The following is a 288,358-nucleotide window of genomic DNA, read 5'->3' on the forward strand; positions in this document are numbered from 1 at the left end:
ATCAAACAACATTATTAGCGCAACAAAAAAAAAAAAGCCCACAAAAGAGAAACGCAATCGTCAAATTCAAAGGCTAATTTGCGGGCCACCCATGTTGCAAAGTAAAGCGTATTGCTCCACATGCTCCATGCAACATGGACAACCTTCTACATGGTGTGTTTGTACTGGCGGGTACAACAGCATGTGTCACTTCCTACCTGTTTGTCTGTTTTCAGCTCTATTATAAAAGGCCCAGCCGGCGCGGCTGTCCTTCTCCTCGAGGCTTTCCCGGAGAATGAAATGCTTTGCCGCGACTGGTAGGCCCCCCTCATCCATTATGGATGCTCTGTTTTAAAGGGGCGATCCGTGCAGGGTGATATAAATATCTCCTTTTGGTTCCCAGCAGGACGGGTGGAGCGGCAAGAGAGAGAGAGAGAGGCCGCCTTGAAGTGTTTGAGCGGGCCCGTCTTTATTATTTGATGTCATAAGTTAAAGAAAGCAAAGACGCGCACGTGACGGCGGCGACGTCGTCATTCATTTATGAGCCGTGGCAAATCTCTTGACTCCTCCGATGGAACGAGATCGTTCTTACTGGTAGAATGGATATCTGCACACCTAAATCTATGCAGAGAACACTTTATTTCTAGCTTTCGGTCTGAAGGCCGATCATCAGAGCATACAAGGATCAGCTGGCACGGCCACACCCAATCACCTGCGCGTACCCTGCTGGTAGAGGCTCCGCCTCCTGTCAACGAGATATAAAGTGCTGAATATACTGAGAGGTTTACAAGTGGATGCCACATTTACAACACACGCAAAAGGAGGTGGAGCACAGTGTATACAGACAAAAAAACCTTAAATCACGGAGCACCCTATAGTAGTATCATATAATTTTATTTCAGAGTACTTCAGCCATCATTTATCAAAGATCCATGGTGAGTATAGAACAAGAGGCTATGAAGGGCTATCAGGCAGGGAGGTCATGAAACATAGCTCCCCAAATCTCCATTCCAACGAGACAGTTATCCAAATGTGTACTTTAGACTTTTAACATTAGAGGGAAAGGCACTACGCACTACACCTCCATCTCTGTTTGAATCATTCCACATTTATCACAGTGTATGTGTATGACAGCTGCTGCAAGGTAGCACACCTTTTGTGGTCTTGAATGAGCTTTTGCCCTCCGTGTCCTCTGTTAAGGGGCCACAGCGCCGCGGGACGCTGTGTGTTAGCACACAAAAGCAGCATGAAGCAAAGCCTGACAGATATGTGTGTGACATGGTCAAGAGAGAGAGAGAGAGAGAGAGAGAGAGAGAGAGAGAGAGAGAGAGAGAGAGAGAGAGATGGCGGGAGGAAGGGCTGCAAGACTCTCCAACTGTGTCCAGATCCTCTGCTCTATTAGTCTGGCACTGTGGGGGAGGCATACCTACTGTTGAGAGCACACACACACACACACACACACACACACACACACACACACACACACACACACACACACACACACACACACACACACACACGTAGAGAGAGAGAGAGAGTACCTATTACCACTGTTGATACGAGGGGTAGGAGAGACTGCGAGTGATCAGATGTGCAAAGAGCAGATGTTTTCATAACCCGAGGAAGAGTGTCTCGTTCGTTACCAGACTCCCGTGCTCTTAATTTAGCGCTATATTTCATAACCTTTTTGGTTAAAACACTCTGGAGAGGGACGTACATGAGCAGAGCAGTGTGCGGTTATGAAGTCTATGAAACGGTGCCAAGCAGCAGCGAATCAGTTATGCTCAAGGCACATAGAAATAATTCATCGCGGCGCTCTGAAAGCAGTCGAGGCATCGGGTGCAACACAGAACAGATTTCCTGTAAGAAGCGCTGGGTCCAGGTGCTATATATATATATATATATATATATATATATTAGGATGTGGAAACTAGTTTGCAACTCTGGCTGTCCAATGCACATGTGCGGTTCCGAGTCGGACATGAATGAAAGTGTGGAGGTCGTGACAGCCGCTCGTCTCTCGTCCACTGTGCCAAAGGCTCGTGCGGGACAAACCCGCTGTATCAATGCGATTGCATTTCGTCTATCCAGTCCCACTGTGATCCCTCTTGTTTGCCTCCTTGGTGTCTAACGCCTCTCCTCTCTGTTTTCAGGAGCCCGCCGTGGAGCCCGCCGGCTCGTCTCGAGACGTTCCGCCTGCTGCTCGAAAAGGACCAAGAGGAGCGCTAAATGCACCGGAGTGAACCCGCAGAAGCAGAGGAGAGAGCCCCCCCGCCCACCTTTTGTGCTTGCCTCATAAGCATTATCTCCGTGGGCTCTGTTTGGCTCACCCCTGTGTTGTTTAGTCGCTGCCTGTAGTCACTGCTCGCAGGTGCCGGGACAGAGTGAAACACAGAGGGGGGGGAGAAGAAAGAGGTAAAGAGAGCCAGGGTGCATAATTAGTATCCCAGAGTTTGTGTCAGAGCTATAAACCATGAGCAGAGACTTCTGAAGACGACTGTGCGCTGAGAAGCATTGTGTCTAACCTTCAGGACATTTGTATGTGTGTGTGTGTGTGTGTATGCATGCACACTGCTCTCTTTTTCAAAGGGCTTGAATTTGTATTTGGATGCAGATCTAGCCTTTCATTATGACTCTGCGAGGAGGCTTTGAGAGAGCGTGGATTGGCTGCAACCGAGGCGCCCGCTGCTGGGTGTTACTGCTCACTTGTTGTTTCTCCGTCGCCTCGGCCGCCAAACCCAAAATGCCCGGCCAAACGCACCTCAATTCGGTACGCATCGACGGGGACATATCGCTGGGCGGGCTGTTCCCCGTGCACGCCCGGGGAAACGACGGCAAAGCCTGCGGGGAGCTGAAGAAGGAGAAAGGGATCCACAGGCTGGAGGCCATGTTATTCGCCCTGGATCGTATCAATAATGACGACGTGCTGCTGCCCAATATCACTCTGGGGGCGCGCATCCTGGACACCTGCTCCCGGGACACCCATGCTCTGGAGCAGTCGCTGACATTCGTTCAGGCATTGATTGAGAAAGACTCAACCGATGTCAAGTGTCTCAGCGGAGGGCCGCCCATCATCACTAAGCCGGAGAGAGTGGTGGGAGTGATCGGCGCATCCGCCAGCTCCGTGTCAATCATGGTAGCCAACATCTTGCGTCTCTTCAAGGTCAGTTCCTCCTCCTTCCTTACTTTACTTTTTCCACAGTATCTTTCTGATCGCGGTTGCAGTGCAGCTGTATTAAAGTATTCCCCACGGGATATTCCCTCCAACATGTTTTTTTGGAGATCAAATTGTCAGTTGAAAACAATATAAACCAAAGACAAACTTTGAATTTTACTCCGACGCTGTGAGCTAAAGTTCACCTAGTGGAATAAACATGCGCACATAAGCACACTTTTTTCATCCCACCTTTCCCAGTCTGTGTCCTTATTGCGTGTCCTTTGACCTTTTCATTTTCGTCAGAAGCTTGAATCACAGTAGTTTCAGAAATGCTTTCCCCGCTGTCCAGAAAAACCAGGACCTGACGATTACATCATCATTTTTCTCACTAATGACATTAATTTGCCAGGAGTCCTTAGTGTTGCCTTCTTGTAATTAATTCAGGGAAGCCATGCATGGCACCATGAGCACATTGAATATAGTGCATAAAATGAGCCTCTGCATTGTGTTGGCAAATACAATGTGCAAATAAGAGCAACACATTACGAATATATGACAGAACTTTTGTAATACCTGCTCAGCGCTGCCACAACTCGACTAATGAGCATAAGGACTGTGTCAAAACAGGTTGTCTCATTTTAATAATATCCCAATATTCATGGGTGACTAGCTGCAGTAAGAAGACAGCGGTTACTTATTGTAACCTTTGCTCAACAAACACAAGTGAAGGCTTCTTCTGGGCTTCCAGGGCTTGATGGTCATGTTTTTGTGAATCTACTGACTAAAACTGTGAATGAATATAAAACATCCTACAGAGCCTGAGCATTAAGTCTATAATTGTCTTACTTTTGCTTTTCCTGTTCCATGTGGCCTTAAGCGACGAGTGAAGAGGCAGAGAGCACGGCTGTAACAAGAGGAAGAATATGGAGCCATTGTTCTATGAACAAAGGCGTCATCTTTTAGAAACAACCCTATAGAAGATGATGGCTGAATGCTCATCTGTTGAATTGATTGAACAACGTCTACAAATGCCACTCTGGGGCCAAGTAACTGCTTGGCAGAGGGCAAGAGGGTGAATAGCACAATACCCTCTGTCACAAGCCTGATTAACTAGTCACTAATAAGGCCGATCAAATACCACATTCCTACATCTTTGCTGCTTTTCTTTTTAGAAAGTGCTGGATGAACTAGCGGGGCTGGCATCGGTTTCCCTGCCGCCACAAGTTCTGGTCCTGTGAATCCCTGAGTCTTTTTTTTTTTGGTGCCATGTACAAAGTTGGCGCAGCACTCTCACCATGAGGGGGATTCACAGCTCGTAGCCGAGCAAAATAGGAGGTTGGTGACATGTCTCACACAGTCATCGCCTCATAGCTCAGCACAACACACACGCGTCGGTCAGCACACTGCTCCGGCACTCTGTCACATGTCAACATATATTTTTGTCCGGCTGCACATGACATGTCATCGATGATTTAAGCTGCATGAACCTTCTCAGTCCAAGTCCTGGTACCAGAGCTTTGGGCATCGGGCGATAAGGAGTACTGATCCGGTTCCAGTTGTTAATAACCTGTCTGCCTCCCTGTGTGCAAGCGAATTGGATGAAATAAAACTAATTGAAATAAAAACCCAGGCTCGCGGCCAGACTTCTTGTGGAGGGCACATTACATCTCCAGAGGAGGGTCTGTCCACTCCAAAGCTTGTGCGACGTCTTCATGCCACAAATTGGCAAGCCTCTGTTTGGACAGGGTTTTGCCAATGAGTTGTTGTGTGTTCCAAATAGTATGCCAAATCCTGCAGTGGGAACACATTATTATTTATCCCCCTCCCCTCTCTAAAGGGCATTAAGCTTTTCCATCCAAGACTTTGTTTTCTCTCTGCAAAGCATGAGTTCTGTGTGAGTCTGGTCGGTGCTGCTCGGATCCTGAAAGGTTGCACAAGTTATCATCCCTCTGTACTGAGGTCAGACGAAGCAGGGATTTAGTTTTTACTAGACAATGGCCTTAAGGTATCTGCCCAGTGGGCTTGAACCGCCTGCTCGAGTGGGCCTTGAGCACGACGGACAAATCCCACTGAGGGACGGAGGAGAAGGCTACAGGATGAGGCCACTTCACTCCAAGCAGGACACTCTATATTTCAAAAAGACTAAAAAACGCTCTCTATCCAAACCGCTCATGAACTCGCAGAACCAACACTTTTGATATATGGAAGAGACAATCAAGACTCTCGCAAGAATAATTCATCTCGTACAGCAGGAGGTTTTCTCCGTTTCTGGGTACAATCCTGGAATCTTCAGTCTGTCCTTGACATCGTATGAGCCCTGGGCGGTATTGGGGAGCAGCCGTTAGCTGAGCATGTTCTGCATATCACAGAGCTGCAGCCGGATAACCATGAGCTGTCTTTGTCTTTGCATCAAGAAGAGTGGGCTCAGACAGAAGGATGGAAACGCATGAGAACAGACTTTTAGGTAATATGGTGCAAATGCAAACACCGCCAATAGTGGATTTGTCACTGGCGGGGGAAAAATATCTCTCCACAAACAGATGACATCACTCCAGCTTTAAAAAGTATTATAGTATATAGTAAAGTATGGACGTCTTGAGTCAGTGTAAACCATTTCAGACACATTTCCGGTGTGTTTTGGAACATTAACATGGCATGGCACTACACTCATGGATGGTAATAGTGTTGCTATTTTGTATAGTGAACCCTAAAAATCCCACAACGTACAACATCATACAAGGGTTTCTTCGGTCTGAATGTGTAATACTGTGGTAATGGCAGCAGTGAGTTGTTCCTTTTTATTGGAACACCAACTCCCATCAGCTAAATAAACAGTGAGTCTGTTTATACTGCTGAAATCTGACAGACAAATGCTTCATGTCTGAAATTCAGATGCCTATAGATGTCGTTGAACTGAACATATTGTATCGAACAGACGGCGTGGCTTCAACTTGTTTTTATCGTTTTCTTTACGTCTTTGAAATTTATACTTTGTTCAGTGTTGGTTTTCATAAAGTTGCACCAAATGCCAAGTAGATAGCATTAATTACAAAATGAAAAGCCGAGACAGTCGCAACGCTGGCGGCGACCTTTCTTAAAACATCGCTCCTTTAGATATTCATTCCTCTAGTATTTAAAATAAACATTGCGGAGAACAGGGAAGCTCTAAAAGCCTTTAATCGACTTATCTTGTGTTTTGCCGTCGACAGGCGGAACATTTTTTCATGAATCACACTGATATGGAAACAAGAAGCCGTGTAAATGTGATTTGTATGGTGCCCGGAAGTGGCCTCAGGTGAAAAGAATAAAGCGGGGTTTAATATTTTGAATAATGTTAATACTACACGAGTCACGAGACGATAGTGAATATGCATGAAGTCGACCTGGTGGTTGTTTCTCAATGTATTGTAGTGAACCAGATGCATATCACCTCTTTGTTTTACTTAATGTGTGCCCTTGTTTCTATAATTTTCTCTTCAGGATTTAATCTTCATGCCAACGATTTAATGATGTAAACAAGTTGATAAAATGTTCCCACTGTGCTTAATGCTAATTGTAAATTAATAATGAACTTGTTTTTTCATTTATAACTTGTATTTAGTTTAGGTGATGGGGAAGAATGAGCATTTTTAGCTGATATCAAGGCTATGACAAAAAAAAAAACAAGGCTGGGCAATGCAGAAAAAATTTAATCGCGATTAATCGCTTTATGCGCCAAATTCAACAATGAAGTAAAAAAAAAAAAAGCCCCTAAAAATATATATAAAATGCAGTTAACGCATGATCAAATAATTAACGCCGTCAATTGATTGAAAAATTAAGGCGATATTAACGCGTTAACTTGCCCAGCCCTAAAAAAAACACAACATATTTAGAACTTTTACCACAAATGCAAACAAGAGTGATGTGAGAGCGCTTTGGCTGTTTCGTTGGCCAAGTTTTTTTTATTTCCTCTCGGCTCTGGTGGAATCGCATGAACTTCTGGTTTGGGAGCAAAATTATGCTGATTCTCTGGCAATTGTCCAGATGCATTGTGGGAAAGGCAGGTAATCACAAACCAGTACAGAGGAAGATGAATTGAGGAAGAGAGGAGAGGGTACATTCAAAAAATAAACCTTGGGTGGATTTTTTTCCTTCAAAGTATTTCCCTCTATAAGCCTTCAATTAGGCCTTTTTGAAGAAATACTATTTGAATTTCAAAATGTAAAAGTCAGCAAGAGCCATCAGAAACCACTCTGCTGCAATTACAGTTCATGAAATCCTCTGTGCTCGCCGTTACCCCTCAGGATATTGACTAATAAGTGAAGCTGAGGTTATACTCCGGCACGGCTCGGCCGGTTCCGGTCCTTTTCTCCATCATTAAAGTCACATAAAACCATAAGCAGGACTCCCCTGAGTGGCAAGGAGAGTCTCACAGCTCGCCACTTCCTCTAATGACTTCAAAAGTTGGGTTCTTCTCCTGACAAACGTTTTCCTCACCGGAACCGCTGGGATGAAACTAAACCCAAGATGATGATGATGATAGTGATTATTTCTTTTTGAGTGTGTGTGTGTGTGTGTGCATTTAACACAGCCACTAGATTGTTTTGTAGACAATCCAGGATACTGATTAACACCCTAATAAATTGTGATGAGGTAGTTTCTTATCGTGCTGTTTTTTTTTTTTTTGCTTCATCAAATTCTCATGTTTATTTGATGACTTAATGAACAGAAACGCACGAAAACAGACAATAAACATAACTTACCACCGATATAATTATAGAGCGACTGCTGCTGACGCTGCTTGCCGTCCTCGTGAAGGAAAGAAGTTGTTTCCTGACTGTAACTGGCCTCATGCTTTGCAGTTGTTTTCCAGCGCCTTACTTTTGGGCTCTTCCTCATCCCTCCTCACAGTCTTTGAGTGCCTGAGGGCGAAGTGTTTGCTCAGCACTTCAGAAGCAGGCAGGATTTCGTCCCCATGGTGTGTCATGAATATTTTACTACATTGTTACGTAATTTACGCCAAGGGATTGAGGGTTGAAAGCTCCCTCTCTGCATGCCCTCATCATTGGGTCCAGCCTTTGGTCTGTTCTTCATCAGCTGGGGTTTCATACTGCTCTATAAGTAGGAGCAAAGTGCACCAGCACTTGTGGTAATTAGTGGTTGCTTCCTTCTGATACTCAAGACAGACTGAGAATAATTAAAGCCCTTCAGGATTTGGATTGTGTCTCTTACACATGACTGAAAACAGCTACACGGAGCATACAGCAGTCAGAAACTGCAGGAGCGTGCACTGTGTTGCAGGGGGCAAAGTTGCCTTGCCGAGACAATCATAAGCTCTCAGACGAAAGACGGTGGTGGCTTGGGCAACTTCCACACAGCAGCTCTCTAAATTAGGTGCAATCCGGCACAGTCACTCTGCAGGACTCAGTCTTTCCTCTGTGGAGGAGTGAACTTGGAACTGCGGAGACAGATGGATTTAGGAGAGGAGCAGTGCGAGCAAGGTAGGCTGAGCAGGAAGAAGAGATTTAACTCTTTGCCTTTGCCGTCTGTGGAGAAAAGACCTTGCATCTTACTTTCTCTTCCCTCATTAGAGACGGAGGCAGAGGCCCTAAGGCACACTGCCTTCCTCCCCCTCAGCATTTCACTTTGGGATTATCTCGCCAGCCTAGAGTGAAGCAGCCTGATCTCACTCCCAGAGCATCAAATACCCAAAGGCTGAGCAGTGGCAGTCTCGATACTGAAGCACAATGCTCTCTTCAGCTTCTGTATAAGATGCACCGGGCCTTAATTTATTGGACCATGAAGGTAAATATCATTCCCAGTTAATGTCAGACATGAAAATTCAGCAGCATTAAAATAAAATGTTGCTGTGAAGCTAAACAGATGTGTCTGCTAGTTGATAAAGCATACGATGTAGTTAGCCATAAAACAAAAAGTTGTGATGGTTAATGTGCTAGCAAAGGGTTGCCTTTTTACGACTGCAGACACAGGTAAACGTGTCTCCTCTCCTTTTAGCTCAGTTATGATCCAACTCCAGAGTAAAATATCGGGCTGCATGATTTAGCATGTTCAGTGTGTTTGTTTTTATAGATTTTTTTTGTTACTAAAAAGAGCTGCATACTGGATATTATGGAAGCCAATTTCCGCCACAAAAAAAGAAATCAAAAAAATGAAACAAAAAAAGGCTTTTTTTGGTGTCATAATTATGACTTTTTTGTTGTCATAATTATGACTTAATTTTTTTGTGGCGGAAATGGGCTTCCATAAGCTATGAGGTTGATGCAAACTTAAAGACTTATTTAAAACAGTAAAGTCACAGGTTGCAAAACCAAGACGCTGAGCGGAAAGATGATAAATGCGTCATAAAGCTGTCCGTCACTGCGTATTTTGGTGATAATTCTTTGAGTTTGGCTCGATACCAACCCCCTTGACCTCTGCAAAGTCATTGGACCCATTGCTCATTAAAAAAAATATATCAATTTAAATGATGTACGATGTCTTCTGACTTACTGGACATTTTTTTACTGGACGTAACGCCATCAGAAATATGATGGCGTTATGACGGTAAAGGTTCAACCTTGACCTTTCAAGAAGTTACAGTGTGGTCGGGTGTCCGCTGTAAGTGGGGCTTGCGTCAAACTAATTGGGTTCAATGGAACTTCTGTGGGTGTCGTGCAGTTATACGACACTCTGACTTAGTAATTGAGGCGAGGAAGAAAGAGAAAGATCCGGATAGGAGAATTGATTCTGACTAAGCTCACTCCCGTTCTGTGCTAAGTGTAATTTGGTGAACACTACGCTACATTAGCTCATTCGCGGAGCCCCATTCCCTGAAACTCACCCATGCCCAACAGAATCCCATGTACTCACTGAAATTCCTACACCCGGAGAGTCTAAACGGAACAAACAAACAAACCGGGAAGCGAAAGCAATTGTTTTTAGTGCGTTCACAGACTGATAAGCTCCCACGGTTTTATCCGTGCTCCGCAACTTGACTTTTACAACCGAGCGGGCAAAAATCCACGAAGCTGTGTCTCTCGACCTCCTGATTGCGAACATCCTCCATCCACCACACAAAAGAGAAGCTACTTTAGTTCAGGATTAGTTCCGACTCAACTCACTTTGCCCACCCCGAGTTCGGGCAATCAATTCTCAGGACAGTCGTGAGTAAAGGCCGCCCAGAGCCTTGCCTGTTCTTGGCGCTAGTTGATCCCCTTTTTCCCGCCGTCTGCAATTCCCTCGGCAGGCAATCCGCACGACTGCTGGTAATCACCAAAGCACAGCGACAAAAGGCTACCGTGTCGCTGTGTACTGTGTGTGCATTCTCTTTCTCGATGTGTTAGGTTTCACTCAAATTAATTCCTGGCATTTAACTATTGTGCACTCGCAGGCCCACGGAGGGGATGCTAGCAGGAGGGAAAAATTGTATTTTCTTTTTTGTAAATGTATGATTTAATTCTGCTGAGCATTGCTGTGAAATTTCAAAGCCAAGAGGGACATCCAAGAGCGAGACACAAACACCAACAGGGCTCGCTTGTGTTCTCTGCGTTGAGGTTGTCACTATACCACAGTTGCAATCTTCCAGTCTCGTACATTTAGATGTGCATCTGGTACCCTGCTCTGACTTTTTTTTTTTTTTAAAGTTTAAAAGACAGAGAAAGAAAAAGAAAACAGTCTTAAGAACAGAACAAACAGAGCACAGACATCACAGTTTTCCTGAAAAGAGCGTGGGATTAAAGGCTTGGAGCTGTCTCACCTGCATAATCTCACCATCAACCCAACAATCCATCACTGTCCTGCTGTGTTGAGGCTGCGCTGCTTAAAATGTACTCAGACTCAAAGGATTGATTCCACAGGGAAGAAGAGAAAACTGAAAACCTTGAGTAGCTCACACAAATTCAAATAAGAAGAAATCAATGGTGCCGTGACAGCTTCCGTATTGATTGCGGGAGAAGGATTTTTTACTTTTTATTTAATTTAAGCAGGCGGAATGAGCGCTAACTCAGGGCTCAGTTATGTCTTAATTTCAGCATGGCAGTTCAATGTGTTCTCCTCCTCTACTAATAAATATAAACCATATGAGCATGAAAAGGTCAATGTAATAAAGATTTCATAGGGCCACTGTAAAGTTCCTTAAAGGGATGATCTTAAAGGGATTGCTCTGTCAGCCTAATGCCAGCCGCTATCTTGAGTTTACCGTGCAGCGGGGACAGAAAGAGAAAGTTTGGCCGCCTTCAGGCTAAGCAGCTTGGACATCATCCAGCCTTCCAGCACATGAGACAACATGGAGGCTCCCATGAGTCACTGCTGTGTCACACAAAAGGGACTTGCTTTGTGGACAGAGGCAGTTGGGATTCACCATGAAAACACAACATTCAGGCCACAATTTTTTTCAAACAACCGCAGCAAATGGATACTTACTATTTTTATATTTTGTTTTGTAGCGAGTGCTGTGGTATTGTAAAAGGGACAGACACGAGGTAATGCGGTGTTTTAAAAAAAAATTAATTTGTCCTGTGGGAACTATTAATGTTTGTACAACGTTTTGTGGTAATCCATCTAATAGATGTTGAGATCATTTCACAGGATAAGTGAAAACTTTCAACCTGCTGGTGGTGCTAGAGGAAACGTCAATTCGCGTTGCCAAGAGCAAGAGACTTCAAAAACATAATTTCCCACAGAACTATTAATGTGCAGATGTTGGATGTTGCACCAAGAATCTAATGAGGCTAGCACTGGCGTCATGAATTTATCCGAATTAATGTCGACATGAACTCCATTGATTTTCTCCACAGAACATTTTATTTGCAAAGCTGCCACGAGTACGGCTTTGATTAGCTTGAGAATAATTGCTTAAAATCCTTCACTTAAAATAGTTGTTTTTTTAGTTGTGCCAAGAAAAACAATTTGCTTCATTTCAAAACACAGATGGATATAAAATACGAGCTGACAAATAAATTAAATGCTTTCAGTGACTGTGATAGTTACTAACAGACAAAGATCAGATGAGGTAAAACAAAGGGCAGATATTATGTATTTGTGTATGTAGCCTACTGTAGGCTACATACACAAGCCTTTTATTTGCTAGGCTTCTAGCAAATAAAAAAGTTAAAACATAAAATCAACTCCTGGTATAAGTCTTCAGTTTGACGCAATCATCCTCAACAATCTACTTCCTACACTTATTTTGTAGCTCTATATACTACTACTACTTTGGGATTATCTCGTCAGCCAGTAGTATACTACATACAACTATCACAATACTACTACTGCATCTTTCTATCCTGGCCCGCCAGATGGTTTGTTACAAAGAGATGTCAGAGAAGCTGTCATTGGAAAATTGTTTGGAAAAGGGCAGGCATCGAGGAAAGAGTCACTTTTAAAAAGAAAATATGTGGCAGGGGATTGATCGAACCATCTGTCAGTCAAACTCTTGCCAGAGCGAGCCAAGAGAATATATTTTTACATTGAGACAAAGCTTTCATCATCGGTCTTTGCTCTCCCGATCTGATTTCACCGATGCTGTTGCAGCATCTACACACGAACAGACGTCTCACACACCTATAAGCCACGGCCATAGCTTCCCTCCCAGGGCTGTGATTGGTCCGTGCTGCCTACCGGACACAAACGCATTACCCAAAGCCTGACAAGATGTGCGATCTGGTAGCACTGCGAGAATCCAGCTGCTTTGTGAAGTAACAATCTTTCAGCCAGCTAACCGTTGCTAAAATACGTAACATATTCAACTTGGTCCACTGTGAATAGCTGCCGTTAGACTACTCGTACCAATAGACACTTGCTGTTTATCTATTCCGATTTTTTAATGCTGTTTAAAAACATTCAGACCCTTTGCTTCTTGATTGCTTCAGCGCCAGTATAAATCCTTAATGTTCTTACACCAGATGGTCCCACTAGTCTCATGCATTTGTTTACATTTTCTTCAATCATGATTCCCCTGAGCGCTTCCAGTTTTCTGTTTCTATAGCAGTGCAAAGGTGGAGCGCTGCCATCGGGGAGAGAGTCCATTTGCATAGCTTTACAGCGGCTGCCATTTCATGAAGTCAGTTGATATTTAAAACTAGAGTCCAATGAGAGCAACTGCAAATACAGAGACATTATATACAGACGCCAATCATGCATACTCTTCAAATATTTGTACACATTCATACAACCAGCTGGCAGAGGGGGATCAATTCTCCTTTTCGGGTTAATTCTTGTCTCAAAAAGCTTCCTCATGCGATAGCTCTAGGCAGACTAAAGCTGTCCATTCGTCACCATCCCCGTCACTTTGTTTCTTTCACCAGCAATCATTAAGCCATCACCATCTGGAGACCTTCCATTACAAACACTCACCTGGAGATTGACCCCGCCGTCTTGAAGATGGCGAGACAACGTGCCTCATTTCCTGACATGTTTACCTTCTCTGAAAGTCGGTGTTTGGACATGTACAGATCAGAATTGTAACATATTGCTATTGATTTCTCCAGAAAGGTGACATGCTGGTATTACCTTTTAGATGACTGTTATATAAGAATAGCAAACTGTAAAAAAATAAATAAAAATCTCCTGTTTCCTCTGAGTGGCGAGGACAAGGCAGAGATTTTTGCACTACGGATTATTCCCTTAGTTCCTGTCAATAATGATTGATTAATGATAGTTGAATTCAGTAAACTAGTTATACACATGGCATCAAGAGAAGCATGTAGCAGCCCGCACAATAACAGCTATATGAATAGTAATAAAGCAGAACAATAGTCATCCCTCATGAGGCCAGCGAGCCACAGATTCTTTGTGAAATCTTGTCCTCAGGAACCAGCGTTTTCTATCCCATGTTGAAGTTCTGTTTCGTATCCTGAGGTCCTATTTGTTAGTCACCGCTGATCTGTCTCATATAATACTGTTTGTTACGCAGTTGAACATATCTTGTAGGTCATCTTATCTAATCTTAGTTGCGATACTTTACGGATGATGGTTTTGCACTTTCAGGCTAGAATTTAAGTGTCAAGAATTCAATATGGGCATCAATAATAATATTGATAACAATGTTGAAGGAGTTGGTTTGAGGCTGTAATATTTTACATGTAGTTTCTCATCCTGAGAAAAAAAAAGTGGTTGCGTGGACACTCAGGGACACTCTGTTAACTCTGTTAGCGGTTTTGCCAAAGTTTTCACTGTTAGCGCTAATAGTACTGTTAGCCGCCGCCATGTTGAGAGCCATTCAGAGGCAACATAACTTATTTTGCAGAACTTGAGTTGCTAGATGAAAGGTTGTTGGTGAATAAATTGACCTGCAGAGATTTAACTCTAGTGAAACTAGCATGAACAAACTATTACAGCACACCTTCATTAAGTGTGTTATCGACCACAAGGAAAGATGTATGTGCAAGAAAAAGTTGCGGTTAGATATTTTCGGGTACTTACCAAATTTGAGTGACCACAAGACTTTAAAAAAAAAAAACAACAAGGTTAAGTTGCACTCCATCTCACCTCTCCAACCCTTTCCTTCTCTTCCGTTGTTTTCGTCTACTCTCCTCTAACTCCTTCTGACAAAGGACTCTGCCTCCCACCACTTCGCATCGTGTACCTCTTCCTCTCTTGTGTTCAGGCACATAAATGGTTCGGGAAGAATTATGGTCGTGGTTAAATAAAAAATCAACATTGATTGTTGGTTGGAAGCAGGAAGCGAATACCCCTCACCTGTCAAAATCTAACCTCCGCCGACTCGCCGGCTCTGTAACGACGTCGCGACGTCTCCTCCTTTACTTCCGACAGACGAGCTGGAGGCCTTTGTGACCTGTGTGTAATCATATGCCATATTTAGGCAAATGCTGAAACTGACAACGGCGTCGTTTCCTTGAGAGGAAAGACTCTAAATATAAGTTAGACTCGTGAGAATGGTGCAGCATACGTAATGATGTTTTTAGGACACATATAGAGAGGTAATACATTATTCTACAGTTGAACACAGTTTCAGAGAGTTTTTAACTCTCCCTGTTTGCGTGCACACAACTTTTGCAGGTTATACAAATTATATTCCAGGAGCTCCTGGGCCATTGCCAAGGATGCTGCAGTTTGCCATGTCAAGCTACACTTGTAGTGCTTTCACATAACCTGACACCATCTCAGGGTTGGGGATCTCCACCCTGCGGGGCGCCTCCATAAACTCAGGATCCGCAGCCGCAAGAGTGTTTGGCGAGTCCCCGCTGCTGTAATGCACTAAATGAAACGTCGACAGAGCGTCAGTTTAATCCCATTAACAACGTCACATTCTTTATTTAGTAATACACGACTTTCCGAGTCAGGGAGAGGATTTACTCGTCTTTTATATTGTAGCCTCCCGTATTTTGTTTGACCCCCAGATTTACTGTCTCAATGACACCGCAAAGTCGACAGTACAGACGGTTAAACCCACAAGATCCTATTGACCCCCCCGTCCCACCCGCTCGAGTACGACCATTACTTAAAACCCCGAGCAGTATCGACACAGGGATGAGTACAGTGAGTGGATGGACTTGTTCCAAAGTCATTCAAAGGTCTTGTGCCGTTGGATTGAAATGATCGTGCAGGCTGTGTGTGCGGGAGATCAATATCTGGGAATGAGCCTAACAAATTCAACTTTCTATACATTCTGTCATTGATATGTTCAGCAAACAAATGCCGTTGATACAAATGGTTGAGCTTCCATCGCGTCAAACAATCTATTATGCGCCTCAGGGGAAACATCGCTTGCACTTTTCATCCTTTGTGTGTGAATGGAAACAATTCTTGCGGCACAGACGTGTCCATATTATGCGGGTAACCAGCAAAATTTGCAAATTACTATTGTTTTTTATACAGTATACATACAGCACATCGCATATGACTTTCATAACATGGAAAAGGAGCAACTGTAGGAGCATTGTAACGTCTCTATTTTGGAAAACATTCCTCTTTTTAGGTAATTAAGCAGCCGAGGGGGGAAAAAAAAGCTTTAGATAAGTATATTCAATTAAGAAAAGCAGGTAATTATGCCCAATGTGAGTGTGAAACTTAGTTTTACACAAACATAAATGTGTGTCAATGGCTTAGAGAGTTCCATAGAAATCCTGAGGAAAACTCTGGGTTTAATCATCCCCCCTCTCTTCTCGCGGTTGGATCAGCATCACAGGATAAAGGTTATGGCTGGATAAGGAGGATAACACGGTCTACACCAATCAGCGAAGTCATGTACAAAGTTAGCCGCAATTTGAACCAAAGAAGAAGAAGAAAAAAGGGTTTTAAATAACAAGAGCAGTCCTTCCAGCAGCGGATGCATCCAGCCAGTTACTTGCCTCCGAGCAGCATGTCTCCTCTAGAAACCGATTACCTGTGCAGACAGAGACACTCCCGTGTAAAAGCCATTGCCATCGACTCGGCGAATACATTACCTGCCTGTGTAGTGTTCTCACAGTTAATCAGCTAGTCAGTGTTAATGGAGGCGTCACGTTCTGACATAGACACCGACGGCGAGTCTGCAGCAGAGTGCTTTTTCACCCTCTTTTTGCCACATTGTTGTTTCAGGTTTTGAAAGCACTGCACTGCACTCACCACCGCCGAAAGAACGTAAAGAGGCTCGGCGAAGCGACATGTGTTGTTTTGTCAACACGGTGTGGCGGACTAATTGTTCTGGAGAATGCTTTGCACATTAATCACATGTGCTTCATGCAGGAACACAACGCCCGGCAATTCAACATTACATAATACACAATATAGGGATTTCATGTGACATAGAGGTGCATTCGAGATTAGATTAGATATTTCTTTATTAGTCCCACAGTAGGGACATTTCAGGATTACAGCAGCAAACAGTGTTACGTACACACATGATATATATATACACACATATAGTCACAGTACAATATAACTTATTATGAACAGTGTATCAATATTGCACAGGTTTTTTCTGAGATATATGGACTTTTTTTTGTTCTATGTGCAGAAATTACTTATGAAGTATATGCTAAATAATGATCCAGAAGAACTTTTCTGCAGCAAAAACTAATTCCAATTGTATCCATTGATATTCAGAAACATTGCCAAAGGGATTTGCTCAATACGGGCCGACTGAAGACAAATCCTACACAGCGTTGTGTTTTTGCGTCTAAAGGGAGAAACAGAGAGTGAGTGCATGTGTCTGTCACCTGCAGCTTTAATGGATATCAAGAGTAACATGAGGCCTTGACACAGCAATACATTTTTAAATTATGCATCACGTCATCAGAAACAATTTCGGAGTATTTGGCAGATTTCAAAAGTCAGCTAAAAGCATCACAACCAAGTTTATGAAAAAAAAAAAAGGAAAAGACTAATCAGTTTCAACTTTGAAGCGGTGCGACAAACACTCGGTAGAGTTTTATGATTCTCAGCAAATTTACTTATTGTTCTAAATATTTCATGCTGCCGTCAGTCTTTGTAAAAGCCACATCGTAGAGCGTTGCACCTATGTTTCATCTTATTTCCATTTGCAGGTCCTAAACATCAAAGATCTCCCTCAGGTGAAAAGCCCAGTTTGCTTGCACACGGAGAAGTTGGCTGTCTTTTGGCATCAATGTCAAAGCGCACACAGGAATGACTAGATTGAAACACTCAGGCAATCAGCCTGCACTGCTCACAGACTTTAAGCTAGGCACAGCTTGATTTTGAGCAGGAGAGACTGCAGGCACACTCACTCAACCCCACTCTGTTGTCTCATAACTGCTGCACACTGCATGTGCTATCAATGCTTTTTCGCCGCCCCGCTTCTCTTTTCTGCAAGTTAAGCTGGAAAAAAAAAAAAAAAAAAAAAGGAGTAATGAAATATTTAAAATCAGAGTATTGAGGTTTGCAGAGGGAGCGCCTTTCTTTCTCCCGGCGTCCTGGAGACGCTGCACACGTAGCTGTTGTTTGACCTTGATTTAATTCAAGTTAATGAAATGCAACGCAACAGGAGACGAGGCAATGACCAGGATTACATTATATGAAGGGGAGCCAATGAGAGAGAGTCTTCCACTCGTTTACATTTGACGTTTTCAATTGTTGTCCCATAGAATGTGCCTCTGTGGGATGGGTTCTAATTTGGTTAAATAATCTATGCAAATTTGATCTAATCTGCATTCAATTGGGTGCAGTTCAGCAGTTAGTTGTCAATTAAAATGCTCTTCAACGGGGGAGAGAAGACCACCCCTGACACATGGCACGTGTAACACTGTGTCAACCGAACAAGGATGCACTGATCTCATATTTTCCGGGAAGGTGACAGTGAGTAATCTATTGTACGCTTAATCTTGCTGTGTTCTCCTAAAATGTTTTTCTTTGACCTCAAAGAGCTCATCAAGAAACTAGTTTAAATTGAAAAAAGATATCCTCTAATTTAATGTAACAGTCCTTTTTTTTTAATGGTCTTTCATAGAAAAGAATGAAATAACCCGATTAATCTATTTTTTTTATTTAGGAATGGGGTCTTAATAGCTTTGTAATAGATAATGAAGTGGTACTAATCAGTTGCCTTCAAGTACTTAAGGGATATTCAGAGGGGACTCAAATCCCATAATATTAAAAGGACAGATAAAACCTACCCTAGATTCATTGAGAGTTACAGCATGACAACACATGATCTACATACGTTTAACTTGGGAAACTTGCCATGAGGATTAAAAGCCGATGTTTTATCGGCCGTATCGGTTTAAAAGCTAAAAACTATTCTATTTTTTTTCTTCCCAACAATCGTGTTCGTTTGATTTTAGTCATTCAATACACATCCGATGGTGTCCAGCCAAAGCACACAGATCGATAGTGAAGTCACAGGCTTTAAAAGCTGGCAGGATGAATGGATGCAAAGTGCTTTGAATTATTCAATGGCGCTGTCGCTTTTGCGCTGACCGGACTGTTTACGCCGCCACGTTGAGAAGAGCGGCGACCAAGACGTTAACTGTTACAACAGACCCCATTAAACTCATTACTTTAACTCACCAAGTTCTATTCAGGAAATATGTTTTCTTGTTCAAGATGAGCTATTCATTTGTGTTTTGTTACGAGAGAAATGTATGGAAATTATTAAAAAAAACAGCCGTGAAATGAAGACTGATGATATCGCTCGCTGTCCAGATGGAGACAATGAGGCTTCCTGCTTCTTATGCAAAACCTTCCTGCGGCTAAATTGCATTCAGTCGACACAATTTGGCCCCTGATGACAGCAATAACACCCAAAAAACACACAGAACAACAATCAGTTGATGCTAATGCTTTCTTCTTGAACAATGCATGGCAGCAGAAGCCACATTCCACTTAACGGATGCACTGGTTGGATCAATTTTCCAGAGATACAGTCTGATGTGCTTGACCTCATAAAAATACACACGAACACACCGGGGCGTTGCTAAGTAGAAAGTGAACCTACTCCAGTGACTCCACCATTCATCTTGAGAGTGGGCAGTTTGACACGTTCATCAGTGAGCCATTCATCACTAAACAGGCTTTGACCGCCATTTATTATCAAGCAAAACATTGCTGCAGCTGCAGAGAATCACAGCTCGAGGCGTGGTATGCCTTCTGGGAAATGTAAGTTATAATAAACTGAAGCTGAGGTTAACAGGAAGGTTCAGAGAAAATTAAGTTGCCTATATCAACAAAAAAGCTGCGTACCGTTAGCTCCCAACAGTTCACTTCCTGTTTCGGGAGTCTGACTCTGCAGAGCTCAACACGTCTGCGTTCAAATCAACGTGATTTCTTCCCAACGTGACAGAACTTCTGAAAACAACAGCAGGAGCACGGAGGTGCAGATTAATGTTTCTGCTATCCGACTGACCATCAGGAGCACCGGCAGAAACCAGCTGATTGGCTCAGAGGGTCAGGGCGGTGTTAGAGATGCTAAATTTAATGGGTAAAGCCAATGGAAAACAACGAAGGGTTGCTACTGTCTACGAATAGATTGTCAGCACTTGAACTGGGTTTCAACCCAATGATGTGATCTCCGCCTGTTGTAAGTTCACGGCTTCATGGTCAACCGAGCAGCCGGGGCTCTGAGGAAGTGGCAGCTGCAAAAACAAACAGTCCAAAAGAGAACAAAATACTCATTCCTCTTGCCTTACTTATGGAAAACCCAATGGATGAACTCTTGATGACACTTGGCTGCAGGGTATGGCAACATGTATGTCTCTTCAATGCAATCACACTTTAATTAAAATAGTCTATACTTTGCATTTACAGCAAGTTTTGCTTCCATAAAGAATGCATTTTCAGACATTTCTCCTTTTTAAACATTCACAATGTGAGCAACAAGAAGACAGTCACACGTCCATTCTTGTCCTCGTTGTTCTGAACAACCAGAGCGATACTTGAAAACTTCCACCAGCTAAACAATTTGCACTGATTAGCTGCAAACAGCCAATCACATTTCTGAGTACATTTTGTTCCCGCAGAATAATATAGTCATTGTCGGCGACAGCCATAAGTCTCCTTCCACTTCTAAGAAATGGCAGACGTGAAAGTGCTCTGGAGTAGAGGACGGAATCAAAATTGGTTTTAAGTGTTTGAGCAGAAGATGGAGATCCAAAAGAAACCGGAGAGAATCAAAATAAATCAAGGTTTTTTTGAATATTCGCTGAAAGGGAATGCTGAAAGAAACTTCTAAAAAGATGTTTACTAAATTTTTAACGATAGCGAATGAAGGCAGTCGTCAACTGCTGTCATGCTCTGCAGCAAAATGTGCAACGCTAATTGATACTCTCAATAGAACGTGAATAGATCGCTCTATTCCTTCCTGAGCATACCGTTGTCTCCTTTTAAGTTACGGCAAACCAAAAAGTAAAAAATCTTCATCTTCTTTTTTCTCCCCATGTGTTTTGCCCCAGTTCTCCATGTTGGATGTTTTTGTGCGTGGCGCAAAAGAGGAAATACAAAAGTGGCCATCATATTTTAACACAAAGCGCGAGACGACAGTGTGAAGAGGATCATGATGGAAACACTGTAGCACTGAGTGCAAAAGCTCGGTAGTGGACACACTGACCACACACTCATGTGGCTCAGTGGTTAGCATGCGGCTCAGTGGTTAGCATGCCCGTCTTTCAATCAGAGGAACGGTGGATCGAGCCCCGGCTCCGCTAGTCCCTGTCGTTGTGTCCTTGAGCGAGACGCTTAATTGCTCCCCGTTGCTGTCTCTACGACGTAGAGACAGCAACAATGTAAGTCGCTTTGGATAAAAAGCGTCCGCTAAATGTAATGTAAAATACGTCTGATGAAAACTCTTTGAGAGATGACGGCGACAAAGATGCACTCAGCTCCACTCAAGTCAACACCTGTTCCCATTTGTTTCCAAAGACTGACACACTGTGACTTGTCAGCCGCAGCTCTGGGAAACAAGATCTAATTAGCTCGCGCTCCTTAGCTCCAGCATCCTTCTCCCAACTCCAAACCGCAGTTGTACCTCATTTCCCTGACACTCCACAGCGGGACAGTTGTTATCAACTTCCACTTTTATTAGCTATCTGTTGTGGCTTCCTGACCAAATAAAAAGTGGTCGGATAATTAGTTTCCCTGGAGAACGCTTGAGGCTATCTTTTCGGATTTATTCGTCAGGAGGAGAGACAAGCGAAAGAAAAACAACACAAAAGAGAGAGGGGAACTAAACGTGAATGGGTTTGAAGAGACGGGGGAGAAAGGGCACCAGGCGTCAAGTCCTAAAACTCCTTAAGTGCTGTAGCAGCCCGTGAAAGGGCTTCCTAGGGGTCGCGTAACGCCACATAGTTTCAAGGGGTTGCGAATAATGGCACGTATTTCAACACCACCTCCGACTGAACCGCCGAGCGATAATGGCAGGGAAAGCATACAGTGGATGTGGGCAGAGTCTTCGGGGCTTTGTTTCTGTTTGTGTTTATCAGGCATCCGCAGATCCCTTCCAGTGTAGGCGTCTAGGGTAATGGATTAGAGTCCTGGTGCCCGTGATAGCATGGTTGAGAAAGAACTGCATATTTTAGAGTTTCTTTGTCTCCATGTGAGGGCCCCGTGTATTCAACTGGTGAGTTTGACTGTTACTGATATGCCCCCTGGCATGGCGGTCCAGCGTGAGTGTAATTTAGTGCAACACACTCGCAAACCCGAGGGTGTGGAAGAATGGCGGAGTAACAGGCTGGCCAGGGAGGATTAAACATGAGCCTCATTTAATGCCTTCAAAAATATATTTTTTTTGTTGCATGCAAAGTGCAGCCAGGTGCACAAACACTTACTTACCCCGAAAAACTACTACCTGCAGGTACTGTGTAAACTACCTGCCAGCGTTTTGAGTGAAGACTTGAGTAAAAGTGTATGAAACAAATAAACAGCAGATGTTTTGCTGCTTGAAATAGTGTTTCTGTTTGTTGTGATTGTCAGCAGGAGGCATTTCCTCACGTTACTTGCACATTTTTCTCAGCTTTTCACAAACAGAAACAACGTCGATGGGATTCAACAAGAAAAAAAACACGGGAACTTTCGACTACAGTGCCGAACATAAACCCCGCCGCCTCCCCGCGTGCACGTTCTGTCACAAGCGTTCCTTGATGACTGACATCATATGTCAGCCATCAATTTGAAAACGGGAGCTTATGGAGGGAACAGATGCAGAGATGAAACGATGATGAAACAATAATGAGATGCTGACTGACATCGTACGCTTATTGACGCTTCCTGAAATCCTGAGATGCATAAATTGTTCCCGCGTTTCCAGCGGAAAGTTACGCAGCGTCATCTAATATGTGCCGTTGTCAGCTGGCATCCTGCGGCATTGTTCAAGAAAAAGCCTCACATCTCGTCAACATCACTATCGCCACGTCAGGATTAAAAAGGCTCGGAGCTGGTAGACTGCGTTGTAAATTCCCATTTGTGCATATTATGAGTGAGTTGAAGGAGAATCCAAACCATTGAACCCACCCAGGGACCCACCTGAGAGCCCACGCTCATTTAGCTTGCAGCCCACCGTGGCCTAATTAAAGCCCACAGAACGGGGGACAAGGACCCCACGGTGAGCTTGTGGACTCGCGTGACTCCAGGTCTGTTTTATTAGAGCCTCGACATACACTCAAAGCTCACAGACACGTTTATTTGAAAGCCCAACAGAGTGGTGCAGGAGCCCTAAAGAGAACTGAAATGAGTTTCAAGTCAATGGGATTTCTCAACGGGTCTTCCGCTAGATGCCTGAAATTAGGTCCGTGGTTAACACGAGCTCAGGAGATTTGAATGTTTTTGTTTTACAATATGAAATGTCATAAATTATTCCTCCGTGGCCAAATTAGACGACTAAGCGCCCTCTCGCAGACGCGTTAGACTTCACAGCCTCGTCGCTGATGCGACCGCGTGGAGTTTGTTTATAGCCCGACGTTGTCCAGATCGCGTTCACGCTTCAGATATATTCATTTGTGAGGATTATCTTGCTGAACAAAAAACGCGTTAGTATCATGAACTGTTTTTCCACCGAGAATATTTTCCGCAAAAATCCAACATCAGGAGTTTCTTTTTATCTTCGAGGAAGCTAATGGTGGTGCGCTAACTTCCCGGGTTCGGCAAAGACAAACACATCTGCCCCACAGCTCTGTATTTGGGAAGCTTCAACAGAGGTCTTCCTCACACGTCCATGTGAAGCCTTCAAGCGTGTTCAATAAGAGAGGCGGTTTGTCCTCAAAGCTTCTCATCTTCAACTCGCTAAATGCACCACCACGTCCACCAGCATGTCGCCAACTGTGCTGTTTGTTGCTGGTCAGGAGGCGTGCAGGGGTGCATTTCAGGCTTTTCTTTTGTTGGGGAAAAAAAAAAAACCAGCTGCCCGCTGCCTTTTGAAACGATGCTCATGAGAGCTGCGAGAGAATAAAAACAATACGGGCGCCGAAAAGCTCTGCAGAGCTGAAGGAAACTGAAGAGCCGGTGGATGATTCTCCACGGGTAATACAACAATATTGATTATTGCAGCTTTTGAATTCGCGATGACAGGGTTTTACAAACAGCTTTAGTCATACCGTATCAAGCTCCCCTTTTGTGAATCGGAGAATTCAAAGTGGGCAGGTGCTGCTCACGTCTAATGCAGTGGATAATCGTCTTTGACGCGTGTGTTTTTGCTTCTCTGCTAATTTCATCGTGTGCACATCCGCTCTCGAGTTAAAAAGGAAAGTCTAAACAATATGCCATAGGCTCATCAAGATATTGTTTGAAAAATATTGACTCGGGCGATACAAAATATAGGCATGCAACACAAGAAAAATAGAATGGATGTGTTTTTTTCTTCTTCCTATGAGGAATACATTACACACACACACACACACACCTGTTCGGTCTCTACCACACGAAGAGAGAAAAGCAGAACCTCGATATGTCGGCGCTTAGAGGCAGACTTGTTGAATGGATGTTCAAAATAAGAAAGTCCGTAGCGGGTAAAAGGAATCAGACCTTGAAGTGATGAATAAACCAGAGGGCTGGCTAAGCCTCATAGAATGAAAATGCTGCTCTCCCTGGACCCCCCCTTAGACCGTGCATATGAGCTGGAGTCAAGCAAATGGAAAGCTACCCTTAATGCTGAACTAATTAACGCGGCACGGCAGCGGCTCGCCACTCAGTCGTTGACCGGGATCATTATTGAATGAAGTGAGTTGGGAAATCACTGCCAGGCTTTAAACGCTGACGTAAAACGACTCGCTTTGCTGCCGGATGCTCAAAAGGGCCGAACACTGAAGTTATATACATCAGCTGATCGCCACGTATCGCTAATTCAAATATATCAATGAGGCGGTCGTCTAAACTCACCAGCACACACTCGGCTGCGAATAACTCGGCTATAATACCTCAGCTGATGCTTCACGCCGCTCCGGGTTTTGCTCCCACGTCGCCGCCGTAGCTAATTAAGCCGCTGCCAGTGTCTGCCGCGACACCCGCTAAGAAGCAGAGGGTCCGTACTCGGATCGCTTCAAGCCAATGGCCTTTCATTATAGCCAGGCCTGAGCTCATCCATAAAGTCCTGCTTCAGAGCCTGGAAACCGCTCATTAGCCTGCTCCTTTTTCACCGCCAGCCACGCACGCATCGGAGCTCCGAGAAGAGAGAACATTTTCCCTTGAACTCATTAAATGCCAGGGTCTTCACTTCCCAAGGAATTTTGGACACAAAGATGGCTCTTTACCAGAACAGACTGCTGGGACACGCAGTATTCTTATCCTCATTTAACCCACATCACAAGGTTTAACGCCTACTCACTCACAAACATCGTCATTTTTAATTTTCCTGCTTATCTTCCTGTTCTTTTTTTTTAAGCACGTTCTTAGGAAGATTGACACAACTGTCAGAAATGAGGGGTGTCGATCCTTTTCTTCTAACTCTCAGCCAGGAAGCAAATATGTGAATGTCCCAAAAATGACTAACCGTTCAATTTTGAAAAACTACTATGTGCTATGCAAAGATAAAGTGGAGTAACGTACTTGAGCAGAGCAGTCGCTCCCTGAGTGTCGTAACCTGAGCCTCTCCTTGTGAGTGCATGTGACGTTGTTGGATAAAAACCTCACTGAGTGAAGACCGAAAACATCTGGTAAAAAAAAAAAAAAAGTTGCACCACCATGACGTTACTTACTTTCAAAACTATAAAATGACTTCACATCAGTGTACGCTGAGCACCAGGAAGACATCGCACTGGCGCTCAGATCGGCCATTTAGCATTCAATGCAACACCTCGGCTGCAAAACTTGCAACTTTATATTCAAGCTTAGAAGTTGTGCACAAAACTTTCCCCCTGGTATAAATATATACTGCTGCAATCTTAATCATTTGAGGGCATCCAGGATGCTTGCTGAACTCATACCTCAAGTGGAAAGATTTGTAAGCATCCACCAAGAATTACAACTTGCTCGCTGCCTCCCACACACGAGCTACCAGGATGAAGATTGTGGTATTGACTTTATTGTCCAAGGCTGTTTCAAAAGGGGGCCGCAGCTTCGTTTGAGGTGGTTTTTTGTTTGTTTGTGTGTTATTGTGCTCACCGCAGACTTTCACACGACTGCTCGAATTAATTGATGGAAGTCACTCGGGGAGCGTCGGCCTATCTGCCAAATTCCACCGTTTCAGGGGGAAATGGAGCATTGCATTTATTCAGGCAGAACACTGCAATCATGCACTCCATCAGGCGATCACTATTAGCTCTTACAGTCACCAATCACATTCAAAAAAGTCAATGAGGTGGTCTTCATAATCTGACAGCGCAGGCTTGGCGCTCCCTTTGCTGATCATTCAAGCCAATAGCGACGCCGCTAACTGGTTTTAAAGAGGTGCGCCGAGTGGCGGGCGCCGTCCATCTGCAACTATTTGCGCAGATATTTTGTACAGGAATGAGGCCCCAAGTCCGGGTAAAGGTCTGGATCCGGGTCCCGGTCCTCAGGGGGGGTGTAGATCCTTCTAACTTACCCAAGAATGAGCCCTGAAATCCGCGTAAAGGTCTGGATGCGGGTCCTGGTCCTCATGGGGGTGTAGATCCCTCTAACTTACCCAGGAATAAGCACTGAAATCTGCGTAAAGGTTTGGATGCGGGTCCTGGTCCTCATGGAGGTCTAGATCACCGAGCGTGACAAAAGAATGAGGCCCCAGGTCCGAGTGCAGGTCTGGGTGCGGGTCCTAGTCCTCAGGGGCGTCTAAATCACACTAAGTTACTCAGGAATGAGCCCCAAAGTCCGGGTGCTGGTCTGGATGGGTAGGCCCAGGTGTTACCCCGCCGTTCTCATTGTGGACACATGGTGTGGGCACGTGTCATTCGTTCTTTATGTAAAGCCATGGGATAATCCAATCGTCTTTCATATGTTAATCATTGCCACTTCACAGCCAGAGAAATGTAGGGACTTGACTTTGTTGTGCATTTTCCTGCGTTGGATGCTAAAAAAAACAATGATATGCCTGCATAAAAGGTAAGCGTCGAGCTGGAATTAGCCATTTTCACTTAATTAGCGTCGACACACTTTAAAAGCAACATGGCAGCATCTCGTGGTTCCAGCGGTAAACATTGTGAATGGGAGGCCCCGGTTTTACACTCACACACCATCGTTCAGGCATTGTTTGATTATTAATAGGATGTAATGTCTTGGCATAGTCTTTAGCCTTGTTCTAATTATGGATTTAATAAACTTGCAGTCTGTTTTGGCGCAGAAACAAAAATTACTGTCGTCTCATGAATAATAGATCCTTTTTTTAAATACTGTATGCTTCTCCATTCATCAGTGGGCATCCGGTACACTTAAGGACATTCTGTCTTCGATTTTTGGACAAAGTGTGAGTTATATTTTCAGAGAGATTTTTTTGTTTTGTTTGTGAATTCCTGAGAACATTGCATGGAGATTCAGTGGGATGTCTGCAGTAGGTGAATGGGGATTATTCTACACTGTAGTCGAGTGTTGAATAAATGGTGTTGATGGAGTTTATACAAGCAAAAGCAAAGGGATACCCTTTAGATGAATCCGATGGGCTTATACACAGACGGAGTATAATAACTTCAAAATCGCTCTCATGCTTACTAAACTGAATATATGTTTTTAAATCCAGGAAGGGTACATTTTGTTTTCTATTCAAATGCTAATTTTGATTCAAAGTCATTGAGTAGATCCACTTCTTCATGAATTATTGAAAAAACGCCTAGAATAGATGGTGGTCCCAGACTTCATGAGGGGGTTTTGGCTGGCTTCACGGTTTTGGCTGGCTTCCTGTTTTATTTTGTAGTTTATTGTCTGTGTCTCCTCACTTCCTGCCCCCTGTACGCCTCGTTATTGTGCGTGTGTCTCCTGATTGTCTGATTGTCTTCACCTGTGCTTCCTCGTTTCCACCCGTGTCTCGTTACCTTCCCCTTGTGTTGAAACCCGGTTTGTCTCCAGTCTCCTTGTATTGTGTAACACTTTGTGTGTGTGTAAGCATCTGTGTGGTCCTGTGCCAGTTCCTGCTTTTTGTTCCGTCGGAATCTGGTTTATTTTTGAGAATTTCTTAGTTGTTGGAATTAAATATTCTTCATACGATCGTTGGCGTTTTGGTTCAGAAGATGCTATCATGGCTAACTAGTTTCAGAGTGTCTGCCCTGTTAAAAAACATTAATATTTGGCACCAATGTGTTAGGGAATAGGCAGGACTCAAAAACAGACACACAAGGCGAGGTAGTTTGTTGCAAAAAAAACAAACAGATTTACTCCGGCAAAACTGCCAACACCAAGACGCCGTCAAAAGACTTGCTGGCCCAGAACAGAGGGTTGACACAGACTAAACGCACAGAGTAACGAGACACAGGTGCAAACAATGAGGGCGGGGCTTGCAATCACACATGAGGCTGGCACAGGAGGGGGGAGGAGTCTGAAACAAGGGGCAAGGTGAGTGACAGCCAACACAACAGAAAACAGACAACGCAGAACTCTCCAGGAGGTCTGGGTGAAACACAATGTGTAGATAACAAAATCTTAAAATGAAGTAATACAATATATTCCTGTATGAATATTTTGCTCCACCTCGAGTTGTCAAGAGGAGACTCGACCAATTACTGCTGACTATAAATATTCTCTCAGATAGTTGGTGTGACATTTCCGTCTGGACTGTAAAGGTTTGGACTCACTGACCAACAAACCAGCGTGCAAATGGCGAAAAATAAAACTGGTCAAGATGGATGCAGCAGAGAGATCCTGATTTTATACCTCTAGAATGTGCCAAGCGCCCGAAACTCTCATTTTCATAGTAACGTTTGCTGAACACTCAATGCCTGATTAACACCTGCAGCCTCGTTTATCACACCTGTGCTTCTCCTACTGAGACGTGTCAAAATGTCTGTACATAACGAGGAACTGCAGAACAGAAACCAGTAGTACTTTTCTTCAGTCTGTGTAAAATGGGATTTTGAACTGTACTGTGTCTCTACTGAACATGTATCCGAGTATCCATTATTTAAGTATTGTCTTATATGCATTAAAAGCATATTTCATGCATTGTTTTCTTAATCCAACGGGGGAAATGACATTTTCTAAAGTAGCATAGCGTGTTTTACGTAGCTCTGTATGACAGGAGGACATGTCTGGATACTGTGATGGTGAAGGACGGCTTGAGGGAGACTCAAATGCAAGTCACCACTGCTTCAAATGCCATTCAACGGTTGTTTCAAAGTGAAGTTTTGTTTCATAGCCGTCTCTTTTGTCAAATACAAACTCCCCGTGAAGCTCGGTGTGAGCAGTGTGTGACTGAAAGAACCAACACTCAAGCTGTTCATCCAGCTTGAGAAACTTAAGTGATGCTCCTCATTGACTGGGAACTGCCACGCTGTCATCTTCCATGTTGTGACCGCCCGCTCGTTCTCCTCCTCGTCTTTATTACCGTCACTCTGAAACATGCCTGCCCTCGGTTCGGGGCATCTGCTGGAATGGGCGGTGCACACAGAGACACACACACACACCATCTCTATTACACTGGCACTGGCAGTGGAGCTCGTTTTAGCCTCACTCGGGCTCATTAAGCCGAGACGCACAGTGAATATTGTTAGCAGCAAACAGAGGCAGCAGTTGATTCTTTGATGGGAGGGGGAAAAAAAGTAGTGAGAAATGCTTTGGTTTTTTTTTTTCCTTCTCTCTTTTTCTGTTTGTCTGTGCCAGTTGGGTAGCTTTCCTTTATTTGTTTGTTTGTTCTTCTTTGTGCACTAGCAAGGCACATTGGAGTCATGTGGCAGTATTACGCTAACAGTCAAGGAATAGGGCAGTAAAACTAAATTATGTGGGTTATTATTTGTCCACCTCCCACCGTGACTGGTGGACTCCAACGTCGATCAACCAGTGAAGGGATTACCGTTGTTTATTCGGCTGGTGAGTGACGCACAGCTAGCAGCAACTTGCATGTTTTACCAGCAATTGGTTGCTAATGTCCAACCCCGGTGTGCACTCAGAAGTGGGTAATGCGTAATATGTACCTGAGGCTAATTATTAGTTTTGTACGCATTCAAGTATTGGCCAAATTATAACCTTAACCAGGTGTTGGAAGAAAAACGTATCCACGCCTAATCAGTGACTGTTTCACTGTTATATTCAGACTCCTCATCTGACTGTCTCTGTTTAATATCACACACAAACTTGGCATGTCTCCTGATAGCCGTGAGACTGGGGAGTCTGTATGTCTCTGTCTGAAAGAAGGTGCTATTCCTTTTATCATATCATGCCGAGGCCAATCTAAAGACGTCATGTGGGGATGAAGCCACGAAGGCGTCATGGTGGCCTCGGTGTATTGATAACCGTAAGCTATTCAAGAAGGCAGTGCGTCGCTCTTCGACGAGCATTCTTGGAGATGCAATTTGTCTATCACGTTGTACTTCTGACTCCGCTCCTTTTCTTGCAACGATTAATGATTTCACCGTCAGGTGTCGAGTAAATTCTTCTAACAACTGTGTAATGACACCCGCCGCCTCCGTCCGAAAAAACAAAATAGTACATTGAGAAGGTAAAACTGCAGTTGTACTTTCAAGTTGGTATTTCAATCTTCACATTCATGGGTTGTATGAAACGGCATACCGTATGTTTGTAATTGAGGGGTATAGTTTAATATATATGTCACTGTTTACTCGGCCAATCCCCAAATCCCAGAAATGAATAGCTTGTGGTTCTGCCATTTGTATCGCCTTGCCTGTCCACTTCATATTTTATTGCAGACAGTAGACAACGTCAGAGTGCACCCGGTGAAAAGTATCCTGCCTTAATGGATCAGAATCTGTTCCATAAGACGGGATGCTTTCAGGTGTTCACTGTGTTCAGCTCTCTGCGGGGTTGTTATGTTCTTTCCTGTTTGTCACATGGAGGTGTGACCGAAGAGATCCATGCCTAAGATGTTGTTGCAGACACCAGTTATGACCTCAAATCCCCCAATTTCAACTAAAGATGTTTTTGGCATGTGGGAGAAGTAAAGCAGGATGATCAACTGTAAAGTCCACCATTTTATTTTGAACAAAGGCTCATAAACTTCCTGTTGTTGTGTCCCATTATTCAAACCGCAGTCAACAAGTCTGTCACAGTGTGCAGTGCTGAGTTTTCACCAACAAACTGCTCATCAAAAACATTCAATTTCTTGTCTAGCGTTGAGCTCTTTAGGAATATATGGGATAAGGTATATATAGGTATATATGTTGACCCATCGGTGTCACTCGTCGTTGTGATTGTTCTGGGAATTGAGCCAGATTCATGGAACTATACGTCTCCTATGATCATGTTTTATGCAAAGTCTTCCACAGACGAATCGGCTGAAGTTTCAGAAAACTTAAAAACATAAACGCTGTGCTAATTCAGAGGGTGTAACACCGCCGGGCACGCGGTACAAATCGCATTTCACCAAATTAGACAGGATTTCATCAGTGTTTACGCACCTGAGGCCGAGACGAGCTTTAAAATTCAGAATGAGAAATCAACAGATGTACAATAACGAGTCGCCCGATGAAAAAATGAGGAATATCAGAGGAGAAGAAGCTTTGTCAGCCTCTGAGGTATGCAGAAAAGCAGTACTGAAGGTCCGATATTAGTCTGCAATACTAATATTGATTTCCAAAAAATTTTGGTTTTGGACAAGACCGCACATTTTGTAAATTCAGTGTCTCCAACTTTACTGTACTGATCACACACACAGAGAGAGAGATATGTCTCAGTATGTATTGTTATATTTAGACAAAAGGCCTAATAAAGAGACACATTTTATATGATGAGAAATGTATTTCCCCAGATTTTTAGCTAAACTCAGTACATGATGACAACATTGTCTGCTGCTGTTCAAATAACACAACATGAAGTGTGGGAGCTATTCTGCAAAAGAAAATGATCTTTTTCTTTCTTTTTGTTGTTGTAAAACTGCGACTTACCAAAGGCTCCAAATCTTAAATGCAATAATTGTCAGAAAATACACCCCCTGGAAAAAATCAATCTGCAAAGTTTGAAGACGGTTCAGTCATCAAAACACAATAATGACTCTCTACTACGCAGTTAATCAGCTCATTTCCATAAACTAATGCGTCTCCCTTTAGCATTATTGATGAGCGTATAGCAAGGTTCAATGAATGTAAGCAGTGTTGACTTATGATTTGATATAAATGTGCACTCGTGCATTCCGAGGAGGGGATTTATGTTCCCTACCCTTCAGCAGAAATATCAGCAGATCTATCGTTTGTTTTTCCTCCCCTCCCCAGTGCACTATTTACCAGCTGGGAGGAAGTAAATCTTATCATCTAAATCAATTAATCAAACAGCAAAACACAGTTTACTGGGGAAAGCCCTCGTAATTATGCGAGTGTACTTAAACAGGAATGTGATGGAGGAACTAATTAGCCTAGGTTAAATATCGTAAACTTAAACATAGCAGATGATGACAATTTAATTCACTAGATAAGGATTGTTTTTTTTTTTCCTTTTTTATCGGATGATAAAATATTTTTTAATTAAAAGATTATACAGATATTTGAGAGGTCCTCAGGTTCCTCTATCTGTGCAACCTGTACGACCACCAGCTCATCCCGAGCCAGCAGCCTATAGGAAACAAGACTCGCTGTTGCCTCGGAAACTGATGCAGATGCAACAAGGTGCTCGATGCTCTGGAGGGATCTTTGACTCCGGCAGCGAATTCACACACATTCTGTTGCACCTTTTTATAGTGAAAGTGCTGTGCTGAACTCTCAGATCTACAGCTTGACATGATGCAGCGTCTAAAAAAAAAAAAAAAAAAAAGCATATTATCGGGACATTTTCCTGAAATTACTCAGAGCATTCAACGCTCCACGTCATGACAAACACGGCGGCTTCCTGGGGGCTCTTGGGGGCGTCTGAGTCAGCCGCGATGACAGGCAGGAGCACCTGCTAGCCTAGCAGTAACCAAGCAACTCGTCTCCCTGGAAGAGCAACGAAACATGACGAGCACAGAATAAAAAAAAAAGGACAGCTTGGATGCCTTGGATACGTTTGCACGAGGGTGATTGGGAACAGATTGGGTGAGGAGCGTTAGCTCAGAGTTTATGTTGCGGCTCTGCTCTTCATTAGATGGTTAACAACGTCCACGGCTGGAGCGCTTCCTCCCACAACACCTGCATCCTCTTTCCAAATCTACAAGAGACAGAATGATGCTTCAGCAGCATCACAATGGACAAAGAGGCTGACAGTACACCACTTTTCTTTAACCTTTTGGAAACAGTGCGCGAAAATCCTCCCATGCCAATTTGAAGTCCCAGCATGCCCCATTCAAACAATCTTTTGGCATAAAATATGTCATTTTTCCATTTTTGAACCGATCGACAGTTTTTTGACTGAAACTCCTTTATAACAGGCCAAGGCTTTGTGTTATTGTGATTTTTGATGCAGATTCTTATTCTTTAGGTCCTAATCTTTCCAAAAAGGTGTCTTATTGACCGCTCCAGGAGGCATTTTGGGGGGAATCTGGCTCATATCATGCTGGATGTTCATAGTTATGATCAAAATATCTTTTTAAAAGTGTTTTTTTTTGCAGATATACATGTTTTTCTCAAGACTTTTCTGAACAAATACATATAATAAACACAAATATTGGAATTCATTTGGGGTTTCGACAACAACTCAAACACAGGGAAAAAGGAGGTCTGGGGACAAAATTGGTATTCTGAATGCTTTGTCACTATTCTACCGCTCTGGTCTTTATCTGCTGTCATATGCCACTTCCCCACTGGCGTATAACTATTCTTATTGATGTACGCTGATTATAATACGCCGCTGCTATATACAACCTGTTTTATTGGAAGATATCATTTTCCCTGTCCGCCGTCGCTGCCATCCAACCATGGTGCGCGACTCTTGTTTTACTGTCATATCTTGCTTTTTTAGAGGTATTAAATAGTGGCGTGCTGCTGGTGGACAGTATATCACTGCTTTTCCACCGCCAGATATCACTGCCGCCCCGGCACGTCAGGATTCCTTATACTTGACAGATGCGCCTGTGGAAAAACAGTACACCAAATACACATATAGCGTTCCGCTAACTTATATGGATAAAAGTGTCATTCTGACATAAATCCAGTTGGCACATAGCTAATGGCTCTGCTAGCAGTGACAGCTGCCTGAAATGACAAGGGTTTTTTTTTTGTTCTTTCCCCGGTATGATGTTATGTATGGAACCCTATTTTTGCCACACAAAAAAAAATTAATATATATAAATTATAAAATTATTAAAAATAATTAATATATATATATATATTTTGAAATTTTTATTTTATTTATATATATATATATATATATATATATATATATATATATATATATATATAAAGTCATTGAAGTGGAAAAAGTCAAAATTGAGATAAAAAGTCATGAGGTAAAAAGTCATTATTATGAGAAAAAGTTAACTTTTTATCTCATATTTTCAACTTTTCTACCTCCATAAATACTTTTTTTTTTTTTTTATCTCATATGAGTTCATCTCATAATACTGACTTTTTACGTCACGAGTTTTTTGTCACAATTATTACTATATATTTATTTTTTGTGGCGGGAATGGGCTTCCATAATTATGGGATCAGCTACAAGTTGTGGCACCTGCTGGTGAAAAGCGTATTGTATGGATGTAACGTGTACCACTCAAACAGTAATGGCATGACATCAACCCACTTGTCGAGAGTTCTTGTTCATGCGTGTTTGGCCTTTCCTGCTCTTCTTTTATTACGTTGCGCTGAGATTCTCCAGCACTGGAATACTTTGGTCTTGCCATTTTCTCCAGACAATGTAACGCCAACTGGATATGTTTTGCTTTTGTTCCTGCTATATTAAAACCCGAGCTGGGCCCAAACTACAAAATGAAAAACTTAAACTCCCCACGGGGTGATTTGTTTCTGAGTTCCAGATTATCACCGTTCTATTTTTCATATTTAAAAGGCATCTCGGGCCGTTGTTGACACTCAGACAAATGCCTCCTGTCGCTGTTTAGTTAATGCTTCATACTCAGGAGAGCTGGTTGTGTACACATGGAGCTCTGCCCATTAAATAGCTGAGCCCCCACGGGGAGAGAGGGGTGAGAGCGCGAGGGAGCGTCACATTCAAGTCTTTGCTGCAGCGGATAATATCGCTATATGTTGTGAGCATCATCTTGCTCTATCCGCAGTACTTACCCTCTTACAGCAGGATCTGTCACTCTGATAGTCGCACCGATAACGCATCAAAATGAAATGAATGCGTGCAACTTCCTTTTTGTCCGCCCCAAGGAAATTCATATAAAAAAAAACAACAAAACCTTGCCTTATGATACACAGGATGATGTAAAAAAAAAAAATAGAAGATACATTATGAGTCACTGTCACAGGGGTAAAGCCAGATAACAAAATCAACTGCTACCCAGACTGAATCTTTGACTCTTGAATTTAAATCTCCGTTGGAGTTGGAGCGGAGATCCGAAACCTTTCAGACGGCTACTCACGGCGTCATTTAGAGGTTTTTCAAACTGTAATTCTTCTGACTGGGAAGTCCTATTAGCTCAGTTACGCCGGCGATACGAAGGGGCTGATGGGACGATGTCCCGGAGCCCAGTTTGACACAGCGATGCTCCGATCCAACAGCTGGTGTCTCTCGCCCCTGGGTGCTGCTGTGCGCAGTATCAGGAACCCACAAAGAGGCGTTGCGAGGCCCCTGGCTGCAGGAGCGCCTCCCTATCTCTGTGCCCCGTGGCTCAATACTGCTCCACGCAAAGGCAGCGGGCATCTTTAGAGGACATCCAGGATCACTCTGCAGTACAGTCATCCCCATCCCTCCCCTGACTTTATTACCGCATTGTGTCTCACTCTCCAGTGAGATCTGACTTTAAGTGTCCATCAAAATCAAACCTACTGTACGGATCCCTGAATTAAACCAACGTTTCAGGCTTTTTTCCCGCCTTCCTTTTACATGGCCGTATGTTCACAACAAACACAAAGAGAATATTGCCTTGTACACGTAGTGGAAGTCCCAAATAACCGGGGAAACTCAACGTGGTCTTGTCCGAGTTCATAACATCATCCAGAGGCGCTTTGTGCATTTCATCAGCGTGTATGTAGCGAGCCACACGTCAGCTCGTATGCGTCAAACACAAACTACATGTTGATGCATATTTGGAAGAGAAAATCTGAATGCATGTTTTGTTTTGTTTTCTCCGCGAGACTACAAGCAAACAACTCCAAAAACGCTCGTTTTCTCAATGGAGCTCTGATCCATTGGCGCTCGGCTTTGCTAATATTGAACACTATGAACACTTGAGATCATTTTAATTCATCTCCTGGTGCAATATCCATTACGTTTAAGTATGTTTAAGAACTTTCAGACACATTTTTAAGTATGTTAGTACTTTATACACATTTTTATTCCATCTGTTCATTTAATATTCTTCTGACTGTTCATTTTTTTCTTCTTCATTTTTTAACCGGAAGACAAAGTTTTTGACTGAAACAGGCCAAGACTTTGTTTTATTGTGATTGTTGTTGCAGATGACGATTCTTTAGATCCTAATCTTTCCAAAAAGGTGTCTTATTGACCGCTCCAGGAGGCATTTTTGGAATTATAAGTATTGGAATTAAGTTGGAGTTCCTACAACGACTCAAACATAGAAGAAAAGGAGGCCAAATAATTAAAAATAACATAAAACCATTCCTTCACTTGATTGTATTGAAACATGAACATTCTCAAATACTTTATTTAAATTCTCTCTCTCTCTCTCTCTCTCTCTCTCTCTCTCTCTCTCTCTCGAGTAACTCATGTTCACTCACAAGGGGCTATCTGCTTCTGTTATTCATGCCAACAGTTTGCTCATTAAATAAATAATCATACATCAAATTGGAGTCTCTTGTATTGTAATTACAGCTCGTGTCACTCCGGTTTGTTCTTTTCAATTGAAAGTGTGAGCGACTGCTGATTGAGAGGGATGGAAAAAAAAAAAAAAACGCATCGCTAGAAACCCACGGAGAAAGAGACGACACGACGCTGTAAGTGTGCACCATTTTTTTTTGCTTAAATGTTAGCTCCACTTTTTCTCCTCCTCCACTAATGGCTCCAAAACAACCAGCTGAAAGTGCGGCAGTTAAAGACGCCGAGCCAGAGAGGACCTGCTTAATCATTTAGGATAAAAAAAGAAGAGTACTTTCTTGTTGGTAGGAATCATAATGAAGTGCAAAACCCTCTCGCAATGTTTTTATTTTTTTTTCCCTGGGAGTGTCTAATGAGAAGAGGTGCCCTACTTTAACAAAGACTCTATCTTCTGCAGCGCACACAAAAAATCCGGAGAAGACAAATATAGATAACATAATTAAATCAAACAATGTGGAAAGAAAATAGGAGCTCAGTTAGACGAGGAGCTCAAAAATGGTGAACTGGATACTGAACAGCAAAGCCCTGGAGACATTCGACACGTACAGTCAGGATGATGGGAGATGCTTATTTGTGTGATGCTCCGAGGGATTAAAATGTGGGTTTGACGTACAGAGGTTTTAATTAACGCTCGCTTCAATCTCCTGTTTTTATCTTCTAAAATGTGTGATCACGCTTGTAATTAGTTGAGTTCAAATGGAGTCAAATATTGTCTTCCATATGTGAAGCCCCATCCAGATGACACAAGTCATGGCAGTAATCAGCACGCGCTCACAGGTTGTTTTAGCAAAAATAAAACATAAAAAGGAGCAAAAATACCTGTGTTAAACTGCTTATATAGCTTTTTTTACACGATACAAACACTTGAAGATAGAGTGCGGGAGTTTACAATGTATAAATGAACACGTCTTACATTCAAGCCCTTTGCCAAACGAGTTCACACAAAGCTGATTAGGCGCATCGCCGCCGGGGAAAGCTCTCTGGATTCTGCTCAGTCTGTCGCAACTTCCTGCTGTAAGAAGCATCCGAGGACAGTTTCTGGGTTGGATCCATCCGATAAAGAAAGAAAGAAACTCAAAGTTCAGAGGAGGGATTAGTGAAATAAAAAGAACAACAACTTGCAGGCAGACCTCAAAACGTGCGTCGACGGTGTAAATACCCTCGCTGCCAGAAGGGGGCGACAGAAAGTTCAGCAGTGCAGCTTTAATGAATTGTTTGTAACATCATAATGTTGTTGTTTGAACAGATATAAAGAGATTTGTCAAGACTTAATACTCCTAGTTCGGAGCTACTGTCACTGGAGTACACACAGTTAATGACTGACGACACAAAACAACAATTCATGAAGTATTTACTCAACTTATCTATAAAGTAAATATTTATTTATGAATAGAACATCAGTGGGCTAAGAGTTAAGTTTTAATATTGCGAACAATGTGTTGGTGGAAAGTGTAAACATGGAGACTGACTAAGAGCATTTATGTGTAATTAAACCTCGAGTAAGACTGCAGCTTCTGTCCTATACTTCAACAATATGGTACACCCACAATGCTGGAGCTCCAAGTCCACATGCACATGGACCATTCTCTGAGTTCTGTCACTTTTCCAGAGATGAAATGAGAAGCGGCGCGCAGAACTGGCAGACAGACTTAATAACAGATTACAATGAACACCTGTAAGCTCCGTAACCCCGATCGCGGCCTCTTTGAGGCAGGTGCCATCGCAGGCGTTATTAATAGAAGCGCTGCCGACTGCGATCGAGCGGGTCGTCTTATGTCGGAGGGATTCGAATCGCTGCGAACTAATGGCTTTCATTTGGATCTGACAGCTTGGTATTTGCAGGTCCTCCTCAAATTGATAGATTGCATAATTTGGAGTCATTTGTTTACCCGGCGTGTCTCGTGTGAGTGATTTCACCACCTTTAAAAAAACTGCTAAATAACACAACAGGAAAATGGATGTGACGAATAGGACGAGTTATAATGTTAAAGCCAATGAAACACAGGTTTCCGAAATGAACACATGCGGTGTTTCTGTTTTAAAAGCAGTTTAATTAAAAGTTGTGACATGACATCAGGTGGCAACGTTACACCGTGTATCTGATGAGTCCTCAGTGATGTCAGGTGATGCCGACGTCTGGTCTCCACCCGGGGTTGTTGCTGCTGCTGCGACGTGGCACAATCGCACCAACTTGCACGGTCGTCTCCGCTCGGATGATAAACTAATCAAATCCCCCGCACCGAGCCGTCCGGAGGGACTTTGAGTGTGATGGTAATCTGAGAGCATCGCTCGCGGAGAGCCAAAGGAGCCTCGGCTGAGACGCCATCAAAGAGATCCCGAACTGTGCTGCTGTAGGGAGGGCAGAGAAAGAAAGTCAACAGCTGTGAAAAGTTGTAGTTTTATCACAATCCCGGCCCTTGTTTTGGACCTAAAGGTCTGATATCTCGGGTGTTTTCCTGATACCGGCATGCTCGCGTATCGATGAGTGGAGTCGTGCTATTTTTGTTGATTTCTTTCGTCCACGTGGAGACGATCTCTGGAGTCGAAAAATGCGAAAATTCCTTCCGCACCGCCGGCCGTGGCACGCGGAACAGGAAGCCATAACCCGGACTAATGTGTTTTTTATGTACGTCCTTCATGTGAAGGTAACCAACAGCAATCTGGCTTTATGGGTGAAAAGAGACGCATCGGACCAGAGAGAATCCAGTAAAGGCTGGCAACATGACTGAGAGTACACGCCAGGCCCACAGATACAAGACCAACACGAGCCGCTCCCTTGAGAGACACTTTTTTCTTTTTTTTCTTCCTTTCTTCCCCCGCCTTCTCCTTTGGTCATGCAGACTTCAAAAACATCCTTTGGTCGTAACGCTCAAACGCTACATGTGCAGGAAAACATACGAGCGTATGTTTGCTTTTGCACCGCGCACACACATTGCTGGGAGTCAAATTAAGGGAGTGACGATGTCAAAGGATAACAATGGGTTTCAAGATTTTCCTCAAAGCTTTAACTGTTTCTTTCCGTGTTCAATGAGTAGCCAATTTGGACACACAAAAAATAATTCAAAAAAGGATAGAAAGCATTAAAAGGGAATGTGATTGTCATTATTTGTCTGTGAGAGTAAATAACTCTACATATGATATACAGGATGGTTGCATAACAATGATGCACATATGAGACAATACACTATACCTCGAATCATCATTTAAATGAGCACTATGGCTCCACGCGTGACACTGTGTCATGGCGGAGAGCAGCGGTATAATAGATCCTCTGAGGGAACATGATGCCGAAGTGAGATGAAGTCAGAAACGACAGGGTGTGTTGATGCCTACTTGTCCACGTGGGAGTGAACATGAGACATGTACACGGTGCAACGCAGGGAGGTCCATGAAACTGGAGGAAACAAAAAGAAAATCAATGGGCACGTTTAACCGGGGTGTAACGAATGACAAAAAGATGCGGCGTTCTCTCAACACCGCACAGTTCTGCACAAAGTGTCCTCCAATGTGAAGCCGTACGATGAGAGACGGATGGATGTCTACAAAAAGCTTGACAGATTGAGAGCACAACACAAACTGCCTGATGCAATCAAAGGCAATATATGCTTGTGTTTTTGCTCTGCTCGCTCTTCGGTTAAAGTACAAACAAAGCAAAAAAATAAACACCACATGCACTAAAAGATCTCGGTTTCCTTCTTTCATACTAGCTTATTTTTTCTGGCAGCTTCTACCGCACGGTCACGATAGATAACGGCGAGCGCGAGTGGCATGTGCCATTCGGTGCCGTTTGCCGGGCGCCGGCGTGCCACAGTCAAGCTGTGACACGCTGTGGCTGCACAGTGGAGGATGCGATCCAGCGCCGCAACACAGCGGCGCGCGTTTCTGCTGAGCTGTCAGTTTCGCGTACAGCCGCTCGTTACGACGGGAATTTATGTTTGGCCCGTGAATAATTAAAGAGCCGTGTTTGTTCTGCGGCGTTAAAGAACACACGGAGCGCCGGTAGAGCAGCGGGAGAGCTCTGCCTCCGAGGAGTTTGGATCGACTTTTTTTTTGTTTCTTCGAGGAATGGGATCATTTTTCTGTCTCGGTGGCTCCATTTGGCCATTTTAGAGGGGCGGGGTGGGAGAGAAGGTGAGGCCGAGAGAGAGAGAGTGAGAGAGAGAGTGAGAGAGAGAGAGAGAGAGTGAGTGAGAGAGAGTGTGCCTGATGGGATCTGTGGAATTGGCAAAGTAGTAAACTGTATAGGGCCTTGATGGATGGTCTGGAAGAGAGATGCAGGGTAATATTTTGGGAGGGGAAATCAAATTTCCCCAAAGCTACCTTAAGGGAGCACTGAACTCAATCAAAGATTAATGTAATCAAACATGCCATCACTCTTTGTAGCTGCAGAGGGATCTCTCTGACCACAGACTAACAGTTCTCTCTCTCTCTCTCTCTCTCTCTCTCTCTCTCTCTCTCTCTCTCTCTCTCTCTCTCTCTCCCATCACTCCATAAACAAAGGCACCAGTCAGAGCGGTTAAGGTCACTCAGGGTTTATATTGAACAAGTGCACGAGGGAAACCACTTTATTGCTTCTGTTTGATCAAATAATTATGCTTTTTATCTTACTGGCTGAAGGCTCACATTAAACAGTAGGCAATGCAGACGCAGTTGTCAAACAAAATAAGGACGCCTGTCACCCAAAGCGATAAAGCCAAAGATGTGGTGCGCCCGTCCTGCGCATGGTTTAATGCACAGAACCATGTGGTTCAGCAGCACCTGAGATGACAAGATGGGGTCAGGACGGCATCGGCTGCCGGCTGACGAGAGCCAGACGGGCTGCTGCCGCTGTCGATATCTGCTCCATGTGCAAAAGCTTTGAGCACCTCAGCACCCGGCATACATTACAGCGCTGGGGTAAAGTGAACCACGGCACTGTATTGATTAACGGGGGGGGCGGGCTCCATTTGTGAGACGCTGCGAGCACTGAAGCTGTCTTCTCCGGAGGCGCGTTCGCAACATGCCGTCAGCGGCGATCGCTCTAACAGAACAATGGTGTCGTGTCGGAGTCCACGTGGTCGGACGGACGTACACGGAGGGCTCGTGTATTCGAGCCGCCGCGTCCTCCGTCTTTTACAGTCAAAGGCCGCCGAGACAGGACCGGCTTTGACTGTGCATGTCTGAGAGCATGTGTGAAAACACACAGGGGACGGAGGGAGGCGTGTATCGAAGGCCCATTGGCTGGGCAAAGGGTAACTGTAGGTCGTCTGGTCTCCATCTATCAGGAAGTGTCACGCGGGACGTCATGAGGGCTGGTCTGAAGGGGGCGGGGGGGATCTTTAGCCTACACAAACAACACTTCATTAAATGGTGTGTCTTCATTTAATTATCTTTTTTTTTTACCAAAAATATTTTTAAAGGATGATCAAGGTCTTTGTTGGAGATTCGAAAAAAAGATTCAAAAGTTTGAACCCTGTGCTCCAGTGGCAGGCGTCCAGGAAGCATCCGAAATAGATGCCCGAACCACCTCGGCTGAGTCCTTTCGGCTCCAAGCTCCCTCCTCATGTCCGAGCTCCTTACCCTCTCTCTGAGGCTCCCTACTCTACCTCTAAAGCTTCTTACTCTACCTCTAAGGCTTCTTACCCTCTCTCTGAGGCTCCTTACTCTACCTCTAAGGCTTCTTACCCTCTCTCTGAGGCTCCTTACTCTACCTCTAAGGCTTCTTACCCTCTCTCTGATGCTTCTTACCCTCTCTCTGAGGCTCCTTACCTCTCTCTAAGGCTTCTTACCCTCTCTCTGAGGCTCCTTACCCTCTCTCTGAGGCTCCTTACCTCTCTCTAAGGCTTTTTACCCTCTCTCTGAGGCTCCTTACCCTCTCTCTGAGGCTCCTTACTCTACCTCTAAGGCTCCTTACTCTACCTCTAAGGCTCCTTACCCTCGCTCTAAGGCTCCTTACCCTCTCTCTATGGCTGAGCCCGGACACCTTACAGAGGAAACTAATTTCAGCCGCTTGTATCTGCGACCTCGTTCTTTCGGTCGCGACATGTTGCGGGGTGAATATCCTGTTAGCATGTGAAAACACATGATAAATACATAATGATAGAAGAGAAACTCAATACATTGGCTGCTGCGTGAACAGAATCAGTGACCACTCACTTTGTTCAAAGTGGCCGGTAATCAACAGGCATGAATCAGACATCATTCTGTGGCACAGTGGCTCGAAAATGTAGTTATGTAATCATAAAGGCAGACTTCTGATAAAACAAACTACATTTTCATGTAAATTTGACTTTGTAATGACATGCTAGCCCAGTGTAACTCGGAAGTATTTGCCATTCGAGACCTTCTCAATTCTGCTCGTTTTCATCATCTCTGATTATACAAGAGAGTTATATACAGTCATGTAGCTCATGTTTATTTGTTTCCACCTCAGGGATAATCTCTAAGCCATGACAGACAGACAGCCAATGTGAGGGGGATCTGTGCTTTAAAAAGGTTATTTCCAACAGCAATGAAGACAGAAATCAGTCTTCATTGTTCGAGTCCTTATAGCTGCTTAGCGGCTGGTTTCTCCCACAATAAGGCCGCACAATGAGAACCGATTTTTAAGAGAAGGACTTGCTCAAATTGCAATTTTCCCGAACGCAGCTGCATGATAAATAATGTTTACCAATGGCCAATTACCATATCACAGGATATTACAAGCTGAAGTGTAGTTGTGTGGAATGAATAGGGGAGGGAAATGTTCAGAGGTTCACACAAAGGTCTCTTCCATTAAGGCCCAACTAGTTACACAAGACTGGCAGGATTATGGGTACTGATTTATCTGTGAAAGATTTCTGTTTGCGGATGGAAATGTGTCAGAAGGAAAAATTAATCCAACTACAATGATTGCCTGGGCTTATATGACAACATTCATACATAATAACCCTGCTTTTTAAAAATAACAGATGACAGACTCGGTCTACCGCCTCATATTTAATGGCAGATTAACAAGTGTGGGTCCCACACCACATATTCATCTCAACCTTTGACCAAAATCATGTGCTTTGTGGGTTTTGTAATCTCAGGCTGCCCACATGTACCATCGAAAATGCCTTGAATAACAGATTAACAGCCACAGAGATCCCAACGATCTGTGCATTATTTCTTTTACTCTCACGGATCCCCAGTGGCCCTTTAATCTTGTTTGTAAAAGCACAGCAGAACAAGGAAAGACATTACTTAAACACACGATACTACGGTTGCATGCACAACACGTTGCCGTAATGTGTCGCTATCAACTGGTAATGCTAATCACAGCTAACGCAGTCAACTCGGGTGCGACGTCATTGCCAGCCACTGATTCAGATTTCTATTGGTAAGTAAAACAGCATGAGTATTGATAAGGCAAGGCTATGACTTTGAGGTAATTGATTTTGGTTTTGGAGAAAAGGTCACGTTTAATGACTTGCAAGCACTTCACGACAGCTTCGATCCACTCCGATATCAGGCAGGTACATCACGGTGAACAGGGATTTCATTGGAAGTAAAGACACTGCACTGTAGCTGGAGATCAATTGCAAGAAACCTTGCACGGATCTCTTTGGTACAGTTGGATGATAGTGATTTCCAAACTGTGTCAACGTGTGTTTTACAGAAGGTTGAAGTACGCAGGGGAACAAGCTCCAGCCACTGCTGACAAAGCCTGAGACGCGCTCTCCAGCTCGATGCTCCCTGGCTTGTTTCTGCATGTCGGAGTCAAAAAAAGTAACACTTGTTAAGAGGAGCTTGTTACGCTAAAAATAGTCCCCGAACAATCAAGAGAATACAGCAGAAAGACAATCTCATCTCGCTATCTGACAATCCCAGACTCTTGCTCTTGACTTATTTGTATTGTGCCATTTAGTTAAATGCATTAAATGCAGTTGTGTAAAGCAGAAGCCAGTTAAAATATTCAAACTCTGGATACCAATTCTGTCTGTCCTGGCAGGATTTGACCATTCTGCTCTCGCTCAATACAATCATATCTGATGAATGCAGCATAAGCCTTGGTTTTGATGTGTTTTAAGTTGCGCCAGAGTTCATGTTCGTGAAACAAATTGCATCGCAAATGCAATGATAAAAAAAGGAAACGTGTACACTTTTATGAAGCAAAAAAAACAAAAACAAAGCCTCCACTCAGCTTGAAGGTTCCCAGCCTCCGCATGCAGAACCCTGCGTTACTGACGACCGGAGGATATCAGTAGAAGCTCTCGAGCTGTTACCCACCAGAGGAGGCAAAGAAAAGTTGATGTGATAACTTTTCTTCAGGGACCACTTTAGTCCTCCGGTGCACACGGGGTGCAGAGGTACTTAAGGAGACACTCATTTCACTTTCTTATTAACTGCCAGTACCCTTGTCTCCGTCCTTCCAATCTCAAGTATATTGATTCAGGAATGAGGCCTCGCACTTGAGCAAGGCTGCCTCGGTTTGGGTTCTCTGAGAGTGGAGACTGTTGTTATTTGTGACGTGAGGGATGTCACCAACATATGCTTGATGTTCTCCAACACAGCTGAATTAGACCGTTTAGGCGAGGCAGGGCAAGTTGATGTGTATAGCACATTTCAACACCAAGGCGATTCAAAGTGCTTCACATAAAACCATTAAAAGCAAAACATGATGCAGATTTAAAAAACAGTTAAGAAAACATTAAAACAGTCAAGAAAAAAGAAAATGAATAAAAGTTGCAGTGCAGTTTAAGAAATACAATGCAGTAGTGTGACGCAGCATTGAATCTGGTTCAATAAAAGGCAACAGCAAACAGAAAAGTCTTCTTCCTGGATTTAAAGGAGCTGAGGGTCTCAGCAGACCTGCAGCTTTCAGGGACCTTGTTCCAGATATGTGGAGCAAAAAAGCTGAACGCTGCCTCTTTGTGTTTAGCTCTGAGTCTTGCAACAGAAAGTAGACCAGAACCAGACGACCTGAGGAGTCGGGATGATTCATGAGGTAGCAGCAGATCACAAATGTATTTAGGCCCTAAACCAGGGGTGTCGAACCCGTTTGAGTCAAGGGGCCACATGTTGCCCATTTTGATCTGAAGTGGGCCGGACCAGAAAAATCACAAATCATTGGTGAAGGTTTTTAGATGATAAACTCAATTTTAAGATCTTTCAACAATTAACTCGAAACATAAAGACCAAAAATTCAGCAATCAGCCCTCTGTTTATCTGCCTGGGCTCTCCTCTGCAGATTCCCTCGCTTTGTGACAGAGGACCAGAGGTTTGAATCCCAGCTCTGCTAATTTTAGTCTTAAAAAAAAAAAAAAAAAATTCCTTCTGTTGGACTGGACTCCCTGCCGTATGTTTGACACCCCTGCCCTAAACCATTCAGTGCTTTATAAACCAGCAGCAGGATTTTAAAGTCAATTCTTTGTTGGACAGGAAGTCAGTGCAAAGACCTCAGAACAGCCCGTGTATGGGATTAAAGCCCCCTGGTGATATAGTTATGTAGATTATGTAGCGATGTTTTAGAGTCAAATAAACCATGAAGCGCAATGTGATTCAGCGTGGGCTCACTGTGATTGACAGTCCTGCGTCTATACTGCGTCTCTACGTCGCTCCTCCGCATCTCTGGATATGGAAACGTCCAATCAGCGGTTGCAAAAAGTCAAGATGGCGACCGTCATGATCCAAGAAAATGCGAGACGGTGCACGAAACACCGGGTGACGTCATGATCAATACGTTCTCATGCAGTCTTTGGTTGTGACTGACTCCAAGAAACAATAGCACACATACCTGCTTCATCCCAGGAGGAGTCTTCCTCAGTCTTAATTAGTGGGTCGTCTACAATCGGCGGGAGTCGCACACAGATATCACAGACTTTCCATCATACCATCGCTCTATTTATATGGTTCCCCATACACCAGCCCTACTCTCCAGGGAGGTCATTAATTTGCCTCTCTGTCAGTGCATATGCCCCACAAAAAGTCCATCAAAACTTGCCAGGCTGCTTATCTATACGGCTACATTTGCTCCACGCTGAAATTACAGCCGTGTGTTTCCTCATTTAGAAAGAAGTCATTTAATTCCTGCGTCATGACAAATGCTGGGAGAAACCCACAAGACAGATGACCCTCCTTTTATGTTTTTTTTGTTTTTTTGTTTCTAGCGTGTGAGTTTCAGACAGAATTTAATTATTTCTAACAGGATTCACATTTATGGAACATTTCATAACTGTGTGGTGCTCTGGAAAATAGGACAAAACCGACTTATCTTAAAGGCACAGAACAGTGGCAAGTGTCACGCATTAGCTCTGATGGACAATCAACACGAGACGCTATTTAATATTCTTCATTACTTACCAAAAGTTCAAGTACACAGCAACACGATATGTGGGACAGAGCAAAGTGGACGATCAGATGTTTTCCCGTGTGGAGAAAATGGTCTCCAGATAAACGTAATGCATTGGGTGACTCTGATAACCTCGTGCTGCTTCTTGTGTGGCTCCTCACTCCCAGCTCCTGTCTCAGCATTTATCAGCAGCCTTCTATAGTGGGCCGACCCCTTGACCTGCATGAGCTTATGTCGTGCTTTTCATTCCAGGCGTAGTGCCACGGTGGCTGTGAAAGGTGTTTAATGAACTGTCTTGCAAGGAGAAGGTTGTGCTTTGCCCATCAGCGCTCATCCCTCCTCCCTGTTTCTGCATCACTTTCTTTATTTACAGCCATATCTCTGCTGCTTTTTTTTTTTGCTGAGCTAGGGCATTTCCCCCCAATTGGAAAGCCCTAGAGGGGTGAATAGTCCACCTGTGTGAAGATGCATCATTTGTTACCGCATTTGCATGTTACCGAAGAGAAGAAAATGCATGACGCGTGACACCATGCGACACCTGAGTGAAGTCACCGGATTTTTCCAATGCACAGAATGAGAAAAAGGAACGGTTTTGTTGATGTTAAAAGCTACATTTGATAAATATACTGGTCAATGGCTCTTTGTTTGACTCCCTGTGAGTGTGTCAGATACATCCCTTGTTGATTCATTCAATATTGGACATCCTGCATGTGAATAGGAGGCTTAAAATAGAGACAGAAATGCTCATATGTGTACTTCCCCATGAGTGTGACTATTTGCAGACTCATTTCTTGATTTTACACCGATCACCTTTTTGAGAGTTTGCTTCATGCAGAGCACTATACTCTAATGGCTGCTCAACAACAAATGCACCGTGTTATTTTTTATTGCAGACTAAAAAAGCGCATCGGGTCTGGGTCGCTTTTATCCTGAAATCAGTTCTACTGTAATTTACTAGAAAGTACGGCAATTTACCAGTCACCCTTCGGCAATCATACTATCATACAAGTTACTATAATTTACACGGTGATGGACACTGAGTACATTGCAAGTCAAGAGAACACTGGGGACATACAAATAAAGGCAAGTTACCACTATTTATAATGCTTTTTATGGGCTTTTATTTTAAAATAGCCTTGTTTGTGTAGATACTTTCGCTATAATAAATAGCTTTTGGCTGGACAGTCTAATAATGAGTCTCATGCAAAATGTCTCAAATGAAAATATATACAACAACAGGTGCATATTTATTTATCTATCTATCTATCTATGTATCTGCATATCAAATACTCAGTTGCGCAAATAGCATCTGAAAAATGTTCTTTTTTTTAACCACAAATCTGCACAAAGCGATATTACTAAAGACGTTCATGTTTTGTTTGTGTGTGTGTGTGTGTGTGTGTGTGTGTGTGTGTGTGTGTGTGTGTGTGTGTGTGTGTGTGTGTGTGTGAGGCCTGCTCAGTGATGACTCATAAGATATCTAGCGCCTAAAAGGTTAAAATAATTAAATATAAGATTATGGGATCGGTTAGTGTAATGATCATATTATCAATACTTGGCAGAATTGCAAAACACAAAAGGCTGTCTTGAGTCTGAACTGAAAATAATAAATACAATAAAGGAGCCATTTCTTTTTGAAGTGTTACGACCAAGAAATTGAGCATTTAAAAGGTTATTGTTGAACAGGAAAAAAGGCTGTGCTCTTTGCGGGAGCTCCCAAAGAGACACCTGTTTGTATAATGCAATACAATCAGCACCACAATCTTTTGGCATAACATATGAAATTTTTCAAATTTTTAAACCGAACAACACAGTGTTTTGTCCAAAACTCCTTCGAAACAGGACAAGGTTGTTTTTTTTTGTGATTTTTGTTGCATATTCTGATTCTTTAGGGCCTAATCTTTCCAAAAAGGTGTCTTATTGACTGCTCCAGGAGGCATTTTTGGGGAATCTGGCTCATATCATGCTGGATGCTCATAGTTACCATCAACACATCTTTTAAAAATATTTTTTTGCAGATGTACATTTTTTTCTGAAGATCCTGCTGAACAAATACATACAAGAAACACAAGTATTGGAATTAATTTGAGCTTCCTACGACGACTTAAACACAGGTCAAAAACACTTAAATACAGGAGAAAAGGAGGCCTGGAGCCAACATTGGTTCCAGAGTTTTCAACAGGTTGAATCACATTGATTTGTGAGTTCAAGATGAGCCATCAAAACATTAATTTGACTGAAAAAGGGAGGGTTCATACTGGAAAACACAAATGACATGTTTCTTGACATACATGTGCAGACATCTTTTGCTCTTACTGTGATCATCTGTTTGACGTCTCTGAAGGAACTCTACTTTAGACCCTATATGAGAGATGTTTTTATGAATAGACAGGGGAAAGGGGGAAAAAGTGCAATAACATCATTAATATATAATAGCCACTCTATTGTTGAATGGCTTTGCACTCTGAGTCTGTGCTCCTTCCTGAACATATAAGGATCATGAGAAGGACATACAGTGAACAACACTACTCTTCTTTTGGCAAGAATTACAGCAACAAAGGACTTGTTTTCAGATGCATTTGAGGTGGTGCGTACTCGGATGCACCGATTTAGAGCGAAACAGACCATCTTGAACAAAGTCTCAAATTGCAAAAAGGTTTGTGCAGTACAAAGCAAACACAATTAATGTAATGGCTGAAAGGGCAGGAAGTTGCCTGAAGTCAAGTGTTCCCACATTTACCAAGATTAGATCAAATGATCATGTTTGTTCCCTTCGCAGGTATAAAACATTGCAGCATAAAGCAGCATAAAGCATGCGCTTTACATCAATCTTTGATGTGATCAACACCAAGGATATGGTGCATTCACCCGTTGCATCTGACCTCATCCTGCAGGTAGAATTCGTCCACGAGTGACTTAACCGTGAGGTTTAAAGCAGGCAGGAAACGTCAGGAATAGCGTGTGTGCTGTTTTACTGCTGGCTCCACTGATGGCAGTAATGAAGTGAAAGCCCGCTCCTGGTTTCTTGTCCTATAGCTTTCTGCCAGGGTTTACATTTCCCTGCTGATAGTTTTTTTTGTTGTCAAGAAGCACTCAAGCCTGGTTTGTTGGTTTATGGGACTGAGCTCCAATCTCTTCTCTTCACATCAATGATAACACTTGTTTACCTCGTTCACTCGGGACAAATCTTCAAGTTACATCCTGGATTCAATTTTGCTCGGCTTTTTTGGGCTTGTCTTTCTGAACCAAACAGCTGGGCGCCAGCGGTTTCTCTGACCTCTATTTGTTTTCGCTGCTCCCTCTGAAATGAGCCTTCTATCCTCCCTCCGTGATCCATTTCCCTCTCTGGGATCACTGACACATTTTTTACAAGTTTACCCAGCTGTGAAGGCGAAACACTGGCGGATCAAAGCCTCGGTTGGAAGTTTAATGAATAGAATATGATGTTTTTGACACACAAAGACATGTGAACCAATATGCATACCTCGACAGGTACGGAGGAGTTCATTATTACAATTTGTGCATGCCGCTGAAATTGGGAAAACATGGTGGGATGAAACATTTCTGAAATCAGATCGACTGTATCTGCATTGTAATTAAATTAAAAGGCAGCGGAAACACAGAAGGAATGGAAATGTATTTACTGTTCATCTATAAAATATAAATGTTATAGCGGTAATTGATTTTGAGAGCGTCTAACCTACATAGCCTCACCTATCCTGAGACAGTATCCTGCTGTGTGCATGAGAGATGAGGAAAAGGAAGAAAAAAAACAAGATAATTTGGCTCACATTTAAAACGTTAACACAAATAAACTGTTTAATGAGATCGTGTGAAACTCATAAAATTCTGAGCTCCTCCGTGAAACTATGACGTCCCGATTGATTCCTCTGAGACCAACAGTCATGTGACATGTGGGATGGTGGCAATCAGTGCATTTCTAGTATTGACTCAAAAACACAATGAACTTTGACCTGATGAAAGACAGTTAAATCTCTGCTGCCGGTGGCGCCAGAGGTAACGTCAGTGGATCCCTAAGGTGATTAGCACAAATCCTTTGGGTACCATGCACATCTTTATCCAATCTTCCAACAGTCCATCCAATAGCTGCAGAGATGTTTCGGTGTGGAGACCAAAGTGGTGGTCCAATCGACCAACGGGCAGATGGATGAACCAACAGACCGGCGGCGTCGTCCCAATAGAACCAGCACGGCCGAAGCATCTCTGTCTCGTTATAAAGCGATTACCGGTGATTCTGGTCACGCCGCTGATGATAAGTTGCTCCACTGTTTTCCAGTCATTGTAGGGGAACTCTCCCATGCTGATAATACAATACACACTGGCTCCTATAAAACTCACAGCATCCTGTGCAGCTCCAGAATATTTTGTTGTTTTAAATTCAATACTTGTTTTTTGCTGCTAGTTTAGTGCAGGCCTCTCAACCCCCAAAAACTGAATCACGAACTAGTTTCTTCTTCTTTTTTTTTTGCCACTCTGTAAAAACTTTTTTTTCACCGGATGAATCCAAATATTGGGAAACTGGCTATTAAGGCAGCTGTTAAGAAAAATATCCTTTTTCATGCAGTCCCGTTGTATTATAAAACATATCGCCTGCTACCTTTCCACCACAGAAATGTTATAATTTAGAATGAATTTCACGGTTATTATGCAGGAGGAAATGGAAGCGGCGTTCGAGGTTAAAAAAAAAGAAAAGCTGTAAATGAGCCCATTTCAATGTGTAGGAGACACATTTCTTTATTCCAAGCATGATATTTCCCATCAAGTTAGGGTAGGGTGTATGTTCAGAAAAATGTGATTTGATATGAACTCATTATTTTTAATTAGTCCCATCTTCTCGGCCTGTTATCACCAGTTCTACTGATAACGCTGCTGTCCGTCAACACGTGTTTTGCGCTTGCTGCTGAGGATTATGGCTACTGCCAGCAAGCCGGAGCGCTACATACAACAATTTTTTAATGAACTGGCTTGGGCTGGATTTCTTTTAGGTCATAAATCAGTGACACAGAAGAATGGATCAGGCATGTAATTATACAAAGAAGTTGTGAAAAGGCCCAGAGGGAGGAAAAAGAAACAACCCCTGGCTGTTTCTGTCGTGGCTCTATCAAACAGAACTGGCAGTGCTCAGCGGTGTGAAGCGTTGCAATACTTTTAATGTAAAATTCTTCAAGAATTCATGATTTGTATGCAGAAAGAACGGGCAGCCCAATATAATGTAGATGGGTTGGGGACCACTGACCTCATGATGTTTAAGACACTTTTAAGATTGGCCTAGATCGATGAATAAATGAATCTGACACAGCGTGCAAGACTCGTTCCGAATATTCCCCCGGAAATATTAAATCCCTTTAGATCCCAAGGCACTGTCTAGAATTCCCCTCCCCTCCCCCTCCTCCACTTGCTTCATTGATGTCTTTTGAACCAATGCAGTCGGAAATGTTTGTTGCCTGGGGAGAGGAGATGAGGAGGGCACCAGTTCGGGGACGTTGAATACTCAAGAGATATATCCATTGTGTTAACTGCAGATGCATTTAGACATTTTATTTTCTTTCACCTTTATTGATTGTCTTTTGTGAATCTCCCAGAGCTCTCATACAAGAGTCACGGCTGTGTCATAGCTACTTGATGAAACTAACATTGAAAGAAAGAAGGCTTGTTATATCAACATTTACGCAAATGCGCAACTTTCTTTGGTTTGATTTCTTTGGTTTTTCCAATCGGATCATAAAACTCAGGATTCGGATTGTATCACGGAACACAGATTGGATCGGCACAAAGGAAAAAAGGGAACAAATATAACTGTTTTTTTTTTTGCCACCGATACTAATTGTTGAATGATCATTGATCCATATTGGCAGATGCAGATCCCTTTGTTTGATTATTTGTTTCTCACCAACACTAAGAGATTACATGCGTGAACACATCATGATAACGTTATAATTCACCTTCACCCAATACTAATTTTTACTGAATAGAGCCTGAATGTATCCTAATGTAACCGAACTTCCATTCATTGGTTGTTAGCTAGCGCTGTTGTCGTTAGCTTGCGCTGTTGTTGTTAGCTAGCGCTGTTGTCGTTAGCTAGCGCTGTTGTCGTTAGCTAGCTCTGTTATTAGCTAGCGCTGTTGGCGTTAGCAAGCGCTCCTGTCTATTTTGACATGCTGTTCACAATGTCAAACTATCAGATTGGTGACTATGAATATTATCGCATATTCTATTAAATATTGACGGATAACAGTTAGCGTTGAACAACGGTCCGTTACATCACTAGATCTAGTGCTAATTGAATATAACGAGAGGGAGGATCAGTCAACTGTGAACATTAATCACACTTTTACTTTTCCAAATGTGTGGTAAACAATTACAATACTGTTTATGCAGAGATTAATTCATCGCAAATGTCATTTAGTTCAAATCTCACAACATGCTCAACCTTTAGTTGACATTATTTGCATGTTTAACGCAAGTGATAATTCAATTTGTAATGAGATAATTAATCACAGTTGCCACTGTCCAAACTAATGATTGCCAGAGCTTTTACAAATGGAATAACAGCCGTGTGTAGGAGCAGCATGGAGTGGCTTTGGGAATAGGGCATAAACAAGGGCACATCAAATATTTAATTCAGCTGCAACATTTTGTTTTGTTTTGTTTTTGCTGAGGCAAAGTATGAAAAATGAGCTACCTATTTGTGACAAAAGGTTTAAAATGAAATGGAACAACCCACCCCGGCAAGAATGTGGGGGGAGAGGAAAACATTTAATCTAGTATTGCCTGTCTGTTCTCTTTTCCCAGAGATACAAAGATTTATGCGAACCCGAACGATGCAAAAATGGCTCCTGGCTACTGTGTGGCTCTGTTGTTGTGTGTGTGTGTGTGTGTGTGTGTGTGTGTGTGTGTGTGTGTGTGTGTGTGTGTGTGTGTGTGTGTGTGTGTGAGTGTGTGCACAATTGAATAAACAAACTATGACAAAAACAGTTGTGCAGACTGGTTGTGTACGTCATATCACATCCAGGGCTTTCACGGCTGCACTGCTTGTAAATCAGGTCTTGGAACAGTGAGGCCGAAGCAGCTGGAGGAGGTTTGGTGCCCGAATGCAAACTAATAAGTGAATAAGTGCCGATGGTTTCATTGTGGGGAAAAAAAGGTGGGAGTTACACCCAACCCGATTAATCAATAACGCTGAAACCCTCAAACATGTTGTTGTCCACGAAAATAAAAGGCACACCAAAAGGTCACTTGTTCAGAAGGAGAAGCATATTCAGATCTGTTTTCTCTATAAACAAGTTCCATGATTAATTTAGAGGTTTTTTTTACACAGTTTGAATGGTGTAAGCTGTAATTGCTGGGTTGCCAGACCCCCGGCTCCTCTTGTCCTCTTATCCACACGTCCAAGAGCCCTCGAGCGACTCACTAAAACCAAAGTTGCTCCCGATGAGCAATGGCAACGTGTGCGCGTGTAAAGGAATGAATGAGAATTAAATTGTAAAGCGCATTGTCCATTAAGGTAGAAAAGTGCTCTATTACTGCACTCCATTTACCATTTAAATTCTTGTGTCATAATTAAAGGCACTTTTAAATGTGCCACTGGGGCTCATTTGCTGCAATGTGTACCTGCAGGAGCAACAGTGACACGGGGCCGACATCACCGTTAACAACAAGCCACACACTGAGGCACGCCATGAGAGCGAGCTGCCATTTTACCTTTCTTCTCAATAATTGAAATTGTGAGCCTAGTATTTGTGGCGGTAGTTATTGCGGCCCACGAATAAATCACAGGGCGAGTTTGCTTTGGAGTCCTTTTTCAATGTAAAATAAAGCTTTAACTATCTGCCACAATGATTAAGTAGTGGACCTACTTTACACAACAGTGAGGACTAGGAAAACATGTAGTAGGAAAGTGATAAAAACAGTAAAAGCATTGAGAAAAAAAAAGTATATTTTTAAGCAGAAATGTAAAACAGAAAATGAAAAATCTACTTTTTTCCGTGCCTTAATGTGACGGTTTCTAAAAAAAATATCTAAAGAATCTCTCAAAGCTCGGCTTGGCAGAAGAATCACAGAGAGTCCCCCATTTAACATACAGCGCATAGGAACATCTGCTGTTTTCCAGTACGCTGTAAACATGGCTGTCACACTTATGAATCTAAGCAACATGCGTGCCAACATACGCGTGAGGGAAACAGAGTCGTTGATATGGAGCACATTGTATTCAGCGTTTCTTGGTGCATTCATGAATACAAAATACTGCTGCCAGTAAGACCGGCTGCATATAAGGTATTCATGTATATGTTTTTACTTTTATACATTTTTTAACATGATTAAAAAGGTGGCTGGGAAATACAGTGAGTGACTTCGGACATGGCGTGACTCTCATAGACATACTTTCATACTTCCATGCACACTAAACATCCACTGTAGCGCCTGTTTTAAACGTGTTTTAAACACAGCTCTTAATTTGTCTCCTTTGCTTCCATCCCGTTGAGAACAATAAATGCATTTGTTGACAGTAATGTGTCCCACTTTCTGTCAGTCTGGGGCTTTCGAGTCTCTTGAATCCATAAAGAATTGGATTTTATTAAGAACACTAAAGTTGAGGCATCGACGGCGCTAATGTCGTGCTTGCTAGCCAACGAAACCTTCCAACAGAAGGGAACAATAGTGGAGTCTTGCTCCAGACGTGCAATTTGTGCTCTCGAATTGCTAATTTGTGCCCTCAAATTAGTGATTTGTGCTCTCGATTTAATATTGTTATTGCCGTGAGACACCTGCTTTCAAGTTCTGTCTCTCGCTCTCCTGCCGCTGACACGTAGACCACGAAAGCTAAACAGAAATACAAAGTACCCGCTAGCCGTAACTAGCCTGAGCGTCGGGCTCTCTTCCACAATTCAAAGCTCTTTGTGTGGCTTTAATTGGTGGAAGTGCACACGCCGACCTTGCCAAAATCACCCGCTAACTTTCTTGAATGTTGAGTTTCGCCCTTTTTAAAGACTGTGAAGCATTAGCAGGAACGATACGACTGTCTCCAAATTAGGAACGACCTTTTCCAAAATGGCACAGCAGTGATTATTTTATGAATTATTTATATTATTTTCTAAGCGCAGCCGGTCAAATCTTTTGGAATGAAGCAGCCGTACTCATCCCTGATCTCCATCAAATATATATTATATCTTGACAGTCAACTGGACAAAGAGACACTTAACAAATGTCAATCATGTTACCTTTTATGGATTCAGGAGACTCTAAAGCCCCAGTCAACAATAATTCATATTTATTGTTCTCAATGGGATGGAAGCAAAGTAGAAACATTAAGGGCTGTGTTAAAGCACTTTGGCATTGTTCCCTGTTAGAAACTCAGTATCTGTGCCCTACTTTAGAAAGATATTATATTTTAGTATAGATATTCTTATATCTTAATATAATTCTTCTTATATATATATATATATATATATATATATATATATATATATATATATATATATATATATACTTTACATGGATTCTACTTTACAACTGATTCTCCAGGCATCATGTTTGTGATAGACATTTAGATATCTAATGTTATACTACAGTATTTCAGGTTACAATACCACCTGATCTAAAATACTGTATATATATATATATATATATATATATATATATATATATATATATATATAATAGATGGTGTTGTGGAAAGACAACACTCGAGGGACGTTGCTCGCTCTCGTCCACTCGGTCGGAGCAGTAACAACTGTTGGAGTCGCCGTGTGTAAAAGCAAACTCAGCTGTGCGTGACGGAGCTCAGAGCGGTCAATGGAGTAAGAGCTCGTGCTGCACACAGCCATCGCTCCCTCGCTTCTGCACATCAGCGAGCACTGAACTTCAATTTACCGACAGCAGTCGTGTGCGTTCGGATATATAACTGTACGCTCTCTTGGGAAAGCTGTCTGGACGAGACGTCTCCAACTGGACACGGCCGTGCGACTGGGCATCATGTAATTTCATGCATATCAGGCCACAACATCCACTGCTGTGCTGCTCTCAGACTATTATCTGTAACTCCTTCGGCGGCCAAAGAGATGGAGCTCGGTGCGCTCATCCGGGAGAAGTTCTTTATTAGAAAGAAGAGAGCGTCTGGATTTTGTCTAGGTCAAAGGGAGGGTCAAAAAGAAAGTATTGATCAGGCTTTGGGGAGGCAAACAGTTTTCATTTTCTGTTTTTATTCTAAAAAACAATATGATACAATATAATATTAGAAAATTTTAAATCGAGAGCATGCATTATTAAGAGGTGAAAGAAAGATGAGTCATTGCAGAACACAAACTTATGTTTAATTAGGGGCACTGAACCTTGTTAAAGTGCATTTTAAGCACTAAAGTGCATTTCAAGCACTTCAACAGGCGTAAAGAGCAAAGCAGAAAAGGATGAACTGTTAGAAAGAGGATAAACACATTAGTGAGAGTAAGTAAACATGAATATTGAAAAGACTATCTCAGAGCTATTTAGATCTCTAACTGAGCATTTACTCTGCCCCTCTATATGTTCATGATAGAGCCGGCCCGAGGCAGTGAAAGACCATCCGTCACCGAGTGACGTAATCCAGCCAGAATCAGGGATTACAGCGTGTACAAAAGCTGCTCATTGATTCATGATTATGTTACAGATTGCTGTCAGAGAGACATTCCTACTTCATCAATGCACATTGGCCGTTAGTGGCTTCAACTGTATTGTTGGAATAGCAGGGCTGAGTGAAAAATGGGGCCTGTCCTTTGCTTAAGAGTCCCCTCGGACTGAGGGTATAGTATAGTATTGAGTGGCCTTTACACATCAGGGCTTCTTTTTATGCAAAACGTACACGAGTACACAAGAACACAGAATCGCTGTTGTCGAAACCAAGATGAGAAATGTTTTTAACCCCTAAAAAAAAGGCACCACATGATAGATCCACTTCTTTTTCTTAGTTACCTTTCACAATAAAAGCACTATACATATACGCTGCATAACGGAACCAGAAGGAACTCAAATTCACTAAATTCAAAACATTTTTGTCACAGTAGTTTAGGCTATACGACAATTTACCTGGTTTAATAGGATGCTGGTCCTCCAGCCTGCGCCAATCTACTCAAACATTTTTACAGATAAAGTGCTGATGCTGTTGTAAATTTGCATCACTGCCAGTGTGAAAAGTTTTGATGCAAAGTATTTGCAGTATGTCACATTTTAGAGTTGAGCTTCATACGAGAAGGAAAGGTGTCAGGTCGAAGGCCAAACAGCCATCAGAAATATAAAGTTAGCTATGATTATACCTTGCAGAGGGTGGTGGTGGTGTATGGGGTTGGTGGGGGTGTCAGATCCTTGGCTGGAGCATCTCTGTGGAGCTTGCATTGTCCACCATATTGATCTCAGTAACAATGGGTTGAGAAACCTCAATGCTCTTTATGACTCAGCAGATTGGTTCTGCAGTTCGTCTCACAAGCCTATTTTTTCTTTCTTTTTAACTTGGCAGAAACAAAGTGTCTAAATGACACAAACACTGAAACTGTTGAGTGGCTGAAAATAAGAAAGCACAAATACAAATGCTGTCTCCAACACAATAGTTTGAACAATCAGCATGCCGGGAGGAGCATTGTGTAATTTACAACAGTAATCTACACCTCGGAGATTAACTTGACTAGAGGCTTCACCTCGGATAGCATACAGTGTGACGTTCGGCTGCTTCTTAATTGAATGGTGAAGACTACACCGTGGTGCCTGAAGGGGCCCGCGAGTGTTAGCCGTTTGGCTCTGCGGAGCTCCTGTGAGAGCTAACACAGGAACCGCCATCAGCCTCTAACCGAACACGAAAACCCCGGAGTAAAGACATCCTGTAAATTAGAAGCTGCAGCACCGTGATTGGGCGCTGCAGTTGTAGTTTCCCCTCAAGGATACAGACAAGCGGAGGAGTCAGGTGGAACTGACCACTGGCTACACCCCGTTCCTCTTGGTTTTCTGCTGCTTCGCACGCCAAGCGCTCCGTTATAGTCCCCGCACAGATGCCGCCCACAGTGGCACATTGAAGAGCATTTCTTTAAACAACCGTTCTCTGATTTAGTAAAAGTAAAGTAAACAAGAGTCGGCTACACATTTGTGGCAGAGTCCTGTTGATTTTGTCGGCTGAAAGGACAATCGTGATCTGAGTTCATCAAACTTAGCTAGCAAGCTAATTAACGCTAACTGTGAGATTCTTCAGCTGTCGTTTTTTTTGTTTTTACGTTCATTCTTACTTTCTAAAAAGAGAAATGTGTGTGAAGGGTCTTTATCTCTGGTTATTTTAACCTTTTGGAAACTGTGCACAAAAATCATCCCGGGCCCATTTTAAGTCCCAGCATGCCCCATTCAGACAATCTTTTGGCATAAAATACGTAAAAAAAAATTAACCGAACGACACAGTTTGACTGAAACTCCTTCATAACAGGCCAATGCTTTGTTTTATTGTGATTTATGTTGCAGATTATGATTCTTTAGGTCCTAATCTTTCCAAAAAGGTGTCTTATAGACCGCTCCGGGAGGAATTTTTGGGGAATCTGGCTCATATCGTGCTGGATGTTCATAGTTACGATGAAAATATCTTTTAAAAGTGATTTTTTTTGCAGATGTACATTTATATACAACATATACATAAACTAAACACAAGTATTTGGAATTAATTTGAGGTAAATTTGGAATTAATGTGTTTGGGGAAAACACTTAAACACAGAGAAAAGGAGGTCTGGAGGCAAAATTGGTTCCACAGTTTGTAACGGGTTAAGCACTCATTTCAGCTCTTTTCTCCTCTCTGTCGACATCAGTGTTAGGATTAAAAAGCAAAATAATATAATTCTCCATTATCGATGGGTTTTTGGTCCACTGACTCTGGGCAATCCCTCCTAAACCATGCCGATTTGGCCTCGTTCTCACAAACACATTTATATCATTAATGTAAAATTTAGAATACAAAATAGTTTCCTTTTCTGCTGTCACTTTAGTACAAATGGATGCGACACTTTTTCCTCCTCAAAGTCCCACTGCTCATCTCATCATCCAGGTTTTCAGCCAACTTTCTGAACATTTATCGCCACTCGTCTCTAAATTGTGGGAATAATTCGGTAGAAACCATGACATCACCACCCCCGTAAATAAGACTTTGTCACGTTGGAGTCTAATCCCCAAAGACTGTTCACCATGTAATAAATGTACAGCTTCACTTTAAATTAAGTCCCTCCTGATGGAATTGCAGTCAGTTCATGCAAAACTTTTTCTTTCCGTTTTCATTTTTAATAGATGAAATATATACTGCTGCTAACATTATTTGCAGAAAGTATTTACAGGAACATTTCCAGAGCCTGACGAAAGCTTCAGATTTTTTCTTCCCCCCACCCCAGCAAACAGTACAATATTTCTGTACAGTTCTAATGAGCATCATTACTCCTGCATTGATGCAATGCCAAATGAGCTCATTGAATTTTTAAAAAGGCCCAGTTATTTAAAGCAAGCGATTTGAACGTCAAATCTGCATCATAAATCTGCTTGAGACTCACATTACAGCAATTAAGCATATTTCCCAAGCCCACTAGCAATTAAATGGATGGTGTTGGGGGGGCTGGGGTGTAGATTTAAGAAGGTCTCGAAACTTGACATGACATGGTGAATCGGTATACTCTGCATGAAGCGACGGGGTCACAAACAGCTCACATCGGAGGACAGATGCTGCGTGCATGCAGCAACACTACAACAGACAAGAAGAACATTTCTGAACAAACTAAGATCTTCAGCGCTGACTCTGGCTGCGAGTATAATGAGTCATCTTGCATTCCTCTGCAGAGTCCAGTCCTCACACGTCAAACCTCTGCCAAGATATCCTCTCCTCGCCCGGCATGTGGCATTTATATTCTCTTTTCACAACACGTCGCGTCTTTATATTTCCTCCCAATCCCCCCGTCTCTTTTGATCCTCTATAGTGGGGATCAGAAAGGGGCCTTTGCCGAGGAATTTAATTCTCGAGTCGGTGCGAAGAAGCGCCCGTGTCCTTTCGTAGGAAGCACGCTGTTCAAGACTATCGCCAGTATAGTCCAGCGAGGGAAGAAATCTCGCGAACACAAACACATGATAAGCCCTGCCCGTCCCCGCTTCTTGACAGAATGCTGAAATTGTGTGATTGTTGCGGCGGTGAGAAATCTCTCAGGTGAAAAATACAACACGGGGCAGCGCCGCTGCAGCTCCCCACTTATTTGGCAGATATGGGACTCGACATGTCACAGCATCGCCACAAAACATGACAGCAGCAAAATTAAAAACACCAAGAAAGAGAAAGATAGAGAGAGAGAGGGAGAGATATTTCAAATCAGGGGGGGAAAACATCTTAGATGTTTTCAATGTATTGCATGATTTGCTGACAAAAGACTTTCTTAAAGCCTTTTTTCAACCACTAAGCTACTAAACTACATTATACTTTAGTATTCTTCAAACTGAGCTACTTGACTGAGTGTTACAGGACACATTGTAACCTCAAACAAAGCGTTCTTTCGTCCGCCCTTCAGAAAGCACTTTGAGCTGCTTCAGTGGCAACGGATGCAGAACAAGTAGGTGCCGTCGTGTCTATCAGCAGGAATTCCTGATGATATGTTATCTGTGTTGAGAAGAGAAACGTCTGTGGGAGGAGGGTTGCAATCATGCTGCTGGATGCCGTGGGAAGCTATCGCTGCATATCTTGTCTAGCATAAAAAACTTATTTTTGCTAAATATAACCACATCTAACACGAATGAATTAAAGGTGCAAAATGCTAATTTCCAGTGTGCTGCTGTGTGCTTTAGAACATTGACTTAGTCTAAAATGAGACATTATTAACACCTTCGCGCAGCACATTTTCAGATCGCTCGCTCCACGCCTTATGACGCTAAAGCAGTGCGAGGAAAAAAATCAAACGGGTTCACACTTTTACTGATGAGGAGGGAGAGAAACACAGATGTAGAAGGGAGAAAGGTGCTGGCTGACGCCGAGGCTTAATTAAAATGAGAAAACTTGCAAACTTGGAGGCGGGAGAGTGGAGGGGGGATCATGTGTGACTCTCAGCCGGCTGCCTTTCCCAGGTGGTAAATCAACAAGTTGTGTTGACATGTGCACGTCAGAACCCGTCGCCCCCCCCCCCCCCCCCCCCTCCCCCGTCTCCCTCGACACTGATGTAATTTAGTGCTCACAGTTCACGAGGCAGAGCAATTTGCACAAGCGTTTCTGGCTCTTTGCGAGCCGACCGATGCGGAAAATGCTGCAAACGCGCGGCGCGGTGCGGCGGCCCGAGACGACCGAGAAGCCGTCAGCATGCACATGGTCCATTAGTACACACAAGATATCCTTTTCATGCCCTTTTCCCCCCTCGAAGGGGGGAATCAAGTTAACCTTTAGGGAACCGTGCGCGCAAAATCCTCCCGCTCCAATTTTAAGGCCCTGCATGCCCCATTCAGACAATCTTTTGTTGGAAAATACGTCATTTTTCATTTTTGAATCGAACGACACAGTTTTTTGACTGAAACTCCTTCGTAACAGGCCACGGCTTTGTTTTATTGTGATTTATGTTGCAGATTATGATTCTTTAGGTCCTAATCTTTCCAAAAAGGTGTCTCGTTGACCGCGACAGGAGGCATTTTTGGGGAATCTGGCTCATATCATGCTGGATGTTCATAGTTACGATCAAAATATATTTTAAACGTAATTTTTTTTGTAGATATGCATTTTTTTCCCAAGACTTTGCTTAACAAATACATACAATAAACACAAGTATTTGAATTATTTGGGGTTCTATGACTGAAACACAAGGGAAAACCCTCAAACAGGAAAAAAGAGGCCCAGAGACCACATTGGGATATGTTTTACACTAGTTGACTGAATGTTGTGCACCAGGCTTTAACAGGAGGATCCTTGTTGTCTGTGTGGAGTTACACGGGTTGGTAGGAGCTGTGGGTCTCGGGTACAGATCGAACAGCTGTGCCCTGAACACGGGCGTGACCCCTTTGAAGGCCCTCGCTGTGTGATCTGAGGCACAGGGCACGGGGCCGCAGTGGCTGGAGTAAATATTTGTAAAGTGTTGGTGGGTAAAGTTTACTTTGATGTAGGATCGCGGGATGTGACGGAACTTTTTATTTTTCCCCCACATGACTTTTTATTGAAAATTCAGTTTTCTTAGCTGGAATAAATCCACGGTTTGAATTGATTTCAAAGTGATGAACGGCGTCGCGTTCAGATTGGCACCGACCTCCATCTCCAAGAGGTGACGGTATTTGTCAAAAATCCCCAAAGCGTCTCCGAGGTACCATGACAAATGGTATTTTGGAAAGGATGAACAGCGTTTCATTCAAGTGTCAGTCATGAGATGAGAAGGCAAAGTCCTTATTTATCTTTGAACATTTCATTGAAAGAATTCAGAAAAAAAAAAAATATGGCATGGGAGTGAGTTGGCTGTGCTAACTGTAAATATTTGGAAATGTCCAGATGATTCCAAAAACTACATCATTCCACAGTGTGCCATAAAGTTTTTCTGACGATGGTTATTTGCCAATATTCAGTAAAATATGCGATCAGGACATCATAAATCAGTATAACAATTTAAAAGGATGAAAATGTATAGTTTTTGATGGTTTACATATTTTGATTCGCTGTAAAATTCAACAACGAAGCAATCTGTATCTGCCAATATGGATCATCAATAATCGGCAATTGGTATCCAGGTAATCGTGGTCCGTCTTTTCTTTTGTGCGGATCATTAAAAGATGTTCACCCGCTGACTCACCCGCAGTCAAGCTCTGTTCTGCTTTAAAGCAGCTGTGACTCAGCCTTCTACAGCGACTGCATGAATTCATCAACCCCCCCAAAAAAAGCATCAGCATGAAAAGTCCATATATATCAAAATGTCCATATTTGAAGTTAAACCATGAAACACATTAGTGAAGGTCATAAAATCTGGTCAGTTGACTTCCAAACTGTGCAGCACAGAAGCCATAAGAAGATCCCAGAAGCTATGATTGCTATAAATCAGAAATAACTTGAGCAAGCAAAAATTGAGATTCCATACCAACTCAAACTACTTTCCCTTTCGTCAAACCCCCACTGACACCCACGAACATCCGCCTTCAGTGGAAAAGGTTACAGTGACTCTGCAGTAGTCACAGCTTTTTATCGGCTCCAGTGATGGTCACATGACAGAGTGGACATTTTCTGCCTCTTTTTTTCTGATGCTATGTGATGTTGAAATTGGATTTGGACGGTTAAAACATGTACAAAAAAATACAATTTAAACGCTTTTCCAAACCTAAATTTACCTCGCTGATCATCAAACTTCATTCAAGCTCGACACAAACTAAATAAAAGCAGAAGAAACACCAGGAATAGAAAAGCAGCGAGGCAGCAGCACGGCACACTCGCGAGGGAAAAGGATGTAAAAAACAGAGCAAAACTGTGTTGGTGCTAACGTTGTTGGAAAAAGGAAAAAGTTCCTCCGTCTTTCAGAAGCAGGAGACTAACTATCAAAGCATAACTCTGGAGAAAAAAAAGCTGGTTTTAATGTATTTATTTAATCCAAATAGAAAAATAGGAGTATCAATTCATAACGATATCAAGATCATTTTAAACAGTTCCAATCACTTTAATTGACTTCCAATATGTTCCATCACATCAGCTTCTCTCTCAACAGTTGACCTCACTTATTTCTAACTGTTGCAGGTAGCACGATAATGTAAAATCATACGTATGGTTTTCTACCCTTTCACTCAAGGCTTTGTGATTTCTGACAAGAACACAAGGTATTAATGACGCTCCGCCGGCAGATCATTCTGTGCTTTTATGTTCCTTCAAACTTCACATTATGTCAGAGACAAGTGTGAATTCCACAGCAGCTTAGTGTTGCTCGACTGGTGGGGAAGGCGTATTTTAGCTGCAGCTAAGCCCGTGATGATCAGGACTATTTAAAGCTACAGCGCGCCAACTGTGGAGGGAGAATAACAACCGAGCAGCACTTCAGCAGATGTTAGGTATCATATTATCGTCATGCGTTTGTGCATGAAGCGGCAAAGACGCTCCAGCTGCACATGTGATGGATTCCCACAAAAGGACATTATTCACACATTTCACAATGTGTGACCCCCCATCTCTCTCTTTCTCTCTTCCTCTCCCTCAGATCCCTCAAGTGAGCTACGCCTCCACAGCTCCGGAACTGAGCGATAACACCCGCTACGACTTCTTCTCCCGGGTGGTGCCGCCAGACACCTACCAGGCCCAGGCCATGGTGGACATCGTCAAGGCCATGAGCTGGAACTACGTCTCCACGGTGGCCTCCGAGGGGAACTACGGAGAAAGTGGCGTTGATGCGTTTATTCAAAAGTCCAGAGAGGACGGTGAGTCTGTCTGCAAACGTCCCCTTCAAGCATCTCGCGGTTCAATTCAGTTTCTTTTGTATGGCCCAAAATCACAAATACGAGATTTGCCTCGAAGGGGCTTTACAATTCGTACACATAACAGATTAACAGGAAAAACTCCCCAAATGAAGATAGTAAAAACCCTTTCACAGGGAAAAAAGGAAAGAAACCTTCAGGAGTGCAACAGAGGAGGATCTCTCTACCTGGATGGACAGAATCAATAGATGTCATGTGACCAGAATGAGCAACGTAACAGAGTTACAGCACATCACATGATATAATGAGGAGTATATGCATGGTACACGATCCAAATAGCCACAGCCCATGTCAGCGGAAGAGGGAGAGAGGAGGGGCATCAGCAGGGCCATGGCCACCGAGGCGGGACCTGCTCCAGACACAGCCATGATCCATGGCGGGAGAGGAGGGGGGTGGGGAGGGCAAGGCCAGCTCCAGACAGTCACGGTTCATCGTAGCATGCAGTGTGTCTTGACTGTTGAAATCATTTTGAGAGCCAACGAGAGGGGTTTCCCCTATTATCTTTAAACAGGAGGCGACTTGCAACATTATTAATTTCAGAAATCCACTTTTTGAGGTTGGTGCTACACCAGACTTTTATGCGACAGCTGTTATTTCGAGAGAAGCATAGCGTGTTTGGTGCTAAAGGATCCTGTGCTTCTATATGTCGGATTTCAAACTATTTCCCTTATGTAACGGTTCCTCTTGTGCTGAGAGAACACCTATACTCTGAAATAGGAGCTAACAAAGTCACTCAAAACGACATTCTCATAACGACCATCATTCCTTTTTCTTACGGTGCTGACACAATACAAATGGGGTTTGTTCGAACTTCTTTAACTATGAAAAAGTCTCAAAAACACCTTATGATGCAGTAGTTCTATCAAATAACTCTAAAGTCAACAATGGCAATAATGCAAAGTAACTAAATATATGACTACAACAAGAACTTGTACATGCTCAGTGCGTGATGACTCAATAAAATAAAATGGAGGGAGCTCCTGTTTTAAATTATTCATGTGGTAGAAGAAAAGTCGTGTACCAGAAGCTGAAGTCCTGAGGCCGATCGCTTCTGTTGCACTACCAAGACAGCATGCAAAGACAAGTATTATTCACCTTATGAAGTTCCAGATATGTCAATGTTTACTAAATCAGAGACCTTTGGGCTCTGCTGAAGTCTAAATGACTTTGCGCTAAGCTCCTGACTCCGGTCTTCAGGGGCATGTTCGTAGCCGCTACATCCCGGAGCATCGAGGCGTCGTTACAAGTATCGAGACGCATTGACAGTGTGAACGCGACGAGGCTGCCGAGCTCGCCCCGGACGGGACGGCAGCGTACAGTGTCGGGAATACAGTCAGTTTGGCTGCTGGGAGCCGCCGGACGCTCGATCAGTCCGACCCCTGACCCTCTCTGGAGCCGAGCGTAATCACTACCGACACGTCCAGTACTCTCTGTGCCACTGCGTCCATTTCTTTCCTGCCAGGACGTCGTGGAGAAGCACCAGCAGCAGATTACTGGAGGGGAGAGAGAGAGAGAGAGAGAGAGAGAGAGAGAGAGAGAGCCCTCCAGTCTGTGCAGCTCAGCTGCCTATTTGCCCAACAGCTCATGCAAAAGGGACACAAAACCCAACATGACAGTTTCAATATGATTTGAGCTTTTACTACTTTAAAAAAAGAGACAGAAAAATGAAACAATCCCCCCCCCCCCCCCCCCCGCCCAACTACTCTTAAAGATACTGGTGTTTAATGCAAATTTAAGGCCTAACTTAAGCATATGGATTTCAGTGAAACAAAAAATCGGTTTAAATCGTTGCTTTGTGGGAATAAAGAAGCAGATTGTTACGGACGTCTGTGAAAGGTAGAAATAGAATATAAAATAATCGAGTCGAAAACCATAAACTAATGTAAACAATTCAGATTTTTTCTTTTAAACATCAAAAATAGGACTCAAAATGAGATAAGTGAGGTATTTAAAACCATTGTTCTGCCATAGAGGTTGTATTTATACAATGTGTTTCAGGGATAAACACTTTTTTTTTGGACTATGAAAAGGATAACCTGCTGCGCGTCGATGTTTCTAGATCTGTTGTTTTCTAATGACTCCCTCTGAGCACAGCTGTAGAATCCCTAAAGGTGCTTTCAAGTCACTCAGCACTGCCTTTCATTAAATCAAGCCCGAACTCATGAATGCTTAAAGCGCTGCAAACTTCTCCTAATTCCACCGCGTCTGTGTCTCGCCACAGAGATCTGATACTTTCTAAGAGTTCAGATCTTAGTTGCAAACGTTTTGTAAGCATCCAGCGGGGAACATCCGCTCGTTGCGTGGTGTCGGTTATGTATTTTTAACACGGAGATGTGTTTGGTATGTTGTGTTGGGATGAAACCAATCTTCTGGGGGCCTCAGTACTCTGCAAATTGATTCTTGGATTCATTTAGAAAATAACCTCAAAAGGCAGAGCCTCAAAATACAGCCGCTGTTCACGTCGGTGGTGCAGACTGAATTGGACGTAGTTTTACTGTTTCATGTCCTGGCGTAGTGTTTACCTGACTGAGTTATAATCTAACTGCTATTTGAGGCTATCAAGGTGAAAGATCGTGCAGAAAACACAGATCTACAACATCACATTTTGATTTAAGTCAATAGAGGTAACTAGCAGTGGGGCAGTGTTTTATACTACACAATACAATTTAGTTTGTGTTACATTAGGTGCCCACATGAGGAGTAAAGAAGCAAACAAATGCAGGGAACGTACGAGTGATGGCGAGCTGATGGTTTGGGTCGTTTAAAGTCATATTTTACAGCTTTCCCTATTGTGCAAATCCCGTCAGAGTTAACGAGTTGAATGTGTAAAGTACATTAAAAAAGCAAATGTCTTTCTGATGCAGACTAAAGAGGCAAACAGGCAGTGATGTGTAACGGACAGTAATCTATTGTTCACATGTTGTCAAAGTACAGCAGAGCGGCTGCAGGGCGTGTTCGACTGCAACCTCAGCTTGAGTTTGCAAATGACAGAAGTCTCTCCCCCCCCCCCCCCCCCCCCCGTCCCTCCTCCGTCTGGTTTGATCAACAGTTCCTAAATGTCACGACGACTAAAGCCGTGCCAAGTCAAACATCACCGCGAGAAGAGGAGGCTTCTAGTTTTAAAAAGCCTCGGCGGCACAGAGGGTCAAACCGCCGTCTTTATAGACAACTGACGGGGCGGCAGACAGTCTCAGGCTTTATTCAAACAGAGCGAGGATCAGCAGAGGACCTCGAGGGATTTAGAAATTAACCCCAACCTCTGGGGATAAGCAGAGCCGGTATTTTACTAAAATGTCCTCGCAGTACCTCCAGCGTATTATGTCAGGACTCTGCGCAACGTTGGCTAATGTTAAATGTGCTTTTACAGATGATGTTATATTTGAGTTCATTTAATACTCACAAAAAACATGCAAATTGGTCTGTATGTTGTAAACTGCACTCTTTTAACCCATGGAACTAATGTTGGCTCCAGGCCTCCTTTTCTCCTGTGTTTGAGTCATCCTAGGAACCCCAAATTAATTCCAATACTTGTGTTTATTGTATGTATTTGTTCAGCAAATTCTTCAGAAAAAAATGTGTATCTGCAAAAAAAAAAAAAAATCACTTTTAAAAAAGGCCTCCTGCAGCGGTCAATAAGACACCTTTTTGGCAAGATCAGGACCGAAAGAATTGCAATCTGCAACAACAATCACAATAAAACAAAGCACTGGTCTGTTACGAAGGAGTTTCAGTCAAAAAAACTGTGTCGTTCGGGTCAAAAATGGAAAAATTACGTATTTTATGCTTAAAGATTGTCTAAATGGGGCATGCTGGGACTTAAAATTGGAGCGAGGTGGATTTTCACACACAGCTTCCAAAAGGTTAACCGCTATAAAACAGAAACGCCCCCCCCCCCCCCCCCCCGATCAGATCATCAGCTGTTTGGCCTGACTCGCTTTGCGTTTTTTGGGGCGTTTTTTTTTTTTTGGTGGGGGGGGGGCGTCCGCTCCTTTTTTGCGACGCTAAAAAGCATCTTCACCCTCCTCTCCTCTTCGCGCCGAAGTACACCGTTTGATTCCCAGGGCCCTCCCTCCCCATTCAGACTTTGATTGATTGTACGACGGGGGACACTGAGGACGGGCAGGCTGCTCTGTCAAAACCAAAAACCACAGGTATTTGGCTGCTAAATGGGTTCTGCGGTTGTCGACTCACATAATAAAACAGCCGGATGAGAACCGGCCAAATGTTCTATCTCATTAACCAGCCAAAGGGCCGTGCTGAGCGGCCGCCTCGCCCTCCTAATGTCACAGTGGTCCTGTTTTTTTACTGTGCGGGAAATTGATTCATGCTTCGAATGGGAGACGGCGTGCGTGCTGAAGTAGCAAGAGAACTACGTACATAGATTTAGTTCATCAAAATGAAGGATCGGACAGATGTGTGGCATCATCGTTAAAGTTATTTCCTTGGAGGGAAAGTGAGAAGAATCCCAGCATTACACTTTAAGGATTTTGTGCTTTATTTGTTTTTGGAGGCCGAGACGCTTTGTCCTCATGGAGAAACAGATGTGTTGACCCACGCAGCGCATGCTCGAGAGATCCCAACGTCAACACGCTGCAGCTGCTGTTTTTCTTTTCTTTTGCCAGCACAATCCTAAAATGTGGTCTCGAGCTCATGAATGAAGGGTATGGCTTTTTTTTAAATGTATTTATTTGGCCTTCTCTTGACAGCGTCCAGCAGTTTAATGTTTCTCTTTAAGGCGAGCTGGAGGGCAAATGTAAAAATGTCTCCATCAATGTGAAAAAAAAAGCAGCAAAAAAAATACATTAAAAAAGAGCCAGACATTTAAATATCCATTTAGTTTTAGCTTCTGTCCATTTGCTTCCATGAAAGAGAATATAATGAAACAGTCTTTGACGTTCCACAGCCCGACTTAGAGATGAATGTTTTTAATATGATATTTTTGGTGAAATAAACATTTATTTCAACACTATTAGTGTGTGTTGGATGTCAGATGATGGTCCTGCCGGCCAGAGACTCTCTGAGGTCATTCGCAGCTCTCTGGGCTTTCAAGTGTAGACCGAATTAAACTGGAAGTGGTCTTCGGCCTGACCGGCTGGACTCGAGTATCGGTACCGCAGAGCGGAAACAGTTTGACTCGGGGGGCCGTCGACATCTGAGAGGAGGTGGAGAATAACCTCTCGAGTTCTGTGAGAAGAAGCGTGAACTCCAGATGGAAAGAGTAAGAAAGACAATTGAGGGGGACTTGCATGTTTCTGCTGAGGGGATCTCGTATTTTGTGCTTTTGGTCTCAGAGGATGAGGGAAAAGATTTTTTTTTTTAATGCTTTAAAAATTATGAAACGGCAGTTTTGTTTCCTCTAAATACGACTTTCTTGTTGCAGCCACTGTGGGAAACAGGTGTAACCATGAATGTTTCAGCTCAAAATGAAGACGATGCGGTCGACGATACAGATGTTAGATGCTATTACAAAATGTGAGCGATCTTGAATTCGACTGTAACCGATTGTTTTGTTTCCTTCGCTGGTGACGAATCCGACATCACAATGCAGGGATGCGTTAGCGTCGACATACGCCATTAACATTATGATCACGTTTTGGGGGTTTCCATCTAAAAGCTGCCTGCGACTTTCTTGGCTTTGGTTGACTTCTGCGTTTGTCCTGGATAAGAAATAATCTTATTTTCTGTGACTCCTGTGGATATTTTGCCTGCAGTAAGTGTAGAGTGTGGTACTGTGGAAGATGTGCCATCTGCTATGAGGAGAAGAAAGAAAGCTTTCTGAAAGTCTGGATTTCATTTGTTTGTGAAGTAACACATCCGTGGATCTCATATTAAGAATTCATCCATAACATGATACAATGCATGCAGCACACAGCCAGGTGTGTCTTCAACAACTGTGTGATTCAACGAATACAACACACACGCGGCTAACACCCCGTCGAAACTACGAAAGCATCAGGTGTATGTCTCCTGCATGTTGCACACAACGGATACACAACCCAAAGCAAAAGGTAAACTCACCCAGCAGGCCAGGCACAAGCCGTGTGTGTGCCGCTAGCTGTTAGCGGCTAGCCAAACACACCACCCCAACACCAGAACGGTGTGCAAACGGTTTCAGCCCCCCGTTGTTTCTTTGGGCACGGAGCGGCGGCTGGGGGGGGGGGGGGGGGGCGGTCGCCGATGCTCTCCGCTGTGTTATCAGCAGTGGCCCCTACAGCTGGGGGCCAGTACAGAACAAGCTTAAAGACAAAGCGTGAGTCATACCACACGTGCTGCGTCCTTGACCGTGCGGCCCGTTATCGACTCTCCAAAAAACATCGTGCACTTTTCTGCAGCAGAGAGGCGAGATTAGCCGCGGACAAAACACAGAGGTGTACGCTCTCTCTTTCCCGCCCTCTCTCTCTCTCTCTCTCTCTCTCTTACTCAGTCAGTCACGGTTGCACAACTCACGCCGTCACAGTCGCTCTCAGTCACAGACGCACACGCGGGCACGCACAAGGGAACAATCGCATGATCCTCCCGGAGATAATTACGCCTGACATATTGCCATTTGATGATGACACCATTCAGCAAGCAACAACAAAAAAAAATCCAGGGGCTGACACACATGCAGGACGAACGCACACAGGTTCTGTGTACGTGAGGCTCGCGTGGTCTGACGTTAAACATTCATGCCTCTCTTCCCTCGTCTGCGTCTTCGCCGATGAGACCGTGTGTGTTTTGACTGGATGTGCCGTTTCCTCTTCCAGTGAGATCAAACTAGCCAAGAAGAAGAAGAAAACGCGTTCTTCCTCTGAATGTATGTCATTTGTAATTGGGGGGAATGGATTCGTTCCACGGCTAATCTTGCATCCAGCAAAGTGCACAATGTTTTGGGTGGCCAGTTAATGGCTGCGTACTGAGGGACCCACTGTGAGTGCATTCTTTCTCACAACACCGTTTTATTGCCTGTTTTATACGTCCACTGACTCTGTACACGACGCACTCGGTACTCTTCTAACCGACCCGCGGACGATCGGGGCCACTGGGTGCGTCACCGACACTCTGGTACCAGACTGGAGACTCACCTGTATTGTTTTGCACCTTTATTGTTTTGCACCTTTATTGTTTTGCTGTGTTTTTGATCCAGATTGCGTGATGTGTTTAATGCGATGACTTTGACCGATTGCCTGCATTCATTGCTGCTTGACTTTGGTTTGAGTGAAGTGTGTTTAGATGGATGGATGGATGGATGGATACTTTATTAATCCCCACGGGGAAATTTGTTGTCAGAGTTACACTTTACAGACACCAAATGAAATAAACTAAACCCACAAAATAAAATATAAGAACAGGGATGAAAGCTATATACAACAATTTAAAATGAAAAATATATATATATATTTATATATATGTATATAAATTATATATACACAATAGAATACAATAGCTGTGCAGTGTATTTAAGGACAATAATTGAAGTTTAAAGAAGAACATAATGCAAGTTTGAACAGCCTCAGAGCACGTTGTTGTCTGTGTTCCTCCCATCACTTCATACCACACAGCTTGTGGAAGACACACCTGGCAGACGTCTGCACTCCTTCCTCCAGTTTCCTCTGCAGTTGCAGGACCGCCGCTGAAACCGCTCCATCTTTTGAGACGGAGGAGCCGTTCTCAAAAAAAGCTGCAGTTTCATTTGGGTCATTCTCATTGCGCGGCATCCATCACGCCGCCCCTCGGGAACGAGGCTGGAGTGTCATTATGGAAGATGATTACAAGAAAAGAGCGATAAAACGCGTTTTCAGTATGATGACTCGCTGTTGTCAAACCTTGAAACGCAAGACTGTCCTTGATGCACAAGTCTTTTGCTCCCTCAGTGGATTTCTTTCTGTTTGTGCCTCCAGTGTCCCTATTAGAGAGTAAGCGCCTCTGTGGAGATGAGGGGCCATTTTTTTTTTCTCACCTTGTAAAAAGTTGCGTAATATTCTTGTCTATTTTCTCCAGTGGATATTGCACACTGATTATATCCCCGTATGTCATCAAATCCAGTGGATTTAGTGGTATTTACAGACTCAGGTGGTGACACACTTTTGTATCTCATCACGTCCAATGAAATCCGAGCGCAACTCTTTCTTTTCTTGGCGTCTTCTTGCCTGAAATCTCACACTTGCTGGATGGATAATTTCAAATCACAATTAATCAGACCTTTTCCTTTTCTTAAATGACAGTGGAAGTAGAGGAGGAGAGGGATGGCAAAAGCTTGCACGGGGATGACAGGGAGATTATGCAAATGTGAGAAATGAGGGTTGCGTTCTGTACCCTTTGTCACGAGGGAAATGTCAAGAGGAATGACTGGAATATTCATTAACCTGAAACGCCTGGCGGAAAAAAAAAAGAAGAGCTTCTCGGCAAAAGACGTTTCCGTAAAATATATTTTAAATGTGTTGTGTGCTTGACGCCTTATTCTGCAAAGATGAAAGAAATTAGCAGGACAATTCAATAAATGAGGTGCTGGCATTATGCAAATGTTTGGCTGTCGAACGTCCCAGCTCGTTCTAATTACACTTTGTGTGTGCGAAAGAAAGAAAGGAAGGGAAGAGGAGAACAGAGGGAGGAGGAGAGGAGTTCATGTCCCCTTGGCTCAACATGTCAAACACAGGAAATCCCTGTCAGGGCTCACACAGCTGCTCCTCCTGCTTCAGGCCTCATTGAGTCCTGATAAATGCCGCGTTTGGCTTCCGAGCGTCAAGAGGAACATTGGGACGAGAGGCGAATCTGCTGTGACTGCGCAACCACCTGTAACTTTGTGTATTTTCACCCATCAGCCCCTCGCGGTTGTTCGCCCGCTGGCATCGCTCACGCCGCTGCACATCCGTCCGGCGGCGGGGAGACGGCTGTAAGCATGCGGGGGCGCCGCTGAGCTCGCGGAGCAGCGCGGGAGCCGTACGCGTTGCTATGTTGTGATTCGAGAAGAAAGCTGAAAGAATTCAGACGCGCCAGAAGACGAGGCTAACATCCGAACGAGCATTTTGTCCGAAAGGCTTGTGGGAATCTAACAAAGCAATCCATGTCCTTGTAAACCTATTTCTACCCGTAGTCGGTGGACTTTTTTTGAAGGCAGAGGCTTCCCTGAAGAGAAGATGGTTCTGCTTCTGGGTCGTAGAGCACCAGCAGAAGCTCCTGAAGATTTAAAGCCGTAGCACGCAAACATCCAACAATGTTTTCCCATAGAACAAGTAACTCTTCTATTTTTGAACCGAACAATACGGTTTTTTTTTTACTAAACACCTTCCCAAAATGTCAAAGCTTTGTGTTTTGCAGTGCTTTTTTTTGCACATTTGGATTCTTTAGGTCCTAACCTTTCCAAAAAGGTGTGTTATTAGTATGTGGGATGTTGTTAAGGCCCTGAACTATGGAGTTGGAAAAACTCAGGGACCACTCGAGGACGAATTTCTGGCAAATCTTGCTCTCAGAATCATGCTGGATGTATTATATATATATATATATATATATATATATATATATATATATATATATATATATATATATATATACATATACACACACACATTATTAGTATTAGTACTCGTTTGGCGTTCATATGATCACTTGAACACGGGGAACAAGAGGTACTTGTCATATATGGCACTTTGGTTTTCCCATAGAAAAGAGGTCATTTACTAAACCAGAACATTCGGACTGGATTTCCTCTTTTTCTCTCTCCACTTCAGGTACATTGTTATGCCGCCTTGCCCATTTAGCTCTTTTCCATTTTCCACTGTTCATTACCTTGTTTGATTAGTAGTTTGCAGCATTTCGCAAACGGTTTCATGTCTTTCAAACTGTCACAGCTACACTTCCCGGAGACTGCTTTATGTTCCTCGCAACCACCTGGATTCGTGGTACCTCAGACAGTTTGGAACTCAATGAAGGGTTGCAGCTGCAGGTGTGCAGAGAGAGAGAACGATTGTCAAGACTCTGCACAGATCTCCCATTTGCATAATGTGCTTTATCTCAATCATGTCACAGATACTTGGCAAAACTCCCCGTTTAGAACACAACACTCAAATCTGTGGGTTTGGTTGATGGAGCAGAACTTTTCTCAGTTATTCTCTCTCATCCTCTTGTTTGCATTGAGGATTTGCTTGACAGTCTTGTGCAGCAGTCGACACAATCGTGTCTCCAGCTGTTCTAAAAATATTTTGCCTTGAAGCCACTATTCTGCCAGCATGAACATTTCACAAAGCGTAGCATGCGCGTACGTATTGTTCAGTAGAGTTTCTTGGAGAAGAGGTCGCTGCAGGAGGCTGTCCTGGGGCCGGCCAGTGGCAGTGTTAAAGGTGAAGACACTTTATCACAGGGAGATGATCCTTCAAATGGTGGCATCCTGTGAACCTTGGTCCAGTCTGATGATGCAGCACATTTTATAGAATCTGCAGCATTTCCTAATAAATGCATTTGAAACATACTTGAAATACATTTCTGAGAGTATTTTGTTAATGTCCAGTGACTTTTCACTGGTGTTCTCAGTTAGAGCTCTCAGGTTTCCAGAGAGTTGCACATCCAGTTCGTTTGAAGATGTCTCCCTGCCAACAGTACGTCAGTGTGTTTGATTGACATTGAAAACCATATATATATGGTTTTGGATCGGATATATTTGGATGTGTATATATACACACATATACATATTGAGCATAATATTGTCTATATGACAAAGAAAAACATCTCATACTCAAATTTGAGAAACCAAAACCAGCTAATCTCTGAATTAATCGTATAAGTACTGCAGCTCCACTCTGCGTCTGCAGGTTATTATGACGAGTGCAGCAAAGCCAAGAAGCTATTGTGGAGGAATATGCTTTATATAATCCTGCTGGTGTCACAATCATACATATATGGAGGGAGATGTTGTCGTACTTTGTCGTACTGAAGTTCACTGTGCCGGGAGTAAGGTTAAAGTGTCGGGCTAATGAATAGCAGCTGCAAAACCAGAACACTTCTTCCTTGAGGAATGAGAACAACACATATTTTGGCTAAAGGCCACGGGATGATACGGAGGTCAGAGGACGGGAGCCCCGTTCCATGTGACTTGGCATCAACACAGCGTTTTGATCCAAAAACCCTGAAAACGCCTGAGTTTACTCACTCGAGTTTATGTGGTTAACACCTTTTGAAATTCCTATCCTAAATTATGATCAATTAAAGCAGATAATTTATTTGAAATAAATAAATAAAATACAATATATATTTTTTTTAAATATATCTATACACATCTTCCATAAAGATACATTTCATTCACACCTGTAATTCTCAAATATTCTTTTATAAATAATCCTTTGGAAAACCAAAAAGTTCTTGGTTTTTAGCGTTGTTCCGTCCTGTAACTCCTACAATAGAAATAAATCTCACCAAGTGAGACGTGCGCCTGACGGCCGGCTGCAGCGAGCGCTTCACCTGACGAGACGCCGTCATTAACGTTGGCTTTGAGGAAGCAGTTTGCAGTGTTACACTCTTCAGCTGTGAGGGTTCACAACATGTTCGTCTTAAGAGCTTTTGCTGATTCTCCTTGGTAAGAGGAAAGGCCCATGGTTGTCAGGTGAATCATTTCACCACGGTGCAGAAAAGCTCATTTCACAGCGCTTAGAGGCCTGTCTTTGACTTATAAATCATTTGCAGCGAGAAGGAAAATGTCATTCAGTCATTTTGTAATCTAATTTATAGTTCCCTCAGAACCTGTTGTCATGGGCCTCTAACTATAAAGCGAGGCGTCCCTCTCTGTCTGTGTGGTTTTTTTTTTGTGCATATCTTGAGAACAGCTGATCCAATTTACTTCACATTTTGCAGGTGTACTGTCGGGCACCCCGTCGAGTGCGTTGCCGAATTTGGTGCAATTTGGACCCGCTACATGCGTTCAGTACATCAATAAACTTCGACAGGAACACTGCGCTCAGTGACGCTACAGGGAGGGGGCGGAGCTTGTTGTCCGAAAGCGGGAAAAACCAGCGGCTCATTGACTGCTGTTCACTGTTGCTGCCGGACCCGGAATATAACAAGCGGACGCTGCATGAATGCTGCAAAACATTACAAACTTTTCTTCACTTTTTTGGGGGGGGGGGGATTTAACAAGCCTCCACACGAACAGCAGCACTGCGCCATTGCAACTCAAATTGTGTACGGGATTGCCATACCGATTTATAACTTCACCACCAGCAAAATAACTCCACGGATTAAATCCAAGCTCTGCTTCATGGTCGCGGTGCCGTAGATGTGTTTCAGCGTTGTGTCTGACTGCAAGTAACCCCGAACGGGGCGTGTTTTTTAGGCCAGATTCAGTGGTTTTGGGGGAAACCGCTGTATTGTTTTACTTTTACTCAAACTGGGAATGTTGGTGTTTACAGTAGTAGGATAATCTTCTAAGCCAGTGAGGAGAAGTACACAGTAAGTATGAAGGTATACAGCTGAGATTCATACTCACTTTGGGTGCATCTTGGAACTAATTTTGGGGTACAATGAGCTTGAATAGTAACGTTTTCATATCTAAACATAATATTAAATAGATAGCTTTTAGGGGCCCTTTGAGTTGGGCTGTCTAAAGTCTGCCCCTGGTGGTTTTCCCCATGAACCAGACTGTGGGCCTTTTTCAATGGCGTTTCTCAGCGGGAGTAGCCACGACTTGACTGTTGTATATCGTTCAGGGACAAAAGGAGGCCGGCGCCGAGTGTGAAGTAGTTTTGTCTGCGCTGTTCTCACGAAAGCTGCAGGTAGCCAGCTCTAAACGGGCACCGCACAAAACCTCTCAATGGGCAGAAAATACAGTTTCATTTCTCTCCTGAAGAATATAAAAAGTATTACCTAAATGTCTGTCTCCGAAGCGTGTATCCTCAGGTCAAGCTGACACATTTGTACAAACACATCGGCTCAGAACTTTGGAGCTGCTGGGAAACAGGAGCTCCTGCCGACGCAGACAAAGCTTTTGTGCTGACACTGCTGAGTTGAAATAATAGTTTAGATGTGATGTCATAGCTGTCAATAAACAGCGCTGATCCTTTTTAGCAGCCGTAATGTTTCAGAGTTGTTGGTTTTTCGAGGATTGGTTCACACACAGTACTTGGTGCTGGTGTTCAGTGTTTTAACTGCATTCAAATCTTTAGCGCAAACAAAATATCTCCTAAAATATCATGTTAACAGGATGAATACACATATTACCCATTCAGATTGCAGCAAGTGAATCCAATTAGTCCAGGAATTTAGTCATAATAGTGCCGATGATTCAGACCCAAATCAGTGTGCGACAAGAGTTCATCGTATCGGTCATATTTGAAAGCTTATTTTTACGTTTCAAACTTTCCTCCAAATGATAATGCACACTCATTAAAAACACTTGTTAGTTCCAGCATGCAGATTGAAGGGCATGTGTGGGATGATTGATATATATGTAATAACATGTTCAATTCATTTAGGAATTTACTCAAAATAGTGACGATGATTCATACACAAATCAGTGTGCGATAAGAGTTCATCGTACCTGTCACATTTTAAACGCACCAACATCTTATTTTTACATTTCAAACTTTCCTCCAAATGATAATGTACATTCATTAAAAACACTATTTAGTTCCAGCATGCAGATTGAAGGGCATGTGTGGGATGAATGATATGAATGCAGTAGCATGTCCGTGTGTCCTCTGGCCGTGCATGCGCTCGCCTGCATCGGGGGATAAACTGAGAGAGGGTCCGCTCCCCTCCGGGACTTACAGCTGATATCGGAGCAGCAGAGTTGCTGACGGATGTAATACCGGGACTGGTGAGCCATTTGGCTTAAGAAAATAGCCATGCCAACAAATGCTTTCAGTTGATCCATCAACTTTGAGGCCGGGGTGTAACTCCATCGCCACGCTGCTGTGTTCTCACTCGTGCTTTTCGATGATTGTTAGCGGACTCATCAATACGAGCTTGAGTGGATCATATTTTTCTTTCACAGACCAAAAGATTAGACCCGTGCAGTTCACAGCATTCAATTCAACACGCTAGTCCAAAGCACTTTAGTTGGGGCACTAAAGTTGCTTCATTGCCCACTTTTCCTTACTTTTATTAAAGTAATGGCAAGTCCCCGGTCTCAAATTAATTGCCTCAGCTCCTCTCGGTGCTTTTCACACAAAACCAGTAGAAGTGCTACTGACGAGCCATCTTGCCAATCGTAAACATTTAAAAGACCAAAAAAAGTTGAATCTTGCTCCAATTGCATTGGATAGCAAATACTTCCTCTCGCAAAGCGTTTGCTCATTTAATACGTGCAAGCACATCTTTGTGGTTGAGTACTTGAGCAGCAAAGGAGCCGTTTACCTTGAAATCGTCACATTAAATTGAGAAATACACTGTCGCCTGAATACTATTCTAGTGCAGGGTAATCCTCATGGTATTATGAACAACTTACACACTCGTGGATTTATTGCTCAAACTGTTTCAACCAAAGCAACCTCATGCAAAGTGCAGGCCCATTCAAATCGAGCCCGTTCGGCCCCGCGACGTTGCTGCTCGCTGCTTTCTTGAGAACGGCCTCACAACTTTCAGCTCGACGCTGCGATTCCTAACAAGCTGTACGCAGCATGCCGCACACACCCCAATGTGAGCATGACCCACTGCTGACAAGTGAAGTCGACCGGATGAGCCGGAAACACAGACCCCGTCCGTGTCAGTTAGATGCAATACAAAAAAAAGTCATAATTATGACAATAAAAAATCATTATGAAAAAAAATTGTCACAAAACAAGACATGACGTCATAATTATGAATTCTTTTTGTTATAATTATGACTTTGTTTTTGTTTTTTTGTGGCTGAAATGGGCTTCCATAGGATCCTTCCCTGAAGCAGTCTCTCTGTAAGCTTGAATATGTATTTTCTTTAAAGATCCTCTCAGTTTTGTCAACAAGCAACTTGAAAGACAAAACAGTCTCAAATGTTGTCTCGTGTTCCTTTTCTGTTGGACTTTCAGTTTTAAAGCCTCTTTGATGGACTGTGCTGTGGCAGAAGTGCAATCTTCAGAAAATACTGTTATTGAGACTCATTGCTTCGGTTCTGGCCTTCAGTCCATCAAGTTTAAGGAACGGCTTCCCAAACACTTCAAAAGTACATTGAAGTTCTTTGCAATCGCTCAGACGTAGAATAAAAAGCCGTCTGAGCAGAAATATGACCGACTACAACACTTTATATTAACTGTACAATTAAGTATATGCTCACATTCCTTCAGTAGAATGTATTTACTATATTATATACATATATGTGAAATTAAATGGCCTTGAAAATGTCTAGTTCCTCTAACACTCAGCCGTAACTGTCTGAGTTTGTCCAGGCACGTTATTTTGCTTTCAATGAATTCAACTCATTACATTTGAGTTTAAATTCCACACTAATATTAAGTTGATGTAATTATCAGCATTATTTCATTAAACGGCATTAATAGGAGCCATGAAAACATACAAATCTGTTACGGTCATACGATTATTGATGGAAATCAGTGCAGAGCATACTTTTGTTTCAGATACGTTCTTGATAGGAATGGTAGCTTGTTTATTTTACACTAAACATATGGCACGATGCATCTAAGCAATCATCGTCTACTTCAATCTAATCCGATGTAATTTCACACATCACCATGCAGATGTCTTTCTTATTAACGTCATCTCTCGGCGAGTAATTTTGAAACCCATTATAAATGAGTACTGTACACAAGCACGCTGGAAAATTGCTGTTTCATCTTTGACACACAACTATTCGGCAGCACAACTTTCTTTCAATAACACAACAGAGCCAGCATGCAGAAGGTTACAGGGGAAGTGTGCAGCTACTTCTTCAGAATATATACAATAATTATACAGCTGATAATAGATGTCCATGTCCAGTTTGCTAATCTCAAACCATGTTGTAGGGAGACATTTTTGTAGATTGATTCATTGGTTGTGTAATGTTGTCGTGCTGCTGAAATTCAGAATCATTATTCTGCTTGATGAAGATATTGAGAAGCCGTGGTGCAAAGAGGAAGAAGATAAATGTAAATGATAAATCAGACTGTGGTGCATTTCGGAAAATGTCCATTTATGAAAGTGTACGTTTGAGTTAAAAATCATCAAACTGTACAACCGCACTACCCTTATTATATCTCACATTTTACTGTTATTTTAAGTTATGAATACATAATTGGAACTTAGCACGAAGAGACAAATACTGCCTCCTCATTGGGAACTGATTTGCTTTGAACTATGTGACACTCGCGGTGCTGCTGCACGTCTCTTAAAAGCCTCTCACTGTTGTGTTGGATTTGGATCTGTGACACAATTTGGTAATTCTATTGCCTTAGATCAAAAGAGTCCTTTAATATTGTTCAATATGAATGAAGATACTCACCACATACAGAGCAACTCACATGCAGCCTCAAAAGGCATCAAAACACTTCATAAAAAACTGAACATTTTCAATGTTTTCTTTTCATATTGCAACGCTATTGCACTTCTTTCTATATTACAGGTCTTTCCATTTTCCTGCTCTCTCTCTCTCTCTCTCTCTCTCTCTCTCTCTCTCTCTTTCTCTCTCTCAGTATCTAACTGCAGATATTTACATTAGCTTGTGTGCAGCTCCGTGATATCTGAGAGGAGAAACTTGACTCCCACCAGCCTCACGTTGAACCACAGTCACGGCAACAAGCCCGAAGCTGCTCTCTGATAATAACCTGTGGACACAGCGAGCCACCGATAGCCAGGCTGTGCAGATAAAATGCACTCTGACACATCCACACGTGTGTGCAATTAATTTGAAATGACAAAATGTACTGTATACACACAAACTATTTATATACTGCGCAGCACACAGGTTGTGGATATGGAAAATGACACACGTTTGGCGTAATCCAGACAAATTGCCGTGATCCAGGTGGAATTGGGGTCATTTATCTTCTCCTCTCTAATGTGAAAGCCATTCATGTGGTTCAAATAAATTGTCGCCTCTTCAAAATTTCGAACAGTTTGCACATCTTGTGTCGATATTTTTGTTCTCCATTTGTTTAGTTTTTCCGCCTCCATGTTGCAGGCAGGAGCAGGTCCGTTACTGTGTTTAGATATCGTTTCAGCCATCCTCATCATGATGGAGAGAAGGGTGGGATTTGGTAGTTTGGGGCTATCGTTGTGTCTCAGGAGTCTGTAATAATGATAATGGCAGATTTTACTTTAATTGATCCCCTGAGGGGGGAAAAAATGTATTTTTTTTATGCCCTCAGACCTGCACGGTGAGGTACAGGAGCCTCGAGTCAGCGAGAGAACAGCGCCTCAGGGATTGTGGGGGATTTAGTGTCCTGCTCCAGGACGCTCGAGCAGAGGGGGGAACTGAACCTGTGACTTTTCTGTACAGCCCAGCCTTTCACACACTCCCAGTTCCTCGCAGCGGTCCATCTAAAAAAGAAAAAGCAAAAAAAAAACATTTCTCCACACCGCTCTTTCTGTGTTCCCCCTTCAGAATAAAAGCCCCAGAAACGTACACTCGAACACTGCTTCCTAGAGCGCCGCCCAAATACACAATACAAATGCTTACAGTAGCGAACGATCACAAATAGTCTGGCGTGTAAACTCACGCCAGTAAAAAGTGTTGTGAAAGTAGTTTTGAGGAGTTTTTGTTGCATTAAAAATTCCCTTCAAAATAAAAGCACAGGGTTTGCCCACGGAAAGACCCCGTGACTCACTGACACCAGCGTCCTACGAGGTGCCGGTGCCACGACTTCTAAACGAGTGGCAAATGCCGTGGCATCTGGTAGAATTAGTGGCAACTGCTCGAGATGCTTCGGCGTCTGAGAGGTGGGAACCGGAAGTGAACCGGAAGTGCTTCTACGTAATTAGTGGCATCTGCGGTGGGAACCGGACGTGCCTCTATGAGGCGCCGGTGCCACGATTTGAGCTTGCCCTCTCTCGAAAAAATGGCAGAGAAAAAGAACACAATGTGTAGCTCCTGTACCAATATTAAAACACAGCACATCCCCTGCAGTTCATCTACAGGGAACAACAACCAGGGATTAAACAATACTGTTTTTCTTGCCTGAAAATCAATTGCATCCATTTCCTCTCCCTCCTGAGCGTGTCCCAGCATGCACTAGAGGCGAGGCAGAGAAACATTGGCCAGGCTGCTAGTTTATCACAGGCCTCTGATAACCTGATTTGCATAAATCATTTGGTTTACAGTTTACCAGCTCAGAGGAGATATTATGCTATCCATATCGACTTGTCTTGGTTCACATTTTGCATCGCTTTGATCCCATCGGAGGGTGCTCCTGTGACGTGAACCGCTGTGATCACACTACTGAGGCCGAGCATCACTGTTCTTTCACGTCGGGGCTGTTGGTCAGCAGCCAGGCGTGGCCTGTCATTGAGTTGATGGCACAAGCAGGTGGGACGCCTCAAAGCTCTGTGCAGCTCGAGCAGGCCGTCTCATTACCAACGGTTTGCGTCTGTCAAATCATCTGCGGCCAAAACAAGTCGCATGCAATACGGTGTTGATGCTTTCAATCAGCGGTGAAGGACTTGACAATCCTTCAAGCCCGCGGTGATCGAGAATGATTGACAGCCGGCGCTCTAGAAGCAACATTTGTGCGGTTTCGAGAGCTACGCCAGTCATGCTAGTAGCGTGCTCCAGCTGCAGAGGGAGCCTGCTTGTGTAAGGTACTGTATGGCCACCGAGGGCATCCCAAAAAAAACAAAACAAGGGCTATTTATAAAACCCGCACCGTCGCTGTAGAACACCCACCTGGGTGTATTTTGCGTGCTTCTGCACTACTTCTCACCGAGCAGAGGCACTTTGCTGCCAGGGAGTATTTAATGTTTATGGCAGCGCTGTCTCTCCCACGGGTGTCAAATGAGAAGGAATATTAGTGTTCTGAGCTATTAGGAGAGCAGAGACTGAGGCTGACAATGGGAGACTCGAGAGAGAGGAGGAGAGCAGTCTCCTCAGCAACGGATATTTTTAGAGGTGGTTTTTTAGACGCTCAGATGTTAAGGGTGGTATAGGACGAGTGCCGCGAGAGAGAAACGCACTGCTTCACTGTACCAGTAGATGTGATTTAGATATTGTATTGGGGGGGAGGGGCGTTGGGAAAATGACCAAAGTGGCACGAGGATTTATTAATGTGACTTTGTGAAACCTTAATCACAACCCAGCGGTTCAGTTTAGGTTTTCACACGTGCCACTGATTGTTAATCTGCATTATGTTCTGGTCATTTTCACATGTAATTGTAATTAATCAACACACATAAAACGCACAACACATGAGATTGATTTTTTTCTTCATTCAGGGCTGCTACACATTTCTAATGAATTGCTTTGTAATTGTCTTTCTTTATGTTGAGTAACATTAGGTGGGAGACGGTGGTCTAGTGCAGTTTAAGGGAAGGCTGATGGGAAGCGGTGGGCAGACAAGAAGAGGGGACCTAATTACTTCTTGTCCGGTCGCAAAATGGAATCCAGCAAAGTGTTTTATTGGAAATCGGATACCTCTTGTCCTGCGAGACTTGTTTAATTAGCTAAAATTAATATAAAATATGGAATGAGGAAGACCTATAATTACCAAAGCCCAATTAAAAAAACCCTTAGGTAATATGAAAAATGTCCTTTGGAGCAGCTTGGCTTCGCTGGATCAACCTGAGAAAGATATATTAGAAGGCAAAATACTGTGAAAACATGCTATCACAGGCTTGCATGTATGCACTGTGTCTCTGTGTGTCATGAAAACAAACCCCTTGTGGCGGAAAAGTGTTCACTGCAGAACATCAACAACAAAAAAAGAAAGCAGGTAGCAGGTATATGAACCGAGCGTGTTGTTCGGGAGCTGCTTCCTGTCACGGAGTTTGAAATGCGGTCCTGGAGTGAAGAGGCCGTGTCTCTGACCGCCCTGCACTCAGAGGCGGCTGCACAGATGCATGGATGAATGGGTAGTGTGAGCCATACAAACAAATTGTAGCGTCAGCCCCAAACAGCTCACACAGTTACAACAGCGGGCCCGACGGAGGGACCGTGTGCAGTGTGCATCCCACTCCCACGGAGGAGGGAGGTGGTGGGGAAGGGGGGGGTCCTCATCCCCTCTTGCTCCTCCTGGTATTCTCTCCAGAGGTTAAGCAATGCTGCAGCCTGCTGCTGGTTGTGTGAGAAGAGAAGGAAGAAAAGGGATGAGCGCTCTGCTTCCACACAGCAGATGTTAAGGGGGGCGAGGGAGGGAGGAAGAGGAGGAGGGGGGGGGGTTGAAGTACCAGTGAGGCAAAGACATAGAATCTAATGATTGATAGAGCCTCTGAGAGCAGAGCGCTTCTGCTGCTGGTAAATTTCCCATGTGTCGGTCTTGGAAGCGTATGTGTAATGACACAGAGAGGCAGACAGATAAACCTCTTCTTCAGCCTCGACAGTAACGGTGAAGATCGGCGAAAGAAAATCTACACACGTATTATGAACTTGTGAAACGACTCATTTGCATATTTTCATGCATTTAGTGCAACGTAGTTTTTGCGCGTCGATAACTGCGCCTCTCAACGCGCAGCGAGTAAAGAACTGCACTTTGCCCCCGACTCGGGACCTCTGCTATTTATAGCACACGTGTTTTAAATTAGTCAAATATTCAATCGGTATCTTCTCCTGTCATCATGCGTCACGCTGCATAGATCGAACTATAAAAAGTCAAAACGCTTTGATGCAAAAAACTCTTTTTATGTGGTTCTTTTTTACATATTTAAAACGTAAAAATGGGTCGATACCGACTCCAACATAAGAGGAAGGTTAAGTACAGCATGTATGTCGCAATGCTGAACATTTTGATGCAGTTTTGATGAGACCAACAAAGAGAAAGTCCAGCCTGAGTGCAGACGGAAACGTCCTCCTAACAAAGACATGGCTCGGGGAATGTCTTCCTCCTGTGAAGGAACTGCTAATCCATTAACCAGCCAAGTGGATGTACACGCCAGGACTGTCGCGCTCGAGCTGTGACTCGCTTCACCACGGGAAAACCTATATACATAGAAAAAAAAAGACGAAAAACGAGAAAAGAACTGAAATGGCAGAAGCGCGGGTTTGAAGAGAAAGGAAACGTCATTAAATTAATCCCCAGTGTACGATCAGAACAATGTTGCAGGCCGCTGACTGAAGCCGCTCCCTTAACCCAAAGTGACTTTCTGCACCCGAGAGCGAAGCAGCAGACTCTCATTGTTCATTTAATGGCATCCTCTACTTCTTTTCCCAGTTTTCCAGTTTTCCAAATCCAAATGAGGTGAACTATAGAGGGTATTATTCCTGCATTGATTGTCCATCGACTTGCCTTTGTACTGGGTCACGAAAAGGGAAATTCATTAGCATGCACATACTCTCTGTGGCATTTTGGCAGAGCCACGGAAGTGTTATTCTGAATTGTTGCACTGGGAATTAAAAAGCCTTTGTTGGTAACCAGGGGACGTCCGCCGCTGCCTTCAGACCTGCGTTCAATATCATTTCTAAGAGGCCGAGGGCTCGGTTTTTAAAATCATCTGAGGGGAATTACTGTGTAGATATTGTGCTGGCCCGTGCCTTAACAAGCTAAACTCAACTGATCAATGTCACTGGACAATGCTGCGGGTCATTTTTACTGAATCTCAAGAAATGTAGCCGATCTTTACTTCCTGTCTCTTTCGAAAAAAATGATCCAAATCTGCAGGCAAAAAAAAAAAAGAAGACGACATTTTGTAAACACTATTATTTACCTCGAACACAACCAAACAACCTTTGTAATTAGAAAAAAGGATCTGAACAAATGGTTTTCAATTACACAATTTATAGACTTTCAAATGCTACCAAGCCCCCTCCTCGTCTCTCTGGCAGCAACATAAACTGAATTGATGGGTCTCCATGTCTCAAAGTTGCCCCTTGTGGTCCAGGGAAAGACTTTTTTAATACCTTGCATCCCTCATGTTGTGAAATATGGCACCTGTGTGCACATATTATTAGAAAACGTCCAGAGGATTGAAAAAAAGATTTGTGTGGGTTAAAAGATGGAAGAAAAGACCACAACAAATAGTTCTGGTGAACAAGAGTGGGGAAAGAGACACACAGGAAACAGCGGCGTTTGTGTGCATTTGACGTTAAAAACGTCTGCGAATGAGATGCTGGGATGTGTTTTTGCTTTAAAATGACTCATTTCTTTCCTTTGTCTTCCTGTACAGGCGGCCTGTGCATTTCCCAGTCCGTGAAAATACCTCGTGAACCCCGACCCGGAGAGTTCGACAAGATCATTCGCAGGCTGAGTGAGAACCCGAACGCCAGAGTGGTCATTATCTTTGCCAACGAGGACGATATCAGGTGAGTGAATGCAACTTCTTTTTTTTAAAACCCGACTCATCGCAAACACCGATTGGTATTCTCTTTGTGACACTTACCTGCCAGTTTTTCCACACTGCTATGGTGAGTTGAGGTGAAGCGTTTTCAAGATTTGCTTCCGTCTGAATGTTGTCTTTTAACGTCTTAACACGTCACACGTGTGTCCTGTGTGCACAGAGAAATTACATTTTGTGTTTCGCTTGTGAAAACCTATGGAAGCCCATTCCTGCTACAGAAAAAAAAAGCACACTTACTATCTCATAATTATAACTTTTTATCTCATAATTTTGACTTTTTATCTCCATAATAACTTTTTATCTCATAATAATGACTTTATTATCTCCTAATTTAGACTTTATTATCTCATAATTATGACTTTTTTGTGGCAGGAGTGGACTTCCATAAAAAACAGTCTGCTAGCCACATGTAAATACTTGTGATTTATTAATGTCAAATATAATTATATTTGGGTTTTTTACATCTAAAGGTTTGTGCCCAAAGACGTGTCAGCCGAGTGAAGTAGTTGAAGATACGTTGGAAGAGGCAAACAAAGCCTGGTGGTGGAAATCAACCCTGAAGTACTGCGCTTCAGGACGCATTAGATGTACTTGTCGGATTTACATGCTTTAAATATTTTACAAAGGGACATATTGCACTTTTTACGCCACGTCATGTATTTGCTAACTTTAGTGGCAGGTTAAGAGGTACTTGCAGGACTTTTACTTGAATCAGAGTATTTATACACTGCAGCATTAGTTTTATTTCAGTAAAACGATTTGGGCAAGTGGTAAAATCCAAACTAAATACATTGTGTTGATGTGAGCTGGTGATGGAGTGAGCCACCTCACCTCACTGCTGCTGAGAGTCGCAGAGGCACCGTATCGATTGCAGGGAAACGGAGGTAAAGACAAAGTTTATGAGCTGAAGTGCATTTCAATTAGCCGGGAAACAGGATTTAATTTGGTGAAACTAAGCTCACCCTACTAAACATGACAATTAACTTTAGTCTTTGTCGTTATTTGATAACTTCTAATACATAAAAAAAAGATCATAGTATATATGGAACAACTCATTAGTTTGCTTTTTTTTAAATAATATATAATAATATAATTTGGGAAAACAAAACCTATTTAGTACATTTAGGTGCCACATTACACGTCTCCAGATCTTATTCACCATCATCCTGAAAAAATGATTTAAATCGTCCAAAATTCTAATCATTTACATATATAAGCATGTATTTACATAACAAATAGACAATTTAAAATATCAAAGGATTAAAATTGATGATCAGCAATGATTTTAAGTGAGTTACTCGATTCTCCTGAGGAAACCTTCCAGCCTGATGACGTCTCGTCTCCTGCGTCCTTCTTATCCGACTGATAGCTTTGACGTCCAGCCTGCGGCGCCCTGCGGGTATCTCTCCTGCCCATAACATACAAAAGTACAATCTCCGCTTGCCCAGCTTTCCTTGCGGGGACGCGAATGCATCAATTAAAATTCATGACCTATTATTAAGACGGGTAGTCTGCATTAAAGGCGGCGTAATTAGTCGTGTAGGCTGAATCAACACACGCAGCAATGTTGTGGCCTCGCGAGGGGAAATGTCTCCCAGCAACCAGCGAGTAGGCCAGTGTATTCCTGGTGGAAGTGGGCAGTGATTCGGAGGCGGTCTTTTGATGATGACCTGGGCAGAAGTCCCAGCGCTCATTGACTTAATCCGGTCCTGATAACAGTAATAGTCTGGATATAAAGTAATTACAGCAGGCCAGGAGGATTCCAGCGCTGCATTCCTGCTCTATCCTTGAACCCAGGCAGAGAGAGAGAGAGCCAGCAGGAGCCAAAGAAAAGCCCCAGATTGTCTCCAGAAGGAATAGGAGACTTGAGCTGTTTGGATGGAGGCGCTGTAATTTGATGCATACCCATTATAGAAGTATACTGCCGAGTCTGGGCTTCATAATGAGAGAGAGAAATACTTTTTTTGTGGGTTTTCTTTTTCATGATCTATAGCTAGGAAGGAAGATTCGTCCTTTGCTGTGTTTGCTCTGCGGGAAAAACAACACAGGATTCACATCATCACACGAAATGTAATTAAATCATCTTGTACTGTGCGCTTCATTTATGTGAAAATTGCAATCCTCCACCTGATTATTTTTTAGACGTATTCGCAATTTTCATGAGTTGGGATACAGTTTAAGGGAAAATGTGCAGGACACGCCCCTCCACGAGCGCGACACCTTCACATTGTGTTACACTCGTCCGCCTGTCCAGGCTCGTCTCTGTCATGTTATCTCCTGATGGTGAGAAAAATCTATTTCTATATTTTCCTACATGGAGCGCATGATTGCATCTTGAGACATGCTCATTTCACTAAATTACTGAAGACGAGACAAAAAAATCACTATCACTCAAACGCTCGTCCCAGGGGTCACACAACTAATGCAAAGAGACATAAAGTCAGTCGGATGACTCGCTGCTCGCACACTCTTACATATTACACAAAAATACATCCTTCTTTATGCAACTGCAAAGTCTTACGTGAGAAGTTGAGAAAGGCCAATTGAAAGAAAAAAAAAGAAGCTGAGGTTGCATATAATGCAATGTGAAGCTTCATATTTATCTTTTTGTTCCAGCGTCTTTGGGGAGATATGAGGGTTGGCAATGCTTCACATCACATGCCAGGTGGCTGTGTTTAAGTTTTATGTTGCTGTGCTCGAGCGTTCTTGATGTAACTCTGCGGCTCCTGCAGAGCTCTTTTTTTTTTTTAAACAGCTCCCCAAACTATAACCTCCGTTGGCAACGAGCCTGGACAAATGTGACAAGGGTGTCATTCTGCCACAGCCGAGAGGAACCGCTCCGCACCGGGATTGGACGGTGCGGCGGCTTTTTTTCCCAATTCTGTAGAAGTGCCTCGTTGCGACTCTAGTCCGGACTCAGAATAGAATATGTCTGGTGATGGAAATCGCACCTCGTGACAGCTTACACTTCATCTTCTGGATGCATATGAAATAGGAGCCTTCTTTCATCGGTGATATCTCACCGAAATGTACGCGTACAGTAAATAAAACGGCAACGCTGACAACATATTACCGTACACACTCAGACCTCTCTCTCCTCCTCCTGTCCCCGAAAGGCGGCTCCTCCACGCGGCGAAGAAGGCCAATCAAACCGGGCACTTCATCTGGGTCGGTTCAGACAGCTGGGGCTCCAAAATCTCCCCGATACTGAACCAGGAAGAGATGGCAGAAGGGGCCGTCACCATTCTACCCAAACGGCAATCCATAAAAGGTATTCAGAACCCACTTCCTGTCGCTTTACCTTGCTGAAGGCTCGTATTGATTCATTTTTCTCATATAAATGTGGGTTTTTTTTTCTGATCATTTCAGTGTTCAGTGCCTTGATTAATTATATCTCCCCTCTACCTTCAACATACATGATTTATAATGGCAGAGCTTGAGATTAACATTAATGTATTTTACTGTTTTCCACCATTTACAGCCACGTTGGACATTGCCACTGTTTCCAACCTTCCATATCCATGAAACCAATATTGTGCCATATTTTCCTCACATTTTTATTGTCCATGTTGCGTGTGTGTAGTATATGTTGTAACAATGTTGGTAAATGTGATTATAGACTTTAGCATAATGTAGCCATGTGAGATCAACACCAATATCGTAGATATTTACGGTATGCTTCAATGCCAGAGAATGTTCAGAAAGCATGGGTAGCGTGATAATTCATCAACGTCAGCACAAACGAATCGTTGTATCCTCGTAAATAAAATAACGGCCGTTTATTGCAACACGGTGTTCTTTACTTGCACGGCTATTGATGTAGCGTGCTCTCATTTGAATCTGCGCAGGGCCGCTTCTCAGCCGTGTCCCCGAAATTGAGGCGCTATTTTAACGCTTCGGGACTATTTTACCGCCCACATTTCCCATCATGCAGTGCTGGACTGGGTATTGTGTCGAGTTTGCTGGTGCTTCGTGTTCCAAAATGCAAATGCTACCATGCTAGGTGTTAGCTGGTGATATGTCTTTTCAGAACATTGTAGTTTATTTAATTGTCGTTAGTTGTAACTGTGACATGTCTCGAGACAATACTACCGTTTTGTAAAAATGATGTCTCCTCATTTTAGAAATAAATCCACCCTGGGTTCTTTTTGAAGAAATCACTTCATTGAACTATTTTACTGCTAAGCTAAAAGCAAACTACTTTGGATTAGCGACACACCTGATTGCAGAGCTTCTGTTCTTGCCGGGCTTTGAGTAAATACTCCAAAGTTATGCACTAATGAGTTTACATTTCACTCAGCAATATTCAAATGTCAAAACGTGAATCTCCTTTCTTCCCAGGTTTTGATCGCTACTTCATCAGCCGAACGCTGGAGAACAACAGAAGGAATATTTGGTTTGCAGAATTCTGGGAGAATAACTTCCAGTGCAAGCTCAGTCGGCACGCTGTGAAGAAAGGATCCGGCATCAAAAAATGCACAAGTGAGTCCAGTAGAGAGGCGCTCGGTCAATGGAGAGCATTCAATCAATGACCAAGTATATGGATTGGCTCTCCTGCGATTACATTACGTGCGTGTGTGTGTGTGTGTGTGTGTGTGTGTGTGTACTTGGTATGCATTAGTAGATGTATTTGTCATCGGGGAGAAAACAATCACGCTCCTCTAATTTAGGTTAAATGTAATGGGCGCAGATAAGTGAATGAGAATCTCTAATTTTGTCCGAGAGAAATTAATGTTCACATTACTCTGTCTGTTGGCTACTTCAATTTGCAGTGGGCGACATTAGCAATCACAGAACTCTGCCGCCGCATGCGCTGAAAACATAATCAATAGTAAATTCAATCAGCCCCATTAGAAACAAGCTTTCAGGTTGTAAAAATCAGTAGGCTCTCCAGACCCCGTCTCGTCCCAGGGTGCAGTGCACCGCCGCATCTCAAGCAGGCCAGACGGACGGATTTAAAGCTGTTACCTCGAATGTGCCCAGGCAATAAGTTGCGGTATGTGCGTTGGCGCACAACACAACAACCTACGCTGGGGGAAGCGGCCGGTTCTCCGCTTACTGGGAGAAGCCGTTGGGCTTGAAGGGATGCGGCGAACCTTCACTGGACCGGCCTCGGTGCCGGATGCTGCTCACGTGAAGAGGAAAGTCCATGAACACTTTGTGATGCCTGCAGAAGGATACAAAAATATTACTCGATTATAATCATGAGTTAAAAAAATATTCAGATGGAGGATATTTCCACTAAACAAAGTTTGTCAACTAATCTGTCATTTAAGCCAATTTCTTTACTTAAATAGTTGAAAACTGTGGAACTAATGTTGGCTGCAGAGCTCCTTTTCTCAGTGTTGAGTCGTCATAGGAACCCCAAATTAATTACAATACTTGTGTTTATTGTATGTATTTGTTCAGCAAAGTCTTGGAAAAAAAATGCATATCTGCAAAAAAAAAAAGAAAATCACTTTAAAAAGATATTTTGATCGTAACTATGAACATCCAGCATGATATGAGCCAGATTCCCCAAAAATGCCTCCTGGGGCGGTCAATAAGAAAAAAAAATCACAATAAATCAAAGCCTTGGCCTGATCGGAAGGAGCTTCAGTCAAAAAACTGTGTCGTTAGGTTTAAAAATGGAAAAATTACGTATTTTATGCCAAAAGATTGTCTGAATGGGGCATGCTGGGACTTAAAATGGACGCGGGAGGATTTTCACGCAGTTTCCAAAAGGTTAAATAGTTGTTTTATAAAGCTTTTTCATGCTATATTACTTATTTATCATGACTTATGTGCACATATCTAATAAACACTCGCTTTAGACAGCTGCTTTTCTGTGATTCTCCACAGAGAAACTCGGTTTTAACGATATGTTGATTAAATCAACTGAACTATAAGAGTAAGCATCGCTTTAGTCCAGAACAGCTGAACTAGTGTTCAGAAGAAGTTGCCATCAGTCTCCAAGAGAGGGTGAAAATGTGATGTATTTGAATACAAACGAGAAAACTCCCACACGCTTTCTCTACTGCTGGAATATTAATTTTACTTTCATCAGGTAACACAAACATGAACACATAGAAGCTTCCTCCTCAGAGAGTAGGAATGGTGGTAATATTGTTAATAATGTTATCCAACATAAAACAATGCAGCACATTCCTTTATGGAATTGCAAACTATCCAAAGGTCAAAAAAGAGAAAATGATATGTAAATAAGGGCAAGATAATCAATCTTACAATACTAATAAGGAGAGAAGTTATCTTCGATAGCAACTTTCACAACAACAAATCTAAACAAAACAAATAATTTGCACTAGTTGTCTTGCCAACAAATAACTTAACAAATAACTACCATCCTCCTGCAATTATTGAGTCATAATATGGGTGAAAAATCTATGATGCTGAGGCATAACTTTGACTATTCATTACGAATAAAAGCAGCGTATGTTGTGTTGTGTGGGTCTGGAGCCATTTTGACCTGAAACGTCTGTTTCATCCAATTGTTTTGATTGGAGTCATTAGCTGTGTCTTTTTTTTTATCAACTAATATTGTTCACCACACCCTGAGAATGTCACCAAACACCACCGCGGGGCAACTCATGAATGGGCACGGGATGGACAATTAGGAAGAGATTTAATCGGCGCCTTTTCGAAACGAGTGCCCTGGCAAAAGAGAGATATGCTTCCCGACAATCTACAGATTTCTGTGGAATAGATTATCTTAAATAACGTCTTTACTCATCAGTTGTCACGGCGGCGCCTCTTGGCCTTGATTGCTGCGAGCACTTTTTCTTCCTCTGAATTTCCTCTTGGCCACCGTCTTCTTTACAAGTGAGAGGTACAATCATTTCACCCACGAGCCTTTCCCCCTTTGTTCCCTTTGCAAGCGCCATCATGTCCTGTTCCCACTTATGCTTTTTTTTTTTTTCAACCTGCCATCGATCACACATAATACATCAATTTTTTAAACAACATATTTAGGAAAAAGGAAAATCCTCCTCCCTCAAAATCTGTGTAAAGCTGTAATCAACCAAAAATATATATTGTGAAAATCCCTAACACGATCAGATGGGCATGTAATTATATGTGTGTGCTCGTGAAGCTTTTAAGCGCACATTGCAAGCGACCGGCAAATGATTCATGAACCATAACAGCAGAGTAGCTACGGGTCATTTCCCAGGACTGACACATGAAAGTCTCTCTGACTTAGACAGCGAGGAGAACAACACAGTGCAGATGTATAATTCAGGTGCTCTTGCTTCTTTTATTTTTTTTTCCCCCAGTGTTCTTGTATCTGCCGCCCCGGAAGCCAAGATTTACTTTGCGGCTTCAGATGTGCAATGTCACCCCCAGCTCACAGATAACTTTACTCGCCGTGTGGATATCGCCCAAAAGAAATTTGATCTTGAGTACCTGGAAAGGTCAAAACCTCCTTAAATGAATTCTCAAGGAGTGTGAAAATACACCCAGAGAAACATGTGTCAGTATAACGACCCCAAAACCTCCATCCTCCAAAATGATCATTATGCTGAATCAACACCACTCTCAGTTTTAGCTTAAGCCGTAAAGCAAAGTCTCTATATAAACTCAATTAATACCATGAAACTAATCTAAAAGGTCAATAAAAGTGAAGTTTATAAAGAATGGAGAACACAAACATCAGTCTACTCTTTCCTCCTCTGTCCTTTCTCCCCCTGCTGACGGGAATCGCTGCAGGTGTAGAGAAGAGGGAGTAAGGGAGTAAGGGAGGGAGGAGAGAGAAAGGAGGAGGCAGAAGAGAGGAGGAGAAGGGAGGGAGGCGAGAGAAGGGACGAGGGAGAAGAGGGGAGGGAGGAAGGGAGGGTGAAAAGAGGAGGAAAGAGGGAGGGTGAAGGGAGGAGGAAGGAGGGAATAGAGAGGAGTGAGGGAGGGAGGAAGGAGGGAATACAGAGGAGGGAGGAGGCATACAAATATTCTAAGAATTTGCCAAAAGGTAAGTTACGTAGCAAACTAAGCAACACCGACTCCACACAGTCAGATTTAGTTTAACTTGTGCAGCCGAGGGTTACGTTGCACCTTTGCCTCATGACGGTAATGAAATATTAACACAAGGCTCTGCAGCGTGCACTATGGATAGAAGAAGTGCTATAGGTGAGCTGTCGCCATCTCGGCTTTAAGTAAGAAGTGACAGCGGCATCCTGAATAAGACATCGTAAAGGAACAAAGAGCTTTTACACTGAAAGGACACTAATGGGTTAAACCCTACATATTGACTATTTTACAACAATTTATTCAATTAACATCCTGCTGTATTGAAGAAGACTTTAAACGAGTGATTGAGACCATGAACTCATCTTTACGGTGTTTACTGAGAGAATACGTCTGAGAAACACGGCCCTTTTTTTTCACATCTTCCAAGAGTTTTCAACTGGTCCTATATGTAGAAGAAGTTTTAATAAACACACAGCACTGTTATTGCACTGCGGTGTGCAACTAATTAGTTGCACAAATATAATATCAGAGTATTTCCTCAGGTGGCTGCTCAGCTAACAAACTTGTTGATATTTTGAAACGGGGCTTTTCGGGTTATCGTCACATGAGAAAAGGCTCTTTTGGGACGAGGACTAACCGATGAGTTTGGCAAACGTAATGAGCGCCAAATCCAACAGTAAGAATGTAAAAACATTACTCTTGCGTGAACCGTGACAGGCCGGCTTTGCCTGCTGTTAGGCGACGACTGGACAATGGTTGTTTGGAGGCGGAGTTTAGCAGTCAATTCCTCTTCCCTACCTAGCTTTTATTTTTCGATTCATACATTTAAAATGTAAAAACTGTGCTATTAAGTTCAGTTTGCTCTCCATTCTTTTAAAACCTTCCTATCAATCTTCTAAAAACAATATGAAACACACACAAAAAAACCCTGGTGAAGAACTGCTGTGTAGAATGAAATAATTCTCATCTGATTCTGCTGCGACCACTCGCTGTACATCGCACTATTTCACACCGCTGAACCATAAAACACCAGGTACCGCGACAGAGCGAGTGAAGAGAGAGAGAGAGAGAGAGAGAGAGAGAGAGAGAGAGAGAGAGAGAGAGAGAGAGAGAGAGACGAATCGGTCAGAGTAGAAGAACCGAGGACTTTGTCAGAGATGAGCAGGGCTGACGCATCAATTATGAAAATGTCCTCAAATCAACCTGGTTGAATGGGATACTGCATAAAAGCAGCAGAGGAAATTGTGCATCGCTTTACTTTTCTGTGTTCTAAAACATGAAAACATGCTGGACAGTGGACACACAGAGTGAAGCACAGTCCAGCCATTTCATGCAGCATTTCCTATCGCAGTTGTCTGTCTTACTGGGGTGGTGTTGGCAGCTATGAAAGCCTCTGCAGGTGCACTGCCTCTTGTTCATGTCATCCCAGCACACACACTGAGGTTCAACATTTGAATGGAGCAAACTGGCTTGAGTCACTCTGTTGCTCCGCATCCCTGCAGACATGAGTCATCCAGGCTCCCGGGCCTGGATGACTATGTACGCCTGCACGCCTGCTCAATTGTCTGACGTCCATTGCTCAATGAAAATATGAAGGAGACCGAGTGCAACTGAGCAATGTTCTCTCCTCTATTTGATTCTCGTAAGATGCAACACAAATGTCAAATGTCGGGGTAAAAGAGAAGTCTGACATCAACAATTGACCTGCAGAGTTTTAGAGTCATCACTCTCTATGATAGCAGTGGGAAGAGATATCCCTTTTGTGATACTCAATGTCCTTAGCTGAGATGTTCCCTATAATTACATTCGGCTTAAAGACACTTTAAACTTATTTGCTATCCATAGCTTGCAGCCGCAACAATGAGTCCACTTCATCTCACCGGCCGTGTCTTTGGAGGCTATGATGACAAGCGCTGTGTCTATTTTCGTCCCCTTGGGTGATGATGCCCTTAATTAAAACGAGAAAAAATGGGAGGAGCTTGCAATGGCTGTCAACCAAAGTTTGGCCCGATCACAATGTCCACACTTGAGGACTCGCGCTCCTGCAGAGTCTGTTAGGGTTTTAAGGCTGTCAAGTGCTTGGAGGTCCTCTGGCAGACATTTTCAGCTCTTTCTGCAAACTTCCCATATGTCTGCATTTCTGCAATATTTTGCCTGAGGGAATTACCCACAACTCATAGCTCTGTGACGTCAAACACTGGGTTATCATTGGGGGAAAAACATGAAACTAAAGAGGAGAGCATATTTTCTCATCCTTGCATATTACAATTATACAAAAACACTACACGGATTTAAGATTATATACACACTTGATTTAAATGCTGGCATAGTAACACATAAGTAGACACACCTTGACAATTAATGGTGGTTTTCATAATTGAATATTCTGCTAGTTATTTTCTGGATTAATCATTAAATAGTTTGATCAATTAAAATGGGGAAAACGCCCACCAACATCCAAGGTGAGGGCTTTAAAAAGCTCCTTTTGTCCAGACAACTTACTCAAATGTAAAACAAGGAACGTATAGCAAATCCTAACATTTGAAAAAGGTGGAAATATTTACTAAAATATCTGGTCCTTGCTAAGTTATCAACAGTCATATTTTCTTTTTCAAAACTTAATAAAAGAAAACAAAGTTCAAGAGTGGACACTCAAATTCTAAGCATCATAAAGATTGAAAAAAAAAAAAAAACCAACAACCTCCTACATCAAACAAAAAGGACGCAAGAAAGGAACTATTTTCATTGAAAGGAATATATCCAGGAAGGGCATACAGTGACCTGGAGCGTTCTGGACTGTCGTGTTCTTTCAGACGCTCAAGGTTTGCCTTCTCGAGGACTCACAAAACACAAACACACTCAAGGTTTGATTCTCATTAAAGGCAACGCTTGTTTTGCACCGCTGACTAATCTTCTCGCAGCACATCTTTAAATCCGGTTACTGATCTTTGTTTCCATCCGTCAGCCAAGTCTGAACATGCAGCGTGTGTCTAAATGTGGATGTGTTCTGGTATTTCTTCAGGTTTGTTGAGGAATGATGATATCCTCCGCTGGAACTAAATATCAAAGGCACTACTTTATTAAAGATTCATTTAACCACGGCAAGCTTAAGATCAAAAAAATATTCGTATTTAAAAACAGACAGTGTAAACAAATTAGACACCTTTCGGAAAAAGTATAGTTAAAAGACAAAATTATAGGAATATAATAATAATAAGGCTGTCCTTGAACCAAAGAAACTCAGCATGAAACAACTTAGAAAGGACTGTTACACCAAATAAATCTTAGTAGACTCAGACCAAAACAACCCAATGCCTTATTCATTGATCAGCAGGTGAGCATGGAGAGCTCTTGTAGACTAGTCGAGGGGTGGAAAGGTGTGTGTGATCAGACTCTGTCTCCTTGAAGAGATTCCCTCCAGACATATTTAAAAGATATATAGAAATAATCTGCATTTAATAACAATTCTGTCTGATATGGATTTTCAATGTATTTAATTAGAAGCCACTCTTATTTTTTAAAACCTTGCTGTGATCATGGAGGGGATACCGAAAAGAAGACGTGACGAGAACATGGCAATAGCATTACAAGTTCATGAATCTCAACATGGTCGACACACGTTAGCCTGAAGCTAGCATTACAGTCCGGTCTCCACGTATAGGTTAGTCATCACCGTGACAGCTGTACCTGTGGATTACTAGGTGGATGTATTTTGCATGGCTATGCAATAACACGTAACATCTATGAGGCCAAGGTCCAATGGGCCTCAGGGCTGTGACTCTTTTTCAAGTCAAAGCCTCTAACCACCGAGCACCATCAAGACGCATCTATTGCTCTGTCTAACCTGCACAAACATCAGCCACGCTGACATACAATGAGCAAACACTAATGCATCACCCATCACTCCCTTTGCGCCATTATTCATCTCTAGCACACATCGTGCATGCATGAGTGCACACACATACACACACACACACACACACACACACACACAGAGAGGGAAATAGGTTACCAGTGTCAATGTAGAACTTCCTTCTCTTTACGAGATACTTCACTCAGTCAGTCAGTAAAAGAGACGATCTCAGTCGGCTGTACAGCTGATATACAGTTTTCTTTTCTCTCCTGGCAGGTTGTGTCGAGAGGAGGAAGAAAAAAAAACAGCCTTGCTGCCATTTAATTTACGCGTGACGCTTCCCGGTGGCTCTTTTCCCTGTGAATTTCATTTTGATGTTATTGTGCATGCTGTCTCACCATCACTCCGAACACTTGAATAGAACGGAGCCATCGTCAGTGTTGTTCGTACCACCTGTGCTTTTCCTACCAGCAAGTCAAAATGTCTGTAAAAAGGGCCTGAAGCTGAAATTGTCACAAATAGCCTTGACAGTTGCTCATTCATGCCTCCTATTTCTTCTCTCTATTTCACCCCTCATCTCCACCAAAATACTGTAATTCATAATAAATCAGGTTGGATAAAAATGGGGCAAAAAAAAAGAGCTTTGGAAAAACACCTACGTACAGACTTAACATACAAATTACATCTTCAGTCGAATTTCGTGGCTCTCCAATGGAAATCCAATGCGATCACTCTGCGATTAAAAGGATTAGAAAAGAAACATTTGTTTTATTTCGTTGAAATACTGGATCCTACTGGCGCCCATGAAAATCCTTCAAATCCAACACTTCATGAGGTCATGAACTAGGAATTATAAGCACATGTTAAGTACATTTATTGGTCCAACCGCCCCTCCCCCCAAAGAAAAACTTGCCAACCAATGACTTTCTGACCTGCATGTCTGCATGAAACGTGAAAAGTGAACTAGAATAAAAGCTTTTGCTGTTCATCTGGTCATGCTATTCCAGAGGCTTCTTGCCATTAATGGGCCAAATGTCTTTGTATATCTTTGTGTAAACGAGGGAGGAAGAGCATTTCAAAGAGAGAGAGAGAGAGAGAGAGAGAGAGAGAGAGAGAGTAACACATTAACATGAGAGGCTGTAGCAGCCACAAAAAGGAGACAGGCTGTCTATCCATGCTTCACTTTGCCTGTAGCACACATTTACAGAATAACTAGGGATATTCAAGCTGCTTAAACATTCAGAGTCTTGTCACTGATGTCGAATTGCCTCTTCTTTGCCAGCAAATACTGGGGGAGCGTATAGATAATAACAACAAGACAAACCCAAACTATTCATCTGTTTAAAGCCGGCACTTGTTTTGAATGAAGTGTCTGTGGAGATAAGAAATGGCTGCCGCAGACATCTTACGAGGCGCGCAAACAAAACCTGATTTGGCTTTATCAAGCGCTTCGTGTCGCTTTTTGTTATCGGATCATGATGCAGTGTTAACGGCGCCTTGTGTTGTGCTCGTCTCGCCTCAAATCTGTGTGAGTGAGAGCGTGAAAGGGCCGAGCATTTGTGGAGTGAACCCTAAAGGCACTGTATGAAAAAGGTTTAGATGTATTTTGTATTTTTTGTGTTACCAATGTGTGAGAGGACTGTGGTGGACCCTAAACATTGAGACAGTCAGTGGCCCGTAACAGCCTGGGAATTGATTTTTTATGGAAGGGGATTGAAATGTTTTTACAAGGTGAATACAAAGATTTGGCTCGCCGTCATCTAAACATTTCTTTTTTTTTTTAGCTAACGTTAACCCGGCTATGCAGCATGGATCTGGTCTTGGCTAAACTTTGGGACGTTAGCTAAACTTTGGGACATTAGCTAACTCCCAAACGGCAAGCAACAGGATGTTGACTGCAGTTCACTTAATGGCCACCGGTGTTATAAATAATGGCACAAATGACTCAAGAGCTGCTCTTTTACATGCGTGTTATAAAACAATAACATTTTAGGAATAAGAACAGCCTGTAAAAACGTAGTGTCGCCAATTCTCACTTTATTACACATTTCGCGCCTTTTCCACATTATGTGTTATTGACATAAGCTATTACATTACTCTTTTAAAGTAATTCTTAGCCCAAAATCACAGATGCAAGATTTTCCTCGGAGCGCTTTACAATCTGTAATATATTATTATATTATATTACTGTGAGATACATTACTCTATGACTTCCAAACATATGTTTTACCTCAAGTTGAGTGGAGTTCTGAATCAGGGGGATGTGATTATCCTTAAAAAAACAACAACCTTGAACCTTCAAATCACAAGAAAAGTGACTGACATAGAGCATACACTGCATTTATACAAATGAACCCGTATAACATCGTGTCAGTGGTTTTGGATTGACAGCAATAAACTCTTAAGGCATTTTCACAGAGAAGACAAACGTGTCAACTGTTATCTGTCACTTCAACGATCGCTTGTCTTCCCTGTTTATGACTTGATAATATTTGATATTTCTTTGGGGGATTTGTTGGCAATGCTTTGATCGACAGCTGCTTTTAAAACTTTACGAAGTGTGTCAAACCTTTTCCGTCACATTCATGAAAACAACAATGCAGATTCACTTTTAGATTGCTCACATCTATACTGTAGTCGGGATTGAGAAAAAGGGAAATAACGTTGCAACGCAGACTGAAAGAAAAGAGTTGTTCGAACATTTAAGTACTTTTATAACCATTTTTATTCCATTTGTATATTTAATATTCTTACTGTAATTTTTAATTTTGTTTTATTACCGCTCTACTGTTTATTTATATTACTTCATTTTGTATCTTTATTTACTTGTGAGCAAAGCTGCTATAATCCTGTAATTTCCCCACTAAGGGACTAAATAAAGGATTATCTTACTTTATTTTATCTTAAATGGGTGTAAATGTGATTGGTTCAAAGCCATTAATTGCAGTGCAACAGCTCAAAAAAGTCAACCTTGCTCTAGAAAAAATAATAATTATATATATCCGTCTTCTGTCTTGTGACGAAACATTAGCATTATCATTATCATCTGCAGTTTGATTACCTTGTTTCTGTATGAACTATGAAGTTATTAGAAGGTGAGGTTTGCTGCCTGGCAGTCTTGACAGTTTAGTTTTCATTTTGTAGTCCTTTGACCTTTTCGTGCTCCTTTGGATATTGATTTATTCATATATGCTGCCGTTGGAATTAAAATTGGTCAGATTATCACTGTGGTTATAAGTCTGACCAAGCTTTTTCAGACACGTTTTTTTTTTTTTACCATCAGATGAACCTTAAGAGGTGCATGTGAGAGTGTATGTCTACTCAAGCTACTTTTTTTTTTTAAAAAAAGGTGGAAACTTTTCCAATCTTGCGAGTTCATTTCTTTCAGTTCTTGCAGTTTCTTGAAGCGGTCACGGTGTGCTGCTGCCACTCAACCCATCTGGCAGGGCATTGGTTATCAAAAGCATTACGCCGCTAATTGAAAACTTGCTTGGCGGTTAACACATTTCCAAAGCATTAGAGCAACCCCAGCCATGATTAATATACACCTGTCATAACTAATTACATTAATACTGGAGAATGATTAGGCCTGTCTTGCTGTGTCCTCCTCTCCCCCTTCGCTACTCCATCACACTCTGCTCTCCTGATTAATGGATGTGTGGTGGCCTCGCCTTTGTGGGGATAAACACATAGAGATCACACAAACAAGGCATCAGCGCGTCCACCAAAAATAGTTGTGTTGGATAATCTTGAGTGGGTCTTGTCAGTGATGGACAGATAAAAAAAAAAAACACACACACAAACATAGGTGCGAACTATTCTGATACTTTTAGATGACGGGACACAGCGTCTCTGCCTTAATTACGGTCGTTGTTCAGCTTTACCATCCGCCATCAAACGTTTTTGAGTGTCTATCACGCGCACGTCTCACTGAAAAGAAACACTTTCAGTATATCTAAAGTATCAATCAGCACTGGCTCCATGTCGCCTGACAAAGACCCTCCCGCCCTCCCTGCACTTTAAAAAAAAATGTGTTTAGTGAAGTGTAATCTGCACCAGACAGCTGTTTAAATCAGATAAATATCCTGTTGTATATTATGTTAAACATTGTAACCACGTCGATACAGATTGACAAAGGCTTCCAGTCTGTTTCACTTAAGATTCCTCTCGCTATGTTGGGAGGGAAAATGACATTGGTAATCAATACGTGGGCCAACAAACAATGGCGATTTCTTCCCATGGAGGTTACGTGAAAACTATTTGCGGTCAGCCGGCCGGGTGAAGGCAGGTTGGCGAGCTGCTGATGGAAGAGGTTTACTCAGGTCTCGCTTCCTCAGTGGGGATTCACAGTGGATGAAAGTGATGTTGATGTGGTGCATTCAGTGTTGATGTGGTGCATTCAGCGTTGATGTGGTGCATTCAGTGTTGATGTGGTGCATTCAGTGTTGATGTGGTGCATTCAGCGTTGATGTGGTGCATTCAGTATTGATGTGGTGTATTTAGTATTGATGTGGTGCATTCATAGCGTGTGGGGAGGACAGCGAAAGTTGTGCTGTTTTTTTTGTTGTCACAATCAAATATGAAACTTTCCTAATGAAATCGTTTTTTTGTTTTTTTTTTACTATTTACTGAATAAAGAATATTTTGCTGGCGGCCGTACGACACACAAGACCGTGCAGAGATTCTGTGATTGATGTCAACAAGCAATCCAACTCCAATCTCCAAATGAATTAAATCGAGTGAAAAAGTGATGGGTTCACAATTGAGAAATCAAGCCTCTTGAAAGGCTATCATTTGCTTGATTTTACACATCCCGCTATCAATGTTCCATTTTTACATTTTTGACTGATGATTGAGCGGCGTTTTTGTTCCGAACATTATGTGAATCACGGAAAATATTCGAGTCTGTCAAGATTGCATTGACTCATCCGTGTATACAACAAAGCACGGGAACATACTGTGTATAAATTAAACTTAATCTGTGATATATAAAAAATGCAGTATTTATGAACTCATCAAGTCTCATGTATGGAATCATTTCAGAAGCTGCCACTTCTGTGTTCATGTTTTCCCTTTTAGACCACGAGCGGATCGGGAGAGACTCGTCCTACGAGCAGGAGGGGAAGGTCCAGTTTGTGGTCGACGCGGTCTACGCCATGGCTCACGCTCTGCACAACATGCACAAAGACCTGTGCCCAGGAAAAATCGGGCTCTGCCCCAAGATGGACAGCATTAACGGCACCCTGCTGCTCAAGTACATCCGCAATGTCAACTTCATAGGTGTGTACTCCCGTTTCCACCGAGCGGGCACGAAGTGGAAGTGTATGTGATCACAAGAAAGTCCGCTTCTTTGCAGCAAAGCTATTTCACCTTTTATGTATTGCAACATGTACGTCCTGTTTGTTTTTGGGTTATGAACAGCGGCCTTCAATTATCAGGCTACTGAATGCAAATTAGTCCGAGCACGTAGAGGAGGCAGAGATACGTAGGAGGGTTTGACAATCGGCAGCAGAACAGCAGGTCTTTATCATAGCTGATGATGTGCAGGAACTGTGCTTAGTGAGATTTCCCTGCTTTATCTTGTCAGTGTTGAATTGCCCACGCAAGAGATCTTCTGCTCCAAGTGCACACTGGCTGCGGGGGGAAAATTGCACATGAATAAAGAGGGGAAGAGAGTTAACACGCAGCACCATCGAAAACACATCTCACATAGTTAACCCGTGGAAAACTGTGGCACCAATTTTGGCTCCAGACCTCCTTTCCCCTGTGTTTGAGTGTTTTTCACTGTGTTTGAGTCATCGTAGGAACAGGACATGAGCCAGATTCCCCAAAAATTGGACTGTTAGGAAGGAGTTTCAGTCAAAAAAACTGTGTCGTAGGGTTAAAAAATGGAAAGATTATGTATTTTAAGCCAAAAGATTTTCTGAATGGGGCATGCTAGGACTTAAAATGGGAGCAGGAGAAATGTCGCGCGGTTTCCAAAAGGTTAAATACGCGTGTGTAGGCTACGGTCACACACACACACACACACACACCCACGAGCATCAAATGGAGACCTAGGTTTAGCGTCTGTTCAACGACAGCTTCTGTAACTTAATGCAATCCATCATCGAGCTTTCTTTCCCTCTGAAAAGAAAAGTCCTGGATATTTACTTCACATATTGTCACACAAACAGGCATCCGCTACTTGAGCTGGACCCTCAAATCAGCCAGGCCGTCATATCAGCTAACAGCAACGGTATCAGCCTATTCATTGGCTGTGTTACAAGAAATTTGCAGTCCAGAGATGTCGAGACAGGTTTGAGGCAATGTTGAACCTGTTATCACTCGCTTGACTCTTTTCCTGAGCTGTGATGCTCAACCTGCAGTGGTCTAGGACGATGGTTCTCGGGTTAAGCATTTTTTGTTGAAAAAAACAATGTAATACACAACGCTGTGCCATCAGTCTGATTTAATATGGAATACATAGAATTCAGTTTAACAATTTATACTCATATTATTGAATATTTATGAAGTAACTTTTTTTTAAAAGGATTTTTAAACTTATTTTTTTGGAATCTCAAGTACTCTTTGGGATGCCTTCAAATACCCCCAAGGGTACTTAGCACTCCCAGTTGAGAACCACTGGTCTAGAGCTTATGGGAAATGATGTTCTTTTAAGGCAGCTCCTGTTTTGTTGTGATTTTGAATGAGTTAAAAAAAATATATATTAAGTCTTTGTTTTACTTGGGTTTTCTGTAAAACTTAAAGTGATCTACTGAGGCCAAGTGGACGCCTCATCTGCTGATGCAAAAGCATTTCTGACATGATATTGTTATAAAAGCCAATCTGGTTAAGAATTGTTGAAATTCCCAATATTCATTGCTAGAGCTGCACTTTTTGTCGACCCTACAAAGTGTAACTACGGAGCAAAAACTGAGCTGCACTTGATCTCTTGATGTTTCTGCATGTGTGAATAGTGCCTAAATTATTTACATATGACAAAAGCCCCCATTGCGTATATACCTTTTTTTTAAATGGATTTTTGCACACGGATAGCTTTGTTAGCGTAATTGTTTGAGACACAGTGTTTTTTAATCTTTGATGAAGATCTTGAAGAAAAGGAACATTCTAAAAATATTCAGCTCAAGAAAGTAGGAAGTCACTTTGAGAAGATATTGGTGTTAATTCACCTATAACACATAATAATACCTGGTTTCACTATAACACAGCAACGAGCAAGATGCACTTCAAAACTTTAAACAATAATTAGAGGCTTAGACATCGAAGCAAAGATGCACACTAAAGAGGTTATGACCAAAGCATGTGCTATGACTTTGACCCGCCGACTTGTTAGGAAAGAATACAAATGCACGCTGAATGAGGGTCTTAGATCAACATTAGTGCCGATAACAACTTGAGATAATTATACATCAGACGAACAGAGGGTCAAAGTCTTTATGCAATCAAGCAGAATGCAACATGAGCAAACCTGTGCCACCCTCACAGATGATTATACAGTAAAGGAAACGTTTATTTGTGTGATAATTACCGGCTGGGATCCTCAGGTGAGGGTCAGTCACGCCTCTGAAAGTGCAAGACGGGAATAATTTACAGTCAATGAGGAAAATGAATCGGAACTTCTGGATGAAGCCCCAACACTTGCCCACTTTTCTACAGACGGTCCACAATTGTTTCTTTAAAAAAAAAGACTTTGATTTAACAAACTATTGCTTCTCTTCACCGCAATGAGGTTCCTTAATCTCAACCACTAAACCGAACCGAACATTAACCATAGTGGTCTTTTTTTAGTAGCCACATGCATATAAACCATGTTGACAAATAACATTTCCCTGCTGACTGAAGCGCGACATCATAAAATGAACAACGCATTGTGTTGCCTGGTTTGTTTGGACTAATGTTGTACATCGAATTGGCAAGGCAAGTCTGTGTGTTTAAACTGTAAATGTGTATATCTATCAGGTGGGAGGGAAGATGTAGACTCTACTGTCTTTAACCTCCCCATCCTCGTTGTTCGGAGTTGAGTTAAATTGAGGCTATATCGGAAGAAATGAACAACAACGTTGATGTTTTCTTCCATTTACTTCCTCAGATGTGGTTTGGTTCAGAGGTTTATGGAAGAGACTTTAAAGTAGTCGCGAAGGGACAAAGGAAACATGGATATGAATGTAGTATGGATGATTTTTGCATTAATGCAGTCGACGTAACCTTTATTGTTGTGAATAATAAAGGTTAACTTGTTTGCAGCAGTTACTTTTCATCCCTAATGGAAATTGAAAGGAAAGCTTGCAGCGCTGAGCAGCGTTTTACTGTAGACCGTGTCTTCAAAGTCAAAACATTGTTTACCTGCACGGCGTGTGCTTATTATTATTATTATTATTGTTATGTAAGCAGGTCAGTCCTCGTTTGTAAAGACTAAAAAGGAAGATGGAATTGTTTCCAGTTGTATCCTGGAGTCATATTTGGGAGATAGATCTTTTCTGAAGCTTCACGCTGAAGTTCTTTACGCATTCCTGTTTTCGTGGCGTTGCGTTACTGGACGGCTTGTCGGCCATGAAGCCGTTGGGGTTATGCTACAGAGGGTGGATGGAAAAATCAATGCTGCACATCACCGGAATGTTTCCTTGCTTTTAAGAGTGTTTCGGCACAGAGGAAAAGGAAAGGATTTTTAAAAAAAGGGCCGTCGGAAAAAGAACAAGGATATTCGTCGGATCTGAGTGCATTCTGGGAATTGTCTACAGACGCCCACGCCGAATAAAGGAAAGAGGAAAACCGAGCGCTGCAGATATTGTACATTACGTTAAGATTGTGATGCGACTAAAGCGGGTTATATTCACACGTGTATTCAGTCGTGCTGGATGCTCGTCGTCCTGGGGGCGTTGTGTTTTACGGAGTGAACTCGCAAGACATAAACCTGAAAGTGGAGCCGTGTTTAAAGGGTTGTGATTAAAAGTTGGCTGTAACGTCGGGTTTACAATGTCATTAAGATCTGCCCGTTTTCACGCGGTTTGATGATTCATTTCACTCGGATGTAACTTGAGGAAGTACTCGGTCATATGATCGTACATTATTCAGTGTATGTAGAGGGTGTGAGGTCGATTTATTCATCTGCTCAGACCAGTGCACCCTGCCCATGAAAAGAGGCTCAGATGTAAGAATATGTGCGCAGCTAAATACTGGATCTGGCCTGTTCAAGGGAGTAGGGATATAAGGGAGTGCATCAACAGTTTGAGAGACTAAACTATTCCTGAGGTCAGCGTCATTAAAGAGGGAAGTTGAAAAGATAATCAACCCCACGATTGGTCCTTAACTCTGCCCAATTAAACGCCTAATAACCATGTAAGACCCAGCTTCCATTAACAAAAGAAATAAATTAGTCCTCTGCGACTCTGAATCTTGGTTTCTAAATCAAAGCTTTGCATTTATGAGGAAAGCATTTATTTTGTTTACTCGCATTGTAAGGTTTGCAGCACATGCCTTCATCAAATTCACTGGAGCCGCCTCGAAGGTCAACGGCAGAATCTGCATCTTGTTTTCATGAGATTTTATGCAGCATCTGTAAACACATTAGATTTCTCGTGGTTTTTGACTAATGGCTTTTAATGGAGTGGAGGAGTAAATGGTTTTTTTTAAAACTGCAAACGTGACATACCGGAAATTAGCGTTTTGTTTGAATACATTATCAGTTCTGAGGAGAGGCTGAGTAGAGCTTTAAATGCCCATCCTTCAATGAAGCAGCTTCAAAATGGAGGGTAAGCACGAGGAGGTTTTAAACTTTCAACGAGCAGACTCGTCATGGCTGGCAAGATGTCGACCGCATTGGATTTGATGGATCACACGACGAGGCTCAGCCTCACTCGTTCACAGCCCTTGTCACAACAGCAAAGAATAAATGTGTAAATGTGAATCAGTATTAACAGAATTTTACACACACACACACACACACACGCACACACACACACACACACACACACACAGACGTTTAAGAACCCAGTTTACGCACTTTAGAGTTGAACCTTTTGGAAACCGTCTGCAAAAATCTTCCCGCACTCATTTTAAGTCCCAGCATGCCCCATTCAGACAATCTTTTGGCTTAAAATATGTAATTTTTCCATTTTTGAACCGAACGACACAATTTTTGGACTGAAACTCCTCCGTAACAGACCAAGACTTTGTTTTATTGTTGCAAATTCCGATTCTTTAGGTCCTAATCTTTCTAAAAAGGTGTCTTGTTGACCGCTACAAGAGGCATTTTAGGGGAATCTGGCTTTTATCGTGCTGGATGTTCATAGTTACGATCAAAATATCTTTTAAAAGTGTTTTTTTTTTTTGCAGATATACATTATTTTCCTAACACTGTGCTAAACAAACACATACAATAAACTCGAGTATTGGAATTAATTTGGGGTTTCTACGATGACTCAAACACAGGAGAAAAACACTCAAACACAGGAGAAAAGGAGGTCTGGAGCCAAAATTGGTTCCACAGTTTTTTTAACGGTCTAAATTAACACCTTTTTTTTACTGTGACCGTTCCATTGTTGGTGCATTCAGGCAGACTTGCAGCTGATGCCGGTGCGTTTCTTCTCCCTTTGAGTCACGTGGCTTTTATCCCTGACACTTCATCTGCAGCGTTTCCTCAAAAACCCGACCTGGTTAATAAAACAAGCAGTTTGCCAATGTTTGCTGGCTCCGCATGAGCTTTTGCGAGGAGGTGAAACTAATCGATTACGGCAATCAAATTAGTAGTAACATACATCCCACTCAATTCCCTGTATTGCTGAGATGGGCAGGAACATTTTCATAATTGCGCATGACTGCCTGCTGTTGTCTCAGACACGTCCTCTATATAATGCAGCAGGATTACACTAAAGCAATTAGATCCTACGGGGGTTTTGATCAGACCTCTGACACACAGAAGTCTGCAGAAGGGAGGAAATGATCTCAAAGCCTGACTCGCAAGTTTCCAACTCTGACTCAGAGGTTCAAGCAACAATCAATACAGTGACCTGTGCTCAAGGGAACAACACACTGAAATAAACAATTCGCTTTAATGTTATACCAGAGGAGAGTGTAGTCGATACTTGGAACGAGAACAACTCTCTCCCCTAAAATGCTGGAAAACACTGAGGTGGTTTCTGGACAGGATGGATTTACATTTTTTCTGTTGCGGAAACACATGCACTCTTATCCCTTTGGTGTCGCTCTAGAATTCACTGTCCATCCAAATATTGACTGTGTGAGCGATCCAAAAGACATTTCAGCTGCAAGTTAACGAAGGGCATGTCTTTCCCCTTCACGGCCCCCACATGTTACAGAAGTGCTGAGCGTTAGATTGTAGGATTGAGCGGGAGAAAGCAAACATGGCAGAAGCAAACAGACAGAGAAGGGGATGCTATTAATGGTGCTCTTCCTCAGAGACGCTCTGCGGTGGGCTCTCGTGACTAAATCTGTGAATTTTTCGCTTCCCTTTCCGACCCGCGATTGTATCAACACGTTTTGCCAAAGCCGGGGCGGGATGTGTAGGTTGGCGCCGCAACAGGAAGCACGGGGGTTGACAAGAGACCTCAAAGTGCTAATCAAAATCAGCGCTGTCATTCGTTAGCACTCCGAGTGAAAGAGGGGGGGGGGGGAGAGAAGGGGGGACCTCGTGGATAACAAGCAAACGGGGGCAATAAGCAGAATGAAGGAGTGTGAAATGATGTGGGAACAGCAACAGACAGCAGCCCCGGCCCTCCTCAAAGGACCAGGACAACATGGCTGTCAACATCTATTTTGCTCCCATCATTAACACTAGAACAGCATTAGCCTGAAGTCCCCTTGCAGCCTCATTTCATCTCACAGCATTGTGGGAGCCCGCTTGAGTTTGTCTACTGTGTAGCACAACGAAGGACTTCAACGATAAAGACATTTTTAATCGCCTTTTCCTTTTCTCATCCTCAGGAATTGCTGGCACCCCGGTGGTCTTCAACGTGAACGGAGATGCTCCCGGTCGCTATGAAATCTACCAATACCAGATGACAAACAACGCCACAGAGTACAAGATCATTGGCCACTGGACAGATAAGCTCTACTTGAACGTATGAATACTTCAAGCGTTGCTTTCAATATGTCCGAAAGAAAAGTCAAGCGTACAGAGAGGCAGATAGTTGTGCCAGTGTTCATGTTCAATATCTCCTCTAGACTTAATAATCCACCAGATCTTGGTTGTTTAACATTTCATTACTAATAAGACTTCAAAATATAATATTTAGCTTCCCCAACTGAAAGGACGAATGTTGTGACCCATATTCCTGTAGTAAGGTACTGAATGAAGGAATTCCCATCTTCATAAATCCACAGAAAAAGACAAAACTATCATAAAATATATGTTTTCTTCCAATAGTGCCAAAGAAGTCTTTTAACCATTTTACGTGACATTTAGAGCAACTCTAATATTAATAGAGGTAGCATAGCTTCATTTATTCACCCCCACTCCCCCCCTCATAACTTATCACTGTTATCAAAGATAATGCTGAATGCATCTAGCTTATGTCGGGTTTTATAGGGCAACAGTCGACGGAATACTATTAATAATAAATCATCCTCTTCCTGGTTGGCATTCGAATTTATAAACATGAAGGCAAACAAATGCTTTGGGTCAACACAGATTGCATTCCCACTCACAATTATGCCCCTAAAACGAGGTCTGCGATGCAGTAAAAAGCCATCTTTTTTTGCATTAACCTGATTTTGACATTTGTCACCATAGTACAGTGATACACTAGTTCCATGTACTATATGAACATAACACATGAACCACAGAATCTGTAGTTCTGCATGTGTTTTATCATCCAAATTGAAATGCCCAACTTTGAGAGGAACAATGTATATCAATGCACCCTTTTGTTATTATGCATCATTCATACATGTGCCTCTTTGCTGCACAAACTGTATTTAATGTTTCAGATGAATGTAGACATCGAGGTCTCAGCATCATGGCAGAGATGCCCCAGGAATACCCAGTATGCCTTATGGAGAATTAGTTTTAGACACAAATCTAAATCATCCAGATGTTTTTGTGAATAATGGAATATTCACAATCCCTTTCCGCATCCTATCTTAAAAATCCACCCATTTTTAGGCCCTTTTCTTGAAAATACCCCCAAAAAAGGGTGTATCTCTGGAACCACTCGGGCTATTTGCATAATGTAGGTTATATACACATGTGAGATGTTGTTCAGATGTGTAGATTTTAGTCTATATGTTTCTGGTTAAGAGTAATTGAAGATGATACACAGAAAAAAAATGATAATTTGAGGTCCGCCTATAAAAAAAAAAATCACTTTCGAGATGATTATTTCTTTGATATGATGCTGCTGTAGGTTCTAACTTTAACCCAAACTACAGCACAACATGTGAACATTCTCTCTGCAAAGGGTGACTTTGACAAAGTGAAGCAGAACAAAGTCACAGAGGGTTTAGTACAGAGAAAATTCAGACGAGGACTCCAAAATCTGTGACAATTGAATTTTGTCATGTACCAAAACATATATTTCACTTGTATATTACTTATGGTGTTGAATACATCTAAATACAGCAGTTTGGGGCTTTTTTTTCCTTCATAAAACAAGCTATGATTGACAGTTTTATATCAGAATTGCTCAGGAGTTTAAAAGGTTTTAAGCAAAATGACGGTGAAACCGCACAGGCAGACGATACTGCAGAGAGACGCAGGCTCTGTTTACTTCAGGTCCTCCAGTCAGTGCAACGCTCCTCGTCAGTAATTAAAGGCAAAGTTGTTTCCCGTTGAGTTATAATTCGATGAGTTAACACAATGATGTCTTGATTAAAAAACAACAACTGTAGCTTTCATGTGGCGAATATCCCATTTACAGTTTGCTCATTCGATCATGCGCTTCTGTGTGTGCGCCTAAACTAATCTACCGAGTGTTAATTGAAATGCGTCCTCGTGCATTATGCATTATGTATCCAGTGTAACAAGAAGTAGTAAATTGCGTTCAAGATTTTTGCTATACTGACCCTTACAGGTACTCATTAATTACGATTGTAGAGCTGGTCAGAATGTGATAATACTGAGTAATTGCTCGGTATTCATGCACGTTGTTTGCGTTCCACAGATGTGAATATATGAGTCAAAGAGTGTTTGGTATGGCGAGGTGGAATAAACTTGTAATTCCTCTATACTTTCCCCTCCAGACCGATGAGATGCAGTGGCCCGGAGCCACGCAAGAAGTCCCGTCCTCTATCTGCAGCCAACCCTGCCGGCCCGGGCAGCGCAAGAAGACGGTGAAGGGGATTCCCTGCTGTTGGCACTGCGAGAACTGCGACGGTTACCAGTATCAGGCCGACACGTTCACCTGCAAGATGTGCCGCTTCGATTTGCGGCCGAACGCCAACAACACGGGCTGCGACCCCATTCCCATTGTCAAGCTGGAGTGGAGCTCCCCGTGGGCGGTGATCCCGGTCCTCATCGCGGTCCTGGGCATCATGGCCACCCTGTTCGTCGTCGTCACCTTCGTGCGCTACAACGACACGCCCATCGTCAAGGCCTCGGGGCGAGAGCTGAGCTACGTGCTGCTGACGGGTATCTTCCTGTGCTACGCCACAACGTTCCTCATGATCTCCACTCCCGACGTGGTCATTTGCTCCCTGCGGAGGATTTTCCTGGGCCTGGGCATGAGCATAAGCTACGCGGCGCTGCTCACCAAGACCAATCGGATCTACCGGATTTTTGAGCAGGGCAAGATGTCGGTCAGTGCCCCTCGCTTCATCTCCCCGGCCTCCCAGTTAGTGCTCACGTTCAGCCTGATATCGGTGCAGCTGCTCGGCGTGTGCATCTGGTTCGGCGTCGACCCTTCGCAGGCCATCGTCGACTACGAGGATCAGCGCACGTCCAATCCCAAAATCGCCCGCGGCGTTCTGAAATGCGACATCTCGGACCTCTCGCTCATCTGTCTGCTGGGCTTCAGCATGCTGCTGATGGTCACCTGCACGGTGTACGCCATCAAGACCAGGGGGGTTCCCGAGACGTTCAACGAGGCCAAGCCCATCGGCTTCACCATGTACACCACCTGCATCGTGTGGCTCGCCTTCATCCCCATCTTCTTCGGGACTTCGCAATCAGCAGAAAAGGTAAATATTGTTTTAAGTATAAACTGTCATTTAGCTTTCATCAATTGCACTGTATCTAAGAAGAGCACAACAGCAGCGGGTCAATCTAATTCCCTCGGTGCACGTTGGATGTCAGTTTTCAATTTGGTGTTATTTTATATTTTCCTATGCGCCTCATCGTGAAGGAAATGGCCACTCAAATTATGTTTGTTGTGTAGCGTCAGCCTCTTGTGTTTGTGGATGCGGGCATTATTCATCATGAGATGATGGGGCTTTGTGCGCCGCTGTGAGGATTACGAGGCTTTAGAAGACGTCTTGGGAGGATAATTCATTCACCTGAAGTTTGCGTGGATGTGTTTTTCTTTCATTGTGTTTCTGCGCACGTCTGAGTCAGCTTCACTGGGCGGGAACGCCGAGTCATGGCGGCGTAACGGTTCATCCGTGACCACACCTGGCGGTTCAGCACGCACGTGAACCGCGGATCAATTTCACAGTTTCGCATTAACACACTGCAGTGTGAAATAAAGTTTACTGACAATTGTTAGCCGCCAAACCTCAGTAAAATATGGGACCAGGACATCAGCTTTTATGCTTTTCTTGTCGCCGAGCTCCTATAATGTTACATTTTACACTAATTAAATGTAGGCTCTGTTATTACATTATGATGCGTTCAGGCTCTGTGCAGTGAAAATTAGTAATGGGTGAATGTCAATTATAAAGTAGTTTCTTTAATTACAAAAATACAATATTTCATTTCCTTATCATTTGAATTCGAACTGCAATGGAACAATATGGATAATAATCCGACACAATGCGATAATAATCGGACACTAGTCTCGGCGGCAAGAGAAAACGTGATCACGGATCCCTAAAATGTTGATTTAATCCCTTTTTTCCCGATATTGGATCCGATCCGTGATTGATTCACGTCAGGAGTTCAATGATCCGTCGCAGCTCTCCCGAGTCGTCAGTCAGTGCACGTTCAGGCACACAGAAATCGCTGACACAGGTTCGTTAAGTAGCATGCAACATATTGTGCCTGATGATGTTTCCTGTCACAAAGAAGCTCTTAAAAGTGCTAATTGAAAGGTTTCTCCACACAGAGGTCCATTGAAAAAAGCAGACAGAGGAAAAGTCAATCTGCTAGCAGCGATGTCTCCTGCATGGCGCTGCATAATAAACCTCATAGCCTCCTTACTACTGCCAACAACATGACCGAGTATGTTAGAAGACCTCAAAGCAAAAGAATAGAAAAGGCACACATTGATATTGTATTCTAGTAACTTAATAAGAGGCAAATGCCTAAAAAAAAGCAGTAGTGTTTCTTGGAGAAACTTCTTGGACAAATAGTACTACAAAACAACAAATTCTTCCAAACTACAAAATTCGTTGTTTATACAGCAGCCCAACAACATTCGATATATATAAAACGCAAGTTATGATTGGAAAGTGTCACTGGTAAACGGTCATCTTCCCTTTTTCTTGCTTTCAGGATCAGCCAGAGAAGTAACACAGGAGGGAAATGTAATCATAGAGAGAAGATCAGCGTGAACGAATAGGAGTCTCGTTTTCAAGCGTTCCTTTGTTCTCTGTCTGCAAATAAACAGCACAGCAACTCAACACTCAGCATTAACTAACACACACAAATACATTTGGAATAAGCTTGTGGCAGAATCCATTAGGACCTCTGCGCCTGCTGTGCTTTCTGCAGTTCGGTGGAAGCCCTTCAGCATCAACAGGCGGTAAAGCTGCTGCCTGATGCTGTGCGCTTGTGAGGCATGTACCCGGTTTCCACGAGATTGTGGCCAAAACAACCCAATTAATAAAACCGGCGGCCAATTACAAATAACCTCCATTCTGTACGTGTATCTCCACCGTTGAAGAGCGCGTGAATAAACTGAGCAGAGAACTCGTTCTCAATCCAACATGTGTTCAATCCAATTGGCAAGACTTGCAGTGTTGTTATCTCAGTGGATGACGGTCATATTAACTAACAGGACCCCACGGAATAATACAATCTGTAAAAGAACACAGCAACGCAAAAATATACAAGGTCCAAAAAACGGTTGTTTATTCTCCAGTTTTTTTTTTAGAGATTTACTTAATTTCCCCAGATGGATTATTCATCCGTGAAGCATTATCTTATATACACCATTAATAACTAATCCATTCTTCAACGGCAATAAAACAAAATCTCTTGCACAAAAACAACAAAGACTGAGCCGTGCTGATGGTGGACCGTGCTCTCTTCATGTCCATTTCATCTGTTTGTTTGTTTTTATCAGCTTTCACGTAATCATTGAATACTTTTAGATGGCCATTTTTCAAAATGGGCAAACACATTTAAAATGTTCAAATTCTTGCTTTAGTTGCTCCGTTTGAAATGTAATTGGAACAGGTCTGAATAGTTTATTCGCACACACAACACAACATTTATCCAGTACAAAATAAGTGCCACATAGCGCATAAACTTTAGCCACCGCCATTGGTGAACGTCATCTTATTTGACGATATTCTGATATCCTGTTCTTAAATGTTCATTGAACTCACTGTAAGAACTCAAATGAAGGGACCGGAAGTAGCAGTTGGTTAGCTTAACCACTGACACAAACCAAAACCGGAACAATATAAAACAGTATTTTCACAAAAATGAACTTGAAACAGACACTAACCTTGTGCCCACGTCAGCCAGGTGCTAAAACAAACACGTCCGTAGCCTTTTAATAACTATTTTCGTCGTTAAAGGAACTTTTTATTTTGTCCCGTGTATTATTTCCAACTTCCGGTTTGGTACCATCAAAATAAAAGCGCAACCGGAAATGCACCGACTGACTAACACAACTTCAAAATAAGACATTAAAAAAGGCAACAAACTATTAACAAAAAATACTTTAAACTCTCACAGGTTCCTCACAAATGATGATTTTCTTCTTCCAACTGAAATGTGACAGTGAGCACACACAATACCAGGACCCTGAAAGTGAAGCAGTTCCTGTATAAATTGTATTTAGCCAACATAAAATGTATCAATAACACCTTTGCTAAATGAAGTATAGGCAACACTTGTTTTGTTGCAAATAATTTCATTCATTTAAATTCAGAAACCCCAAAGGCAAAAATATTTGTGCGCTCGGACTTGTGCGAGCTGTGGAAGTGTGTTCCTGTCTGCGTGCTCTGCGTGCAGGTAGGGACAGCTCTGGCAGCTGTCAGGACGAAGGATCTGATGCCTAATGACATAAAAGGAGCAATCCTGCATCGAAGAAACTTCATAATGGCCCGAGCCTTCTGAGGCTCCTGTCCCCGGCCCCGTCCCCCCCTCGCTGTACCGATGGAGCAGATTGCCAATCATATCGGCGTGTCAGAGAAAATTTATGTCACCGGGGCCGATAGAAGTGGACAAGGGTCTTTGGCTCTGCTCACAGAGTGACTCCCCTCTGTTCTCCTGAGGGGCAGCAATATTGTTCGGAACTCACCACAGGCCATGTGTAATCTTCTCAGGAGATTACAACCCCCCCCCACCCCACCCCACCAACCCCCCTTCACCAAGGACTGCTAGCATCGCAGTACGATGGAACACAATGCCCTCACTTCCATTTGGCACTGACATCTTATTTCCTCAACCGACATGGCTTTAGGGGCCTTAATTTGTGCAAGGCTTGTATAGTTTTTGTTTATTACATCAACATGTATCATTGTCACTGTGTGACAAGTCGTGCTATTTATTTCATATTGTACATCTTTGCTTTTCCCCCCTTTGAACTGAGCGCCCTGTAAAATAAATCTTACCAATAGTACGAATATAAAAACCCTCGGAGGCCTTAAAGAACGCTGTGGTATCGTATTCTGCAGCTGATTTCTTCATCTTCGTCACGGTGCTGCAAAGGTTTGTAAAAAAATATGTAAGTAAAAATTGTAAGCATCTTGAAATGCGACAATGTACACAAGCTGATATACAAACAACATATGTCAAGACCCCCCCCACACTGGGAAACACAATTCATAACTGTTGACATGCTGGTGGTGCAGCAGCCGGTGGGCGATCCCCATGCCAAAAGACTCCGTCATTTGTGACGTTTGCAAATGTAATGTCAGACAAATCCTCAGGCAGGAGCCGCTGACGGATGTCTGCCAGCTGTGCTTCCACTGTACTCTCTCTCCGCCTTGACTTCATCAACTTCTGGGGACCCCTGCCATCTTATTCCAAGAGGCAAAGTCAACTGTTCCCTAATTAATGGGTTTGACACCAGATTACAGTGAAAGATGGAGTGGGATGATGATGAAATGTGTCACTTTTCTTTTTGTAACGTTTGTTATTGGAAGTTCACTCGCTATCTAAAGAAATTGCGCTTTCACATGTAATATGACTGCATCGACATCAACTATAATCTACTTTAATATAATTTTTGAACACCCCCTGTGCGCTGACTCACCACATTCACCCACGTCAATAAATCAGAGATGGACTCTGGGAAGATTATCATGAATGAAAAATCCATTGCAGGCACTTTTAATATGCTGTAGGATGTTTCTCTCCGCTCCACAGCGGTTGCCTGTGGCCATATATCTGCTCCCCAGCTGTGAGCTGCAGCTGTCACTGGCTTCAGAAAGCACACAATTCTTCTGCCGTAGTCTAAAACCTCGGGGTGAAGACATCTATGTGCAGACGACACAGACACGGGGCACTGCTATTAGTTATGTATCACAAACAAGCGAACACGTCGATGAAAGCAGAGCTCAGGGGTGATGAACCGAGCGTCGAAATGAAAATAAAGGGCACTCTGATACTGTGCTGTTCAAGGTAAAGTTCTCCCACATGTGAAGCTGCGATTTGAAAATGTTACCATCTACTATTCAAATATTACTTGCGTAAGGCAGTGTCTGTCCTTGAGGCAATGTTTTAAAAGCCTCCGTCTATTTAAAGCATTACATGTCTGGCCATCAAATGGCCCAGAAAGTATAAACCATTCTTCTTCCTCCAGCTTTATTAGAAAATTGGCTCTCAGAAATAAAAGACATGAATTAGAGTTTCCTTGATGGACTTATTCAAACGGTGCCGGCTCTCCAATGTGTTCAATTTCACTTGAGACATCGTTGTCCATCGGTCAGTGTCACCAGACCTCCTTTCAACTCTGTTTGGGTCGTCGAAAGAACCCCAAATTAATTCCAATACTTGTGTTTATTGTATGCATTTTTTTAGCAAAGTCTTGGGGGAAACAAATGTATATCTGCAAAAAAAAAATACTTTTAAAAGATAGTTTGATCGTAATTATGAACATCCAGCATCATATGAACCAGATTCCCCAAAAATGCCTCCTGGAGCGGTCAATAAGACACCTTTTTGGAAAGATTAGGACCTAAAGAATCAGAATCTGCAACAACAAACAAAGCCTTTGCCAGTTGACGAAGGAGTTTCAGTCAAAAAAAAATGTGTTGTTCGCTTCAAAAATGGAAAAATTACTTATTTTATGCCAAAAGATTGTCTAAATGTGGGGCATGATGGCACTTAAAATGGGAGCGAGAGGAGTTTTGCACACACTTTCCAAAAGGTTAACAAGTGATTCTGTTGGCTCGTGTCTCATCCATCACACAGATGTACATCCAGACCACAACCCTGACCATCTCCGTGAGCCTCAGTGCGTCGGTCTCTCTGGGGATGCTCTACATGCCCAAGGTCTACGTGGTTCTCTTCCACCCGGAGCAGAACGTACCGAAGCGAAAGCGCAGCCTGAAGGCTGTGGTCACCGCGGCCACGATGTCCAACAAGTTCAACCCCAAAGGCGGCCTGAGGCCCAACGGAGAAGCCAAGTCTGAACTCTGCGAAAGTCTTGAAACACAAGGTTGGTACGACACCTGATGGGGGCGCTGAAGAGAAAAAAGGAAAGGGCAAAATGTCTTGCAGAGAATCTTAACCAAGAGCTGTTTTAATGCTGACGCAATGAGCTGCTTCTCCCTCTGAAAAGTATAGATTACACATGTCCACTTGAAAATAATGAACTTCTTTTATAGGAATATAACTGATGCCAGTGTGATTTTGCACTTCAGCAGTTCTGGGGAATTAGCCAGCCTTATGTGAAGCATACAATGAACCAGGGTACCATATCAGCTGTAGCTTAAGTGATATTATATTGTTATATTTGACCCATTGCAGATGTTATGAAACAAACTGTGTGAGTACAGAAAGGCTGACCGTTTACCACAGATGAGCTCAGACAATTCTTAGAAATTAGTCATTTAGCATAAAAAAAAGCATCACACAATTGGCTAATTGACTGAAGAAGACCAAAACAACCAAGTAGTTGACTTATCGACTAACAGTGGGCGGCCCTATGGCAGCACATGTGCTGTGAAATACAAAGAAACGTGCTCGACAAAAGAGAAGAAGCTACTTTTCTGTTTTAGGTATTTGGATTACATGGAACATCCATTTTTTTTGTCCTCCCCATTATCACTAACTCAGGCCACACTGGACATGTGAATCAGGAGGTGTGACAGTGTGCCCGCACTACTCTGGTTCCTGAAAAGGGAACTGAAGGGACGGGTATAGCTCAGTGTTGGGGAAAAGAAAGGCGATTTCAATCACCAAGATGAAGTGTCTGCGGCGGCTGTCCCTGTGTGGGGGGGCATAGTTACATCCAATCAAGCCACCGCACACGCTCTGATTACTGAAAGTCCTGATTCTATACTCTTGACAGGCCGAACAGTGTAGAATGATGTGTATTAGACTGAAAAGCTTGCGCGCCCACACATTTTGTTCATGCTTTTTTTTTTGTTGTTGTTTTCTTCCCCCCGACCTCATAATGGAGTCGTTGTGTCTTATTTTATTACAGAGACCGTTTGTAGGCGCTGATCTCGCCCTCTGGTTTGAACTGTGACTCTAACAACTGCTCTTTGTGCTTATGTGTCAGACTGTGTTGAGGGAGGAGAGCCTTGTGAGGGACTTTAGACTCTCAGGTAACCTGATAAGACAATGACTTTGCCCTTTCTTCTTCTTTTTTTTCCATCTGTGACCACTTTGTTCCCTGTTGATTTCTGCTTAATGTTCACCACAACTCCCGTTGCTTGCCTATATACTACTCACAAAAGCATCCCGGCTGCCCCCCCTCCTCCTCTTCCTCCTTCTTCTCTCCCCCTTTGGCTTAAATGCAGCACCCTGAATGTCACGAGGCAGCAATCGCACCCTCACAAAACCCACCCTTGACCAACCGACATTAACTTGGGTAGACAATATTGGCTGACAAGTGCCGTTAAAAAAAAAAAAAAGAAAAGGCAAATCAGCAAGTCTGTTAACGCGGGGAAGATGACATCACTCTGTCTGAGTGCAGGACGAGCGATAGCCGCGCGTCCCCCTGCAATTTGTTACCGCGATGACAAAAGAAGGGATCCGCGTTAACGGCACAACAACAACAATAAGAGGGACCGGGCGAAAGACAGATGGGTCTGCCAGCTCCAATTCTTTCTGGACCATCTATTCTTTATCTTGGCCTCGCAGCACATAAATATTCAAATAAGGTTCATTTATCAACGCTTCTCTTGGATGAAATGGAGAGAGAATGCCCAAACCCACCCGAAAGCCATTCATACAGCCAACGTGGCATCAAACAAGTGTATGGAAACATTTACCGTTACAAGTCCCTCCTCTATACAGCACCCCCGACTTTGCCGTTCAGCTTCCTTCTGATTGGATTCATCCCCTCTGACATATTCAATCAGCCGAGGCTGCTGTGGGCAGATTGGCAGATTGGTGGTGTGATTACCACCACACCAAGCATGCTGGCTGAGGACAGTTTTATTTCTTTTTTTTTGTTAAAAAAAAAATGGAAAAAAAGGCACACACATGTACACCCTGTGTGTGTGTGCGTGTGCATCGGAGCATGGCTGCACACACACACACACACACACACACACACAGTTACTGTACCGTGTGACGGTCGTGTTTCACCAGGCGGCCATCTCCCTTGTGTGTTTTATTCACAGCTGATGGAGGGAAAAAAATCCACGAAACATTAAAAAAAAAAGAGTGTGAAAGAATAATGAGCTCCGATATCAAACATTGATGGGAAACCCTTGCGGTGCCAAGTCAGATCACATGTTGTCTGATGTGCTTTGCGATTCTCCACGTTACCGTGACACACGTGACTGCTGCATGTCTTGCCTGGTGCACAGAGGAACCGTCAGGTCTTTGCATGCAGTGAAAGACTTGCTTTTTTTTAAAAAAAAAGTGTTACTAATTCATACCAATGCTGTGATCTGCTCGGTGGCTCCGGAAGATTGCACAGAATCAAATGAGGTGATCAGCTGTGAAGAAAACATTTTGATTTTCCCTGTTTTCACTGCAATAGCAGGCACTCACACATGATATGAGCAGTGTGGCAGCCTATGAGTGTAAATCCATCTGCATCACTTGTGTATTGACTAATATTTCATGGTGACATGTTAAAATGTAATGTTATCATGTTCCATAACAATTCAATGGTTCACTTTTAACACCCGAAAGTAGTTCTTCTCCCCCCCCCCAAACGAGCATGAAGTTGTGTAAAATATAGTTTCACAGAAGTGAGTGGATTGGCAGAAATTAATTATCAGTAACTATTTTGATTATTCATTGTTTCAGGCATTTGTTGCCAAGCAGAATTTCCCCCAAATCTCAGATTCAGGCTTCTTAAATGTGAGGATTTCTCCATTTTCATTGAATTTTGTACATTGATTTTTTTTTCTGGGTTGTTTGGATAGAACAGTAAATCTAAAGAAGTCAATTTCAGCTCTTAGAAATTATGATGAGTGTTTATTTTCAGTATTGTTTGAGTGAAGTTTCATTCATTTCAAACTAAAAGAAGATTAATTAAAAGCCTGAATCTTTTTTTACGATCTTTATTATTCATGCATTGTTGCAACAGCTTGTTTCGAAATCAATCTTTTTTCCTTCAGATTTCGCAAATTCTGTCTCCCATTTCTGTCTAAATGTAACACAACGACAGAGGGGGCGTCGTCGCCGTAAATACAGCTTCCCCATTACGGCGCCCTGCTATTAGGATTGGTTCCACCTGCACTCATTTGATGAAGGTATCCATAAATAGAGCTTCCCATCAATCTGGACACCAACACGTGCTCTGAAAGATTACCGCTGCACGCCTTATATGAATCTCACCCGTTTGGTTCTTTAACCCTTTCCTTCTTTCTCCTCTGCCTCCTACCTCCAGCGTTGGCTTCCAAGCAGACATACATAAGCTACAGTAACCATGCCATCTAAGCCAGAGACGAACAAGAGGAAGCGGAGCCGGGTGCCTGCCTGAGGAGAAATCACCGGGAATATGGGGAATACCGAGAGGGGGAAATACTGGACGACTTCCAAAGCTGCAACAGCGCAGAAGGACTAGGAGAGAGGGAGGAGGGTAGGGGGGTGGAAAGATGGGAATTTGTCACTCCATAAATAGAACGGATGTCATATTTTTCTAGAGATTTCAGGCAAAAGGGCAGCGAATGGCGAGTTTATGAGAAATTAGCAGTTGTTTTTTTTGGGGGCAGGAGGGAGATGGAATATGTTTAAGGGAGATGGGGACAGTTAATTTTCCTTCTTCCCACCCTTTCTGAGACACGTCGAGCAGCGGCGTTCCCAGAAGCAGGCTGAGAGTGAACCGCTCCGAGTCGACAGTATGTTTTCCCTCTGAAGTGTAAAGCACACAATTTCTGTTCTGATCTGAGGCGGCATCGTTTGTCTCATTTCTATAAAATAAAAAATAAAAAATAAAAAAAACAGGGAGGGCGGGGGGGAGGTTGTGTTTTCAAGTCAAATGCAGTCCACGAGATGAAACAGTATATATATATACAAATGACGTCATTATTTTTGGTTCCTGATATTATTGGGGTTGAACGCTGCAGTAATCTTCAAACTGTACATGCCTTACAGCACATCCAGTATTCCTACATCAACCAACCACACCTGGAAACACCTGGAAAATAAAGCCCAGGAAATTTCTCTCTTTTTTTTTCTTCTTTTTTTTTTGCTTTCGTTGAAGTTTTTGTGAAAAATGTTTCATAAAAATAATGATGATGATGATGCCATCATGTTGTTGGCAAACCTAGTGTACAGTCCCAGAGCATGCGTGTGGGAGCATCACGTGTACTGTGCCGTGTCGTCAACGTCTTTGGAATGCAACATTTGTCATGGTTGTCATTCACAGTGGAGATGTCATTTTTGGGTTTTTGGGCCATTAACCCCACTGGGTTTTACCCCCTCTGCTGAAGAAAAGAGTCATTTCAGAACAAATATCAAAGCAAATGGCCGTGGAATACCTTTTCATAGTTCACACACGACTTCATTAATGTCAGCCGGGACCTGAAGGACCTGTTGATGCGTACTTTAAAACACCCTCGATATACTGGCCTTTATTTATCATGCGCTTTATTGAAGCAAATCACGCAGTCGAGGCGTCGTGGGGATTTATATTTTCCTCTTCGTTCGACTTTCAAAAGGTACGATTCTTAAGACAATAACAACACATTTGCATTTGGCATTTCCCCCAAATAAATTACACCAACTGTTACTTACATATTATTCTGTGTCTACTATATTTACGTATGTTAATGTTTCAATGATATACAATTTTTTTGAAAAAGCGGTGGGGCTGGAATAACCGCCTATTCTGTCACTTGACAGGTGATTCGTGAAGGAATAAAACTACACAACAGTCTGCCGTCGCACCAGATATATAGTAAAACTACAGAGTGTGATGCGTTACGTTGGCCAGCGCCACACGAGGACCTCTTATGATTAGATGAACAGGTAATCTGTGTTCCCTAAAAAGATTTCTTTCCCTCTCTGGCTCATCAATTTGAAAGCCAGAGTGGAAATAGCTAATGAGAGTTTTGATAGTATTTTGGGTACAAAATTAGTCTCATGCAGCTCCTCAGCATGAAGACCCGTTTAGGAAAAGGTGCAAACCTCTGAAATGTTTAAAAATGAAGTGAATGACATGCAAAATGTCTCCTTTTTACTTCTCAACAGACCCAATCAGACCACTTTAGGGGTCTGTTTAAATATTCCTCTCGAATAGAATAGTACTTTTGTAAATGTCAGATTTTCCGAGATCAAAAGATGAATCACTTTATTTAGCCTGCGTTAAGCGCAGCCTTTAGCTTCATTCATCTATACATTGATAACCACATGACTTTATTGCTCACGGTCATATTGACGACGTCTCATTTTCCCATGAAGAGGCGGAACGTACAGCTGCGTGATACATAAAGGTCAGTGCCTTCATCCTGTGCCTCGTTTGCATTAAAACCAGTCCCGGCTTTATTTCCATGGATCCTTCATGGCGTCGTCGCTGTTGCATCCGTTTACCTTCAAAGTGTGTCCCGTTCAAACAGGAGCAGCAGTGGACTCAATGTACAAGTTATAATTAAGTGTGTAAACTCCATTTCTGTCCCCAAGGCTCTAAAGTATTTGTCATGAAAAAAAAAGTGACTCTGGAATTTCTCTCATTAAATGTTATCAGCGATGCAAAAATGTGTATGTTGCATGTCAAAACTCATAACAAGTCATGTGAACAATTTGAGAGAAATGAGTGTTATGTCCAGAAGGAAATCTACCGCAGAGGATTATAAATAACTAATACTTTGTTTTTTTTAATCGATGATTCTCTCAACTTCAACAAAAGTCTAAAGGTGTTGCCGCAAATGTTGTTTTCTCATCAGTTGATAAAGTATTGTTTGTGGGATTGTTTGTGTTTGTGAATATGACAATTTTATGCTTTTTTTTTGCCACAACCCCCCCTACCTCCCCTTTATTTTTCTAAAAACACTTTGTCTGTGTTACAAAAATAGAATATGTAAGTGCTGACTGAAATTAAGTGGCAAGTTAATGTACGTTATTAAAATGGATTGATCCTGTCTGCTTTATGTACTGAATTATCAACAAACAAACAAAAAAAACATAAAAAAGAAATACAGTGCCTGGATATTTATGAATTATCTATAGAAAAAAAATTCAAAATGTGTAGAGCATGTTCATTTTTATACAAGATATTTCTAATAAAAGACTGTTTTGCTAATGTGGCCGTGTGTTCTTATTAAGGCTATACTAGCAGTCCAATGCAAAACCCAGGGTGTCATTTTTGGATACAGAGACGAGTGCGTCCATAAGTACCTACGTGGTAATGACCGCAATCATCATTATCAGTAATTACATCCTAATTACAGTATTCTCAAAGTTAAAGTTGACACCATATGAGAGGCTGAGTAAAAAGGCATGCTGTGTGATCTTTAATTGCATGATGCACGGACATGATTCAATTTCAACGAGCAATTAGCTCATCGGTTGAAGAATTAATGACCTCGTTGTAATAATGGCTCTTTGAATGGCAGATTGAGGTGAGCTGAGCGCTGATACCCGACGCCGATACATCCGGCCAATAGCCACTCAGATAGCTGGATCTGTGACGATTGGCCGCATCTATTTTATAATGTATGTGTCAAGTTATAGCCTGAAATTTAAATTCCTGTTTAGATTTTGACCAATTTGTCGCCTCGAATCGACCGAAAATCCAAAAGCCCAGGTATCAGGACCAGAGTTAAGATAAGATAATGCTTTATTAGTCCCTCAGTGGGGAAATTAAAGGATTACAGTAGCATTGCTCACAGTAAATAAGGATAAAGATCAAGTAATATAGATAAACAGAGCAGTGATCAAACAAAATTAAACAGTAAGAAGAATATTAAATATACAGATGGAATAAAACATAAATAAGTGTAAGTAATAAGTAAAAATGTGTATAAAAGTATTGCACAATAAGTAAAAATGTGTATAAAAGTATTGCACAATAAGTAAAAATGTGTAAAAAAGTATTGCACAATAAGTCAAAATGTGTATAAAAGTATTGCACAATAAGTAAAAATGTGTATAAAAGTATTGCACCGGCTGATAAATTAAATTAAAGTGTTCCCGAGAGTTGGTGCGTCCCCTAATTCAGTTTTTGTGCGGAACGGCCTGGAGACTGATGGACAATTCATCAACATGATCTCGGAGTGAGGCGCCACATTCAGATCACGTACAACGTCTCACCAATAGAACGGCCCGGAGCCGAGAGTTGTCCCGCCAAATAATCAGGATTTTGTCATTTTTACTGCTGAACCACACGGCCGTGTGGTTTGCCAGAGGAGCAAACTGTCAGGGAGCCGAAAAAATATATTTCAACAGCAGTTAAACATACAAAATTGGAAAGTAACATGGTATTTATATATATATATATCTCAAGGCAGAGACTGAGCTGTCACGTCTTTCTGACGGCGCCCCTGTGCCGTCGTGTTGACGACAGAAAATGCCAAAAACATGAAACAACGTCAAAGTCGGCACTGTATGACAATGCTGCCGGATTACTGTGAGTTTCACCAGTAATCGGGGGAGCAGCCACCTGGACCTGGGTTTAATAGTGGATCGATGAGGTCAGCTCCACCGCCTTGAACAAATTGAGAAAATACCATACGATCTATAAAAGCTGACAGAATGATGAGCCACTCTAAATGAAAAGTAGAGCCGGTGAAACTATCTTTATAGTGCATCTACTGCAGGGTAGAAAATGCCAGCTGGATGATCACTGATACGACGCTATCATTAGCCTTGTGTTTTCTAAGTGAATCCCCTGCCCTGCACAATTAGCAACGCAGCAGTATGTGCAAAAATGTATAGTCTCTGTTTCGCTGTGATATATAGGAGGCTTCCCAAGGTGGTAATGAACATTTTTCAGCTTCTAATAAAGTCTCTCCTCTCTTTGGCTCACCTCCACCAGACGATACGACAAAGCATTGGGTTTCACAGCAGGTCTCTCAAATTGTCCTCACTAATATGACCACAGGATTAATGAAAAACTCAGTTCTGTTGAAGTGGGCCCTTCATCCGTGGTACACTTCACCGCCTCGGACAGGCGTCGTCGTTAGCGCACGTGTCATACGCACTGTTGTCCTTCGGCACCACATTAAAAAGGCCTCCATTTTATATTATGTTGTTTTTGTCATCGCATTGGAAAAAGCACGCAGGCTTTAAACGATGGTCACAACTACTACGCTGTTTGTTACAGCCAGAAGATGCTAAAACAGAACTTTCTCAGTCTTTACGACGGTCCAGAAAAAGCAATCGAAACATGTAATATTTCATCAACAACTAGTCGTATTTAAAATCTCGCAACAAACACGTGACGAAGCCCATTTCCGCCACAAAAAAAGTCATAATTATGACTTCTTTTTTTTGTGTCATATTTATGACTTTTTTTAATTTTGTGGCGGAAATGGGCTTCCATACAATTCCCACCGTCGACGTTTAAACTTTTTTTAAGCAGGAAAAGCACAAATGAGGACTGTCAAAAAGTAACTGTTTAACCAACAATAAATATTTTGACTAATAGAAGATGATTATCAGTTTACTAGTTAAAATAAATAACAATAAGCATAAAGGGGCTTGTCAATCAAAGTAGAAACGCTGTCTCGTCTGGAGGAGCTGTCGCATTTTATTCACAGACACCCTACAATTTGGTGGACATTTGTTTCAAATTTGAAGACATTTCCCTTGAGATACTGCATTCAGGAGGATGGCACTGACGCGACCTCGCAGTGACCTTGACCTTTGACCACCAGAGGGACGGACAACTCAGAAGCACAAGGCCTCCGGACGTGGCCGTCAGCGGGGCGAAGGCATAATATAATGTACAGCTGCTGCAACGCTATAGCAGATAGCTCTGACGTTAACTTCATACAAGTCGTTCCTGACATTACGCCATGCTGACATTACGCCATGCTTGCAATACACCATGATTGCATAACGCTATGCTTGCATGATTACCCTGGTGGGATCCCTGAAAGAGCCCGCCAGCAAGACACTCGGCAGACAAACAGTTAAACTTATGGATGCAGTGGAGACAAAAATGGCCGCACGCATCAAAGATAATGCAGTCAACGTCGTGGCTGCTAACTCGCTAGGACCAGCCTGTCCCCCCCCCCCCACCCCCACCCCCACCCCCTCCCCTCCCGCCATACAGTGCGGCTGGAAGTAAATGATAAATTGAATCTGTTTGTCGGCTTTACGTTAAAGCTGGGAGACATGGGAGCAACAACCGCAGCACCACCCTGCATGCAAGGCACGCAGCTGATTGGTTAACGGTTAATGGGTTCAGTAATGAGGGTCATCTGTCAGTCAGACTGTTTTTTGATTACCACCCTTATGGCACAGGTGTAAGTGATGACCTTAAAGGTGAAATAACTTAACCTGTTGAAAACTGTGGAACCAATTTTGGCTCCAGACCTCCTTTTCCCTGTGTTTGAGTTGTGGTAGGAACGCCAAATGAATTACAATACGTGTGTTTATTGTATGTATTTGTTCATCAAAGTCTTGGGAAAAAATGTATATCTGCAAAAAAAAAGATATTTTCATCGTAACTATAAACATCCAGCATGATATGAGCCAGATTCCCCGAATATGCCTCCTTGAGCGGTCAATAAGACACCTTTTTGGAAAGATTAGGACCTAAAGAATTAGAATCTGCAACAAAAATCACATAAAAACAAAGCCTTGGCCTGTTCGGAAGGAGTTTCAGTCAAACAACTGTGTTGTTCGGTTCAAAAATGGAAAAATTGCGTATTTTATGCCAAAAGATTGTCTGAATGGGGCATGCTAGGTCTTAAAAAATGGGAGCGGCAGGATTTTCACACAGTTTTTAAAAGGTTAACTTAAATGCAACAGTGAGCATGCATCGCAAAATACCATACAAATACCAGGATGCAGACCTGATCAATGTTATTATTGTTATCAAGCGTTTTCCTTTCAAGACGTGTCCAACTTTTTCACTGCACATTCCGCCACCTTGATCCTGGACATCAGTGCCACAGCATACCACCGTCTACAGGACACACAGGTACAGAGTCCTTTAGAAGGAGATAGCACACAAATATCAACACAACTGTCAGCAAGCTGTCTGATAACCACCAGCCATACATCTGTTAGGGACTGGTATGAGATCATTTGCCATCCGTCATAATAAATCAAACCCAATTAGCAGATGTCTGCCTTCATCACCTGATGCGTTCTGAAGGCCCAGTGGGGATGCTTCCAGACAGCTTTGTAGAAAAGCAGAAGACGAATATGAATTAGTCCATTACATCCCATAAAATGTGCATACCGACATGTAGGGAGGCGGCTTCTGTTGAAACGCCACGTCTGATTTTTAACGCTCACCCTTTACGTTTGTCAAATTATGACTTATGACTTTTTCTGTCATAACATTACAAACTGACTGCATTCAACTCTCATCCTACACTAATTCAAACGTCGTGAGATAGACGGTAGTTGAGAGCGACAGTACATTTTAGAGGAGAGGGAGCTGGGTATTCAACAAACGTTTCCTCAACCAGACTGGAATCAACGACAATAAATAATATTTGTGGAGGAACCCTTGTATTAACAAGGAGCATATCGGCAACAAATGACCTCACATACCCCAGCCAGCATGTCCATGTGGGGCCCATAAGGTTTACATTCGGGCTGCAGATAAGAGTCCCAAGTGGGTTTGTCCGCAGTTTCCATAGTGGCCTCACCTGTGTTTGCACATACAATGACAGTGAGATTAAAATATGTGGTTTTCATGGAAGTCAATGAGGCATTTTTTCGGTCACGAAGGTGTCCAGAGGGAGGATTTGACACTACATGAAAAATACGAATGCAATCAAATCATTTTTGTTGCTAATCTTTGACATTTCCAAGACTCTAATCACCACCAAAACCCCGTCCCGCTACTATTTACTATATGGAGAATAATGCAGCCCAAATGTAAACCCTATAGGCCCAACATGGACATGCTGGCTGGGTATATATGATGAATTTGGCAAACTATTGGGCAATAATGTGTCTGCTGCCAAAGACATTGAAACACAGGTCTGAGGTCAGGTGTGATTAAAACCCTGTTGGTTAGACATCTTGAATTATACACAAGACAAGAGAGTAAAATATGGGAACCCTTAAAGGGTTCACGTGAAAGATTGACGATGCTGAAAACTTTAACCTACAAGATGTTCCACTGGTGATTTATACCGGTCCTCTTTGGCCTGAAAGGTTACCTGTCCTCACAAAAGAGTATTTACACTCAAACCACGGCTTCTCTATCCATATTTTTTTCGTCACAGGTGGATCTTGTGCTCAAGTTCTTTGAAGGAAACAGGACAAGAAGAGTACAGCACAGGCACGAGTCAGGGAAAAGCAAAACACTGTTTTGCTGAAAGAGATCGGTCTCGGATGGTATTTCTTTGGTTGTTATGAAGAGAGTTGGGAGAGAAGAACGCTTTTCTTAGAATTCAATGGAGCTCCAGATGAATTGTTTCTAAACCTGTTAAGCCCAGTTTCATCTTTGCCTATGCAACTCATACATTAAGCAATATCCCATTGTGAATTGGATTTTTTTTTCTCTTCCATTTTTCATGCATGGTTTATCGGCCCAGAATGTTCTCCATATCATGTCCTACAAATTACCAAGAAAACGGCACATCTCCTCTACGTTTTCCCCCATTAAATGTAATAGCGGCGCGTCAACATTCCCATTGTGCAAATTAATAAGCACTGCTCGCAAAATCATTTAGGGAATACATGCTGAAAATAAAAAGCTTTTCTCCGTTTGAAATATCACTTTAATATTTCCACTCTGCTGCTCTAACCAGCAAGTGGCCACTTCATTTGGTCCCCGAGGAGAAAAGTATTAAAATGTGTTTGTTTCTTCCTGGTTGTGGTGAAGATACAGCCGCGATGCTAACGGTCGACTCTCCGCCTCCTGGACTTCGGGCGCGTCACAATGAGCCGAACGAATGAGGTCAAAAACATTCATCTCCTGTCTCTTTGTGGTCAAAAACAATATGGTTGTTCCTCTTTTCTTCAAAGCTCTTGATGGTTGTCCCAACTCGGCTGCATGCAGCGTTTCATTTATCTTAACTTCCGCGCACTTGTCTCACTTTGTGTGAGCGATGCGGCTTCTGACCACCGATGCCGGCTCCGGACGGCGGTTTACCGAGAGTGATGGAGCTCGAAGGCTGCGCGGCGCTCATGACCAAAAAGGATTGAAACTAGGCCATCTGGAACTACCTGTTTGCTCTGTAAGGTCGTGTTTTCTATAAATATGAAGTTTCAACATCCTGAAATACATATAACGAAATAAAGTAATCTCTTTAGTTTAGTTGCTTACATTTTTTTTCATTGTCTTCATCCTTCTGAAATCGTTCTCACACATTGAACCTTTTACCTCTTAGTTTTTCTATAAAGTTCTTAACAAGAAGGAGAAATAAAATAAACGACTGGGGATTAGCCCAATAAATCACAACATGAAGACTATGTCGTTGCCCATTTCAGCATGTAGCCCATTCCAGGAGCAAGATCTTTTATCATCTAAAGGAAAACAATCCCACTCTAGTTTCTTCTTAAATGTGTCCTTATCCTCCGGTAAGGATGCCAATTATCTCACGGGAGTACAGTGTCGATCTGTGTTATCCTTATTCCTCTAAAAATAACGGCATGAACGCAGGGTTTCCACTGGCATGTTATATTCTCTCAGTGTCCATTTAGGTAGGTTTGTTTTTACTTTACAGTCTTCATCTATTGAGAGTTGGTGATTGTCGAAACAGTGGAAAAAGACCAAGAAAGACCGTTTCGATGAGTTTTTATCTTGTTTCTGTTGAGTTTGAATGCGATTATAATAAAATCCTTGTTGTCTGACTGGAGTCTTGTGGATTTACAGGGAGCATATGCATTGTATGTTTTCTAATACATTGTAATACTTAATAATTATAATAATTCTCTTCAATTAGCGTCACTTTTTTATGCTCACTGTCCCAAATGCCAGAACGGAAATGGGGAAAAAAGGGCTTTTGTGTACTCTGCCCCCTCAATATGTGACAGAATAGTTTAAAGAACTGATACCACTGAGCGCTTTTAAATGGAGAATGAAAGAAGTAGAGGCAGGTTCCCTCAAATGTAAATGTTTCTCTTAAATTGACTGTTTTAACTGGTCTTGTTCTATGTTTTCTGTCTGTAACTATGTGTTTTTTCCCTCGAAAAAGAGATTTTTAATCTCAATGGGACTCTTCTGGTTAAATAAAGGTTTCCTTTTTTTGGTAACAATTAGCGCGTCCACCCAGGTGTCATTTTTCCACCTCCACCTATCGGAGCAGGAGCCGATAGATAGCCGCGACTACCGCAGAGTCGATTATCCCGGGATTGAATGCCGATCGTAACCTTTCCTACGAGCAGACAAAAGCCATATGTTACTGGGTGATAGCGGGTGATTTTTGTGGGGTTTGAAACGGGCTTAAGATACAACAAAATGTCAAACGCCTGAAGGCTTACCTTGGACACTGTGAGGGTACAGTAGACCTCCTCATGAAGCCAGGATATGGATTATAACGGTTCAGCGCTGTATATGTGCTGCAAATGTCCATCCATTAATCCCCACATGCAAAGCACACGGCGGTTTGAAAGGTTATCAAAGTGAATAAAACGTGTTTTTTTAAGATCTCCCGAACCGCCTGCTACATAATGCATCATGCTTTTAGGTTTTGAAGAACTAAAACTAGTCTTGTGTGAAATATATTCGAGTCGTAAAAACCAATTAGACCAATCAGGGTGTTTTTTAAGGACAGATGGATATGTGTAAAAAGCTTTTTTGTCACAGAAGGTTCATTATTTCAATTAGCGGTGCTGTTTTTTATGCACTCAATGTGTGTGTTTTTTTTTGTATTTGTATGTTTTTGTGAAAATGTAGAACATTGCAAAGTGCACATTTGTTTCAAACCTAATAGAATAGTCATCAATTAGTTGAATTCACTTTTAAAAAAAAGCAGCCACCTTGTGATCACCTCGGTCTGCATCCTGGAATATTCCTTCCATCAGAATCAGCCGAGAATATCTGACGACCGCGTGTTGTATTTGTCGTTTCGCTCGCGTGACAGTGAACGTGCTCATCTGGTATTTTGGAAGGAGACGCAAACAGACGCGACGTGGAGATATTTTAGGTGGCAATCTGTTCTGAGACGAAGAAAGTTTGACAACCAGGTTTGTTCCTGGCCAAGCGTTTCTTCAGGAAACGCAGTTTTTTGGTTCAACACGAGGGGGAAAAAAAGTCTGAAGTGATTTTTTTGACGCACAAGACACAACGTGTTAATGAGCATTTCACCAAAACCAAAGATCTTAACCTTCACATTTTTTCCCCCAAGACTTTGCTGAACAAATACAGACAATAAACACAAGCATTGGATGTAGTTTGGGGTTCCTACCACGACTCAAACACAGGAGAAGAAGAGGTCTGGAGACAAAATTGTTGCCACAGTTTTCAACGGGTTAAATCCCCACAGTCACCTGAAGGCAGCAGGACCGTGTGTGTGTGTGTGTGTGTGTGTGTGTTTGTGTGTGTGTGTGATCGATCAGCAGCCTCCAATTTAAAAAGAGCCGTGCTGCAGCCCGGAGTCGATACAGCTCGCCGTCCACAAGCGTTTGAACCACATAACGTGGACTCTGGACATGGAGCCTGAGCCACTGAAACAGTGACCGTGGCCTGACGGACATGATTGAGGGCGAACAGCAGAAGTAAAGGGAAGCAAAGCATCACCACCATGATGGTATTCATAAAAGTGAGCTACTAAAGCCGCTCGCCTTGAAGGAAAAGGCTTTAGCGGTTGACGCCTCCTCCCCGGAAAGACAGGCTCGTTGAATTTGTTCAAACTAGAGCACCCGTCCACTTCTTCATGATTGTTCAAAGGGGTCGCGTGCATCGTGACATGTGATGTTTTAACATGCGTCGTATGTGCGCGGCAGCTTTATTGTGATGAGTCCCAACAAGTTCAGGAGTTTATGGACATGCTCCATCAAACAGTCAGATAATATAAGTCCCCACACTGGAATCTGATAATTGAAATTCAAATGAGGACATATCTACTACAAACATTTAAATCACCCGGGAAGAAACTCATTATGCATAATAGGAGCCTCTTTTACTGGACCTCAAATAATGTTAAACTGCATGACAGCAAAATGGAACGCTGTTGAGGAAAGATGAATATATATATATATATATATATATATATATATATATATATATATATATATATATATATATATATATATATATATATATATATAATGAACCTTCTGGAACAATGTCCCCAAAGTTTTCAAAAACAAGTTGACTTCCATAAAACAGACTTAAATGCACAAAGTTTGAGATGAAAGTTTGAACTGAAGTAAACATGTCGTTTCTACTGCATATACCTCTCAAAGGGAAATATTGAACTTACCCCACTACATAAATTTCACAGCTTTAGTTACTTTGCAGATGAATATTTTACAAACCAAAAGTACAATCAGTTAATAAAATATAAATTAGTGTTTTTTCATGATAAATTGACCCCACAGTATATTATAGTATAATTATACAATATATAATAATACTATAATATAATAAACTAATATAATAACACTGTTATAAGTCATTTTGCTTACTAGTTTCATTTTATACGTTTGTATTTTTACTTAACTAAGCATTTATATGCAGGTCTTTGCCTTGGAGTATTTTTATATTCAGGTACTAGTATTGTGACTGAACTAACGGATCATAATACTTCCTCCATCCCTGTCGTGCAGACATGAACGCAGTATGACTCACACGTTACAGGACAAGAGACAGCATCATGTGTACATTACCATAACTCCCTGCACAATAATAACAGCGTGTCACACTGACAGGATGACTTAATGGACCAGATCACAGGATGAGACCCCTCATTTATCTCCGTGTGTGTGTGTGTGTGTGTGTGTGTGTGTCTGTGTGTGTGTGCGCGCATTTCTGTGCATGCCAGATAGATGAAAAGCCAGGTGATAGTCACACTTTCTGTGTTTGTAGATTTCGCAGTAGTCTTCTGTGAGGAGATGTCAATCAAATGTCTACATGCCCTGACAGGAGGTTAGTAATATTCACGCTGCTATTTTTAAACCACAGCTGTTCGTGCCGTCTTTTCTTGCTCTTGCCTTTCTGTCTGGTTTGCACATCCTCATCGAACTGGAACATTCACTGACAACATGAAATGACTGCGAGGTGAGACATTATGCTTATTTTCACCTTCGTATGTAATGTAAGGGTTTTACTCAAACATGTTTACATGCTTTTATGTAAAAAGACAAACACATTCATTTTTCACCCCGTGTCTGCTTTAGCCTCCGTCTCTTGAAGCCACTCCTCCCAAAAGGCCCAGCTCGCTCTAATTGATCAGTGCTGCTGGTCCTCCACATCTGTGCTGTCAGCATCTTTGTGACATGACAGCTGGAGATTTGCTCCTTGTCAACACAGCGTCACGACAACAGGGTTTTATGGCAAAAAAAAAAAAAAACAACGCTTCTAGACCAAAATCAACACAATCGAATCTGTGCAGTCGGGAAACGATCGGCAACCGACATCACAGGTTCCCCTGAGGTTTTTACTGCTAGTGATGTCACGGCGACACAATGTCAGCTCTGTATTTACGCATGAACGCTATAAACTGTAAAGATACAACGCGTAACTTTTGTCTTTGTCGGTATATTCGTGGGAAATTGACTACTTACTAGTAATTTCCATACTTCCCATGTTATATAACCATCTGGGCTCCGCATCCGCTTTGTCCAGCTCCGGGGCCGTGTTATCACTTTAGACTTTTGCCTAAGGAAAATGCTGCCTCATTATATAGAGAGCTGTTCTGCAATTTTCCACGTAACACATGGATATGTATCTCATATGCAAAGCCTTTAAAAAAAAGGGAATTTCGGAAATTATGTAAAATTGAAAAAAAAAACAATCTTTTCCTGAAGCTATAACTGAGTAGTTTTGTTTCCTGTGAAGACGGAAGTATATTCAGAAAATACTGTTTGCATTGTTGCTCTCCCTGAGGTTTCTCCCCTTTTTTTCTCCCGTTAAAAATTATCTATATTTGGGGGAGTGTTTCCTGCTCCAATGTGAAGGTCCCGGGACAGACGATGCCATTTTATTTTATTTTATTTGTTTATTTTACAGGGACATTACACACTGATCAACAGTAAAACTGTAAGTGAGCCAGAGTTAGCCAGAGAGGCTAACTTTCATCTGCTGTCCCGGGACAGTTTTTTTAATTTTTTTTATGGCAACCTCAAAATACATTTAAAATAACACAAAACTAATTCAAGATATATAAATAAAACACTAGAGGCACATCATACATAAACACCAAACAATACAAATACACACTTACACCGAATAGACAGACAATACATTGACGCTTGCACATCTGATTGCCGTGTCCTGAGCCTTTGTTTGAATGTTTTGTGTGTTTATTTTGTTGGTACGTGTGATGGCAGATCATTCCATGAGTCGTATGTGTACAGATTGTGAAGCCCTCTGACGCAGATTTGTGATTTTGGGCTGTAGATTATGAATTGAATTGACTTGACATGACATGTGTTGCTGGACTTGGGGGACTTTTTGGAACAAATATCGATGTATGCGATATGCATACAGGCCTTCATGTATTCCTGCCACCCCTCAAAGTCTCCATGCCGCCCTCCTGCCAACCCCATAAATATGTCCCCGGATCCACCGCTGAGTGCAGGACACTAAATTATTAGCATGCATCACCTGTACACACACGTCACACACACACACTTACATGTCACACACACACACACATGCTCCCGGCCTTTTTGAATTACAAATTTGGCTTTTGTGTTTTGTGTGTGTGTGTGTGTGGATGCTTGCTGCCGGCCCGGTGACACAATAACAGCTTATGATTTAGGACTGTCAAGCCTGGACGCCATTACTCTCCTCCCAGACGCCAGCTTTCCTGCTCCTTCGCCGCTTCACCTGCCCCACAGTCGGTATTTACGCGTTTCGGTTAGCTGTGCTACAGAAGAGGGGCCGGCCCATATGTCCCCCCCCGCCCCCCCCCACCGAAACCCTCTGAATAATTTAGCCCAACAGCCATTCCTATAAAAACCCCATCTATATTAATGAGCAGCCTCCAAACCATTTGGATCGCTGTACGGCAGTCCAGGTCCTCTCCGTCGAGCTCGAGGTGTCGTAGAGAAGCCCGCCGTCCCCCGGACCGTCCCAGGGTGGAGACGGCGTGACGAACTGCTCTGTTCACATCTAGAAATCACAGCTTCGCCCAGTTGTGAGCCGGCGCTTTGCTTTCACGGGACGCCACAGATTCTTTTGTGAGGCTGTGAGGCGGTCTTTTGTGTGTGTCCTTCGCCGAAAAGGTTCGGTTGGAGTTTAAAATCGTGACGGACATTAGTAAGGAGATGTTTCTGCACTAACTGATCAGAAACATGGAGCTTGTGGGGATGAGTGGCTCTTCTGAAACCACAAGGTTCACGGTTCAATCCCCGGTTTCCACATAGTTTGGATTCATCTCATGGTGTAATATCCATTACGTTTTTGTACTTTTATACAAAACATTGTATTCCATCTGTGTATTTTGATTGTATTTTGATTCCATTTGTATATTTAATATTCTTTTTACTGCTAATTTTTGGTTTATTTATATTACTTTTACTTTTAAAAAATCTTCATTTACTTGTGATCAATGCTGCTTTAATCCTGTAATTTCCCCACTGAGGGACTAATAAAGGATTATTTTATTCTATCATGCTGAAGTGTCCTTAAGCAAGACACTGAAGCCCTATTGCATGTATGTAAACAATATGTAATATGACAAAAGTGATCAAAATAAAGAAAACAACTGAATGGTCAGTGCCTGTGATGCATAAAAAAAACTATTTGCAACTTTTTACAGTACTTTTCTTTTTTAAATCCTCATTGTAGAACTACATTAATATTGTGAACTGCAGAAAACAGATTTCTTGGATCAGGAACCACAACTTTTGAACTTTATGGTGTGTATAATAAAACCTGGTTGGGAATCAGTGTTCATCTTTTACTGTCCATAACCCATGGAGGCCTCCGTGACGAGGGACAGAGAAGTTCTTCTCTCCAGACGACACAAAGTCTCTGCAACTTGTTATTATATTTCATATCTGTATTTAGCACTTACTGGCCTGTTGCCTCCCGCTGCTTCCTCAACGTGCTGCTTCACGCTCTACCCGAGAGTTCTTGGGCGTTCATCAAACGGGAGACTTCCCCGCATGTGAAACGTTCACATCTTGTCAAACATTTTAAGTCCGATGAAGCTCCTCCGCCCGCTGGACTGTTTGGTCACAGTCCAGCGGCGGGAAGATAACTGTACTCTGGGATCAATTGACTTTTCATCGGCACTCAGTCTGAATCATTAATGAGAGTTTGGATATCTGCTGTGTTTTGTCCACAGAGCAGAAGTGAGCTGGATTTCATGCGAGTAACTCGTATGCATATCCAACGCCATCGATCTGGAAGTCCTGAAATCTATAAACATCTTTTGTTCACGTGGATTCAGGTCCAAGTCATTACTTTGGGGAAGGTGGATGATGGTTTTCATGAGGTGATGCTGTGTGGAATTAACTCCTTCCTCATCCGTCTAATGGCATTACCTTGATGACCCAATGTGTCACTTTCCTGCTTCATAACTTAAGATATAGAGCATCAAAAAAAAAACAGTTACTTTTAATTCTGCACGCAGTTTGATTTTTTACACCTTTAGTTGTGGTTTTCATGTGTCTTGTTGTCTTGTTTCATTTGTCGTTTTCTGGTGTTTGTTCTTGTAATGTGTTTTTTTCGCTGTTGTGCACTGTGAACCCTCGTCTGTTGTTGTTTATGGTGACAAATGAGTTTCCCTTTCTCTGTCTGTCTGTCTGTCTACCTACCCATCTCACCATCTATCTATCCATCTATCTATCTATCTATCTATCTATCTATCTATCTATCTATCTATCTATCTATCTATCTATCTATCTATCTATCTATCTATCCATCCATCCATCCATCCATCCATCCATCCATCCATCCATCCATCCATCCATCCATCCATCCATCCATCCATCCATCCATCCATCCATCCATCCATCTATCTATCAGGCAGTAGATCAAATAGTTTGTATATTTTCTTTTCATTCATTATTTGCCCTCAGCAGCTGGAGCCTTGACTTCTCTTTAGAGTTCACACACATAAACAAAAAAAAAAAACTGAATCGCACAAACTGAACAAAGTGGAGGCCTTCACACTCCTGCACTATTAAATCAAGTGTATTATTGGACGTGAACTACTGCTGGCGGATCAGCAGCTTTCATAATTCGTCGGGCTCAAACAATGCTCCAGTATGAAGCCATTTCAGGTGGAAATCTCCTCTTGATCACCGCTGAAGAGTCGAGAGCCGTACTGTACACAATCTCTCTCTCATAAACATCCAATAACACTATGCCATTCCTCAGCGGAGCATCTGCTGCCGCGGCTGGCCATTTGTCTTTACGGTTAGTAATTCACTTACCGAAGGGGAGCGGTGTACGGCCCAAACTTTCATCAGCAGAAGCCTGGTTTTTCATTTCAGAGCTAATGAAATGAACACGGGAAATGAATAAGCTGGGAAATAAAAAAATGGAACCAAAAGAAAAATGGGGGGGAAAAAAAACTCCTCGTGGTCAAACCACGAAAAAATTCCTCCCGGAGTGCCGCTGCCCGCCACAATAATGGTTTTGTGCATGGAGCCGTTATTCACTGTCAGCGTGCAACAGCTTGCGTGTAAGTCGCGTGGCCGGCATCCAGCGGAACAGTTTGCGCTCCCGTCGACCACCTGTCCCGTCTGCGCTACGCTGACATATCTATTAGAAGAATATGAGTTTACCCGGGAGATTATTCCTCAATGCAATTCGCCGTTGGCACTCGGAGTGAAACTGCTGTAATCGCGGGTGACGCGGCGGCGGGCTTTTCTTCTGCTGACAAAACCTTCCAGGACGAGAATCTCATCGTCTGGGACAGCGGCATTAATCTACCTCCTGAACTCGCCGTGCGTCTTGAGGATGTCGGTGCGGCCTCGCAGCGATTGCAGATGGTCAAAAGGAGCCGCGAGCGAGTGAAGCAAAGCGCCAAATGCTCCTGGAGTCAGAACAGCGAGTGACCTTGCTGCATCAGAGTGTGATTTCAATGGTTTTGCTGACAGAGAAACAGGAAATGAGATCCAGAATTTACAGCATGATTTATATATACATACATACATATACATGTGTATATATATATATAACATATAGTAACATTGTATAGCTTAAATGGTATAACTATACACATTATACAGCAAAACGATATGTAAGCAGAACATTGAACAAATATATATAACATATATATATATATATATATATATACATATATATATATACATATATACATATATATATATATACATATATATATATATACATATATATATATATATATATATATATATATATATATATATATATATATATATATATATGTATAATGTTGTGTTTAGTTCAATGTTTCCAGAAGTGTTGTTGCGTTTTATCATTTATTTTGTGCGTTCACTGAAATGTCGCGTTTTCTGACGCTGTTGTTGGATCTTGACCCTCAGGGCCACCATACTCTTCAGAAGCGTTTCAAACGGCTGGTTTTTTTTACTGCCAAAGAGAAAGTAACGAACCATCTATTTTGAGGGCTTTCATCAGAGCTATTTGAAAATAGTAACCTTCTCCACAAGCTGAACCAGCGGGAGGGAGGAAGTGACAATGTCGTGATGCTGCGCAGCGTCACACACACTGACAACGGGCAACGTGTGCGATGCCAGCGAGCAACGTGTGGACACTCTGCATATTGAGATAGCTCGCAGCGACAAAAGCAAACCTTGAGAAATAAGATGTGATTCAATCTTCCAATTTCATGCTGATGATCTGAATAATCCTTTATTAAAAACAGAGGAAATGATTGCTCATGGGAACAGAACCTTCTACCCGTACAGGAAATGAGACATTTCAAACAGATACATGTTGACAGATGAGATAACAATAAATTATAAATAAACTCTTCAGAGAAGTCCACGTTGCAAAGTGCAACACAAGAGTCGATCTTTAAAAAGAATAACCGGTTTATCTGATTCATTATCTGAGCCTCTGAAGGAGTAACGACAGAATATTCAGTAGAATATTGATGAAGTATACATTTGCATTTCAATTCATTTCAAAGCCAAAAGAAACCTCTGGTGAATCACATATATTATAAGATGTATTTCTAAATCTATATATTTACTGAGTAGCCTTTTGAAACAATGGATGCAACGTGTTGGTTGTGAAATTGTAAGTCGATACCATTTTTGTTTTCATTTATTATTCATACAGTTTGACTCATTAACACGTCCTCATATGGAATAAATAAAGAACTGAGCTGTTTTAAAGTCATTCGGCATTTAATTTCCCTGTCTTCGACGAAGCACAAATCAAGTCATACAAATTCATGACAACTTAAAGATTCTGAAACAAAAAAAAGCTTCAAATGTCCTTTTAGCTGCACAACAAAAATATTTGTTTTGTGAAACATACAGTATGTTAAATGTAATTAATCCACGTATGGTGTTCATTTTTGCGTTACTCAGCAGGTGAAATTCAACACAATCGAACAATTTTACGTTAAAATACTCAACAGATGTTTTCTTCATCCCGATAAAAAGCAATTTAAACAGCAAATATGGTTAATAATTTAATTTAGATACACAAAAATACAACATTTTGTCTGAAATATGTTCTTCGCAAAAAATGAGCCGAGGCCAATATGTCCGAGTTTGAAAAAAATAATGAATCATATTATTTTTGTTTTGATGAAAACGGGTCCCACAGACCCGAATACCAAACAAGAGTTAAATAGAAATAGAAGTTGGTCACTGTTGTTGACCAACACATAATTTAGCCGGTGTAAAATCGATGCAGCAGAGAAAACACAGAAAGCCGCCGCCGTCTGTAAATATTATTACATTTCCTGATGGAGGTCAACAAGGACAATATCGGTCGATATCAATGTTCAGACGATAAATCAGTGCAACGCTACTTTAAACGCTGATAAACGTGGCGCCAAGCAACCAAACAATGACACTGAATTTTTGAATGCCTCGTGTGAAACGGAGGAAAAAAGAAAAGAAGGTGAGAATTAATTCAGGACGAGTCTCTGGAGGCGCTTTGATGCGGTCGACACTGAAGACAACATGTTGATTTAACACTGAATTACTTAAACGGGAAACAAAAACAAAGTAAGAAATAAAATAGCTCGGCTTTGAGTCCTATCCAGAAGGCCTTTGTCTAGTCTCTGGAAGAAAAATTAATATTTATTGTTGTTCTGGGGATATAGGAGGGATCAGACCGCCTTTTGGACTCCGTTGTTTAGCTGCTGCTGGATTAAAGTGTGTTTGCAAAGCCTGTCTTGGCCCTGAACTCCAGGAAAGAGGAGAAGATGAAATGTCTCACCATGTGTAGTGAAATCAAATACAACTCACAGTGGCACATAAGAGGACTCCCACCTGGGGCTTCAGACCGGATCAAAGAGGCCTACTATGGAATCTGCGGGAAATTGACCGTGCAGAACTAACCGAAATGTGGGTGGTCATAATCTTGACACGATGATTTATAATAAAATACACCTTTCTCATCATCTCCGGCTTTAATTCACACCTTTATCACATAGTGATCTGGTGTATTTTTCACCTTTTACGACCTATGGTTCGGAAACTGGACTATTTTATATGGCAAAAAGCCCTAATAATAAACATTTATTTATAAGTGTATCCCATGGCACTCATTTCCAAAATGATATTATTTGACAGGTTCCTTTTATTCATGACGAGAGGAACAAGCCCTCCTTTTTTCATTACGTGGCATATCAGAAGCGCACGGTAAATTGAATTCCCAGTTTGTGGTTGTGTGTGTGTGTGTGTGTGTGTGTTTTTTTTCCGTCCTTGCACATAGAGTGCATTGTGCTTGTTTTGGAGCCGGGGCTTCTTTTATAGTGAATAATGGTTTTCTGCAGGGAAAGAATCCAAGTCCCACCAATAAAGTGGTGGAGGTATATCATAGCCCTCATTAAGCAGAGCTATTATGAACCTGCTGGTGCACAGTGCCACGAGACAGGATGAAAAACTGTCTCTCGTGGACCTCAGTTCCTCTGGCCTGGCTGAACAATGCGGCTTTCCTCTCCTCCCTTCATGTTGTTTCAGCAGCTCCAATAAAACGGTTGCATATTCATGCTGCGATACTTTTGTTGAGCTGTAAACCTTCTGCTCCGGGTCTAGATACGTTGACTTATTCAGGAAAACACACAGGAGGATTTCCTGCGATAGATTTTTGACCATGCCAAGTGAAGCCAATGCGGCCGTGTCTTAAAAACCTGCATTCTCTCTCCTGACCACCATGTACGTTTTAAAGATATTTTGATTGTAACTATGAACATCCGGCATGAAATGAGCCAGATTTACCAAAAATGCCTCCTGGAATGGTCAATAAGACACCTTTTTGGAAAGATTAGGACCTAAAGAATCGGAATCTGCAGCAAATAGCACAATGAAACAAAGTCTTGGTCTGTTAGGAAGGAGTTTCAGTTAAAAAACTGTGTCGTTCTGTTAAAAAAATTACGTATTTTATGCAAAAAGATTGTCTGAATTGGGCATGCTGGCACTTAAAATGGGCGCGGGAGGATTTTCGCGCACGGTTTCCATAAAGTTAAATGACTTCATGGTCTTAATCTCTCGTTTTCAAGTCTTCTTCGACACAGCGGGATGTTCATTTGTGAAATGATGGTCCTACTTAGAGAACAACAGACCATGCATCGGCGTATGCTTCAGGGCGGGTTTACTGTGATTGACAGGTTGCTGTCGCTGCCAGACTGTACACAGCATCTCTACGTCACTCCGCCGCGTCACCAAATAAGGTTAAGCCAAGATGGCAACGGCCAAATTGTCGAACTTGAGGCTCCAAAGCGGCAATGCACAAACCAATAAGTGACGATGACTACGACCACTTCTTCTACATCTTATGTGTTCACCGTCGCTGCTTGAAGCTCTCTTGAGAACCACTTTTCTTAAGTCCTGAGCAACACACCTTGCAAAGACATAAGTAGTTCTGTCACACACACCCGAGCCGCTGCTCATCACAGTCAGCGGCGCCAGTGAAGTGCACTCCGGTTCAGGGAGAGGTGAGCAGCTGCCCGGGGGCCCCCAACCCAAAGGACCCCGAACATCTATAGATTTATTACGTTTTTTGATGGGAAAAACGTTGAATCATGTGTCAATCATTTTACACCAGAATGCACCACTTACTCTGCACTTCAACTTCAGAGGAAAACACTTCACGGAGAAATATTACTGGCTACATCGCAGATTCAGCTCACAAATACAGTCATTGAGATATGATATATTGTTATTCATTAAACTATTCGAAGTGGAAGTACATTTGTAGATGTAAGTACCTTGTCCTGATAAAACCTCTCCTTCACTCTGCACCTGAAGTAAAAAAATGGAACCATAAACTTCACTTTGCCGGATTAATACTTTAACTCAGTTGTTTGGAGTACTGTTCATGAAAAGCTAATATTTTAACATCATTTTATCAAGTTTTTTTTTCTTGGAGCAAGTAGTCTTGCTTGATAGCTCAATATTGAATATCTTATTAAAATGCAAATACTGTATTTTCCAAATAAAAACTTTGAAAGTGTATTGTTTGTTACAACTATTGATGGCGTGTTATGTAAAACGCATTTTAATATGTGAAATGTCTGCCATACAGTAGCATTTGCCAAAGCTTAAACGCTCAACAATGAGCAAATTAATCACTTTGTTTTTATTTTCATGGCACAAAGTTGTCAGCCAAGCAGCCAGATGGAGTCATGTGTCTGGGTAAAGTTGCCTCGAAGGACCAATACATCATATTGAAGCCAACTACAATATATAATGAGCAACTGTATAATGACACACACACGAGTCTGTGTCTTTATGACCAACAGTTTACCCTTTGGTAAAGAGAACAAGGAAAAACATGTGAAATGGGCACTGACGAGAGTAAACACATCCGTGTCGTGAGTCCCGTTGAGCTCATTAGGATTCGCATGCAAGATTTATTCTGAATTCCCGATATGAACATATTCCAGCCTGATGTGATTCTGCATCAATATCTGGGATGAACTTCATTCCTTGAGACCCACAAAAACATGAACCTAATTTCAAAAAATAAATACAAATTCTGCTTTACGGGTTTATCATCCTAATATGTTATTAGGAGTCGTAATTTTTATTCTGACCGACACGAGCTTTCGCTGTTGATGCTGCGAGTGAACGGCAGCATCTGCTCTCACAATAATATCCCATTAAATGCACTTTTCACATCAATAGGAATCTGATATTAGAGGTGATACATGAGTTGTTTATTAACGTCTTTACACACACTCGGACATAATTAAAATGACTCATGCCAAGTGCAGTATTTAAGTAAAAATACAATGATGTGAGTTCAATCACTTGTATTGTTTTATTTGAATGCAAATAAACGCTATAGATGACAGAAACAAAGTAAAAGGATAACATTTCACAATTTTGACAAACTTATGTAAAAATTATGTACCTCTACAATTGCTCATACTTATGGAAATAACTATGTAGTCATCTGGTCAGATAGGGACAACAGGCCTACATAGCCGTGTATAATCAACGCTATAATGGCACCATGTAGTTTTTGTTAATGTCTTGCTGTATGCTAATACTAATATTAATGCCATTTGTCAAGTGTTCAAAAAGCTGGACAGAAACAAGCTAGTAAAACAAGGAAACCATACAGACATTTTATTTATTACTATTATAGATAAATATACCCGTATCGTATTGAATTGTGGTATCGTATCGTAAGTATCGGTATCGTGATATTTATGGCAGGTATCGTATCAAAGTCATAATTTTGGTATCGTGACAACCCGAGTTCGCACTGACTATAGCACGTTTAACATTATCATTCAGAATGAGTTCAGAACGGTGGTCAAAAAAAGACAATTGACAGGTCAGACTTTTGAGTCTGTGTTTTTATACTGCTAGGTGCTTTAATTTACTGTAAAACAGTGCAGTATATTTCATATTAATAAATGCAGCTTTGTAAAAAAGTACAAAATCTTCATTTGAAATATAATGGAGTAGAAAGTAACATCAAAGTTTTACTTCAGTACAGTAGCAATACAACGCTGATTAAAAATACTAATATCATGCTCTACAATAAAAAAGGGTGCAGCCAAATCATGTATTGTGCAACCAGCTGAGAAAGAAGTTCCTCTAACTTAAGTTAGAGAAACTTCCATATTTTAGTTAAATACTAAAATATGGACTTCTTTGCCTCATTATAAATAAATGTTACACTGTCTCAGCTGTATGTGATTTATCCTTTTATTAAATATTTGAAGCGCAGCATTCACCAGATCTTTTAGTGAACATTAATTATTTGGCTCGCGCATCTTCTCCCAACGATCCCCATCCAGGCAATGAAGGCTGCATTTTTTTTTTCTTGGGCTCTAAATAAATGCTGAGCACAAAATTCTCTTGTAATCAATATTTCAGGACATCAACATTGCTCGCTAGTTGTTACATCAATATAAATGCTTTTGTTGTATAATGTTGTTTTCCAATGGGGGAAAACACAAAACAACATTACTGGAATGCGGTCGTCTGTATCCGAACAGGCCGAGGTCCTGTAAGGTCACAGCACTTACAAGGAAAGGAAACTGCTGCCTCTGGCTTGAGCATCTCTTGGTCCCTCGTGACATCGTCTTGTCTCGGCCTTTCTTCCACGTTGGCATTGTTACTCTACTTACTTCAGCTTTGAAAGTGTAATAGACGGACTGCAGGGCTTCTCTTTCTCAGGTGAGATTGCGTTGGAAGGCCCCCCGAGGTTTCACAGTCCAGCGGCATTTAACCCGTTGAAAACTGTGGAACCAATTTTGTCTCTAGACCTCTTTTTCCTTGTGTTTGAGTCGTCGTAGGAACCCCAAATTGATTCCAATACTTGTTTATTGTATGTATCTATTCAGCAAAGTCTGCGGAAAAGAAATCACTTTTAAAAGATATTTTGAGAATAACTCTAAACGTCCTGCATAATATGAGCCAGACTCCCAAAAAACGCCTCCTAATAAGACACCTTTTTGGAAAAATTGGGACCTAAAGAACAGGAATCTGCAACAAAAATCACAATACATGTTTTTAGTTAGGAAGGAGTTTCAGTCAAAAAACTGTGTGGTTCGGTTCAAAAATGGAAAAATATTACGTATTTTATGCAAAAAGATTGTCTGAATGGGGCATGCTGGGACTTACAATTGGCGCGGGAGGATTTTTGCACACGATTTCCAAAAGGTTAATCACAGAACATGTGACTGAGTGAACTCTCCGCAGCATTTATTCTTTACGTCGCTCTGCTCTGACAGGCGCTCTGTCCTGGCCACCCCCCGAGGAGGGGATTTGGCTTTAATACTGACAATTGAGAAAGGAAAACATGTTCATATTTGATTCAGAGTCCATCTCAGTTAAATCGACGTTACTACCCCTTTCGTTTGCCGTTAATTCACTGTGAATTCATCAGGTGAATGCATGCCAACGACACAAGTTGTTAAGGTGTCAAAGCAGTACAAAGTAAAATATCCCAGACAGATATTTGAGCTAGCATGACTAGCTCATGAGCTAGCATGACTAAGTCCACAGCCACGCTAGCAACAACAGTTCACAGGTTAGGTATTTTCCCGGGCCAGTGACGCTCATCTCGTCTACCTAAACGTCAAGAAGACACTGAACAACCCTGTCATATTTGAACTAGCAAGACTAAGTCCACAGCCACGCTAGCAGCTCTGTGAGGCTTCACCTAATGCTAATGTTGGGTGGGTGTTGGCAGCTAATTGGAGCGAAACTCAACAGTTAAAGAATTTGAGTACTTTGAAATTAAAAGTTGGAGGTGATGGAAATTTACCCTGAGGGGAACATGAACGTCGACCAAATTTCATCGTAATTCCTCTCGCATTCGTCAAGACATTTCACTCCGAACTAAAACTGTCAAAAGACAGGTGATCAAATTTAAAATTCAAAGTGTGTAGGAAAAGATAATGAAAATCCTTCTGTCAAGGCACAGAGAGAGCCTTTGCTTCCCACAATGACCATCAGCTTTTGCATTATATTGTAAAATCTAGTCCAGGGAAAAGGTCTCGTGTTACTCAACGTATCTGTCAAAGGAGCACTTTTAACATCTAATAGCAGCGCAGTAATTTCACAGCAGAAATGTATTAATGGTTTGGAAAATAACGCATTTTATGTTGTTTTTTTCCGGTAGTGATACAATGACAGTTGTTTAAACCCTACAAAACAGATTCCTTGTATAAGGTTTGACTCGAGGGGTTAATCAATGCATCTTTTTGTCAAAGTGACTCCCTTTTTAACAAGTGGGAATTAAAAAAAGTGCATCAAAATGCGTAAAAGTGATCAATATATTCAACAAGTCTGACTGTAAGGGAACATTTCAGAAATAAAAAGGTCAGAACGCAGGTTTGCTCTCTGGCATGTAGAACTTTCAAAGCTGTACATTGAGACTAGTAATTGCACAAAGGATGAAAAGTCTTCATGCTCCTCACAGTCAATTACTTGTGACAGAGAACATGATTGAAATGCTAACAAGGGAGTTATCCCCAACAGATCTTTTCTTGCCAATGCAACCGAGTCTAACAAAACGATCAAAAAGAGTTCAGTTTTAGTGATAAAATGCCTCGAAACATAACATTTCACATTTAAGATAGCGTGATAAATCTTGTAAAGCCTACTAAATTATTTAGAGATGGTGCTTCATCACATGAACTGAATTGAGCTGTTTAATCCTGAGCTCAGGATCATCCAAAATCCCCCCCCAAAAATGTAGTCTATCCAGTTTATAGAAGTCACAACTGTTAAAATAAGATGTAATGTTCAGTTATGTAGAGGAAGGTGACAGTGTCTGCTCTTGCAAAAATGTACAAATTAATTATATTCTTAGCCTCAGTGAGACATTTTACGTCGCACCTTCTCCACATACCCTTTGTCATTAGTTTTGCTATCTTATCCTTTTGAATTAAGTTCTCCTGCTTGATAAATATCAAGTTTAGTCATCAACTATAACATATGAGAATCAGAAAACCTTCTTGTTGACAAAATTAACCCATCGACGATAAATACCTTACAGTGTTTTCTTAATGTTAAGGAAGATTTGTTTCCTCAGAACGAACACAGATGTGCGTTATCAAGTCTGGTTTATATGTTTCAGCGTAGGATCAGACACGCTGGGTAAGATGAAAACGAGCTTAGTCAACTCATGAATGAAGTAAACAACAGGATTAGCATTGTTGATGTCAGAATTATTCTGTCAAAGTCTTTAAATTGCATTGTCAAAGCAGATTAGTTTACTCTGAAGAATACAGGATTTGGCCTAATGTGTCCAATAAATACTTGGAAGAAATAATCATTTAAAAAATACACAGTGTTCGAAGAAATACATAACCTCCAGATCTACACGTGATTTGAGCCAAGGTTTGGAAGGTGTACAAGAAAGTGCATTTATTTTGAAAAGTAGCCTTAATGCTTTTCACACTGCAACTGTACAGAGAGCTGCTGCCACAGTACAATGCATCAACCTTGAATTGGTTCATGCTTGTATAACTTTTACACAATCATTTCTTTAGTTAAGGCTCATAGGGTTTTCACGCTGTATTAAAAGTTCAATATCGAATTCCCTTTTGTATATTCCAAAAGCCTGACTCCAGATCTCTGAACCACTGCCCACATTAGTTTAACACAGACTTTGTGTTTGTGCTTATTGACCAATGTTTTGCCCAGTCGGAGAAACAACCTACCAACCACACAGCTTTGTAGGTGTGCAAAAGACAACATGTTTCCATTTAACCTTGCCAACAGAAATTAGTTAAAATGAACGTGAACGAAGAGCTAAAATATTGGCAATTTTGTCTGATTATCAAGTTATATTTCACAGGGATGTAACTTTATTACAGTTCACAGGTTAGCTATCTTCCCAGGACAGTGACGCTCATCTTGTCAAGAAGACGCTGAACAACCCGGTGAAATGCTGCGATTAGCTTTAACAACGAAAAATACACATTGTTGGAACGGAACAAGGAAAAAATAAAGCCCCATTCCCAAGCGCTGCAAACCAGAGGCATGCTGGAACTGCTTCCCTGACCGCCGGTAGAGCCGGACCAGAACCCCCCAGCTAAAACAGCGCAAGGGTTAGCGTTTATTTTGTTGAGATTGTTGAGATACCGACGAGAAGATGAAATATGGAACAAGAAATCCAGTTGGGATGTAATTCTCGCAGAAAGAAACCACACTGTTTTGTTTTCCTCCCAGGCAAGATTGCACAACTGATTGAGGTAATAGATGGGCTTACATATCTTCTATCAACTCGAGCAAACCAAGGTATTTGAAAAGAAAATAATCACACTTTTAAAGTATGTCATAAAGCTTGTTGCTCCCGTTATTTCTTCTGGTAAAGAGCACGAGGAGCAAACGCCAGGATGGGACTTTTCAATAGAACAGAATTTTTACTGGTGTGTTAAACTGCATGCCAAATTACTCGCAGCACGCGTGGCCAAATCGCCATATGAACGGTTGCTGACAAGCAATGTAGCATTTAAAAGGCGATCTCCACATGAAATGCACCGGGGCTCATCAGTCCAGGCAAACTTCACAGAGAACAATGAGGACAAAGCCCGTTTTCGCCACAAAAAAAAAAATCATAATTAGGACTTCTTTTTTTTGTGTGGCGGAAATGGGCTTCCATACAAAACAGCGTCCCTGATTGGTTTCAAAAATATTTTTTTATTGTGTCATGAGTATGACTTTTTTTTGCTGTCATAATTATGATTTCATTTTTTTTTTGTGGCTGAAATGGGCTTCCATACTAAACAGCGCCCATGATCGGTTTCAATATAAAAAAAACAACAGACAACGCCATCTTTGATTCACTTGTTCAACGGATTTCAGCAGTTTAGATGTCTAACTATTGTCTGTTATTACAGTGCATTAACAAAGTTTTCTGTGGTGGGATAACATGTCTAACGGCGCTGCTCCACGACAGTCCACAGCAGGATGCCACAGCAGAATTAATTTAGGGGAAACGATGGTTATTTTTGGCCTGCTAGAGCTTCACGTTGGTCTGTCTGAGCCAATTATAGAGGAACCACTCAGTTGTAAAGCATTTCTCACTAATGTAGAATCTGAAACAAACGATATGATGACAAGAACTCACAAATCATCATCTTTATTGATCTCTGAGTCCAAATTTGTCGCGCTAATATACTGGAAGATTGACCTTTAAAGCAGTTGCACTAATTGTTGCGGAAACCACGGGGGACTTTTCAGGTCAGGAAAGTAAATTCAAAACGTCCCTGAGACAATAATGGCAAAAAACACAATGAAGTGGAGGGCAGACAATGCTGACAATAATACTTTGTCTTGGATATAAATTATTCAACTGAAGGAAAACCCTAATGCCCATTGATTTCAAATCTGTTTCATCTCTTGTCAAGAGTTTATCCGATGCCGATATGAAAACAAATTCAGTTCAGTTCCACAGCTCAAAGTTAAGCCAGCACCAAGTTACAGCAGAAGTAACTTCATTCTGCTGAAACTCGGTCTGCATTCAAAGCCATCGCCCCAAGCTGAGAGGTGAATGGGCTTCAGATAAGACATCCACTCTAAGTGACAGGAAGGGCACAAAACACACTCACCTGGTGCCTCTAAAGTGCTCTCACTGACTGGCAGTAGCATATCATTTCTGTCGATTTATTCTGAAGAAGGATTTCTCCTGACCCACAGATGGGGGGCAGTTGTCTACCAGTCAGTGGAGTGCAATTTGAATTAATGTACCCTCCACTCAAACAATCCAACGCGCCATCTACAACATGGAAAGTGAAGGGAACTTGGTTTTGAACTTCACTATGAGTCACAGTCATAATCGCTGTCCAACATACCCCTGTAATTTTTTTAAGCTGGAAAATCTACATCATCTTTCCCTGACATGTAAAACGGCAGGGTTAAAAGCCGACAATCACGAGACTTTTTTATTATGTATAAATACAGAGTTTGGAAGCCGCTTTGTCCACGAATCATCAGCTTGGGAATACTGTGCTTAGACGTGTTGTTGGACTGACAGTAGAAATACCTCCATCTTCCTACTGAACAACAAAAAAAGATTCAATCAAATAGGGTGTTTGGTGGCAAAGTATACGTAACCCAGTGGAAAGGGTGTTGTCACCGTTAGGCCACTAGAGGGCACTGTGGTCCAAAGGACGCCGCTGAGACGCCGAACGAAAACAGGAAGTCGGATCCTTGACTTTCGGTGGAGCGGTCGTCGGTCTCCGGGTCAGTGGATATGTTCAAAATGTTACTTTTCTAAAAAATGTGTCCGTAAATGTTCTGTCATATGTGTACATAGCGTTCATAAAATGTTTGTGTTTCGCTAAATGCGTCGAGGTTGACGCAAATTGTTATGATGTTGACAGAGTTGAGCTGTGTGGATTTAGCGTCGATAGCAAAGTTTAGCTAACGCCAGGATAGTATGTGGTGACTGTGTTGCGATGAACTGCATCAATTACCGAACTGTTTTGTGTGTTTAATTTCATAGTTAACTGTGTGGTATTGTTTTTTGTTTTGTTTTTTTTAACAGATGAGCTATCACTTCAGCTATTTTTATACTTTTTGTTCTGTATTTTGCACTTTATAAATGACCTAACCTAAATTAAATATCCCAAATTAATCAGAAAAATAAAGATCCCTATTGCAGCTGTGTGTAAGTACTGCCTACATATATTTTGTATGCGATGTACAAGACACTATACAAAATGGATATGTTGTGTGCGGTAACTATATTCCTGGGGATTATGCAGAAGCAGCGTGGGCTGGGTGTTGGGCACAATCGGACACAATTTCTGCAAACTCGCCGGCTATAGGAGGAAAAGTAAGTGTTGGATTGTGAAAGCCCCGAGGGTGGTTGGGAATTGAGTGAAATATTCTTCCTAGTCCCTTCCTTCCTTTCTTGGCCTTGCCTTTTTTTTTCTTGCATGTGTAAATTTCTGATACTAAAGGCAGAAATGCCATCTGCTACGTGTTATCATGCAATCTAGCGTACTGTGTGAAGCACAGCACATTCACAAAGTACTCAGGCCCCCTTGTTTTTCATCTTATTAAGCTATGTTGGTGAAATCATTTAAAATAGTTTACCCATATCAATCTCCATTTGATATCCATAATAGCACAGGGAAAACAGGATGTTTTTTTTACAAATTTATTGAAAAGAAAAAACTGAAGAATAAGATTGACATAAGTATTCAGACCTGTTGGTATTACTCTTGCAGCCTCGCGGCCGTATGCCTCGGCCAACCATTCAAGTTGTAGTTTACATTCATGTCGGTCCAAAATGTCATCACTTCATCAGTCATCAAGGAGTTGGAAGATATTCAAAGTCTTGGACCACCCTCTCAAGTCTCTTTTTGAAAGCTATGCAAATGAGTTACCCAACCGCAACCAACTCCCCCGGCCATTTTCCAGACATGCACCCACTGTGCTGATTTCAGGGTCTTTCCCCATAATTGCACCTTTTAATGTTAAACAGGCAAAGTCAAACGTCGTTCAGCATTTTAGTCATTGGAACCATTTTCATTACGGACAAAGGACTGCATTTTACACACCACTTTTATCCAAAGCACTTAACAATCTAACTATCATTCAACACACACACTCGCCATCGCCGCGATGGCAGTGAGCTGCCATGCAACGCACTGGAGCAACCACAGGAAGCAGTTTGAGGTCCAGTGCCCTGATGCGAGGGCATTTACACAGCACTTTTATCCCCCAAAAATGTGCCCTCCATTAGACACCGATGCAAAGCACTGGTGTAACCACTGGAACAGCTTTTGGATAAGAATGGCTTTGCCTGGCTGCAACTAATGGAGCAGCAGAGAGGCCGTTCTCCCCTTCCGGAGACATGTGCTACGTTCACACCAACCGCTTTTTCGCGCGAGTTCACTCGCTCGATTTCGTGTGGTTTAATTTGCGTTATCCGCTTTTTTTCGCGGTGAAAGTGGAGCATATCTCCGTGGCTTTTATTCAGAAAAACAGTTACTATTCCCGCCATCCAGCATTGAAATAACCACTAGTTCTGCTTTGTACTTGTCTGGGTTCAAAACATTATTCGTAGCCGCGCAACGGCAGGACGGCAGTGATCACGGGCAGCGCATCTGGACGCTAATTGGCTTTCGCAACTCGGCGTCACAAGAATTTTTGCAGCGTTTTTGCAGCGTTGTTCACAACCATTTGCGTCCGTGCATCGACTTTGCATGCAATCTACTCGCACGAAAATTCCGCTATGCTTTTGCTGTGAACGCAGCAATGACGGCAACAGATCTATTTGTATTGACCCATACATGCTTATTTTAGTATTTCCCTAAAAACAATATATATATATATATATATAAAAATTATGGAAAAGTATTCCATGAGGAAAATAGGCTGTGTATATTCATATATAGGTGTCTATTGTCGCACTTGGTTAGGTACTGCGTCACATTTTATTCAATTTAACCGTTATTTAAAATCAAGAATCAGAACCATTTATTTGCCAGGTATGTTACACATACAAGGAATTTGTCTTGGCGGGTGGTGCACACATTAGACAAACAACCACAATAAACACAGTACAAGAAATAGAAACATTAAATGTACAATAGAGTATAAAATATAGCGCACAGACGAACAGATAACACAACTGTACTGTAGGTGTATGTGATGGTGGCAAGTGCTTTTAAATATGAAGGGTGAAGGGATTTGCAGGGGAGTGATCGGTAGGAAATTGTCCTGGAGATGACAGTCAGCCAGTGGGGGAGCTGGGCTCTGGTAATGAGCCCCACTGCCGACGAGGAATAAACTGCTAGTGCGCCGTGAGGCTTGGTTCTGATGGACCGCAGCCTCCTGCCAGATGGAAGGGACACGAAGAGTTTGTGTCTGGGGCAAAATGTTTCAATGTTACATCCAACACATACTCGCCGTCCGCGTGATGGCAATGAGGCGGATGACGTATGAGTGTGCTGCTCAATAGTAAATATATATATACATATATATATACATCTCATACGTCATTTTGCCACACAACATGTTCAAATGGGCAAAGTTCCAAGAGACTGATTATATGTCAATGTATGACATACTGCCTCACTGTCCTCACTATCTACACAGACAATAACGCAACATATAGTGTCAAAAACTACGCCACTGCGACTGAACTTAACATGTCCATCGATTACATTTTAATCACTTCAATTCCTATGCAGTGAGGTATATTATTCACTCCATTATTGTTGAGTGAATAAATCTCAAGTCATCTCTTACTGAAAAGCTGCTTGATGTTTGAAGTTGCGAGAGTTGGTTCGTGTGATTATTGCACAGTATTTACCTGCAGTATTTTTCCTGAGTGTGAAACCTTGAAACCAGAAAAAATAATGAGAATAAAAATGTGTACTGCGAAGAAGTTTCCCCAGTGGCGATACATTAAATGTAATTACATCTTTTATCCTGGCAGGCTGGAAATTTCCCACAGCGGTCCACCAGCGAATAAATCCTGTGATGCTAATGGAGGCTTCTGTTGTTTAATAAAATAAAAAGCTTAAAAAGGTATTTTTACGAGGGCGTTTCTTTCATCATCATTGAGGAGCAAAGGCCCGTTATTATCACAGGATTATTTGTTGCCATCATTCCCCCAGCATCGCCTACTTAAAGGCACGGGCTGTAAAAAAAAAGAGAAATGGTCTCTAAAGGCGGAGATATACAGCTAGCGCGGCTTCACGTGACAAATGAGGAGCTCGGTCCTCGCGTATTTATGGCTACTTAAAGCTGTCAGTTGGCGATGATAAAGGGTGACCGCTTGATTAGAAAGTGTTGGATTGGTCCGGTCCTTGTGACCCCGCGTCAGGAACAGATGAGCAGGGGCAACGGGGCCGATATCCTGCCGGAAACCGTTTTTGTCGAGGTTTTTTCGCAGACAAGTAAAAAGATGACTGAAGAGGATATGGCCGCCGGGGTCGGTCTTGAGAGCCGTTCCTGCGTCGGCTTTTATTGTTTTAAATCAAACCTACATGTGTCGTGACGTTGGAAGAGAGGTGCTGAATTGGTTTGTCGTACTTCTCAAGTCAGTGTCAAGGTAAATGATTCAGAGGGGGAAGAAAAGAAATTGCAAGATGGAAGGGAAGAGAAGGCGAATACAACGGAGATGTTGCCTGTAGCTCTCCTGGGTGATGGGTGAAGAAATTGATTTAAAAGAAGAAGAAAAAAATCAATTTGCAATCACCTTCATTACTATATTATGACCTTTACTTTGGACATTTCAAATGGGGTCTTTAAAGCATGGCAGTGCGTTGGTGCAGGCTTCTCATTTCAATTTGTTTTATTTCAATTTAAATCCATTTATTTCAAAACACTAATTGGGTACGGAAAATAATGTGTGATTATATATCTCGTACCCTCGTCCCATTGCATTATACATGACGGACTGGTTAAAGAAATGGCTGCTGCAAACATGAAGACGCTAATATCAGAGATTTTAGATCAACGTATGGCCTCAGAATTTTCAATGGCTTATCTGCCATCTTCTGTATTAAGCGAGTCTTCTGCTGCAATGCAGTTGGCGGTATAGTTCAAAGACTGATAGGCACTCTCAGCTCTTTTTTCTCCCTTTTTTTTCCCCTTCTAAATTGCTGCTGCTGTGCCATCTTGTTAAGTGGATGGTTAAGTATCATGGTCTCGCTGAAGCGTGTTCTGTTGGTTGATGGACCAGGATTAGCTGTGAGATAGGGGAGCCGCAGACACCAGATATTACCAGCAACAATCTCTCCAGTTTGATCACAACTCCAAGCGCCGAGTCTTCACTGAGAGCCATTAAAAAAAAAAAAAAAAAAGAAGATTTAACTCTGTTGTCGTTTCTTCTTTTGTGGTGAGGAAACCAGCCACAGCTTCGAGTTCACGAAAGCGATATTTTCTGAACGATAATCCTATATATTTTGCCCCAGCCAAAATAAATACATGCCCTTGCTAAGGTTTAGCGATCGTTATGTAATCACTAGAGCCATATGAATGACTTTTTTGTTGCTATCATGTATTAATCAGCTATTTAAATGGTTGCATTTTATCATCATTTAAAGTTCATGGCCTCTCTGCTTGATGAGTTTGTGATGAATAGATAATGCGCCTTAATAGCCTTCATTAACTTAAAAACACCCTCTAGACTAGAAGGACGGGTCTCACAGAAAGGCAGCAGGTACATAGAAAATAGTCTGCGACGTTCGTCTTCTTAAAATACTTGTCTTCCTTTCAAGATGATTGACAGCGAGAAGTAAGTGGGTTGCGCGGACGGCTTTTCAGCCACACATACAGATTTCCTTTGAACAACCTCCTGGAGATAGCCGACTATTCATCTGAGTGGATTATCAGTAATAACCTGCCCCCTCTGGCTGTATCAGCTGGATCATCAGCCGCAGACTTCATATGTGTGTGTGTGTGTGTGTGTGTGTGTGTTCACATGTAGTGTCGCTGTCATTGTTATCATCTTTATTGTTTACCATCTGAAAACCATGAAACAATATCTGTGCATGCATTCTTTATGACTCTGCACAAGCATTCAGAATGAGTGGGGGGACAGGGAGAAGAAGGTGTGTCTGTTGACATTGAGCATCGAAAGAGATGTTGAGGTGATGGTCGCAACCAAGGCAAGGCAAGTTTATTTGTGTAGCACATTTCAACAAGGCGATTCAAAGGCTTCACATTCAAACCATTTAAAGCATCAAAGCGTAATGCAAAGAAAACAGGATTTAAAAACAGTTAGGAAAACATTAAAACCGTCCATAAGAAGAATTTTTTTTTTTTTTTAAAGTGCAACATTTCTTCTTTTTCGTCCACCGGATAGTTTGTTTAGACGGTCAATGAAGCACATTAACAAGCTACTTCTTTTTATGTGACCTGCATTTGGCTAGTGGATGTCAATGTTGTACCCAGGCGGCAACTAATTCATCCATCCATCCATTATCCAAACCGCTTATCCTGATTTAGGGTCGCAGGGCGCCGGAGCCGATCCCAGCTGTCAATGGGCCAAGGGAAGGTTCACCCTGGACGAGTCTCCAGTCCATCACAGGGCAGACACAGAGACAGACAACCATTCACACTCACACTTACGGGACATTTAGAGTCCAATTAACCTAAGCTGCATGTCTTTGGACTGTCGGAGGAAGCCGGAGAGAACTCACGCTGACACGGGGAGAACATGCACAACTCCACACAGAAGCCAGACTCAGTGTCGGGGATCCGAACCCCGGCCCCTCTTGCTGTGCCGCGTCAGTGCTTAGCCACTAATTCAATTAGTCTATACTTTGTACAATGCTGGGGGGGGGAAGATAAAAACAAAAGAATCCATCACGTTGCAGTGCTTAAGGTGGCATCCTAAAATGTGTCGGACCAACAGTGCAAAAATGTAAAAAAATTGGAAGTTTACCATCATCGGAGGCTTGAAGAAACAACCTGATATTGACGTCTGAGAAGCAGGAAGCAGGGATGTTTTGCCTTGAAGGATTAATGATTCATCGTTCATTTACGTCCTGTCATGTTAAAACATGTTTCCCAAACAATTTCCATTCTTTCTCATTTATCGGTCAACACAAACCCATTTTGGTTATACTTTTAAGGTCTCTGGAACGCTGTAAATTGAGCGTTGGTGGAACTCCCATTTGCCGCACAGCAAAGAAAATGAATATCAGTTTAGATTTGCATTATGCTAATCCTGTTGATCACCGCGGGTTAATGTCGCTGGTCATAAAGGGCGTGCAGATGTCACATACGACGCCGGGGACGGAAGGCAGACGGAGCTTGAAAACTAGCAAGTGGCAAGCACCTCTCCGCGGCCGACTGCTGGGAATAAGAGAGGAAGTCCATTGGATTTTAAGAGCAAGGTTTCGAGGCTGCTCCTTCAGAAAGACTCTTCCTGTTCCTCGGGAGCCCTGCTGTTTGTGTTTTTTTACAACCGTGACCATAAAGATTTGGGAGAGCCAATTGTCTCTGTCGCCTCATTACACTGGAATATGTGGCACAGACACAAATGTTGTTCCCGCGTGCGGTACTATTTTCTCAATGTTTTCTTTCGGGTACTACATTATAGTTTAACTGTTGTGTCGGCTGACTCTCACAATCAGCTTATATTCAACATAATTGTTCAAAACGGGATCGAAAGGAATCAGTTGTGGAATTTGTCAAAATCAGTTAGCATGAAACTTTGAAGATTAAATGGGCAGACAAGATAATAAAGCATGTAGCTGTTGTTTAATTGTGGCTCATAAACATTATACTATGTGGTAATCCTGCCAGTCAGGAGTTGGGTTTGAGGTTTCTGGCCAGCTACAAACTGTTTCTGGGTCACAATCGAACAATGTCAGCCTCACAGTTCTGATTTCTCCCCAGAGCCGTTTTCATTTATCTCACTGAGATAGCCTTGCCAACATATAGTGCTTTTCTCATACCCAGCAAGATGGAAAAAAACCCATCAATGGATGGAAAATAGCCTGAAATTCAATAAGGAAAATTACTGAATTAAATCTAGATTGAATATAATGTAATTATGTGTGTTCTCCTTTATAACCACCTTTTTTTTTGCAGCAGTCCACCTGAATTTATGCTCCGTTTCACCTGGTGAAGCAAAAAGCACTGAACCCAGTCGAGAAAGAAAATAGATTTTACCGCAACGCATTGATCAAAAGGCCTTATGTCACAGATGTATGGAACTGCACAACAACAACACAATAACACATTCACGAAAGAGAAGGTTCCTCGTGTTGTTAAAGGTAACAGAGAGGGGTTCATATACATGTCGTCTTTACAGGACGCTGGTTTACGTTTCACGGTGATGGCAAATGAAGGAAATATACTGCCATCTTCTGGACGTCTACAGGGGAAAACAAGACCAACCTGGATTTCAGACGTCAAATGAAAAACAGCTGAGGGCAAAAGTGTTGCTAGGAACCAAAGAAAAACCTGCTGGTAGGAGTAAATATGAGTTGCAGAAATAGCCAGCAGCAACTCAGTGTGTTATTTTGTTCGATATGAGAACAAAACAGATCTTTAACTGGTCAAAACAAATACTTTTGCCATTCAAATTAGTCGGTATAGTGACGGATTCAGTTGGAGCTGTGTCAGACTTGCGGGACTCATAACACAAGTTATTGTTGCTTCATGTAGTTTGTGCAAAAATACCTGCGGACACTAATACAAAATAATAATTTAAAAAAGCAGAATGCCACAATCCAAACGGAACTGTGTGGTGCGACAATGGAAAAATATTTTAATCTGCATTATGCTGCTGGGATGTAAAATCATAATGACAATAATGATAAAGATAATTGTGGATAATATTTATATATTTTTTTTTACCATCAACACTTGAAATGATGCAGGCACTTGCAAATGACACGGCAGTACAACATGTAAACCATACAATGCTGCAGACAGCACCGTGCTGAAGTCAATCCTGGGCTCTTTGCTGTCACACAGTGGCATTGTGTTGTTCCTAGAGGGACGAGGAGGAAACATCCTCAAGAATCCTCATATTTCTGCAAAAGGGGAATTGCATTGAATGCCACAGCGCGCTCAGGTATTTGCAGCTTTGCTGTGATTGGTCAGCTCAGCTCTAAAGTGCATTTAAATGTAACTGTATTGAGGGAGCTTAAAGGCAACAATCAGAGCGCCGGAGTGCGAGTGTTCAAAGCAGAGAGATTATTTGTCGGTGGGGAGAATTAATCGAGCTTTGAGCCTCTGGAGCCTTTGGAGCTGCGAGTAATGAGGATGGAGATGGGCCACCAGGAAGATGTGATGAGGATTTAAAATACGATTCACAGCAGGGAAGAACCCTGTCTCACTGAGGCGCAGGCCTTTCTTTATTCCTCTTCTTTTATGCCTGTGGACAGTCGTATCCCTTTCCTGTCTGTCTTACAGAGGGTCTGGCAACAATGAGTTATCTTACCATCTCTTTGAATGTGTTGAATTCATTGCGCGACAGCAGACTGTGAGTTTCCTGTTCTGTGTTTCATATGCCTCTCTTTAGCATTCATCTACAGCTATGTGCAACATTTCATTAGAACCACATGCATGTGATATTTTCTAATAGTTAACAAATAGAAGCAGATGTTGACTGCAATGGGCTGACTGAAGTGTTGAAGTAAATCAAAAGCTAGCAAAAGTGCAACGCTGTTGGGACTGAAAGATGCTCCAACAAAAGAGGACTTTGGCTAGATTGTAGTGTGCAGCACTTATGCAGTATACTCTGTCCTGTACTACAGTGAAGTACACATCCATATACACCTCATACCAAAGGTGGTTGATCATGAATCTTTAACAAAACTGTTTCAGCAATCGCTTACGTAGTCGCCATTACATTTTTGATACAATGTGTCTTCAGAGTCAAAAGATAAATGTTATCTCCGTTTGATGTATAATAAATATCATTAGATTGTCTAAAAGGAAGAACTTTTACAATTGCATTAAGTGTTACAAGTGTTCAGGAGTGGGGCTGAAGGATTCCTTTGAACTGAAATTTAAGGCGACTAAAAATGGCAACCATATTTATCGTTATGGAAACACAAAGAAACACACCTGCCTGTACATATTGTACATGTTATATGCAGTAGCTTACATATTTGTTGAGAAAATGTTGGCAAATTGTTTCAATACTTTGTGGTATGGCTGATTACTGTTAGAAAAAGTGTTGGTTTGAAAGAAGTTTGCTGCAGAGCCGCAAACAAAGTACAAACGCAAAAATATGTTTGCACTTTTGGTGCAGTTGTTTGAAAGGCATGACAATGAAGGAAGAAGGCAACAAACGTGACTACGTCTGGTTTTCAAAATAAAGGGTTGATAGAGGGTCAAATAAGAATATTGTCCCAGCCCTATTCAATTGGAATTATTATGACCAATATTGAAATTGCCATATTTGTAAGTACATTTTTACATCATCAGCAAATGTTCACTGAAATGTGATGATGGTGCGTTTTTTGCAGATATCTGTGCCAAAGCAAGCTGTTTCTTTAAGTCTATAGATTATGCAGTGTAGCCCAGGACATCTCTACAGAAAGATATGTTTTATTCAAAAATGGTAATTTGACCAAACATTTTGACTTTAACAAATGTAATGCCTTCTGCAATATGTAAATGGAAATAGACCATTTGGCAATTTTGGTAACATTTTGATTAATTGTGTAACAATAGCAGATGTTAGAGGTTTGTTGTTGAAACAGAAATAAACACGAGTCTAGCGCTAGAATCAAATGTGTGCGTCTCCTGAGAGATGCATTATTCCTTAAGTCCTTACTGAGTATCCCATTTTCAACTCCATAAGCTCTTCAAATCAAAGCTGTGTTTGTTTGGTTGTGTTGTGGACACCAGATCGCCTCTGGTCTCATCTCATCAAATCAAATCTCATCAAAAATAGCTTTTCATTACCGACCAAAGATGTCTGGGCTTCTCTGGTCTGAAGCCCGGTATTCAAAAACCCAGAATATATGGTACACATTTCCCCTTACTGCCTTTCTTAGCGAAGGCCTAAACAAGGCAGTATACACCATCCATAATGGCAACTCCTCTTAAAAGGGAGATGGCAATATAATAAATATGAGTGTCGAAAACACAGCGCCTTCATTGCTTTCTTCTCCACATGCTGCCCTGAAATCACTGTGATTTATAGCCATCAGTGGTCCATCAGCATTGCAGTGGGCATGTGAGAGGCACCTGATGTATACATAATCATAGCTCTTCGAGTAGACATGCTCTACAGCAGTGATGAAAGGGTGACAGTATATACAGGATAATATATGATGGAGCGGCAGGCGGCTGTATTAAGGTCTGATAACTGAACCAGTGGGGAGGAAGTCAGGAGACAACGTAAAAGCAAATACACCATCCCTAAAACATAAAATAATTATAAATTTAAGTCAGATTCCACTGATTGTTATTTGAATAGCACACCGTCCAGGCCATCAGCGTGCCTTCACGATCAAATCAAACAATCTGTAGGCAAACAGCAAAAACCTCAAATCCATCTAATCACAACCTCAAACAGCCAGTCCACATAGGGGAATATAAAGGTTAAGCCAAAATGCAATAAAAGACAAATACTTACCTGAAAGTAAATCCACAAAAAAAAACCTTTACTGATAATATAACACAGAAATACAAGAGCTTTTGAAGACGCCCATACATCGAGCTTCATATGGCGATTATGTATGAAAACGTGAATCTCTCTTGTTTTGGTGGAATTCCAGCAGACATGGTAAGTTACTTACTTCTATGCTGTCACAATACTTTGAGGAAGCCTTTTTCTTGTCCAGTTAACCCATTGCTAAGTCTCGCCCCTAACTGCTGCTACACATCAAGCTGTGATGGATCTGCCATGAAGCCCACACTGCCACTACTGCACTGCCTGCGTCGGCCTCATCTAATGTTTAGATGAACACAAAAAGGGATTTCACAGTGAAGCAGACAGTGAATTACACTGCATTACAGTGAATAAAGCGCCTGCGCATATGGACACAACCCGTAGCTTTCATAGCAAAAAAGCTTCAATGCTAATGCTATAATGTTAATCACGTGCGACAGTACTCTACTCATGTTAGCTCCGTGTTTTATACTTGTAAACAATATTTTAGAAACATATATATCTCTTCCCAAGCAACCAATCATAACAGTGAATAAAGCACCTGCGCATGTGGACACAACCCGTAGCTCCCTAGCAAAAAAGCTATAATGCTGAAATTTTAATCACATGCTAAAGTACTCTACTTATGTTAGCTATGTGTTTTGTACATGCAAACACTGTTTTAGAAACATATATATCTCTTCCCAACCAACCGGGTAATGAGTATCACTGTAACACGTGTTGCCTCAGGTTCAATGTTTAACTATGACTAGCTAAAAATGAAGAAAGTCTGAAACAATTGCATGAAAAAGGGTCAATTTCAAAATCTGAAGTCTATTGAAGAGCAGCGTAAAGGTGATGGACAAAGTTTTGGCATCACACTGAATCCATCCCGGGTGTATTATAAAGGTTTTACTACATGCAGCATGTTCCCAGGTTATAAAATCAAATGGAGTAAGTCAGCATTAAAGCCTCGAGGTTTTACAGAAAGTCAATTGTCTCAAGTTTTAAGAGCTTGAGAGTTTAAATATTTATGTTTTTACTTTGCTACTTTTCTACAACAAAACCTGTGGAGCTAACAGCAGAGTAGCTTAGCACATCGTTAACGAATATCTTGTAAACAAACTTAGTAATAGTGTTTGATTTCAATACAAACCATATTTCTTTTTGTTTTGAGGGTGTGATTTATATTTTGTTTCATAATGATTCGCACACTTAACTACGGAAGCCCATTTCCGCCACAAAAAAAATAAGTCCACAACAATGTTTTTGCAAAACCGTCTTTACCATCATAAACACAAACACGTGTTGGTTTTGGCGCGCACACACACACGAGGACGAAGTCACTCCCTCACAGTTTATACTATCTATAGTTACATACATGCTTCCGTTTCACAGTGGTACCTCTTGCTTTACATTTCGGCGCCCAAGTTAACAGATTAGAAAAGCCAAACAACTGAACTGCTGTGACTCTTACACATGTGGCGTCCACACGGACAGCGTTGCTGCTGACAGCCCTGAACACATCATTTTGTCTATTTGTGCCCAGAAAGAAGAGGCAACACATGCTTGATCGCTGGATGAGCCACCTGCAGCTGAGCCGCGTCTACGATACCCGGAATAAAACACTAGTAAAAATGTGTAAAAACCCAGAGGTTTTATTCAAATATTATTTATTGTTGAAATCAGGTTGCTCAGCAATACAAATCCCTCACAACTCAAAACAACAGAAGGGTTGTTACTGCTAACTCTGAGATAATCACATTACATTTACATTAAGGGGAAGGCAACTGCTCCCAAAACACATGCAAGTCTAGAAATAATTTACATTCTTAAATGGATTTGTATTTTCTTGTTTTCTTCTTTTTGAGTATTAACTGAAAACCCTTAATTGAAAATTCAACCTAATACTTTAAAAGTATGAAAGACAATTAAAAAATGTGGCTTAGTGAAGGTTCACTTACTTATATTTACTGCAAAATATGATCTTTCTCCAATTACTCTGAAACCGGTGGTCAGAAATCATGATAGCTTGTTGGGATATGATTTTTCAGGTTATTTAAAGGCTAGGATTTCGTGCGAGTGCACCTACTGAGGCCCAATTATGAATGCCTTCCCTCCTCGTTGAAGAATGAGTGACAAGGCCTCAGCTGATGTACTATTGAGGTTTCCCTCGGAAGATCAATCTACACTACAGAGAGGCAGGCCAGGCTGTCAAATTAGCACCTAGGTGGCGGCTTTCTGTGGTTCCCCATGACTGGAATGAAGGCAATGCAGCATGACATTTCATCAATATATGGAGGGTTGGCTGAGGGGGTTTAATTCCTAATCCAGCTGGTTTATGTGGGCTCAGGCCTACTCAAGAGCTTATTCAGATGCATTAGAGGTACAGCACGTGGAAGGACAAGCATGCCAGGACACTGGCACCGTTTGGACTTTGTGCTAGAAGATTCTATGTCCTGTTGAGAAAGACCCCTTCTGATGTTTCACAAGCCTGTATTTCCATGTATTATTCTATCCGTAGGCAGTTTACATGGTGTGCCATATCACTGGAGGGAACTGATGGACCTGTTGAATAGGTTGTGTGCAAAATCAGAACGCTGTTGAGACACAGGATGCACTTTTTGTGATTGGGGAAGTGTGTTTATGCCATCGAATCCTCTGTGATTAAAAACGTCAGAAAGCTAAATAGTTTGAATAGTTGAATAGTTTGAGGCGAGCCTGCGCTGCTAGCAAAATCAATAAGTGTTCATCCTCCAATCAATCGCCATTTTAAGGAAATCTCACATGCCACATTAGCATGGTAACATGCTTACCCTTAGCATAGTGTTATATGCTTATGTTACACACGTTAGCATGGTGACATGCTTACTCTTAGCATAGTGTGATATGCTTATGTTACACACGTTAGCATATTGACATGCTTACTCTTAGCATAGTGTGATATGCTTATGTTTCACACATTAGCATGCTAACATTAGTGGGTCATTTTGTAGAGCAGATAAAATGAATGGAAACGTTCTATCGGTGGTTCTAAATGAAAAGTCAGGGATCTCCAAAGTCATAACGAGTCAGCGCAAGGTTCTCTTGAAGAAAGTAGTCGACCAATGCGCCAACGCCAACGCACGGACAGAAATGAACCGCGTTGCCAGGCTGCTAATTGGACGAAAAAAACAAACAAGTTTTCACGAAGAGAACATAACAGGAATGAATTACATCACATAAGGAAATTAGATCAGCAACTGCAAAAACAAATTGTGGAAAAGTCAACCGTTGATGTTCATCACCTGCTGGAGTGACCTCTGTTTTATCCCAATATTTTCTTGTGTATTAAAAGTGGTGTACATTACACATTTAAAAAAAAAGAAGGGAAAATGCATCTCCAGTTTGATTTGTTATCTGATGACTGTAAGAGATACTCTGGTACTTGACCTTGAGACCATTAATGTCTTGTTCTAAATGTGACCTTCCCTTGCCGAAGTCACAACTGCCTCACAGCCATGGCAAGAAGAGCTTATACCACATAAATGCCATGACCTTGATTATGTAATATAAGAAGTACACAGCAGACAAGGGGATAAGTACCTTGTTCACAGCGTGTGATCTCCAATAGCAAGCGCAGGGAGCAATCAGGATCAAACTGTGAGTGTGTTTCAACGCCACGCTTTCTTTAAATTCCATGGAGAGTTTGACTTGAAAGAGTAGGCAACATTCTTTTATGAGCTTCACAGTCCAGATTAATAGCAAAGCCCTGTATTGTGCCACGTTACCTGCTCGCTACCAGCCAATAAATTACCATAGTTTAAGCAGCTCTTATTGCTGCAGTTTTCCATCACAGCCCCGGGGGTAACTAATTTATCTTTTTGAAGTCATTTGCCTTTACTTTCTCCAATTAACGCTCGACTTCACAGGAACTGGAAGCACTAATCCCGTGATAGCCAAACGTGTACGGTATCTGTAATGTGGTATCTGAAAGAATCAGATACCGGACAAACCAAAAGGAACTCAGCAATCGTTTTCTTGTCAGCAACTGGTCTGTGAAAGATGAGCGCGCTGTCATCGGTAATTAATGCAGTAAGACGTAAACTTCACCACTAACTTGTCATTGGTAGCCTGTCCCTCTCCCTCAGGCTATTCATCCCGCCTTACCTCATGCAGTGCCCACACCACCACCACCCACTCTGTCCCCCCCTTAATAATAACCCACCAGCTTTGAGCATCCATCTGCCTAAACAGAAGAAGCCTCTCTTTGACAGTCACTGTCTCGGCACAAGCTTGCAGGCCGCTAAATCAAACGTGTCTTTCCCAAAGGATTTACTACCCGGTAAAGCCCAGACGGCAGCAAGTATACACCATCTATAAACCGGTCTCAGTGGGAGAGAGGACAAAGCTGCAGACAGGTAAACCACTCTTCCTCCCTGTTTGTTTGTGTTTGTTTGTGACCAAAGGGTGCAGCCATGATATCCAGGTGCTTTACAGTAGTGGTGCAACGGATCAGAAAACTTCAGTTCGGATTATGTCCAGGATCAGAGTCACGGATCGGATCAGCACCAAAGGAAAAAAAAACGAGCAAATATAACTGTTAGAAACCCTGATCACGTTTTTTTTCGCCGACGATACCACAAGTCACTCTTTGATGATCCATATTGGCAGATACAGATCCCTTTGTTTGATAGTTTGGCTCCTTGTCTCAAAAATAATTCAGTTATCCTTTTACTTTTTCATAGTCAACAAAAGGTCATTTTTTTCTTTCTCTTAACGAAATACAATTTTTATCAATTGAAACAAATCTTTAATGTTGTATTATAAGATGCTAGTTGTGAAACAAATGTGCTTCAAACAACTGGATTTCTTCAAATTTCTTACCAATACTCCATACGGATCAGTAGTTTGTTTCAACGCTAGTTTACAGGATGCTCGTAAGAGGAATCAGGGGTTTCCATGTAAAGGATCATTTTTACTATTCTTTATCCCGTCCTGTTGGCATGGTGGTGCATGAAAGACACTTCCATGCTTTAATTACCTTTTATTTTCCATCTGTGTTTAAAAACACAAGCTGATTTGACATTGGACGCAAGTATCAACTAATAACTAACTTAACGTATGAACAGATGAAGGAAATATTCAATTGCAATAAGATACAATTACTCTCGCTGCATCTCAGCCCCCACTTCTGTCCCCATTTGCCAGGTTATCGTTTGATTTACCATTAGTGTACTTTAAATACATTCATGTATTGAGAGCATTACATTCCGAGAATTTGACCTCTGAGAAATTGAGTTATCAGAGCAGAGCACGGTCTGCAATAGTGCCCGGTGTCACCGTATTACAGGGTCACAGCTAACTATAGCCTGGGAGCTGAGCCCCATCAGTGTTGTGCATTCAATATGACTTGGCCTCTCGATGACCACCTTCTTCATGTTTGCAAACGCTCGGTCCTGAAAATAACTATGCATAATCTTTCTCCTTCATACTTTTCGTGTATTAGGAACATAAGCGGTAAATATAACATTAAAAAAAACAATTCAACCAAGCTTTAACTGATTGAATAAACATGTTTTTTTACATCTGGTATGTACTTCCCACTGCGTGTAATGCCCACAGGAACTAGCAAGCCTTGAGTCATCATAAGCATAACAGGTTGACCTTTCTCCACACATTAGCCTCAAAGCATGGATACAGTACGCCTAGCAGTTTTATTTCAGTGATGCAACCTTCGGCTCAAGCGTGTAGTTATATATCTGACTGTGGCAATATTTTAAGTAATTGAGGGTTTGTTAGCATAAAAAACAACTGCAGGCAATAAACATATCTCTATGTTTCTCAAGTACGAGCTGTCAATGAATACGATGTGGCGGTGTCTGTAAAATGAGAACCGGGCCACTCGACTCAAACACTATTTGATATCTTGGCAAGTGGCTGAATGAGGTTATGGACTGATGAAAAACTATGAACTAAACTACATAAATATCAGCCTTTCTATTTCTATTATTTGTGAACATTATTACTGGGTTGTTTACGTATTTTTTATATTGTGGAAAATGTTAACAATATTTTTTTTTGCTCAAATGTGGCACATCCAGAGGAATATGAATGCTTAGAGATAATATTATAATGGGGGAAAACAATGACCATGTTTATTTATATGCGCAAAATATCCAGGTTTTTGACGATATTCAGAAACTTGGTCGCAAGAACGCAGCGTCCATCTTTCATTCCTTCAACACCTTCTTGAAAAGGCTGCCGTCGGGATATTTGCTCTAAAAACCTTTTGATATCCAAGTATTTCGTAATATTTAAAAGTCCATTTGTTCCTCCTTCCGGCCAGAAAAGTTAGGTTTTATTTTGAGTGTGCATCTCTATCCAAGCCTTACAGACTAGTAATAAATGACCGTAAACTGGCAAGAGGCCGTGAGCTCTTCATGTCCAAAGTATGATCCTAAAACCGGAATAATATCGGTATTTCACACAAATCAGAGAATGCCACATTTTGGAATAAGGCCTAATTTTGAAAATCAAAAGAGAATATACTGCTTACATGAACTATATCTAATTTGGAACGTTGTCATAATCTGAATGACAGTGGAATATTAGTAACTATGGTTAGTGATGTCTGGTCGTATCATTGGTGCTAATGTGTTTACTTTCTTTTTGCAGGTCACCCTTTTGACAGTTAACGCTCGACAGGATGTGGAAAAGAGGGAAGAACTCAGATTCTGCCCCCAACAGGCGATGTACAGTATTGCATTCAGCCTTCTTCTACACGTCTCTCCTTCGTGTGCGAACTCCTGCCCCAATGTACCGACAAACAGTAGTGAAGTAGTCTGGAGTGCATCTATTGCTAATGTAGCGTTGTTGCTAGTAGCAGTTGAATTAATATTAAAATATGGAACGATTCTCATAAAGTTATGACTTATAAACCCATACATTGGTAGAAAGGAATGATGGCGCTCAGCCTTTGGCGTGAGTAAACACATTAAATTAGCGTCTCATGAACACTTAACTGTGCGACTCTATCAGGAAAATGTGCTAATCCTGCCAAAACATAGCATTTTGCTCAATGTTGTTATAAAAACAGACTTTTTCAAAAATCAAGTTGTAAAAGATAACTGTTGAAACTTTACAGCTAAACTTTCCATTGCATCTGTAAAACACAATACAATGTAAATTGTTTTCGCTCCAACCACATGCTGCACAGGATCTCCATCAACTTATGAAATGCATAGGAATGATGGAAGCTGGAGTTCACCCATCTGATAGGCACTTTAAAAGCCAGTGAACTGAAGCTCTGCTCTGTCAGGCTTCAGTGAGGAACTCAGGATGAGAAGAAAACATCCCTGGATTAAGGTTTCCCGCCTGTTGCCCTTTCCTGTGACCCTCTGGTGCTTCAGTTGATTCAGGCCTCCATGAGCTTTCCTTTCCCACATTTTGACTGACCGGGTCACTTCCAGCCTCTCCGACCGCTGTTTATTTGGGTCTTTTACTCAATTACCTCTGTCTCTCAAACACTCTCTTTCTCTCTCCCTTCATCTACATTTCAATCACATACACAGAGAAGTAAAAATTTAAAATAAATACTTTACCTGGCTTTGATAATCGTCAACATTTTCCACGAATACACGGAAAATGTGTTGTCTCGTTAGTACTTGAGAACGTCTCCTGAATGCGGATACTATAATATTCTCACTCAGTCATTGTTTCTGCGAAAGAGTCAATATTTTATAACTTTGTGTATTTCACCTTATTTCAGTTTTTAGGTTTGTTTGTTTTTTAACATCTGCCTCCAGGAATTACAGATCAAAAAAAGCCTCTTGGCTAACGCATCTACATAAACGTTTCTATTACTGCGCACTGCCCGCTATGGAAGCCCATTTCCGCTACAAAAAAAAAAAAGATTTCTTTTTGTTGTTGTCATAATTCTAACTTTTTTTGTTGTTGTCATGATAATTACTTTATTTTTTTGTCATTAGCACTTTTTCTTTTTTGGGGGCGCGGAAACGGGCTTCCATAGTCCCCGTATCAAATCAACCATTTAAAAGCAAAGCACAGCATTCACTCACGTACCTTTAACTGTTGCATCCTGTCTTCTCCTTCCAGGTTTCTCACTCGTCCATCAGTACATTCAGCGTTTCAATGAGGTGTCTGGCGGCAAGCCAGGTGAAATGAAAGAGTTGTTTTGTTTTCTGGTAGAAAAACACAGAGCGTTGAACTGCTGCACTGGTTGAATACAACACTGAGCTGTATCCATTAGTATGAATAATGGAATTATTATTGAATAATACATCAGGTATTATTGAATACTGTGTCCTGCCTTTTGTGTGGATAACGTGAAATATATTTTTACTGCCTTGCTAAATAAGTCGCCCCTCGTTAGACCGAGGTGGCGTTTCGCCTATTTCAGTCCTTGTCATAATAACCTTTAATCTCTGGATTAATACTGTTCTTCATTGACTTCGGTGTGATCCTCTTTTCTTTTGCACATCCAAAAGCCTGATATGAAAATGTTCCGCTGCAATGCAGGTGGGCAGAGGATCACAATGTGGATGTCATGCACGGCTGTCTGAAAAGCTGGAGTGAATAAATCTGCTGTGTTCTCATTTAACTTTGTGGGCACAGTGTGTTGACTATGCATCAAAGAGCTGAATCCATTAGTCAATAGTGAATAACCTGCAACTACTTTAATAAAAGTACATTGGTATTGTTAGTTGATACAGACATTCACCATTTTTGTGCTGCTTGTCTCTGTTTTATGTCATTTTAGGTGGAATACCTTTGTATTTTAGACTGTTTGGACATCGTATTGACTAAATAATTCGGAGAGAATGTAATTCACTGATTAATAAATCCTGAAAATAATGGTTATTTGGAGACATTGTGTGCACATCTATACATGAGTTACTGTGAGAGATTACATTACATAACATGTAGCTGAGGCTTTTATCCACTCATTTGAGTGTTTAGCTCGCAGTGACGGAGCTACAAGCCGATTAGCTGAAGCCGAGCCAAGTTGACAATAATATACATGAGAAGTATATATTTATATATTTATATATATAGTCCCCCCCCTTGAGCAACGAGCTGTCACAATCGGGTGTCGCTGACACTTGTCAGGGCTCATTGGCTGTGATTGTGAACTCAAACACCGACTATATTGCCATCTTTTAGTGAGTATCTGAGAAAAGAAGAAAAAAAAGCCAATGTTTGTGTCAACACACGTTGACAGAGCGTCACTGGGAATACATTTGACGTTCCTGACATCTGCTGGTGGAAAGAAAATGCATCTGTTTCGCTCTACTTAAATATATCTGAATATATTTTAAATCCACTTTGGTTTGGTGTTTAAATTTTTATGTTGTAAAGTAATGTTTGAATGTTTTTTGCTGGCTTTGTGTAGCTGTCATCCGGACAAGATCCCAGACTCCTGGAGTAACGATCACGCAGTATATCGTAAACATACCAGAGGGGAAAAGCGCCCCAGATTTTCAGAGTAAACCGATCCCGGAAACGATCAAGGAAGGTGGGTTTTCATCATAACCAGCACTAAAACTAATATATTTATGATTGTATACATTGTCTTGTGACCTAAAAGAGATGTGTGACAATAACTGATCAAAGAAACGTTATGATGTGAAAATAAAGACGCAGTATTTCTACATATCTTTTAGGGAAAATGGCGATTTTCAAGGTTGTGGTGAAAGGGGATCCCAAACCAGACGTGTCGTGGAGAAGAGCTAAAGGGCCGATTACAGACAAGAACAAATTTCAGAGTAAATATGATGAATCCACAGGAGAGCATATATTAGAGGTGAGTGGCTAAATGATTTCAGAAGGGTATAGCAAAATATATATCGCAATTTGTTTCTGGAAGGATCACAAGCCAAAGTGTATTTTGAAAGTTTATAAAATTATTTCCCCATTTAAAATAAAATAATGCCTACAAGATAACAGAGCAAAACAAAGTCTGTTGTCAAAACTTTATTACTTTGATGCCTTTCAAGTTGTCAAGTTTATCTATTTTTCAAAATCTTCACGTCAGCATATACCAGATATCCATATGGTACTTATTCAAAAAGAAAACATGTCATTTTAATTAATTAAAAGTTTATTCCTTGCTCTCATTATTTCCCTCTTTCAAAACATAAGCGAAGAACACCTGGAGGCAAATGCCAGGAGGATGAGGATTCATTAAAACCAAATTCATGACTTGTGTGTTTACTGCATACCAAATTTATCAGAGCACACACGGCCAAAATAACTCAAAATTATCTGATCGGTTGCTGACAAACATTTGAATAGCAGCTTTTTTTTCCCGTTAAGATGTTACAATCGTTCACAATCTGATACCATCAATCTTTGCCTCCGTACACACAAAAAACATGCTGGTTCAACTTAAAATAATGTGTAACCTGGCTGCCTTAAAATGAGCTAAGAAACTTAAATTATCTGAACTTCAATTTCAACTAAGAATACATAGTTGGGTCTACAAATTGAAAAGTTTAAAATCGTCTTATCAACTTTAAACTTTGATTTTAATCAACTTGTTTTCGTACCACCAACAAGACATTTGAAGTTGGACCTAAAGCCTAAATCCAACTTGATACAACAAAGAATGACGAGTTGAACCAACACACTATTACTGCTCCACTATCGCTTTAGTTAAGCAGACTTAGGGAAATAAGTTGAATGAACTAAAACCTCAAATCATTTTTTACAGTGTACCTTTGAGCAACTGCTGCTGCTGCTGCATTGTTTTTTATATGACAGTAAAACAGTGTTAACCGTAAAATTGTAAAGAAATGCATGAATTCAATATGTACAACTTGCTTAATTTCTTTTTCTAGATTTTCAAAGTGTCTGGTGAGGAAACGGACACATATAAATGTTGTGCTGCCAACGAATATGGAAAAGCTGTCTGCACAACAACATTAAATGTGATTGAAGGTGAGAGTTGAAGCCATGCAGTTCTAAAGTGCTTGTGAATATTGGTTTGATGTCAGGGAGTCGTAAGTCTCTAACTGGCATTGCAATTCCCTTCAATACTTCTTCTCATTTTGTGTGTTTTTAATCATTGAATAAAACAGTGTTGTTTTCCCAAAGCATTATCTGACTTCAACAATATCGCTATAAAAAACTAACAAACCTGAGTTGAATTTATTGCTTTCAGCTTCGAAAAATCCCTTAGACTTCAGAAAGATGCTGCGGAGAAGGTAAGAAAACATATATGGTGATATTAAAAGAATTTGTGAGAATTTGATCATTTATTCTTATATCTGGACCCAAAATATTTTTTGGGGATACCTTCAGTAAAGGACAGGAAAAAGCCGGAGGGGAAACTGATGAAAGATTCTGGGACGCAATGCTGAACGCCGACAAGAAAGACTACGAGCGCATCTGCACCGAGTTTGGTGTCGCAGACTTACATTTGACTCTCAGGAAACTGGATGAGAAGAAGAAGGAGAGGGCGCAAAATAAGAGTAAGGTATGAAAACATTCAGATTCAAAGAAGATGCATTTGTCTCAAGCTAAATTATATTACAGAGGACATCTGTTTAAAAAAAATATTACTTTTATTGCTCATTCATTCTAAATCTCTCACTCTTTCATTACAATAGTTCCTATCTCTTGTCAATATCAGAAAACAGCTATTCATATATAACAAAAAAAAGATGGCGGTGCTTTATTAGAGCTGGAAATTGAAGTTAATTAGATGGTTGTGATCTCTTCAGCTGTTGAGTACTTGTTTGTAGTATTCCACTGAGGAGCAAATCCGCAAAAGGATTGCGCCACTTTTGCTCGCGCTAAACCTCCACAAATGAGACAAAACTGTATAATTCTCGAGGCTCACGTAAAAGGGTGAAATGTGGCCTAACTGTGCTGCCGAGCAAATGGCATCTCTGTGCTATTTGCATTAGAATGATGTGATTTGCATGTATTTGACACAAATATTCCCCTTTATATGCAAATGAGCCTCATGCAAAAAAACAAAAAAACAGCCCAATTTTATTTTTAAAATACATGAAGAATGAATATATCACGTGGTTATTTTTTCAAATAAATTATTTTTTTGCCCTCCATCAACAAGAAAAGGCAAATCAGGAGAAGAAAAAAAAAGCTTTCAGATGCAAAATGTCTGCACTGTAATATCATCAGTGCAATCCTTTGTGAATTGAACCATGAGCCAAGTGTCCTCTGTGTACTTGGTAGGATGGTACGATTTCTTATGATGAAGATGGAAAAGAGAATCGCGACCATACGAGTGCTGGGAGGACGATGAATTCAAATATTAAGGGCCTGATGCAAAGATGCATGGGGCTCGATCAGGTGGATGAAGAGGTCAAGCTCCTCTTCACTGGGCTGAGTCTGACAGATAAAGAGGCCACCCATCTCTCTACTGAATGTAACCGTAAGTGCTGGGACGGTGTTTGGGATTGAATCTGTCATGTGTGCATTTTAGACGGTCCATTTTATGATAGCGAGATTACTGTTTTAAAGATAGTTTGTAAGACAGCTGGTTATTTTTTAACACTAAAGAAACATTAAAAGGGAGAGAGTCCTGTTAAGTAAATTAATTCCTTAATCTGTAATGATGATTTCAGTTTTGTGAAAATGTGTAGATGCACACAAAACACACACACAGCGAGTATCTCTCCTATTCATTGTAGTAGCTCTATGTTACTGAATGAGCACATGGCTCATTGACTTTTTTTGTGTTTTACAGTTTCTAGTTTGGACTTTGTCATCAAAATTCAGGAGCTTCAAGCTGAAGAAAGAGAGGATGCCCTCTTTGCATGCGTCCTGACACACCCACTACCCAAGATCACATGGACGGGCAAGGGCAGCGCCTTGGCGGATGGAGAGAAATACAGCATAACCGTGTCAGAACACAAACTGATCCACCGACTGCTGATCAAAGACTGCAACCTGCTGGACAAGGGCATCTATTCAGCTGCAGCTGGCACTGTGTCCTGCAGTGCCTGGCTGGTTGTTCAAGGTAACACCTGACGGGATAATGCGCCGATAACCAATTTTTCATCGTGTGCTGAAGTGATCCTAATTGCTGCCATGATTATGAGTTATGATTTCCACAAATATAAGGTGAATTATGTGTCACTTACGCTGTATTTCTTATCCTCGAAGCCGACAGTGACCCTGCATCTGCCGGTCTGAAGAGAACTCGTAAAACCACCGTGGCAAGCGGAGCAACGATCGACCTTGAGAGGGTGGCCAAAGAGCAACAAATAAAAAACCGAGAGGAGATGGAGAAGATTTTAGCAGCGGTAAAAGCAAGACACAGAGAAGGACAAGTGGAGGGAGGGAAGTCGTTCATCTCAAGTGGAAGAGATGGTGAAAGAAAGGCAGCCACTGGACATGGGAAAAAAAGCAGAGCAAAAACCGGTGCCCTGTCCGAGCAAACGGGGAGAAAAGAGAAAGCCAAGAACAAAAAGTCAAGAGGAAAAGGCACAGGAACTAAATTAGACTCTTCAGGGTGTGAAACACAAGCAGGAGAACAACTTGCAGGCGTCCCTAAGAACAAAAAACGCATCCGATCTGGTCAAATGGATTTTGACAAGGTAAAAGGTAAAGTCGATCTATGCCGAACAATTCATTTCCACCGTCAGCACTGCAGTGAGTAGACAGTGGTGGTTAACATGTTGTTTATGATCAAAACATGCACACACTTGCAGGATGATTTTTATTGTATTATATATTAATCTTATTATAAGAGAGTGGATTTATCTAGAACATGATTGGTACTCACCTAAAAATATTGTCTTGTAAGCAGTTTACCACCATTAATCAGCATCACATTGTTTTGGCCCAAATTTACTGTTCACCAAAAAACAACAACTATATAGTACATCCCTCTTCTTTATCCGTGATGCCTTTCAAGTTGTAATAAATAACTTTTAAAACTGTAAATTGAAAAGACTGACCAGGCAATGTAGACATATTAGGAGAGTGGTGTAGTCCATTCAACAAACCTGATCCTCAGTACTCTGACAGGTTAAGTACCGACAGAAGAAATAGTCTGAATTGATGCAGTTTGTCCATTTCTGGGTAATTTACAATTATGACAATATCGTGATCTTCTTTGTTTTCTCTTGTCTGTTTTTTTTCTCCAACATAAATCACTGGTTAGATTACAGAGGTTTAATTGTCTGCGATGCCTCTGTAGTCGAGTCTAAGGAGATATACATATTTGCATTCATGGCTTTTATTTGAGGCTGATGTTACAGACACAAATAAAGGCAATTAACTGAAAGCTCTTGATTCATTCAAAGTGTACAAAACTGAGTGTACAAGAACATTGCAAACGGGACTATTTTCTCTATAATTGGGTGTAATGTAGTTTTAAATGTTTTTGAAATCCACCGCACTGGTTGAAAAATTGTTCTTTGTTTTAATGATGAACTCGTGAAGTAGCTTGGTGATACAAAAACAGCGTTCACAGAGTTCTTGGGTGATAACTCAGTCTTTAGTCATTGTTGCTCTGCTTCTAGGGCAAGATCCAAATGAACTAGCAAGTGACGATGAAGCAAGTGAAAGTGAGGAGAGTGAGGACTCGACTGGCCAGCACGGGCATTCAAGCGGTTCAAAGAAAAGTGAGAAGCAAAAGAAATCTGGCCAGCACAAGACTTCAAGCAGTTCAAAGAAAAGCAAGAAGCTAAAGGAAGCTGTCAACGGTAAGAGATCACAAGTGGTGCATTACCACATGGAGGTGTAGTCTGGGTAAATGGACAGAAAATAACACATTTTGATATTTTGCTCCATAGAGCAGTTGTTCCACAAATCGTTCTTTTTTAAGAATAAGGAGAGATAGTCACTCATAAACTTTCATAGTTTTGTTTTGAAAAGCCAGAAATAGTTGTTTGTAGCATGTATGAGTAGTGTATTTTAATGATTTCATGTTAGTTGAAGTAACCCTTCACATTAGATCCAATATGTTGACAAAGTTTTTCTTTGGAGCCAATTTGCCGTTGTAAAAAGGTTAGAAATCACAATACTCAATATATCACAATATCGTGACAATATCAGAATATCACAATATCGTGATAATATCACGATATTGTGATAATGTCGTATTGTGGGACCTCTTGTGTTTCTCACCCCAAGTGTACCAGACTGAGTGAGCATCTAGAACATTGCAAACAGGACTATTTTCTTTTTAAATCAGTGTAATGTAGGTTTAAATGCTATTGAAATCCACCATACTGGTAGAGAAATTGTGTTTTTTTTAAATAATGAACTTGTGAAGTAGCACAGTGATAAAAAAAAAAACAGTGTTCACAGAGTTCTTGGTCGATAACTTAGTCTGTAGTCATTGTTGCTCTGCTTCTAGGGCAAGAACGAAATGAACTAGCAAGTGACGATGAAGCAAGTGAAAGTGAGGAGAGTGAGGACTCGACTGGCCAGCACGAGCATTCAAGAAGTTCAAAGCAAAGCAAGAAGCAAAAGAAATCTGTCAACGGTAAGAGATCACAAGTGGTGCAATACTACATGGAGGGGTACTTTAGGTAAATGGACAGAAAATAAAACATTTTGATCATGGTTATTTCTATAGTAGATGGCGGAAATGATAACTTTTTACATGGAGATAAGCCACGGCCCCTCTTCGATGCAAATGACTATGTAGACTGTATTACAGGTGTATAATATAGGTGTTTAATGTCAGGTGTATAATGTCAAGTGCATGCAAGATTTATGACAGTGTTGGTCAGTTTGTCTGCTTGACATTCCCATTTTGCTGCAATAAAAAGGATTGAAGTGAGATAAAGAGACTGAAAACTTTATCATATTTGATCAAATATTTACTTTTTTCCTTTCCAGCCAATTTGCATTTGAAAAAAGGTTATAAATCCTAATACTCAATATATATCGCAATACTCAATATATTGCGGTACTGTGATAATAGCCTAGTATCGTGATAATATTGCAATATCGTGATAATATTGTATTGTGGGACCTCCGGTAATTCTCAACCCTAGTGTACAACACAGATTGAGCATCACAGTTTTCTTGCATTGCAAACAGGAACATTTTCTCTATAATTGGGTGTAACGTAGGTTTAAATGTTGATCAAATCCACCCCACTGGTAGAGAAGTTGTGCTTTTTTTTAAATAATGAACTTGTGAAGTCGCATGGTGATACAAAAACAGCACTTACAGAGTTCTGGGTCGATAACTCAGTCTGTAGTCATTGTTGCTCTGCTTCTAGGGCAAGATCCAAATGAACTAGCAAGTGACGATGAAGCAAGTGAAAGTGAGGAGAGTGAGGACTCGACTGGCCAGCACAAGCATTCAAGCGGTTCAAAGCAAAGCAAGAAGCAAAAGAAAGCTGTCAACGGTAAGAGATCACAAGTGGTGCAATACTACATGGAGGTGTAGTTTAGGTAAATGGACAGAAAATATAACATTTTGATCTTGGTTATTTCCATGATGGACGGCGGAAATTAACACTATTCCCGCAGAGATAAGCCACGCCCCGTCTCTGACGCTACTATGTATACTGTAATACAGGTGTATAATGTTGGGTGCATGCAACATTTATGACAGTGTTGGTCAGTTTGTCGGCTTGACAATCCCATTTTACTGCAATTAAAAGGATTGAAGCAATACTCAATATATCGCAATACTCAATAAATCACAGCATCGTGATAATATTGCAATATCGTGATAATTTCAGATTGTGGGACCTCTGGTGTTTCTCACCCCTCGTGTACGACTGATTGAGCATCATAGTTTTCTTGCAATGTAGTTTACATGTAGTTGTAATGTAGTTTTAAATGGTATTGAAATCCACCTCACTGGTAGAGAAGTTGTGCTTTTTTTAAATAATGAACTTGTGAAGTAGTATTGTGATACAAAAACAGCTGACACAGAGTTATTGAGTGATAAGTCAGTCTGTAGTCATTGTTACTCTGCTTCTAGGGCAAGATCCAAATGAACTAGCAAGTGACAATGAAGCAAATAAAAGTGATGAGAGTGAGGACTCGACTGGCCAGCACGAGCATTCAAGCAGTTCAAAGAAAAGTGAGAAGAGAAAGAAAGATGGCCGGCACAAGAATTCAAGCAGTTCAAAGAAAAGCAAGAAGCAAAAGAAAGCTGTCAACGGTAAGAGATCACAAGTGGTGCAATACCACATGGAAGTTTAAGTCTGGGTAAATGGACAGAAAATAAAACATTTTGATCTTTTTCTCAATGAAAAAGTTGTTGTTTGTTGTTGTTGTAAGAATAAGGAGATTTAATCGCTCATAAACCTCTATACTTTTGTTGTGACAAGGCAGAAATAATTGTTTCTAGCATGTACAAGTAGTGTGTTTTAATGATTTTATTGTAGTTAAAGTAAACCTTCACATGTAAGCTCAGTGGTAAAGACTGTGAGGGAGCCTGATTCAGGGACGGCAAAAAGGTTAGTGATGGAGGTCAACCTCGTAATTTTCTTGCATAATATATAGGTGTCTGTTAAGGAGGGTTTCAAAGAGACAGAGCAGCTATAATGAAAGATTCTTTATTCATTCTAAGTGTACAAGAATGAGTGACCATCTGGAACATTGCAAACAGGACTATTTTCCCTTTAATTCTATGTAATGTACTTTTTAAATGTTATTGAAATCCACCCCAAAGGTGGAGGATTTGTGGTTTGTAGCATTATGATATAAAAACAGCTGACAGAGTTATTGGGTGATAACTTAGTCTGTAGTCATTGTTGCTCTGCTTCTAGGGCAAGATCCAAATGAACTAGCAAGTGACGATGAAGCAAGTGAAAGTGAGGAGAGTGAGGACTCGACTGGCCAGCACGAGCATTCATGCAGTTCAAAGAAAAGTGAGAAGCAAAAGAAATCTGGCCAGCACAAGAATTCAAGCAGTTCAAAGAAAAGCAAGAAGCTAAAGAAAGCTGTCAACGGTAAGAGATCACAAGTGGTGCAATACCACATGGAGGTGTAGTTTAGGTAAATGGCAAGACGATAAGACTTTTTGATATGTTGCTCCATGGAGCAGTAGATATTGTTCCACAGATTGTTCTTTTGTAAGAATGAGATGTAGTCGCTTATAAACTTATATACCTTTGTTGTGTAAAGGTAGATGGCAAAAAGGTTTGTTGTTACAACAAAACTCATAGTTTTCTTGCAAATTATGTATTTGGTTATTATGATTGCTCTGCTTCTAGGGCAAGATCCAAATGAACTAGTAAGTGACGATGAAGAAAGTGAAAGTGAGGCGAGTGAGGACTCGACTGGCCAGCACAAGCATTCAAGCAGTTCAAAGAAAAGCAAGAAGCAAAAGAAAGCTGTCCATTGTAAGAGGCCACACGTGGTGCACTACGACATGAAAGTGCAAATTTACATTTTGATCTTTTGTTCCATGAAGCATTTGATATTGTTTCACAACTTGTTGTTTTATAATAATAAGAAGAGTTAGTGCCTCATGGACTTGTATAATTGTGTAAAGGCAGAAATAGTTGTTCTAGCTTTATAACTTTGTTTTTCTCTTTGTTTTCTAGCGTAGACGAGTAATGTGTTGAAATGATTTCATTTTAGCTTAAGTAACCCTACATACTGTTTAACTCATTGTTGATAACATTATAGGTACACCTTTTCAGACTCTCACTTCTAATTGTCTATATTTGAAACAAATAACTTTGTTGAAAAAATTGATATAATCTGATATTATTTAAAAGGGGAAAGTGAGACTGAGGATGCGGCTGGCAGAGCCACACATCCAAGGCGTAAAAAGAGAAAAGGGCCGCTGATCCAAGATGTGATGATCGGTAAGTAACCTAAATGGTGGCACGACTGAATCAGAGGAAGAGGCTCAAACTGGATGACTCTGTTGATCCAGCACTCAAAAAACACATACTGTACATTATCTTGTGTGTGTGTGTGTGTGTGTGTGTTAGATCCAGGGGTTCATTTCATCTGTGGTCTGTCTGACGTCAGCGCCATCATCAATGAGCCTGCTGAGTTCACGTGTAAGCTCAGCAGTGCAGACTGTGAGGGAACCTGGTTCAGAGACGGCAAAAAGGTTCGTCCTGAAGGTCAAACTCGTAATTTTTCTTGCGTACAATATTAGGCGTAAAGAGGGAAGTTACATATTTACTTATTATGATTGTTAATACAAAAGACCGTACTTTAAAGAGAAGAGCAATAATTCAAGGATGGTTAGAGTGCGGTTGCTAAATTACTAAAATACCCAGAGAACAATCTTAACTCCTTTCCACTTTCACATATCTGTATCAACAGCCTACATTAATTGCCATGGTTAAACATGCATCTTGTGTAATATCAAGGCAAAACAGAATTTACAGATTAGGAGATTACTTTCCGCACTGAGACCACAGTTCCTGTTTGTCACACCAGCATTGTTATGGATGAACACAGCCCAGTTAACTGGTTAAGCAACGAATCGGGCCAGGGACTTTCCTTGGATAACCCCCCCTCTTTCTCTCCTCACGTTACCTGTCCATCTCTTTACTGTACACTCAGAAATAAAGGCAAATATGCCCAAAAAATGCATTTTGCTCTACTGGAAATTACCACCGGTTTTATAAGCTGTAAGGGACATACCTCAAACATTTGGCAGATGCTTCTATACTTTGAGCATATTTGGGCCACAACAGAGCCGGACAGAAAACCCTTTTGGCCATGCAATGTTTCTGATTTGAATAATTCATTAACATTAACAGTTGTTGCTTGCATTTCTTATTATTATCATCATCATCTGTCTGCCCCCTTTTCCTATCAGATATCCCCAGATGACAATTTTAGTGTGACTAAAGACGGTGCGATCCATAAATTAGTCATAATCAGGTGCGAGGAACAGCACTCTGGGAAATACCGCTTTGAGGCAGACGGTCGTAAAACAGAGGCAATGATCAGCGTCAAAGGTTTGAGAATGATAATGTCATGATATCAATAATGATTTGATATTATACAGTATAACTGCTCAACCAAAAATGCCAATTAAATGACTAAGTGGCCCCTTTTTTTTTGTAGATCCCCCAAGGTTTGACCACGAAGACCTCAGTGCTTTCACCAAGCCGGTGACAGTTAAAGTGGGGCACAACGCCATCTTCAAACTGCATTTTGTTGGACATGAACCCATCAAGATTAGGTGGTACAGAGAAGAAGAAGAGCTCCTCGACGACAACAACACAAAGATAGAGAAATCTGCAAGTCACAGCCGCTTGCTCCTGAGCAGGTGCCAGAGAAAAGACATGGGAGAGATCAAGATTAAGCTCAAGAACGAACATGGCTTCATCGAGGCAATCTCACAGTTAATTGTGCTTGGTGAGTGAACGAAGGACAATGCAGAAATTCAATACAGGAAATTGTCTTATCCCGAGCTTAATTCGTTTTCTTACGCTCAATATAACTCGACACTAAAAAGGTCAGTCAATTAAAAGGAAATAACTCAACATCCAACTCCTTCAATACAATCTTAACAGATGCCCAACGGGATGAGTTGTGCAGCAAGTTGTGTAGTAAGAAGTGCTCTGCTGTGAGATCTTAAGAACAGCCAACAGCAGTGTCGTTAAACGCTTCACAGCTCATCCACATAGCCTGATTGTAAAAAGCAGGCCAGTCTTTTCTCCATCATGTGGAAAGAGGGGCACATTTCACTGAGCCCATCTGTGCCTGGACAGATTTTCGGTACTTATTTTCCAACTGCAGCTCGTTTTTGTTCTACTTGAAGAGGAATCCCAGTTGGTGATAATGTGACAGGTTAAAGATGTGTTTTTATAATACATTTCAGTGCTCGACAGAAGTTATTATGTTGAAACCTCTGCTACATCTGCCACCGCTGCCAGCATCACGACTGTCAGATTTTGTACCGGTATTATCTCTCAAGGAAAATGTTGTTTCCCCCACGGTATGATAGCAGCATTCACTCTGAATTCAAGGTTTTAACTGACACTTTTTTGGATGTTTCAGACAAACCCACTTCACCCCTGGGTCCTGCAGAGGTAATGGAGAGCTCAGCTATGTGTATTGAATTTAAGTGGAGGCCGCCGAAGGATGATGGCGGCTCGCCGGTGATTAACTACGTGATTGAGCGACAACAGGTGGGACGAAACACCTGGAAGAAAATAGGGGAAATCCCAGGTGTGCCCAGCTACCGCGATACAGATGTGGACCATGGCCGGAAATATTGTTACCGTATCCGGGCAGTTACTGCCGAGGGTACAAGCGAAGTGATGGAGACCGATGATATGCAAGCCGGCACACTAGGTGAGCCACACGGGTGCTTTTGTTGTATCTGTCTGTGAGATTAGTTTGAGCTTCCGACTCCTCTACAATCCTGTGAAGATCGATGATAAACTGCAGCTTCCACTTTTTTATCACTTTATCTATCTCACTCTTTCATTGCCGAGGGACAAAAAGTCCTCCAACGTCTATTCTTCTCTTGGCATTACCTGTACAATCAAAATTCCCCCACAATAGCAAACTGAAGACAATGAAACCTGCCAGTGGCAGGTCCCACGGCAAAGCAATACAAAACATACTAGACTTATACTTATTGGATTAAGTAGCTAGTTATTCAACACAAATGAATTTAAGAGATCATTTATGAACACTGCAAACTATTTACATCAATTGTTGGAGTTTCTAGGGTCCATTTATAACGTCTTTAAGGTCACACTTCATATCTTTCTACATTAAGTTGCTTGTGAGATGTGGCTAGCATAACTGCTTATGATGATGATTTCTTAGCAAGTGCAGTAGTGTATAACTGACTAAACACTAGCATACTAATGTTCCCAAATATAAACATATCATCATCTAAAATGTAAGCTAGCTAGCCCACTGTAGTAACATAATGCGTTCTAACATTAGTAGTTGTTACTACACATGAACACCATATTAATACATTAAAAATAAACAAAGAGAACAAACAATGTGGTGGAATAAGTCCGTTTTTACCCTTTGTGTAATTATTTTAATTTTAACCCTAAGCTAGGTTAATCATCGCTAATTAACTACGGGATCGTAGCGCTAGTTAGCTAAAGAGCTAACATCAATTAGCCTCACCTTACGTTTCTAGATTCCTTTAAAACAGTTATTTATATTAACCAGTGACGAAATGGACGGTCTCCTGCTCAGAAAAGTCAAAGTATTTCCAAAGTTCTGGGTGGTTTTAATGGCAAATCCAACTGGAAAAGGTGTCATCTCTGCTGGAACTACGGAGCTGCTAATGTTCCTCCGCCCATCATCAGTCTGATTATTCACACCTGTGCCTCTCCCACTGTGACGTGTCACAACATGTCTCCTTGAGCATCAGTTGATGTAGTGTCATTACTGCTGCCGGCTGCGCTCCATTACTTCTGAGACGACACTGTTTGCCCCTAATCTGCTCTCTCTTACACACCATGGAGGCTATGAAGGGCTTATGAGTAATGAGACACAGTCAGTATGTCTTTCTATAACTGATGAATAATTAAATAATTAAAATAAAATATATTCATGTTTCTTTGTTTCTGTTCAGCAGCTCCAAACCCTAAAATATAATTTAATCAATCAATAAGACAAAAAGCTGCAATCTCTTACTCTTGTTAACTAATTTGCTTACTCAATTGAGAGGCTGATCATTTCAGCACATAGCTGATAATAACACCTAGAATAAGAGTCATAAAGTGTACATGCATTCTGCACTTTTTTTTAAAAAGCAAAGGATTTACTTCTGGAGTGTAAATTGGCACAAAAATCGGCACAAATCACTGCATGACCTTCATGTCTAATATGGCCATTGGTGATTATCATTCATCAATGCTGCTATACAAAAGATAGTCCAGTCTTTCTGACTACAACGTTTACAGTTGTTTTTTTTCCTGCACATTTTAGCTTTTCCTGGCCCTGCAGCACCTCCGAAGATTGTCAGCGCCTTCGACGACTGCATCAACATCTCCTGGGCTTCACCGAATAAGACCGGAGGTTCACGTATCCTGGGCTATATTTTAGAGAAACGCAAGAAGGGGAGTAATCTGTGGACTGTTGTAAATGCCATGGACGAACTAATAAAAGGTCTGTCATTTTTATGTTCACTCTCTTTCAATCTGAAGGCATTGAAGACTGCAACACTGATGTTGTGTTGTTGTTGTTGTTTCTGAAATTACTTCCAGAGAAGAAGTATGCAGTAAAAGATGTTGTGTCAAGAATGGAATATGAATTCAGAGTCACGGCCATAAACCTCTCAGGAATTGGTGAATTCAGCAACGCCTCAGAGTTTGTTTTTGCACGGGATCCAAAGAGTAAGTGTTGCAATGCATTGCCATGCATCTTAAATACATTGTATTCATAAAATGATCGAATGTCCATGAATTCCAATCATGTATCTTACTGGAATCTTGTGTAATTGACCCCAGAGCCTCCTGGTAGAGTTACAAACCTGAAGGTGACAGATTCCTCCTACACCCACTTGGTCCTGACTTGGACCAAACCGGAGGATAAGCCAGAGATACAGGATGAAGCGAAGGGATATTTTGTTGAGATCCGGCCTGCAGAATGCCTGGAATGGTCCCGCTGCAACACCACGCTCATCATCACGACGTCCTTCACCGTGAAGGGCCTCAAGTCCATGGCGATGTACTGGGTGAGAGTAATCGCGACGAATGACGGAGGAGAGAGCGCCCCAGAGGAGCTGCCCAACTATGTCCTTGCAATGCCATCACCTGGTACGTCAACATGTCAAAAGGAATGTGGAAAACAAAGTAATATGCTGCTGGGACTTTCCAAAGTCCATACTGTTTCTTATCAGTATACCATATAGCTCTTAATATTCATAATTTTCTAATGCTTCTCTTCAACATCTGTTTAGTGTTGTATGTTAACAGAAATGAGTTCAAGATATTGAATCACTGACCCTTAATCTCTTACTCTTCAAAATCAATATTATTCTTGCTATATTAGAGCTTCCCCGATGTCAGAACCTTGTCAAGTTAGATATTTTTCAGAAAGCACTTGCTGTCATTGCTTTTGCTCATATTTCTAGTGAGGCCAAAGTTCACAAACCACAAGATGAAGAGCTTCATGGTGGTGAGGGCAGGGAACTCTGTTAGGATCACTGTGAACTTTGAGGTGAGACGTAAACTTTAGCTTAATTCTCGACAACACACTGAAGGCAAACCGGGGTTTGGGGGGAAATCAGAAAGGTTGCAACATTCGGGCCTGAAATATTCAAGACAAGACAATATAGTGTCCTTTTTTTTTACAGGCCTCCCCTCAGCCACATGTCATGTGGCTGAAGGACAACGTGCCAGTGGCCAAACGGGTCACAATCAGTAACTCTGACGGGACGTCCCAGCTGCTGATCCCTTCGTCCGAGCGCTCCGATACGGGCATCTACTCCATTTTGGTGAAAAACCTCGCAGGACAGGAGACATTCAGTACAGAGGTCAGGGTCACAGGTAAAAAAAAATAAATAAAATGCACGTTTTCTTTTGCTACGTCGATGTCCAAGTAGTGGATGAGCCAGTAAAATAATGATCGTGGTTACAGATGATCCAAAGCCTCCTGGACCGGTGGAGCTGGAGGAAAACGTGCCCGGCACGGTGACGGTGATCTGGGCGCCTTCTCCCGACGAGAAGCGCGACGACCGCCTCAACTACACGGTGTCCAAGCTGGACTCCACCAAACGCACGTGGACAACAGTGGCCGAGAAACTCTTCAACAACAAGTTCACCGTCTGCAACATCATGCCCGGGAGGGAGTATCACTTCCGGGTGTATGCCAAAAACGACATGGGCGTATCTGCACCGTCGGAGTCACCGATCTGTGGGAGGGAAAAGAAGAAAGGTGCATTTGTGGATCTCGAGCGACGTCAAATTCTCACTTCTTCAAGGGGAAAATCTCACTGTTTCTCGTTCCCCCCGCAGAAAAATTCACGGTGAGCGTACCGACCAGAAAGGACTGCGATTTGCGATGCGCTCCGACCTTCATCGTGCCTTTGAAGCTCCACACGGCGCCCAAGGGCTACGAATGCTACATGAGCTGCGCGGTGAAGGGAAACCCCGGACCTCGCATCACGTGGTACCGCAATCACGTCAGCATCAACACCGACACCAACTATCTCATCTCCAACACCTGCGGGGTTTGCTCCATGTTGGTTCTCCGCGTGGGCGCCAGAGACATGGGGGAGTACACCATCTGTGCAGAGAGCGCCCTCGGACGGGCCGAGAGCTCCACCGTCCTCAGCGTCCGAGGTGAGAGAGAAACACTGCGGCACTTAGATTCAAAGGATAGGTGGAATATAAAGAACCAGATGTATTATGCTGAATCGTGTCATTTTTCCCCCCCATATACAGAGTGAAGAAACTAACGGCGCCTCAGTGTGAGCACTTATTTTAAAGTTTCGATCAATTACAATGTGTATGTTTTAGTTGAAGTGGTTGTGCTGCTTGGATGTAATGCACCATTTGCAACAAGACCAGTATGGACTCTTGTATTAATTGTACTGCTGATAAAAATAGACGTATTGCTCTGTTTTTAGGTTTGTTTTTTAACATCTGCCTCTTGGGATGAGAAATAGCCTCTTGGCTAACTCTGACGCATTTACTGAAGTGTTTTTATTAATGTGCACTGTGTCCTTATCAAATAAACCATTTAAAACAATTAAACAGTGCGTTTGGTGCTTCTGAAGATTATTTAACTTTGGAGTGTTCTGTCTCATGGTTCAATTCAGATAACTAATGAATAGTCATGTTTTCAGCTGATTGCAAACCATATTCCTCATGCCCCTGCTGAATCCTTCATCGAGTTTATCATAGTTTTGAGGGTAACACGGTTATTAAGAAGGTTTTTGGTGGAACCGGTATGACGAGAGTCGAGAAGCCACAATGGACCATGACATCCACAAATCAACAATAACATGTGGTTTGACAACATGACTAGATCCATAATGAAGGGGAATAAGAGCTCTGGGAAATGACACAGATAACAATACTCAGGAGAAAAAGAAAGAAAGAAAAAAGATGTTATATGAATTAAAAGGCACTTTAAACAGAGTGCACATTCAATTAACCCTTAAATAACCTTGAACAGTGATCAGATGAATTCAAATGGGATGTAAGAAGGTTCATTAGAAATATGCCCTTTCCACAATCTGTGCATGAATGTGACACTTTTGATTCATTTATTTTTAAGCACGCTGTCTGTTTACTATTATAAATAAAAAAAGACACTCCCATAAAGTGAATTGTACAGAGTCATTCTTGTCAGCATTATCCCGTTATAACCCGTGGTGGGCCTGTACGACAGATGGCCCCCATGCAGCAGCGAAGAGGAATAAATAGCGCACAGTAACCGTACGTGGAGTTTCGCACATGGTGGCGCAGACTCAGCCGCTCCTCCTGGCAGCCCCGCCCCCCTCCCTCTCTCCTCCTGAATGGACGCTCACGCTTCCTGCGGTCCACGCCCCCTTCCCTCCCTCCCTCCCTCCCTCCCTCCTCTCTCTTCCAGTCCTGCCTGTGCCCTCATCCTCTGCTCTCCACCGCTTCATCCTCTCGATACTTTATTGCGCGGTGATTGAATCCAGCTCGGTTTGCGCTGCGCCGCTTCGAGAGAGCCTCGCGCAAAAAGGGAGAAACACAGCCTGCTCGCACTTCCAGCCCAAGTCCAGTTTCACCCACCGGGCGCCTCTGGGTGTCACCTCTCTCTTGCCTGGCTAGAACATTGTGTCCTTTTTTTTTTTTTAGTGGCTGGAGGGGGAAAAAATGACCGCAAAGCATCGAAGAGGGAAAGGCAACCACAAGCAGGAGGATGGCTGGTTCAAAAGCGACGCTGCGGAGTCCGAAGTTCCCGCTGGAGGAGTCAACCACTACGCTCTCCTCCTGGTTTTATTCCTGCTGCTGGTGCTCGGCGGTGCCGCCGGCGCGTGGTTCTGTTTCCAGCAGCACCAAACTTTAACCTACTTAACAGACAATCTCATGGGCATGAAGATGAATATAGTGAAACTACAGTCCGCCCACGAAGAGATGCGGCAGTCAAGCAGCGAGGTAAGAAATACACGTACCAAAAAAAAAAGTATTTTCCAGTGGGAATATAAAAGTCACATAACTGCACAACACGCCCCCCCTGCCATATGTCCGATTATGAAAACACTCGCTCAATATCGCCACGAGCTTTTTTTTAATTTACACTTTGATTAAATACGAAAAAGGCCTCTGCACATGTTCACAAGTAAGGGAAGTCGAGACCTGCAGGCCTTATCGGATTTCAGAAATGCCAACAGCCTGACTTGAGGGAGTACAAAACGCTGCTATTTCTAACGACCACACAGCTGCTGACGTTTGTAATGAGGATTACTCTTGACCCCACGACTGCAGGGGCTCTGATCCCTGACTCCTACACGGTGGATCTGCTTCAGTCTCGAAGTTCTCGGTGGGAACTGTCTGTATTTCTGACACAATATTAAAGCTGTGCGGAGGATGCTGCCAAAATAGTAAGAAACCAGACAGCAGTGTGTGGAGCCAGGACTAAATTTAGCCTGGGACTTTGATACTGAACACCGGCTCAGAGGCCATCGGAAAAGTGATGATTGTTTCATCGGTATCTCTGAAATGTCAGAATACTGTGGAGGAAATGTGAAGTACTACTTTGAGAAATGTGTTTTCCTGTAGTTTTATGCGTCCACATGGATGACCTGACTCTGTTATGTCACTAAAAAACAGGTTCATGCTCCACTTGTGCCAATCAAAGAATTCCAACTATGATTAAGCTGCTGCAGGCGACTTTCGCAAGACTTTTATTTATCTGCTGTGAACATCACAGTGGCGTTATAATTCATAACGTACACCGATGCACAACAACCAGATGCCCTGTGTTGAGAATAAAATGTGATTAAATAGAATAAAAAAGAGAATACATTGATATAAATACATACATAGATACATACACAAAGTAAAAGTGTGTTACCAGGGTGTTAAGTGTGTGAACGATGTTGTTTTTCTCTTACTTAACCAAAACACTCACTCCTTCCTTCCTCTTTCTCTTACATAACTCCACCTTTTGGTTCAAGTAAATGTGTCAAACACTGTGCAAGGGAACGGCTCTGCCAGCTCAGTCTTGTTAGACGTGTTTCCTGTTCCAGCAGCGGTAACTTTAGTTGGAAAGTTTTACCAACCCAATGCCTGGTTGGCTTCTGCCGTCCTGCGTTTGGTTCCTGACGAACGTACTTGACTGAGAAAACCACTTCCCGCTTTGTTTCACGTGACTTCTCGCCAGGAAGTAAAGTTTCCCCCCGAGCTGCATGTGCATGATCAGACCTGTTCTGATGGTTTGAATACATGCTTTATTCATTTCATGGGCTTATACGCTCTTATATGGGAGGAGAATATATAGTTGTTCTGGCTTTAATGAATGGAAAACTAGAGAAATACAAGCAAATTTGAATTTAACCTGTGGAACTAATTTTGTCTTTGAGTTCCCCTGTGTTTGAGTCGTCGTAGGAACCTCAAATTAATTCCAATACTTGTATTTATTGCATGTATTTGTTCAGCAAAAAAAATATTTTTTATCGTAACTATGAGCATTCAGCATGATATGAGCCAGATTCCCCAAAAAACGCCTCCTCGAGTAGTCAATAACACACCTTTTTCAACAAAAATTCAAAAATACTCAACAAAAATCACAATAAAACTGTTACGAAGGAGTTTAAGTAAAAGAAAACTATAGAAAAAAATGGAAAAATGACGTATTTGATGCCAAAAGATTGTCTAAATAGGGCATACTGGGACTTAAAATAGGAGCGGGGGGGATTTTCCACACGGTTTCCAAAAGGTTAAAGCCTCTGTTCCATCTCTGACATGTGGTAACATAACGTGTACTTTCTACTGTTCCACTTCCAGTGTAGTTTAGAGAATGTCAGTCACGCCGAGTGGCCGCGTTGACCCGCCGTCGCTGCCGTCTCGTGTCTTTTCAGCCGCTGGTCTCGGAGAGCCTGGAGAGCCGCCTGCACGCCCTGGAGGACTCCTACGAACTGGCCCAGAAGCAGGTGGGCATGGCCTTGGCCACGGCCGAGCAGCTCAAGACGTCGGAGCTCCCCACCCAGGTGCTGTCGCTCCACACGGAGATGAGGGCGCGCCTGGCGGAGCTGCAGCGGGCCAGCGTGTCCCTGGAGCAGCTGAGCCAGCTGCAGAGCGCGCTGCGGGGGAAGAGCGAGGAGTTCGAGGGCGTCCGGGTCCAGGTGGACGGCCTGGCCGCGCTGAGCGCCCGGCTGTCCCAGAAGGTCGAGGGCTTGACGGGGAGCGTCGGGGAGGCGGAGGCCAAGATGGAGGAGAGGGCGGGACGCGTGGCCGCGCTGAGCGCCACCTTGGACGGACAGGCCGCCGAGGTGCTCGGCCTGAAGCGGCAGCTGGACGCCCACCAGGCTCGGCTGGAGGCCAGCACGCTGGAGATGGCGACCGTCAGGTGGGTGGTGGAGAGAGAGGAGAAGCGAAAAAAAGAAAGAGGGGCAGCAGAGGAAATAGCTCAGCTCCTCTGACCCATAACTTCATGTTGACTTTGTCAAAGCCCCCTTTCGCTGTCACTGTCTGTCTCCGTGTTACTCTCGTCCAGACTCGGTGGGCCTCATATTCACATTGTACAATTTCTCTGATCCGTGTAGACACTTTTATTGCATTGATGGTTTTTTTTTTTAGGCGCTGAATGGTTTTGCATGAAATGTCCTGTGTGTGTAAAATGACTGCGCTCATTTAAACATCATGTGAATGCATTATTGTCCAATAAGGGCAAGATTATTCATTTTTTTTATTATTATTAGGTAACAATTTGAAAACCATAGTTTCATTCACTGTCTTTTCAGAGAGTTGCTCGAGAGTGAACAGCCCCAGCGGCTCCAGCAGGCCGGTGTGGAGGAGCAGCAGCTCAGTACGGTACGTCAGAGTCTGGAGGAAAACATGCAGAAACACACCGGCCCATCAGATTCAGCCATTCATCACTTTGTCTCACCTCATTCACTCGGCCTAAAACTCTTCGTACCTCGGTGTCAATCTCATCCAGGCTTGTCATTAATTTTCTTGTAATGTTATTAACATTAAGGCTATTCTTAACCCCGCCGGCGAAGCTCTCATTTGTCGATTTATTTTGCAGTCAACACCAATAGTACATGAATTGCCGAACACATCATGATGCGTGTGGCAATTCAGCCACCAGACTGAATCACATCAAATGGATAACTGAATATGTCACGGACGTAAAAGATGTATAAAACTATTTTTTTTTCATCATTTTTTAGAAGCAGTTGTGTATCATTAGATTACACTGCATCTATAATAGCAGAACATGGATGCCATGCCCTAGCTCACATACTGTCACATGGTCTCTTTACTATTTCTGTCCACTTCGCGCCCAAAGGGAACCATAATGAGATTTCCATCTCGTTAATTTGAAGGCTCTAATTGCAGACATGGAGTCTCTGATGGATTTACAGCCACACTCACACGCTGGCATTTCATCCTGGTTGCCAAGGCACCTGTGAATCATTTTATACCCAGAATCTGGTCTACTGTGAACTAATATTAAGCATTTTATTGCCTTTTTTTTTTATTGCCGTAGTCAGAGGGACAGACGGAGGAAGAGACAGCTGAAGAAGAGGAAGCTGCAGCAACTGAAGAGGAGGCGCCTCCCGCAGACGTAGAAGAGGCGCCTCCCGCAGATGTAGAAGAAGAGGAGCTTCCCGCAGACGTAGAAGAAGAGGCGCCTCCCGCAGACGTAGAAGAGGCGCCACCCGCAGACATAGAAGAAGAGGTGCCTCCTGCACACAAAGAAGAAGAGGCGCCTCCCGCAGACGTAGAGGCGTCCAACCCAGAAGAGGAAGATAAAGGAGGAGAGGCAGCTGCACAGGAGGGAGCACCTGTTGAAGAAGAGCCTGAAGAGGAGAACCAGGAAGCCGACGAAGAGGAGAGACACACAGCAGAGGAAGAGGAGGAGGAAGAGGAGATGTTGTCTGAAGGAGAAAATGGACTGGGAGGGGAGGAAGTGTCAGAAAGAGAGGAAGACCTGCAGGATGTAGCAGCGGAAGAGGAGGCAGAGGAGACGGATGAAGAAGAGGAGCCGTTAGAATATGATGCTTTACCAGAGGATAAATGTAAGTGAGAATATATCAGGAACACAATTTTATCTTCCAATAATCGTGTATTAACATCACTGCTTTGCATAACGCTAATATTTTCTTGTTGTGTTTTACAGAGAGCCTGTCAGTTACCAGAAAGTTTTTTTTTTTTTTTTCCCCATCCCCTCCCCCGGACACATCCACAAAGGGGAATGGGAACTTCCTCTGAATATATATATGACAACTCCTGCAGGAAGGCGTCCTTGGTTGCTGTCGTTTGGGTGCAGTATTCATTAGGCGGTCGCTCTTTGGACCGCAGACCTCAGTCAGAAGAAATCAGTCACTGTGCTGGATGCAAAGCTGAAACACGTACCTCAAAATATGACACGGCTGTTAAGTTAGGGAAAGAGTACTTCAGGGCTAACCTGCTAATAACAACCTCAGAAGCCTTAATCCATTAAATGACTCACATTGTTCACTGTTCGTGACTCACACACCGGTTTATGGTCGAGCCGAGCTTCTGTACGAAACTGGAAAACCAGAAGCCATCGACATGAACTGTTTATCAATGCACTAAGCCATAAGAAATGCCTGTCGTTAAAATGTTTCTTCTCACTGCCTGAAACGTAGAAGGAAAAACTGTTAATTATTGCATCCCGGTTGTTTACTCGGACAACACAGACACCGAAAAAAGCATCTTTGAGAAGATAGACGAGAACAATTCCTGAATGTTTTGAAAGTAAGGGACAAACTGTAGTTGATAGTTTTCTTTTTTTAAAATTATTATTACTTTTTAAAGTACTGGAGGTTTGCTTTGATTTATTACTTTTTACCTGATTATGATTTACTTACACACCTGTAGCGTTGTAAAACGTAGCCGGCTAAGTCCTCTACCAAGAACTGTTTTAGCATCATTCTACTGCTTTTAATACGTTTTCAGTCACTACGAACAATGTTTTATGCTGAATAATAAACCGTTTAGAGGAGCCTCAGGGATAAATGACTCTCGAGATGTGGAAAAGTATCGCAGCAAAATCATCCAAAACAACAGGAATTGGAGCGATATCGATTGATCATAACTTTACCGACAAAATCCTTTATCTTTATCAACAGTACCGACAGTTCATGGTCACTGTTTCACGTTTTAACTTTATCGTTTCAGTCAAACGGGAGCTGAAATACACAGAAAAGTCTACTCCATGCTGCAGAGTTCAAGTTAGCTTTAGCTTGCGCAGAAGAGACACTGAAACTAAAGATGGATCAAAACTATGTGAAGGAGGAGCACGGAGTTCATGTCACCAGATATTAACCCGCTGAACGTGACTTTAGAAACAGAAAGTACACAACACTGTGTCGCTGAGGTGCTCCTATAAGACAACTGGAATAATGTGAAATCTTGAATAATGCAGTACAAATGTGCGCGCTAACAACGAAACCCCTTTCGACATTCAACACATGATGTCATGTTTGGAGTCAGATGTGGAATGTTTAGCAGCAGTTCTCTGTAGTACACTAAGACCTGGACACCAGTACTTTCACTAAATGCACTGTACTTGCCGAGGCACTGGCTACTGGCGGTATGACACTTCTCACTGTCATGATTTTTTTAAATAAACCCTGGTTCTGTCACGTCTGCGTACTTTATTTTGTGCTGTTTTGTCGTACACAATTCACGTTGATCATGTGGCACATGCACAGCCAACGCTCGACATGGCTGAGCCCTGAGAGCAATAAAGCTCAATCGTTATCCAGAAACTATTTAGAAACGCAGCAACGAGCCACATGGGTGCACTGGCTGACATGTTCTTTTCCTTCTGCACTATTTACTCCTGTTTACGAAACGTCCGTTCCCAGCTGTTTCATTAACACATCTGCGTGTTTCATGTGGAAGGAGACGATCTATCAAGAATAAGCGCTGTATTTTACATGCTGCCACAAATCTGGGCGATCATTAAATTCCCAGAAGAAAAGAAGCCACTCTTAATGGTATTATTACTACATATGGCAGAGGGAAACTGCAACGAGCTCACAATGGATGCTTTCATGCAACTTATCAAATATTACCAGAATCAAGAAATCAGTTTTACTGCACACACGCTGGATGGATCATGGCTGTGCATGGAGCAGGTCCCGCCTCCTGCCACGGCCCTGCTGATGCCCATCCTCCTCTTCATCTCTTCCGCTGACATGGAGTATGGCTTTCTGTCCTATTCCTATGTGCTGTAACGCTGTCATGTTGCTCATTCTGGTCACATGACATCTATTGATTCTGTCCATCCGGGGAGAGGGATCCTCCTCTGTTGCTCTCCTGAAGGCTTCTTCCCTTTTTTCCCCTGTAAAAGGGTTTTTACTATCTTTATTTGGGGGAGTTTTTCCTGATCCGATGTGAGGTCCTGGGACAGGGATGCCATGTGTACAGATTGTAAAACCCTCCGAGGCAAATCTTGCATTTGTGATTTTTGGCTACACAAAATAAACTGACTAATGAATAATGCATGTTCAACTGTCCAAAGACTTGATTGCATTAAGAGCTGCTAGACAGGAAGTCTCGATCAATTGTGTGCATCTCTCTCTCTCTCTCTCTCTCTCTCTCTCTCTCCCTCTCTCTCTTTCCCCCTCTCTCTCTCTTTGTTCAGCCTCTCCCACTCTTCCCTGCTGCAGTGTCTCGGTCTCTCAGTCTCTGACCTTCCACCGGCAACATGCAAGCGTTAGCTCCCAGGTAAGTTTCAGAGACACTGAGTCATGCGCTTCTATTTCTGGATTCTTATTCAACCCGTTTCATCTTCAGCCCGACAAGCCACTGTTTTGGCAAAAGCTCCTCGACTTGATGTTTGTCATCTCAATGCTCTGCTCTGCACTGTCGGCCTCTTCCACCCGGTGTATCCTGAGCTCGCGGTTTCTTACTTTAAATTAGTCCTTCTCTTTGATGAGCTTTTGTATGTGCATTAGTAATTATTGGCCGAGGGATATTTTTCTTAGCAACTATTTGAACGCATGAATTATTAACTTTTCTTCAAGAGGACATTTTTGCTGTAAAGCCCCTTCGGGTTGTGGATTTGGGAGGGCAAAAATGTTCTTTGCGTTGCACATTTTGGAAGAGAGTGAGTGGCCGAGCAGCCCGTTGACTCTGTCAGGGTTCAGGGTGACTCCAGAACGGAGAGATCGATGGCAGTAAAGCGGAGCGGAGGCGGGGCAACGTGAGCCTCTGATGCTTGCTCAGCTCTCTCGGTGCTCAGTCTCTTGCAGAAATTGAGCTCAGGTCTTTAAGTGGCAGCGGAAATACATCGTCAGAGCATCTCGCCTTCTTAATTCGATGGATTTCCGGTTTAAATAATATGCTGGGATGGTGCATAATGACTTTAAAGTGTGCATCTGTGGGATGCTACACCTGCTGATGCGGCGTGAGGTTCCAATTCAAGATACACAGCAGGAGAAATGTGGCTTTTTAATATCACAATTTATTTCACAATATATAAATCATTAAGTTCCGAGAAGATTTACAAGCATTTATGTACAAATACGTGGACATATATACATATGTCCACGTATATACACATTGGTATGTATACACATGTTTTATGTATGTATGTATGTATATATATATATATATATATATATATATATATATATATATATATATATATATATATATACACACACACACACACACAATTGTTGATCTATGGCCTTTATTTTTTTTGGTTTATATTAAAAAGCAAGTCTGGCTGTTGGAGTTTAACACTGATAAAGCTTTATGTAATACTGGTTTACTAACATTAAGTAATACTATGTTTATTAGATTGTGTTTTCACATTATTTAGGTCCAATGAATGGAATTCGTTACCTGTTATTTTTCACAGTGCTTTAAAAAAAGTTTCCGTCCTTAATAAACTTCCTGTTGACTGTGTTATTTCCTCACCCAGGTCCTATCTGACCCCAGTCAGAGACGAGGAAGCAGAGTCTCAGAGGAAAGCAAAGTCTCGTCATGCCAGACAAACCCGCAGGTCGACACAGGTAAAGATCAAACGGCTGACAGGAGTTCAGGTTTTTATTGGATTGGGTTTTGACTGTTGACAGATATGAAGCTGTAGAAATGTGCTGCAGGGTGTGACTCTGACTGACCTGAAAGAGGCTCAGAAGACCAACAGCCCGTCTCCTCAAGACAGACAGACGGAGGACGGCGGCCCTCCGGCTGAGAGGAGCTGTCTGAAGAAAAGCTTGACGGATGACAGGAGAGTCAAATTTGGCTCGACGGAGACCACGGAAACGATGGAGATCAGCCCCAAATGGAGCAAAATGGACGAGGTGATTAATCTGAATTCATGCAGATTGACTGCAGCAGTGGTTGATTTGTATTTGACTTGATGTTTGTTACTTATCTTCAAGTCGTGGATCTTTCTCTTCTGCTTGTACAGCAGGGGAACATTGAAACAAGGCTAGAAACTCTTGCCGAGTCTCCGACCCCAGAGCTCTCATCCGCGTGTCTGGCTGGATCCCAGAGCCCGCTTCACTGCAACAACTCTTTCATGGGTCAGCACGGCCTTTCTTATTCATGCATGTGTGTGTGTGTGTGTGAGTGTGAGTGTATTGAAGTAGTAGTAGACCTTTCCTTTTGCCACAAACTGGGCCTGTGCATTTGACAATAGTGACAAAATACAGATCTTTAAGCATCGTTATGTTGTTATAACACCAGGTAAATACATACTTAACCCGTTGAAAACTGTGGAACCAATTTTGGCTCCAGACCTCTTTTTCCCCTGTGTTTGAGTCGTCGAAGGAACCCCAAATTAATTTTAATACTTGTGTCTATTGTATGTATTTGTTCAGCAAAGTCTTGGTGGAAAAAAAAGTTTATCTGCAAAAAAAATCACCTTTAAAAGATATTTTGATCATAACTATGAACATTCGGCCCGATATGAGCCAGATTCCCCAAAAAATTCCTCCTTAAGATGTCATTAAGACACGTTTTTGGAAAGATTAGGACCTAAAGAATCTGAATCTGCAACAAAAATCACAATAAAACAAAGCCTTGGCCTGTTAGGAAGGAGTATCAGTCAAAAAACTTTGTCGTTCGGTTTAAAAATGGAAGAAAAAAAAATTTAGACACCAATTTTAGGCATCACTCACTAAAAACTGTTATGAAATTCTAATGACAGAAATTCTGACAGACTTAATTTGAGAGATGAGAATCCTTTTCTCGTAAGTGGCGCTGTCAATAAGTGTTCTTGTTCATTCTCAGAGGCGATCAAACGACACACAATAATACTCACTGTGTTTGTGCAGCTGGTGAGAGATGCTGGAGGGACGAAAATCAGAACCCCGTTGAAGATGAAGCCGCGCTGACCTTTGCCACAGCTCCTCGACGCTGCTCTGACGGAGAGGTATGTGGAAAACCTCGGTGCCCTTTAACACTCACAGAGAGGAAGGAGGTCAGGAGCTATTTTCCCGTTGTTTCCCCGTCAGTACCACTAGATGGAGCCAAAACATTTCCTTATTCTCATGTCTTTTGGCTGTACTGAGGAGAACTGAGAACAGTTCATGTGGAAACAACCACTGTCTGATACATTGAGATGCTTCAGTTGCGCTCATGACTCACTTTGGTTATCAGCAACCAGGTCTTGTTTACAGAAAAAAAGGATATCTGGATATGAAATACTTTCCCAGCTTTTCGTTCGCACGCCATTTGATTTTTCAATATTCATTAGCGCCATTGTTTCCTCCTGTTTCTCACCCGAAAGCTAAGTATGCTTCAAAGGCAGCCGAGCTCTGTTCTCTGATGCAATGTGTTGAGACGCACTGCAACCGCAGACGTGAAGCACGTGTTCTTTTAGCTTAACGCGTTGAAACGTTGAACATTTTTGGCTCCAGACCTCTTTTTTCCCTGCGTTTGAGTCGTCGTAGGAACCCCAAATTAATTCCAATACTTGTGATTATTGTATGTATTTTTTCAGCAAAGTCTTGGGAAAAAAAATGTATATCTGCAAAAAAAAGGAATCACTTTTAAAAGATATTTTAATTTTAACTATGAACATCCAGCATGATATGAGCCAGATTCCCCAAAATTGTCTCCTGGAGTGGTCAATAAGACACCTTTTTGGAAAGATTAGGACCTAAAGAATCAGAATCTGCAACAAAAATCACAATAAAACAAAGCCTTGGCCTGTTAGGAACGAGTTTCAGTCAGAAAACTGTGTCGTTCGGTTCAAAAATGGAAAAATTACGTATTTTATGCCAAAAGATTGTCTGAATGGGGCATGCTGGGACTTAAAATGTGCGCGGGAGGATTTTTGCGCGCGGTTTCCAAAAGGTTAAAGTGCTGGTTATTATCTCATAGAAAGACAGTGCAGGAGGACCAACCCTCCTCCTCCTCCTCCTCCTCCTCCTCCTCCTCTTCCTCCTGCTCCCTCTAAGTCGCTTTGCTTTTCTCGCATCACATGGCTGAGGTGTCTCGGCATACCATACCATATTGGGCAAACTGACACGCTCTCTGCTTCGTCTTACCCTCGGAATCAGAGGGATTTACTTGCTTTTCTTTTCCTCCCTCTGAACTGATACTCTGCTCGCTCCACCTGAGTGCCGCATGTGAAGAAAGAAAGAAAAAAAAAAAAACCTTGAGCCTCATCACTCATTCCGCCTCCCGGGTGAAACCTGACGAATGAGATTGAGTGAGGATCTTCTTTTAATCTGGGTTCGTAGAAAGAAGATAGCTGCCGTGGGGAATGGGAATGAGAGGGGGACACATATAGATGATATAGATTATAGATTCTCTTTGAGCTGACTCCAGGTCAGCCGTTCAGCTGTGCCCCCGCGGGTCAGTAACATGAGAGGCCCGGAGCGTTACGAAGAGGACTATATCTGTCTGTGATAATAATACCAAACGGCGAAAGGCTTCGTCGACAGCGCGACAGGCCGCCCGTCACCAGAGCCGACCTCTGCGTGACTCCATGATGATCCGAGCAGATTTTCCACAGTGACTCTGAGCAACACAGAGAGAGAGAGAGAGAGAGAGAGAGGAAGACAGGTGTACGTAGAGCGAGTCGGCTGAGAGATTCTGCTACTTGAAAGATTGTTGGAGATGGTGGCGATTACGATCCGGGGAATAACAAGAGATAGAGCGAGCGGGGGCGCCTTTGTAGACAGTTTTTTTTCTTTCTACAGTACCACTTTTGGGGATGCAGTGATTAGATCCTGGCTTGAAGCACATCCTGCTCTTCCACGTTTATACTCCAAAATAAATCAAGTAAACTAGCAGCCTCAGTGGCTCATTGTCTCTACTGAGGAAAGACACAAGGATAGCATCCCATATGGAAAGCCCTGCATCTGAGGGTGAGGATCACACTGGACGAACCCCAGCCGGGATCAACGACTCCACCCAGTCGTATTCGCTTCAGATCACAAAACATGTATCGCAAATACTCCATAAACAAGATGGCCACTGTTGCCCATTTCAGTTTTTTTTTTAGTTGCATCTCAAACCATCTGTCACAAAAGCCCACACACAGTCATACAATACAGAATAGGAAGAAAAGCTTCTTCCCTCTGTGTTTTTGTCTTTATCTTTCCTTTCCTATCTATCAGCAACGAGTAAGGAGTTGAGGAACAGCGAAGTGCTGCGCACATCACTATAAAAGGAAGCTTGCATTGGCCGGCTTGTCCAGAAGACTGGGAAGAAGAGAGAGTAGGGAGGGTGGGGGGAGGGGGGTCCAACATTGAGGGTATTTTGGGTATATTTATTGCTTTTTGCTGAGAGTTAGATGAGAAGATTTATACCATGCTTTCATATCTGTATGGTAAATATAAAGTTAAAGCCAGCTGCCGATTAGCTTAGCTTAGCATGAAGACTGGAAGCAGCTAGCCCGGCTCTGTCCAAAGGCGACACAATCTGCTTCTGCTGCTCACTAATTAACACGTCATCTCTGCTCAATTTGTACAACAAAACGAAAAGTTCTTATCAAACACGATAGCAGTTTCCCAGTTTCCAGTCTTCACATTAAGCTAAGCGGCAACAGCTTGATTCAGTGGTTATTGTACGGACATGAGCGGTATTGATTTCATTATCTAACTGCTGGCAGCAAAGCCAATAATCCTTTCCCAGAAACTATCCCTTCATTAAGAGGGTGACTTTGCAGAACGACGGAACGAACTCTTCATATCTTGACGAAACCTCGAAGAAGGTCACACGGGATGAAGATTTTTAACCAACGCCTGGTTAATGTCCCGGCGCTCAAATGAGAACTAAATTCAACACATTTCGGTGTTGACGCTCTGACTAACAGCATCTCCCCTCTCCATCAGTTACTTGACTCTTCGCGGTTTGTCGACGGCTCCTCAGGTAAATACTGTGTTGACCTTCTACACAACTGCTGCATCTCCTCTCCTGCTTCGCCCTCTCCAACTCTGGCTTTGTGCTCCACCTCCCCTCCACCCCCTTATCCTTGTTCACATCAGTGGACAATTTTAGCCCTCGGTGCCGAGTCCAGCCATAGCAGAGCCTCTGGCAGATTGCCAACGCTGAAGAGAGCAGGGAGAAGCGAGGGGGGAGGGAGGATGGAGGGACTGGGAGGGCGACCAAGCAGCGAGAGGAAAAGGAGAGAGGGAGTGTAGAACTTTGGGAAAACACAGGCAGAGGCAGGAAAAACGGAGCAAACTTTTCTCTCCCGGCTGCAACCTTTTGGACAGATTTCATCAAAGACGTCAGTGTTGACAGAGAGCAGAGGCAGTAATGTGTTTGCTTTCCTAGATAAAGACTTATTTATCCTTTTTTTTTATCGTATCAGAGGATAATTTGTTAGTTGTTTTTTTTTTTTTTCATTTTTATCTGGTTGTCTGCTTCACTGTCTGGGCTTTTGAAGAAGGCGTGACCTCACATTAGGAATCCCTCCAAACTTAGCTTCAGATCTTTCCAGCTCACGGGAGGGTGAAGCTGGACTTACACACGCACACACGCATATACATTCACACATTCACACACACACACACACACACACTCACACCTGTTGTTGCTGAGGATTCCCCCGGGGAACGCAGTCATGGGCATCTGCGTCACCGTTGCTTGAGGGAATCTGTGCAGCTGCTATCTGCTGGTGGCCTCGGTGAATGTGACAGTAGAAGTTGATCTGCCGGTCCGGAGAAGAGGGGGGCGAGATGTCCACCTACTACCCGCGCACCAAGGACCTGACTCGCACCAGGAAGTCACTGACAGAGTCACCGCCGTCCTCTCCATCCCCTACAGACAAAAACTACAGAGTAAGACCAGCAACTTTGTTTTAAAAAAAAAAAAAGAAAAATGAACTTTTTTTAAATTTTAAACTTACGTGATTTCATCAATGTAGCAGGATGGATTCTTCTAATTTCACATCTCTATATCATTGCATGACAAATTTTATTGTTGGGAAGCCGTTAAAAAGTATTAATATTCATTTAGTTAGCCATCAAGTGACTTTGTGTATTCAAGTGGATATAATTGGTTGATTAATTGGTTAGTTGGTCTACAAAAAAAGGTTTTCCCAGCAGAAATAACACAAATTCTGTGATTTCAGCCTCTCAAATGTGAGGAACAGCTTCTTTGTTTTAGTTTATGATACTTTAAAAATGTAAAAACACCAACTGACATAGTTTTGGCGAAGCGATAACCCGGCAGATTAACTGATAATTGTTAAACATTCATCTGGACGCATGCAGTTGTGAGAGGGTTCATACAAGCAAGAAAATGTGTCAACTTTTGATGAACAGGAAAAGAGTTAGTCCCTAATTTCAACATGATTATGTGCATCTGCATGAACAATCCACCACTCCTGAGTCACCGAATGAGTTTATTACAGTGTTGACATAACTTGTGAAGCACTCAGCAGCTCAGTTTATTTGATTAACTGTGAAAGAGTCTTGCCACATTTTCTGGAAGAGACGTTTGGACTGGAACATTTCTTCTGTAATTTCCTGTTTTTTTTCTTCTTCCTTTTCTGTGTAAGTGGCTTATTCTCTTGGGCGTTGTTTGACTGTTGTGTTTATGGCAGTGCAGCAGAGTGAGCTGCACTGTCACAGCCACATTTAAAGGGCCAGAGAGAAATATGAAGCAGCGTTAGAGACACTCACATTTACTCGTCAACGACATGAAAAGGTACTGAAGGTATCCATGGTGAAACTCTGGCAGTCTTTTCCCTATGACATCAGCCCAAATCTAAATGGGTTTGACTTTTCACGAGAGAGAAAATGCATTTCAGAGGAGGGTTGGAATCATCTTGATGGAGTATTTTTAGCTCTTGTCACAATGTTTTGATGAGAACCTTGTCCTCTTTAGTAAAGTTCAGTGGGCGTTACAGCTTTGAGCAAAAGGAAGTAGGATGAGCAGGAACATATTATATTGGTTGACATGCCAGTGGTCTTCAGTGGTGGAAAGTAACTAAGTACATTCTCTCAATTGTGTAAAAATAACCACAGCATATCTGTACTTTACACATTTCCATTTAATGCTACTTAAACCTTCCATTCAATTACATTTCATGGTGGAATATAGTACTTTCTGAACAGCGATAGTCGCTAGTTTATTTTTAAATCAAAGAAAACATTTTATACGTTTCTGAAATCTAACACTAAACTAAGTTTAAACCATTGCCTCCCCATGTTTGGCCTGATGCTTTCTACACTGAAAAAAAAACAGTTAAGGTGTCCAGGTATAAAAGGTATGAAATATATTTGTTGTGCTTGATAGACGCAGACGAAGGAAAACAACTGAAGAAGAGTAGATTACAGCTAAACAAAACGCCATGTGGAGACACACTGGTACGTAGTTAATGTCTGATTGGGGAAGTGACAACAGGTGAAGAGGAGAGCAGCGCTAACGAGGGACAGGTGAAACCAATCAGGTGAAACTAATCAGGGCGAGGCCGACGACGTCCAACACTGGCGGGAAAAACATGTTCTCTGGAATGAAAAGTGACGTTATCTGGAATGAAAGAAGAGACGATGAAGAAAAAAAACAGTAAATTATGAATAAATCACCAGTTACAAAGAAAACATAGAGAAAACTTCTCAGATGAAAGTACAAAAATTAACAAGAGCCACCTGAACCAACTACAACAGTAAAATCCTCCTTACACATTGATGCATTAACAAGCTGACCGTTCAATGCAAGTCAATAACAGACATTTATTTCCTTTTATTTTGGATACTAAATACTGTAAAGGATGTTTTCTTGTAGTTGATCAGTACTTGTATCAGTACTTTTACTTGAAGGAGAGCATCTAAGTACTAAGATGTGATTCATTTTGAGTCCGTGCTCACATGCTCTGTAAAGAGTTAATAGAAATGAGCAAAGGTGAGTGAATGTGGAAGAAAAGTCTTTTATGGTTGTGTGTGCAGCGTTCCATCGGAGGGGGTGAAGAGAGAATGTGTGTGTGTGTGTGTGTGTGTGTGTGTGTGTGTGTGTGGCTCAGATTTTCCTACAGCAAAATCCAGTCCGCTCTGTCGGAGTGATGCTGTGACAGAGCGAGGGGAGGAGATGAGCGGGGAGAGTGAAGACTCTCCTTAATGATGATTTCATTGGCTCCGGCAGGCTGCTGTTAACATTATCGTTTATGTAATGTAGCAGTGAGCTCGTGCAGGAAGCTCTCCTCCAACACCCCCCCTGGTGTGTGTGATGTTGTTGGTCCTGGCAAACCATAAAAATGGAGGCAGATGTGTTTACAGAGCGCCCGTGGTTCAAGCATGCAAGTTTCCATCAGTCTGACACCCTGTTGTTTTTCTCCCCCCCTCCCACCACCTTCCAACACACACACACACACACACACAATTTGATTGTCTCATTTGATTGTCTCTGTTGCATCTGCTTAGAGCCACATGTGCTACTTCTGACTCCCTCTGTTTCTCCTAACAAGGGAAGCACATTAAAGCTGCTATCACAAGAAGAGTTTCAGCTATGATTCAGTGTCTGGCTGGGGTTCAACTATACCAAAAAAGGACCTTGATGTACAGGAGATGCATGTAAAAGTGTAGTGTAAGAATGCCTTCTTTTACTAAGACTCGCGTCCTGTGCGTCCCCACTGGGTTCGCTTTGGATGTCACTGGAATTAGGTTTAAAAAAATAGAAAAAAAAATCTAATTTCACCAATTTGCTAATCCTGTAGTGTGAAATAGCTTTGCGTATACAGTCGGGAACTTTTAATCTTGAAAGAGTTTGGTGAAGCAGACATCACGGTGATTTATTCCAAAAAATCAGAGGGGTGAAATCATGACAGTTGATTAATGAATGAGCACCAAATGGGATCGAGGAATATCCTCGGCATCGCACGAAGTGATTGGAGTTTAGTGGGAGCGCTTCGTGGCTCCATGCTTGGCCCTTTTTTCCATCCTCAGGTCACAGAGGTCTGTTTTTTTTCCTGGGTAGCTCTGCTTAAGCACATGACCACATAAGGACAGGCAGCGCTGGCTCAGTTATGTAAACACTTGCTGAGGAACAGCTCCTTTGACACTGCATGAAATACCCCCCCTAGTCTGCAAATGCAAGTCCAGGAATATCTGTTTGCTCTGTTCCGTTTGACACAAATTGTCCTCCTATAAAGAGGATTACTTTAATGCCACAGTCCACATCTGCTTCTTGTCTCAAGCAGCTTGGATCACCAGCACCACACAAGACGTTTATTGACGTTCATTTCGAAAACGGAGGTGTTCAAAGCCCTTATTTCCTGACAAGGCAGCATCTCCAAATCTGTTAATTTAGCAGTAAAGTTGACAAGAGGACATTCAAACACGGCATTGATCTTCTCTCGTCCATCTGTGTCTCTTTTGTGTCTCGTTTACTGATAAACACCTCCAGTTATACATGTGCCACGTATTATTACCAGCCGATGGCAGTGAGGTATCTATTTGTTGGAAGCAGAAACCGGTCTATATAGATACATATTTTGATAAAGTACCCTTGCGTACGGTGTATATAGTTCACGACATGTATATTATAGCACAGGGAGGCACGAGACATACACTGCACCCACCAGCTAATAAATCATAAGCATATCTTTGAGGTAAAACAATTTCTGAAAATAGACCTGAGTGAAATACAACCAACTCCTCTGAGTGGAGCACACTACCCAGACTCCTTGGTGAAGGGGAAACAAATTCGGTATGTGATCACAACAGGCAGAATAAGCACAACGTGGCCGCCGCGTAGACCGGTCAGGTCATAGCGAACCACATGCCAGGGCCGCATGCCTTCAGTCTGTTATCCCACACACACACACACAAGGAGATATACGTCGCTTCTGACGTCACAACGTCATCTTTGTGCTACGGGCATTTGCCTGGCAGCCGCCCGGTGAGGGCTGACCTACGTGAACCTGGTTAGTGCAGAGTTTGGCTGAATTATATCTCCCTTCTGCATGCATTTCCTCCCCCTGGGAACTTCAGGTCTCTGAACACGCTGAGATAATTCACTTGGAAGTTTTGTTTTTCCTCTGTTGTCGTCTCAAAATGGAAAATATTTCACCGCCAAGCCTCTAGTTGATCTTATCAAACAAATACATCTGGATCTAATCTAACCCCTTTATTTATTTATTTTTTTACACTGTGTTGTTCCCATGCTGAAAAAGTGAGTGATCAAACTAACATGGTGCGTTTGTTTGTTTTGCAGCATGACAGATTGTCAAGGTGAGGATTTATCTTTCTTTTTTTTTTAATCTCCTGTAATATAGAACTGTATCGGAGAAAGATCAAACAATAAGTGCCCTAAATAAAGTGGCAGCCTGTACTGAATGTGTTACTTTCAGATACGACTCCAGCGGGGAGAGTGCGACAGACAAACCGTCGGGCCGCGCCAGCTCTTACACTCGGAGGGAGACGAGGCTCGCCGCTCTGAGCAGACAGGAGCAAGACTCCACTCCCAAAGACTATAAGAAGGTAGTAAGTTACTCTAACCTCGGTTTAAACAAGCAAAATCCCTCCAGAATGATTCATGTGGTGCAGAAAGCCGGCGGATCAGCAGGCAGATTTATCTATTTTAATAACATTCCAATGAGGGCAAGTAGATGGAGGACTTATGATAATAAAGCAGCCTATTGAATATCAGAATGAACATTCACTAGAGTTATTTGAAAAAAAAAAAAGAAGTTTTATATGCAACATGAAGTGTTCATAATTTAAATTAATGTTATCGAGAAGATCATCATGATATTCCCAGTCATATAAATGATGGTGACTAGCGATGTTTGTGTGGGTTTTATTCAATCATTATAATACAAGTTTATTCTATATAATATACAAAAACAGACTGAAAAGGTATAGATAGAAGCAACAAAATAAAATGCTTATACAATCCTATCCTAAATTATTATCAATTAAATCAGATAATTAGAGATAGAGATAGATATCTATCTTCCATATAGAAACATTTCACTCACACCTCTAACAAACGTTCAAGATGTGGGGAAGGACGGGGACTAAGTGTCCGTGCCAAACAAATAGAAATTAATCCAACAGAACTATGCCACGCTAATTCCTACCTCTGAGGACACAACACACGAAGGCTTAAGTTGCTTATCTAAAATTAGCTTCCCCCGTAACAAATACAGGGGTGGCCTTGTCTGATAATCCCAGGGTCTCTAGACGAAAGTGAACCATGGGCGTGTAAAAAGGTAAACGGTACCCCGACTCCCCACCGGGCCTCAAACTCCCACTAGAAACCTTCTTAACTGGTTTGTTTGCAGCAGCTCATGCGGGCAGAGAACAAAAAAAGGGAACTTGATCTCCTCGGGCTTTCTCCTTTTATTGTTGTTTTTGTTGGCCAGCTCCAAGTCTGTGGAAACCAATCAGCAGCATTACTGGCCTGCACAGGTGGAAACCAATCATCCTGTTAGCACCTGGAGAGAAGGCAGGCGAGGGAGAGAGAAAGAAAGGCAGCAGGGAAGAAACACAAATACACACAGGCACTTTGCCACTGCCTGGCATGCAACAAGGCTATGGCGGATTTAGACATTGCTCTGTTTATGTAAATGATTGGTTTTTACCAATGACTGAAAGCAGGTTTTGGATGATATTTAAGATAGATCAAGACATTGGATGGATTTCTGCATTACTGTATGTATTTGGCACAAAGAGTGTTTAATATTAAGTAAATAAATAGCTATGTACTTGTTTAGTAAGATGTCAATCAAACACATTTAGCTTACAAAGGCTGTGGCTAACTTGCTAAAGGCAGAAGCTAGCAGGTTACTTTTTAGTCACAGTTACCTCTGCAGGGTTTTGAGTCTGAAGTTCCTCAGAGGAAGACGCGCAACTCTTTGAAGAACAGAACACATTGTTTCTAGCCAACAATAGCGCGCTAACAATTGGTCTTCATGTTGATGCAGCCTAGCAAGTCAACTGGCTAGCCGGCTAGCTATACGGTGGAGTGGCTATCACTGCTTAGGTGCTTCCATTGGTTGGGTTTTAAGTAATATCTATATCTATATATATATATGTATATATATATATATATATATGTATATATATGTATATATATGTATATATGTATATATATATATATATATATATATATATATATATATATATATATATATATATATATATATATATATATATATATATATATTGATCTTCTTGTGCTGGCCATGGTGACTGACTTAAAAAAGTAACTTGCTTTTGCTTTAAGCTAGCTTCTAACTAACTGACTAATAAAATAGATTTCCAATAAAACAATTTTTATTATGGAAGCAAGAATGATACAATTACACAAGATGCTCAGTTTTCATAGCATATGTATATATATTTTTTACATATGCCTAGATATATATTGTGTTTATTTTATACTAAACATGTGTTTTTTAAACCACAGTACTGTGGTTGAAAACATTTCCTTACTTTTTGTTGACTCTCCTTTTGTTTGGTTACACTGCTTAATGTGTTATTTAATTTAATATAATTTAACAAGACCAGAATCTCTTGAATGAAGCCGTTTCTCAATTGTCACTATATGTTTACTTTCAGATGTATGCAGAAGCTCTGCATGAGAACGAGAAGCTCAAGTCCAGGTTGCATGACAGCAAATACGAACTGGTCAAGATCCGCTCCCAGCTGGAGAAAGTAACCCAGGTACAGAAAACCCAAAGAATAAATACTATGAATATCATTCTCCAAAATACTTACAATAACAGCATCATTGTAACTTCTAGAGGCACGAGAGAATATCAGAAAGATCTACAGTACTTGACTCTGAGAAAAGGGTAAGTGTTTTTCAATTTGGGTATTTTATTTTGGTTTAATGTCCATCTCCTTTCTTGGTCTTTCGCTTCTATTTTTCCTGCTTCTGTCCCCCCCCCCCCCCCCCCCCCCCCCCTCCCTCCAAGGAAGTATATTTATTTCAGTTGTTTGTTTTTTCTATTCACAGGAAAAACAAGCTCTTGAGAAAAGAGTGTCAAACATGGAGGATGATTTGAAGGTCAGTGCACGCAAGAATGAATTGTGCACACTCACTCTGGGTTTAAATAGCATATTTTCTCTCGTATAAAAGTTGTGCGTCATTTATCTCAGATGTTGGGTTTTTTTTGCCCCTAACACTGCAATAACACTAACAGTACTTGAAGGTACACACCTCCAGCCAAGCCCCCGTTACCCATGCTAAATCAAGCACGCCTAAAGTGTTTTCACGGAGCAAAATACACACACACATATATACATAGCCAACACATTCTCACTCCGGGGTTGTTGTTAGCCAGGTGGGTTTGAAGTCAAGGAGAGGGAAGGTTAATGCTTTGGGCTCATTACGCACAGTGTTCTGCTGGGCCACTTCCTGCCATGCTGGGGAGGAGCCAGCGCTTGCTGCTCCCCTGCTCCACTTATCCCACTGTTGGGGTGAACATTGTGACCTAGTTCTAGCTGAATACCAAACCCCCGTCCAAGAGCAAAAGCCCTGCTTTTGTGAGACATTCCTGCACTGCGCTGCGCGTATTCTGCTTCACAAAAGCAAGAATGGGCCGAGCAGCAGAGAGATTTCATAGAGTCGGCGTGGCCTGCACTGTGTGTGTGAGTGTGTAGTTTGAGCGAGCAATCACAAATGACACAATAGGATAACAATTTGATTGTAATGGCAGTGCTATCTTTCTCAAACAGATAAAAATCCCGGTTCGGCTCTGAGAGCGTATAATATGCAGCGAGTGACAGGGACGTTATGAATAGAGCACTTACAGCCGTGTGGTATGTCAGCAGCTAATGTTTGACCTCCTCATTGTCGTGGTTCCCTCAGCAGGACGCGCCGCTGCGGTTCCGCTGTGGGTACCAGCCCTGAGAGCAGGTTGCCTCAGGGAAGAGGGAGGGGGGGGGAGGGATGGTGAGTGGTCGCTACGACGCGGGAAAAAAAGTGATTGCCTGTCACCTCACATGTCAGAGACTCTGGGCATGTTTACACGTGTGGACGCACTTCGACATCACGCGATGTACACGGAGGGCACAGGCACGCATTTGTTTCTTGATGCAGTCGTTGGTTTGTCACTCGCTCACAAAGTCACTTTTGTTCACGTTTAGCAAGTTGCCGCTCAGCCTGTGCAAAGATTGGTGCCAACCTGTGCCACCTACCGGAAAGGGAGCGATAAGAACCAACACATGCAGATCCAGACGCGGCAGTGTTGTCTTCCAGTAGCAGCTGCTGTCATTTGAACACACGCACCACCTCGTGTGAGCGTTACAACTGCTGCTGTTTAGGTATGAACACGACTGCAGTTGTGACGCTCTCTGCAGGCGACAGAAGTGTCAACACTGCAAAAGCTACAACACTCCTTCCCAATAGACGGTGCACGTAGGCGTGCGGCTTCATATCCAGTAGAGAGGCACAGGTCGGCTTAGACCTCTTTAGGCCTGATCCCGCTGGTCTGGAGCTCACCGGGCCTGGTCTCAGGTGCTTTTCATCCTTTTTTTTTTTTTTTTTGACGGCCGTATCTTCAATCGTGTCTGATTTACTTTCCCGGGTCTCACATTTCACACGGAAAGCTGAATTATTCCTCTGACAGTTCATTTATATTAACTGTGTTGAATTATCTGCAGGACTGGCGAGATCTAATTTAATATCAAAGAGCTCCATTTTTTAAGAGAGCGTAATGAATTCATTCAAATATTCTCGCCTCCCTCTGTCCTTCTCCTCTCACTCGCCAAGGGCACCTCTCCAGAAACTGCACCTTCTTGTTTTCCGATAGCAAGAGAACGTTGTATGCATGAACTGTTGCGTTCCAAGCGCGGGTTACAGCTTCACGTTTCTTTCATGAATGTGTTATAATGTTGAAAGAAGCAGCTGGATGTCCTTCTTAAACCTCAACGTTGGACATATTCACGTCTACACACTTGTGTTTGGGTAGCCTGAAACACGACTCGTGCTCTGTGTGTGTGTGTGTGTGTGTGTGTGTGTGTGTGTGTTATGTGGTTTGCCCTCAGGAATTGTGTCAAACCACAGATGTTTCTGTTGAACCACATTGAGGTTCACCTCAAAAAGTCAGGCCAAGAAGAGAAGAAAGGGAAATGAATCATTTCTTTTTTCCTTTGACTCAAAACTGGCAAGGCTCTGTTTGAAATGGGGGGGAATTTAAATTATCTTAATTCCTTTCATGCATTTTTAATCCCTCTCCTCTACAAAGCTATGCATAAAACGCTTCGACCACTCGCCGTCCTCCACATTACAGCCCAGGTTTGACGAGCACAAGCCCAAAAAGAGAACTGTCTTCCTTTTGCTTGTTGCAGCTTTTTCTTTTTCTTCCTCCTGTTGTGTAAATATTCGTTTTTATATAAGTTTAGCTTGACGAGTCCGTCAGATCTGTTGTTCTTCCCCTCTGTCTGTGTGGGTGAGTGGATATGTGCACAGCCTCTGTATGAGTCCTCCTCTTTGCACACGGCCTCCTTCCTGCATGCTTTCTCTCTGTCTGCCCCTCTCTGTATCTCTCTCTCTCCTCCTCTGTGCAGGCTTTCCCCGCTCTGGCTCAGGTCCAGACCTTGCGGAGGGTGAACCAGTGTCTCCTGGCTGAGAACAGAGCCATGCTGCGCGTCCTCGCCCGCCTCTCTGAGACGGCGTCCATGCCGGAGACAGAGGACCTCTGATCCTCTGACATCATCTGTCCTCCTTTTTCATCCTCCTCGCCCCTCCCTCCTTCCTCCTCTTCACTTCTCAGACACATAACTTCTACACTGCTCTCTCCTTCTGGTGCCTCGTCCTCTGCTGTGTTTCCTCTCAGGCAGGTCCTGCACCCTCCAGATGCTCGCTTCCTCTCCCCTCACTGCGAAGTATATTCCTTTTTGCACTCTTTTTAACCCAATTTCCTTCATGGCCATCAGAGGCCAATCCTGCTGCCAAAAAAAACAACATTTCACATAAGCCTCCTTTTGAAGTGTGTAAACTAAGTTGAAAACTGTGGAACCAATTTTGGGCTCCAGACCTCCTTTTCCCCTGTGTTTTGAGTCGTCGTAGGAACCCCAAATTAATTCCAATACTTGTGTTAATCGTATGTATTTATCCAGCAAAGTCTTGGGGAAAAAAATGTAGATCTACAAAAAAAAATCACTTGATCGTAACTATGAACATCCAGCATGATATGAGCCAGATTCCCCAAAAATGCCTCCTGGAGCGGTCAATAAGACACCTTTTTGGAAAGATTAGGACCTAAAGAATCAGAATCTGCAACAACAATCACAATAAACCAAAGTCTTGGCCTGTTAGGAAGGAGTTTCAGTCAAAAAACTGTGTCGTTCGGTTCAAAAATGGAAAAATTACGTAATTTATGCCAAAAGATTGTCTGAATGGGGCATGCTGGGACTTAAAATGGGTGCAGGAGGATTTTTTTTGCACGCAGCGTCCAAAATATTAAGTTGCATCCATGTTGCACGAGGCTTCAGGAGTCAATACCATAAAAAGAATAAACATGCTTAAAGTGGCTATTGATCCTGGAATCTGCTGCGTGTAATCAATGCAAAGTGGTCTGCACATGGAAATAGCCATTCTCGTCAATTTTTCGACGGAAATGAAACTTGCGAGATCGTTAGCATTCAAAATGAGTCCTGAGCCATCGGGCGCGTCTCGGTTCGTGTTTCCCAAAAAATATCAAATGCATTCCCATCACGATGGGATTTACATAAACAGGAATCATTGAATTTGACGGAAAAAAACCTGCTAAACTACAAAAGAAAAAGGGGATCTGAGGATGTGATTTGCAACAGGTCGTGGACGTGTTGCCTTGGGACTTTGCTCATTCACCAGATTTCAGTAGTATGTTTCACTTAGAGAGCAGAGGGCTGTTTGTCTCCAGTAGAGGGGAAATACTTTGGCAAAGAAGAGGGGATATTTTTAGTCATCGCTCCTCATGAGAGACATGACCTAGATTTAGAAATTGACCCTCTCTCAGTTTCTCTCTCTTCGACGTCGGTCTCTTTCGCTTCTCCCACGCGCAACACGTCGTCCAAGTCGCTCTTCACTTGCATGAATAAGTAGCGTGAAAGCATGTTCTTACTGACTGAAAGAGCACTTTTTAGTCCACTTGTTGTTTGTGGTGATTGTAGATGCGACAAGCGTCACGGTGTCCAGTACATTGACGTGTGTTCATGCTAACATGTTCTCATGTAACGCGGTTCCTTCTGCCGCCCCCCCCCCTCAGGTCCTCACAGAGCTCAAGTCAGACAACCAGAGGCTGAAGGATGAGAACGGGGCTCTCATTCGAGTCATCAGCAAACTGTCCAAATGAAAAGACGTCTGAAGCTCCCGTCCCGCGCCCGTGGACGCTCTCGACCCTGACGGCAGTGTCATCGTCCACGTTGTCCCAAGTTCACGACTGAAGGCTGCTTCGCAGAAATGAAATCCTTTTTTGGGGGGGACTTGGGAAGCTCCCAAGAGAGAGCGACGTGATGCTGGGCGTGATTAGTTGTTTTTCACATTAATAATAGGGACCAGTTGTGCTGTCTGATTAACCTGCAGAGTTCAAACTAAACCAGGAGGTTTGCATGAAGGTACCGTTTCTAATTTTATAACCACACGCCGCACTGAGACGTCACGTTTGTTGCCACAATGTTCACTGCAAAACAATGTTTTAATATTGTCTTAATTCAGTCATGAATGGAGATATGATCGTTATGATTTGAATCAGCATTTTTAAGCACAAAGGTAATATGAGGCCCAAACAAACAGGAGCACAACATATTAATATGAAATTAGTATAACATGTTTATCTAAGATGTTATATGAAGTCAATCTGTTTGATTTAGTGTGTATGCTTTGTTAAAGGCATTGGGGCTTAAGAAGATGCACATGTTGGTGTGTTTTTGTCTTGATTGACAACTTTCTCAGGTCTGTTACTCACCTGCTCACCTTACAACACTTCTTAAATTAGAAATTCATAAATCCAATTCATGTAAACTGTTCAAAACTTCCCTTTACAAAGCATTTCCAATTGGATTGATACCTTTTTTTTTTTCACGACGTTTCAGTCAAATGTGCTTTTATGACATGTCGCCACTGTATTTGATATTGTCAGCCGACCATATGTTCCGTCTTTCTTCCTTTCAGTTTCCATGATAACGTACTTCACGTTATCGGTTCTTTGTGTGGTTTCAGTTGCATCGCAGCTTCAATACGAGTAGCTGGTTAAAGTGTCCTTTCTTCTGTAATAGAGATATATTTATTTATTTATGCATTTCTTCAATCTAATCTTTATACTTTTTGTTTACTAAATTTTCAACGGCATACATACATTTTCAGTTTGGTGATTGAAAAGACGCCAAAATCTTCCACCGGCTGAGGCGCCGTAAACCACTGCTGACATCTTAACCTCCACAATATTGTGTTTTTAATAATGAATAAATATCAAGCACAAAACAAGGTTCTGAGGAATAAACTGCACTTTTCATTACTTGTGGTGTAGATGACGTAGATTTTGTGTTTTGATATCGTCACGATAAAGTTAAATTAAAAGTTATTACCTAAATGCAGTTGCAAAGATTATGCAGTTTATTACTGAAGGTGCACCTGGCTCCATCTAACGCGACCCAATACGACAGCGCTGCAATAAATCCCATCTGTTTAGTTTTGATCATTGAGGCCATAATATCTGCATCGTGTTGCATGATAGTGAAATTGTTAACGAGTCAGTCGACTTAACAAGAAGTACAAATAAAACCATGGACGAGGCTGCTGGTTCTTCATGGAGCTCACCTTCACTTTAGTCTAAAAAAAAAAAGGTTTTATTGATCATATTTAATGTATAAAACTGCCAGACTCCGCTTGTATTGTGTTCCTTTAGCTGTCGCGTTGCTACCAGGGATCAATGACACATGAACAACGTTGAATATCCGCCTTCTCTTGAGTTGCCCGACGTCCTCGGGCGTTTGACGTATATTCCTTGACAGACGTGAGGGTTCAGAAGTCCAACCGGGGAACTGCGACGTTATCTTCCCGCATCCGGTAATTTACTCCAAACTCCAAAATGAGGCACAGCAATCCTCCACACATGCTGCAGCTGTATCAAAGTGTGCAGCGTCTCGTCTCGAAAGTGTTTGCAATGTGTTGATGACGGCTTAATGTGCGCACGTGGGTTCACTCACTTTGCTTAATAAACTGTAAAGGATCGGCGACGTGTCTCAGTGTGACATTAATGTGTCGAGAGAGATCATCAAGAAACACTTCTTGCGTATTGAACACAAACAAATCATGGTAATTAAAAGGCCTTTATTTCCTATTTGTTTTTTTTTTTTTACAGAACTGGTAACACATATGATAAATTTGTAATAAGTTATTTGGTTCCCTTGATAACTTTATAAGGATCCCCAACGTTTGTCCACACAAGGGTCAAGAGGAGTTTTGTGAGCAACGTTTTGTGTCCAGTCAAGGGCTAAAGCATGCGATCCACAGTAGGCACAAGTACTGACATGAACACGCGCACCACAACACTAGACACGAAGAAACACAGCTAGAGGACACAACCTGACCGTCCTCCGACTCTTTAAAAGATGATGAAGAAGAAGAAGAGAAAGAGGGGAGGAGGAACAAAAAAAAAGAAGAAAAAGAGTCTTAGAGAATACAGTTGCATCAGGGATGAGGAGGGAGGAAGGGGACGAAGCGCTCAAGAGGGGAAGTTTGGTACGGTCCTGCATGTTTGGCAGTTTACGGTATATCCATGTAAACATGAAGGCCGGCAGTCTTTACGCTCAGCGAAAAGCAGATTCGAGAGGAGAAATAATCGCCCAGCCTGCTTTCCTATTCGGCATAAGGATGCTGATGGGATACACAGCTGGTTACACACAAACAGGACGAAGACGCGAACAAACGCAAGAAGAAAAAAAATGAAAGCAAAATGTGATTTTCTGGCATTGGTTCAAACACAGTTTCTACATTCTACAATCAGAAGTATACATCACGGAAACAAAGAAAGACAGGAGTGATTACACGTATGCACAAGAATACAAAGAAGTACAGCGAGTAATAGAGGAGACAAGACGACATGTTTCAACGCGGCGGCGGCGGCGGCTTCACCCGCCCCCGAGCGGGCGTCGCGACACATTTTCGACAGGTTGGCGGATGATCTAACTGAACTTTGGATGTTTTCCCTTTTTAAATCCCAGCGTTTGTTAAATAGACAAACAAACAAAAACAACCCCCCCCCTCCCCCCTCCAACAAAAAAAAAAAAAACCTAGTTCTGTGAAAACGGTGCTCTCAAACTGTGTCTGCACAGCTGAAACAACTCACAGTTTCAGCTGCAGTTGTGCATAAAGGTATCGTACATCAACACAGCGAGGACACAAAAACAGAACAACCCCCGTTTTTGAAATATAGAACTAAGATTGTTTGAGTATTACGGTCTTACACACAGAGATGTACATTTAGGAATGAGTAATGGGTCCCGTGCATGCAGACCTGTACTGTAATCAGGTTATTATTATAGTGCTGGGTTATTTGCACCACGTCTCCTAAAAGGGCCTACACTTTATACATGTATTTATCGCACACACACACACACCCACACACACACCCACACACACACACACAGCTCCCAGTCTCTGTCCCCCATAGAACTTGGATGTCATGTGACTGCAGTGACCCGAGCAGTAAAAGGAAAAAAAATCTCTTAAATGTGCTATAAATTGACCCGCAAAGTCACGTCGCGCCGCGTCGTCTGTGATGCGTTTTTTTTTGTTTTTTTTTGTTTGCCTTCCGCGAGAATCGTTATTATTTTATTTTTTTTTGGCTTTGTGGATTCAAACGGCGTCGACGACGCACGCGGGCGGCCATGAGCGGGGGGCTTGTTGTCGCTGGCAGTATCTGGTGAAGACGCACTGGAAGTCTTGTGTTTGACTTGTTCTCAGTGCATCGTTTTGGTCACAATCAGTAACAATAGCGGGACAGTGGATAACTATAATATTGCTTTTACACGACGTGCCGGCGCTGCACGTCACATTGAAGATTGTTACCGGGGTCGATAAGATGGCAGTCGGACGTTTACTTCAGGAAAAGAGAGAAAAAAAAAAATCTGCAACTTAAAGGGATAGTTCAATATTTTGGGAAAAAGGGCAAATTTACCTTATCGTCAATAATTGAAGATTGATACCACTCTGTCTTTCAGGTATGAAGCTGGAGCCGGGGTTAGCGTAACGCCAACGCAGACGGAGCTAGGCTAGCTGTGTCCACCCGTTTCCAGTCTGTATGCTAAGCTAAGCTAACCGGCTCCAGCTTCATATTTAGTGCACAGATATGAGAGCGGTATGGATCTTCTCTCTGCAAGAAGGCAAAGTCAGCGTACATCCCAACACTTGGAACTACTCCCTTAAAGGCATATAATGTAACATTATACGTGTTTCTATAATTTTATATATATATATACTTTCTGCCATCTGTTAGTGAAAATCATAAATCAATGCATAGTTCTATGGGAGGGATTTAGGCCTAAAACTTGGGTGCCACCGTTTTAAGTTTCTCTCTTTTTTTTTTTGCAATACAATTGTTGGATCTCTAACAGGATTGTTTTGTTGCTCGAGCAATATGCGAAACAAACCAACAACAAAAAACGTCTGCGCGATCCTCAGCAGCGTGTTATTGATTGTACATGTACTGTGTACTTGTACTTGTACATGTACTAGTACAGACTGCTGTTGAAACCAGAAGAAGAGAAACTTGAATAAGGGACCCAGTTTGGTTCATAAATTGCACTCAGCCCAAGAAAAGAACACAATCTGTCTCTCTCTCTCTTTATATATATATATATATATATATATATATATATATATATATATATATATATATATATATATATATATATATATATATACTTTAACTTTAGCAGTATTATTGAGAACTTAAAGTGATTTTATATATATTATTTATACTATCAAAACAAGGTATACACGTTACTCATCACAATACTATAAACTATCTCTATGAAACAAGGACGTCAACAGCTTTGAAAGTAGAAAAAGACACACTCACTCTATTAAACTCACAACTGTTCTCAAAGCTCACATGTACAGAAAAGTCGATTTTTGCCCTCTTGATGAACAAAAACCTCTGAACGGGAATGTAAAAGAGAAACACTGGTCCAGGAAAATGAAGACATGTCAAGATTTCTTTTTTTCTTCATAAATAAACTAGCTACTCAGCGTTAGTGCTTGAGTTTTATGGCTTTAGTTTTATCTTATTCATTTGTCTTGTATACAGGTACACGTATTGTATAATAAACACAGTAAAAGAGACACAGTCGTGAAGGGTTTCAGGTCATTTAAATACTGTAAAAAAAAAAAGAAAAAAATCAAAACTTCCAAGTAAAGGAAAGAGAGAAGAAGAAGAAAGGGAATCCAAGTCATTTGTGTCCACTGGAATGGGATTATTCATCTTTTGGCCTCTGGAAATTCATTTCATACAATGATATGATCCAACAGACTCCCCTTACTGGCACAAATAACAACTCCTACAACCCGCCTACAAATCGCAGAAATATTCAATCTTCTTCTAACAAACTATTCCAGAATAACACCGTGCTAAATGTGTTAGAAAAAAAGTCATATTATATAGACTTGGAGACCCCCGTCCATCCTGAACATAAAAAAATTAAAACATATGTTTTTTTTTGTTTAAGAAAGAAAAAAAGTAGCAATAAAATTCCCAAAATAAGTCAAACGTTGGCCTTCAGATAAGTGCTTGAAACAAGGTGGCAGATAAATGGCATCAAATCAAAACGTTGATCACAAGGAAGTATATAGCAAGCATGCGGCTACATGTTCATCCTACATGAACTCACACACAGTACTGGACGACACACTTGCTTAAGATTTTCAGGCGTGGAAAGGTTCTTATTAGTAATAATACTCTAATATTTGTATGACATTCTCTCCAGTGACCTTCATGGAAAATAAATACACATTTGTTTCATTTAGAAAATATACAGTGCGTCTTTTTTTTTCTTCCCCCCTTCGTTTGTGTTATTAAAATGACAAATGACACCCATTTACGTACACGAGATATTTTTGCTTTGTCTCTAAAACATGCTCCTATGTACAGTATTTTTGTATAAACATGCAGTATCAACGTGTGTGAACTATGTATATAGGCAAAACTACACACCAATGGGTTGCTTGATTGCTTCCATGTTGCCTTTTCTTTAGTGCTGCTTCATCAACGGAGGAAAACAAAAATGATCGTGTGAGAAGAAAAACTGAAAAACATGAACATGGTCTATGTTGGTCATAAAAAAAATAAAATAAAAAAAATCACATTTTCCAACAGAGAAAGATACAAGAGCCAACATTCATTAAATTTCCCCAAAACATGGCAGCACTGTCTACATTTGATTCCAATGACGTTGCATTTTCTTGTCAATGGGTGTAGTTTTTTTGCTGGTGGAGCTCAGCTGATTTAAAGCAGGTGAACCGAGCCGCCGGCTTTAAACTGCTGTTAGGAATTTACCAATTTATTCGGGGTTGACGAGGTCCAACAACAGTTTGGACTTTTATCAGAAGTACAAAAGGCCGACTTCATAATTCCTCTTCAACAGAATCATAATTTACCAAATCAGGGAGCCAATTACATCCTGTGAAGGAGCCGATGGGGAGCGTTTGATCGTAATGCGTCTCTCTTTCCTTTTTTTTTTTTTCCACAGGAGTCCGTTTAGCCGAGGAGAGCGTTCTGGCATCCAGAAAAAAATTCAAATCTCGCAACATTTTTTTGTTATCGTTAATAAAAGTAAAAAAATCTAGAACGACGTCAAATTACCACAGAACAGAATAATCCCCAGTAGTGCAATTCAATTCAACAGTTTGGTAAGCTGTGTATCACACACACACACACACGGATCGGTTGCCTTCCTCCAGACCATATCCTTGCGATCGAGTGAGAATCGTAATATTCAAACAATCAAAACACGTACACAAGAAGCTGAGCCAAAACAACAACGACAACAAAAAAAAGCTTACACAATGCACACCCCTGCTCTTTTTTTTTTTATCTTCTTCAAACCAGCAGTTATAAATAACATAAACACTTAAAGCTCTGGTTTCTGATGGTACTCAAACACAACATTTTGGATTTAAAGTGCTCGAGGAATAAAAGTGTTTGAAGGGAAATAAAATACTGAATAAATCAAAAAGGAGAGAGAGATAGAAGAAATAAAACAAAATGAAGAGAACAACACCGCTAACTGGAAGGCGTCCCTGGTAGTTGAAAATTGCTTATTTTGTTACTTTGAAGGCTTGTCTCCTTTATGACTGTAAGACGGTTATAGGGATTCCTTTGGAGTAAAACCCTTGTATCAAGTCCATGACTAATGGCAGTAGCACAACACGTGAGAGACAGAATCGGAGGCGTCGGGAGGGGAGAGGTGGCAGACTGCGGGCGGTCATCGACACCTTGTAGATATCATGTCATTGGTGGTTGGAATCAGTCTCTGTTGCAGCCGCTCTGATATTTCCTCGCTTTCTGTTGCTCGAATGACAGACGCCGCCTTTTTTGCACCGAAAAAAAATACGCAAATACACCCCCTTTTTTTTTTGATTTGAACAAAATCCCCCCCCCCCCTCCCCTGTTCCCTAACGTACCATTTCATGGATCAACTAACACCAGTCGCCAGCCTTTATGTTACCGAGAAGAAAAAAACAAACCAAAGAAAGCGCTCAAGCTTTTTTTTTTTTTTCTTCGAAATCCAACTCTTTTTTTTTTTTCCATTTGTCATCATGTGGAGTATTTGAATAATAAGAACCCGTTTAGAAAAAAAGGCATGGAGTTTCAGTTTCCTCTCAGTTTTCCTGAGACGATGGACGGAAGGTTAACTAATCAAAAAGGCAGTGTGTTTGTGGGTAACTGGACATGTGCCTATCCCTACTCGCTACCCAACTCTAGGAATGTACTTCAAACTAACAGAATCATCTAGGATGACAGCTGGCAGGTGTGGAACATGGTGCACGATACACCTAAGGAATGGACCTGCTTGTGTTATTTCTCTATCATATGGCAGTATAAAGCATTTTATTATTAAGCAACTATTCTAAGCAAACTGTGTCACTAAAGGGAAAGGGGGGGGGGGGGTGAGAAGTACAATATGAGTGAGTGTATGTTTTATCCCCTCTATCACCAGATTCCCATATATAGCACTCTTACTGGTCTTCGTAGTCTACTCTGTATTCTTATTAATGGAACCACAACCCCAATACAAAAATAGATCTAAAGGAAATCAACGGAGTATCTGTCCATCCTGTAACTTGTCTTCTTTTCTCAATGACATGATTTCATATAACATGATGCTTCTGTTTTTCTTTTTTTTCTTCTTTTCAACTATATATTTCCCATCATGTTCGGTGATATCGATGGATCTTTTGAAAGGTGGAGGCAGGAGAGGAGGGAGGGGCGGGCGGGTGGGGGTGGGGAGTGGGGTTTAGGAGGAGATGTGCAGTTTGGGGTGTTCTTCTGGAATATACACTGATATGTGGGACCTGGGAGTGTGTAGGGGGGGGGGGGGGATGATGGGAAATGCATGGGTGGGTAAGGTGGAGGTGGGGACGATGTGTTCAGGTGGGTGGGGGTGGTGGGTGGGGTTTACTTCTTGGCATTCAGCGCTGCGAGGGCGGCATCCACCTCCTCCTCTGGCTGCAGCGGATGCCACTGGGCGATGGGGCGACGGGGGTTGGCCAGCATGTCGGACCAGTGTTTCAGCCCGGCGCCCGTGCTCTTGCTTCCCACCAAGATCTTCCCGATGGCGTCGTTCTTGCCAATCTTGTCGTAATCCAGCACTGTGATCACAGCGAGGATTTTCTGGGAGAGAAAAGCGTCGCAAGAGGGTTCAGAACGCCACAGTGATTACACACGGGAACGAGAGGAAAGAGATTCCTACTGAAATACTGAGAGAAGTGTATTCATATCGGCTGATTGAGTGTTTGGGGCGTGCAGCCGATGCGTGTGTCAGGTTTCGGCAATGGAAAGTACAAAAAAAGTCTTTTTGTGCTTTCTTGCTGAGCGTTAGATGAGATCAACGTTGGGTATTGTTTGTTTTATGTGTAAAAAAACACACGTTTGTGTGCTAGATGGACGGTAGCAGGAGTTTCTACTGGTTCAAGACTTTACGCTAAGCTAAGGTAAGCTAGCTTCTGGTTGTAGATACATTGCTTGATCAGGCTCAGTGGTCCTGATCTGGGTAAACATTTGCCTTTTAACAGTAATTAGTAATAACTATGTTTATATTTTTACACCAGTGCTTCCTTCAGAGCAGAACCCCTTTTTTTTCCATCCCTGTGCGACTGATTTGAACAAGCTAGTCCATGTCCTCACCTGCATTTGCTCAAGAGGAATCTCAAAGCTGAAGGACTCATTGTAGTACGGATTCAAAGTGTTCTTCTTCACTGTCGTCTTCTTCTTCTTCAGCCTCTTTCCATTCTGCAGCAGGTTTATTTTCACGTAGGGATCTGAGGGAAAGAAAGCAAGAAATTGTGATGAAGCCGATGGAAGAAGCAGCCTATATGTATATTAATATATATATACTTATATATATATATAGCAGCGTGCCCCACTGTGGTTTGCAGTGCTGCAGTGCACCAACAGATGGGGCCAATGCTGAAGCCAAGCGGGAGCGAGCGCTGGTGCGTGGCAAAGCACTGCAGCGTCAGCACGTGAGCAGAGCGGGGCCGACCTAATGGCTGCGCTACACCCAGGCACGTTCCCGTATCCACTGCAGTCCCGCTGCGAGCATCCGAATGTCACATCGATCTGATGCATTATTGTCACGTCGCGCACGCTGAGACGAGTGTCGAGTGCGATCGCGCGGTGGAGTAAAAATAAAAAAAATAATAAAAAAAATGCAACGTCTGACGCTGGGCTCCCGGTGCGTGTACCTGACAGTCCTCCCACGTCCATTTTCTTCAGGTTCTTGGCCTCCAGGATACAGATGGTGAGTTTGCCAGCAGTCGGGACGTAACGCAGAGAGATGCAAATATCCCCCAGCTTCTCCGGCTGTGAGGAGGGGGAGGAGGAGGAGGAAGAGGAGGAGGAGGAGGAGGAGGAGGAGGAGGAGGAGGAGGAGGAGGAGGAGAAGGGGAGAGACAGTTAAAGGAGGTCTGACGCAGAATGTATGTCTTTTCTCTGCTGTACAGTACATTGTATGAAAACACAAACTGTCCCGATTCAAAGACACATCGTCCATACAAATAATTTCAGTGTTTTTTTTCGTCTCATCAGCAGAAATTAACCAGCGTTCTTAAAGTACATCTCGTTGGGCCTTTTTTTCTAAGTTGAATAAATATATCCGAGACCGCGAGCAAACCGATTGTTTCATGTTAAGGTGGCTCTGGGGAGGTTTGGTTGATTAAATCCTTTTTCATATTCTGGTGCAGCATAATGGTGAAAACACATCACGGGAAGCAGTTGCAGTTGATTAGAAAAGCAAAAAGTGTGTCCTTCAGCCCTCTGAATCTCATTGGTAAACAGACAAAGTGCCCCCACCCTCCCCCCCACACCCTCATCGTGCCTGAGGTTATTTTTTGTATTATGTCATCGGCTGAGTTAGCGGTTCAAGCTGCTCTATATGGAACAAATAGCAGTTTTCGCCGAGAGTCTGAAGAAATGCATTTCTGTGTGTTTAACAGTTTGCGAAGAGAATTCAGAGACGTCTATCGGCCGCTATTAGAGCGTCATTATTTACACATCTAGCCGTTGCAGGGCAACATTATCATTTATTTTGCTTTCTCGTCGATGGCCATCTGGTGAATGTAAGCCATATTCGCTCTCTTTTTGATCAACTCCTGGGGGAAAATCTGGCTCCCAATTAGCCGTTAAATAATTGATTATGTTCACCAGCTAGTTTGCCGCCTGTCTGGTGCTGGGCAGGAAGTGTACAGTGTGTTTTTAGAGCTTGAAAAACAGCTGCCGGGTGTGGCTGAAATGGGGGAGAAAAAAAAGCTACAAGAGCAGTGACAGTGAACCAAAAACAGCACATTTGTGGAACCAAAAAGCCAAATAATGACCCTAAACTCATTATAAATCTCCACAAATGATGCTGCAGATTCACTTTCCATATAGATTCATCACAAGGAGCGCCGCCTTTTCTGTAAAACTATTAAGCACAGGCTTTTCGGTGTTGGCCTGGGCCTCAACAATGTGGTAAAACATGCATCTCTCCAACAGAGAGGTCAGTGGCCGTATAGTGGACACAACTCTTTACCTCTTCTTGATCGGCGCTGTCCAGGTCTCGCCACTCCTCGATGGGCTTCGCCAGGTCCAGGGTGTTCATGGGTGTTTTGATCTCTCCGATGACGTCATGTTTAGAGAAGCGATCGAAGTCGTAGACGGACATCACCAGAGTCTTTCCTCCCATCTCTTGGAACGGGATCTGGAAGACAGAAGAGAAAGTGAATCCCGTTTGCACTCGGCTGCATCGGAGGGGGGGGGGGATCACGACTTTAGCCCCCGGAGCTCAACATGGCTCGACAAAAGCGTGACTTTGACGAAGAATGAAGGTGTTGGAATTGTTTCCTGGAGAGCCGAGTCAGCAGGCACGCTGCACCAGAGGTGGCCCTCTCCTTTAATTTGATTCCCCCCCCTCCCTCCTCCCTCTCCACCCGCCACATTCTCCTTGTCAGACACCTTCAGTGCGTCCGGCGTCCCGAGGTCTTTGAGAATCAAAGCCCATCACAGACAGACGAGAGGAGCCGATTCACCTTCAACGGCTTCAAGCGTCGAGGAATCAAACGGCTCGGCGTGCGCGTTGTTTCAATAAGTGATAAGGAAGAGGCGGGGAGGGCGGCTTACCTTGAAGGTAAAGGTCTCGTTGAAGACAGGATTGAGCGTTTTCTTGTGGACCTTCGTGTCGTACTTCTTCTTCTTGTCCGGGAGGACGAAGACCTTGACGTAGGGGTCGGAGGTGCCTCCGCTGTCCATGGAGAGCAGATCAGCTGCTTGCAGGATTCCCACAGTCAGCTGGGGAGGAAGGAAGTATGCCATTAGAAGTCAGAGAGCTCTATATTCTTCATTTTTGCTCGAAACACTCAATAAACCACTCAAAGTTCTCGCCTTGTTCTCCTGGAAGTCGTAATCGATGGAGTACTGCAGCTTCCCGAGCTTCTCCTTCTCCTTCACTTCCTCCTCTTTCTCGTCTCCGGTCAGGCCGGGTTCGACGTCGTCTTCTTCGTCGTCGTCATCCTGTTGTTTCTGCACACAGACAGACGGACGGAAGGGGGCGGGTCGGGGAGGAGGGGAGGCGGCAGAAGAAGGAAGGAGGATGAGAGGGCGTCTCTGAGGTGGCGGCCGTGCTGAACACTAAACCTCGGGCATCAGCAGTCGGGTTAGCCACAGCACCTACCTGCCACTTACCCCCTCGCTCACACCCGCTGTTACTAGTGCAATCTGCTCATCGATGACCACAGTTGCAACCTGACTTGATTTCACTATTTCTTGGGTGACACCATTTTGCTGTTTGTGAGCGTTACATGTGTGTTAAAAGTCCGATCTAGGGGGATTTCTCTTGGATTACAAAAATGTTGTGGGAAATGCCATTTCAAGAGCTGTTATTGTTCAGAGAGAGAGAGAGAGAGAGAATAAAAACAGTCAATATACAGGAGGGTGGGCAGAAAACAGGAACACCTTAAAATATACTACAATCTAACACAACAGCCATGCAAAAGAAACCTCTGGAAGTTCTTCTTTTCCACTCATCACCTCGGCTCAAATCAATCAACGTGCTTGATTGACGATGTCGCGGCCTGTGAGTGTGATATTTACGGGGATGGACAAAATGTAACGCCTAGGTAACGTTAATCAAACGGGACTTTGCATCGCGGTGAGACGGGCAGCTAAACAAGCAGCGACACAAATGCCCCCCCCGCCCCCCCTCCTCCTCCCTAAAAAAATGACTCATCCCAAAAAAATGAGTCACATTTAACTTGTTAAAAAAGTCAACAAAATCGTGCCGGCATATCCCACACACAGAGGAACACCAGCAAAGACGAGCCAAATTCACAAGTAAACAGACTGGAGGACATTATGGGATCTTTTTCTCCTAAATTTTTTTTTAAAAAAAACACCATAAAGTTCAGTCTTTTTTTGACACAAAAAAGTGAACACTAACAAACTAGCATTTTTGCTGCGGAGCGATTTGCGCTCTATGGCGCGACACCGCGAGGCGTTCTCGTTATATTGTCCACGCCGTTCCGTGTGCAGCTTTTCAAACACGAGCTGTCGCGCGAAGCCGCTCGCCTGAACTTGAAGGACGGGAGACGCGCGATACCATCAAAACTCCCGACGCAGGGATCCCTAACACTTCCTGAAAAAGCTCTCAAACTCCAAACTGATAACGTGGCGCTCGACAAAACAACGCAACCGTCTGCTGCTCGTCTCCCTCCCGATGTCCCCGAAAAGTGTCATTAATGTGTTTACTCTGCTGTCGCCGATTGAACTCTGGCCTGATTATTGTCGCTCGCTGAATTGCTGGTTGAAAAATTTTCCCCCAATTTATTCCAAACAGAGTCCAGTGCTTCGGCTTCCTCCCTCTGCTGATACTCTCGTGTGAATTATTGGGATTCTTAATCATGTGCTGGAACAAATATCAGCAGTTTACTGGCAGTTAAACTGCTCCTGAGATAGCGGACGAAGAAGATAAATCTATCTCGCCTTTGCATCTCACACCCAGAGACTCTCCAGTTTTTCAGTCTCTTTAGAGGCGGTCGTGACTGATCCACTTAAAGGCAATTTGCTCCGATATGAATAATAAAGTAAACTTTCATTTTTTTTACGATAGTGTATGGAAGCTGGATGATATCTCGGTATGGCCTACTTTCCTTCTTGAAAAAACACTGATGTCTTCGTAAGACTGGAGGGTCCAGTTACTCACTGATGAGCTGGAAGAGGAACAGGGCACACACACAAATAATACACACGCCATCACACCCACACTTTACTGTGCACCCCCACACACACACACCCACACACACACGTTTGCTTACATGCAAGCTCTCATGCATGCCGGAAAAAAACGCACTCTCTCTCACACACACATTCTCACACAATATCCGCATATGTGGCATTCTCTATGTCTATTGTCGTAAATGCGTTTCATTCAGGCATGCCAGGCCACACAATGCAGGAGTCCTTTCTCACGGCAAATGTGAAATGAATTACCTCATCATTTCTGAAGAAGGATAAAAGTAATGCTTTGATGTTTTGCTTTTTTTTGGTTAAGAAAAAAAAAAACCAACCCTCCGACAAATTTGTTTTTGGTCCGGCCCAAGAATGTGTCTACACGTGTTCTGAGTGAGATGTACACATCCGTGGAGGGATCATGCCATATACTGAGAATCCCCAGCTGTTCTCAAACTTCCAGTAAAGGGGTCAGGGGGGGTTCAGAGATAAAGACGTGGTTTGACTGAATGCGTGCCCTTCGGTTTCAACTCAACGGGGTGAATTGCGAGTTGTTGTTTTTGCGCGTGTTACTGCAACTTTGCGTCGACTGAAAATCGGGCCGAGTCGAGCGTGGGCAGACATTCTGGCCCACCATTTCTCCAGAGTGAGACCCAAGTGCTTCAGGGAGAGAGAGGAGAGAGGGAGGGAGGGAGGGGCGTTCAATGACTGTCACCTATATGTCAGCAGCATGGGTCATCCAGGAAAGTTACTCTCAAGTCAAGTTGTGGCCATTCAATGGTACCTACTGCAAGGGAATACGCTGGTCTTTGTCATGACACAAACAGGCTTTAACCGTCGTGGAACTCGGAGCGTGTTTGCACGAGTGGGGGCGCGCGGAGTGTGAATTTCAGACCCGCGTCAATTGCGTCTCCGGACAAAAGAAATTGGTTTGCGGCGTGTCAGTTTTGGGTTTGTTTCTGGTTTTTTTGGCACAGTCGAGGGCCCGTCGTGGTGGAAACGTGCTCCGAGCTCTCAGTTCAGGTAAAGTTCCCTGCTCATTATTTGACAAACATCCAGCTTACCCCTTGCACACACATGCATGTTAGTGATCTCTCTAGTGAGTCGCCGAGTGCACTCGTCATTCAAAAAAAAGGCTCGACCCATAAGGATGAGATCCATGTTCATATCAAACCATAGACACTTAAACGCGGCTTTGCTCTGTTTTTTTTTGTTGTTTTTTTTGCCAAAAAATAAATAAATCAATTGCAATCTCTGGATATTCAAGACATAGCAGTTGTTGTGCGGCATGTCAGGTCAGTGGCTTTTTGCGAAGCAGCTAAAAATCGCTCCCATCGATTCCTCAAGCACCCGCAGCACCTAGAAGCTTGCAAAAAAACTAAGGAAGCCATAGCACTCATTGTCATCGTCACTGCAATCCAACCCCCCTCCAAGCCCAGCCCGCCCGCCGCCCGCCGCCCGCCACCACTCCCCCCACCCTGGTCTGCGCTTACTCAGAGCGGCCAGATAGGGGCGCCGCGTGCTATCAGACCTACCGTAAGGCAAAGAAGTCCACCACAGTCAAGATACACGGAGCACACATAAGACACAAAGCAGGAAGGAGGAGAGCAGAGACAAAGGAAGAAATTGAACTCACAGCAGACACCAAAGAAGTGTAATCACAGCAAATGTAGTCAGCTACACTGTAGGGAGCGAGGAAAATGACAGATAGAGGAGCCTGCTCATTAGCACAATCATATCTGGTGCAGCTGGGCCCGTTGGGTTTTAAAATAGCTCCCACTTTTAGATGTTTTCTTATTGTACTTTTGTCAAATAATCAATCACGTGTGTGGAACAAAAAAAAAAAGATAATTATAGGCCCAAAAACAATGGCGATGCACTAACTACTAATTTTCATAATGGCTCTTTGGTGACTAGGAAAAGGGATGGCCGGGCCGTTCAGATAAGAGGCCTGTCATTTTCCACTCAAATCCCGAAGCACAAGTGAGAGAGAGCAACAATAACGTTAACGACAAAAAACATTAAACGAGAACAAAAAAAGGAAGAAAAAAAACAAGAAAGAAAGAAAGAGAAAAATGAAAAAAAAGAATAATAACGGTGGATAAAGAACGAAATCAACACCTGCGAAGAACACACTGACGGGGTTAGAAGGCCATCAGGAGACAAACAAGCGTGTGTAGAAACGACAATATGTAATCCAATACATTTCAAACAGTGAGCTAAAATGTGTAACACGAGGACTACTGTTTGTTACATAATTAGCTGAGTCAAACATATCACTATATGCAGGTTTTTTCTCTCTATTCCAGCACAAAGCTTCACTCTAAGCCCCACGGCTGTTACACAATAGGCTCGTAAACAGGGCTGGCCGCGGTTTGCCGTGCTGTGTGTGTGTGTGTGTGTACGGTGTAGGTGTAAATCCCCTCGGCCTGGGATGCGACCTCCCGCGGAGGAACATACCTCGCCCCCTTTCAGGTTCTTCATTCCCATGTCACCCTTCCCCTTCTTGCCCTTCTTGTTCTTCTTCTTCTTGCAACAGCATTTCTTGATGATGCAGAAGCAGCATGTTAGAATGAGTAAAGCAGCGACCACGGCAATGGCAATGATGGCCCAGGACGGCACTGAGGAGAATATACAGACCGATGGATAGATGGCACATCCACACCCAGAAAGAGAAGAGAGAAGCAAATATTTTGACATTTGACCAAACCAATCATTTAGCCTACTCCATGTCATGTCCTGGGCCAAATATATTTAGTAAAAGGTGCTAGATTAGCAATTAGATTGGGTGAAAATTAGATTTCTCTGCCATTAGGAAGGGCAGCCAGTGATCAATACTGAATAAAGACATTACGAGGCCGCCAATGCCTGCAGCTAAAGAGACAATCTAATTCCAGAATCATTGCTTTAGAGTCACGTCAATAGCAGGTCGGTTGATCAGAAACGGGGGTTTTCTGGGTTTCGTCTGGCACTCACGTGGGATCTTGTCGATTTCGTTCAGGAACTTGTTCTTGATCTCGTCGAAGGCGTCGTTCTTGTCGACCGGCTCGGTGGAGTTGTCGGTGGAGACCAGGGAGACGGGGGCGGGAGTCACAGTCAAGGCACTGGCCCCCGTTGGGTTAGCAGCGACCATGGGCGTTGTTTGATGCTTGAACAAGTTCCACTTCGTCATTTAGGCTGCACACGCGGTCCCTGAGGAACAGCGGGAGGACAAAAGTCACTGAGAGAGAGGCCAGAAGCATCATGACGTGAACCATCGTTCCATTACGCTGGTGGTAAACATGCACATGCTGATACAGTGACGGCGGCCCAGTGAAGGGTTGAATAATTCGGCCAATTTTCACTTTGTGGAACCATTTGAAGAAGAAAAATCAAGTTTGCTGAGCAAATACATACATATTTTGGAGACAAATCGGAAATAAATAAGGCTCACACACAGGGTATGAAGTTCATAATAGTGCAGCAGGCCATCAGATATCATGTAAAAGAGGGAATTATGTACTGTATATTTTCTGTTATGGTTTTGTTTAACTTAAATGCATTAACCCGTTGAAAACTGTGGAACCGATGTTGGCTCCAGACTTCCTTTTTCCTTGTGTTGTGAGTGTTTTTCTCCTGCGTTTATGTCGTCGTACGGACCCCAAATTAATTCAAATATGTGTGTTTATTGTATGCATTTGTTTAGCAAAGTCTTTTATGTATATCTACAAAAAAAAACAACACACTTTTAAGAAGATATTTGATCATAACTTTGAACATCCAGCATGATATGAGCCAGATTACCCAAAAATGACTCCTGGAGCGGTCAATAAGACACCTTTTTGGAAAGATTAGGACCTAAAGAATCAGAATCTGCAACAACAAACAAAGACTTGGTCCGTTATGAAGGAGTTTCAGTCAAAAAAAAACTGTGTCATTCGGTTCAAAAATGGAAAAATTACGTATTTTAAGCCAAAAGATTGTCTGAATGGGGCATGCTGGGACTTAAAATGGGCGAGGGAGGAGTTTCTCAAAGATTAATGGATGGTTAGGGTTTGGTGAGTCATATGATAATAGAGCCACTTCACCCTCAGTCCTCTGAAAAGTCTCCAAATAATGAAAAAAAGGACAAACAAAAATCTCTCCTTAAACAGTAAGAGTGTGTGCGTGGGAAATACATGTCAGCCACTTTAGACAAAAGTGCCAAAAGAAAAGTGATGAAATGTGACTCGGGAGCGCTGGAAGAACACAGAGATAGATATCAATTAGAGTTCCTGTATCTGCTGATGCTATCGACAGAGTTTATCTTCCAGAGGTCCTCGCCTGAGCCACTAATCCTTTCTTCTACATGCATCTGTCACCAGAGCAAACACAGACACACACACACACACACACACACACACACACACACACACACACACACACACACACACACACACACTCAAACTGGTTTGGCTAGACTTAATACTGGGTCGTGTCCTGTTCCATGGTTACATAATGGATTTGTCCTTTTTCTTTAATACATTGGTCCCGTTGTTAGTTAGTTTAGTTCAGCTCTTTTTATTCAGGAGGTCTTACGTGTTGCTGTTATATTTATATTATGAGAACAAATTACAAATAAACAATATCACAGAAGGACCATCCGTTTCCACAAAGCTGTCTTCAACCGCAGATGCGTGAAATTAAAATGTGTTAAAACATTCTTCATGATATGAACCAGAGGAATGAGTGTCTGACTTAAATGTATTACGCAGTCTATTCGAGGTGCAAAGTATAAAATCCACACGTTCTGCTGTTACAAGCCCAAAACTTAACCCGATGAAAACTGTGGAACCAATGTTGGCTCCAGATCTCCTTTTCCCTGAGTTTGAGTCGTCGTGAGAACCCTAAATTATTTCCAATACTTGTGTTTATGGTATGTATTTGTTCAGCAAAGTCTTCACTTTTAAAAGATATTTTGATCGTTACTATGAACATCCAGCATGATATGAGCCAGATTCCCCAAAAATGCCTCCTGGAGCGGTCAATAAGACACCTTTTTGGAAAGATCAAGAGCTAAAGAATGGTAATCTGCAACAAAAATCACAATATAACAAACCCTTGGCCTGTTACGAAGGAGTTTCAGTCCAAAACATGTGTTGTGTGGTTCAAAAATTAGAAAAATGGCGTATTTTATGCCAAAAGATTGTCTGAATGGGGCATGCTGGGACTTAAAATGGGCGCGGGAGGATTTTCGTACAGTTTCCAAAAGGTTAATTCAAACCATTTACAGTTAAAGTTTAAATATCTTCCTGACACAAACGCCCTGTGGATGTTATTCAGTTGTTGCTCCAGTTGAACGATTACAGACCTGCGTCGTGTTTAATGCGTCCAGATTAAATCATTTCTCTGTTCAGCAATTCACATGAACTGTACATCAACAACAACTGTTGCAACTAATGTTGCTTCTGATCGAGACACACCTCCCTCCAGCTCTCGTAAAAGTGGCTCTAATATAACATGCGCGAGGCAATTACAAAGACAAATTGCACCTTCGTACCACAAAAAGAAATACATTCATTTTACGTTCCAACAAAAAAGCTCCTGTTTTGCGGCAGTATGACACAGAAGTATAAGTCTTAAATATTCACAAGGGATACAAACGCAATGAAAATTGTACAGTAATGTGATCCATTTGAACATAATATCCTCAGTATGACAAAGTGCTACGTCTAAATATCCACCTCCTAATGCACGGCAGTACAGGAAGTGTCAAAAACGGCGATATTGTTTCGGGAACATTTGACACAGCTTTTACTTGTATTTAGGAAACTCCTCGGCCTTGTAACATTCAATCCATTTCCTAAGGGGGTTCACAAGAATGTATTTCATAAAAATGATGGAGCAGAGCAGCCCAACACCTCTGCCTCTTTTTGCAGCGTTCCTCGCCACCCGCAGTTGTCGTGAGATCAGTTACCGGCCGTATTTATGAGGAATAACTGTCAATTCTCAATTTATCAGCACCTTTTGTGTTGTCTGGAGCGCTCAAGCCAAGCGGCGCCTAACCGGGGGCTGGGGGTAGTTTAAACCGCAGGAGCAAAACAAAATGAACAACCGCGAGCCGTCCACCCCGCCGGTGTGTTTCCGCGGGCCAAACAAATGTTCATCCGGGGCTCTTATCGCTCGCAGGAATCAAAGTGTGACGAGCGCGACCGAAGGCGATGCCTGCCGACGGAGCGATGAGTGATCGGGCGAGACCTCCATTCGGGGGGGGGGGGGGTGGGAGCAGAGAAAGATGACAAGCATAACAAGGAGCTGCCGCTGATTTCATTAAAGCCATGTTGATGCGGAGAGTGTGTGTGTGTGTGTGTGTGTGTGTGTGTGGGGAGAAACGAGAGGAATTTCCTATTTCTCAAGTGCCAATTCTCCAAGTCGGTGCCAGAGATTCTTGCCTCTATTTATTGCCACGTATAAATTATTTAAATCGAAGCTGACAGCGGCAAGGATGAGCTTATATTATTCAGGGGGCCGGTAGCGGCTTCTACATCTTAAAATACGTGCCTCTAAAATAGCTCGCGCTGCCGTTATGTAGGCTAATGTTACAAACAACCAACGTCTTGTGATTATATAGTGAGATGGATACAAACGCTGTTTAGTGTTCATTTGGTTTGTTACTTTCAACCAGCGCACATTTAAAAAAAGATGATTGCGTATGCGCTATAAAACAGAACCGCCGCTTATCTCCACTGAGATGTTGAAAGGCCTCCACACACATCCGAGCTTTATGTGCATTTTACCCCGTTTGTCCGTCACATCGGGCCCAGCCAGACCCGTTCAATTATCATGCATGGAGATCCGCTGAAGCGGTTTATGTCCTCCACTTGGAGGGCGACAGCGAGGACGGAGCTGGAGGACACAGACGGAGACGGTTGTTTTACGACAGCAAGTATGAAAAATAAACTATATGAACTTGCTTTTTGTTGTTTTTAAGGGGAGGAATTATCTGCTGACTGAGGCTGAAAAAATGGAAAGGGTTTCGAGTTCGTCGAACTTAACCTACTGAATAACAAGTAGGTCATTAGCACCGGTTCTGAAATATCGGCAGAAAAGTCACACCATGAAGTTCAATCTGTTTCGTAGACGTTGAGGTCTTTCACTGGTGAAGAGACAACTTTTAGCAGCTGGTGACGCTGGAGGGAACGACAGGGTGGGGGTCATTTGGATTCTTCCTCTGAGGAGCACGAATGTCTGTATCGCATTTCAGGACAACACATTTAACCTTCTGGAAACTGTGCGCAAAACTCATCCCGCATCCATTTTAAGTCCCAGCGTGCCCCATTCAGACAATCTTTTGGCATAAAATACGTCATTTTTCCATTTTTGAACCGAACGACACGGTTTCTTTGACTGAAACTCCTTCGTAACCGGCCTAGGCTTTGTTTGTTGTTGCAGATTCTGATTCTTTAGGTCCTAATCTTTCCAAAAAGGTGTCTTATTGACCACTCCAGGAGGCATTTTGGGGAATCCGGCTCATATCATGCTGGATGTTCATAGTTACGATCAAAATATCTTTTAAAAGTGATTTTCTTTTTGCAGATATACATTTTTTTTCCAAGATTTTGCTGAACAAATACATACAATAAACACAAGTATTGGAATTAATTTGGGGTTAATTCCAATACGACGACTTAAACACAGGGAAAAGAGGTCTGGAGACCAAATTGGTTTCACAGTATTCAACGAGTTAATAGTTGACCAGTCAACAGATTCCAATCCAACCAACCTGAACTATGCATACTCATGAATAACTACATATACACGATGTAAACATGCAACAGTTTCCACACTTGCATACAGCGCGCAATAAGTGATAATACAGGAGGCCAGTGGTTCAATCCCTGAGCCAACAGATTAAATAATGGACAATAAATGAATGAATAAAGTTGCATGGTGCCCAGCTCACACTGGGAAGCTTCCAGATGCAAACATGTGAGCGTGGAGCCGGGCGATCCTCAAGCGAGAGCGTTTAATGACCAAGAGGCGTTGCCTGTGATGAATACAAGTTTAAAAATAGACCCTCCTTATCCAATATGCATTTCATATAATACTCATTTACTGAAATCTGTGGGAGTTTTTAAGCTCCATCGCCCAATGTGCATCTCATTCCGTTAGCAATTTGACTCATCAGAATGAGTTAAAACAAAATGGCTCGGCTACACGGGCATGATCCGGTTCCTTATCACCGCACACACTGCTCCGAGCTGGATGGGGATCAAGCACTTTTTCTTTTTTTTTTTATATATATATCTCTGGTGCACAAAACAAACCGGAGTTTTGCCGCGACCGCACTCACCGACGCTGTAGTGTCACTGAAATATTATCTGTGATACATAAAGGTTGACCGGGTCTCTGGACGTCGATCAGCTGAGACACACGGAGGCGAGGACAGGAAGATGGCTGCAGTATTTGTTCAAAGACAAATCACAAATGTAGACTTTGAGGAGCTGTTGTGTTGCGTCTTTAATTTCAAAAGAATGAACCGGTTTGCTTTTAGGAACACATCAATCTTCAAATGGATTGAACCACTTTTGCTTTTGTAGAAATAACTTAAGTTGAGTTTGTTTCCAGGAACCACAATCAGAAATACTTTACTTATCACAAAGCATATCAAGGATCTTAAAGTACACATAAAGTACACACGTGCTGATACTAAACACATCCTCTTAAAACAGCCAAATAATTCTCTCCTCTGTGATTGGTGGTACAGATTTAATGCATCAAGAGAAGAGCACTTTTACCTCTCGCAGTATATCACAACATGTCCTCTGAGCTTTGACGTGATTTATCTCGTCTTGCGGCGTATTTGAAAGTATTTTTTCAGGTATTTATTCCAGACAGTCGATAGATGACACCAGGGACTGGAGGCGGGCTCCAATCCGAGGCGTTGTGTTTTCGTGGCCGTCGCATTAATCCTCAACACCTCGCAGCATATTTATCGAGCCGATGTATTTTTTTCTTCTTCATGCTACGAACAAGAGCACGGGTGATAAATAAGATTATCGGGAGATATTTGAATCACACTCACGCACACTAATGGATTATTATATCATATGTTGTCTTCATCATCATTAGAGGGAAAATATGAGTCACTTAAATACGCTGGAATATGCCTGCAGGCTAAGTGCTCTTACTTAATTACCTCCCACCTGTCAAACTATAATTATAACGACTACGTCTCCTCTCGCATGCAAACACGAGACAACCCAACGCCGCTTCCCTATCGCCTGCCATCATGCGTGATGACCCAGTGACCACGCTGTGTGACATCCTCTGCAGTGACAGGAAACCCCAGCCTGCAGATAACACAACTCCATGTGAGGTGGTGAGAGAGTGTGTGTGTGTGTGTGTGGGGGGGAGGGGGGTGGTGAGAGGGGGAGGGGGAGTTTGTGGAGGGTTTATTAGCACCCGGGTCAGATACAAGAGAAAACAACCCAAGGAGAGGGAGCTAAAGTCATGCAGCTGTTTCATTACCCGACAACAAGTACCCTGCGAACGACAATTAATTAACAATCTGCAGCCAGACGGTGAAGTCCTTTTGCCCCCTCCCCCCTCCCTCCCCCTCTCCCCCTCCCCGCCCGGCCTTTACAACTTGCCTCCAAACTAGTTCACACAGCTGTCTGCCAGCATGACAATCCGTGTGTAGCTTTTGTGGATTTCCAATACAAACGCAGCGAAATATATACACGCGATCAAACTGCGTCTCCGCACACCCTTTCAAAATGGCTTCCGGAGAAGGAGAGGGAGAAGGGGAACTGGTCGCGTGCCCTGCGGCTCGGGGGCCACGGTCAGGAGCGACGGGGCGGCAAATGAACTATTGAGTATTTGTCACTTTTTAAGGTGGTTGCGTAGAGGCCACACGGATGGAGAAACAACGGCTCCTCGGTGGCCCGCCAGACGAGCAGGGTCCCTCAAAAGACGTAAAGTAATCTGAATAATGTGACCCCGATGAAATCACCCGGCTCCCACTGAGGGCCCTGCCATCTGTGACATTACGGGTTATGCGTGGGCGGGTGGAGTGCTCGGCCTCCAGCTGTAGGAGCTGTGCATCCTGCGCGGCTTCACTTCCCCCACGTCGCACTAATGTGATGGCTGCAGCAAACTGTGGCTCGGGTTGTTTACTCAAATAAACAGGAAGTTAGTGACTTCTTTTCAAAAACTAGGAAGCCTCTTAATTTGATAATTTCAGATTTGGGGTGAATGCGACTTTTATGCAAAGTGGTATGTCTTTCATCGTGTTTTTTTTTTTTTTTTTTTTTTTTCAGAGAAGCTGCGTGTGTGCATGTTTGCGTACGTGTGTGCATGTGAGTGTGTCAGTGTGTGTGTGTGTGTGCTCTAACTTTGAATTCGCTATGCAGAGTGACTCTTTCATCCGAGTTATTTTTAGTCGTGCGAGATATCGAGGATATCGTTTGAAAGGCCATTGTTGTCACGCGCATCTTGAATTTATGCTAAACACACTGCGAGGAACAGGAGGAGAATATTGGCCGGAACCGTCGCTGAGTCACAGTTGACCCCTTCTGATCCGCCTGGACTCGATTTCAGCTGAAAAACGTGTCCTGGAACATTTAGAGAACAGGGGGCATCGTATTTTATTAGCTCCATCAGACGGAGCATTACTGTAGCCGGAAAGCCACACTGAGATGGTGGAGTTGTTTCAATTAGAGATAATGTGCAGCTTTGTTCCTGAACTCTTGCTACTCTATGGTAATTCACCCCCGCTGAAATGGACTTGGGGCTCCCGCAGTCATAATGGTCTCATTTTTGCAGAGTTTTAATAGGATTACAGGGGGGGGGGATACTGATGGCTGCATTGCTTGTTATTTACCACTGAAGGATGGCCGAACCTAAGAGCACTCCAAAGCAGAACAATTCATGATCGTAATGATGGAATTGCAGCAAATGTTCATTTACTGAACCCGTTACCGATGGAGCTTTCTCTAAAAGCTCTGAATACAGCGGCATGCATTTCTAAATATTACGATTTGAGGTGGCAGCATCAGCACAATAACAATGTAGTCTTTACAGCTGCTGAACGCCGCATCTTCCCATGCCTATACATTGGTCGTATATCGCCCTATTGAGCACGAAGAGATGTCTCTGCGGTGTCACTCGTGCACATAATGTCAGCTTACAGTCCCCTAACAGATCTCAGTTGGCACGCACAGTCAAAGAGTCGCCAAGTGCGCGGCAGAGACAGATTCCTGCGAGGTAGCCTGCAAAGCCCTTTTTGTCATTTGGTGGGTAGGGAGCCAAGAGAGCTGACAGAAGCTCTGGCGAAAAAAGAAAATCCAGGACCGCAGCACGCGGTTCACAACACGCGCCAGGGCAAGATTCTGAAACTCCTGACCGAGAGCCTTGCAAAGTCTCCTCCTGCCACCAAACATCGGCGGGGAAGTGCCAAGCATCTGTCCGGATGCTGTCGTGTGACGTCACAGTAATCAAGCCATTCAATTCAGCTAGCGAAGTTGCTAGCTTCAATGATAAGCATCCTGCCTCTCTTTTGAGGGTGTAAATGCCCTCCTCAGTTAAGGAGGGGACTTTCTATATATATATATTCTGGTGCTTTGACTAACCTCATTTTTGTAATTTCTGTGCCAGCAAGCAACAGTCAGCAGAAGTGCTGATGCAGCCACCCGGGGAACAGGACATTTACTGAGGAGTCACACCCCTGAGTTTTGGACTCACAAATGCAAGCATATGCGAAACAAGCGTCCACAAGAGAGAGGACTCTCCTGACCCTCAATCAGAGATGTCGACAAGGCAATTAAACCTTTATGTCGACACAAAAAAACGCAAGCGCATCAAAATCCTCCTGGTTCCACCGCTGATCCGAGATAAGGATGTCAAAAAAAAAAGAAGAAAAAAAAAAAAAGAAGGTGCCTTCGCTGAAGAGAAGTAGAGAGAAAAGCCTCTTCCTCGTATATCTCATTGAGCGCTGACCCGAAGGGGCGGTCCGGAGAGGCTCATTTTCGAACCTGCTCGTGGAGATAAAACAATGCGTATTCTCACCTGCAGCTGAATGTGACTCAGCTATTATCAGGAGGGATCCTTGAGAAAAAAGGGAGGCGGGGAGGCACTGAGCGAGAAGCGGCGGGGATCATTCACAGCCAGTTGCCATACATCCTCCCTCACCTCCCTCGGCACGACCCCCCCCCCCCCCATCCTGTCCCCTGATAGGTTGATTAATCACTCTGTCACACAGATTGTGACCCAATCTGCACGTAAGGCTGTGTGGAGGAACTGTGAAAGAAGCAGAGGGCCTCTGCAGCGCTGCAGATAGTAAGCCTTCATCGATACTGGCTTTCTGTTTTTGAAAGAAAAAAAAAAAAGGTAAAATATGGAGGCAGCATCTCCGGCGGATCTCTTTTTGAAGTTGAAGGAACAGTTTGACATTTTAGGGGATGTATACACGCTTTTTTTCGCTGTGTCCTGGAGAAAGATATACATCCCTTTCATGTCCATACGTTGCATATTAAACTACAACCGGCAACCAGTTATCAGCAGAAACACAGATGGGGAGGCAGCGAGCCCGGCTTTGGAGAATCCGCCTGTCAACAGCTCTCATGTTATTTGTTTGTAAAAACTGACAAGTCACCGTGATACGAGGGGGTTACGGACCAAACTATTTCTATAGGCTAAGAGCAGTTGCCAGGCAACCCAGCAGAGATTTGAGGAAGTTGCTGGTACCAGCCAGGAGACTTTTTTTTACACATGGTTTTAGTACCGGTTAAAGAAACAAGATTAAAAAAAAACTATTTATTAGTGATGAGTATGTTACGGTTGGACAGGGCCTCGCTAATCAATCCCCCTTGCTATCAGATGTTGTGCTAAGCTAAGCTAGCCGGCTCCTGGTTGTACAGACTTGAAAGTGGTAGAAAGCGAAGTAGCGTATTTCCCAAAATGACAAACTGTTACTTTAAACTAACTCCTGAACACACTGCGCTACTTTCCATGCAGGAAACCTTGGCGTGAAATCCGAGGCTCTGTTGCAGCAGCATTGTCGGAGTCACACGCAAATTCTCCAGTATGATGAAACACACTGAAAATGCTGCTTTCACTCATTCTCTACAGCGTCTGTGCGTGTGTGTGTGCGTGTGTGTGTGTGTGTTACACTGCTTTGTATCCCCTCTTTTTGACCATCACGAACCCCCTCCTCTCCCGCCCTAAAGAAGCAAGATGTCGGGTAAACAAATGGGCCCCAGACGTTCTCACGGCGAAAATCAGCATGTTTTTTTTTTCTCCCTCACTCATAAGATAAAAGACGAGGTGCAGCGGGATGCCGTGACTCGTGACGGCGTCGGGGCCGTTTAACACTCAAAAGCTCTCTGCCATCGAGTGCCAGCGACACACAACCAAAACTTGAGGGGGGGGGGCCAGGAGCCGGGACGGCTGCACTCTCACCTGGAGTGAGAAGCTTGACGGCCGGCTGAGCAATCTCTTCCCGAGGACGGTTGCGCTAACGCGTCAGCGAGAAAACCACTGACTCATTCTCAGTGTCCGATACGGGGACGGCGTTGTCATTTTTGAACATACTTCTGCTCGTGGAGTGGCAGCGGATGAAGGGATAGTTCAATGCAGCGGAGTAAAAAAGAAAGGAGGGAAGACGAAAAAAAGTCGGTGCGGGTGCAAGAGGGCACACCCATTGAAGCGAGACACTCTTGGAGGCTGCACAGTGAGAATACGCCTCTTTTATTCCTCCTCATCTTTGTGCTGTTCTCAGCAATGGAGCACCAGCTGCCTTCTTGAAGGGGGGCCAGATGAAGAAGAAGAAGAAGAAGAAGAAGAAGAAGAAAAAAAAACAAGATTGGTGAACTTCAAAGCATCCTCTCATTTTTCTGGTTATGTATGAGAGACTCTGAGAGTATTTCTCAGCGTGAGAGCCAATGGGAGCGGCCAGCCGGAGGTACGGACTTAATGAGCCTGCCTGAATGTTTTAGTGCCTGACACAAAAAAAAAAAAAAAGATTTAGATCAAGCTCAGCATCAAATAGTCTCCTGCACTCCGGATATTGAAGGGGTAAACATGCATGCAGGTAAAAGCATATCTACATACCCAGCTGCATCTACATAATCTGATCCTGCACATCCACAAGTTTGTTTACTACTCTCCTGATCATGTGACCACTCCAAAACACGAGCCACCGACTAACATAAAAGCAGATAATACATCATTTTCTTGTGCACCATGTGAAAATTGGGTTGTATTTGTCTTAAAAATGCCGCGCTTCAGGGCTATAAAAAAAAAAAAAAAAAAAAACGCAGGCTCACAATAACACTTCAAAAACAACTCTATCTATTCAAATGTATTCATTGTCAGTTTAGTATAAAATATTTAATTTGGATGCAACTCTATTGTGCTCCCGATGAGCCTGATGCCAGTACAAGTCAGGTAACAGGCATTAGGTAGCAGGAAGGATTGCAGAAGAAGAGGTTTTGTCCTTGGTACTGTAACCTCGGTGCTGCCTGTGCTATATGTCCCATGAGAGACAGCAGAAAAAAAAAGAGCATCCTGCAGCACTTTATCAAATCCCCACCCTCTCTTCACTCGCGCTACTCCTCAGCACAACTGTCAGCCTCTTTTCATGTCGGACTTCTCACTCTCGAAGCGCGCCGTGCCGTCTGCTCTGTTACATTTGCAGGATTAATACAGTTAAACCTGAGGGTTGCTTGTTCTCTGTGTGTTTGCGAGCGATGCCGGTCGTGGCTGCACGGGGGGGGAAGTGGAGCATCTGTCAGCAGGGCAGCCTCCTGGACACTCTCCAGGAAAAAGAGGTACTACACCCGCTGGGGCACGCTAAATGAGGCAAGATCAATGAGAATAATCGAGATCCAGTGCTACACTACATCCCTCCCCTCCTTTCTAAAAAAAAAAAACAGTGCCTGATGTGGGATCGTAACGGATTGCACACAAAATGGTAGAAGACGAGGTTTACACCTGGGCAGATAGGGACCCGGAGGCTGTTCCGTGTTCCCTTCACAAGGCTTCACGATCAGCTCTGAATAAAGTTTGGACCACATGCACCAGGAAGTAACGTTGCACACTGCACCCGCATCGTGGTTAAGGACACGCTAAATCACACACAGCCTGTGGAAACTACAGCATCACAACCCCCAGCCTTGAAATGCCGAACAACTCTAATCCAGATCCCTCAAAGGAAGTGTTCAAGCCACGCCGAGAAGAGAGTTGAAATACGCCCTTACCAGCACTACCGTAATCCCGAAATCCTGTTCTCCGCAAGAGGCTAACCCATTCACCAAAAGAGGCACTTGGGGTTAATGTAACAATGCCTTAATAACGTCCCTCGACCGCTCTCCCATCAGCACCAGAAACTGCAGTCCTCTTCGCACTGTTTCCACTGCAGCACTACTTGTTCTCCCACACACACACACACACACACACACACACACACGCACGTACGTACACACACACTCGCGCGCGCGCTCACTCATTCTCTTGGTGACTACCCCCACCTCTGCTTCTCTCAATCCCCTCCTCCTCTCCCTCGCTCCACTCTTTCCATCTCTGTCACTGAAAGGATCCCCCTCCCCTCTCTCCCCTCTCTCCCCTCTCTCTCTCCCCTCTCTCTCCCGCTTTCTCTCCATCTTCCATCTCTCCCTCCACGCCAGCTCTCACTACTCGGCCGGCTGATTTGTGATGCCGCTCACAAGGCGCCGTATGCAGCAATCTGTGCCCCCCCCCCCCCACCTCTCTCTCCTAACCGGTCCGATGCATACAGGGCATATCCCAAAAAAAAAACCCATCCATGTGCTCGACCGTCTCGACCGGCACCCGCACCTCTCGTTCACGCGAGCGCGGGCTGCTCGGGGGACTCAGATACGAGCTGCAGCTGCGTGAAAAAAAGAGAATGTAAATAAGATAATATATAGAGTCAAACGACTGTGGATGAGACCTACAGTCTGGATAACAAGACGAAGACGAGAGGAAGCCCGCCGCTCGCCCTGTTTACCGCGGCAATAGTCTGCTGCTGAGTCTCGTTCTCCCTCGCCATCGCTATCCATTTATCTGAATTATGCCTTCGCACTACCACTCCCACTGTCATCCAGGAAGATTTTAACCCCACGAGGCAGTCTTCGGCATGATATAAAAACCTTTCGCTGACCTCACTCTGCTTTATATAAGCGTCGGAAGCTCAGTGAAGAGAGTTTTGAGCGTGCCCGTGGGATAATGAGCGCTAAAAAAAAACCCAAACATAAATAAGTAATCGTATGAATACTGCAAAATTGTCGCCCAGACCCCCCCCTTAGCTAACGCCGCTTTCGTTCCCTTTACATGTGACTGCGTAAATCTGCTTATTTAATGACAAGATGTGACGCACTCTTTCGCTTAACACCAACGCTGAAGCAGACAGTTCGGAGCCCTTCGGGTATTATCGCGTGTCACCGAGAATTATCATCGTCCCCTAAGTGAATCACCTCCTCACTGGCCAGCAATAAGCACTTGAACAAAAAAAATCAATAAATTCTCAATGCGGGAAAATGGAAGGTGGAGTGAGATGGCTTTCTGTAATTTCAAAACATACAATTGGAGAGAGAGAGCGGGAGCGAGAGAGAGAGAGAGACAGAGAGAGAGAAATTGTAATTTCTTTCCTGTCTGTGGCCGCAACATTTCTCAGTATTTAGTCCGGGCAGCAATGCATGGTCGCTGCTTTTTGAATTAGAAGTGATCTGATAATTACAGGGGATGTGACGCTGTCCCAGTGAAACTCTCAAAAAGAAAAATGACACGAGCGCAGTCTTTTTTTTTTACATCTTGACATCTTCACCTATTGCCGGCGAATTTTCTCGATTTCTGCACAAATCCCATTAAAACATTAAAAAAACAACAACTATGTGTTAGTCGTCCCTCAATACTTTATGACTTCCCTGTCGCTGGCACTACGCTCAGTTGTTCCCACTGAAGACATACATCTTTAAATAGTCACAAATATATAATATATATATAGAGAGATTTTTTTAAGGTGGAAAATATGGCTTAAAAATGCTGGGCATTGTGTTTTTTGGGAAAATGTAACTCAAAAACTGGTAAATAGTGCATGTTTTGGGGACTATTTTCAGCTGCGGATTGATACACATTCAGTTTGCAGCAGTATTTAAGTGCACCAGCGTGGTCTGTGTAGGCTTGACTTAATATTACAGTGAAATGGCGATGAAGGAACGCGTCGCCTCCTAAAAACGGTGACGCTCAGTGATGTGCTTTCAATCGTTTTTGGACAACAATGGAGCCCTTCTCAGCTAAAGCCTCGGCCTGCACACGCTATACTTTCATCAGGATCAGCTCATGGTTGTTTTTAATAAGAGGAAAATACAGAATATTACCTTCAGGGATTGCAGCAACTCCAACTAAACCTGGAGGGTGGCTGCTTCAGCTCTCCACCTCCATATTGTTTTTGTGAAGGCTGAAAGTAAAATGGCAGCCTTCCAATGCGAACAAAGACAGTTTGTATTCCGTCCTCATCAACAACGCGGTGCGACATTTAGGCTACTGAATCTATCAAAAGCTCGCCGGGCCTGCGCTCCTTTGTGCGCTCTTTGTTACACAACGTAAAAGATATCTTACAGCCCAGTGGCCTGAAACCCAGGCCGCTCTGATTCACCGTCTGAGTGGGAACGGGGATATCGATCCAAACCGAGATTCATTGCACGCCGGGTAAACCCATGGTGAGCAACGCTGGCACCTGCCCCGTGAGACACGAAACGCAGAAGCGCAGTGATTTGTAGTGACAGATGACGAATACCAATGCCCTCGCCGTAGTTGTACACTGCTGACGATTGCAGCTGACGCCAAACACACTGATAATCCAGTCGTTTTCATTGACGGAGTAGTAAGAGGGAAGGGAGAAAAAAAAACCCTCCATCCGACCTTACTTTGAACTAAACAGGCCAAGTCTCCAGAGAGCCAGTGCAACTCAGAGTACATATTTAATAAGGCGTGCGCGTTGTGGAGACTAAACTGCATGGAGCTAGCAGCGTTTTAGCAAAGCCAATCAGTCAATGACTATGGGGGAGGCTTTTCCACAAAATCACATGCAATGCCATGTGTTTCTTTTTTTTAGTAGAAGCACACGACTGTTTTTTTTTAGAGACTGTGTGGACAGTTAAAAGAACCTCGAATGTAGGAAAGTAGGTAGGATGATGAAGATTGTGATGCTTCTGTTCTTTTGGGGATATGAGAACTTAAAAAAAAACCCGATGTATTCCGTCTCCAGCAGACATGCCCACAGGATCACATCCTGTGCTCCTTTTCTTTTTTTTTTTTATAAAGTGGAGTCCTGAAGCAGTGAAGCATTGTTGCCGCTCCCCTGATCTCCAAATCTTTCCGCTGCCTTCATGTATGTGTGTGCGTGGCGAATGTTCGACGCTGAGGCCGGCTGGCAGGTTGTGTGTCTGTGTCAGGATGCGGCGCTGCAGATGGGAGGAGGTGCAAGGAAAAAAAGAAAAAATGCAATTCTTTGTGTTTCATTGTGTTGGCCCCTTTAATGTTTGGCAGAGTGAGAGGGAAACCCCTCTCAGAGAGCCTTGGTTCCAAAAATGTGTCTCTACAACCGCTGCAATGTGTGTTATTGCGTCTGAAGACTGAAGGAGGTGCAGGTGAAGACGCCAATTCAGGACCTGGTAGAGGCCCATTTTGAGATTTGATCCGTTTTAGAAACAACTGCCGTTTTATACGTTGTACGAATGAATACTCGCAACATCACCAAGTGCATGATTTATTTTGATAATTTAATACAAATGGTGCGTGTTTGAGCTTTAAGCGTCGAGCTGAGAGACAAAATGCCATTTCTTCCAACATAAAAGGAAGTGTTTAGCTTCGAAAATATACATAATCTGCTTTCCCCCCATCATGTACGAGAGCAAACTGAATTTACATAAGTTTTGGACTGTTGCTCTGACAAAAAAAAAGCAACAAAGAAATGGTCCTCATCGTTGCTCTCATACAACAAATTGTCACATGACTCCCTGAGCTCGGTGGAGCGTCTTTCAGCTCGTTGTTTTGGTTTTTCCCGCCACCGCGAAAACTGCCACCGCAAATGGAGCTGCAACAACTAAGAGCGCACCACCGTTCCCCCGGGCACGACCTCTCATCCACATGTTGAAGCTGATCAATGGCAATAACGGAGAGACTGACAAGGGGCAGAGCGGGCTGTATTACGGCAGATGGCCGCCGTAACTGAATCAGTGTAGAATTAGCTGCAAGCAAAATCGTCCGTCGAGGCGTGGCCGTGGTCCGCCCGGTGGAGGGGGTGGGGACGGGGTTCATTAGCTTCCTGTATAGCCTCCGAGGCCACTGGAGCTCCCATCACTCATGGACATGACTCTGATTAATCAGCTGAGTGCTGGAGTGTGTGTGCGTGGTACGAGAGCCAACCACTCCGACAGTAAATCATGTTTGTTCACAGTGGGCTGCACCTTCATCCTCGCCACGCCTTTCCTGCTCCCTACACACTGCAGTGGGCTCCCCCACCCTCGCTGGCACATGCACAGCCTTTTCTAAGAGCAGATGGGAGAGTGAGGAAAACCCGACACGCAGCGTTTTCTTGCTGACATCTAGTGGAGTCCAAAACATGTGATTACGCAAGTCTATTTACATATATAGTCTATTTACATATATACATACATACATACATACATACATACATACATACATACATACATACATATATATATCTGACGTTTGAATGAGTCCATTCTTCAGGAAGATTTCATGTTCTACCAAGTATTTAAAGGTAATAAGCAGATTTATCCTTTTAGGTCAATAGTGCTTCACCCCACAGCTCATCAGAGTGTTATATTACTGGACAGTTAGAAGAAGAAGAAGAAAAAGCATCCAGTCGTAGACGGTCTGCCATCTGGGCCATGCCTTCTGTGGACAGTAAGGACACAGAAGGCGAGCTGGATTTCTCAAGGGACAAAAGTAGGAATGGGAGATATCTGTGAGAAGGGAGCTGCAGAGGATGGAGGCGTCTCGCGGTGTGCAGTGATCTGTCGCCGCTTAAACAGGACGGTCACAGCAATGACAGCGGACTGCATGGACCGATGGAGGGGAGGATCTCCCTCCTCCTCCCCTCCTTCTCTCCTCCATCTCACAACCTTAGAGGTCACAGCGTTCGGCTCAGAGCACCGCACGTATAACGTCTTTGCTGGTTGAGGGGCGGGGGGTATACTTACAGCCAAATCTTGATTTCTTGGAATGCGGCCGGAAGGTAATCACAGTGAGAATGTCGCCAATCAGAAACTCTGAAACAGAAAGACAATGTGAGCTCAGAGAGGTGTCGTCCGGCCGGGGAGTCAGAGGAACATCTGTAAGCTTAAAAGATCAAACCTCTCAGATTTTGCAAAGCACTTAAACTGGTGTGTGCACACTTAAAATCTTTTAAAAAACAACCTAAAAGGGTGTATGTCTGCAACCACGAGGGCTATTTGAATAAAGTAGGTGTTATAATAAAGAGCTACACATGTGAGATGTTGTTCAGACGTGTAATTATCAGCCTATATGTTACTGGTTAAGAGTAAAGGAAGATGAAAAACAGCAAAAATTAGGTCTGCCTAGAAAAAAAATGCACTTTCAGCCTGATCATTTGTTTGAAATGATGCCGCTGTAAGGTCCAATTTTAACCCAAATTATAACACAACATGTGAACATTCTCTCTGCAAAGGTTGGCTTTGATAAAGTGAAGCAGAACAAAGTCAGAGAGGGTTATAGTTCAGAAACAATTCAGTCTTATTGGAGCCCATTGGGGCTATTTGAATGATGAATGATTTTGAATTTTCTTCTGTACCAAACCATATGTTCCACTTGTACATTACCTATGGTGGTCAATACATCCAAATGCAGCAGTTTGTGGCTTTTATTTTTAACCGAGGATTTACAGTTTTACATAACAATCGCATCATACTCCATGAACACCTTGTGTGATGAACAGTCGTCAATAAAAGCATTAAAAATGCAACTTCCAATTTGCAGACTACAAAATAGTTTTTAGCCAAGAGAAGACGTATTGATTTGTGTGTCTCTCTCTCACATAAACAAGCTGATGTATAGCCGCACGTTTTAATCCACAAAGGTGCAGGAAGGATGAATTATGACTGAAAGCTACCTGTGTTGCACATTACGCCTCACCAGTTATTGAATCATATTATTGACATAACCGTAGTACCAATGTGATTACTCTTTGAAAACTGAACCAATGTGCTATGAAACTGCTTTCTAAGCCACCACATAAAGGAACGATATCCTTGAGCTCACACAATAGACTTCCAAAACATGAAGGGTTAAAATAATCAGCCATTTGTAGATATTCTACTTGATCATTTCAGGTGTTTTATTGACAAATGTGTCGGACAAAATCTGGAATCTAACCAACGCTCCACACTCTTTGTGGTTTAAAGACTTTCGGGTGAAGAGAATCCCGTTTAGTAATTAGATATTTGATTATTTCCTCTCATGGAATGACACATTTAGCATAATTGATTTAACAACTACTTACTGAACCACGTCAGGCGGTTCTTTTATACATTGTGAGAGGAAAATAAAGGAAATAGTTGCCTCAGTTTGGCATAAAGACTGGAAATAGGGGTTATGCACGCGGTAAATCAGGGTCGTTTGCCAAGGAGCAAGGAGTTAAAACGTGGTAATTAGTGAGCTTCATCGGGGCTGCGGAGGCTTTTCCCCTCGCGCCGAGTGTTTCTGCAATGCTAAGCTAACCCTCTCCTGCGTCAGAGTAAACACACAGATAAGAGAGAGGTTTCAATCTTGTAACGCTGCAGCAAGAAAACGAATGAGCGTTTTTCTTGGGGGGGGGGGGGCTCTTTATTTTCTTTCCAAACGCCACGTTGTTCCCTAAAAGGTACGGCGACCGAGCTGCGAGTCGAGCTCTTAGCAGCCGACCATGACCGAGGGACTTTCTGCTGCGCCGTTCCATTCGTTGGCAATTCCTCCCAAAGTGCTGACGATAGGATTCAAGAACTTTTATTATGAGTCGAAAAAATCTGCGCGGGGCCCTAAATGCAGACCTCCTCCAGGAGATTCTATTTGTGGCACAATTTCCTTCCATTTTTTTTTTTTTGTCAAAACAATCAATTTCATGATTCACTGGACTTAATTGCTTTATTGTAATTGTATCATAAACGACATCCACAGGGAGAGATAACCAACTTCAATTTGTGCACTTCAGTGAAGGAAAACATTTCACACAATTTTGCCATCGCCGGCATTTTTTTCTGTGAATTGAATGTGTTATATTTAGATTTGACTTTCTTTTTCTTCGAAAAACATACTTGAAGCAGTTAAGATAAGATAATCCTTTATTAGTCCCTCAGTGGGGAAATTGCAGGATTACAGCAGCATTGCTCACAGTAAATAAAGATCAAGTAATATAAATAAACAGTAATAAAACTAAATTAAACACTAAGAAGAGTATTAAATATACAGATGGAATACAAAATAAAATAAGTGTGTATAAAAATATTGCAAAATAAGTAAAAATGTGTATAAAAGTATTGCACCAATTCATTTTGACATTGAAATTGACATTTAATTGCGTCGAGCAATAGCGATCAATCCATCACTGTATCTGCTGATGCCATGACATCTATGATGAAAGAAACGGCGTCCCATAGCTCACGCCGCTGACCTATTAATTCTACCATGTGACTCAAAGCGTTTCATTGCACTGCGGGGTCATTTCCTGGCACATGACGGAGACTATAGACTGGGGACTCTTTAGGTTCCTGCACAGGGGAAAAGAAATACCTGCAGTCCTCATAGAAACACTACAAAACTGTCAAAGTGAGTTGTTTGCAGTTAGCCGAGGCCCCACGGTGACAGCGAGGGGGAAAGCAGCGCTTCACACTGCAGCGCTCCAAGAACACGAGTGGCTTTGTATTTCAAGCAGAAAGGTCAACTGACAAGGGCTGAATTCAAAATATAAATCATTTGAAGAAACAATCAGTCAAACCAGATTAGAAACATAGAGGTTCTTGCCTGTTATATACGTGCATATGTGCATACCATAACAGAAGAAATGCATGTGTTCCCGCAGACACAAGGTCAAATCCCACTCAAAGGGAGGAGAGGAAGAATCCTAAATGATCACATGGCTCGCTGACAGGGGCGACAGGCCCTGATGAGCCGATTCTTAGATACAATCACGCAAAAGGGAATTGCCTCTTGGTGAACATAATTAGATCTTTCACACACCTATTTATGTCCCTGAAGGGACTGAACTACGCAGAGGGAAAGGGAAAGGGAATTTAATGAAGGCTCTGTACTTTGGTTTGCAGCACAAGTCAACGTGAGGGAACCACGTTCTTATCACAAAAATGAAACATTTAGAAGCCAAATCATTCAATGCCAGGATGTGTCATCAGATGTGAAAGACTTCCTGCACATCGAGGAGGATTTTATAACGACTATAGTAGATCTAATGGGTCTAAATAACTTAAATCTCGCGTAAACGGTTTGGGCTGTACTGAAATAATGTTCTTACTACATGAGACTATAGATATTTTACACATTTTTGGGTAAATAATAAAAATACTAATACTTCATACATGTAAAAGTGCAATATTGTGATGTATAGAACATTAAATATGCCCCAGAAGAACAATTTATCCGAAATGAAAATGTGTTTATCCTTCATTTCTTGACAAAATTAGACAATTGTTAGTCATTTCACATGAAAGGTTTCTGTATTTCTCTTTCTACTGGTCTGAAGGGGGCGGAGCTTAGTTGGAAACAGTCTTATGTCACGTACGTCCGTGCACCAATCAGGATTCAGCAACATCTGGATCAAAATCTAACGGGAATGACAGATTTTGGACATGTTACAATGATTGTATAACTGATTGACTTCAATAAAGCTTGTTGCTTGAACTTTCCTTGTGCGGTTATGTCGTCTGAAAAGTTCTGGCCACAAAACCTCTAAACCCTTTTCATTTTCTCAACAGTCCAAGCGTTTGTTTTTCAGCACACTTGTGAAAATGATTCTCAAAGCGGCGTTTTTTTTTAGCCGGCTGTTGTCTTTATTGACTCCATCCCCAGCGTTGAGGTTGTCACATTGATTAAACCAAGTCCAAGAGACTTGAAATAAAGCTTTCTTCGGCTATTCCCGGTCACTGAAGTCACACTGCTGTCCAAGAGACAGAACATTCTCTGATCTACGTTCCATTTCATCCCCCCCGATCGGTCCCCGCTTTGATGAAGAGGGGCAATGTAGTCCAAAAACAACTGCAAAAGTCACTCAGCACCAAACTACAGAGCCTTTCCCCATTCTTTAACGAGATTACTGCGCAGCTTCTCAGACAGCACTTAAATTGCAGCGCCCCCACGGATCCCATGTTTTCTCTCTCTCTCTCTCTCGTTCTCTCTCTCTCTCGTTCTCTCTGTCTGTGTCTGTCTCCAAGACACGTGGCTCTCCATGACTGCTTCTCCCACACAGCAGAGCGCGAGGGGGAGGGTGTGGAGGGGGATTCATGTGGGGCAAAGGGAGCCTACAGTAGACTTTGGGGGGCTCTCAGCTGCCCTGTGCTCTCTGGAGCGTAAAGCGTACGAACGCTGGAAGAAGAAGGAGAAGAAGAAGAAGAAGAAGAAGAAGTGCATGTGTGTGAGCGAGGGGGCTTTCTACGCAGGAGGAGGAGGAGGAGATCGGGCCCAAATTTAATCTCTTTCTTGTTGAGGATGGAGGGTTAGAGAGAAAGAAGGATGAGGAAGAGAAAAAAAAGGGCCGTGCCTGCTTGAAATCCCACTGGCGGTGCTGCAATGCAGGGGTTTAACATAGAGCCAGAAGGTAGGCGAACACATTAAAGAAATGGCCCTGTGATTACACACATTTTTTTATTTTTGCGCACACACACACACACACACACACAGATGCAACCGGCCACACACCCACAGGAGCCCGTTTGAGCTGAGACACCTGCATAAAGAGCGCTTGTCAGTCGGAAGTGGTGATTTCGATGTCATAAAAGGCCGTGACGCTTACGTGGAGTTTTAGAAAGCGGCTCTTCTTTAAGCTTGGTCAAACGTCATATCTCAGTGCACAGGTAGGTCAGGGATTTGATTTGCACATTCAAGTCTTAAAGGAACAGTGTATAACATTTAAGGGGAGCTACACGCAGAAATGGAATGTAATATTTAAGAGTAGGTTTTCTTTGGTGTGTGATCACCTGAAAATCTGACTCTGTATGTGTTTTCGTGACCTTAAAATGAGCCGTTTATGAAACGCAGAGGGGGCGCCGTTGATTTTGGTCTCCAGGGCTGGAAAAGCAAACACGGTTAACCTCTGTTGATCTTGAGGAGCTGCAGCATTTATTTCTGGACAAACTGCAACCTCCACTCTGCATTACATGAAATCCTCACTTGCTGGCACACAGGAGAAGTTTTAATTGGTTGCAATCTGCAACCTCAAGTCCTCCACACCGGACCTTATATGTCTCCATAATGATGAATATGCATACGTAAATAAGCCACAATCAAAGTGAAAACGGAACAAAGGCATATTTAGTATTCATTTATTATGAATAACTTAATCATCAGGATGCGGTTTGATGTTGCTGAATCTTGAATGGTGCACAAAAGTATGTGACATTTCTTCTTTTTTTTCCCGTCTAAGGCCTGCCCACGTCAAGACCCAAATACAGAAATCTCTCATAACCAAAACTATTGCAGAGATGGCGTGTGATGCAATAAATAAATTCCATCACACATAGTAAGAAGCTGATTGAGAAAACCGGAGCACTTAAAGGTGATTCAACTGATTTATGTGTGAAAGGTTTCATCAATTCGCACATTGCAGCATTTTTTTTTCTGAACATGAATTTGAGGTGCAGGCTGCCGTGGGTTTTACTGTTTATTGTCCATGCGGTTTCCGCGAGTGTGAGAGGTGAAGAGCGTGATGGGTGGCAGCGTACATGACAGATTGCTGACTGTGGGAGTCTTTTACAGTCAGCAGAAACAAGCAGTTGATGACACTTTGGCTTCTTCACGCTCTGATACAGCCAGTGCAGAAACAAGAGGAGAGAAACTGGGCTGTCCATCAGACATGTATTAAGTTTGAAGGACCAGTGTGTAGGATTTAGTTTCTTGAGCTTTAGTAGAGCCTAGCCGCGAGGTCCGCTCTCGGGCTTGAAGGTTGCAAAATGTTAGTTGCTTAGTTTGTTTGGTTATTTGATTGCAACATGTGTCAGATGAGGGTGGCCTTCAGATAACGTGGCGACGCAATCGACCCTCTGTCGAGCCGGTGTTCGGTTGCTACTGTAGTAACATGCCGGTGAGACATTATGGAAGAGAACCTGCTCCCTATGCAGATATGAAGGGTTCATTCTGAGCTAACTAAAACACAACAATTCTTAGTTTCAGGTGGTTACACACCAGTGAAAACATAACGAGTTTTGTATTTCTGCCAATGGATCCGCCTAAATCCTACCCACTGCTCATAACGTGTAAAAATTTATAAAATATAAATCAGGGTCAGCAGCACTTAAAGTGATCGAGACTATAGAGGCGGAAAAGCTAAAGAGTTTTGTCTTTCAAAAGATACCAAGACCATGAATTTACTCCAAATTGTTCAAGTACAGCTTGCAATTTACTTTTTTTTTTTTTTTGAAAGCGCATAGGAGGAACTCCACATTAGTTACAATAATTGTGTTTATTATATGTATTTGTTCAGCAAAGTCTTGGGAAAAAACAAAGCCTTGGCCTGTTAGGAAGGAGTTTCAGTCAAAAAACTGTGTTGTTCGGTCCAAAAATTGAAAAATTACGTATTTTATGCCAAAAGATTTTCTGAATGGGGCATGCTGGGACTTAAAATGGGAGCGGGAGGATTTTCGCACACTGTTTACAAAAGGTTAAATAATATTCAAAAGAAACATCTAATTCTGTTAAGGTGCAGGATTTGTGACTTGTGTCATAGCTGACACAGAATGTATTTTTGTCGATTCATAAAAAGTAACCCTCTTGAAAAGAGTCACGTAGCCTGAGGCGAAGCCTCTGCTCTCTCCAGCCCTCACGTGTTGCGCTCTTCGTTGCTTTAGCTGTAATCCCACCAACATCATGCTGTCATTATGTTGCCCCCGCAAAGAACGAGTGAATAAAAATGGCTTCCTCTGTACTGTTCTGCCTCCAGCAGTTGGTTTTGGTAGAAAGATCTGTTGCCGGTATAGCAGCACCTACTGGCAGGCTTCCATAGCAGCTTAACTGACATCATTACAGCCACCATTTTGGGTCTGTGTCAAAATAGATAGTGAAAGGCATTTTTTTTTCTTTCTCACAAATGCGCTTGTTGGAACAGTATCAATAGGTTCTCCTTTCATGACAGCTATTTTGGGATTTTGTGAATTTTGTTTTGCACAATCAGTTTGATGCTAACGCAGCTTGCTTGTCTCTACTCTGCCGCTAATGCTAATGGAGCATCCTAAGTAACGGTCAAATTACTGTTAAAGAACTTTATTCTTTTACTCATGTGCTCCTTGTGTATGTTTACAAGATGGATTACTGTGTTGTACTTCCCTAATGTTGATCTTTCACCTGTGATAATGTGTCTCTTCTCGACAATATATTTGGCATAACTCCTGTTTATGGTATCTTATCGTTTCTGATTTGTAATCGCCATGACTGGATTTGTTTCAATAATAAATGTCCTGCATCCTTAAAGGCCGTGTCCTGTCCTCCACCTTTCGTAATTGCGAGCGTCTGCGAGTGTGTGTGAGTTGTCTGTCCACGGACTGCATTATCTTCTGGGTGGCCAGTTGCGGCTGCATGCTCAAGGACGTCTTGTAGATGCGGTGGTGACTCACACAAAACACCTTTTATTGCCTGTTTTATAGTGCCGCCGACAGCCTGCCCCCCACATGCGCTCCCCTGCATCTACAGTGGGAGAAATCTGTTTGCAGAGTGTTTGGGCTAACAGCTAACAGAATTACCAGCACAAGCACACGCCCTGCCAAGTTTCTGTGGCTCACTTTTATTGCTTTGGACGGCGTGTTTGGCTAACCGCTAACCGCTAACAGAACTACCAGTACCAGCACTGCTGTGCCTCACCGCACATCAGCGGCTGCTAAGTGGGCAGACGGCTTCGTCAGTGTAATACCGGTTTTGGAAAGAATTCTATGACGTTCAAGACTTCAAGCTGATTGCCTGCATACATCACCGCTTCAGGGGTATTTAGCTCGTACGGCACATTGGTGTCTAGACAAGGGGTTAGTCAATTGTGGGTCATATTGATTGATTCCTTTATTTACACAATACAACACCGGTTGTTGCAGACACACCTGGCACAGATCTGCACTTTATTGAGTGCCCCGTTCTAGTGGAAGTGTGTTTAGCGCTCTGCTGAGCACCCGCAGTGCACACACATAGCGAGGGCAGACAAAGGACTGTGAGCCAACACCCTTTTAACTGAGATCAAACCCTGATGATTCCGGACTATCTCGCATTGAACCCGGCAGAGATCGCATTCAATTCAGGAGCAGAGGTTAAAAACAATTGCGTTGGGGCCACAGATCTATCGGCTAAATTTAAAATGGCTGCATCAAATCAATTTCAATGTTCTGCCTGGCAGCAGTTTACAAGCAATTGCTCCAATCGGCCTCATGACACAGCATAAACACCAACAAGAAAGAGTTTGGCTTTTGCCCCATTGTTTTGTTCCTCCAGTCTTATCATCTTTCCCCGAAACGATGATCTTACTTCACTTATTCGAACCAAGTGCTATTTTTCAAAAAGCCCACTGTCCATAAATCCTACTTCCCTCCGGCTACCTGCTTCACGGAGAGACAAGACCTGTGTTTATGTGCAGAAATAAGGCAATTCATCATCCAGTCCCAGAAAAATGGTCAACAGTTGGGATGAACCTGCACACATTTCCAGATTAATTGCTTCCCTCCTTGCCTGCCCCGTTGAATGAAACATAACACTACAAACCACACTAGACAGGGAGAGGATTAAATAATATTAAGGAAATAATGAAATGTATCAATTCACCTCCTGCTTTTGACCACTAACGTTGCACGGACCCTAAGCGATTTACAGAACTAATTGTACAATGCACTGATTGAGTTCTCAGATTATTGTCCTAATGGGAATAATTGTTAGACAATTATGAAAGAGGACAATCTGTGAAAAGGCGAAGGGGAGCGAGACTCGAAAGCTTCCAGACCTCCATGTCTCTGAATGATGTGCTACCTGAGAGCCGTGTGCATCTAGAAAAACAACAAACTCCCCAGGGGACCAACAAACTCTCATAAATGTCAAATCGGTGTTTGTGATGTGCTCTGCAAGCTGCCGGTTTCTTTAGGACACGACCTCTAAAATAATAAACCATAATACCTATTGATAGTTGGAGGAACGATCTCACACATACCACCCCAACAACTCATCTTTTATACCATACGTCCTTTGTGGGGTGATTGAATTTTATAATTAGGGGGGAGGGAGAAGAGTGCAGTCTTGTGTATGAAACTGTAGACCTGATCAACTTGTCAGAGGAGGGTGGATGTTCTTTCTCGCTGCTCGTAATGCGGTCAAAGGTATTGTAGGACAAACGCTAGACAAAGCCGCAAGAGGAAAACAGAGTAGATGCTCATGGGGATCGTTCACCTTCACACCGTCAGTAAACTCTGTTACAAGGCAGGCCCAAATCTTGGAAACCACCGCGCCATTAAGTCAAACACAGATTGGGTGTGACAGCTAACCTCTCGTGATGATCTGCCTTGCACCACATGAAAGCTGACTGTCGTTGCTGCAGAATGACGCTGCACTCAAGTCAGTGTTACTGCAGCGTCATAGCCCGTAAAAAACAAAAAATAGACACTTTTTTCTTTCCCTAACACGCGTACTGAACATTTCAACCCTCTAATAAAGTGAGTTAACAGCAAAAGTCTGTCAAATATTCAAGAAAAGTCACAACTGTCGTGGAAAGATTAGACCTCAGAACATTGCAATATTTAAGTGAGATCATCTCTGAAGTAGAGAGAGACTCGTTTTCAATTAAGCGCTCATTAGAAACTAAATTAGAGCTGACCTTTGAAACATACTAGCACAGGGAAGAGGATAAAAAGGTAGACATGTACGTTCACTCATCCATCTCTGATTGAAATTAAAATAAGAACTGACAATGTAGTCCAGTATTACATGATGCCTCCAAACGACAGGCACGTATTAACTACAGCAGCTTCATCTAGTCGTGAAATCATGTAAATTGTCACAAAATGTGTATTGCAAAGATATCTAGTATTTTCCTTTTCAAATAATATGCACGCTGGATTGCATGGATGCGTGGTTAGCAATCAAATCAAGTGTAGTGTTGCTCGGTGCTTTTACTCCAAATTAATGCTGACGTAACTAGCTGCACAATAGCAAATGTGTATGTATGAATGGCTACTTATACTTTAATGTATTTATGAATGAAATCATATTTCTGAATAGATGCATGGAAGAAAACACAAAATGCTTGTTGAATTTAATAAACGACCAGACCACTTGGGGACGTTCCTGCAGCCAGACGGTGGTGTATTATCACCTTGTAATCAGAGAGCGGCATCAACAATCAATGGCGGGAGGGAAGGAGAAGACAAGAGCAATCGATGCCTGTGAGAAACACCGCGGTAATTGTGCACTCATCAGTTTGGAAGCAGCTACTTGCTCTGAAATTTGGTGAGCTTTCCTAAGATGACACTTAAGGTAACTTTCAAAACAGCAACTCATGTCACAACATGTCTCTTATATTCACTGGTTTATTCTCCACTGGTAAAAAAAAAAGAAGCCAAATCTAATTCATTGTGAGGCTTAAAGTGAGATTTGATGGTTGTGATCAACAGCTGTTCCCCAAAATGTCCTTTTTTTCTACAAACCATTGAGTGTAACATGAGCGGTTAACAGAATAGGCCAATAAAAAGATCATTATTGCAAGAGTCAACTGAATCAATGCCAACAAGAATCTATATTTCAAGACAGACTTAAACGCTCCCTCTGTCTAACTCGATACATGTAACATGCCATATTACACGGGGTCAGAAGCACAGGGAGGCTCGTTAACAGGTAAGGAACTAATTATAGCACCGCCGAGTGTATGACCAGGTGCAAGCGATTACAACTTTTTACTGCTGTAGACGTTGTGAACACCTAAACAGTGTCTCATAAAGAGAGAACATTTTGTTCCCGAGGAACCAATGAAACAAGAGTCTTAAGCCATGCTAGTGGCTCAGTGAGAGTATAAATGTAGGTTAGCTACAGTGGAGCTCGGAGCGACACGTAAACGTAGCATAAAGCGACATGTTTGCGCTGACATCGCTAACTAGCTACATTGCTAACGAGCTAGCTGATGTTCAGCAGGTGTGTTTACCATGTTCACCACCTCACTGTACTGGTTAGCATGCTAACTTACTCTAGGTAACACTTAGGAAAATGTCAATAAATGCCCGCCAAAACAAACAACATGGGCTTAAGAACAACCAAAAGTGTGGGGTTTGTCTTCTGGGGAGCATCACTGGACTAACCAATAGATCGACGGACACACATTGTCGCTAGCGTGGCCAGCAACATTAACATGCAACAGCCTTTGCACACTGTGGCAAAAGGTAACTGGAGTTGGACAATAATGCAGGTACCCAAATACTGTGCTACAATGGAAGCAATCAGACATTGTTGGCAGTCAGTGTCAGCTGGCTAAGAAACACAAACAGTTCTGGGTGCCTGGCTGGTTAATTGTTACCACAATCTGCTTTACTTGCTGGCTAAAATGCAGACTGAATTATCCAAAAGGGTCACATAAAATTATCCCAGCAGGATGTAGCACTGGTAATGGGAGAACTAATGGCGGGTTTTAAGTGCATGTCCATAAAATCATACCCTATTTTATTTCCTTCCTACCCAATAATTTAAAAGAAGCAGTGGGTTGTGCGTGTGCGGTTTTCCTTTGTCTTTCTATGCTGCTGGCATTGTGGTCGTTCCACTAGTGTTGTCTGTCTGGCACTCCTAAAAAAAGAGCCTTTATGACCTTCATCTTTTAATTCATTTTTAAATCACGTGATTGATTTTTTTTGACACAAATTAGTCAGTTGAGTCATGTGCGTAAGCTAGTCGTAAAGGTCATTTACACCAGTCTGGGTGTGGTGATTTTGATGTGGGTGTTGCATACTGCAGAAGCAGAGGCTGTCACCCAGTTTAATCTTGTATTTGTCTATCCTCTTTATGACTGCGAAACAATCCCAAGTTTACAGGTAGCCGTGGGATTACTGCATTGCATTAAATCAGGCTTCACCGTAAAAAATAAACATAATTTCTACCTCTTCCTGCACCCCAACAGATGCAAGTTAATGCCCGAACAATTAAAAACCAGAAAGCCTTGAAGAAACACATAATACGCCAAATCTTTCCACTCAATCGACAATACGTGAAATCCAACACAGCCGACTGACAGTATTCTATCAATTATTCAGGAGGAGAAAGGCTCACAAAAAGTACTGCACCCCCGGCTATGCAGCAGTAAATCACTGTATAGCACACCATCTGCCGCTTGTCTGAGCCAACGGTAGCTGTAAGCACAGGAGTGCTGAACAACATTGATCCTTAAGTCCGGGTTCATTTCCACTGGAAATCAGTAATCAGAAAGTGCATGTGACATGATGTCCGGGTCAAAATGTAGAAACATGCATATGCATTCGGTCAAAGATATCCAAAATACCTCCATCCCCGTTTTTAAAAACCATAAGTGAACAAGTCATTTCCCAATGTGCACACTGTGAGCAGTGGGATATTTCTGAATCCATCTTGTGTGATTCACCTGGCCCGAAGGATGAAAAGAGTATAAAAAAAAGAAAAAAGAACTCATTAAATATTGAGCGTCCACATGATGGGATGTAAGGCTGGGTAGGGTCCTTCACCCTGGTTGGTGTTTCAAAGCCTAACCTTCTCCAGATACAAAATGTCCCACATTCAGACTTCAATAATGCAACGCCTGCTTTTTTTAGGGCTGAAATATGACTAATCGCTGACGAAGACATAGTTTCAGTCTGCAGACTTACTGTGACTTCCATTGGCTATTTACGGAGACGTAAACAACTGAGTTCTCCACGTTATTAAGTAGCGTCAGTTAAATGACTTGCCGGCCGTTCCATAATATGAGAAGTGAACATTATTTTCTACAAACTGACACTTACAAATTGGATTTTTGTTTTTCCGGGTTCCTGATTTTGTGACACTTTTGAATAATTGACCGTCTTCGCAGCACATTTAGTAAAATTATGCATTTGCTGCCTGTCAAAGGACTAATGGCATCGATGGTATCGTCCATTCAAGTACTCATTGGGTGTTATAGGAAAAAATGCAATAGCATTCAGGAAACTGCATTATGTCACCAAACTGCAGACATGCCAGGAGAACAAAGTCACTGTGGGTTCTCATTATGTTGTTTATTATCAGTTATTCTGCGCGTCAAACTCAATATTTTGTCTTGTCAGTCACCCGATGAAAGAATGACCCATCTAATTATTGGTTGTGTTTACATTTCCTGATGTCTCTGTGTAAAGCACTTCGACAGGCATCTGCGCTAACGTGTCCTAATGAGGGTCTTATGAATACAACTTTATACGATTGAATATGTTTTAAACACAATTCTTCAGTTACATTTCCCTCCTTTTGTCAAACTAACTGAGTACTCGTCGCTCTCCAGTTGGTCAGACCAGACTTGTCTTTGGAAGCAATTTCAAAGTGATTCCCCTTTAAAAGAACACTGCGCCTCCAAACAGCATCACTTGATTATAAGCTGCACCAAATGTAAGAACATTGCATCATTTGGACAAGGACCAGAGGCACTGGCAGGGTTTAATGTGATCCAATATTGTCATTAAATAAATACTGACATATCTTTCCAGGATTTCAGCTTCACACAGCCAGTATACGCTCCGTGTTTCATATCTGCCTGATGTGTGGGTGGTGCTGCCTGAGTCTATAAGGAACAACAGCATCCATGACAAAAAAACCAGAAAAAAAAAATAAATTGAATGGATTTTTTTGCAACATAAAATGTGTCATTCACGAGAAGTTGTACAAACTCTCCACAGTGCACAGGCTTCTTAAATCAGGGGCTCTGTTTTCATCCAACATTATGGTTAAAACGAAAAAAAAAACCAAGAAAAAAATACAAGGAGTGGCAGCTTAGCCGACAGCATAAGTGCACCAGCACATAATGCACAGTTGGTTCAACTTGTATTGCAGCTTAACTTTCCAATTTGGATTCATTTCCTCATTTTTATAATACGAAATCGGTGAGGCCGCGTAAATGAAAAGAACGTTTGTAAAGAGATTCCTAAACTTTTCAGCCGCATGCAGCGAACTAGATAAGGAGAAAATGTCAATTTCAATGTATGTATAAATGACTCGGTAATGGGGCAGTTTCACTGCGCTGAGCAGCACAATCAGCGACTCCCCATAAGGCCATTCATTTCTCACGAAGCAGAGGCGATGGGGAAACCCGGCCAACGTGATGTCGGACAACAAGCTTGCCAGCTGAGATAGAGCCAGACGGAGAAGTTGTTCCCATTTTTACGAGCGACAGTCAGATTTCCACAGTTCCCTGTTTTACGACCTATTACATTTCGTTATATAAATAACAGCTTTGTCTGGAAAATGCAAAACAGCAGGTTTAAAGAGTCTCATCCTACAACTTTGAGGTGAAACTAGTAAATGATGTACTTACATCCACTGTAGGGGTTTGTGGTTTGTTTCTTTTTTTTTTCCTTTAATTGATTTCACAAGGGACTGGAAAGTCTCTGATGAAAAACTGATGACGAAAAATGACTGTTAGCATTTGATTTGACGCTCTGAATGTCGGATTTTGCGTCTTTAAGCAGGATTTTCAATTCATTTGACTTGTAATGGGGCATGTAACTATGTGGTATTGGCATTTTTACTCAAGTAAAGAAATACTTCTGTGACCACTGGTGATAACTGTCAACATCAATAGTTGATGACACACTCTGTGGCCAAGGACCACAGAGTGTAGGCCTACACTCTGTGGTCCTTGGCAATGCTAAGTCCACTGTGTCCCCGGGGACAGTGTTGACAGCAACGTGCCTCCACCGTGACACATGGTGTAACACACTTAAAGGTCAATAATATCCCCCAGATTGACTCAAAGCAGGAACCCCAACTAACCCGTTTGAGCCCGTAGTGCAGCGGTGAGGACATTATCCATCTTTGGCTTCCCACACACCAGAATAACCAGTTGTGTTTAGGATGCATGACCGAGCTGGAGCGTCCACATCTCTGTGGTGCTAGGTGAGTGGTTTTATCCCTGCGCCACTGTGACTTTTCCTAAACTAATGGATTTAATGCCCACCGTGTTTCGAAGAGGTTCTGAGACAGAGAAAATAAAACTAACTATCAAGCTCACTGTCACAGCCCCTTTGACGCATTTCAGTGAGGGGGCACAAACCAGCAATGGCCTAGATAAACGGTACCGTGCACTGCATTGAAAGACTCTCTACAGCAGTCGGGTTTACATAACAGCAGACGATGCACGGGGATGCACATCACTTCCAGAGCGCCATTTGAAAAGAATACAGGCTAATATGCTCGTTGTCCCTCAGTTTAAATAAACACTGAAGAGGTTGACTGTTGACTGGAGCCGTTTAGTCCGGTGTGTGTTCCCCTGTGTATGGCTGGCTTAAGAGTCAAGTGTGACAGACCGCTGCTTGTTACTGGCAGACTCAAGAGGAGAATCTGAGAGTGGGGTCAGGCCGAAAACAAGAAAAGGAAAAGAAGAGTCTCGGTGATCAGAGATGGCAGTGAATCAGGGTGACTTTTGAAGAGGACGGTGAACAAAGGATATTTGAGTGACACAGTGGTGGTGTGTTTCCTTTTTTTTTGGAAGATTGGTAACTGAATTTCAGCGTCACTGACAGAACAGAGTTCATCCACTTCCACCCACCAAGGATTAAAATGACAGTTTGAACTTTTTCTTCTACTGGAACCAATTTTTATATTTTGCCCTCTGCCGACAAGGATGAGTAATCCACATCAGCTCGCTCGCTGACAGCAGCACACAGCGAGTGAGTCATTAGCTTTCCAATGCTAGCTGAAACCAAGATGTCACCGCTGCGGTCATTTTTCTTACTAACTGCATCAACGGTCCGCCACCATATCTACATTGCTGTAGCTATAATTTAGTCGTGTAGTTCCTGTCCAAGCTTAAACTGAACGTGGGCCAACTAGCATACTACATGCTAATATACTAACATTAGCTAATATACTAACATTAGCTGGATGCACAGCTAACATTAGCTTGAGTTTAGCTAATATACTTACATTAGCTGGATGCACAACTAACATTAGCTTGACATTAGCTAATATACTTATATACTAATGTTAGCTTGATGGACAGCTAACATTAGCTTAATGCACAGCTAACATTAAAGCTCTGCTTTGTTTTGGTGAGTTAAGGGCTGAGTGCCATGGTATATAACATTAATGATTGTCTACTACTGTTGGATATTGTGTTAGTATTCTGCTGTGGTCATAAACAACATACAAAGGCTTGTGTTGCATGCCCCAGACGCAACCTGTGCCACTAAATGTAAGTTTCTCCACTGTTCGTTCCCCTCAAGTATGCCAACAGGAGGCCGGTGCAGCCATTATAGTTAAAGAAAAAGCAGGAGCGGTTCGTTGATAAATATAAATAGCAACTGTCCATTTATAATATAGTATAATAAAGGCTTGGAGGGCAGAAGTGGATACACCCGGTTAAAGAACAACCGCCCAGTGAACGAGGCACGCCTGGTATTCTATAGGCTGGCTGAATTTTTGGATGGGTTATTGCAAAAAAATATCTTTCATGTGGAAGCAGTGAAGGGAAGGGCTAAAGCTGGAGCGCAAGAAACCGGTGCAAGCAACATTATAGCTTGAGTGCGAGCATACAGTTTGAGCAGAACAAATTCAAGCGCAAGCAGGGGCTAATTGAGTACGAGGATATGGTTTTGAGGGACATCATTACAAAATCTGACCATGAAATCAATGAGTCATTCTCTCAAATTGAAAGGGCAAGTATTTGAATAAATGGGAAAAGAGCTCGATACTAAAACAACATGGAGAGAAAACGGTCGACTCTGCAACAGCCGCGCTTCACCAGTGCTTAGAATCAGTAGCATAGAGGAGGATACCCTACTTTGTTTACCTATTTTTTTTCTCCTGAGCTGTCAGATATTATACAACGACTCTCCTGCAAGCTCTTGGTGATTAACACAGACACCCAACAATGCAAATAAATAAATAAATAATTTAACCAAAAGAAACAGTGGATCTCTGTATCATGAGGCCTTGTGTGAAATGATTCAAGAAAACTCTCCAGATTACAAGAAAGATTGCAAAAAAAATGTTATTTATGAGCAGCTTTTCAGATAACAATGCTGTGAGTGGACTTAGAGAACTGTGCCAAAAAATGGGAGCAATTATTTTTGATCAATATAGCACAATGAATCTCGTGTCCTCCTTGCTAGTCCCAACTATTACCAGCCTTATCATGGAGGAAATAGATTTTGCAACCCTCCATCATGCTCTTGGAGACGCCAACCAATTTGCTGTCAAGTCAATAATCTCTCTGGGAGAGATCGAATCTGCAAGATGTGCCCAAGTTGGCTGGTACACACACTGCCGAAAAACACAAAAACACAAACTTTGCTTTAAAATTCAGAAGACGTTAGATTAGTCAACGTTTATTTCTTTTTGTTCCTGACACTTCTTTTCAATGCACTCTGACGGAAGAAAGGTTCGCTGAATACAAATGGAAGCTTTTATTCTGGGGGTGGCAGCAGCACAATGACCCGAGTGGAGAATGAGTGAGGAGGATGGCTCAACAGTCTGTGCAGCACCTTCAGGTCTACAAAGCACCATAAGTGACCTGCCACTCACACAACTTGAGTTCTTACTTCAAGTCGAGGCAAATTAAGGTATAAAAACTGCATTCCTTATGCAGTTATCAACCTTTATTAATACGGAAAAGCTCCAAACCCTAAAGCATGCACTTCTATGTAAATGTACTCATGCCTGTCAGCACAACATAATTCAGTATTTCATGAGAAATACATGTTTTCCCTTTTACTTTGAACTCTTCTGTGTCATCTCTCAGTCTTAACACAGCTACCACGTACACTTTCAGAAGAACTCGCAGGGATTTTTCATTCTGTATGCCGTGTCCTTCGCCCGCACACTGGCCTCAACCAACTCAAAGAGAAAAGAAGCAGCCTTCATGCTGAGCACCTACACACACACAGAACAAGTGTTTTCCTTCCTCCTCTCTTTCGATTCTCCTTGCTTATCTCTTCGGAGAAAAAAAAAAAAAAAACATTAATTCTTGTATACCTCTGATTTATGAACAAACAGAAAAAAGCACGGATCACAGAAGCTCGCAGGTTGCACGGCACAACAAAATTATGAAATTCCACACAGCCACCGCCTGCAGTTTAACCTAATTTCAAGAGATTTCATAGTATGACTCACACGGAACAATTTCAAAGCCTGCATTTATCTAAGTTATATTTATGGTTCTGTTGATGTTTGCTTCAAATGCTCTGAATGTCAGATGGGCAAAATCTTACTTGGCAAAGCTAATAAATGGCTACTCAGCTCTCCCACTGCAAAGATCCCTGTGGGACTGCAGGGGAGAGAAAAAAAACAGAAAATGTCTCCTCATCTCGAAGATTTCAGGGGACAGGGAAAAAAAATATTTCTAGAGGCTTTGTTTTGTATTTCTAAGCAGAAAAAAATATCTCCAGATTCTGCTGCCAGATGCCTTCTGGGATGGGCAAGCAAGAAGAAAAATAGGGAAGGAAAAAACATTGAAAACCTTTGAACCCACACATTTTAAACCCACTGAACCCCTGAAGGCGTCTTTCTTAAGAAAACTGCTGGCAGTCCACCGTCGTTATTTAGACAGATTAAATCACCGCTCCTAAACAAGCTTTATATTGCAGCTACGGGACGCACCTTGGGCTTCCATCTTCAAAGTTCAATTGTATTCGGCTCTACTTGCACTGATAATGTCGAGGTTGTAATTTAAGTGTGATTTTGTGGCTCTTCGGGGGACTGGGATGAAACCGCCGTCATTACCAGCTTCCTCCTCGCTGTGGATAGAACGGCTTGGAGCCGACACGGGGTGCATTTCAAAAGCCTCTGTGCGATCCCTCAGCCCTTTTGACAAGGACAGATCCCCACAGTAGCTGTTGGCAGACACATCTCGACAAAGACAGGCGGCGCTTTGACTTAGGAATTTAAAAAAAAAAAAAAAGGAAATAAAAGATACTCAATGCAACGTATGGATAACACTGGAAGAAAGAAAAAACACTTTGGTTTCACAAGCGTGAAGCAGCGAGTACATGAATGCAGGGCATGTTGCTGCAGAATAGATGTCAAGAACTCAGAGCAGCTACAGTGATGATGAGGTTAGGTGACAGGGGTGACAGGGGTGGGAGCGGTGCGGCGTGATATAGATGTGATTGTCGGCCAGGCCATATCGCCCCGGAGACAGAGGAGCTAAACAGGTTTCCAGAGCTGTGACGGCACCAGAGACCAACACACTCATACCCACTAAAGCCTTAATGCATTTCATACATGCCTCCTAAAAAAACATGTATTCACATCACAGGATGGTCTGCACCTTTGCAAAACACATGTGCATGCATGTGCACACTTGAAAATAGATGCGCGTTGCTTTTTAGTGTGAGCTGAATGAATGGTGGAACACGCAGATGTCTCCTATGCAGTATGTGTTTAAAAATAAAACTGAGGGGAGAATAAAAGAGATTGTCTCAGAGCACAAAGAGTTTTTTGTGTGTAAGATTGGCTGTCCTTTTTTTAAGCAGTCAGCACAATCTCACCGTGTAGACAAGACTGAACAACAACCTAGAATCTGTGAAAGGGATGACTAAATATAACAGCATCCTGCAGGATGAAGCCACTTCTCCTCCTCCTCCTCCCTCATGGTCCAATTCAGACAGACTAGCTGAGTTACACCAGATGTGTCATATAGGAAGCTGCTTTGCTACAAATTGGATGATTAACAGAGCTGTGCAGCCAGCATTGAGGCATTTGGCTGTGGTGCGCAGCTCGGTGGACAGTGATTGGCTACGAGGGCCTGGGGGAGCAGATGGGACGGGGGACTCAGAGCTGGACCCAACAACAGAGTCAGCCTCCTTAGTCCCGCGTCGACGTATCATTTGTGTAGTGGTCTGTACTCAAGAGTGAGTCAACCCTCCCCCAAAAAAAACACACAAAAAAAAGAGGCAGCTCTGTTTATAGTAGTATTGCAGCGGCTTGTTCTTCACGGCAAGTTATCTCCGCCTTTAGCTCCGCCCCCTTACCATTAATTATGCAGCTCAATGCAGCACTCCAAATCCCTACTGCAGCTCACCCACACTACAATACTCCGCCGCTTTCTCTCACTCTCTTTGTCAACTGTCACACACGCACACACACGCACACACACACGCACACACACACACACACACACACACACACACACACACACACACGCACATGCACATGCACACGCGGGCACACACAGTATTTCTCTCTTTTCCCTTCTTAGCTACATTCTCAACTGTCCATACTAGACAAAGGCAGCATTGTCCTCCGGGCATCACCTTGTTAGCTGTGTGCTCTTTCAAGGTCTAAAGACATGACCGTAGCAATTATTTATTTCCAGTTTCGATATATGTTGCAAGGTTAGATGATCTCACGCTTCTTCACAAAGGGAGGACAGAAACCCACACATGTGAAAACTACACAGTTGTTTTGTTTTGAAATAACCCCAGCTCTCAATCAAACGCACCCGCACGTGAAAATACCTTGCACATGTTCTCCGGCGACGTGATGAACACAATCATTTGGAGCATCTGATCCGTTTGGTGTGAAGGAATACATTAACAATATAGTTGCGACAATCTTTTGGTCGCAGCGTGACTCATATATATGTATACACATATTTTTTTTTTTTTTGCCTTATCATTTTCAAAGCACGGTGCTAAATTTCTGTGCAAATCAGAAGCAAACGCGCTCTGATGTGCCGCGGCAAACACACTTAACAGTTCAAACACCTGTCTGGCAAGGTGTAATTGACTCAACTACTCCTGAACGTGGCGGGAGACACAATCAGACCTTGTCACAGGAAGCAGAGAGAGGGAGAGAGAGAAAGAGAGTCCACACGTTATGCAACGTGAATCAGCTACATCAGCAAAGCAGAAGGGAGAACATGAAAAAGAGGGAAGCTCTCACGTTTCAGCTGTCCACCCCCCCTCCTCCTGGGCAGCCAGCGTGACGGAAGCATAGCAACTGTTTATGGAGCAGAAACAAGCTTCTCCTTGGTTTCCTAGAGCTTTCACGTGATTAAGATGCATCTGCATCTGTGTGTGTGTGTGTGGGTATGGATTGCCCGTGCAAAAGCTGGATAAGTAATCTAATTTAAGTGTGAGGCATGAGTCATGCATGTATTCCATGCACGCTGACTTTAAACTGAATTCATGGTGTGTGTGTGTGTGTGTGTGTGAAGAGAGGGTGGGGGTTTCTCTCGAAGGTGGGCAGCCACAGCAGATGAAGGTCTCAACAGTCCATCGGGATCACTGTTTGTTATTCGCCACGCAGAGCATCATCAACATAATGTCAAACCGCAGGCTAACACACGTCAGCTATTTTGAGGGTTGCGTGGTTGTTTGTTTCCCTATTGTTGCCATTTCAATAAGCTCAATAAAGTGTCTGCGCGTGTTTGCAAAGATGCTATACCTCTGGAACAAAAGCAAACAGCGAGGCAGATGTTCCCGATGAGGGAAAAAAAATACATGGGGCCAGGGAAGGAAGACGGGATCATTCAGCTGGTATCGGGTGAAGCGAATGTGTTATACGCTTACATAATCAAGGAGATGGAGGGGGGTGGGGGGGGGGGGGGCGTGAATCGACTACTCCCTCTGTCTACATGAGAAATGTGCAGGCAGGCGCAGGTCTCGGGCTGTTTTTGAACACCAACGTCGTGTTGCCACACGGAGAAAAAAAAAGAATAATAAGGATAATCTGTGCATCTTGACATGTCCATAATGCACAACGGGGGTGGGGGGGGTGGGGGGTGGAGGGGGCTCTTCGTGAGGTTGCTGCTCCGTCAGCGGGCAGCCTTCTGTGTTGTGCAGCCCTGCTGCTGCTGCTGCTGCTGCAGGGGTCTTTTCAGTGCATGGAACCGGATGGTGAGCAGAGAACGCAGCGGGGGCTGGGCACTGCAATGTGCTGCAGTGCTCGTAGCGCCACGATGCACACCCACTCTCCTCCGCTCTCGCTCTGCCTCTGACAATCTCTCGCTCTATCTCATGCCCCCTACTTGGGTTCGCTTGTCTTACATTCATCCCCCTCGCCACTTTCCTCGCATTGCTTTTCCTCTTCTCCTCACTCTAAAAAAGCTGCCTGCAATCCAGGTTTTCAACACAGTCTCTTATCGTGAAACTACCCTACCCTCTGTAAAATAAAAGAAGAAGAAAATACATAAATACATCCTGTAACCTTTCCTTGTCGGGTATGATGAAGTGCCCTTCTCCTGGTTATCGAGAACACACACACACACACACACACACTGTTCTTCCGACACTTCACTGTATTCATCACGATGTCATTCTCTTAGAGAGTCTGCTCATCCTAAACACCAGCAGCATGTCGTCTGCACAACCTAAACAACACGGGTGCAACACTATTTTACAGCCCCTCTCCTCCTCCTCCTGGTATGCAGAGTTTGGGGACTGTTGCTAACTGTATGTAGCGTGTCACAGCGACAGCCGTTGCCGCTCCACTATGTTGCCTGCTCCATCATTTGCAGGGGGCGCACTAAACGCCCATGTCACACAGTCTGGGACGGAGGGTGTCATACGCGCAGGGTGAGCCATGGCGAGCCCGACAGCTGCTCGCTTTTCCCCAAAAAACTCAACAAAACCTTCGAAAGAGTTACATTATCAGAACGGGAAAGAAGAGAAATCGTGAAGGGGCAACGTGAGTTTCCCAGCAGCAATGCTCATCCTGCAAGTAAATTCTCGCACATGACCAGAACTGTTTATGTTGCGCTGACTCAAGACGCTGCTTAAACACAGAGTTAGACTTTAAGTTTTGGGTAAATCGCAGCACACGGGGAGTCCGTGGGGTTCAAACTAGCCGTTCTATCCAATTAGGATTGGTTAAATCTCCCTCGTCTCTGACACTTGCTTCCATCTTAAAGAGGCACGCTGGCTAAATCTCAGGAACAGTGAGGGGTCTCATTTCCGTTTGCCATTAACGAGCAGAGGTTTCTAATCATTGCTACCCGAATGAGTTTCTCAGTATGCCGGCTGCATCCTGCGGAGACACTTTCCTGCTCGCTCTCGACCGTGATATGAAACAAAGCTTCGTGTGACAGCGGGTGTCAGAACTGTAACGGCGGCAGCCAACACATGTTTTACATTTTTCCTTCTTCAATGACTTAACATGACACCGCTGCCTTTTAGCGCCTCCTCAATTATTTTTAAATTGATTTCTTCGGAAAACCAAACGAGTTAAAGGCCAGCATCGGCAGACCAAATGCATCATTTCTGCCCTTTTAATAATATCATCCTCTTATTGTGTGTATTACCACCCAGATAGACCCATGTAATAAGGTGTCAAACCCCCCCAATAGTTTTGCTACTGCAGTCAATTTCATGCCACAGTTGGATGTGCAGTGAAAAGGAAGGTTGAACAAAACCACAGCAGTGACACTCCCACCTGGAGCAAATAGAGATAATATAGGAAGACAAGTACAGGAAGGACACAGTTTTTTCTCCTTTTTTCTAAGGAAACAGCTAGGAACTGCGAGTTTTCAGCACTTCAAGCTGGACTGTGTTCTAGAAAAGGAGAGGTGCATGAATAATGAAAAGTGTGTTGAACTGAAAAGGCAAAAAGACCAGATGTGCACAGCCAACTGCTATCCTCTCATATCAAATAAGGACTTTGACATGTGTATAGTCATCCAGACTGACATTTTTAGCAGAATTTGCTTTTGCCTTGACCTCTCATCCAACCTTCTTTACCAAACCCTGGTTGGCTTCACACAATTGGAGAGGAGCTCTGTCCATGGTGCTGAAATGACTGACATTTCCTTCCCAGCCCTGCTCCTTATTCCCTTCCATATTACTCGGTGCTGAATAATTTAAACATGATTTAAAAACCAGAGACAAGGATCAGTGAGTCCGGTCGGCTTCATTATTGTCTTGCGCTTATGTCTACTACGCAAGGGTGAAAGGTATTATTAGTCCTACTGCTCCGGAATATGAAAACGCCAGTACACACTGTACTTCTCGTCCTGTGTAAAAGGCGCTTTTCCACAGCGTGCCCACACAAAATACACTAAGTCCATCCATTATTTCCTCCCATACTGCAGCAGGCCAGCACTCACAGACATTTTGTGGAGAGAAAACACACACTGCCCACTGCTGGACAGTATCATATCTTCATTCACAAATGATGAAGGTCAGACTCCCAAAAAAAAAAAGATGGTGGGATGTATTAAATCAACTGTGAATGTGGTCGAATAAAGCTGATAATGAATGATTACTGGAGAAAAAAAACACGTGTTTTGTATGAATCAGCTGTCTTTCACTGTAAACAAACAAACTACACTGTCATTTATTCAAGCTTATTTTACAATACTGATGAACTATATGTAAAATATATATACTCCAGTGAGGGAAAACAGTTTTTTCGCCACCACTTCTGTGGTACACATTGTAGTCGGTGAGTCTGGTTCGTCCAATCAGAGCGCCTACTTTTGCTGCAGGCTCAGGCTGAAGGAAGTCCCAGAACACCGGATAAACAAAACAAAAAAACTCACCACCGGGCTCCAACGCTATCAGAGCCCCTTTAATCTGTGATCCAAGTAACCCCACAATGACACCCGAAGCACACGATGAGGGCACGCACGACCAAACTAAAAAAATGGGCCGCGAGCAGTTGGCTTTTGGCTTATCGGCGAGCACTGGATGTACAGTATATGGGGCAAAACTTTACTTTCATCCCATTAAGGGAACACAAACCAGTTAAAAAAAAAGGGAGATAGCAATCACAAGAGAGATGAACGGTGCTGCCTCACAGAGGCTGGATGCTGAGGCAGCCCCGCTCCGATGTAATGGGATACTGCAGCACTAGAGAACCGTGTGCACAGAAACTTGCCTAGAAGCATCAGGGAGTCCCGCACTAACCTTCCCCCTCCCTCCCTCTCTCTCTCGCGCTCGCTCTGCCTTTATAAGTCGTTATAATGTAAAATAATAATAATGGCATTATGTGGATTTTCAAAGTGAAAGACTGAAAGATGGCAGATAAGCCAGAATATCCCCCAATAAAGAACACAAAAAACAACTTCAGAAGTGTAAAAAAAAAAAAAAAAAATCCAAAAAACAGCATGCTCGTAGTAGTGAGAGAAGCGTCGCCGCTTACCTTTTGTGCAGGTCGCTCTCCTCTGGACGCCGAGCTCTTCCCCTTCTCCACAGGCTCCGAGACACTTTGAGATAGAGAGAAAAATAATCAATCTTCTCTTACTTTCTCTTATTCCCAGTTTTTTCAGAATGAATAAGTCAGGAGTCAATCACAGCCCTCTTGGACACACCTTTACCCGGTCCTCCTGTAAACTCTGCCACATACGCACACACAGACACCCATTCAAATGCACCCCGAGACCGAAGTACACAAATTGATAAAGATCTGCTCAGGGGAGGGATAAAAAAAAAACTACACACACTCACACACACCGCAGTTTTTTTTTCTCTCCTTCCTCTTGCCCACTCGCTCTGCTGCTTTTTTTTCTCCCTCCTGCTGTCTTTGCCTGCACTGCCTCCTGATTGGCTAAGCTGCTCTTCAATAACATAAGCTCTCTTCTTTAATTGGAAGGGGCCAGTTGTGTGGTGCACCAGAACAGAAACCCTCCCGCCCAGCTCATCTCTCTTTATTTTATCTCTCCCCCCCCCCCCTTCCTCCCCTCATAAGTGCCCGTGGAGAAGAATGCTGAGCTCTGCAATTTCATACGCATCGTGCAAAGGGGAAAAAAAGGAATGGAGGACAGATGGGGGGAGGAGAGGGGGAATGTGGGAGAGACACAGGAGTGAGAGTGGGAATGGGGGAGTGAGAGCATCGGCGGCGAACCAGTGTACCGCAGTGGGACAAGCAGAAGCTGCACGGGAAGAGAGCCCGAGGGGCTATTAGATGGAGTCAGAGCGGCTTCGCTGAGGTGAGACAGCGGGTCGGATGGAGGGAGAATTCCGTGCACTCACTGCAGCGCAGCGAGGTGGCTCTGCTGCAGTGTGGAGTCTAATTGCCAGGCAAAGAAGGGGGATGGGGAGGGAGAAGGAGGAGGAAGAGAAGCAGGAGGAGAGGGGGTTGGTTGCAGTGATGCTGAAGTACAGTCTTCCAGCCAACCATGGATATATGGAAGGGGGGGGGGGGAGAGAGAGAGCAGGCAGCCGCAGTGTAAAGCAGTTAATGCCTTTTTTTTACTCATGAATTATTGAAGGTGCCCCGAAGCAGAGAGGCAGGGTCACAGACGGGAACGTGCTGAGCCCGTTCAGACGATCTCATCGTTCAGACGATCTCATCGCTGCTGAGGTTTATGTTAATGGCTCACACCTGAAGTGCAGGTCGTGGAATCCTTAAATGAAGCCCCCTTCAGTTTGATTATCTAAACCCACGAACGCTTTGAAATTGCGATTGTGCAGAATCAGCACTCCTCTTTTTCTTCAGCACTTCAGTGTTGAAAGGCTTTTCCCTTTGGAGGATATGGATGTGGGATTGACTCTCTGTGGTGTCAAGTTCCCCCACACCCCACACGCCACTCCTCCAATGCATCCCAGCTGCACTGGAGTACAATGCTCAAGCAGATCCATAATAGATCACACAATACCTCAACTATCCAGCGAGGCCTACAAATGAGCACTCCAGAAGTCACAGGACAGACACACAGAAATGCAAACGCTCTGTTTGCCTAATCAACAACACGACTGTCTGGTGGATGAATGAGCAAATATAGGCTCAATGTCCCGGTGTAGAACACCACGTGAGGAGAAGGGACAGGTGAGCAAATCCCAGCATCATCCGGAGTTAGCCACAATTTGAGATCGGCGAGTGTCCGAAGGGGCCCTCACCTATCAAATAGCCCAAAACTGGTGGCTGCAGAATTACAGGCGATCGGTAGAAATGTGTCCTCTACCCGCGGAATTTCATCAGAGTTAGGCAGATTTTTACTTAAAGAACATTTATTTTAGTTTTTGGGAATGAACAAGATTGCTGTTGAAAATACAGAATAGTGCATATATACTTGTAATTAATTTAAATTAGCTTTTCCCAATTATCATCTGCGCATGTTTTCTTTCATCGCAGTGGTCTCTGCTTTCTCGGGCAGGCTGTAGACGGTGATGGAGATGTTTGTGTGTTTGAAGACCTGTTCCAGTATCTCTGACACTTTGGTCCACTGGAGGCGATCCAGGCCACAACCAATACTGTCGGGAAGAGAGAGACAAATGCACATTTTGTCACATCTGCGATGCATTCGTTGAGCGAGTTAGCATTTATCGCTTGAAACTGGTTTTGATTAAGTATCACTAAATGACCAGACGTCGTACAAACCGAGGCATTGCTATTCTCGTTACTCCGTTCACCACGCAGTGGGACTTCATATCCTCGAGGCTCTGTGTCAAGCTGTCATAGGTGGGCTTTTGGCTGGCCTTCTTCTTTGTGATCTGCGATATAATTATAGGGAAAGCGTCAGTAATATTCACAAATATTAATGTCGCAATGAGTTTGGTAATCAATTCTAATCAAGTGCTACGTCTTTACCAGATAGTAGACAAAACGTCTGTCTCGTTTTAACACAGCACACTCTCCTGTCAGCTTTTCTGTTTGGAGATTAAAAATGTAAAAAAAAAGATAGTATTCACATGAAATCAGAATAACTCCAGGTATATATTCATATAGATATTGTTTTTTAGTCCTTAAACCACACTAATTCATTACAAAAACATGCAAATGTTTACTTTACATTTTAGTGGAGATCCTTAAGATTCCAAAGAGAACAAATATTTCAAAGAAGAAAAGAAAAACAAAAACACATTAAGAATATTTTTTCATATAAAATAACTTAATCCTTAGTCCCGCAGTGGGGAAATTTCAGGATTACAGCAAGAAAAACATAGTAAAATTAAATTAAAAACAAGTAAACAGTAAAACATAAAAGTAAAAGATTATCTAAAATAGCAGAATTATATAAATAAACAGAAATTGTATCATGGTGAAGCCATTAAAGGATGAAAATTTGTTACAGAATATAAAGTATATGTGATATTATGAAGCTAGGTTATTTATGAGACTTGTGCACTAAAAGACAAAGCAAAACACACTACCTCTGTGCTGAACAAAAACGATTGTGTTGGAATAAATGAGCCCAAAACAAGACATTATCACTCCTGATAAATTGTTTAAATATATATTCAAAACAAAGGGCCGACTCACTCTGCTCCTTTAACTCCTCTACCCCTTTGAACTGCTTCTTGAACATCACCGCTATGCCTGCCCCCATGCGGCAGTCCTCGCTGATGCAGTGGGCCAGCGCGTCGTCCCGGGGGCAAGAGAACAGGTCCCCGCTGACATAGCTCGGTGACCAGCTGCCTTCTGGAGCCTGGCCGGGAGGGGGCGACATTGCGCCGCGTGACAACGAAGCATAACGACAGAACAAGAAGTAAACACTGGCGTCTGGGAAATGGGAAACTATTTATGTCAGAACCAACTGTTTGGATTTAGCGCACATGAAAGGCCAAGACAGAACACATTTATTTTGTTTCTCCGAGTGTAAGCTTTACCTTAAGGTCGTCAGTGTGGACTGGTTTCTCGAGTTCAGACGACATTGACAACAATGATTAGAGTGCTTGAGCGGTTGGTCGTTTTGCTGTCTTGAACACACATTTAAAACAACCGCCGGAAGACTTGTGAGCGAGCTTTGTCACACGACAGTAACGTGTTTCTGATAGCTTACAAACCGTAGACTGCAGGTGGCCGTTTAAATGCCAAATAAAAGGTTTCGGAATGCTCTTTGAGAGCTCTGAACACTAGTCACGAAGCAGCAGAGGAAGCAGCCACAAGAGCTGTCTGTCCTCTCGCGAGAAAACACGAGACTTTGTGGAGGGGCGGGACCTTATGAATAAATCCAGGTTTACTGACGGTATTCTCGTAAAAACAGCATATATGAAGACCAGCATGTGACTACCGATTTGTACAAAAAACTTGTTCATAGAAAATATTAACAATTAGTTTAACTGAAAATCGTGTAATGATATGCCCTAATTTTGATATATGTCCAGTTGTATTTTCTAAATATATGTTGTCTTTTTTGTTTTTAAAAATCCTGCATAGCCTCATGTGATTATGTTTTATTAGATGTGTATTCTCGGTTGAAGTGTCACCAAACTGAGTGAAAATACAACTATGTATGGTCACAATTGAATGCTGACTGGACATGTAATATTAAGGCTGCTTTAATAATTTTCCATATTGGTCTCCTTGTTTGCTTAGAAAAAAACTACACTGACCACTACTGACCACAAATACTGACCAATTCCAAGGCATAATTTTTGTTTTCTAGGTGAATTCTCTATCTAGAAACCTGTGCTTTCCATTTATTAAAGTATAGTACAACAACCACCAGCAGATATTTCACAGTAGTTAGCTACAGTGACCATTTCACTGTCACAAGAAAAATGTTTTCACAGAAACCGTACCTGGCAGAATCCTTGGCCTGTGCTATTTCCATCTCAACAGAAATTGATTATGTCTATTAAATCACTCTTATGCACATTGTATTACTAAAAAGAATGTTATCTCTGCAGTATCTATAAAATACACAAGTATAAAAAAATAAACAAAACCATAGCCGCCAATAAAAAGTGTTGACCCAAAACTTTAATAAACAAAATGGTTGCCCGTTTACAAGCAAAGCATAGCATTATGGGAAACAATTCATCTAAATCCCAACATAATTGGTCACACATGAACGATGTGTGTACGTGACAGATTTGGGCGTCTATGTTCCCTCCTCAGAAACGGAGCTGCGGCTCCGCTCGTTGATCCAGTCCCCGGGGTTGACGTCCATCTGCAGCATCTTCATCACCCACTTGTCCCTCCGTGCGCCATCGATGAACTCATCCAGCGAAAGCTCCCCTGAGGGACGAGGGACAGCAGCTATTACACACTTTCTCCATTCCTGAATTCATTCATTTGATGAGGAGATGATCGTATATCTGAGTTTCACCCGCCCTTTTCTGAATATACACAAGCACTTTTACGTTTAAGCCCCACAAAGCCATTACTCAGAGCTTTTTGAATCATGCATGAAGCATTTTAAGCTGCCAGAAAACTGTGACAAACACTCACCATCTCCATTTTCATCAACCAGCTCAAATATCCGGTCGACCACTTGGTCTGGGGTCAGCAGATTGCATTCTTCATCCAGCTCCCCGTGGCAGGCTTTCTTCAGTCGATAAATGGACTGAGAGTGACAGGAGAAGTAAGTTATGACCACTTCTTGCCCCGACTGCGTTTCATTACAGCGCACTGATTCATCTTGAAATATTCTTTAAAATGTGTCTGACAGCTTTCACAGATCAATAGTTGCACATTATTGATGTACGGTGGTAAATATTACCTCCACGATTTCAAGAAGCTCTGTTTTATCAATGCACCCGCTTCCATCTTTATCGTACATTTTGAACGTCCATTTGAGCTTGTGTTCGAGTTTACCCCTCAGGACTAAGTTCAAGGCGGCCACGTACTCCAGAAAATCGATGGTGTTGTCCTGTGTGCGTGAAGAGAGAGCGTTAACATTTCATGAAACTCCAACTAGATACAACATTGAAAAAAAATCTTTACAGATTCATTTTCTGTCAATCGACTAATTGAGTCCCCGCCTATGAGCTTCAGTTCTAAAAACATGAGCTCAATAATTAACCTTAACAGAAATGACCAATCATGTTGGTCATTGGAATATTTCAATCAACACATGTACTCAGTTATTAATGTGTTTATAGAGGCTTATAGATTCAAGATGTTTTTACTGTCATATGCACAGATAACAGACAGTTATTCTATACAATGAAAAGCTTAATTTGCTCAGTCCTCCTAACACAGAATTACAATAAACTTAAGGTAAAAAAAATAAGGCACAAAATATAAGAAAGATAAAACAGTATTTCACAAAATATGATAATAGTATTGCTATGATTTGATGAAATGTGATAATAGTATTGCTATGTTAAATATATGATAATATAACAGTATTGCTATAAATATGATGAAATATGATCATAGTATTGCTATAATAATATATATGATAATATGATATAGTATTGCTATGATAAAATATGATAATACTATTGCTCATTGTATCTTATACTTATTCTTATTCTTCCACACAACTGTAGTTTGTACTTACGCCGTTCTTGTCGAAGGCTCGAAACATGTTTTCAATGTAATCTGCGGCCTCCTTGTTATCAGCGACGCCAAAAAAGCCCTTGAACTCGTGCATGAAGAGAGTTCCACTCGGGCACTCCACCACAAATTTTTTGTACCATTCCTGCAGCTCCGCCACATCGATTTCCTTGTCCGGGTCACTCTCCTCGGTCAGGCGCTGACCCATTGTGGAAATCTTCTCTTGAGCTCCCTAAAAAAACCTGATAATCTGTCTTCACATGCAACGGTGACTCTCTTAAAGCTTCCCCCCTCTACATTACAAATGTCAGCCCTCGGTTATCGAGCCGATCACCGCGACGATCTTTGTGCAAATCCACAAAGATCAAACTGATCAAAATGGCATGAATGTCCATACAAGCTGAACTGGGTTTTTTTTGGGCTCCCTATTGCTGCAAATCCCCTCTGAGAGTCCGGGTGAAACACAGGCTGTTATGGATCACATGATAAGGGATTAGAAATGGACACTTGTCAAAATCGATTAGTTCACAAATAGATCATGGGAGGATTTCCTCGAGGCACTGCTTCTGCCTCTCCTCGGTAACACACTAATCATAGGTTTCATAGTACCTATATGGCATAATGGACTCTTAATTACAGTTATTGTATGTAATAAAGTTTAATGGTATGACTTAAAACTACTCATTTGTATGTAAAGGTTAAACATACAAAGGTAAACTCAATTAAAGTCTGTATGTAAGATAATACCAAATAGAAAATGCCTGATTAAATGATAAGACATTTTACACATTAAGGTCAGTTTACAATCAGAAAGGGTCAAAGGAAAAGATGCCATTAGTTGCATTAAGGGTAATGTAGGGTTCAGCGCTTCTGGTAGAGTTTGACGCAGTGTAGAAAATTAAAATCAAGATATCTAATGCACTGCTGTTTAGATTTGGACAATTATTTAATACTAAATGACTCATAGGACTTCCTGGGAAGTCTATGACCAGTCGGCTGATTCACACAAGCAAAGTGCAGAGTTGTCCCTGACAGAAGCCATGTTATTTACTGCTTCCCTGATTACTGTTTACAGGCCTGCTTCAGTCTGATCGCGGCCTATAATGAACGTGTTGTAGCTAAATTCACTAATGATGGACATTACAACTTAGGCAAAATGGGTGGTTAGCATCTAGCAAGCTTTTGGCCTGGATTATGCAGTGGAGTCATACATGGGAAATTGGAAATAAGTGCATGTTTTTAAGAGTGTCGCAGGTAATGTAACTGTAGCCGGTGTTTACAGGTGAGGGCGTGGCTTGGCCCAATACCTCCCTGTGCTGACAACAGGGATCGTGATAATCATAGCTTAGACGTGTCAAGGCCACCTGAGGGGTCACTGGAGGTTATCCTCACGATTAAAAGATTCGCACCTTCCGTTCTTATACAAGAGACATTTTAAATACCCACCCACATTTGCCTTCATCCAATCATTTTACAATATTACGTTGCATTCCTGTACCGAGGGCGGGCTCTAGTTTAACACCTACCACGTCTGGCCTGCGTCGACAGGCCTGGTGCCGAGTCACTTTCGCTCCAGTGTCATCTCTATATCACAGACACCGGTTTGGCTTCAGCCATGTAGACTAGCGGCCACGTGAGGCCGCACACAAGCTGAATGCTTGCGGCGCTAACGGCAGCATGTCGATGCTGAGCAGCACTAACTTGACCATGTCCGTCAACCGTGTTGGTTTTGCATTTAAACATGCAAACAATTGCCAATTAGCACCGAATGTTAAGTTTTGTTACATGTCATGAATTAGTTTCAGAGGTGTACTGTCTTAAAAATTAGTGTTAGACAAGAGGAATCGCTGTGAGCTATTGATGGGCGACACCTCAATTTTGTCTGAAAGGTGATCCCCATAAGTGAGTGGTACTTCATGTTTGACAGGTATAAAAGTGACAGCCTGGTTGATATTAACTGAGCATGTTACATGTTGGATGTTTTGCATTTATTGCTTTCCATGAATACTATGATACAAGCTCAAGCATTCAGTTTCCAGCTTTTATCAGTTTTCTATGAAGGCAGTGGACAAGTATTACAAGTCTACAAAAACTGATTTACAGACGCGTACTGTAAAAAAACAAGCTATCAAAAGGGACATTTGTACAACTAAGATATGACATACAGAAAGCGTAGAAGTACCAATTGTGTGTGTGTTTTCTTATACAATTTCTGATGAAGAAATGGCTTCACAGCCAAACTCATATATCTAACCAAACTGGTGACTACTGGCAATAAAGTGTGTTAATATTGGCTTCATACAGTGACAAAGCAAAACTGTAACATACTCCACATCCGGCAAAGCTTGACCGCAAACAAGTGCAATATAATGTTAATAAGAAATACATTAAACTGTCATAGAAAAAGCAAACAGCAGTGTCTTCACATTCTCAATGGCGTGTGTCCTCTCTCGACAAGAGAGATGCACAATCATCCAATAAAAAATGTAAAAACAACAATGCTTCGGCCAATACGCAAACTGTTAAATGTATCTTTTTTTGGAAATGCATGCCAAATGATTTAAGAATAATGAAATGACTGAATACATCAGTTATCATGGTTCAATTATAACCTTCATATAAAAATCTGGGAGGAAAAAGGTTAGAAAATTCTTTAGTCAACAGTGTAAAAAGCGGAGTCTCCATATTCTTTAAATCATTTTCTTCCAGTTCAGACCAGGTGTTGTGTGGACTTGAGTTAAAATTGAAGAGGACAAAAATATATTTTGGTGAGGAATCTCGAGGTTCACATTGTTCCTGGTCCTGAAGTTCAGAGGTCCACAGTGCTACAGATATACCCATATCACGGCATTATACAGTGTAAAAAACAAAGTACAAAAAGTCAGTTTGCAGACTGAGCTTCAAGATAGTCATGTTCATCTTGCTCTGCTGCAGTCGTTGTGCTGTTTGAACTGTCAGCGTCGCCCTCTGTTGACAAGTCATGTGAACTACCAGCAGAGGGGAGTTGCTTGTCGCTGGTCGGGCCTTCTCCGTCACTGCTGCTGCTGCTGCTGCTGCTGCTGCTGCTCTCCCCGTTATCCGGCTCAAAGCGTGTTCCCTCTGATGGAGCGGGCTCAGCTTGATCCACACGGCTGTCCTTCTCCAGACTGTGGACGTTCCCCCTCTCAGACAAGTCTTCATCCCTTTCAGATGGTTCAGTCTGTGTGTAACCAGGTTCTGAGGAGCAGAGTGGACAACATTAGGGCTGCACCTGCAACTAACCTTTTTTAAAACAAATTTTTATCAATAAATCTGTGCAATCGTTTTGTTTGTAAAATGAAAAATGCCCATCACAAATTCCCAAAACCCAAGGTGACTTCTTCAAATGTTTGTTTAACAACCTAAATATATTAAAACAATGACCAAAGATTAATCAACTATCAAAATAGCTTCAAATTAATTACCTATGAATCAACTACTTATTGCAGCTGAAAACATTTTACTGATTACATTCTGAGGTCTGTGGTTATTAACTAATACATACATTATTTAAAATATATTCAGCACTGCACATATATAACATTGTCAAAACTAATGATAGAGGATAGTCTCAAAGACTCAAGATAGTATTTTTTTATTCCATGCACTTTTCTCCCTGGTCAAACCCTGGCGCATACATTACCCACAATGCTACCTGACTGCAAAAAACAGACAAGGTGTCGTGTCGTCATTCCAATACCTGCATATATTACAGCCCTCTGTCTCGGAAGACATCACACATAGCTGCAGTGTTGGTCCTGAAAGGCTTTACTACGTCATCCTGAGTGAAGCGGAGTTAACTCTCACCGTGAGCCTCGGCAGCAGGATGCAAGTCACAAGATGCTCCGCCTCCACCCCCGGCGTCTTCTGCACACAGCGGCGTCTCTGGCGAGCTCTCTGGCCCTTTACTGCAAGACGACTCATTTTCTTCACTCTCAGTTTCGTCAAACTTGAGCCTCTTGACCTCGTGCTTGCCAGTCTCCTCTTCCTCCTCTCCCTCCTCCTCCTCTTCCTCCGCAGGGTGTTTGTTCTTTATCCCGCTGTTTGGAGTAAATTCACCCTCTGCTGGCGAGGAGTCACTGCAGGAATGGAAGAAACACAAGGAATCACTTCATTAAATGGTTTACTTTCAGATTAAAGTGAGAAGTAACAGCAGCTCATACATATATATTCCTTTCAAAAGGATAGATTGTGCTGCTTTGGGATGACATCTGAGGGCGTGAGAGATATCATCAGTGCCTTTGCATTTTAAATTAAAATATTGAGTAGACTCACTTAGTATACTACACACTCACTCACGGTGCTGCCACATGCATTTAAATTACCCGATATGGTGCTCCTCCACCTCCTCTGTGATTGGCTCCGGCTCTTTACTGACTGCACAGTCGGGGAGCCCGTTGGTGGAAAGCAAAGCCGACAACGACAGCTTCGGTCTGTTGAGCGGTTTTGGTGTGTCAGGTCCATTTACATTTCGGCTGCAAAAAAAAACAAAAAAAACAACAATTTCTTCAGCAAGTCATATCACAAGATGGTAAATCAGCACAACTACTAAAACCCAACTGACAGGCAAGAGATAACTGTCCTTACTATGTATAGCCTCGTTGGATTTTTGGATATTTGACTTTACACAAATTCAACTTTCCACTTGGTGCTGTGTGAGGCTATTTTAGATCTGTGGAAGTCAAACACTGACAAGTATGTGGCTCCCACCTGTCTGAATATAGAGAAGAGTTACCAGGAAACATCACTCCATTCATTCTGTTTACACTGGATGCCCCATTTTTCCTTCGAAAGAAGTAGAAAGGCACAAAACATCTGGCTGTTAATTGTAACTTTGTAAGTTTGTCTGAATAAGCAAATTCAAAGGGAGCGGTCAATGTGCATCAGAAGCAGCTGAACAGAAATATGGCAGCCAGCAGAGCAAAGAGAGAAAAAGCTAAAACAGCTGCTGTACTTACTCTGATGTGGGGTACACACAGCTGACCACCATTACATTCTGCAATACATAAACAATAATACATATTAAAAGTCAATTTAAAGCCGTGGAAACTCAATTTTTGAAAAAAACACCCATCAATATTGTTTGTCTTGAGTAAAAACGTTTGACATGCAGTCAACCAGCAGTGCCGCGCTCACCTTCTCTAAACCCATGAGAAACTTATCTTTTCCTGTATAGTTGCGCTTGGGGTCCGTGAGGAGTTCACACAGACGTTGGATGGTGAATGGGATTCTGGAAAAAGTTATCAAGACATATATTTAGGATTAGCCACACAGAGCCAGCATCAACACCTCTCCAAACCTGGCAGTACTGGAGCTGAATGAGAGGGAGAAAAACACTTGGATCAATCTGAACAGAAAGGGTCAACCCTCATCCCCAGCTGGTCAAACAGTATAATGTTGTAATGTTAAGATCCTACATCTGAATTCATCTGACTGATGCACCGAGGAACAATAGAGGTTGTTTCTGGTTTGTTTTGTTGTTTGAGGCGACTTAAGATAAACTAATTGATGACTATGTCAAAGTCAAAGTCAGTTTTATTGTCAATTTTACATATGTGTAAACATACATGAGATTCAAAGTAAGTTTCACTTCTGTCCAACATAAAGTGAATAATAATAGTAATAAAGTGCAAAATAGTTTCAAGGTTTAAGAAAAAAAAAGAAAAACATATCAGCATACAAACAACATAAATTAGGAAATAGGAAAGATTATGTGTATCTTTGGGTGTGAAAGACCTTTCATACGTTTTAATACAAGTTATTTTGCTATGTAGAAATTCAAGAAGAGATTTTCAGAGCTGGTTATAAAAACGTAAATTGCCAAACATTAAGTTGAGCAACATTCCATTTTACCCATCGAAAACATGCCCACATATAACTCAACTCTGGCAGATCAAAGTGAATTAATCACACTGATTTCAGCCAATTATGTTGATTTTGGTACGTTTATGTTTTACTAGAGCACCTACATACACGGTATGTAAGATTATGTTTATACTAGATTAGTAAAATGAGAGACAAAGCACTAATAAGGCTGTGAACAGGCTACATGGTTTTGTTCGGAGGTTGTCAAGTAGCTCATCATCAGTTTCACTCACCCGTTGTAACCATCCACTATTTTTAAGATCCTCGTCTTTATTTCTTCGTAGGGAACATACTCCACGTTGGGATTATGTGGCGCTCTCTGTTCTGGCGTTGAAGTGTGAAAATCGTCCATAACTTTTTCCAACTTAAATACAAAGTATGTTTTGAACTGTGACCACGAGATCCTGGAAGAAGATAAGCAAG

At 42.5% G+C, this 288,358-nt stretch overlaps 8 protein-coding genes and 2 long non-coding RNA genes across 19 annotated transcripts in view; 4 read left to right on the top strand and 6 right to left on the bottom strand.

The window, feature by feature from the left end:
* Positions 1-2,261: 2,261 nt before the first annotated feature.
* LOC137800217 (metabotropic glutamate receptor 4-like) lies at positions 2,262-124,657 on the top strand. Of its 2 annotated transcripts, XM_068597301.1 has the most exons (11): positions 2,262-3,142; positions 65,405-65,621; positions 87,864-87,999; positions 91,151-91,305; positions 92,376-92,516; positions 104,926-105,126; positions 111,790-111,926; positions 114,046-114,981; positions 120,551-120,797; positions 121,866-121,911; positions 124,158-124,657. In XM_068597301.1, the coding sequence occupies exons 1-10, from the start codon at positions 2,609-2,611 to the stop codon at positions 121,901-121,903; spliced, it is 2,742 nt and encodes a 913-aa protein (XP_068453402.1). In that variant the 5' UTR covers positions 2,262-2,608; the 3' UTR covers positions 121,904-121,911; positions 124,158-124,657. The 2 variants fall into 2 exon arrangements, with proteins under 2 accessions (XP_068453402.1, XP_068453401.1); XM_068597300.1 differs by lacking the exon at positions 121,866-121,911.
* Positions 82,692-89,815, bottom strand: LOC137800219 (uncharacterized). 2 transcript variants are annotated; one of them, XR_011079532.1, is made up of 4 exons: positions 89,333-89,815; positions 88,077-88,182; positions 82,924-83,093; positions 82,692-82,842 (listed from the first exon to the last, which is right to left on the bottom strand). It is a non-coding gene; the product is annotated as an uncharacterized lncRNA (long non-coding RNA). The 2 variants fall into 2 exon arrangements; XR_011079533.1 differs by lacking the exons at positions 82,692-82,842; positions 82,924-83,093 and adding an exon at positions 86,552-86,679.
* Positions 91,021-117,738, bottom strand: LOC137800218 (uncharacterized). Its single transcript, XR_011079531.1, has 3 exons — positions 117,633-117,738; positions 93,003-93,201; positions 91,021-91,241 (listed from the first exon to the last, which is right to left on the bottom strand). It is a non-coding gene; the product is annotated as an uncharacterized lncRNA (long non-coding RNA).
* Positions 124,658-183,314: 58,657 nt separating the features above from the next.
* On the top strand, positions 183,315-191,826 carry LOC137800942 (immunoglobulin-like and fibronectin type III domain-containing protein 1). Its single transcript, XM_068598310.1, has 14 exons — positions 183,315-183,462; positions 183,844-183,933; positions 184,063-184,187; positions 184,908-185,049; positions 185,159-185,452; positions 186,098-186,394; positions 188,006-188,185; positions 188,284-188,412; positions 188,527-188,835; positions 189,153-189,238; positions 189,375-189,567; positions 189,659-189,955; positions 190,036-190,362; positions 191,618-191,826. The coding sequence occupies exons 1-14, from the start codon at positions 183,315-183,317 to the stop codon at positions 191,824-191,826; spliced, it is 2,826 nt and encodes a 941-aa protein (XP_068454411.1).
* On the top strand, positions 191,631-197,837 carry LOC137801092 (fibrous sheath CABYR-binding protein-like). Its single transcript, XM_068598502.1, has 5 exons — positions 191,631-192,153; positions 194,079-194,566; positions 194,961-195,030; positions 195,713-196,244; positions 196,346-197,837. Coding segments are annotated over exons 1-5 (1,374 nt in total). The 5' UTR covers positions 191,631-191,871; the 3' UTR covers positions 196,348-197,837.
* A 6,994-nt stretch (positions 197,838-204,831) lies between these two features.
* LOC137800065 (protein phosphatase 1 regulatory subunit 12B-like) lies at positions 204,832-218,859 on the top strand. Of its 3 annotated transcripts, XR_011079495.1 has the most exons (8): positions 204,832-205,454; positions 209,830-209,846; positions 209,966-210,095; positions 212,181-212,285; positions 212,366-212,416; positions 212,581-212,631; positions 215,136-215,404; positions 216,818-216,900. XR_011079495.1 is itself a non-coding variant. In XM_068597073.1 (7 exons), exons 1-7 carry the CDS (start codon positions 205,353-205,355, stop codon positions 216,902-216,904), a joined length of 543 nt encoding a protein of 180 aa, XP_068453174.1. In that variant the 5' UTR covers positions 204,832-205,352; the 3' UTR covers positions 216,905-218,859. The 3 variants fall into 3 exon arrangements, 2 of the variants coding, with proteins under 2 accessions (XP_068453174.1, XP_068453173.1); XM_068597073.1 differs by lacking the exon at positions 215,136-215,404 and having other exon boundaries at positions 216,818-218,859; XM_068597072.1 differs by lacking the exon at positions 216,818-216,900 and having other exon boundaries at positions 215,136-215,408.
* A 31-nt stretch (positions 218,860-218,890) lies between these two features.
* LOC137800062 (synaptotagmin-2-like) lies at positions 218,891-233,702 on the bottom strand. 2 transcript variants are annotated; one of them, XM_068597069.1, is made up of 8 exons: positions 233,507-233,702; positions 232,991-233,151; positions 228,689-228,817; positions 228,428-228,595; positions 227,841-228,008; positions 226,516-226,633; positions 225,956-226,089; positions 218,891-225,442 (listed from the first exon to the last, which is right to left on the bottom strand). In XM_068597069.1, exons 1-8 carry the CDS (start codon positions 233,700-233,702, stop codon positions 225,227-225,229), a joined length of 1,290 nt encoding a protein of 429 aa, XP_068453170.1. In that variant the 3' UTR covers positions 218,891-225,226. The 2 variants fall into 2 exon arrangements, with proteins under 2 accessions (XP_068453170.1, XP_068453169.1); XM_068597068.1 differs by having other exon boundaries at positions 228,689-228,826.
* oard1 (O-acyl-ADP-ribose deacylase 1) lies at positions 233,595-279,719 on the bottom strand. 2 transcript variants are annotated; one of them, XM_068597070.1, is made up of 8 exons: positions 279,433-279,719; positions 279,086-279,251; positions 278,414-278,472; positions 278,204-278,316; positions 278,019-278,076; positions 276,026-276,089; positions 250,735-250,803; positions 233,595-233,722 (listed from the first exon to the last, which is right to left on the bottom strand). In XM_068597070.1, exons 1-8 carry the CDS (start codon positions 279,475-279,477, stop codon positions 233,703-233,705), a joined length of 594 nt encoding a protein of 197 aa, XP_068453171.1. In that variant the 5' UTR covers positions 279,478-279,719; the 3' UTR covers positions 233,595-233,702. The 2 variants fall into 2 exon arrangements, with proteins under 2 accessions (XP_068453171.1, XP_068453172.1); XM_068597071.1 differs by lacking the exons at positions 233,595-233,722; positions 250,735-250,803; positions 276,026-276,089 and having other exon boundaries at positions 277,852-278,076.
* Positions 279,720-280,649: 930 nt separating this feature from the next.
* guca1b (guanylate cyclase activator 1B) lies at positions 280,650-282,260 on the bottom strand. Its single transcript, XM_068598312.1, has 4 exons — positions 282,057-282,260; positions 281,271-281,420; positions 281,000-281,114; positions 280,650-280,786 (listed from the first exon to the last, which is right to left on the bottom strand). The coding sequence occupies exons 1-4, from the start codon at positions 282,258-282,260 to the stop codon at positions 280,650-280,652; spliced, it is 606 nt and encodes a 201-aa protein (XP_068454413.1).
* Positions 282,261-284,018: 1,758 nt separating this feature from the next.
* The window catches only part of LOC137800464 (serine/threonine-protein phosphatase 4 regulatory subunit 2-like), a 5,694-nt gene continuing 1,354 nt past the window's right edge, over positions 284,019-288,358 (bottom strand). For 3 of the 4 annotated variants that reach the window (XM_068597673.1, XM_068597676.1, XM_068597675.1), the window contains exons 3-9: positions 288,169-288,339; positions 287,207-287,300; positions 287,029-287,066; positions 286,781-286,855; positions 286,396-286,545; positions 285,878-286,149; positions 284,019-285,268 (exon numbers count right to left, since the gene is read on the bottom strand). In XM_068597673.1, the coding sequence (XP_068453774.1) occupies positions 284,934-285,268; positions 285,878-286,149; positions 286,396-286,545; positions 286,781-286,855; positions 287,029-287,066; positions 287,207-287,300; positions 288,169-288,339 (1,135 nt within the window). In that variant the 3' untranslated portion in view covers positions 284,019-284,933. The remainder of the gene's footprint in view (positions 285,269-285,877; positions 286,150-286,395; positions 286,546-286,780; positions 286,856-287,028; positions 287,067-287,206; positions 287,301-288,168; positions 288,340-288,358) is intronic. The other variant, XM_068597674.1, reaches the window with a different exon arrangement.

The sequence above is a fragment of the Clinocottus analis genome, unplaced genomic scaffold (assembly GCF_023055335.1).
Source record: "Clinocottus analis isolate CAN_PGR_092001 unplaced genomic scaffold, fCliAna1.0.p SCAF_4, whole genome shotgun sequence".
Classification (NCBI taxonomy): Eukaryota; Metazoa; Chordata; class Actinopteri; order Perciformes; family Cottidae; genus Clinocottus; species Clinocottus analis.

Excerpts from the sequence above, each read along its gene's own strand:
- LOC137800217 (XM_068597300.1), top strand. The coding sequence starts at position 2,609 with ATGACTCTGCGAGGAGGCTTTGAGAGAGCGTGGATTGGCTGCAACCGA. Across the intron at positions 91,306-92,375 it reads CAAACGGCAATCCATAAAAG|GTTTTGATCGCTACTTCATC; the intron begins GTATTCAGAACC and ends CTTTCTTCCCAG. Across the intron at positions 111,927-114,045 it reads CAGATAAGCTCTACTTGAAC|ACCGATGAGATGCAGTGGCC; the intron begins GTATGAATACTT and ends TTTCCCCTCCAG.
- LOC137800942 (XM_068598310.1), top strand. The coding sequence starts at position 183,315 with ATGATTGCTCTGCTTCTAGGGCAAGATCCAAATGAACTAGTAAGTGAC. Across the intron at positions 185,453-186,097 it reads CTCACAGTTAATTGTGCTTG|ACAAACCCACTTCACCCCTG; the intron begins GTGAGTGAACGA and ends TGGATGTTTCAG. Across the intron at positions 188,413-188,526 it reads TTTTGCACGGGATCCAAAGA|AGCCTCCTGGTAGAGTTACA; the intron begins GTAAGTGTTGCA and ends AATTGACCCCAG.
- LOC137801092 (XM_068598502.1), top strand. The coding sequence starts at position 191,872 with ATGACCGCAAAGCATCGAAGAGGGAAAGGCAACCACAAGCAGGAGGAT. Across the intron at positions 192,154-194,078 it reads TGCGGCAGTCAAGCAGCGAG|CCGCTGGTCTCGGAGAGCCT; the intron begins GTAAGAAATACA and ends GTGTCTTTTCAG. Across the intron at positions 195,031-195,712 it reads AGGAGCAGCAGCTCAGTACG|TCAGAGGGACAGACGGAGGA; the intron begins GTACGTCAGAGT and ends TTATTGCCGTAG.
- LOC137800065 (XM_068597072.1), top strand. The coding sequence starts at position 205,353 with ATGTCCACCTACTACCCGCGCACCAAGGACCTGACTCGCACCAGGAAG. Across the intron at positions 212,286-212,365 it reads AGCTGGAGAAAGTAACCCAG|AGGCACGAGAGAATATCAGA; the intron begins GTACAGAAAACC and ends TGTAACTTCTAG. Across the intron at positions 212,417-212,580 it reads TACTTGACTCTGAGAAAAGG|GAAAAACAAGCTCTTGAGAA; the intron begins GTAAGTGTTTTT and ends TTCTATTCACAG.
- LOC137800062 (XM_068597068.1), bottom strand. The coding sequence starts at position 233,702 with ATGACGAAGTGGAACTTGTTCAAGCATCAAACAACGCCCATGGTCGCT. Across the intron at positions 228,009-228,427 it reads ACGAGACCTTTACCTTCAAG|ATCCCGTTCCAAGAGATGGG; the intron begins GTAAGCCGCCCT and ends TCTGTCTTCCAG. Across the intron at positions 225,443-225,955 it reads TTCCTCTTGAGCAAATGCAG|AAAATCCTCGCTGTGATCAC; the intron begins GTGAGGACATGG and ends TTTCTCTCCCAG.
- oard1 (XM_068597070.1), bottom strand. The coding sequence starts at position 279,477 with ATGTCGTCTGAACTCGAGAAACCAGTCCACACTGACGACCTTAAG. Across the intron at positions 278,077-278,203 it reads ACGAGAATAGCAATGCCTCG|TATTGGTTGTGGCCTGGATC; the intron begins GTTTGTACGACG and ends TCTTCCCGACAG. Across the intron at positions 276,090-278,018 it reads TGTCAGAGATACTGGAACAG|TGTCTCGGAGCCTGTGGAGA; the intron begins GTCTTCAAACAC and ends TCTATCTCAAAG.
- guca1b (XM_068598312.1), bottom strand. The coding sequence starts at position 282,260 with ATGGGTCAGCGCCTGACCGAGGAGAGTGACCCGGACAAGGAAATCGAT. Across the intron at positions 281,421-282,056 it reads GAGCCTTCGACAAGAACGGC|GACAACACCATCGATTTTCT; the intron begins GTAAGTACAAAC and ends TCACGCACACAG. Across the intron at positions 280,787-280,999 it reads GGTTGATGAAAATGGAGATG|GGGAGCTTTCGCTGGATGAG; the intron begins GTGAGTGTTTGT and ends CTCGTCCCTCAG.